At 40.2% G+C, this 288,358-nt stretch overlaps 7 protein-coding genes and 1 long non-coding RNA gene across 13 annotated transcripts in view; 4 read left to right on the forward strand and 4 right to left on the reverse strand.

Annotated features, from left to right (window-relative positions):
- WEE1 (WEE1 G2 checkpoint kinase) overlaps positions 1-9,018 on the reverse strand; it is a gene marked incomplete at its 5' end in the record, with an annotated part of 9,639 nt that extends 621 nt beyond the window's left edge. Inside the window, 10 exons of the mRNA XM_082485864.1 lie at positions 2,124-2,269; positions 2,364-2,534; positions 2,788-2,873; positions 2,964-3,059; positions 3,458-3,604; positions 4,120-4,241; positions 5,181-5,353; positions 5,437-5,503; positions 5,992-6,200; positions 8,455-9,018. Of these exons, the coding sequence (XP_082341990.1) occupies positions 2,124-2,269; positions 2,364-2,534; positions 2,788-2,873; positions 2,964-3,059; positions 3,458-3,604; positions 4,120-4,241; positions 5,181-5,353; positions 5,437-5,503; positions 5,992-6,200; positions 8,455-9,018 (1,781 nt within the window). The remainder of the gene's footprint in view (positions 1-2,123; positions 2,270-2,363; positions 2,535-2,787; positions 2,874-2,963; positions 3,060-3,457; positions 3,605-4,119; positions 4,242-5,180; positions 5,354-5,436; positions 5,504-5,991; positions 6,201-8,454) is intronic.
- A 7,671-nt stretch (positions 9,019-16,689) lies between these two features.
- On the reverse strand, positions 16,690-59,521 carry ZNF143 (zinc finger protein 143). 2 transcript variants are annotated; one of them, XM_082484820.1, is made up of 16 exons: positions 59,433-59,521; positions 46,148-46,266; positions 45,262-45,354; positions 44,671-44,754; positions 44,363-44,443; positions 43,154-43,350; positions 39,150-39,224; positions 33,937-34,056; positions 32,685-32,760; positions 30,735-30,860; positions 27,500-27,679; positions 26,136-26,363; positions 24,724-24,872; positions 22,847-23,008; positions 21,852-21,998; positions 16,690-18,683 (listed from the first exon to the last, which is right to left on the reverse strand). In XM_082484820.1, exons 2-16 carry the CDS (start codon positions 46,257-46,259, stop codon positions 18,600-18,602), a joined length of 1,914 nt encoding a protein of 637 aa, XP_082340946.1. In that variant the 5' UTR covers positions 46,260-46,266; positions 59,433-59,521; the 3' UTR covers positions 16,690-18,599. The 2 variants fall into 2 exon arrangements, with proteins under 2 accessions (XP_082340946.1, XP_082340945.1); XM_082484819.1 differs by having other exon boundaries at positions 46,136-46,266.
- A 2,756-nt stretch (positions 59,522-62,277) lies between these two features.
- IPO7 (importin 7) lies at positions 62,278-105,779 on the reverse strand. Of its 2 annotated transcripts, none has more exons than XM_082485460.1 (25): positions 105,606-105,779; positions 96,308-96,389; positions 93,596-93,749; positions 93,095-93,253; positions 90,342-90,498; positions 89,619-89,708; positions 89,096-89,190; positions 88,912-88,996; positions 80,312-80,446; positions 79,690-79,789; positions 78,518-78,594; positions 78,042-78,158; positions 77,160-77,249; positions 76,532-76,697; positions 75,698-75,858; positions 74,725-74,853; positions 73,045-73,111; positions 72,842-72,967; positions 72,432-72,529; positions 70,899-70,994; positions 69,696-69,916; positions 69,386-69,591; positions 67,987-68,193; positions 67,506-67,622; positions 62,278-65,250 (listed from the first exon to the last, which is right to left on the reverse strand). In XM_082485460.1, the coding sequence occupies exons 1-25, from the start codon at positions 105,687-105,689 to the stop codon at positions 65,153-65,155; spliced, it is 3,117 nt and encodes a 1,038-aa protein (XP_082341586.1). In that variant the 5' UTR covers positions 105,690-105,779; the 3' UTR covers positions 62,278-65,152. The 2 variants fall into 2 exon arrangements, with proteins under 2 accessions (XP_082341586.1, XP_082341587.1); XM_082485461.1 differs by having other exon boundaries at positions 96,312-96,389; positions 105,606-105,633.
- A 7,510-nt stretch (positions 105,780-113,289) lies between these two features.
- Positions 113,290-120,690, reverse strand: LOC309673225. The gene is made up of 3 exons (XR_014269299.1): positions 120,628-120,690; positions 119,517-119,588; positions 113,290-113,305 (listed from the first exon to the last, which is right to left on the reverse strand). It is a non-coding gene; the product is annotated as an uncharacterized lncRNA (long non-coding RNA).
- Positions 120,691-126,445: 5,755 nt separating this feature from the next.
- On the forward strand, positions 126,446-138,014 carry TMEM41B (transmembrane protein 41B; the record flags this gene model as incomplete). Its single annotated transcript, XM_082485547.1, has 7 exons — positions 126,446-126,527; positions 128,085-128,202; positions 129,327-129,455; positions 131,017-131,110; positions 131,969-132,073; positions 134,012-134,150; positions 135,013-138,014. 7 exons carry the CDS (start codon positions 126,446-126,448, stop codon positions 135,180-135,182), a joined length of 837 nt encoding a protein of 278 aa, XP_082341673.1. The 3' UTR covers positions 135,183-138,014.
- A 6,686-nt stretch (positions 138,015-144,700) lies between these two features.
- Positions 144,701-214,029, forward strand: DENND5A (DENN domain containing 5A; the record flags this gene model as incomplete). 4 transcript variants are annotated; one of them, XM_082485111.1, is made up of 25 exons in its annotated part: positions 144,701-144,809; positions 164,051-164,122; positions 164,718-164,827; positions 165,516-166,176; positions 173,750-173,937; positions 183,575-183,892; positions 185,994-186,209; positions 187,138-187,372; positions 187,835-187,985; positions 188,634-188,727; positions 190,758-190,865; positions 191,878-192,009; positions 193,624-193,776; positions 194,615-194,719; positions 196,991-197,075; positions 198,507-198,591; positions 199,592-199,720; positions 203,597-203,718; positions 205,653-205,798; positions 206,363-206,481; positions 207,679-207,860; positions 208,740-208,822; positions 210,135-210,258; positions 211,055-211,223; positions 211,982-214,029. In XM_082485111.1, 25 exons carry the CDS (start codon positions 144,701-144,703, stop codon positions 212,163-212,165), a joined length of 4,080 nt encoding a protein of 1,359 aa, XP_082341237.1. In that variant the 3' UTR covers positions 212,166-214,029. The 4 variants fall into 4 exon arrangements, with proteins under 4 accessions (XP_082341237.1, XP_082341238.1, XP_082341239.1 ...); XM_082485112.1 differs by lacking the exon at positions 190,758-190,865; XM_082485113.1 differs by lacking the exons at positions 190,758-190,865; positions 194,615-194,719.
- Positions 214,030-221,488: 7,459 nt separating this feature from the next.
- Positions 221,489-262,601, forward strand: SCUBE2 (signal peptide, CUB domain and EGF like domain containing 2; the record flags this gene model as incomplete). Its single annotated transcript, XM_082485625.1, has 22 exons — positions 221,489-221,594; positions 223,797-223,919; positions 224,362-224,487; positions 227,677-227,811; positions 233,582-233,707; positions 234,115-234,231; positions 235,164-235,253; positions 236,876-236,992; positions 238,015-238,137; positions 239,958-240,074; positions 242,519-242,641; positions 243,157-243,273; positions 243,886-243,972; positions 244,684-244,788; positions 246,048-246,203; positions 246,566-246,769; positions 255,330-255,497; positions 258,101-258,262; positions 259,456-259,653; positions 260,241-260,393; positions 261,488-261,567; positions 262,379-262,601. 22 exons carry the CDS (start codon positions 221,489-221,491, stop codon positions 262,529-262,531), a joined length of 2,886 nt encoding a protein of 961 aa, XP_082341751.1. The 3' UTR covers positions 262,532-262,601.
- An 18,591-nt stretch (positions 262,602-281,192) lies between these two features.
- The window catches only part of NRIP3 (nuclear receptor interacting protein 3), a gene marked incomplete at both ends in the record, with an annotated part of 11,857 nt that continues 4,691 nt past the window's right edge, over positions 281,193-288,358 (forward strand). The window contains 2 exons of the mRNA XM_082484961.1: positions 281,193-281,366; positions 288,129-288,308. Coding sequence (XP_082341087.1) covers positions 281,193-281,366; positions 288,129-288,308 — 354 coding nt within the window. The remainder of the gene's footprint in view (positions 281,367-288,128; positions 288,309-288,358) is intronic.

Here is a 288,358-nt window from a genome sequence, read left to right on the forward strand (position 1 = left end):
TGAAGAGATAATTACTGAGGTTTGCCCAAATGAAGCTTTCAGCCACAACCCAACTTCTGTGGAAGATTCAGACAGACACGCTTAGATGAACGGAGATGAATGTAAGTGGCAACAGACAACTCGGGAAGCATCCTTTTCCTTTTGCATACACACATCAAAAGCTTATCACCACCTAAATCCTTTTTACCCAACATAAAAATTTGAGCCCCAAACTGCAAGGCTGAGTCACTGAAGGCAGCACAGGCCACTGTCCCCATGCAACATTCTGTCAACTATTCTGTTTCAGAGAATTACCAATACTCAGTTTGAGGCCAAAGTTAAATAAAACTCAGGATAAAACTATGAAATGGTCTGACTAAAGAGCAAAGTTATCTTTGTCAAGGGTTTCCCCACACACACCTTTTCTCCCTTCCTTAAATGCTGACATATTGGCTAAGCGTAAGGATTCCCCCATATTCTTTTCCTTCTCCTATCCCAAACTATAACTCAAAGAATATTCTCGACCCTAAGAACTAGCATTTGTAATCTCGCTTCACATCTGGACTCCAAAGCAAGATCAAATTTTACAAGCTTGCTGCATATTGGTGTAGGTGTATTTAGTTTCAAGTTACATGTTTTAGTTTAATAAGATACTCCCATTCTTACTTGTAATCAAAAATATCACTCATTAACACCCGTGCTCCATCTAATCCTCCCCACATTATCACGGTGTCAGTTCACTGCAATAGATTGCAATCTATTTGTAGTCATCTTCCCTAAAGATTGAATATCAGTCACAAATTCACACAAATGTATACACACCCACCCACCACACCATTACCAGGAAATTAAGTTTTATGATATACTTCCATTTTTCCCTAGAAGTCTAATCTTGAATTCATTCTTCCTCTGAAGAAGATGACACAATAGAAAAGCTGAGTTTCTTTACAAGGATTCCTTTCACTGATGATAACTTACATACTTAAGTGGTATCTTAAATGGGTCAAATGCAGGAGTGTTAAAAAAACAAAATAAACCAAAAAAACCTACCTGAATTATTTTATGGAACGCTATCCCCCACAACGTTAAAAGTTACTGTGGATAAACATTCTTTTTCAATCATTCTTGGATTTACAGTTATTTTATAAGGATGTACCCTACTTATTGCCAGGCCAGAAGTAGTCTTCACAAAATATTAGCTTTGCCAACTTCCCCTTTCATGTGATACAAAACCATGTTGTCTTTACACAAGCAAGTTACCTCAGCAAGTCTGTCCTTGAATAACCTGCACAAACTGTCAAATTATTTCTGCAGCCAGTGTAATTCATAGGAAGATTATAAAGATAACCATCTAAAATGGCAAGTCTGGCTACATTCAGACTGTAGCAATGGCAAGGTAAGCAGATAGCAATGGAGAGAATCCAAACACAAAGTTAACATCTTAATTCAAAATAAGCAAGTCAGAAGGTAATTGGTGTTCTATATTCCTTATAAAAGCCTGCCTGTTATGCATTATATGTGCAAAGCTAACTGCAGTGAAAGATCCAGATGATTGCTTCTTAACTTACTAACTCTTTCTTTGAAATTTAAGCAGAAATCCTAAAGACTTTCCCAACAGGAATCTCTTCTTCAAAGCTTTAATTCAGAGTTGAGTGTTTGAGCAAGTGGCGATTCTCTGGTAACCTAATAACACTGCTGTGTACAAGTCAAATTAGTCCAAAACTATTCCTGATGTGACATTTAATTTAAGTTCAAACCAGCTCATTTAAGTCATGTTTTCCAACATGTTTCAATGTACCGACGACCTAGGAAAACACAGGCTCAAATAATATAGATGTAAGTTAGACTATACACGTCACAAAAGTATGTGTTATGCTTGAAACATTTTTTAAAAGCTAATATTTGTATGCCTTGAATACTAATAGTGTAGTTGAGATTCCCTTAGAGTGTTCAAGAAGTTCCTTCTATGGAGAAAGCTCCTTTTAAAGTTACATGACCCACTTATACTCTCAGGCCTGTATGTGCATACAGATTTGCAGACTTCATGCAGAAATAAGGACGGTCCTATTTTATCATTACTCTACCATCATACGAAAACCCATTAGAAATTAAATTATATTTAAGGACCCCAAGGAACTACTTACTTTTGCAAGAGCGAGTTTTTGAATTTTTCAGCATTCAGTTCTATGCGGAGCTGCTCTGCACTCTTTTTTGCAGCAGAAAGAAGCACTGAATGTTTGACTAGTGCCACAGCTGAAGGCCTTTTCTCTGGATCAGGATTAATCATAACCTTAGAAAAAAAAAAAATAGTAAGGCATTCTAGTTTAGGCCAGTAACACAGTAAATTACACTAATCAGTGAGCCACTGGTACAAGAGTTCTTACTTTCAGTAAGTCTAGTAATTCTTGAGAAAGCACTTGCGGTATTCTAGGTATTTTTCCTTGTCGAATTTCATGCCATTGGTCCCCATTACTTGGAAGTGGTTCAGCGCCAGCAGCACAGACAACAGTCAGAGCAAGAGCAAAAATATCTGCTTTTGGCAAATGAGTGTAGTTCTTGAAAAATAAAGAAAAATAAATTTACTACACATACCACCCAGTGTAAAAAGAAATCTAAAAGACAGCTAAACTATTCAGCACAGAAAACACCCACAATATTATATTCCCCTTTTAAGTACTACCAGTGTTCAAGGTGATACCATTCAAGAAGTTTCTCCTCCAGGAAGGAGGCAGTAGACAGCAACTCATTACTCTAAATAAAACAGCATACAGATCTAACATCACTGTTTTCCACAAACAGAACAGTTACCTCTTGTAGGACTTCATTTGCAAGAAAACGGCTATCACCTTCCTCCACTTGTGGACTAGATACTCGAGTTACATGACCAAGGTCACCTGCAAGATGAAAAGAAAGCGTTTTTTTGTCTTGTTCAGAAAACAAATAGACAATGCAATTCTTTTGAGGACAAGTGTGCTGCTTCTCACCAATTTTAAATATGACTCTATCAGACGACCAGTCATCATCATCACCTTCTTCTGAAGTTGTAGTCGGGACTGATGTCCTAGATATGAAAATATTACCTGAAAAAAGAGCAGAACTGTTAAAAAAAAATCCAGTATCCATCCAATTTCTACTTCATCTAGTTTCACTACAATTTTCTTTAGCCACACAGTAGTTTTCACTGTATACATACCCAGTTCCTAGATCGAAGAAACTATAACTTACTCACTCTGGCCCCTCTGCTGGGCTGGGAGCCAAGTGTTATGCAAGTAGACTCAATTACACAAAAAGGACCCAAGATAAACTCAACAGTTTAAGTTTGCCAGCCAATTTTATAACTGACATCTTTGTACTGCTATTTAGAACTTCAGTGAAGAATTTACAGTTAGTAAGGTGTGGCTAACTGCTCATTTTTCTACAGCAGATTAAATTAACCAAGGAAGTTGTCAATACAAAGTAAAGCAGTTTACAAACTTACTAGGTTTGATATCCATGTGTACCAGTGACATTGAATGAATGTACTTTAAGCCTCGAGCCACCTGAAGTAGCAGGTCCTTCAGTTCTGGTTCAGTAAAATAACGCATATTCCTGTAATTTTCACTTATGGCATCTGCTAAACTGCCACCTAAAACGTTAAAGAAAACAACTAGGTTTTTTTTTTTTTTTTTTTTACATCAAACAGTTGACAAAGTAATGACAACTGGCTTCCAGAATTCACAGTGAATATATCGCCAAGAACTTGCTGATGACACACAGGAATTATAAAATCTAATGCTGTATCCCCTCTTTATAGCCACGTAATATAATAAAAAAAGCTTCAGAAATCAGGTCCACCTCCCTTTTTAAAGGAAACTCCAGTAATTTTCTCTATTCCAGCTTGTACGATTGTACAAAAGAAAGAACAGCTTTGCTGCTCACAAACATCTCACTGTACTTCCAATATTCTTGAAGACTTAAGACTTTGTCTGCATTTCTGTATAGTTTTTGTTTCATGTATCTAATATGCCTTTTGCCACAGAAAGGAACATCAGACATTTGAGACAATGATGGTATGAGCTATGAGTAGGGCAATCAATTCCTAACTAGTCCTAGAGATTTGTAGAGAAAACAAGTTCAGAACAAGCGATAAACTTTACTTACCATTGCAATATTCATTCTGTATAAGCATATGATCATCTTCTGCCCATGCAGAGTAGTATCTTACTACGTGAGAATGCTGTCCCAGAACTGCATGTGCATAAACCTCTCTTAAAGCATTTTGCCTGTTACAGTCAGAAAAAAATAACAGCACGCAAGAATATTATGAGGTGAAATTAGTCCAATTTCAGCTTGATAGAAACACTTGTAATAGCATCATGCCCCTCTGCCAGCTCAGGTTTCTAATTAAAATCCGCGTATTCAGTTCTGTGGCACCTTAAGGTGGATTTGTAGTTATATCCAAACAGCTAAAATAATTTACTTTGTATTAAAAGACTAAGTTTATGGAACATCAAAAAACAGGATTTGTTGCAGGTAATTCTTGAAGGAGCTGTCACTTCCACTCCATACTTTCCAACCAGCAGCAAGCTTTGAGAAGGATCACTGAAGTTTTAGGAAAAAAATAAGCCAGGAGCATGACTGAACTCAACATTCCTAACTTCTCATGTTTAAGTCTGGTATGCAAATTTGAGCAACTCAAACATGTGGAGTTTTATATTATAACTATTAAAACGGTGGGGGGAAAAGTAACAAATTGCAGGCTTGTTCATAAATGCAAAAAAAAATACCACAAAACTGACTTAACTAATCTGCATGTCACTCAAGTTGACAAGGATGAGGACCCAGCTGGGAATACTGCTTTCCTTTCACATCTCAAAGGATGATTATTGCACAGTTTATTCATATAGTCCCTCCTGCCATAAATGCAAGTAAGCATTATTCTTACTTTCCAGATGAGAACAACCTGTTTCCATACAGAATATAGGGATCAACGTCTGCTAGGGGAAAGGCTAAGTAAGTAGCCTTTCCTCCCTAGTATTGCACAGTATTCATAAAAAAAATACATAAGTAAAGTGACTTCAAAATTGTATGTGTTTTACATTTAATTCACGTATATTTAGACTTTTCTCTTAAATGCCTTCTCTAGACACTGATACAAAGAAACATGGGAGGAAAAAGCACCAAGAGGTGACTTTTAACTTTCAATAGCAGTAAATACTCACTCATCCACTGAGCCAGCTAAAGGTTTCTTGGATCGTTTTATTGCATAAATACAGCCATCAAGCCTCTTCACACATTTAAACACAGAACCAAATTCACCAGATCCAATCTTCTCCAACTCATGAAATTCAGTTGCATACCGTGACTTCATATTACTTTCTGTTATTGTTATTCTCTACAAAGATTAGAAAGGAAACTTCTTAGATCTGCAGATACACAAACTGCCAAACTTACTATCAAGTTCTAAAGATTAATTACCTTTGCAGGTCTGATAGTTTCATCTTCAGCCTCTCCATCACTTGCTTCCATGTCCTCTCCGCAAGAGCTGAAATTCACACCAGTTATTTTTCAGAAGTAATATGGCTGAGGTAAACTTAAAGCTGAAGTCTAGCAGCTGTTGATTTTTCTGAGACCCAATCCTTCCATTCTACCTAAGTTTAGTTTAACTAATAGAACGCTACATTTCTAAGCACAAACTCATAAAATAAAGGCACCATGCTAATATCTTTGTCATTTCTTTCTTCATGTTTCATACTAGTATTTAATGTGTTTTTCCCTCCGCAAGAAAAGCCTGCACATAGCTCGTTCAGTCAGGTAGGACATAGCCTAGTCTATCCTCTCTGTATACTGATCAAAAGATCTAATACTAAATGGTTATTTCATAATAAAGCAGATTCTTTGAAAGTAATATTAAACATCACTAACAAATTTGCAAGAAAAAAATACTTTCAAAGAAGCAATTTGTAACAGAACTTTTGCAGCTAAAAGTAGTTCTAAAGATAAGCTTAACAAAGGAAGATACAAGTTACTCACTCATTCCAGTGCATTCTCTTCCTCCTACGACATCTTCCTTCAGAGTTGTGAAGGAACATGGAATCAGGAGTGAAGGGATTAATGTTCACATGAGGTGTTTGTCTAATATCTTCTTCTTGCTTCTCTGATCTCCCAACATTCATAAATAGAGAGCCCCCTCGAAGTTTGACTGAGCTGGAGCCTATTCCTTGTGCTTTAGAAAGCAAACTCTATATAAAAAACAAAACAAAACAAAACAAACCACATTTATAGCCTCAACATCGCTTTAGACACAGTCAGGTCATGCTTGAAAGCCATCGTTACATTATTGCCTAATCAAAGTTAGCAGGAATTGTTTAAGTACCCGTATTTCCACCCAAAAAGAATTCCAAAGAAACTGTTAGACTTTTAACACTCTTTGTGTGGAGTACAAGGAAACACTGATTGTTAAAATAATTTTTAGAAGACAGGAAAGATTATGAGACCAGTGTTTTTCTGTCTTTAATCATATCATCACCTAAACTTCTTGGACAATTCTTTGTCTGTGAAATAAACATGGATGAAACTCATGGACCATCCTGGGCTATATCATCATGATTTTCACATACAACATATGAAAGTTAAATCAGATATAAGAAATGATCTTTGATGACTGCAAATTTAGGTGGCAAGCTAAAAAAATAAGTAAATAAAAGATTTAGTACTGATGCACAGATGCCTCTTCATGAGCCTACAAAGAATTGCTCCAGACTTGACAGCACTGTTGCACTGTCAGTTCAATATCCAAACCAAATCTTTTGGATAGCCATTTGTCAGATCAAGCATTTTCCAGACACGCGAAGAAACCTCTCCCAGTTATGTAGGGAAGTTTGTATCTGTGTCTTCTACATCCTGGTGAGGATGACAACCCCTGTCTTACTGGATCACTAGCAGGAGCATTGCCTTTTCCTACCTTACAAAATAAAGAATTGACATACCTAAAGCCTAAACCACCATAGGGACAAAGGCCAATACATGGGAACCTCAACCACACCCCCCAAATCCAGACTAGATGAAGACCTTTAAGTTGCTGTGTGACTCAATACACATTTCAGTACTTCCACTGGATACCTTAACTAACTGATTCTTCCAAATTTCAAGGATAACCTCTCCAAGATAACCCATGTGGAATTTGGGCACCTAATTAAAGAATCTCACTGAGCCAGTGTTAAGACCTTGCTTTCAGTGTCACAGTCCACAAGACTCTTGCATTTCTGAAGCGTCTGCTTCTGACTTGGTACAAGATTGTCACCGATTTTACTATTTCCAAACACGTTCCATTGATTTCTACCAGCAAAACCTCACTTGAGATGGAAGCTGTAGAAAACCAATTAACAAGGTTGCCTTCCTCACACCTTAAGTCAGTTGTTTTCAATCTATAGTCTATAGACCCCAGGGAGATTATCCCCGGGGATTATCCCTGGATTACTTCTAAAGGGCTATATGAAAAGTAATGAAGAAAGCAAGCCTATTATCAATAGATTTACATTCACTATACGATGTTTTACATAAGCATCGAGTTCAAAAGTTGAAACGCTTTCCAAAAGTCTGTTATTGACTGACTTAAGAGCTACCTATCCCTCTAAGCTTTCAAATCCATCAGTTGAACAGCATCGGCTACTCCAACAGCCTTTTGCACTGAGTGCAGGAGGGCGCAGACCCCACGCTCGGGCAGGCGGAGGGTGCACCAGCAGCAGCGCGCAAACACGACACGCCGACTTACTGACAGACACGCAGGGGCCAACTCCAGTTCCAGCCTTAACCTTCTGGTTATAAAGGGACAAACGCTCACACGACACTAAAATATTTATTTTGATATTCTACTTTCATCTTTTTAAAAAATATTTTCCACAGAATATTGACAAAGCGGGATACTTATGTATTTATTTGTAGATATATTGTTCCACGCCCCCAGTCACGATTGGGGGTGTGGCGGGGGGGAGGGGGGGGAATCGGACGGTACTAGTGTCGCCTCCCCGTTCGCCGCGGCGTCCGGGGCCGCAGCGAGAGGCGCCCATCCCGGCCTGAGGGAGCCGCGTCGGGAGGCGCCGCCTCCTCCTCCCCGTCCTTTAACGCCGCGCCCGCCCCTTCCCCCCCCACCCCCCCACCCCCGCCCCGCCGGGCCCACCGGCGCGAGCGGCCGGCCGGGCAGCGGGTTACATAACTGTAACGGACGGCCTGTGGGCAGGTCCCGGGGCAGACGCCAACTTGCCGTTGCGGGCGGCGGCCCCGTCGCCCCTCTCACCATCCCCCCCACGTTTTAACCGCCGGGCGCGGCGCGGTGCCTCCCGCCGTCCCCCCCAGCCCGCCGGGGGCGGGCCGGCCGGCCGCCCTGACCAGCCCCAGCACCCCCACACCCCCCACACCCCGCCCTCACCCCGGGCAGGCCGGTCAGGGGACCCCGGGAAGCGGCGGAGCGCTCCGGCGCCGGGACGGGTGCCTCACCTTGGGGGTGTGCGGCGTGTCGAAGAGGCGCAGCTTGCGGAAGGTCTTGTGAGGCGGGGTGCCAGGGTAGTCGGGCAGCGGCGAGCTGGGCTCCTCGCTCCGCACCCGGTAACCGCTAGCTGCCGGGTGTGGCGGGGAGCTCCCGCAGTAGCGGCGGCCCTTGTGGGGGGGCGGCGGTGAGGGCGAGCCGGCCATGAAATAGGCTCCGGGCGACTTCACCGGAGAGGAGCCGAACCCCTCCTCCTCCCACGAGTCCCCTTCGTCCGGCAGCGGCGCCGCCGCTGGCTCCATCTCCTCCTCCTCCTCCTCCTCTAGCAGGGGCGGGTCGCCCCGCGCCGGGGTGCGAGCCGCCGAGAGCGGCGAGTCCGCCTCCTGGAAGGCCGAGTCCTCGCCGGTGCTGTTGCCGCTGCTGCCGCCTTCCTCCTCCTCGTCCTCCTCCTCCTCCTCGCAGTCGCTGTTGCCGCTCAGGAACAGCAGCTTCTGCCGGATCGGGGCGGCCGCCCGCCGGGCCGAGACCCGCCGCGGCGGCGCCGCCGCCGCCTGCTGCAAGCTCAGAAAGCTCATGACGGCTCGCTGTGAGCCCCGCTGACGGCCGAGCCCGGCCCCACCGCGCCCGCTGTGGCTGCGCTGCCCCGCTACGCCCCTGGGTGCGGCGGCGACGGATCCGCACGGCGCTGCCCGCAGGCACGGATCGCCTCGCGCTGTTCGGACTCCGCGGCTTTCCCGCGACCGTTAGTCACGTGGCGCGCACGCCAGCCAATCACGCCCGCCCACTCGGTTTGAAAACACGGAGGGCGGGGGCGGTGCTACACACGGCCGCGTCACGGGGCGCTTTGGCGCGAACGCCGCGGGCGGGGCGGGGGCGGGGTTGGCCACACGTTACGTGTCTCCCGGTGAGGAGGGGGCGAGGCGCCATCTTGGCCCGGGGGCCGGTGCGGTACCGCCCGGGGAGCGAACGTTGGGCGGGTGGGGAGCCCGAGCAGCTCAGCCCGGCGGAGGCGGGCCGCTCGCTCCCCGCTTCACGGCGCGGGTGCTTTGCTCCTGGTTGGTTGCTACAAGAGTGGAAAATAATAAAAAAAAAAGCCCTCCATTTCATGTGCCCGAAAACAATAACAGCTCCTTTTAGGCCAGTTAAAAACAACCTTTTTAGCGAAACCAAAAAAGTAATGCGTTCTGAATTACTCTATTCGTGTGATTTTAAATGCAGTCAGAAACCAAAGCCCCTAACAGCGCCCCGTGCTGTTAACGGTAACTCCCCTCACACTGCAACGCCATGTATCACATCGGCCATCTCCCCACAGATGCCACAATTTTGCCTCTGGGCTTCATTTTCCATCTCGTGACACCTTGATTGAATGTAACCCAACAAATAAACCTGCCAATCTCTCTCCTGTACCAAATCACTTTGAAATGAACCCCCTGGGTAACAAAGAAAAAAAAGCCAAACATTTTTTTCCAGCCACAGGTATCCCAAACAACCCGCAGTAAGCCAGGTGTGTTCCTCTCTGCTTCCCCAGGCTCTCTGGGCAGACACGCCATCCCCTGGACGTGGAGGTGGCACCAGGGTCCACGTCCCCAAGAGCCGAGGGCACCTGGGATGGTGGGACCCTGCGGCACAGCCCCTCTTCTGCCCGCCTGGTCACCTCCCAGAGCCCTCCTAGCCTGGAGGACAAAACCCTCATCTGCTGCAAACGGCTCACCTCTACAGAGAGGTCTGGCTGTCAGTCTGAAAGCTTCAAAGGCAACGAACCAAAGCACCAAAGGCCCAGTCAATAGAAGTTTGTACTTAACCATGTTTGCGCTGTTTGCCAATCTCCCATCGCTAGGCCCCCGATGTCCATGGGCAACTTTGGTTCCAGCATTTCCAACAGGTGATTATTTTCAGACATATTTTCTGTTGAGGCCAAAACCAAAAATAGCAGGATACTTTTTTTTTTTTTTTCCTCACACTTTCAATGGGCTGAAAGCTTAAGCAGCTAATGTTTTCAGGACAAGCAGTGATGAGCCACAGGTACACCATTTTTGAGATTATGGAAGCCTCCTGAAAACTTGTTTCAGAAAATTGAAAGTAGCCAACATAACCTATGAAAATGGGATTGGGCAGCGTTTACAGAGATATGGCTACATCAAACCAAGTGCTGTAAACACGTTTGTTGTGGAATAATTTAGAAACACAATAACATCTCATTAAAAATACTTACTTTTAAAACTGAAATGCACTGTATAGCAAATACTAACTGAAGCATTTGAATTTTAGAACAGATGATGTAAGCGAAGGCTATTAAAAAATACGACCTCCATCTCTTTCCCAATTAATAGCCCACAGAGGGAGATGCAAAGCAATTCCTAGTAAGTGACTCAAAACATCCCAGCTACTAGCTGTGATGAAACTTCACTCATATATGAAGTTTTCATTTCTTTAAAACTTTAAGAATTTAAGCTTTCAATAAATCCCTCCCCCTGAAATAACAAAGCTGCAGTTTCCTTCCCAAACTCAGCCTAAATATAACTGGTGCTGCGTTGCTTTCTGGAGTCTACAGACACAGGTATTTAGTGAGTGGAAGTGGGAAACTGAAATTCAGAAGTACTATTGGATAGACTATAACTAGTGAACTGCTAATCACTGGAGCAGTTTAAGTGGGACAAAATCAAATGGAACAATTTAGAATTTGTACAGAGAAGGAAGTCTTTCTGAAGAGAAGACAAAGATAGGAAAGGAAAGGAAAAAAGGAATAGAGAAAGAAATAAACAGCAGAACAAAATTGTTTTAAAAGAAAGTTTATTTCCAAACTGAGAGCAAATAAGAAAGGGAAGTACTGAATAAATATGTAACTATAACAAAATGCGTAGTTGCTACAAGGCCCGCATTCGTAGGCTCTACATATGTGCTACTCTGAATTTGCATCTGGTTGTTCTTTTGCTGTACTTTGACAGGACCATAAATGGTTGTGTTAAAGAGAAGATGATTTTGCCCCAGACTGCGTGGCAACTCTGCCATCCTGTCCACCATGACAACCACTATAGCTAGTATGAGGAGGCCTATAGACAGCCTAACTAAAGAGCACTGCAGAGCCAGTTCCCTTAGCCAGAGAGCACGTTAGCAATGGACATCATCACAGGAGGAAGAGAGGTGAGCGGGGAAGAGCTCTGCAGGCTTCCACTGTGCTATACTTTACGAGCCAAATTCATTCCAAGTTCTCTGAAGCTGATTACGTTGCATCTTTGAGCCTCTGTAGATCTTGCAAACTAAAGCCCTGATCCTCCAAATAGATGTAACAGCACATAACCTGATGTCCAGGCAGTGCCTAACTGATATTCCTCCAAATTTGAGTGGTTTAAGGGTTTTCAGGATATGTCTGCAAAATTGGCTTCTTTTTTTTTTTAAATACTTGCTTTTAAATTTAAAAGTGCACTGAAGATTTTGCTACCAGAAATACTTATCTGGGGCAGCACGCGCTGACAAACAGCTGCTTTTAACTAGGAATTTTCAAGCTCAAGGGAAACCATTGTTCCCTCTTTGGTGGGTAGCAGGGGAACCCAAATAATGATGAATGAGAAATAAATGGAACAATGGCCAATTTGTCTAGCTGTCACAGGAAACTGCCGCAGAAGTGGGTACACTGCCATCTTGCCGGGATTTCCTGCACTTACAAGTTCATCTGCAGCCCCCAAAAACCAAATTAAAAGTTCTGCCAAAACCTGGATGAAACCCATTCTACATCAGCCAGCATAGTCGTGAAACTGATGAGTTCATCTTATTATGAGAAGAGTAAATGGAGTGAAAAAGCAGAAGAGGAGGAAGGTCAAGTTGCTTATATGAAAACCAGAAACACTACAGCCACCTGCACCAAGGCAATTGCTGGAGAACCAAGAGCAGGGACAGATCTTGCTATTCCCAGCTTTTCTCTTGGGTTCAGGCAGGTACCTAGGGATCAGTGTGCTTGTCACCAATGCCAGTAATGGCATTCCAGTGTTCACACGCATCTGGGCATATACTGGGCTAACGGGTCTCAGTAGTAGTGTGCCAACTGGGAGATGTTGTCTCTGGGCCACTGATAGCTTAAAGGTGAACAGTTTAACAATTATTTTATCTGGGGTTGTGCTGCTAACAGCTGCTATTAGCTGGCAACCTCTTTCTCGTCATACCAAGGTCCAGAGTTGAATGGGTTTTCCATCAAAGGTGGACTTTGTGTCCAAAGACATGCCTGTAGTTGATGCTGCCAGACCTTATACTCTTTTAGCCTACAGTCTGCATGCAGACAGAGCATTTCTCAAGGATGTATTCACCCAGGAAGTATAAATAATAAGAGCAAGAGAACAAGATGGAGAATAGAATAGGGAATTTCACAGCACGAAGGATGCCTCCCAAAGTAAAGAGCAGCTTCTGGACCCAAAATCTGGGAATTTAGGGGAAGATCTGAAGATACTCAGAAAGAAATTATAATGTACAAGGTACATTAAAAAATCACAGGTTTTGCCAAGCAGTCACATACAATTAAATATTTTTCTGTGATGAGAGCACACTTAACAGTTTTCAGTGACTCCCTTTTTGCCTGTATGTCTGCTTACAAAGAAAATGGCAAAAGAATCCGTCCCCAAGAGTTGTATTGAGATGAGAAATTTCCTCCAAAACATCTGAAAAGTTGAAGAGACAGAATGGTTGCCACGACTGAAAACAGGTACAAGTAGAATGCCCCACTCCTGTGCTGAAGTGAAGTTAGAATGATCAGAATAGAACAGAAGTCAAGATTTTGTATCTGCAATTAAAAACCTCAAAATGTCTAATGCACAGAAACTGAGTAATCACTACTAATTTACCAGTTTCGCTAACTTTCTTCCTTTTTCTCCTTCCGGAACATGCAAAACCATAAAAGAGGTACTCGGCCTTTTTTCAAATTTACTACTATTCATTTAAGTAAGACATTTTGCAACCTTTTTTAAGAGATGCAGATCGAAAGATAAAAGCCTACAAAGAGTTTCAAGAAGCTCAGCCACCTTCTTCCCACTAACACCATCCTCAGGAACCTACATACATTCAAAAATCTGTCTCACTGTCTCGAATGTATCTGTTTAAAAACAAAAAGCAGCTAATCCTGTTTGTCCCACAAAGCATTCTTGTACTTTCTGATTTTTCAGTCATGACAACCTATATTCAAATCTGAATTAGCTCTACACCAAAGCAAAACACCCACTGGAGATGTAGCTTTCTCCAGGAGCTTTCTCCATCCATGTGGTAGTTTCTGTTATGCCAGCAGACCTGCCAGATGTTAGGAAGTCAGCCTCTTTACCTTGTCTTGCCTCACTAAGGTACCTGCTCAGAAGCTTCTCAGCCAAATACTACAGAATCAAGCAGTAACATGATGGAGTCTAAAACTTCCCAGAAAAATAAGAAAACTTCCCAGAAAAATAAGTAAAATGCAACAGCCAATCAACCTAAAGGCTGGTGAGAGATTTAAACAAAAGAGGGTAAAATGCTGGGGTTTTGACAGTAATGAGACACTTTTGTTACAGAAAAAATTCCGCACAATCACATATGCCTTGCAAGTGTAAATGTTTTGCCATTCTTTTGAGTAAAATGCTTCAAATAATCTAAACAGAACAAAAATCATCCAAGTAAAATCTCTCACTCCTTCAGAACCTGAGATGGACTGATTTAGGAGGGGGTCACATTTTCATTAGAGATAAATACACAGACTGTGTAGCACAAAATGCTTGTTTGTTGATATAATCTTATATGTTTACTGGAATAATTAAAGTCTGCTCCGAATATAACCCTCGGTTGAAAAAGTCTGGTATCACATTCCTGATAGGGTTAGGTGTCAACCACTTACTGCTAGTGGTGATTGTCTAATTAGACTGTTAGATTTTCCTTTGGCCAAGTGAACTTTGCTAGCAGAATGAAAAATAGCATCAAAGGAGTGTCAAACTTAGGCAACACCTATGCTACATTTTAAAATACACATAACACAACAAGAAAAAATGCTTGTTGCTATGCCTTATTTGGATTGTAGTTTATGACACAAGACCTGAGAGTGATTCTTGAGTTTTTCGGCTCTTGTCATAGGCGTCCAAGCTTTGGAAGGTTTTTATCAATGGAGGAAAAAAAAATACTTTTGGGGGATCTGGTGTTCAAATATATACTGCTTTGCAAAACAAAACCAAACAAACAAAAAAGGAGTACCTTACTATCAACAACCAGCTGGAGTTTGAATTTATGTATCTGTAAAGCCAAGGCATGTGTTAATTTATATTTTTTCAAAGACAAAAATAATACAAGCTGAATAAATATATTGCTAAAGTTTCAAACAACTGTAAAGTAATAGCTGACCAGGACACAAGTTACCCTTCATTTCCAGTCTCTTAATGCCTTATACTGCTTAAGAAAACGATCAGTTTGCTTCCCACCCCGCTATTAGTGACATTTGATCTGTGCTATATTTGAAAATTACACAGAAAATTTTACGGAACATTTAATTGTTTTCATTCATTGACAAAGTAAGAGTCACTGGAACAGGTTTGTTACAGGGCACTGCTGCATCTTGGTAAGTAGAAGCTACAGTCAACCTAAGGTGTGCAATCTGACTAACCTCAACAGCTGGACTGCTGAAGGTGCCAGATTCAGAAACACACTTGATCGCATCCGTGCTCCGTACCATCTTTTCCTGGTGGCTAAAGTCCCCAGGGAACGCTCCCTGGCTCTGCACTCTAAGAAGTACACAGCATGCAGAGTGATTTTTCTGTATTTTAGTACAGCGCGATCATCACAGAAACCCGAGCATCCAGTCAAACAAACTACTCTCGGCAGCATTTGAGGGGTTATGAGGGTTAGGAACTAGAGTAAAGTTTAGGAAGAACTGCCTTCCAAGCTCAGACATTTTGTTTATCTGGGCTATCAGCTCTGACCTTCTCTTGTGTGCTAAGCAGACACCACATGCCTTTTCTCCCACACTGTGCCTAAATATCTCTGGTATCGGTCAGCTGATCGGTTGCTGAGATTAATTATACCATCAGGGATTATGGCTGTTTACAACTTTGTTGTCAGGCTTCAGGATTTACTCTTATAAAAACACACTCTTCCAGCGTCAGCCTATTCATGTGTGCTTTGGCATTAGCTCTTTAAGGTCAAAACTGTCCTATTGTTATGCGTAGTGTGGCTGGCACGATAGGTCATCAGCCTGGAGCACCGAAAATAATTGCCTCTCTCTTTTTACTATCAGGAGAGGTACTGAACTACAGTAAAGCAAAGCAAAGCCTACAGTGGTGGAAAAACTCCAGAAACATTTAAAAGGGAAAAGTTGACTGCAAAGTCTAAAGAGGCTTTGTTTTATTCCTTTAAGGGAAGAGCTGGTGTAGGTCTGAAATTCAAATCTGAAAGAAAAATTGTGACTGGGAATGCTGGAAATGTGGGAGCCAATTTGTAAGAGGAAGTGATATACTGCGTTGCTTTACTTTATAGGATTCCTCTTTACAAATTATTTCCTTCTATTGTGCCAAAGCATTCCCTTTGAGACAAAACTTTCAAAAAGAGGAGTAAAACCTATGGGGAAAGGACAGAGATTTCTACTGCCAAACAGCCAATCCTTTTTGTCATATTCTTTGTTTCCTCCTTCTGAAATCCTTTTCACCAATATTCCTAACCTGATTTCATCCTGTCTAATCTCCACTACAAGTCCTTGCAACACCAACACACAGCATCAGCTTGTCAAAACAGCTCATTCCACTCCAGTCTGAATGGAAGCAGGGCAGAAAATCTCTCCACTCTGAAAACAAGTCCATTACGAATACAGGCCTCACAGCTAAGATGCATATAATCAGCTCAGCTTCTCTTTAAACACTAAGCAGTCTAAGTCAGTCTGGGTTATTTATTCAGTAAGTATGTTTCCCTTTACAAGGGTAGCTAGCACAACATGGAAGCACAACCTTTGACTTGGGAGTTTTGCAAGAATAACTGGTAAGATACCAGCAAGATAAATAATTTTAAGAATACGGCAGCTTTTCCTGACTGAACGAGTTCCGAATGCCTAGCAGCAAACCAACTAGTATGAAAGAGGAAAGAATACTCACATTTGTACAGTGGTCAGAAAACGTCCTGGGAAACAAGAAGCAGTAAGAACTGAAGTTATTTCTTTTCTAAGTCAAAGCCATCTTTCCAGCCACCATTTCCAGAAACTATTAGCAATGAAATTTAAGAAAAAAAACCTTGAACATTCATGTCAAATGATACATCTTTAATTTCTAAAAGGTGATAAGTACTAAGAAACTGATCTAGTTGACAGGCAATTAATCATCCTTGCATAGTACATTTATGTCCATGGGATATTAAGAATTACTTACAACACTTCAGGAAAACTGGCATCTAAGTGAGCAAGCAGCCTCAATCCTATACAAAAGTTACAGACAACCTCAATGTTTCCAAGTTTTACTTTGTAATGGATCCAGAGAATAGCCTTTGCTTTGTCCACATCTATCCCACAATGCTGTATTCTTTCAATGCGTTTTTCAGTTGGCCATCTGTATGAAAAACATAAAAGGCTGCAACCCACACTGATACAGTAACTCACAATAAATTAGCTTCGTTCTATTCAAACTTGGCCTTTTTGAGGTCAAATACCTCAAGTAACGTAGTTATGGACTTTATTTTTATGTAAAACGTGTACCTCACAATACTTATAAAATGATTACTTGATTAACACTTCATCCAGAAGACGTTTAATCCTTCCCTTGAGAAGCTAAAAGGTGAGGCTTCAGTTTCAGAAGTGCTCTTGACACTCATCTAAAATAAGCACTGAATCTTACATGAAGCCAAAAAAATGTAACTTGCTTAACAAGCTTACTAACAAGACAAGAGTAAAGACACTTTTTCATATAAAAAAAGTTTAGTTACGTTTTACTGTATGTGTTCTATCTACAATGAATTTTTTTGCTTTACAGGATGATAGGTGGAGACGAGCATTGTACTTACAACATCATTAATTAATCCCTTTTTTCTAGTAACTTGTGTTGTGATTTTCAAAAGCACTGATTATCAGCATATCCTAGGTACTGAATGGTAGCAGCAGGCACTCAGAACTGTTGAAAATAAGACTATTAGTACTTATGCTGCAAATGCACCATTTGAAAATATTCCTCTTGAAAACAGGTAGTTTACTTTTTAGTCAAAACAGGTCGACTAATTACTATTTTAATCATTCTTGTAGTGTTTTAGAATGTTTAAAATAACTATTAACACTAATTACTTAACACACTATAGTGGATTATGATCAAAATTAATATGTCAAAAATTAAGTTTATGATAAATAAACTTTGGAAAAATTTATACAAGGCCGTAAATAATAAATAATTTCAACTCCAGTCTCATTAAAATGTAAAATAGTACGTCACATGACAATGTCATCCTATCTAGACAATACAATCTTGCTATATTTTATTGCATAATAATATGAGTAACATCTTAAGTAAAATATGTAAAGAAACAAAATCATTAGATTTACTTCCTTTAATATTGAACAACCAAAGCTTCTCCTTTGTACATAATCCAATTTAAAGATAATATAATTAGCACTTCCAGCATTAACAGTCTGTATTTACAATGAATCAGCTGGGGTGGGTAATCTAAAGAGTATTCAAATCTGTATGAAACAAATCAAAATACGAAGATTTACAGTAGGCTCAAAATCCAAGACTTTTCCATTTACGGAATGCAATTTAAAAGGCTTTGCCATCTTTATTACTTGTAAGAGTTCCCAAAATGATGATTTTTAATAATATTTTAAACATTTGAAATCTTCAGTAATGTCTTCATTATTTGTACATGACATTAAAAATTAATTCCAATACTTGTATTCAATTTTTTCACTTGCTTGTAGACCAGTCTGAAATCTGATGAAAGGATAACAAGGAAATTTACTATATAATCCTAATTCCATATTCCTGAATATACAAGGGTTGGAAGTAGATGATGTCAGTCCATTCCAAGGGTTATGTACACAAAACTTACAAAGTGTTCTTCGCTCTTGCATAAAATGTGTACACAGTATCAATGAGCGGGGAACTTCAAAGTTTTTATGGGTTGCTGCTGGCACGGACCTTTGTTGATTGAAAAGAAAATACCTTACACTCTATTGTTCTGGTAGCAGTTTTAGAAGTTAATCATCAATCCCTGGTGTTTCACCCTGTTGTATTCTGGAGGCTATTCTAATGGCTTCTTCCAGAGACTGTTGCTCTCCAAGCTGAAACAAACGCATTTAAACATAAATAAATCCAAAGTGTTACATATGGATATGAATTTGTAAAAAAAAATAAATTAAAGATGAAACCAAAGATTTACATATGGATCAATACTTTAGCACAAATAAGTGGGATCAGTATTGTCACACCTCTTCTAGGTAATATATACTAGCAGCTATCTAAATCAACATGCCAATTAAGATAGTTTCTGATAGCAGACTAAACTGAGTTTCTATATATCTACCGAATAAATTTTCTTCAAAGAATTGCTGCATGGCAAACACGTTTCATGACATACAAAGTAGATATTACAACTTGGCATATATAACAAAGCTGAGTTAAGGCTTTCAAAAGTCATGGTGGCTGTTGAATTACATTTTAACACTGGTAAAGCAAACAAACATCATTTTTCTTAACTCTCTTGCTGAAAGTCAGTGCTTTGGAACACCACATAACACTAATACCTATAAAAAAATTTAACACTTATTGGAGAATCCAGACTATAAAAAAGCAGTCATGATGACACTGTTCAATTCTACAGTAGTTTAGAGAAGAAATTATTTTGTAGTTGCAACCACAAGGCCATCAACGTATCCAGCACTGTCAGAAGCAACATCAACAAACCCTGAATAAAGACACCTGGACACAATTTTGGGAAAGAATACATGAAGTTTTATAATATGTACACCATGCACATACACCCAGAGATAGGAACACTGAAGACAACCTCGACCCAACAAAAACATGAAGCTGGCCATTACCTATCAGCTCAGGAGAAAGATGTATGAGAGTGCAAAAAGTAAAACCAGATTATTTGACAGATGGACAGACCTAAAGGGATAGTTCTAAGTATTGTTTGTAACTTGTTTTTACAGTCATGGAATATCACATTCTGGAGCCACCCAAATTAAGAAGAGTTCTGTTACCACCGCCTTAGGACTTCAATCTAGCTATCAGGCTACTGGCTTTATCAGTATTTAGAAACAAAATGGATTCATTTATTGGTATGAAAGTACAAAAGAGAAACAATCAAGAGCTCAAGAATAATCAATAATATTTTAATTTTCAATTCCCTCTCTTCTATTCGTACTGTATATTTCAAGTTTAATTAATATAAAGATACTTCACTTACCAGCTTCACTGCTGGTAATGCTGGTGAGCATGTGCAGAGAGTGCCTGTGTTTTTCTTTCATTTAAAGGACACAATTCTGAGGGTGTAAGTTCTTTTTTTTTCTTCCTTCCCTTCCTCTCATGCAAACAATTGCCTCTTGTTATGCTTTCTCTTACAGGGAGTTTTGATTACTGCCAACTTAGCTCAAAAGACAGTTCACAATTAAGAGCTTCTTGACCTTCATTGCTTTTCAATCAGCATCTGACTTGCTATTTTCCATTTAACAAAGGGGAAAATAACAATCTCTCATTGCTGCTTGAAGATACGAACACAATTCCTTTCAATCTGAGCTCTTAAGAGAGTAGTGTGCATACACAGACTGCAGCGTTAATTCTGAGACTCAAATGCTCAAATGTTTTGATGTCATATTAGTTTCAGCAAATATGAACAGTTTGAAGGAACCAGACTTAAGTTGCTGTTACTTCCACATCAAAAATATATTTTACCCCCTGGAAACGAAATTTGTGAGTGCATTTTCTGCATTTCTTTTTCTATTTGAAGCTATTTCCAAGAACCTTCCAAGAACACATATTAACTTACACTACTTAATACCGATTTGTTTAGAAATTCTTTTGAGCATCTCCTCTCTGCATAGCCACACTGTTGTTCTTTTATATTAGTATTTGTCAGAGCTAAAGCCCAGTTGCATATATTCAACTCCCTTTGAAATGTATAGGGTGTATCATATCCATGAAAATTATCCTCCTCCTAACTGTGTACTGTTTCAGGATGTATGGTTCCTGGGATTTTCCATGTTCTCTAGAGTAAAACGTGTGTCTGTGGTGATACCCAGGCAAAAATAGGATCAAACCCACAAAGTGTTCAGTCCCAACTCCACAGGAAATTTGAATACAAAAGTAGCTTCATTACATTCCTGCTAGACTTCTTATTTGTGCACAGAGTTAAGCACAGAATCAAGAGGGCTACAAGGTGGATGAAAAGTATTAGGCACTTTGCAGGACAGATACTACCATGCAACCCAAAATTTAAATGAATTCAACCCCTTTTATTTTACTTTGAGTTTAAAATTGGCTTCTGTTATTGCAGTGGCAATTACCCTAAGCTTCTTCAGTCATTTATTTGACCCTTGACTGCAACGTCATCTAAACAGATAAATTTTTAGAATACTAAATCTTCCAGATTTAAAATTTACAAAAACTTCTATTAACCTACCATCATATGTAACAAAAATAACATACACATAGTTAAGTTAATGTTTGAGTAAGGTAGCATACTGGCCATTGTTTGCTTTAGAAGTCTCATTCAACCTTCTAGTTAAGCCAAGCTTCCCTCTAAATAAACTATTCTTGAAAATACTTGTCTAGATTTTGCTTTTGGTTACTTTTGAGACAAAAGCTTACTTTGTACTTTATTTCCACCTTCTTTTGAGTTAGTCCAATTTAAATTAAACTCTTTCATACCTAGAAATTACTCTTTTACCACGGTGTTTGGACAACGTGAGGACTATTTACAGAGACTGCTGCTTGTACTATGATGGTTTGACACATAAACAGAAGGTTATTATTTCTAGAGATTTCTGATTATTAATCTTTCTACATAACTGTTTATACTTTTTCACTATTAGCGTCTCAAAGTTCAAGTAACATATGTTCAGTAATTTTATCTGTATAAGTTCATAGCAATTTAACCTTGAGATTTTTGGCTTTATATGTATCAGCTTTATATGTAATGCTGAAGGACAAATGAAAGTGCTTTTCCACTGAAAACCTGTGACTTTGTAAACAATTCAGCTGACCTGAAGTTTGGCTTGCCCTCCTCTAACCTACCCCTTTTTTGGAAGTTTTACAAGTTGATTTGGAAAACTGGGTGCTTATTCTCCCTCTCCCTATCCCTATATATTATTTAAAATATGAGATCATATGGTTATGGATTATTTTTTCAGGGGAGCCAAGCTTATTCAAATCATTTTGATGCAACACTAGGAACTTCTAGCTCTAAAAGCAAGAAACACTCCAAAAAACATTTATCACCACCTTACCTGTACTGCAATTTGTGTTCCATTGGATGTAGCCAACAATGTAACCGGTCGAGTTTCTGTAGTCACTAAATGATGCCCGTGTTGCTGATGTCCCATTTCTGATGAGGCACTATGAAATGCTGCTAAGTCTTGAGCCACAATAGCAACCTTCAAGACCAAAGGAAGAGAATCAGCTGGGTGACAGATCTGTACCCGTTACTGACCTAATACAATGGTTACCTTCAACATTAAAGTTAAATTCAAAGCTGTGAGTATTCATAAGCATAATTTTATTGTGCAAAAGATATATTATTTTTTAAGAAAGGTTGCCATCACTGTGTTCTCAAAGTTATCTATTAGATCTCAAAATATAAATATCCTCAGAACTACAGAGAAGTTCAATAAATGTGCCTATAAGCCTGTGATTATTTATACATACAGAGCATGGTGATTAATAAGCATCTTCATTTTCATGTGGCACATTTTTAGAACAGTGGAATGCATTTTAACTTAAAGATTAAAAATTATCTCACTATATTTCTACTAACAAAGTTAGCTATTGTATTTGTATATTAAAAACAAAACTGCAAATATATACTTACACAAATGTTTCCTATCTGCCAAATAAATTACAGTCCCATAATACTAAGAGATAAAGTTACAGTTCATACTGAATTGTATTCTTAGCTCTGTGACTCATTTACTATGTGACTTTGGGGAAAGCACTTAGCATTTTTAGGTCTAATTTCACATACACCTAAATGAATAACTGGACTGGTACCTCAGAATTTTTTCTTGGTGCCCAACTGTTTTTTTTTTAAGTATTCTGCAATATGTTGGTGTATAGCACTGGAGTAGAACACATCATACTCTTATGAGGGGAATGCTATGGCCAGGTGTTGAAACCTGCTTTACTTAGGTAAATCTATGTGAATGAAAGAACTGTGATAGCTTAGGTGCCTATTTTATATCATATTAAAAAAGGGACATTACGCACGTACGCAAGAATATCTTACCTGCTGTCCTTCGGTGCCTTCTGCAGTAACCATCGCTACAGAATGTGTTCCTGCAGAAGAGATGACAGCGTCGTGGGCAGGGACTGTGATGGTGGTGCCATCTTGTGTTACCATAGTGATAGTATTGCCAATGGCCTGCATATCTGCCTGGGATATGTTGACCTGAAACACAAAATAATTCCCGAAGTAAAAAAAGAAAGTTTGATTGCTGCTCAAGTCATAGCTGAGTCTTACCTTCTGGCAACATATGTTTTTAAGCTACATTTGAAAAAAACGATTATATGCATTTGCAGTGTAACAGCATTTATCAAATTCCTGCTAGTTGGTTCAGCAGGAATACTCCTGCTAGTTCAATTTCTTCATTTGAAACAAAATGCGTAGTGACGCAGAACAAAAAGGCAACTTGCTCATCAATAGCAAAAAAATTAATATTTTAAGCCATGTTCACAAGTAACATACTGGCCAAAATATCTAGTAGCTATTATTCCACTTCCTGACTGGCATGCTCATGCATTCCTTGAGAATCACCGTCACTCTTTGTCCAAGTCCCTGTCTTGGACAAAGAGCCCTCATTGAATTCATTTTACTGACTGGGATGTAATATTCCATGACCTTTCAGACACACATACCTGCTTACAGAAATAAAATTATGGCCCTCAGTAATAAGAAAAAAGATGCATACTTGCCCTCAGAGTCTACAACTCCACAGAACTCCACATTAATCAGAACGTATCCCAAATAACTGCATGGTAGATTATCTATGCATGTGTCTTGCACAACGGACAATGTGATTCAAGGTAGTACCACCTGACATACTTTTATCTTAATGGAAATACTAAAGAGGCCTATGAGGGCTTAGAATTTAAACCACAAATAAACAATTAATAAAAAATTAATGATATAAATTATTAATGTCTCCAGTATAAACGCATTAGGGCACTGGATACATGATTTGATGTCTGATTTACAAGGTAATAAAACATCCCAGAAATAAAGTCAAGCTGAAGGATAATTTAAATAAATGCGAGAACTCCATGTCAAGGCTTCTGCAGGCCTTCATTTTAGAGGGTAAAAATGCCAGTTACTTAGCATTGCTGCAATGTTCAGGGCTGGCAATACAACAATCCCCTTTAATATTTCATTTCCAATTCAAATTTAGAAGGTATCTTTCATATGCTACTGGCATTTCAGCTACCTTCCCAGCTGAAATATAAACTTTTCCCCATATGCCTTTGATATATTGCCATAGCTAAACAAGAAAGTTGTGTTGAAACCCCCTCCCAATGAAATTTCATATGAAAAAAATATATCCATATGAATCCTTAAAAAAATATAACCATAGGAATTTTCAAGTGGAGGTACTATCAAAGCATTCCTTAGCCTCTTGTTTATGTTAGAAATGGTAAGAACTACACACTACCAAACAGCTTGTAAAGCAGGCACCTGGACTACAAAGATTTCCCACTCCCCCAAGAGTGTGTGCAGACAAGAAAACAGTGAAGATGACCATCAGATATTAATGGAATAATCGGGCAATTCTGAGAAACCTCAGAAACTAGGCTGTATATATAACAATTGTTAAAATTGCCCGTGCCTACTTTAAGAGTGACAAAGATAACAAGGATAGCCAAAAAATCTAGCTTTGTATTAATACAGCTTCACATGTCAGAGTATGTTAATTAATTTAGGTATTCCAGATGAGGCCCAACCCTAAACATATCCTGACCCAGCTCCAAAGAAGCTTCTTTCCTTAAGAAACCCACATACGTATTTATAAAGAATCCTAACTGATTTTAGAAAGCTCATGGAGTATCTGCAAACACCTGTCTCAATTCTCAACATATTTTTATCAGCTCTTTAACACTGTGGTGACTTACATGTTGGGTTCCGTCCTGGGATATTAGTGCTACTTGTTGACCTAATCCAGACTGAGTAACTGTAGCAACCTGTGCAGAAATTACATCTTCTCCCTCTACACCTGTCACATAGGTTATCTGGGAGCCTTTGAGAACATCTTCACCTTGACCTATTTGTTACAAAGAAGAGAGAGGGTAGTTTATATACTGCAAATGCTGCCAGAAAAGCAAGTGACAAGGATTAAGCGCCAGCCTGGTGTGAAGGTTTTAAACACTCAAATGAAAAAAAAAATAGTGGAAAGATGCAAAAAATAAAAGAAGGAAAGATACCAAAAGCAAGTCAGAAAGTCTGTTGTTTTGGGAACATAGGGCATAGTCTTTTAGCAATGAGGTTTAACACACATAAGTACTACACATAAAGAAAATATAGATTTAGTTTATAGGCAAATATTAAAATGGTGACAAACATTTCTAATTCATTCATTAAATGTTAACCTCTCCATACAAAAGGCTCCATACAAACACAACTGGCAGCTTTTTAAAAGAGTTATTAATTAACAAACATAGAGAAGAACACAGTGATGCCTTTGTGTGAAGATTTAAGTAAGTTCATTATCTTAATAAATGTTTAACCTCAGCAAATGAATCTTATCACTCCCTTAAAAGAAGGAATTAGACTAGAGCAAATAATCTTGAGGCATTCAGAGCAGTTTCCCACATACATGTAGTAAAACAACTTTTCTGACCTAAACACGTATTTCCTATCTTCAGTCACATCTAAAAATCATAATTTGACAAGTGATATTTGTCCTATCACAATAATTCCTTCAGTTTGATCTTTTGTAGTCATAGGATTCAATATTCATGATACCATGGGAAAACTTATTCTAAGGAGTACTGCAGCACATGAGCTTATTTTCATTTTTGCCTCTAGGACAGTTTACAGAAACTCCTATTAAACCACAGCAAAACCAGCATGGTATCAGGGTGCTGTGAAGACAGGTTTTCATTTTCTCAAGGCAGTCCCTTTATTCCTGCACAAAAGACTGTCACCAACCATGGTGTTATACATACTCTTACAAAAATCCCTAAGAAAAATCTAGTAGGTTGCAAACATAAACATTTTAAGCTCTCACAGGTCCCTTCCCACACTCATGTTTATAGCAGGTTTGCTGGGACTGCAACTCAAATTTGTCTCTTAGCCCCAGGACTGCTATAAATGAATTTATGATCTGGTCAATTACTCTCTCAGTTTCTGTTTACAAGTTGCCTACCACACTAAAAAGTCCTACAAAGAAGTTAAATAACTTTATTAAGTACTTCAGCTTTTTATCTGTGTTTTTATTTCCTTAGTCATAAAAAAACAGCAAAATATTATCCAGCCCATTTTTTTTTCTTTTTACAACAAAAGATTCAATGACTGAAACTCTAACCTGGAGGTGGCTCAAAAAAAGCCTCTTGTTCTTCTTCAATGGGCTCTGTGTCATTGTGTGCTGTCCGCTTGTGCATAGCAAGTGTAGAAATCTGCTTGTATGTTTTCCCACAGTGATTACAGTTATATGGTTTGGAATGAGTATGTACAACATGATGTTTATATAAACTGGAATACTCTGTAAAACGTTTATCACAACCAGGAACTGTACAGACATAGGGCTTCTCCCCTATATGGAAAAACAAAAGGGATTAAAGAGATCTTTATCCAGGATGCACAGAAAAAAAAATTGTCAGCAAATGATATTTAGTACCACACCTTCATTACCAACCATAATTCAATTTCAAAGGCAACAGTGACGCTCAAGCTCATAAAGTTTATCAATGCAGCCTCTCACTGTCTTTTTTTAAAAACTACTGCCAGTAAAAGTTGGGCCCTATTAATCCCCTATCAGTCTATCTAAAACATCCTTCTGATGAAGACAGAAGGATACAGGCTGAAAGCTGCAATGTCAGTTTGGCATTGTATTGAGAATTTTCTTTTATTACTGGAAGCCCCATAATTTTCCTCAATGATCAGGTATGTTGATACACCAGTACAATTTCACTTACTTTTGAGTCTTTAAGCTCTGAAGAAATCTATAGGAAGCGTACATTTAAACAATTATAGTTTCATATAAAAACACCTTTCAGTTAAAAATCAATGAAACAAATGTCCAAATTACTTTATAAACTAAAAAGATAACCTGAGATACAAAATGTACCTCTATGAAACTTGTCTGTGCTTCTATAAAATATGTAAGGCTACCAAGATGACATGGCTATCACTGGCTTTTACATTTTAGAACCTTAAAATTCGTGCTGATTATTTCTGCTGACTAACTGTGACAATCAAGTTGGCCTAAGTATTTTCACCTCCAGTCTATAAAAAGGAGGTTTTGACCACTGCTCCAGCAGCAAGGAAAATACAGCTGGGATGAAAGGGTGACTCACAACAATGAGCCAAAGGCAAGCTCAGACTTGTGCTTTATTGTTCTTTATTTAAGAAACAGCTCACAACAGAGGCACGCCCCAGAACCATATTAAGTATTTAGGCCAACGTCCACTGAAGACAAGGTTTTACATTCGTTTTAAAGAACTTTGTATCCAAACCAAACTTATTCTGCCTTGACAGCAGGGTGGGAAACCTAACTGCTTAGTTCCCCGCAGCTGAGGGGAGATGAGGCCCAAACAAAAGTACCAAGCCTGATCTTATAAACATGACTATACCCAATTACAATGTACCAAAACAGTGTTCACGAGGAGAATGACACAGCCTCTCCCAAGCAGATTCCACTTCAAAACACAAAACATCACTCATATATACCTGTGTGTATTCTCACATGATTCTTATAATTAGTTGCACTGGCAAAAGCTCTCCCACATCCTGGCTCTGTACAGTAATAAGGCCTTTCGCCAGTGTGTGTCCTGATGTGAACCTTTCTAATATTAGATGTTGTGAATGACCTGCCACATCCTTCAAATGGACACTTAAAGGGCCTTTCACCTGAAAAAGAAGAAAAGAAAAGGTACACATGCAAAAGTTATAAAAGAACAAAAATCCTAAGTTACGCTTAGACTGAATGTAGGAATCTAAAACCACCTAATTCTGTCTTTGAGACCCTCAGTCCGAAATACCATGAACATGCCACCGTGTTCTACTGTTTAGACAAAACTGGCAAAATTCAGGAAAATCGTACAACCTGTAAGCTAAATTACGAAGCATGTAGATTAGTACTTTATGATGTATAAAACAGACTCAGTTGTTTGGATTAGCTTCCACATTGTCCATATTCTAACATATATTTAACACCCTCCCAATTCATACAAACATTATCCAAAACAAGTGTATTGGCCCATTTATACATTTGTCAACTGTAATTTATAAAATGGAAAAAATACCTTCATGATTTAGTATACAACCAAGACAAAAAATGAATCAGTAAGGCTTATTATAGAAAGCACTTAACCTTACATGAGAAGAACCAACTTTTTAAAGAGACACAGCCCTGAAACTCAAGTTTCAACCCCCAAAACCAAAGCGATCACAATCATGTTGTTTTTTTTTTAAATAAATCTATTTGTGTAGTATAAATTTAAGCACAGTAACTTACATCATTGCACCAAAACATTTCACCATGAACAACAGATAAGACCAACCCCTGTCTAATACCCAACTATCCCCGCCCTTTCACATCTGTCAAAGCACACAGAGGGGGCGAGTGAAGGGGGTTAACTTTGGAGAAGTCCGAGCCACCGGTCACACTGTCCTGTTGTAATTTCACACTTCCTAGAGCTAAGTACATTCCACCCACTGTACCGCTTACCACAGAGAAGAATGTGAGAGCAAGAGAAGGCAGATTATCACTACAGATACAACATCAAGTACTTAGAGACAGAAATAAAAAACAAAGTCCTGATAGAGACATTAATACCATGAAACTCCAAAGTAGTTATCTCCTTGGCTGAGGAAACTATAATTCACTCCTTAGGGCAGCGGTTTCGGGAAGGTTTTTCAGCTTCCTGCCAAGGCAGTGTGTGTATATTAAGGTACATGCCTCAGTGTTGTGTTACCATGGCTGCCCTAATCCCTGCTTCAGCACAGGACCTGAAGCCATGCCTGAAAGGAGCAGGGTTGCAGAGTCAACCCCGCCCAACAACAGACCCTGCATTAGAAACCAAAACAGATTGCTCTTAAAGAATGCCCACAAGAATGTCATCCGACCAGTTGGGGAAGCCAACCTTTAAGTTTCTAATGTTTTTGTTAGAAAAGCACTTCGTCTAGGTGTCTGAGATTTCTAGCACTAGAAACTGCAAAGCAAGTCAGAAGACTTCAAGCTCTGCCCCACAGCAGCTATGAGGAACCATTCATGCCAGCTTTTCCTGATACCAGCATAGTATGTCTGAGGAAGTCATGGAGGAACCCAAGGCAAGCATTTGATGGCAATACAAAGACAGACTGGACTGCCACTGAAGAGTGAAAAATCACTTTTAGCTAAAGCAGGCAGAAAATGAAGAAAGCACTAACCCTGCTCTACATGATAAAGGAACGAAAAGGTTTCAGAGCCATTGGAGAGAGTGGGCAGAGCCCAGACTTGCCTCCATCAGGTGCACTGTTGCGGCTTGCATACGGTATGAGCATATACCAACTACTCCATCCATCTGCACAAAGGACTTGTTGCAATTTTCTTCTCATTCTTTGGCTTCCTGCAGCTACTCATAAATCTAAAAGATGACACCCCTGAACTCCAGTCCCTGGACTGCTGGGAGCCTATGATTGTATGATTAATATTGTTCAAATGGATAAATGGTTAGGGCTGGCTCAAGTCTTTTGTCTCAACTGCCAAATTAGATTAAAGCGATTAAATTACCACACAACTTCTATGGCCATAAAAAAGTAATGAAAACAGTCTACGGCTAATCAAGTTGTTGTCCATACTGCAGAAATCTTTCAGTTCATAACCTGATGTACTACATAAGAACGTCAAACGGTTCTCTTCTAAAACTGAAAACACATGACACTTTTATGTCTTCATCCTGATGCCAATTTAACATCAAGATAGCACTAATCCCAAAAGACTATCTTTGAATATGGAAGTCCAGGAAAGCACAATTATCTCAATGTAATATTGATTTTTTATAATTTTTATTGCCTGCTTTTATCTCCCCCCACGTTGTTCTTTTCAACCTGAAAGAAAACAATTTCTTTTTTTTTTTTTTTTTCTTTCTTTTTTTTTCCATATAAGATTCAGAAGGTTCAGTGAAAAAACTTGTTGGTGTTCTAGCAGGCACGTAAATACACTTAATGGAATAGTTTAGTAAGTGATTATTCTTCTTACATTTAAGGGGGTGTTTTTCCTTTTCTTTTTTTTTTTTTTTTTTTTTTTTGAGATCTCAGGACCAAAGAAGACATTGTGCAAACTTGTTTACATGTGTGTGCAGCCATAGATTTTTGCGGAGTGTAGTGTACGCTGTCTAGAATTCATTTGTGTTTTGGCTTTCAAAGTAATCTTTTTTTAGACAAAATGTAAGATTTTTTTTTATGAATCTGGAAGTTTTAATAACAGTTGGTTTTCTATGATATATTTGTTCATTTTTCTGCTGCAAGAAGAGAAGGGAAATCAGGATAACAACAAGCTCAGAACTATCAATCTCCGTGAAGCTGGCATGCGAGTTATCTTAAAGCAGCAAAACTTAAGAACACTGATGCCATTTCTAAAAGGCGAGCCATATTATTGAGGAAAAGTTCTTTGTTCTGTTACAGCTGCAGATGAAACTGTAAAGGCACCAAGTGACTCAGTGAAAACGTAAGTGATGCGCTGCAAAAGTTAGTACATTTGCAATAGCAGTGTGAATGCTTAAGCACTTTTTCCAAGCATGCTGGATTTGCAGTAAATGCTTACCATGCTGAAATGTTGTTGAGCTCACTGGGCTTCAGAAAGAGAATATACACAGGCTGATTTCATAAGTATAAAGTCACAGAATGATCAAACAGGAAAAAAAAAATCCACCTGAGTGAATTAACAAAACAAAAAAAAAAAGGGGGGGGTTGATAATAGTACCTGTGTGGGTTCGGATATGTTTCTGCAGGTCTCCTGAAGTCTTGAATGATTTGGTGCAATTTTCTTCTGTGCACCGATAAGGCTTTTCACCAGTGTGTGTTCGGACATGACTTTTTAACCCATAACCTGAAGATCAGAAAGGAGGTTATAACAGTATAAAACAGTAGAAACATAAAATTAGGATACTCATAAACCATCACCATCAAAAGCTATGCTTGCCATACAGAGCAGCAGAACCCTGCATACAGTTCATCCTTCATTTATGAAGAAAGTATACTTCCATAACGCTTCCCCTTCCCTTCAAAAGGATAAACAGTAATGATTATAATGTGGACAAATATTTATTCTGTCTTCTGAGGAAGCTGTATGCTCTGTATTCCATCTACTTTTTATCTCTCACCACTACTGTCATCAAAATTACATTTAATTACTAACTCATACAAAAATCAGTACCATTAATGAAGTCGGCAATAAAAGCTCTACTGCTATCCTGGCTCTAAGTTATTCTAATTATTTTAAACCATATTATTAACATCATCACATACATACGTGCCAACTGATAGCAGTCATGGACACTCATTCCCTTTAAGATTACTTTTAGGAACCCATCCTCATCAAAAAGTCTACCAGTCTAAAGTGAGCTTTAGATCAGGCCCTCTTGTAAATTATTTTGCAAAGAGTATTTTAGCAAGATTTCCTTTCTGCACTTCCCTGAAGAGACCATGACTAGAGAACCCTCAAACAGCCATTTTAGGAAATGAACTTGAATTTTACTTGTGTCCACAAGTGATATATATATTTCTACAAAATAAAGTAACAGTTTGTGAGAAGATGGGCACCTACTTTGGTTTCATGGTGCGTTCTCCCTAAAACAGCTGAAATGCCTATTTTTGATGTTTTTAAAAACACAAAGCATGTCTACTAAGCTCAGCATTAATTCATTCTTTACATCTAAAATAAACTCAATTTCATGATCGAACCCAGGAGAGTTCATAATATTTAAAGCATTCAGTACTTAACAAGAACCTTATCAAAGGCTAGAATTGCTGAACTACAGTGGTACAATTTCTCTGACCAAAAATATGGCATTAATAGACAAACAGCTGTTCATAGGCACACATCAGTGTGTTGCAACGGAAGAGAATATTTCATTATCTAGTTTTGAAATCCCTTTACAAACACTATGCAATGAAACTTAGGTGCAACCCTTCAAGTATGGTTGCTTCCCTTTGGAGCTTTCTCATCAGCATTTCTATTGCTTGCTTCTAGTCAAAGAAACAATATTAAATGTATTAGATCAGAAAAAGTTATTTTAAAAATAACACTTTTTTTTTTAAAAAAAGAGCCTAACTTTTCTAAGCTTCACACTAATTTACATTCAAAGCAAAAGAATAAATCTGAAAAAAGTTTTGCATAATTGCATTTTTCATGATCAAATTAAATCTCAGGGAAAGTATCGTTTATGAACAGGGTAGTCTGTACGAAATGTAGAGTTCCATTCATGACAAATGTCACTCTTTGATACAAATTCAATAAAGAACACTTAAAACAGCATCTTCCATCAAAGTTCTTTTCAAATTTGGAACAGAAGATTAGGTATTTACCTCTAGCCAAGAGGCTCAGCTTCTTATTACCATCTAATTTAACTTCTACTGTCAGTTTCATGTTAAGAAAGGCCTATTTTTTCCAACATAAAATCTGACTGTAGTGTTACAAGTGAAGAGTAAGGGAAAGTGACAAGTGTTTCACCTCATTCCTCCTTCAGTAACTAAGAGTTAAATCCTCTGCCCTTTCTATATGCTATGCTAGCTGAAATTATGACTTTTTTTTTTTTTGCAGTTCTCCCAACCAAGTTCTTTACTTAACAGTTTAAAAAAGGCAATATTAAAAACTTATTTTATACAGAGACAAACACTAACAAGCAGGAGGAGCTAGTCTACAAAAGATCACCTGTTGCAAAAGCTTTGCCACATCCAGGATGTTCACATTGATATGGTCTGTCTCCTGTGTGTGACCTTTCATGCACCTGTCAAGACATCCAATACACTGACTTAAAGAAATGTTGTATCTGATTACTTCAACACAGAAACACTTCTTTCTCAAAGACAATATATTTTATTTCTCTTCCCGGGATTCACATTCAATTGTCTTCTTTTTTAATCAGTGATAAAAATAAAAGAAACACGGTAACGATATTTTCCCTAAAACTAAAGATGTCTCTGTCAAAGGTCTAACCTGATCCTTTCAGTCAGGTTTGCAAAAAACATTTCTGTAAATACATGCAGAGTTGCCATCATGCCAACTACATTACAGTATGCAAACATGCCTCTCAGAGCCTACTTTCTATCTCATTTTTACTCCACTGAGCGCTTCTAATGATGCTCTTACATCGCATGAAACCCCTACAGCAAGGACACCATTTTAACACACGATCCATAAAGTCAATTACTCACTGACTCCAGAGTGTTTTGTCAGAGACAAGGCAGCACTGCAAGGAGTTTACCTCATTGGCAAGTGATTACCTCAGCCTAAGCTGGAATGTGAACAGCTCTACACCCTTACTGTTTCAGTAATTCTTTTACTTAAGGAGAGAGAGAATTAAGGAGTTGCCACCTGTAAAGAAAAGATGTTCCAGCTTTTCCCCTTGAATGTTGGATTGTTTTGAAGATTTAGACTTTGCATTATGATGGTAAAATCTTTCAAAAATGGGAATTTTTGCATGATCATGCATACGTGTAAATTAGATAAAGTGAACACTGGATTTCAGAATTTCTGTGACATTGCTAGTAGAAACTATCTCAACAAGAGACTTATTACATGCTGGCAATATAGGAGCCTAACATGATCCCACACCTACATCTATCCTGATCTGAAAGGCAAACAAGTAACGTTTAGAGTCACCATTTTTTATCATTCAAGTTACAGGGCACGTTTTATGTAACATTAACAAAGAATATATTTTGCTAGTCAGTGACTACAGTCTGCTAGATGTTCAGTTTTCAGAGAGCCTCATCTCAGAACAGCATGCAAAATCAGCTGAGCACCTGGGAAAACAAATTATTGTAAGATCAACCCAATAAACATTTGACAAACCAGCACCATTGTGATTGGCTCTCTGTTAATTTCTGTTACTTTTAACCACATAATCTGTCAAAAAAAGTCATGCCTGGAACACAACAATGATCATTTTACGTCTCATCACCTTAAGATGGTGAGCTGTTGTATACAGTTTTCCACAGCCATCGTAATCACACCGAAAAGCTTTCTCTCCACTCTGCTGAGATTTTGCAGTCACTCTTGTTCCATGTCCTTGCAAGACAATCTTAAGTTGAAAAAAAAAAAACAACCCACCGTTAAAAAAAAACCACAATGTATCAGAAAAGTTACACACTTTATTTTGCCATCAAGTCAGAGCTGATTCTGACAGGTTTCTCTTGTGTCTCTTTGCTATGCCATGTGCTTTTCAGTCCTCAATGAATAAACTAAAAAACTAAAAAGAGTAACTTCTGATAAAAGGAAAGAGAGAAACTGTAAAACATATTCACTTGTAGCTAGCAATTTTAAAAGCATGCATTAATTAGCCAAATAACAACAAAGACAAAAATAATTTGAAATACAAGTCCAGTGGTAAAATGACCAAATTAGTAGACAGAAGAGGCTTCTATTACATCTAAGGCACTGGATCCGTTCCTAAGGGAGATTACCCATAAATCAGACCACCTTCAAAGATAAGTTCATGCAAAGGCCAAACAATAATTAAATGCACTTATAATGAGCACTTTTTGAAAATGAAGCAAAACATTTTCTACTTTGTCAGTGATGCATGTGTTTTGATCAAACTAACTGAAGCAATTTGAGCTAGGTTCGACTCTCCTTTCTGACATGACACAACAGGAAAATATACAGAATAGCTTTGCGATGCAACCCCTTTTAAAGGCTTCTTCATACACTAAGATGCGAGAAACATTGATACAGACTGAAGAAACAGGCACAAGCCCAAATGTAAACGTTTTGATACAAATATATGCAAAGCAATTGAGACTACTTTAAAAGGTCTATCCTTCTTTTAAACCACCCCCCTTTTCTTATGGATCCAATTCCATTCTGAATTGCCAAAAGAACATTTCACGGAATGGATGAGGTGGGCAGGCACCTCTGGAGATCTTCTAGTCCAATATGCCCTGCTCTAAGCAGGGTCAGCTGCAGCAGGTTGCTCACAGCTGTATCCAGATGGGTCCTGAGTATCTCTAAGAATGGAGACTCCTGAAGGCTGCCTCCAGCCTTCACATTCCCAACTAATTCTTCTTTGTAAGTATGAGGTCCAGCAAAGTGTCTCACCTCACCAGCTGCTCAGTAACCTGCTTTAGATTGCCAGTGGCCATCCCTGAACTACAGAAACCTCCTGGATTTCATGTCCCTCTTGTGATGCTCTTCCAGCAGATATCGGGTGGTTAAAGTCCCCCTTGAGGACCTGGGCCTGCGAAGATGAGGCTTCTTCCAGTTGTCTGAAGAAGGCCTCATCTACTTCTTCCTGATCAGGCACTCTGTAGCAGACAACCACCACACCACCACCCACACTGGTCTGCCAGCTAATTCTGACACATAGGCTCCTGACTGGCTCCTCACCCGTCCCAAAGCAGAGTCCCCTGTGCAGTGCTGCTCTTCTCCCACATGAAGAGCAGCTCCCCCTCCTTGCCTTCCCCGCCCCACCTTATTAAAGAGCCTGTATCTGTCCATCGCAGCACTCCAGTCATCTGAGCCATGCCACCACATCATCCTCATCCCAGCAAGACTTTAGCCCTTCAACTGTGTGTAGACCTCTAATTCCTCATTCAGATAGATCAGATATTTCATTGAGAGCAACATTCCTATGGATTTTTCAGGGAGGATGCCCCCTGTTACCTTCAGGCTGTTCTTAAGACTAAAGATGCAGAGCTGAATATGAAATTTTTAATCAACTGAAATGTACAACTCCACCACTTCAGAAAAGCTTCTCTGGAACCATGGAGAAAAACATAACCTCATGAATCAAGAAACCTATTACTAATACTATTGTTTAACCTACAATATCATGAATCACAGAAGTCATTTTAACACATTAAGGATCATGAAGAAGATGTTTGGTTGAGCACCTGCCCTAAGCATTGATTTGTTTTTTCTATCAGTAAACCTGCTAACATTTCTTTGTTGTTTCAGCATATAAAAATATGTGTATAGTTACTGAGATCTGCTATAAAGCTGAACTATGCCAAAGTTTAAAAGAAAATTAAAGCAGTTCTATAATCAACATGCTATTATCTGTAAGGAAATAACCAGACATAAACAACATAACTTTACCAATATTAAGATTGATACCAAGGCGGGGGATGGGGGGCATAAAACAAACTGAACACTTGGGACAGTTAAACATCATGAACATTTGTTTGTTCAAACACTTGTTTTCAGAAATATGTGCTTCTTCACAATACATTAGTTGCTATGACTTGAGGATTATTAAGAATTCAGTTAGTAGTATCATTCAACATGGACAGATATAATATTAAAATTCCTGTTCTTAGAAGATCATAGAATCATTTAGGTTGGAAAAGACCCATAAGTGAGGGGCCCAAAACTGAATACAGTATTCGAGGTGCCACCTCACCAGTGCTGAGTACAAGGGGACGATCACTGCCCTAGTCCTGCTGGCCACGCAATTCCTGATACAGGCCAGGATGCCATTAGCCTTCTTGGCCACCTGGGCACACTGCTGGCTCATATTCAGTTAGCTGTTGACCAACACCCCCAGGTCCATTTCTGCCAGGCAGCTTTCCAGCAGCTCTTCCCCAAGCCTGTAGCGCTGCATGGGGTTGTTTTGACCCAAGTGCAGGACCCAGCACTTGCCCTTCTTGAACCTCATACCATTGGCCTCAGCTGATCGATCCAGCCTGTCCATATGCCTCTGTAGAGCCTTCCTACCCTCAAGCAGGTCAACACTCCTGCCCAACTTGTGTCATCTGCAAACTTACTGAGGGTGCACTCGATCCCCTCATCCAGATCACTGATAAAGATATTAAGCAGAACTGGCCCAAATACTGAGCCCCATTATGGGGGCTTCATTCTGCTCCCCAACCTGCCAGGGGCCTAGGAACCCGGAGAACGACTGTTCTTATTATTAAAGACTGAGGCAAAGAAGGCATTAAATACCTCAGCCTTTTCCTCATCCTCATAGATAATGCACTCTAAATAAACTAAAAAATTCAGATGTTAGGAGGCACAAAATCAGAAGAACATAGCAAATAAAGCACATTTTAATAATGTGGAACTTGTTGAGAGGAATTGTGTCCTTCAAAATATTTTTAAATAGACAAAATAAAAAAACCCAACTAATTTTAAAAGAAATCAGAAATGCATCCAGAGTTCAGATAGGTAACACAGGAGAACAAAGGTAACAAAGATTTCAGACAGGATTTTTATACTGTATACGTACAAACTTCAGTCGTATGATTCTGCTTTTATTGTGAACAGATGGGTATGACAAGGTTTGAAAGCAAATACTGTGTGATATCCATTTGGTCACAGCTAGTCTTTTGTTTTCACACATAGAAATCACAAAGAGGTTTTATGCTTTTTTCTTTGGTGAAAAACCTAACCACATGCAAGTCTGAATGACTATTTAGCAGCATGACATCTGTTATGTTCTTATGTTACCTGGGGACTTAAAAAGTTTATAAATATACACTTGTTTAATACTATATCTAAATATAAGACTATTTTACCCCAAGTAATAGATTATTTTAGAATGAGCTACAAGTAGGTATCTACTTACATCAAGATATAATCATGATTAAGATTTTCATAGATAATTGATAGCTTTGGGACCCTCCAGTTGGCCAACTGAAGTCACCTTACAGGGGTCAGGATTTGAGACTAAGTCTCAGTACCTTTTGAAATATCAGATCTTTTTTGTTTGGAACATATAATGTTCCATAAGATCGGCACATTTCCATACGGCATATATGTTGCCATACATGTGTAAGATAAAACAACCTCCAGATTCACTTTGTTTTGGGGTCAAGGCTGAAATCAACATGTAACTGGATACTGGTTACAGGTCATTTTGCTTAATAGGCTCTTACTTCCAGGTAGACCCAACCAAGATCTTATCTTACTCTTCCTTGAATTTTGCATTTTGTTGGAGTTGTATCTCTGTTCCAACCTACAAGTGTGCAAACCCTCTAAATTTCTTGATTTCTTTTTATGGAATATGTTCCAATACCATAAATAACGCATGTATTCGCTATTCTCTCCTTTCACACTCATGCCACACAGGCAGAAGTGGAGTGTCTGTGGTTTTAAATATTGTGGGATCTAGCTTTTAAAAAAAATAAGAATAGAGAATTCTGAGGTAGCTGTCTGAGGCGAGCCTATAATACTTCCTTTCACAGATACTGTATTTTACCTTGGAAGATATTTTTCCTCCTTGTCTAGTTCATTATCTCTTAAATTAAACAAAAAGGAAAAACAGGGCTTCTCTAACCAAACCCTTATCAATGCAATGACTTTTCCATTTTTGATTTTGTCATTTGAACATGTGAGAGTACTGGGGTTTTATTATTATTTTTGTTGTTGGTCATAATTCCTTGAAGCCCAGAATATGTTTTGCTGTCTTTGCCTTTAATGATATATGTTATGACGAAAAATACCACTCTCCTTACATAATTTTACAGATCCCAGGTAAAAAAAGCTTGAGACTTAGTAAATTGTGCCTGTATTTTCCATTGCCCTTTGAACTTTTAAGTTAATATTTTCACATTGAAAAGGTTTTTATATTTCTACATAGTAACAACATGAATACAGAAAAAGAAATGGAAGTATTTTTCTGCTTCTTTAAGCATTCACTAGGAACAACACTCTTATCTACTGATTACTTACAAACCCCACAGTAAAAGTCATGGACTCTAAGAGGGCAAGTGGAATCAAAATAAGTCACCACAGAGAGAACAGTTCCAGACATATGCCTGCAATTGTCTGTCTTGAGAAGAAAATAATTCATTAATAGAGTTAGCATTCCTTCTGCTCTAAGGACTATAAAGTCAGTTCATTCTCTGGAAAAGAACTTCTGAAATACTTATACCATTACTGATTAAATACTCAGGTCAGCTTGAAAAATCTTAGAAATTCAACATAATTTTAAATTACCTTTTAACAGAAAAACCCCAGAAAACAGTAAGTATTAGATCTTTTTAAAATCCTGTGAAAGGATCTTCTACAAAGTGATAAATCTGGCCTATCTATATAGGTTTGAGATCTAAAATTCCTGAAGGATAGCAGCAGAACTTAGTTCATGGCTACACAGGACTACCTATTGTGCACAGTGTTGGGCAGAGAAGACAGAAGAAATATATATATTTAATTATTTTGTATTAGGCTACATACCTGCATTTTTTTATCTTGTTCATTTTCACCTATCATTCCTGTGCCACTAACACTGTCATTTCCATCAATAGACACCTGAAAAATAAAGTTGAAATGGGAAAAACATTCACAGGTTATTTTTATTCATCTGAAAAAACAGAGGGTTACAGGCAGTTCCTGAGCTCTAGCTCCCCCTTGAAACATGGTTATTCTATAGTACATTAGCTTACATGAAAATCACCACTTGTAGCACCTGCATTATAGAATAGGTACAGTGGGCATCTGAAAGTTGTCTTAAAACAAGGTAGGAAAAACTGCAAGAACCAAGTATGTTACATTAATAGACTAACAAAAGTGTTAAAATAAATTAATAAATTTAACAATACTGAGTTCTAACAGAAAAAAAAGTTTACATATTTTATAATAGGGTATATCTCTCACTCCCTGTTAAGCAGAATTTACTCGTTTTGAACAGCACAACTCCTTTGGAATCAAAATACCTAAGACAATGTGTTACCTCTCAGTTCAAAATAGTCAAATTACAACAACTAATCAAAGACTTGTGTATTGTTCCACAGGTTTATTTTTAAAAACAGTCTACAGGAGGAAAAAGGTACTGCTGCTTTTCAAGGAGCTTATAAAAATATTTGAAAGAGTATTAGACATTAATTTGAAACTTTTATTTAAACAAAAATATAATTGCCCAGCCTAATAAAAACAACATCCAAACTCTCACAACATCAACTCAAAGAACAGTGTATTATTAGTCACTGTAGAAAAAACTACTTTAAAGTATACTTTACATTTTTTTCCTTTCCTTAATTACCTCTGAATTGAGCACAGGCATTCACAGTACCCTCTGCATCCATTACACTCAAGGCTGAGATTGATGCACCTAAATCTAGTCTAAAGTGATTTTATTCTTCTCTAAAACAGTTTGGCAGGAACCCTACCTCAGCTGGTATGCGTATGCCCTTTCACTAAGAAGGTCACAGCAGGCTCCCGAGAACGTTAATGGTTGTGTAAAGTATCTTGCTCAAAGCATCAGCTATCAACATTTTGCTTGGAGACTGAAGAAGAACTTGTCCCATAATTGGTTTTCAGACTGTACTATCTTTCTAAATTAGACACTTGTGAGCAACATACTTTTGGAAACTTTGAGCCAAAACAGTGAAGAGGGAAGTGCCCAAGCAGAGGCAAGTTTACATTACAAAGAGACTTCAAAGAGAGTCTGCAAGCAGGTAGTTCTCAGGTGGGTCTTTTTAAAGGAAACAATAGCCATTTTGGGATCTTCTCCAGAATTTTTGGAGGGAGGAGAGAGAACCTGCACAGAAAGGAGACTTTAATCACGTCATCCTGAACTTCCTGTTGTTGATTAAGAAGGGAAATGCTGACATGAAATTAGAAGTTCATCAACGCCACTGGAAACAAATGATCCAAACTGAATGTGCGTGGATGTGTGTAGATACCCACAAATCCCAGGACCTGTACTCTTCCAGCAGCTGGGATGTCACAAGAAAACAGCTTATGGAAGAAAAGTACATGTTGTAATCTCTTCACAATTCCATTACATATCTTCTGACTTTATGTTCACTGAGAGCAACAATCTCTTTTCTTCTTGGTTGCTTTGGGAGGAAGGTGGCATTGATTTAATTAAGAGAACTCTAGCTAAGTCTTTGCATGTGCTCTGCAAGATGTGAGAAAGTAGTACTATGTCTAAAGGAGAAGCAAGGCACAATGGAAAATATACACGTTCCACTACTTCCAGGGACCTTCTCTGCAGTCTTCTTGGATCTCTTTGTATGAACTCTCTTACAGAGTTTCTACACTGATCTTGAACAGCCTACTGATCTTTGCTATTTCTGCCTGTTATGTAGGACAGGGGAACACAGAAGAACCGCCATTCTCCAAATCCACCTTTAAATTTTTCTTCAACCTTTCAAGTTTTGAAGAGAAAACCTTCAAAGTTAACAAAAAAAGCAAGACACCCAATTTTAAACCTCTTTTTGCAGTATGGGGAGAATTCTGAAGGATTCCAAGGAAGATCTTTGAGTTCCCCCTAAAAGACTGTCTTAGATTCTAAAGAAAGATTTAGTATGCCTTCAACTAAGAACATAAGAACACCTATACAGAGTCAAACTAAAGGTCAATCTGGTGCACCATTTTGTTTCCAACAGCAGCAGATGCTAGAGAAGACTAAAGGCACATGCCAAGCATATAGTGATACATTCCCAGAAATATTCTCCCAACCTCCAAGTAATTTGTGGCATAGGAACTTCCTGGACTAAAAGTCACATGTTTCTACCTAATAGCCCTGGATACACTTTTCTTCTGTGAATTTATCTAATTACTCTTTGAATCCAGGGACATATTAGCATCCACAATATCCTACAAGCAGTGCCATGGCTTAACTTTGTGCTCTTTGAAAAAGTATTCTTCTCTTGTTTTTCTTGAAGCTGTAACCTGAGAGTTTAATCTGATGTTTCCCAGTTCTTACACTGGTAAAGACAAGTCACTATTCTTCTCTGTGCCAATTAAAATTTTATAAAATTCTATCATATACTTACCTCATGTATTTCATACGTTTGGTCATAATTGTTGCCCTTTCCTGTATCTTTTTCAATGTTCCTATACCCGCTGCTAGGAAAAGTCTACATTGCCTCACTATGAAGTGTACACAGACATGAAGTAGAATCACAAAACCACATTTCTCCTTTTAAGAGAAAGACGGGGTTGTGTGTACTGAGCTATTATTTGCTTTTGTATGTAAAACAGGTGCAATACTTGGAAACTCACTTCTACTGACTTTCCCTGCGAGGTTCTAGCAGCACCTTTCAGAATAAGGTTCTGAGATGAAAGCTTAAAGAAAATGAATAGCATTTTTCCTAGACATACACAAGTACATCACAGAAAACAAATTCATATTATGGAATTAAAACACACATGTTGAGCTAAATAGGACAAAAATGCAAATTTATTTGCATTTTTTCTGTTTCTTCTTCACCTTCTCAAAACAGAAACTTGTAACAAATTATGATTAATATATCTTCTTGTTAAGAAGGACAAAGTTATGATTGATTTAAACCTAAATTAAATAGTAGCTAGGGAATGTGTAAAAGCTTGTCACTACAGCTCAGCTAACCTTGAATTACCTTTTATTTTATTAAATGTTAAGGTATAGCCAAACACAATACAATCTGACTGGCTCTCTTAGGATCTCCTCAATTGTAACAGACAGAAGCATAATGGAAAGAACAGCGTATAAGCCATTTAATTATCCTACCTGGCCTTCTCCCAAAATTTGACAACTTCCAGTGACACTAGAGGACAGCTTTTAAAATTTATTCTACTCTTTTTCCAGAGCAATACAAGCACTGATGGTAATGATCCAGCAACTGGGACACTGCAAACCTATAAAGTCATGGAAGTTGCATCGCCCATTATTATACTTACATCATGCTTTACAGAAGTCCAGTAAAGTGGACAACATTAATTTTTTGCATCATACTACATTTTATTATTGAAAGTATGGATCAATGAAGTTTTTTCCAAACTCAGTAACTAATTGTCTGTTTTACACTTCATAACATGCATTGTCTTTGCCCAGTACACCCGGCCCCACTCTTCCCAATGCAAGAAAAAAATAAATAAATCCAGCAATAGTGCCTGAACAAGAATAATTTAAACTTCGTCCTTCTTTCCAAACAGTGTCCTCTCAAGAGGCTCCTTTCCAATGCTATATTTTAGAGAAAATTATTATTTAGTTGTCTAAATAATTTTCCAAATCAGTCTGACTCCACATCATTTCAGCATTCAATCTTTTGTTCTTTTTATGCAACACTACACACTGGAGCTCCTCATGGGAGTGAAGGACTGTCATGACAATTTGGTGTTCTCTCTTCTAAGAATCTGAAGACTCTCTTAATTATTATTTGAATTCTTTGATCACAATTGGCTTTTCCTGCCAAATATCTTGTGATGCTACATCAAAACCTTACAGATAGAGAAAATGTCTTTCCATATACCTTGGCTGCATATTGCTCCAAAGCGCTGATGGTATCTGGGTCAATGGCAGCATCTCCTGTATGAAGACCTGCCACTGTGCCATCAGCTTGAATGGCTAAAATGGTATCTGACTGTGGCATTTGCACGGTATGGTGAATGTAGGCAGTAGTTCCGTCCTCCAGCTGGACTGCTTGTAATGCACTCTGGTCGTAACTGTCTGAGAAATAATATTACAAAGTATTATGAAAGAAAAGGAATAGCAATGTCCCCACTACACAGGAAACTACTGCTGTTTAGGAAACGTCTCCTAAAGTCATATTTATGCATGAAATGTATGAGAAATATAACCAATAGTATATGAGAAATATAACCACTTAAAATATTAGGATGAATAGCACTGATTATTTTTTTTCAAGGCAACGCTTCCCATATCTTTATTTCTGCACACTTACAAAAGTGCAAAACCAATTTTATATTGGTCCAGTTTTATCTACAAAGGAAACTAGGAACTCAAATATGCTTTCCATTTTGTATCCACTCATAATAAAATGAAAATAATGTAACACATGTACTGATGACAGTACTTCGGATTCATAAATCTGATCATTTTAAGAACAGAATCATGTAAATATGCAAAAGACACATAAAATACAGGATAGCTACTTGTTCGCTTTTTGTAGAGAAGTAGTACTATTTCCAAGACTAGTGTAACCACTGTCTGCAGAAATCAAAGTTATCATTTAAAATAAATACATTTGCATTTTTGGCTGTCAACTGTCACATTTTCTGCCCCACTACCTAACTAATCATCAATAGCATGATCTTTTAATTTTAAGTCAATCTGTACATTCTTTAGGTCAAGAGGGAACAATTGATTGATTCTTATCTGCTTTCTCTTCTCATTTTCACGTGCAATTATTGCTGAAATCTGTATAAGGGCTTACACTCTCTACTAACATCACATATATTTACTTTAATGTGATCCTGGGCTAAAAAAAAGTTAAAAACATCAGTTTTGATTCTGTTTATAGCTGTTATATGAGGCCCAAATAAGGAACTGAATCAATCATATTTCAACAATTTCCAGATGTCACAGAATAAAAGCAACAATAATCTACATTGGGAATCACACTAAATGATGTCATAGTCTGAAAAGAATACCATATTGTATACTGCTGAAGTTCTTTTGAACTCTAATGTAATAAATCCCACTTCAAAAATAGAATTACCTTTCGAGGTGTGATGAATAAATGCCGTAGTTCCATCTTCCAGCTGAACTGCTTGTCCATCTTCCAGACGCAAGCTGTCCCCTGTTAGGAAGAAAGAATTACAATGCTTCAACAATAGTTTGAAAAATCCATTAGTTGGAAAGATTAAACTCTAAATACCTAGAATTACAAAATACCTAGGATCTCTTCATGACTGTTTCCCATTAAAATAAGAAATCAAGCTATTATAATAAGCTTTAATTACTTAGTATCAATATTTATCAGCAATACATTATTTTAGAATATATAGCTTGTATTATTACACTTACTGCTTTTAGGCATGGGTACATGTTGAACATAAGCAGCAGAACCATCTTCTAATTGAATCACTTGGCCATCCATTAATTTACCATCTGAAATACACAATTAGAATTCTTAAAAAACGTTCTGTATGACACATCACAGTTTAAACACACAGCTGATACTTTCTGGATTACAATATCTCTAAAACACCAAAGAGAAATAATGTTTGGTAAAGAGTAAGCACAGTATGACTATACAGATGTTTTAAAATTCTGGGATTAAAAAAAAAACACAACAAACTAATGGAAAAGGCTTGATGTTCTATCCAGTAGGCAGAATGTTGACATGTGGGTTTGAAGTGTAAAGATCATCTCACTTTTGTTTGACTTATGTTCTGCATTTGATACCTGTGTCTTATTAGTAGCAGACATAAATATTTATTTCATAGTGTTACTGTAATACATGTTATTTCCAGCTGGAATTGGAACTTCATAAACATTGTAAAGTCAGGCGAAATCTGTACAATGCAAAGGGATTTACAATCCAATCCAAAGACGGGGTTTAAAAGGGGAATACAATTTCAGCTTCAACCAATCCACTTCTAGTCATTTACCTACCTTTAGAATTGTGCTGTATGTAAGCTGTGGAGCCATCAGCAAGGGTAACTGCTTGCAAACTTACACCTTCCATGTTTTCTAAGTTGTCGCCATCTAGCAAGGAAAAAAGTTTGTATTCACTATTACCAGCCTCAAAGCCTAAAAATCACAACCACCTCCACAAATTATTATGTCCCCTTAAAGCATAATGATTTCAGAAATAATAATAGGAAATGGTTCTTACTTGCTTTCTGGTTTTTGAACTTTGAACATATACTAGGGTAATATGTTCAGGATTTTGCTCTGTAAACATAACAGCTAGGATGTTATTTTCCTTAACTAAAAAAGTTACAACGTCACTGAATAAATAACTACAAAGCTGAGGTTTTAGGAGAAATATTAATTAGGTCATGAGTGTCAACAGTGAAATAATGATATATATACTTGTATCAATAATCTTGTTTTGTACACTACTACCTCTCATTAATATACACAAATCTATTTAGAGTAAAACACAGATTTAGGAAGAAGTTTTTAATCATGTAAACTCATAACGAAGCTGTCAGAAAACATCGAATTTAAACCAATCCTAGACCACCAATCTATTTTAAAACTCAACTTGTTTAATACATAGATATAAAGTGAAGTCACAAAGTATAAAACAGTAGAACTATAGTGAGAATAAAGTCAGATTTTATATTTCCTTTTTGTCACATCTGCACTACTGTTATGTTAATTAAGAGATCATTTCCTTATAGAATTAGTGACCTTAACCAATGTCAGTTAACTAAGAATAATTTGGGTTAGATTTTTCATTTAGAATACACTATGAGAGTTTTAGAGTTTTATCTGAATTTCAAACAGAAAAGACACAATAATGTAGAGATATTTTAACCTGAAGGTTCACCTTGCACGGCTACAGCTTCTGTTAGACAAAGAGTCACGTGCTGGGCCTCCATTCCTCCTCCAGAAAATTCAGTCATTCCCTGAGAGTCTCGATTTATCTGAGCTAATAACATTGTCTACCTAGAAAGAAAGTATTCACAAAACACAGACAGAGAATTTAAATACAGAACCAGAACTAGTTAAAGACAATTCAAGCTTAATTAGATTTTTATACAGCTGCTACAACTATTGTATGTTACCTTCCACATAAAGATGATGCAATGAATGACTGACTGACCTAGAAAATACTTCAGAGGAAAAAAAGTTATTTGAAATAGGTAAGTTATTATTACCGCAATTAACCAAGCTATTAAGAACTTCAGTAGCAGTTACTCAACTGAAGTGCATCAACCACATTTAGATTTCAGTTAACTATGAATTATTCAAAAAAGGTAAAACGAATAATGGTGGTAATGATGGTATAAGTAATGATATCCTTTTGTCCCCAGAATTAAAATAAAGCTGACAATTCACCCATGGTCACCCATGACAACAGCAAGGCTTTAACTATGTAAATTAAACATCTCTCCAGTGCCAAGAAGAGGTTTAGAATCTGCCACACACTGGGAAATACACACTTCACTAGTGAGTATGACTGAATGATCCAACTATTTCCCGAAACTTTCCAGGAAGGTTTCTATTAAAAAAAAAAAAAAAAATCCCTCCCTGAAAATAATAAAGTATCTAATGATAAAATGCATTAATAAGACAACAGGACAATGATTGGCGAGTGACAATCAAAACTCTGCATGTATCTCGTAGAACTGGATATAGCCAGCCCTTTGGATACTGATTTTTTTTACCCAGGCACGTTTCAATATGGGAGATTAAGAAGTCTACTGAATCTGAAAGGCTATTAGTAATTTTCAGTATTACTAGATTAAGAAGCTATAAAGGAAATACATAACATTGCATTCTACTAACTCAGATGTTGGCCTTTACTACAGGCCAAACCCCCCCCCCACACACACACACATACCCCCCTCCCCCCCTCAAAGAAAAACCCAACAAAAATGTCACTGACTTCTGCAAGCCCTTTAGTTAATGTAATGCACACTTAGATGTGGATGAAGTGGGGGGGATCACATGGAACTGCAACCTAGGCCTTAAAGCAATTTTTCCCCAACCTCTTGATAGCCAAGAGTTTTTTCTTACAATAAGCAGCAGTTAGGTAATCTCACAAAAAGGTTACAGATAAACAATCAAAGCTTTTAATCTTAGTATTATCCTTTGACCTGCTGTTTTGTAATTCAAGGCTGAGAAGAATAATCTAGCTTTTTTCATTTATTTATGACTTCTAAATAACTAAACTATTCCTACCTCTACAATCCAGAAATCTGTCCTTGAACGAGCAACTCATCGATGGTCTCAAAGACCCCTGAGAAACTTGTACTTACATCAAAACTAAATAATGAAAGCAAAATTAGACCATTTAGGTACTCCAGCATGCCTGCAGTATTTTAAAGGCTTGGTACACTAATTTAGTAGTTGAAAATGATACACGAGTAATATTTTCCAAATACATCCAAGTGGCTTTGAGGCAGATTCTACTTCATCAAGAGGCAGACAGCTACCTAAGTTTCTTAGTCTCAGCAGAGAAAAAGCCGACCCATACCCAGCTGCTGCAGCTCTGCTGCTTTTGCCGTCTGAAGTGCTTTAACCCAAGTGCTGTGCACAAAGCAGATGTGCCTCTACAGTCCAAGGCCCACTAACTTGTAATGTGATGTTTACATTACACATTACCTCTTGAAATTGGACCTAGAGTCTAAATCACCTTGGCATGTATGAGAATGTTATGGACAGTTTGCTTAATTATTAAGAGCCCATCTGTATCTTTTAATAGATAATTTGAACCTTGAAGAACTCTGAGCATCAAAAAGAAGATAATAGTTATGATAGGAACAAAAATATAATTCAAAAGAGGTGTGATAGATTTTTTAACATCCAAGGGAAGATGGGAAATTCTTGTTCACAGCATCTTTTTCAAGAAAAGAAGCTTTTCTAGAAAATGAGGTCTCTGAAAGATAGGTAATACAACAGAAAGAGACAGTGCAGAGAAGCCATTCAGACTAAATCATATTTATACTAGATGTTTCTGAATAAAATGAAATAGCTAAGTTTTTGTTGAATACTGTAATCTAAGGGACAAGGAATTGTATGAGGACATAAGAGATCCTGAGTTCAACTCCCTCCTCTGCCATCTCCAAGTTAGTGATTTTGGACTAGCAACGTCTTTCCTTATTACTCATTTATCCCTCCTAGCTCAAAATAGGGACAAAACCCTTACTCAGAAAGCACTTTGCTCATAAACCAAAAATGGGACATAGCTACGGAATCAGCTTAAACAAGTGCTGAAGTGGCCTCAGTGTTCATGTACTGTGCAACAAATAAGATCAGAAAAATGATGCAGTCAAAAAAATAAACTAGCACCAAAAAAAAGTTTTATTCCAGACCAGTTTGCCAGGACTTCTTCTCTGGAGGTACTGCCAGCTTTTAGCAAGTTAAATTAAGTAATTATGGTATGAGATGCTAGTGGTGCACAGAGGTTGTCTGTCTTCTTAACTGCTAACGGTGTTCTGTTTATATTGTCAGTATTTTTCCATTCACTCAATTTTCCGGACACCTCATGGAAGTACGTTGCAAAGCAGCTACACCATTTCACACATTGGAGAAGAAAGGCTGCACAACCACCAGCTTTGACTAGAACTATATTCTGAAATTCTAGCAGGAACTGCATCTCAAAGGCCTTTAAGCTTGGGCCTGTCTTAGCCTTTTAAGAAGCCCCCAGTGTATTTACTATACTATCTGCCTTTAAAATAGAATAATGCCCTTCCTCCAGAGCTTATGCCTCTTCGCTCAACTTTGGGTAAGTAGAGAGGCAGCTAGTCAACGCAGACAACCGCAAAGTCCTGAAAGAGTCAGAGCAGAACCAATTGCTTAAAGGGTCAATGGCTGTTACTGGAAGAAAAAGAAATCTAATGCAAGACAAATTCAAGGGCCACAGGAGCAAAAGTATTTGCTTAAATTATTTTACAGTGTTTGAGTTTGTTACTTTAGTGTGGCTGATTAATAGTTATCATGCACTGGAAAAAATCAGTGAACTGCTGCACACAGCAGAAAAACATTCACTACCTTCCTCTATTCCAGATTATCTACATGATCACGTGCCATAATTTAACAGAGACCGTGTTGCTGTCTTCTCCCAATTCCGATTCCTTTAAAATGATTCCTTCCAATATATACCCTTCCCAATCTGTCCTTCTACTAGCTTCTTATCCCCAGTTCCATCCCCTCCCCTTGAAGTACCAGCTTTGTTCTTCAGCCAGTCCTATCATGGTACCAAATTTCCAGCACATCCCTCTTCCCAAGTATAACCACATCCTTCTTGTCAAAATAATCTAAAATACTCCCATGTCCACACCAACTCGTTCTGCAACTAGTCCCCAAGTCTTCGTCTTACTGCTGGTCTGCTCTACATGTCTGTCACACCATTGTCTATCACTTTCCTGCCTCTGTCTCAAGATGGTTCATGTTCAGACCCATCTTAGGAGCACATCCTGTGCAATGGAGGTTGTAGCACTGGGACCCTCCCAAACAGCAAAACCCCATCTTTCACACGCTCTCTCGTGATGCAGGAGTTTTGCTCCATTACTCTGCTGTGCAGGGAGGACTATGCTCAGCCAAAAGTGGGTATGTTGTTCACTTTCAGCTGCTCTTCTTCCTCCCCAGTGGAGGAGACAGGCTAACCAGAGAACGCTACGAGCTCTGAGGAAGAGGATGGGGAAAGAACTAAAGACGATGTAAAAAGTTGGCTTGTTTTGGAGAAATGGGTCAGGCTATCACAGAGATATTGCTGCCACAGTGTTACTTCCCCATCGCCCTCACCCTCCCACAATAATGGTCAAATACAGGAACAGATTGCCAAGAAGGGTTATGGACTCTCCATCCTTCTAGGCACCCAAGACTCAACTTGCCACAGCGCTGGGGAACCTGGTCTAATCAAACCTGCCTTGATCAGGGCTGGACTAACTAAGATCTGGAGGTCCCTTCCAACTTAAAATGATCAGCTATCATAGAACAGTTTGACATTGCATACGTTTATAACAGCATGCTGTTGGTATATCATCCACACTGTAAATCTAGTCTCCTACTGTATTTTTATTCATTTGCCTTGTTTTTTTGAAACCAGTCTTTTTTCACCAAACTCAAGTCTCTTCCCTTACCTCAGTTTTAGTCACTCTATTCCGCCCCCTTTTCTGCTAACTGGCTTATATGCTGCTTTCTCCTCAGCTTCCAGCAGATTTGTCTTCATCTTTCTTCCAATCCAAATCTCACCAGCTTCTTTTCCTAATCCACCTCATTGCTTTGATTTCTGTGCATTTGCATCACTAAACTTTTTCTTTAAACCTCCTGTCTGCCAGGAATTTTGTCAGCAAGAACCTGGGAGTGAAAGATTTCCTTTACCCATGTCAAATATTGCATGTCCTTAGTTAAAAAGCAGATAAAAACATCCATTTTTAGGAAAATACATGAACCCTGGGGTGGGGCCTGTATGGCTGCCCGAGAGGACTGACGCATGTGTATTCTGCTTAATCTCAAGAGCTGTCCTACTGAAAAGACACCAAGTACAGGCTGAGTCATGAGGTACTCACTGATGCAAAAACTTGAGACTTGACTTTGTGAACTCTTGCAAATCCTCACAGATCATATGCAAGTCGCAATTTTCAAAGGCATGTTAACGATGATGTTTGGGAAGACTTTCACAAGGACAGTAATGCATATTGCATTCCTGAAACGATTAGTCACCGAAATACTCTGATGGTATTCATGCAAAGAAAATCTTACCATTCTTTAAGATGATTAAAATACTTCCCACAAAAAAATTCAGCCCGGGACAGAAAATTATTAGACTGAACTGAAAACAGTGTCTAACAGAAGGAGGCAACAGCCAGTCGCAAGAAGTGATGCCGAAACAAGTCTTGCACTGTCAGTTACAAAGCAAAAGCAGTGAGTTAGTGATGCGCATTGCTGACTTTATTATGCTTTTTGACAAAAGCTGCACCAGCAATGTAAGCCCCCAGTATAACAGTGACAGATAAAATATGGCATCCAGCAGGGCATATAGGTGCGATTTTTTATTAACAACCCCCCAATTCTCTGGACAGAAAAAACTGTGAACTCAAGTATGCTTTAAATTCTCAACACTCAGAAAGCAGAGGGATGGTGGGGGGAGGGGGAGGGATTTGTTAAAAAGAAAGGATTTTTCATGAAGACGTCATCAAGTTGCCTATCTAGAGAACACATCTCCTATATTTTTCCTCTACTAATAAATAGAATCTTTGGGGTGTTGTCACTTGTTTTGGAGAAAAGATGCAATGTTAAAAGGTAAGTTTTTATGTAAACTCAATCTAGCAACTGGAAACAGGAGTCTCCACTGAAAACTAGGAATCAAACAAGAAAGAGCAGGTAGGATTTAGGCAGCTGAAAAGAAAAGCAAGAGCTGGTAAAGGGCATACTGCCATGGAGCAGAAAGTGGGTTTGGGGCACTTGGGAACCATGGCAGCTGAGAGGACAGCACAAGGAGACCCCATGTAGTAGAGAATGTGGCAAATAACAGCTGGAAAATAGCAGGAATTTGCCATTTAAAGAATGACTATACCACTGTATGGCTGGACAAAGGAAAAAACCTGCAGTGACATTAGCAGAAAGTCCACTCCTTAGAGAAAAAAAAAAGATGATGCTTAGAGGATGATTAACAGGAAATGGAATAAAGTTTGTAATAGCAGTCATGGAAGAAAACTTAGGGTTATAAAATGCAATCTAGAATGTTCAGGAAGACAGACAGACAGACAGGAAAAAAGCTACTCCAGACATTCAGTAAAATGGCAAATGACACATAACCCCACAATACTAAAACTTTCATTAAGGAATTTTAGGAAACTGCATTCCCATATTTGACTAAATGGTATCCCAAAATCAGTTCAAGAATGTCAGCACAGTAACAAAATTATGGTTTTTCTGAACTAAATACTGGCTGCATTAGGGTCCTTAACCACGGATATGATTGCAAATTATCAGCTATTTCCCAAAACTGGTCTGTTTAACAAATATTTGTGAAAAATAAAACTAGTCCCTACAACTAACATTCTGGTTCAATACACTTCAACTGATAATTGATATGCATCACAGCCTTCTGGGTCTCAGTGCAAAAAATGACTGACATAGACTGAAAAACTGACTAGTCCAGACCGAGTTTTTTTAGAGGACCCAAGTGTATAGCTTACTAATTACATTAAGTCATTTGACAGCTGTGAGCTCAGAAATAAACACACAGCTGAACTAAGGCTCTCTTAAAATCTTACTTCTGTTACCATATGTACCTGTATGATAATCTTTTCCAGTATGACACCAGAAATCTGTAGCAGGGTCAGAAACAAAATCTAGATCCCGTGGATGCTTTGATCAAATGCTTCAATAGATGAGACATGGACTTCCTTCTTCATCAACAGCCCTTACCTTTTTCAGTATTTCACCATTGCACTGAAACATTGATTTCATGCTATCATCTGTCAGATTGACTTTTAGTGAATAAACATGACAAACTACTTAATGTTAGGCATTTTTAAATTTCTACATGCTTTCTCCTGTAAACTTAATTTGCTTTATTTTTTTCCAGTCTCTGGTAAAGGCAAGCAGAACATAATTAAACAGCAATTTCCACCACATTAATCATCCACTGTATAAAATGGAAACAAGGATGAAATACAGACCAAAAACCTCTACTAAAGAATCTGGTAACAATAGTTGGATTCAGATAGAGGGGTAACATGCAATTTAATAGTAAATTACACAATTATTTTCTAGATAGCAAAGAAGTGTTGCAAATTATGAACCATGGGCTCTAACCCTGGCCCTGGAGAAGAATCTAATCAAGCCTGACAGCACTGCCAACTCCATAGGCATGATGTATACACTCTGAGTGGCAGCACAGCTAACTTGCAGAGACTTATGTTGCCCAAAGCAGAGGTTTGCAGTCAAACTCAAGGCTCCTTTTTATTCTTTTTGCAGTATTTCAACCTTTCTGTTCCACCACAGGTACATCCTGATTATAATGCACTTCAAGACTAATTCACTGCCACATGCTTAGATATCTCTTCAGAAATAATACCTAAATGCAAGACCAAATTTATCACTGCCATAACCAAGCACAACTCTTCTGACTTTAGTGTGAGCAGTGATAACCACGGTTAGCCTCATGTAATTACTTTATGTTCCAGCAGTCTTTTTCCCCCCAAAACTCATCACCATACATTCAGTTTACATTGTGAATCCCATCTACGGAATGTTAGCAGTATTGTTAGAGATCAGTGCTCACATTTTATACAAAAAAATAAAATTGGATTAACAAGTGCAAATAAAGAATGTTTGCAAATCCTTATTCTAACTAATTAATATTACAAGATTATGCATATGCGTGTAATTTCACACTATGGGAGTGCTGAGGATGGTATGATTTTCAAATTTTCACTTAAAAAAAAAAACAACGCAGGGAGATCAGAAAGCCACCCACCAAGAAGTCCTACACATGCGAAGACTCAGTTTGATCCCAAACATGACTGCTAACCTCATGTTTCTTGAATATATTAGAGGAGAAATTACTGGTTAATCAATGGGGGTTAGAGTAGTTCCATCAGTATATTAACCGTCAGCAGTGCTGACAGAAAGCTAATTAAACTCACATTGGAGCTCTGGGACAAGCACCTCACCAGCTAATTAATGCCTTGGGCAGCACGATTGTAACAGCACTGCTTCTAACTACCCACCCCAATGACCAGCACGGCTTCCTAAACCAGAGATTTGAAACAGATTTGGGAGTTTTCCAAGAGATCTGATTCCAAAGATCCTGCACGAAAGGTAACAAGCAATTGAGATCCATACAGTGCTCTTTGCAGAGGTACAGAGACTGGAATTCTGAAAGCTTTACTAAAATACAAAAAAGTATACTAAGGCACCTGGTCAATGATTAATGCACTGAGTCAGTTGTTCTTAATACACTGCCATCTAGATTTAGCATGAGAAAGGGCCATATAATCTGTACCAAAACATCAAATTCGAATATGACTGAAAACACCTATGCATCATTGGGAATACTTGTGAGTGTGCATGGAATGGCTTGCAGAAATACTGTGACAGGAACAATGTAAACTCACCTGCCAAAACAAGCCAGCAATTTTCTCTGAACTCAGATGGTCTTCCTTGCTCAAAGTTAAGGCACATTTCTTCTTTCCTGACTAACCTTGTATTATCAATGCTCATGCATACCTTATTTTCTAAAAAACCCACCCCATTGCAGACTGACTGGTAATAAATTATTTTAATAGTCAAAAAAGTGAGAATAATAACAACGTGCATGCTCAGAAACTGCATGCTGGGCCTGAGATGAGAAAAAAGCTGAACGTACGGTAGGTTGTCCAATTTTCTGTTTTAAACTTAGAATATGATTAACAAAGCTGAAAAAAACCCCAAACCCTTTCAATAATTTTTCAGCACACGTTAGTGAGAAAAAGCATGAGATTTCATTCCAAGCAGATTTTCCCCCTGGAAGTCACAAAGTGAGAAACAGACTCACTGGGGGTTGTTTTTTACCATCAACTATATACAAAATACTAGCTATATAAAGAAGGCATCTAGATGATGCATGTCAGAATTGTATTCAAATTACTCCTACAAATGAGCAGTAATGACTATGTGCATTAAAAAAACCCAAACCAAACCAAACCAAAGCAAACCAAAACCAGTTAACTTCTGAAGCACTTCAGGAGGCTACTTAATCCTTAAATCATAAAGCCTCCAGTTGTATCAGTGAGTGTTTTAAACAAAACAAGGAACATTTGGTGAATGGGTGAATACTTAAGGGCTAAAAATCTGAAAGAAATTGAGACCAACTATTTCTATCAATGCTTTACTTTTGTGTCAAACAGACTTTTGACTGTCTTGTCAAGAAATCACAAAAGTGTCTAATTTACATCATCAAAACAGTTAATCCTGGCTGTGCCCCTTCAAATCCTGCAAATCCACTGAGACTGCCAACAAAACAGGGAATTTTGAATGGGTTGTTTGTGTGGTTATGAGTTAATTAGTAATCTGATACGTACATTTCAGATGTATCAGTATTAGCCATAAGAGTTAACAACAGTGTTTTAGTTTATGTTTTTATTTCAGGAACTAAATGGACAGCCTACTGAATTGCCAATCTTTACCCAGAATTGAAAAAAAAAAAAAAAATTAAAAAAATTATGAATGTAAATGGAAAAACAGTACCTCTAAATATATTCCAAGAAACTCTGTGTAATACCATATTAGCTGAGTATGAATATACTTAAGAAATGGGCAACACCAACTAACTTGCAAATACAGACCCATCTTCCAATTCCAGAGAAGTCTGTCATCAGAAATGAAGTTGAAGAGCATTAAGCAGATAACACAATTTTCCCCTCAAGAAACATATAGAAGAAAACATTGAACATACAATAAGATACAGACTGAGGGAAGTACTAAGTAGTTGTAAGTGTAACTTTGATGTCAACTTTCAATATCACAGATCTTTCTGGAACTGTAAATTCCCTTTAAAACTGAGAATTTATTTAACAAGTGTTATCTCAGTGGAGCAAAATACAATCCCACTGTACAATCAAAAAAGCAGCGTAACCCAGGAAATTTTAGCAGATGAAGTCTCTGGAAGCATTCACTAATTTAGTCAGATTCCATTTTTGAGTAAGTGATCAACAATTCCTGGTGCACAGAGCAGAGTGAGAGGACCAAAACCATAGTCCCTCAAATAAACCCAACTACGAGCAGATCAAGTTATAGAATTAAGGTACAGGCAGAACCCCATAGTCTCCATTGTGCCACGATGGGTCAATAAGGCTTCCTTCCCCTCCCCCCCCGAAAAGTGGTGTCCATGGACAGGCCCCTCCCTCAGATTCCTCACCCCATCCTCAGAACAATACCTACGCACACCTCCGTTTACAGGAACTTGCATTTCAGAGCTGAATTCTCAGATTCCAGAAAAGGATCCATCTGTTAGGATCACAATCCTTCTTAAGGATCCATAAACTAAGCAGAAACCTTCCTTCAATCTTTTGGGATCTTTTGTGGCACAAGGCATAGGAATAGGCTACCCAATTCATGCCCTCTTTACCAGCTGCATTGATTTCCTTGCAGTGCAGAAGACATGAAAAAACAAACTGCCCACCTATTAATGCACAAAGGGCAGAAAGCATGCTGTTGAGCTGCAGAAATGTGCAAGAGATCTGAAAATACAGGAAAAAAGCCAGTGGCAAGGAAAGGCAAACAAAGGTTGGCCTGGGATGCTATGGTATGTACATACACGTCAGAAGCAGCAGGAGTTACAAAAGATGGTGTGGGAAGCAGGAATCGTGGGGATCAAAGATGAGGGTACAAGTGAAAATGCAGACAGGAAAAGAGCAATGAAGGAATCGGACTATCTTCCTCGTGAGTATCTGCATTCTGCCCATTATACTGCTGGAAACTGGAGGAATTGCCCTGATTATCAGGAATGTGCTGTTCACTTTGTGTGTGGAAACTCATCCAAATTCAGACAAGCCCTACGCTTTAGAAAACAAATAGTTTCACATGTGCCAACTAAAGACTCCTCAGAATTTAATAGCAGTGTTTCTCAAAGGCTCCACCTATGCTGAAGCATGTTTTAAACCAAAACTTTTTAAGGCCAAGGCTTACATGTAAAGAAAGATCAACATCCCGCACTCTAAATGGAGCCCAATTACACTGTAAGAGAAGCAACCCAGTTCAAAATAGTCATCTTTTTAGCTTTATTTTAAAACAAAACCCATACATCTCATTAAGGCCAATACATAATTCTGCAAGAATACACGCACATACACATGGTGTTTTAAGGCACAGAAGAAATGGTGTCCTGGGGGAGACCATTCCCACCACCAAACTGAAGCTGAGGAACCCTCAGCCTAACCCCTCTCCACAGCCAGTGGACCTGCAGGTGAGCAGGCAGCCAGCAGGCAGCAGCCCGCTGCTCACACCCTGTTCACCACTCAAACTCCTGCCAATTCCTTTCTCCTGGGTAGCACAGGCCAGCAGCAGTCTGCTGAGCTGAAGATATTCTAGATACCAAAAAAAAAAAAAATAAATTTACAGCCTAATTTTGGCACCCATTACTAGGGAGTATTAATCACTTTATTACCACTGAGAAAAGGGATTGCCAGCTCATGACAGAAGTATTTTGACGTTTAATCATCAAATGCTACACGGGCATGAAGACAGAGTGAACCCTGAATGACTTTCCAGCTAAAGAAACTTTTGTACTTGCTTAAGCATTTGCTTTATTTGAGCCTTTAATATAAGGCAAAATAACTCCTCCTCAGATAGGATACTAGAAATTAAATATTTCATTACAATAATGAGAATAGTTTACGTAAATTATACAACAAATTTGAAATACATTTCTCAAAACTGTTTAAAATGTTTATTTTTACATCTCGTTTAAGCTGCAATCTATTACCCAAACAATCATATATTATTTGACTACATATTGCTGAGTTTCATTTTCTGCAGTAATTCAGATGAATAGCTTCTGACATGTATACAGCTTGAAAGCTCAGGACTTTAATGCATGAAATACAAAGAAACAAGCCATGAAAACATGGTTATGTTGTACTCTGCCATTCTAAAGCTATACGGCAAATACACTTATACAAAGAAGCTAAAATATACTATGCACATACTACTTCTTTTAAAAAGCTACTAGTTAAGGACAAACAAATTTGATTTTTTTCAGGTATGATCACCTTGAAGCTACAGCAGAAATATCTGGTATACAGTCCACTAAGACATAACAGATTTACAACACCTGAAGCAGAATCTTTAGAAAACCATATGACAAGATAAAATGCTTTCTTTGAAAGGCCGTAAGGTTGAATTCTCTGTACCACTGGAAATGGGAATAACATTCCTTCAAAGTACCAGTATCATTCTGTGTATAATGTCAAATGTAATCCTTTGATAGTTCAAAACAAACCCTTAAGAGATTTTACACGTAATTGAAGCTGCTTAACCGTAGGCTTCTTTTAACAAAAAATTTAACTTGCACGAAAGTCACATCATTGTTTCTTGACGAACGAGCACTGCAAATAAGACCTTACCAGAAAATAAATAAAAAAAATAAAAATCTTTGCTTTCTTGCAGTTAATTTTCCTAGAGAAGTAGTTTCTCGTTATCGTGTTCTACTAGAAGTTCTAAACAAGAAAAGCTGAAGGCAACAAGAGAGAGCAGGCTGTAAAACGCTTAAAATAATTTTGCATGGTATTTTGGTGAGTTGAAAGAGATTAACTAAAATAGATGATTTCACAGGCTCCATGCAAGGACCTTCTCCTGTGTCAGCACGGCACCAGCCCAGCAGCCCTCACGGCACGACAGCACAGCAACGTTAAAATAAGCAACTTGGTGTAAAAATAGAGAATTATTCCTTCCCAAACACGCGTGTTACCAAGCCGCACGTTAGGCCGAGAGAGCTTTGAAGGCAACTGTTTTAATTCCGCTTTGCAAGTTTGCCTTCCGTCAACATAGGAACATCGCGTTAAAAAAAAAAAAAAAAAAAAAAGAAAAAAAAAGAAAAAGAAAAGGGGGGAATGTAAAAATAAACTAAACCCCATATTTATGCGCCGCGAGCGCCAGCAGCGAGCGCCGGGCGCCGCGGAGCGCTGAGCGGGCCGGGATCCCCCCCTCCGCCTTCCCGCCGCCCCCCCCCGCACCGAGAGCGCGCCTGCCGCCGGCAGCCCCCGCCCGTGACGCAGCGGCTAACGGGCGCCCCCGCGCCCGCGAGGAGGAGGCCGGCAGGAGGATGGGGGGGTGGGGGGTGCGCCCGGGCCCCCCCGAGGGCCGGCGCGCCGCCCGTGGCCGGGTGGGGGCGGCGGCCGGTGCGCCCCGCGGTGCGGGATGCCGGCGGGCAGGCGCGGGCAGGCCCGGCGGGAGGAGGAGGGGCCGAGCCGCGCGGAGCGGGCGGCGGAGCCGCGGCTTTATTCGTGTCGGTCGGTGCCGCCGCTGCCCCTGCTCGCTGCCCCCTCGCCGCCTCCCTGCGCTCAGCGCGGAGGGCAGGGCCCGGCCCGGCGGCCCAGCCCGGCGCGGCGGCCCCAGCCGTAGATGGCGGTGGTTAGAATAAGGCACACTGGGTAAAAACACATTTATATACTAACCTCGCCGAGAAATTTTCCAACAATTCCTCCGTCCGACCACCATGCACCAGGACAGGAAACGGCCGCCTCAGCGCCCGCCCGCCTCAGCACCGCCCCGAGCAGCGCGGGCGGGCCCCGCGCCCCACGCTACCGCCGCTCCCATTGGGCGCACCGCGAAGTGCGTCACCGCCTCCGCTCGCCATTGGCCGCCTCCAGGCCCCGCGCCAATGCCCATTGGCTAGACGCCCGAGGCCCCGCCCCGCGGCTTCATGGCGTCTCGGTTATGCTGGGTTCGGGGCCGCCGCTGCCGCCATTTTGTACCGCGGGGAGCGAGGCGCCTGTGCGTCAGCGGGGGAGCGAGGGAGCCAGGCGCCATTTCCTTCCCCGGGGAGGGAGCCTGGCGGCAGCGGCGCCCTGGATTCTTCGGCGGGGGCCGAGGGGATCGCGAGGGGCCAGGCGCGCCCTGAGGCGGCTGCCCCTGGCATTGCGGCCTTCCCCCCGCGGTGGGGACGGAGCGGCGCGGCCCGAGGAGGCGGGCGCCTGGAGCTGGGCCGCTGGGCGCCGGCGGGGAGGGACTCCTGGCTCGGCCGCGGGCTCCGTACCCGCGGTCGCGGCCCCCACAGGCGGCCCCGGCGCGGCCTGCTGGGCCCGGGACGCCACCATCCACGCGGAGGCGGGCGGGCCGCCCCGGCGGTGCGTGGGGCTCCGTCCCTTGTGGGGGTGCGGGAGCCGGAGGGAGGGAGGCCGCTGGAAGAGTGCCGGGGAGCGGTGCCCTTGCGGAGGGCCTGATGGGGGCAGCGAGCGCCCTGCCCTGCCCTTCCCCAGCCTCCAGGTGCATTATCTTAAGCGGCCATTTCAGTCCAGCTCTTGTGAATAAGGAGTTTGTTCTTAAAGCTACACTTGAGAATATTTATGCTTACGTGATTTTTAGGTATGGAAACGTGTAGTCCAGCAACAGCTCCACAGGCAATCAAAAGGTATTACACTTATTTCAGTAGATGATTTTTCAAGAAAACCCAACTGTGCAGTTAATGCGAGCTATCACCATTGGTAAGACAACATGCCTAGCTCTGTAGGACTTAAATTTGAGCTTTCTGAACATGACAGATATAAAAGCATGTAAGTTTTTGCCTGAAACTCCAGAATAATAATTCTAAATTCCTGCAGTCATGCAAACAGCCAAAAATAGCTTATTCCCAAAGAGGCCTGATGGAGAGCAATTTTCCTTTCTTAATTTCAAGTTTTCCTTCCTGTTTCTTAATTGGGAACTCACACAAGATACAAATTCCAGCCATCTAAGATAATATAAAGGAGTTGATAAACCCCAAATATAGTAAGAGGTTACTTGTTAACATCTGTCAGATCCTACAATGTGGTATTTTCCATTCTGAAGTGCTTTCTGTTTCTAGCACTAGCATCTGAGAATGTCTGGTTATAAAAAACAAATATGAAAACAAATGACATACCATTTAAGTTAAAAAAGCTATGTATTGATTCCAAAGTAACTGACAATTGGTGCCACACCACCAGCCAAATGGAGCTTTTCCACATTCCTGGTTCTGGGTATGTGGAAGGTCCCACATAGGACAGGGAAGAGAAGAACCCAGCTCATGGACCTCAACTCGCTTTTATAGTCCATAACAGTAGCATATAGAGAGCCTTGGGCCTGCCGAAATTTTCTCAAATTTTGATAAAACTTTTTTTTTTTTTTAACTACTGCATTCAGGTTAGAACTTGAACAGTGGATTGAGCAGAAATGCAGAACTGTAGTGCTCTTCCCAATTACATTTTTGAAAATAAACAGGATGCCCACTTCGGCATAGATTTTCAGAAGCATTGTTCATCCTCTGTTGAACACATACCAAAGATAAAAACTTAGTAGCCCAAGTCATTGTAGAGCCTTAACCAACAAACAAAGTTTGGGCCAGTGTTAGCTGAACTTGGCCATGTCTGTTAAATCAAAACGCATGGCTAGATAACACTGTCTTCCACCAATACTGACTTTGGAACCACGTCCTTCCCCTGGGAGCCTGCAGCACCCACTGAGGAGCTGTCCCCTCGGCTGCACAGCTCAGAGCCATCAGCAAGCATCAGTCCCATTGCTGAAACTCCAGAGAAGGATGCAGCTCTGTATCTTGGTGTCGAACACACAGAGAACATCACCAGGGGTATGACTGCCTACAGTATGAACTGCTCAAGTGCAAAGCGCTTGCAGTTCCTGAGCAACAGCATCAAGGAAGTTACAGGGGGACAAATTCAGGCCCAGGAAGTGAAAACGGTTAGCAAGAGAAAGTACATATAAGGAAGGACTGAAAGGGAACTTGACAGAAACATGCAAAGATAAAACGTGCTGAGAAACTTCATGTTTCTACTCTTACTTCAAGAACTGATAGTATAAGAGGAGGAAATTTTCATTAGAAAAAAAAAAATAATCTAACAACCCATAAAACTTATGGATGTTTGGTATGGATTACTAGGCACAATTAAAACCATCTGCATGTTTTTGTCAGGTATTCTATAACTAATCCACTCCAGACTTCTTGAATCTTGCATTAGTAATTCTAGGCTACAATAGATTTGAACAGAGCTTTGCTGTACTATGCTGACAGCTATTAATATTTTTTTTAAGATAATGATTTAGGAAAAAGGGGTATTAAATTTACCCAATGTCAACATTTTAATAAAGTGTATGACACAAGCCTTTTATATTTAACACAGTGAAGAAAACTGTGATTGTGCTTAATATTTGCTTGAAGAAATATTTTAGAGGAAAATACGAAGCTTAGAGCTGTGCAACTAGAACAGGACTCCAAAGTACTACAAGAATACAGCTACATTCAAAACACCACACTGAAATAAGTGAAGATAAGGGTTTGCTTTAGATGTTTATTAATCCAAGGAGATCTTCCATAATAGAAAAAAACAGAGGCTTTAAATTTCCCAGCTCTTCCTTTAGAGTTGCATTATCCTTGAAAATGGAATGGATAAGTGCAAGTTCTAGAAGGAAGATTAATTTTAATTTTGACATAAGTGTATCACTGAAATTGATATATTGCATCACAAAATGCACTATCACCACCAACAACAATGCAAAATTGTTTTGCAATTTATATAAATACATTTCTTGGAGCAAAGGAAAGCAAAGTTCTAGATCCACTCTTAAAAAAGATGCTCCTTGCTAACCAGCCTAGCGACACATAAAAGCACCCTTGAAGTAGGACTGTATTCCTCATACTGAGATAAAATTCTTCCCTTGACTCGTGACTTGAAAAATATAAACTGTTCCAGAAATGACAATGGCACTGAATCAGTGATTTTCCCCTCATTTTTTCATCTGCTTTGTATCTAGAGCCTTCTCACTGCTGCTCTGTTCTATCTTCTGCCATGAGGCAAAAGTGTCTCTCTCATCTATCCTAAAAGGTTCTCTTAGATTTTTTTGGGATGCATAACAAGATAAGCAGATACCCAACAAGCAGATATTCAGAAATTATTTATGTCAAACTGGGCATTTTTCAAAGTCAGGGAATGCACAGGAAAAGGCATGCTGTAATTATGTCTGTCACCTTTTTCTACAAAAATAAAACCTTGACTTGAGATTATCTTGAGGCCGGAGTACACCTGTACGTGCTCATGAGTTACACATTTACAAAAAACCAGTTCTGCTATGTGTACTTGGCCAGTCAGCTAAAGATTCAAAAGTTCTACTGTGGTTCTCATAGCACCGCTATAATGGATACTCTGATTTGAGGCTTAATCTTTTAAGCTTTTTCACATCAGGTGCAATATCCATCCTTTTAAGTCCACACTTTGCTTTTAAAGTTATCCCTTTGGTATTTGGCTAGGGCAACGTGGCATTATAGTTCTGGCTCAGTCTCTCACATTAGCACTCTCTCTTTGCCGAAGAAGGCAGACCAGAGAGGAGTGACTTGAAAAACCCATTATACCTGCCCAGAGAAGCGCTAGCGGTTGTGCAACAAATGGAAGGCAGAGCATGGTGCTGGTCAGCTTGTCAAAGAAACCCCAAACCACAAATTCCTGCTACTCTGCTGATGCAAAAAAACACACCACACAAACCAATTTTCTGAAGACTGCATTTTGAGTATCATAATATATATATGTGCATTTCATTTTTACAGATATAAACTCAGTTTATTTTTAACCTGTATTTAAATTTTGGAGGCTTACATTAAATTAAGGTAGCTTGTTTAATATCAATTGTAACAGCAGGTGACATTTTTATATAAAAACAGCCAAAAAAAAAAAAAAAACCAAACCCCAAACATTTGATTTAAAAGACCTGACACCATTGATCTCAAGGCAAGATCAAAAACCTATGGATTTTTGCTTTTAGAAAATAAAAAGGGGGCATTTAAGCCAACCCATTCACAGCATCTCCCTGCTGGCTTCTTCATACAGTGGTTTTGATAGTGGTCCCAGAGGGAACTGTATTTTGCCTCTCTAGCTAAAATACTAGTTACTATAGCAACTTCGAAGGAAGAAAATTGTGGCTTCAAAAATGAAAGATTGGCAAAACTTCAAATACACTGTCTGGATCAGGCAGACAACAGCATGCACTAATGCTGGGAGTGCAAAAAGAGGGGGAATGAAATGCAAGAGTAGTACACCTGCACTACCACATGCTGGAAAAAGAATATTTTGCAAGACTAGGGGAAACAATTGCATTCATAGATCATAGCCCAGATTAGCCAAATTAAATTGTTGTGTTTTTAATAGATTGCATATATAGATGTTTCATCCACACACTTCAAATCTACTTTTAAGAGCAGAACTTCACATCTTATTTACCTGCTTTAGCGAAGGTAACTTTTTCCTCAGTGCTTACAGTACACATTTGTATCCAAATTTCACCTTGTACAGTGAGATCTTTAAGAAAAACAAAGGACACGGAGGGTGTTGCTATTTTTTTTTTTTTTTTTTTAGCAGCAATGAAGTATCACTAACCCCTTTTTACATAACCGAATTCAAGTCACAACCAGAGGTGACTGCACCACAAAGTCACCAGGTACAAAACTGCTAGTTCATTTTAAATTAATAACTTGAAATTATTTTCCCCAATACATCCCTTATTTTTTATTTCAATTTTTTATAAACAGCAAACATTTTGCTATTTTTGTACATAGGCTAGCAGGCTTGTTTCAATATGAAAGTGCTAATTCATTTACAGATTTATCAGTTATGTAGTGCTACATTAAGTGTCCAATATTCTACATATGAACAATCTCGATAAATGGAAATGATGAAGATTAAGTAAGGCTATCTGATTACCTTATCTTATTTACATTAAAAGAATAGACACCCAATAGGAAGGGAGAAAAGGGAAATAAATTGGGCAAATACTTATACGGCCACAGGTGTAAAAATTAAGTCTGCCTTCTAGCTTGTACTGTAAATGAGACATTTTAAATAGTCCTGCAGCCCATGCTTATTTTTTTTCCTCAGAAAAAGAAAAGCTGCCTTCATGACATCCCCTCTTGATTTCCGATTTCCAAAGTGTGTCATTTGAAGCTTTAAATTCAGATTCTTCCTATCTTCAAAAAAATCTCTGGTTTGCTTTCCAGTATTAGGTTGCATGATCAGGTCCCACTTCTGGGGCTTTTGTCCAATCTATTTATCAATTAGTTTAGAGTGAGTTGTAGATAACATGAACCAGTTCTGGAACCACTATTGGGAGGAACACAAGCTCTTCACTACAATCACACAGTAGCAGGAAAAGTGGTAATTCAATTCATTCCTGGGGCAGGGCCTCCAAAATTAAATGAAGTTGGCACAACTGGAGCATTGAATTTGTATCCTCCATGCTTTTCAATCATTTTGGATTCTAAAATAAAAAAAAAAAAACAAACAGAAGGAAGATATTTTAGCGCATGCGTAGAGGGAAGACAGGGAAGATTTTGTGACTGACCATTTTGAATCTCTCAAAGATACAGGTTTAACCTGGGGTTACCCAAGAAAGTAATCAGCACCCACAAAGTGGAAATGTGACAGGCCCCAAACAACAGATGGACTGATTATTTATTATTTTCATTTTTCAATATTGTTATAGCTATGCTTAAATGAATTTATATTTTTAAAAGTCCACACTTCAGCTTTTGGATACAAGTATGTAATTTTCACATTTCAGAAACAGGAGCTGTGAACGCTGGACTTCTGAACTTGCTAACAGGCGCCCAGTTCTTTCTAATCAACATCAATAGACTTTTCAGTCAAATCAATAAGAGAACACCTGTACACAAAAGCATTACACAGGTATTAGCTACATTTTCAGCGTTCATATCTCAATTCAACAATATAAGCAGAAATAGCCACTGAAGCACCAGAAACAGCCTTTTTAGGATACACGCATTTCCCTCCAAATACCCAAGCAGGTAATTTAGAGTTTAGGTTACTAGACCATATAACATAATTTTGAAAGAAAACTACCCAGTTTATCACTTTTCATTTTCAACCAAACCTTAAGATCTTTAGGCATCTGAGGTCCGCGTATCCATCGCTGTAACTAACAATGATAGTTAAGCTGTCTAGTTTTCATAGCTGCATATTCCGTCCTCCAAAGATAACTATAAGACTGTTTTTTACAAGCTCTAATATATGCAGAACTGAAAATTAGGCTGGTAAAGAACAGATAGAAATGTGTATTTCTATCTACCTTTACTACAGTCTAGATAATGCAGGTTTATGTTATTCCCAGCTCAATATAACACTTAGGAATGTCTTATTTCCAGTCTAAGAGCTTTCTCCTACCTCAATAGTTGTAATTACTCTCTCTTTCTGGGAATCTGGAATTGTGTTATCTAGAGGATCTGCATTTTGCCTCTGTTTCTTTGGAAACAGGCCAGAAAAATGTTGCCATGGCTGATGAAGGACCGTGGGGCGAACGTGACCTGGGGAGCATCGCTTTGTTCCCTCCTGGCTCCACAGTGCACAGACAGCTCTTAGCTTATGGAAATTCTGCTTAGCTACATTAATGAGACAATTATATTCCAAATCCTTCTAACAGGATATCCCCATGTATGGTAGGTAGCCTAAATGGAGTGTCAGTATGTTCTGATAGTATGCAAGAATTTCCTGTAAGGATCTAGTTGCTTAAGTAAAACTTCACAACCTGAACCTAATTTGTTCTATGAATAAGCAGCTGAAAAAGAACAACCCCCAAAAACCAAACAACCCATTATTTTGCATAAAATGCACAAGTAGTATATAATCTCATCAGTATGATGTCTAGTGCTTGACAGGGGGTCATGGTGAAGCTGTATTTTATAACCATTAAAAGCAGATCATTCTGCACACTTACAAGCTTTGTGATGTAATTTAGGCTGTTTTCTGACAAAAACTACCTATAAAATATGCATTTTTGTTACCAATCTTTTTATTGAAAGATTTCTGAACTTCTATTTTGAAACATCTTGTATCAATTGCTCAGTAAGTTGCAGAATATAAGACTGGACTGATCATTCAAAATTCTGCCTTGACTTTAGAGAGTGATCTATACTGGCTTACTCTCAAACACCTGGGAAAACTTGCAAAAACCCCCAAACTGAAGACCTGCCTACTTCCTATATTTTAAAATCTGTATTATCTGTATTGAAGAATAACAATCTTAAGTATTTAATAGGCTTAATAATGTAGCTTTACAGATAGATACAACTTCCATAATTTGGTATTTTCCCACCCATAGAATCAGTCTATCCCAGCTGGACTAGGTCACATCAGGAAATAATTTATTAGCCACTTAAGGAGTTCATCCACCTTCAGATAATCAAATCAATTGTTTTCACATCCAAGCTATTATGACAAATATGCTTTTAACTACTTGGCCACTTCATTAAAATGTTTCTATCATTCCTTACACTTGTGGTATGCCATATAATTTGTACATCGAAGTTTTGTGACCTGAAAATCTTAAGAGATTTCAAACGTCTCTGGAGTGTAAACAACCCTGCTTTGATGAAGACATTATCAGGCTTGAATTACAGGCATTAGTTACAGACAATTTTCTGTATTATGCTTCTTGAGCACATAAACAGCATTCAAACAGCAGAAGAAGCAATTAATGGTATAAAGGGGGAAAAATACCATGTGCTGCCCGCCTCTGATCTGCCAGAGTTGCTATGTCCTGCAATTGTTTTCTTTGTTCTTCATTAAGACCCTGTGTCAAAGCTTGGTACCACACAGGGTTACGATTCTGAATTGCTGCAACAGAAAGAAAACGTAAGCAAAAGGAAAGTGTTCATTAAAATCTTCTGTAACTCAAAGCTTACTAACTCACTGCCATTTTAATCAGAATAATTTTCTGTTAGGGTTACATAATTCGAGATGTTTAAAAACCACTAACACAACCTGTGACCTCTTCCTTCTCACCATAAATTAATTCAAGCATCTCCCCCTGCTCTGAAAGTTTAATGATGCCTTCCTCTTTCCAAAGAAAGAATTTGTTCAGAGGACATATTGGAAAGCCTGTTTGGAAGCTTTTAACAGGTTCTAGTTTACAAATGGTATTTTAACTTAATTTCAAAGTATACAATTGTTGGCCAGGAAAGGAAATAAAGTTACTTACTCTGAAAAATTGTTTTAAATATCTGATATTCATCAATAGGGTTGTCTTCATCATCAATAATTGTGGAATAGCCTTCCAAAGCAGTCTCTTCAGCATCATCTTCTTCCCAGTCTTCATCATCTCCATCTTCACCTGCCTGTTTTGCTAGAATTTCTAGATATTCTTGACCATCTTCATCAATGTCATCTTCATCACTCCCCAATTCCTCTGAGTTAAATATCACACACAAAAAAAGTTTATTTCAAGAATAGCAAGAACAACTCTTTAGGAACATGGCTGATTGTGCAAAACAGGCAACGCAACTGGTAACAGTACAGCGCAGACTAGAAAGGGAGAAGCTCATTTAACTCCTCTCCTAGCGCCATGGTCTTCCTCCCCCACTCTTTCCTTACTTACAGCAAGTGTGTAAGTGGGAAATGAAAATTTTACTGTCACAAAAATGTATACAGAAAAAATGCATACACAGATGGTTTGGAGCAGCACTTGATAAAACTTTAAGCAAAGCAATATTTGTGCTCCAAACAAAGTTTGAAATCATTTGATGAAAACACTTTCAAAGGCACATTCTAAAGGGTTATTGAAAAGAATGCTCGAGAACTACGAAATATAATAGTATGAATGATGTACAACGACAATAGTCTGGAGAGTCCAGAATTCAACAGCAGAGATCAAAAAGAAACTGGGCTCTAAGTAGATAGATGAAAACCTACAGATATTCCTTTGAGTGTGGAAAACTGTTCCAAACAATCACTCAAAGACACCAGGCTGATGATGGAAAGAAAAACAGAGAAGAAAACTAAAAGCTTAAGCAGAGTATAGGGAAAGGTGGAATAAAGAAGTATGGGGAAGTTATAGGTAATGTTGAACTTCACATAAAGACGATGGCAAAAGATGTGAAAGTTTGTGAAATGACTGTATGAAGAAGAAAGTCTATAGAGTCCAGAAAAAAAAAAAAAAAAAACCCACACAAAAACCCACAAGAACTGTAATTTTCAATACACATCTAAAACACCAGCCGCTCATGGGACAGTTTATAATATATAGTCCAAACTGTACAATGGATTAGAAGGATTCCTGGAAATTGCTTTTACTGACTCTTACCTCTCACTCAAATGGGAAACATGCCCCAGTAATAATTCCTTTCAGTAATAATAGCATCCACACAGAAAAGCTAACCTGATGTGACTTAGAAGAGGCTCCGCGTAGGAAATTAGTTTTTAAGAGAGACAGGAAAGTAAGTCAGATGTACTTGAAAGTCATCAAAAGATGTCCAGTACTCTACCACAGCTTTTCATTTTTGGAACTACGGAACTCTGAAGAATCCCACAAAGGAACTAAGCATCTCCATCAGAAAAAAAAAGAAAAACACAAAGTGACAGTGATGTTTCAGTTTCCATACCTGTTTCCTCATCTTCTTCAGCTTCATCGTCATCATCACTGTCATTTTCATGCTCTGCATGACAGGCATATGCTCTTTTCAATCCATTAAATAAAAGGATAAAAGCTGGCAGGATCTGGCCCGCGACTTGATTTAAAACCTGTGGTATTTGCTCCAGATCAATAAGAGCACACAAACCAAGCACACACATCTTTCTATCGTGAAGTCTAGAAAACAAGAGTAAAGTAAGTTATAAATTTTGTTATGATTTATAAGCAGGTAACACAAAGGTGTGTCACAGAGAAAAATCTTCAAAGTTAGAAACACTTACCCCAAGAAACAGTCCACGTCATTAAGCCACTGTGTTATGAAGTGATTAGTGACAGGCTCCACATTATTGGGAAAACGAAGATTTTCCAATGTATTTAATAGTAAATGAGGATTGTAATACAAAGCAGCTATGGCAACCTGGAGGCACATTGTTCGCAGTTCACTTGTTTTCACTTCTCTGGTCAATCTCTCTAATGCAGCTTCCACAAATAAGGGTATGCACTGAAGAGTGAGAATCGTTACAAATTTAGTGATAAAAAATATTTTTTTTTTACTTTCGTTTCTCACAGTACAGTTGAGAAATGGCATAAAACCAGTCTGGCACATAAATACAGAGTAATTTTTAATTGCCAGCAGAAGTCATATATAAAGATGAAATGAAAAGGTGAAAAGATTTAATCTACTCTGAACACGTGGATTTTGTGACATCGTGCACAGTAGATGCAATTCCTGGTTCTATGATCTTGTGTTTTAAAAATGAAAAATAAAGGAAATGTGTACACTAGAAAGTACAAAAAAATCAACTTAGTCCTTATTTTAACACCCATAAAGTCAAGAGGTATTACTAACATTCCAAGAAAACAGCTATTCAACAGAGTAGTCTCTTCAGAGATGCCACACTAAAAATAAAAATCCTTATAGAAGATTCTGTCAAATAAATTAAAAATTTCCAGGGACCATATCCACAAGTATTAAAAAGCATGCAAAAAATGTTTAAACAGCTATTATACAGTGCTTGTTACGTACACTACGAAAGCACACAAGTTAATCTCTCAAATTCCACCTTACACGTGCATAATGAGGTCCTTGGTTCCTTTATGACATTAATTTCAATTCTAGGAACTTCATTTTCATTCTTACTTATTTCAAGGCTATTAACTTGACAGATTGAATAATGTTCATGAAATACTCACTAGAATTAACTTAGAATATAATTAATCGACTTTTAGAACCAAGATGCTCTTAAAACAGTGCTCTTCCAGATTCACGAAAATACTTTACATTGCATTTTGCAGTGTCCTAAATTCTGGAGACAAAGCATGCAATAACTCTCTCTGCTGTGCCACTGAAGTAGAAGACAGGATTATTAGTCACACTACATAAACTTCTCAGAACAGAGCTCATGTTAATAGATAACCAATTCATATTTGAGAATAAAAATATTTTTAAAATATTGGTTATAGCAACCAAAGTTGTTACCAACCTGATCAATGCCACGCCCTTTACACTGAAGAATAATTACTTCTAACAACTTTGCTGCGTGACATTCTGCATCTTCTCCAGCAACTCCTGTAAGGACCTGAAAAATAACAATTCCTGTTGATGCTATCCCTTCAAGAAGTATTTTCTACATACTGCTTTACTTTGAAAAGCTGATATAAATTTACCCACGCTATCATAATGCTAGTGTAAACATCCATCAGTGAAGCAGCCAAGTCTGCAGCAATGGCTCAGTATCACAACTACAGACTGAAACATTGCTGAAAGTGGGTAAAACTGACCTACATGTACAAATATTCAGTAACTCTATGGACACAGAGCTTACAACAGTAACTGTATAGGCATCAGCTGACATTTTGCAAAGGTTTATTTCCATACACAAACCAAAATTTTTTCTTATGCATTCACATACTGAATTTTGTAAATATTATATTTACAAATTTGAGATATCCAGTGGGACACCACACAATACCTAAAACTTCTGTGCTAAAGAGTCACTGTGCTCAGCTAATAAAACACTAATCACCAAGAGGTTATAACAGGCTTGTTTTCTTTATTACATATATCTATAAAATGTTCAAGTATTTACAATCAGCCTAATCAGCCTGGTTGAAACTTGTTTTCAAATAAAGGCTGGCAAGAGTTATTCGCTATCATATTTAAACATCTTCAAAAGAATTACTCAGGAAATACCACGGTCAGGGCAGCTGATGGTTCACCATAGTCCTTGTATAGACACAACACATGATATCCAGAAATGGAAAACTGCAATCTCCACAGATTACTATTACGGATTATGAAATATTAATACTTCTTTATAAAATGGTGTTAATTTCCTCACTTAGGGCTAACATTATGGAAAGCTTTGTATCCTACATATCGATTGGATAAAGACAGCCCAGTTGACAGCTACCTATAATACACAGGAGCCGAGAAGCTAAGTTAAATATAGAAACACTGCCCCAGAAGTGACTGGACTGAGTTAGAACAACTGCATTCTGCTCCCAGCTTTCGTCACTGACTTGGCATGAATTTGGGAAAATAACTTCCTATTCCTATCCCTCCATTTCCATCCCTACTCTACTTGTTTAAGATCTTTAGCAAACATATGGTATGTGGTACCCTAGCCACAGTGAGGCTACGAATCTCAGATAAAATAAACCATCTACCTTTTGCAATATGCATGTGTGTTTTGCATGCCTGTATCCACAAAGTGTATTACACAAAACATGCATGCACAAAACCCTGGCTTGTTTAATCTGCTTTTGTTGTGTACAATTTATTTTTCCCTTTTAGCAGCAATATATATCTGAAATTTGATGCAACCTCTTTAAATTTCTCTGCAATAACTTTTTAATTTGTGGAATCACAGAGGATGTTAAATAGCATAATGCTTTAAGAGCAGACATCAAAATTCTTCAGTTTTACAGTCTGCTGTTGTTGAAAAAGGTACCCAGTTTAACAGTGCAATACTTCAGAGACCACAGGTTTTGTTATCACAAAGGAATCTACTTACTTTCTTGCACATACTGTAGATCATTTCAAGATATTTTGTGTCTGACAGAAGTGTATCTGTATCAACAGTAACATAATTATGCAAGAGAGGCATCATGTCTGTATTAAAAGAAAAATGATCAGTTAGTGTTTGCATGTTTTATTAGACGAGCTGTTAAAATCAGGTTGAAATCTGTGTATTGATAAATTAATTGTAGTTCTTGCTTAATGTTTGTCAAGGTAAGCGTGCATCTAGTCATAGATGCCTTAGTAAAACAAGTCTGGTCACAGCAACATCAGAATAAAATACTTCAAGCATAACCTCACTTCAGTCAGTGTTCTCCTAACATTTCAATCAAATACAATTCACTGTATGGTTGAAATCACATGTATGAAACCACATGGGCTTTCTGATTTATTTGTATAACTTACCAGTAAAATAGTCAAAGCCATCCTGCTGAAAGACTTCAAAAACAAGAGGAAGAAGCTGCCACATTTGTGCAGAAACTTGTTGACAGGTCAGACTATGAGCCAAGGAAAAGATCTCCTCATAGAACTCTAAACCAAACAGAATCTAGGTAAATTTAATGCCAATCACATACACTTAAAAAATAAGCAAACAAGAGTACAGATACCTAATACATGCTGCTGCAAAACTGTTCCGATAACTTGTAAACAGATCCCTTCCAGCTGCTGGGTAATCTGAAAAAAGGAAATTTATGACTGTTTACAATACTTTGGAGTTGAAATTAAACACATTTTAAATAAAATTACTCAAAGCTGTTTCCATTTAGACAATACAGTCTTCTAAAAACAATTCAAAACTTCTCACATTTTAGAAGACTAAATGTCTAAGAGCAGCAGTCTTAGCTAAGGATTTGTAAGATAGCTTTTAACACAAGGTGGTTTTGGAATATTCGTTGAATATTGGGAGGATCTCATTATAGAGTATGCTTTAAAAAGAAAAGCCTGACAGTAACCCTATGCAACAGTTCAGTCCCATCAAAACACGGTAAGTATGTATATATCAAGGGGTAAGCAATGGAAGTTGCAGGAAGTATTTGCTGTTCTGGAAAAGTGAAATTTCAAAAAACAAAACCAAACAAATACTAAGCCACCTCCCAAACCTAGCTTAGGATGTTCATATGGTATGTGGACAATCAGTCTAAATGCTGCTCTACAGATTGAGACACTCCTCCCAATTAGTACTTAAGTAGTCCCTGGAACAGGTAAGAAAAGTCATTAACCTGTTTAGGGCACTTACCTTGCATAGGGACAAATAAAGGTTGAGTTTCTGGTCTTAGCTATGCAGAACAGGATTTGAAACTAACCAGCTAAATACCTTATCTCTTGGAACACTGGTCATCCGCTGTGAGATGTCTCTAAATATAAATGTTCACTGATCAACACTGTACAACTGAGGTCCTAAGGACTAGCATATTGTTACACAAACTTTCCATTTAGATACCAAGAATTTGCCGACAAAAACAAGTATATGAAAAGCTGGCTGAACAGCTTTACCAAAAAGTAAATGAGCCAAACTGGTCCTTGGTTTATTGCAAGGCAGCACTGGATTGTGACCTTGGGCATTCAGAATTTGTATTATGTTGCTGCCTTAGTAAAATCTTCAGAGCCCTGAGAGTACAATTTATTACTGAACTGTTTAGTCACTAAAAAACTATAATGTATTTATCAAAAAACAGTAGCTGACTTTGTCAAGAAGGATTTTAATCAGCAATAGCATCTTTTGAACAAGCTGTACTCTGGACAGAAGTTAGTCAATTCCGTACATCAGAGCTAAATAACACAAGTTTTCACCACACTGGAGAACTCTACAGTGCAGATTAGGCGAGTAAACAAAACTATCATTTAGCATAGCCACAACAGCTGTATTTACAGACATTGATTCTGTTGCAGAGAGCAAACTAAGTCAACACAGTCAATGTTCAAAGCTAACTGAAATTCCATCTGTTTTCTCTGAAGGGCAGAGCTCATCAAATCAGATGGGTTTCTCCAGCTGAGCTCAGAGAGTTCCACCAGTTAGAGACAAGTTGCTTCCACCTATATGAACAAGAACCTGGATTCTTACGGGAAATACTGTGGCAACACTTATGCTCTATTACTACACATATTGTGTCAGAAGTATGACCCACCATTACAGCTTTGTTGCATGGTAGGTACTTCACTGTTTTCTGTTTTAAGATACTTTTTCCTGAAAGGACAGTTTTTCAGGTAATGTCAGGAACACTGGAACTACAAAAGACTTTCAGTGTCTTAAGACAATACATATTAGCTTTAAAGGAATTTTTACTTACTTCCTTGTGATCTTCAACTACACTGAGAAGTGTATCAATAGTATTCAAGATTCCCATTGCTGTCACTGCTTTGTCATCACTGCCCTCTTCATCTGGTCCAGTCTGGATCACCTGGTTAAATGTCATTGCCTGCATGGAATAGCAAAACAACCCATAAATATGTCATTTGATGAGGGCATGCTTGCAGATGAAAAGCCATTGTGCAAGTTTGGTATTCTACATAATTTAAGGAGGACTTCTGCTAAGAAAACATGTGTGAATATTAGAAGGTGACTGCTCCATTCCAGAGTTTGTCTTCAAGGTTGATAAAATTTGAATGTTAAGCCATTTCAGCTGTCATCCTTTATCCATTCATGAATAAAAAGATATGAATTACATTACTCCCTTGCAATAGAACACATTTTCTATGAGTAAATTTTTCTGACGCAAGGTTTAATTGGTAGCTGAACTAGACTGGGCCACTTTGCAGGCATTCCCACAGAGGACGTGCAAACAATTTAGTTTTACCTCCAAGGCAAGAGCCTTTAATAGGGAAGCACTGAGCTGACCTCTGCTTTTGAAACCATTAGTACAACTTGCTAGATACAGCCATTCAAGCTCTGAATTTCTCCTGCAGATTCCATTTTATTTTCACATCCTACACAACATTATTTTCACACCAATTTTTTTATTAAAAATCTGCTCTTAAATTTCCCATTTTAAAACAGAAAATTCATTATTAACACTATCAGGAGAAAATAAGTATCAAGATTTTTCAAACATTTCTACAATCGTTCTTAGAAATTTCCATTTAGTTCGAGTTACGAAGCCACTTTAGAGAAAAAACAGTCTAAATGTAGAATAAAACTACCTGTATCAATGCACTTAAGCAGACTGGAGTAACAACAGCTACTGACTGACAGACAACTATCTTAATTTTAAATACCAATCTTTCACATATTAAACATCTTCCTAAGTCACCAGGAAGTCTTACCAAATGTTGTGTCATTTCTACTGCAATTGGGGTAACTTCTTCACTATATTCACAGATCATCTTCTGAATCACATTAGTAAGATCATCATTTTCAGTCTCTCTTATAATATGAAGTAAAGCTTGCATTACAGGTCTAATGAATGGAGTAATATATTCTTTAGCTGTAAAACAAGTGGAAATATTTGAATTTACGTTCTTACAGTATAAGAAATTCAATATATACCTTTAAAATACTTAGTGCTTTGGCATTAATAAGCCAAAAAAACATGGGAAGTATAAATCATTATAACAATACTAACATTCAGAACAATTTTTTTTTATAAAAAGGTATATCAAGAGGATCGCAACTGAAGCATGAAAAACAGTACTACAGTCTTTATGGAATGCAAGATTACTTATCAATGCAAATTTTAATTGAACAGGAATGGGTACATACACATTTTCATCAAATATTCGATATAGAATTTGCTTGCTTTGTGGCTTTTATATCAACTTCAGGAATACTAAGCAACGTAAAGCCTGCCAGGATAAAGACAACTTTTTTTTAAAAAATAAATTTGAACATGGAAGAATATATGCTGAGGCAAATATGCTTATACTGCCACCGTATTTCTGATTTGATGATGAGGTGCTGTAAAACTGGATTTATTGTACCATGAAATTGTGATGTTATTTATAAAAAATATAAAATTTTCCAGCTGGAAAATTACAGTAATTGATTACAAGTTACAAGAAGTAAACAAACATCAGAAAAGAGAACAAGTCTCCCTGAGCATCGCAATATTGATGCCTATTCCATTAAAGCTTGCTGTAGTTTTAAGAAAAGAAGGCTACCTTTCTCTTGATTACTGATCAGGACTTGAAGTGCTATTGCAGCTTCCACTTTTACAGGCATTTCCCTATCATCTATCAGACACCGTCTTGTGAGTTCTAAGGCTGTCTGGAGATTCTGGTCACTCTTAAATTTAACTTCACAAAAATAATGAAGAACCCAACAAGCCTGAAAAAAAGACATTGAACAAATTCAGAGTTACTGAAGTACAACTACTGTTCAATAAAGATACCGTAAAACTTTTTAACAGATGAAGATGTTTGAGAGTGTGGAGGCTGGCCAGTGGGAGACTTGTCTTTCAGACATCACTAGACCAGTACTATGATCTCAAGTTCATCTTTGGCCACAGGTTTTGTGTGAGCAGTACAGTCTAAATGCAAAACACAAAGAGACCATACCACCAGACACAGATGGAAAACTATGCACACAATTCTGCAGCCATTTTAAAACTACACAGTAGCTATCTACAGTCACACAAAGACTCATACTAATCTCTGAAATAAGCATACAATTTATTACAGAACAGGTGCAAAGAGGAGTGCATTTTTTAAAGGGAAAAACTACATAATATTTCTGAAGTCTTCAGTTGGAACACAGTGTATCTTAACAGTAAATCTTACAGGTTCTTACCCGTGCTCTCATGTAACCCAGCTCACTGCTGAAGAGAGGGAACACATGATTCTGTAACATATACTCCATCTGATCTTTATATATCTTCTTCTGTCAGAATAGAAGATGAACAGAAACACGCCAGTTTAAAACTTTATGTATTATTAATCCAGTAAAAAATGCAACATATAGAAGTGTGAACAGTATAACAAAACCCTCAGACTTTTAACTTCCCCCTTCATTAAAGTCTGTTAAGCAACAACGAAATCCCATATTTGTAATTAAACTTGGACCCTACATGGACTTTTATAACTTTCAGTTAAAGTAATGACAAGAAAAATGTGACATTTTTTGACTCCCAGAGACACCTTTTGCTTGGCCATACATTAGACTGGTGTCAAAAGTAAAAGTGGTCAGGGAAACTTCTCAGAGACGTGGTCCAAATACAAGTCCATGCCCTGCATCTTTTTTGCTACCATTCTAATTGAGCAAGATTGCTAATTTCACTTTATTTCCTCTCTTCTATACACAGAAAAAGACCTCATTAAATCAACAGCCTCTTACTGATTTTTTTTTTTTCCTTCCTTCCATGAAAAAAGGGAATGTAGTGAAGTGTAGCGCAGGAAATGGTGTAGCAGTTCTTACTAGAAGCAGAGAACTTAAAGGAACTTAAAACAATCATCTGAACTTGAACATGACCTATCAAAACTTGTGTAATTAAGTTGAAAAAAAAAACACCCCAAAACAATTAAGTTCAACAGCTTTAAAAAAAACCTAACAGTTATTCCAAAACTCAAACTCAAAGAGCTACTCTCATTTCTTCTAAGATGCTGTACGTGAAAGAAAGGAAAGTAGGAAAAAAAATAAAAGAACCAAAAGAACCACCAGATTTGTCATGCTTACTTTCAGGAGAATTTCAGCCAAAGAACCGATCATATGTAAAGCACCATCTTTCTTACGAGGGTCAGCATTTGGCTCCGTAAGGATCTGATAACAAAAGCCCATTGTCTTCTGCAAGACCTAGATCACATGTAAGGTTAGTCAAAAGTATTTCAATCAATTGTCTTAGGTACCATTCTCAGTGCTTTGAAATGCTTAAATCTCTAATAAACTGCTCTAAGTCTGGAATTTAGATAATGTTTTATGTCTGTTATGAACACGTAACATTTTTGATAGATAGGTCCTAAGGAAATTGGGAAATACAAAAATCACAAATAGACCAGTGCAAAATACATTTGAGAGGAATAATAAATTTTAGTGCACTATGATATGATATAGAGAACAGGAAAGTAAAACGTTTATTAGTAATTCTTTCAGCAGATGGGAACTATAAGCTAAATCTAACTAACATATTTAAGTAAAATCCTTGAATAGCTTACCTCTTTCCTTTTACTACATGATGTAAACAATAATGTCTGAGCAGCAGTTGTTGGAGAAATGAAATCTTCAAATACATCTATTAAGTAAACACAACAGCTATAAATTTTGTTCCTTTACTACATTCATGATCCTAATATAATCTAATTATTTAATACAAAATAAGAGAGCAACAATTTTCCTTTCTTTTCAGGTGGTTAATAATGCTTTCTTACTACAGATATTCTGAGACCAAACAACAGTAACAAATGGTTAAGAGATTCCTGATACATATGTTTCACCTTTTTCATGATCACCAGCTCCACATGTCTAATTTGAAATTGTAGGTCTTCCTTATTTAAGATTAATCTTTTGTAACAGTAGAAGCAGACACAGCAGCCAATTTTTGACATACACGTTATTTGCTGTACAGACAGGCACACACGATTGAGTTAAAAATGCTTAATTTCTTATGTCTCTGCATAAGATTATCAGAGCCTTGTACAATACTTGTACTGTTTACAGATCTGCTTCTGGCCTGAGGGATAAGAAATTCCCTAACTCATCCAGACTCCTTGTTCTAGCCACATAGAGTTCTAGTGGAAGGAAGAATTTGTTCAGGAAGTCTGAAGTATCTTCTTTCTTCCCCAGCCTGAAAGGACGGCACAGACTGATAGTAAACCCCAACAACAAAGCAGCAAGCCATAGGAGGTGCAACTAGACAAGTCTGGAATGCCATGCTTACTTCATAATGTTTCATTTACTATTACAGTAAATCTGTTCTGAACTACGCCATGTGTGAAATTCCTTAATATCGTACAAAGTCCAGGGCCTGAAATACTAGCTGTTGTAAAGCATAAACTTTTAATGACACTAAATGTATGTAATTATTGCTAGGAAGACTTGGATTGTTTGATATATCAAACAAAACACTTTGTAACTGTCAAAATTCGCTGCTTTTTCAAGTGCAGAAACACCTGTGTCATTGTTGACTGTCATACATTATCTATCATTTTCACCAGTATATCCAACAGTTAACTGTATTAACTTGTATTATTTGGATAATACAAACTGGTTTTATCTTTTTTTCCCTTTAAAGATTAAAGCCATCTCTAAAAAAAAAAAAACACCCACCATAAAAATCTCATCTTTGTGTGAACTGATATTTTAACATGAGTAGATTTCAAATTCTCACCAAATTTCATGCGAATATATTCATATGGATCTTCTTGCCAAAGCTCTTCATCAGCATCTGTATAGCACATCAATGGAAAAATAACATCTTGGATAATCCCCTGCAATAAAAAAAAAGTTGAAAACAGGCTAGCACTAGTAAATCAATCTCTATATTCTGTTCTGTATTTCACAGATTTTGCCCAACCTGTCACTTATTATACAAAATGATAACATTGTAAAACTACTTGGACATGGTGGATTTTATGTGCTACCTTACAAAAAAGCGATCTTTTAACTTAAAGTAGAGCTACAGTACAGTACAAGCTATTTGCTTTGGATAATGGTATGTGGAGATGATTCAATGCCATAAATTCAGTAGTTAACACCATCTCAAAATTTGTTGTGTTGCTCTATTACACTGTCATCTTTAACACACTAAAGCATGACGGACTGACAGCAAAGCAATTAGCTAGCTTTGCTCACATATCAAAGTAACCTTCACCAAACAGGCTTAAACTCTTTCCACCAGCAATTTATAACAGAGGTCCCTAAAACCTGAATTCTAGCAAGGCTAGAAACACTGTGCAACAGACTAATGTACTACTGAGTCATCTACATATTAAACCCTGAAAATAGTTTACTTGAATATGAGGTTTCAGATTCTTCCAGGTGACTGCATGTGACACTCCTTGATTGATGTAATTCAGTGTTTGCTGCAGAACTCTAGGAGCCATGTACTGCTTTTCCTTGTATTGATATAACACCTTCAGCAACACCTAGAAAAAAAAAAACAGATCTCATCAATAGCTTATACTGAGCACAGACCATTTTAACCTGAAGAATTCTACCCTCTCTCACAATCCTACAGGAGAACCCCTCTAAATCCGACAACAACAAAAAATGTTTACTCAGATTAAAATGGGTAGTGACTAATCCTTCTACTAAATGTCCTTGGTAATTTTATAAGGCAATTTGCAGTTTGTATCAGATGCTGCACATCTTTTAAAAATACAATCCTTTAATAAGGCAAAAGATACATGCTAATTCATCACCTGCATAGCCCACGGTACCTTTCCCTCTGAGGTTTATTATTCCATCTTGCCACTCTTTGGGGGTGGAAATTCAAGCCTAATCACCAGATTGGTAAAATACTCTACACTCAGGCAGTCTACTGATTCTTGCTGATACGCAGCCCTACAGCAATGGTGCTGTGTGAAGAATGTATGTGTATGAAGAATGGTGAACTAGCCTCTCCCCCCTTTACTTTCTGGCCTCAATTCTTCTCTTGAGATGGCATTCAGAACAATTTACAGGGATTTACATTTGTTAAAGTCCATGGCTCTCCACAAATAAGGACCTAAAATGGACACAGGACTGCTATTAGTACTTAAATTTCAGCTCACTGGAAAGTTTGGCACTGGTAATGCAAGGGGGTTTCCTTGTAGCCTAATTCAGGTCAGTGGCAACACTGCACCTTGAAGGGCAGCAGCACAAAACGGAGAGAAATTACAAACCCCATTTCCAGGGTTTCATTTAATTCTTCACATAAACAATGTTTAAAAAAATCCAAACCTGAAGGAACTGAGAAGATATCTATCAATCTGTTTTACCAACAAAACATTTTTGGAAAATGAGATTCATTTTGAAAAATAATTACATCGATAACATTTATTACACAAGCATTGAAGCATTCCTCCCAAAGGAGATGCCTCACACTCGAATTTAAAAGGGATGCATTCATTCACCATGAAATTCATAGCTTTACAAATGGTTTTATGCTCTAGTTGCATTATCAGTCCTCAAAGTTCAGCTTTGGTGGCATTAGGTGGCATAAGAAAGGAGAAGAGAGCAAATGTTCAGACTTGCAGCTGTTTCGAGGATTAGCAAAGAATACATATGTCAACATTCCTTCTTAGTCTCTTGTGAACTAACTAAAAGAGAAAATGATTCTCTGCAAAGACAATCTTAAGTGATGCACGCTTGTAACTTCCAAAATAAGTAAAACATGAGTCCATGGTAAGACTAACATGCTTCTTGAAGTTAGAACAATTAAGAACATTAATCGTAAAAAGAGTCTAACAAACTGGTAACAAGATTGATTAAACACTTAAAACTCTACAACATACTTTACTTCCTTAAAGGTATACCTTAAATACAGTCTTTCCAGCAGTATTTGGGAAACTAATGAAGATTGGGATTTCTTGTGGTTTTACAGAGTACAAGATTGTCTTCCTTTATCAATTTCAACACAAGCAACAAAGAAATCACCATCACTGTATTAACATCATACACTGAACTTTTGTTAACGCATGGATCGGAGACAGGCTCCGTGGCCTGAGTCTCACCATGATGGCAGCTCAGGAAAGATTTAAAAAAAAAAAAAAAAAATTAGGGGTTCTTTGTTCTAGGCAAAAGCAGTAATCCCAGTTCTCCAGCAAACTAGAACTTTATATATAGTAACATAAACTTCTCTGTCAAAAAGCTTATACAAGAAGGTCCAGTTTGCTTAAATATTTGAATTTTACAAGGATCTGAAGTGGGTTTGGGTTTTTTTTTTTGGTTGTTTTTTGTTTGTTTGTTTTTGTTTTTTTTTAATAGATTCTTCAATGTAGCAGGACAGCACACAGAAAAGCCTAAATTCATCAATAGTCAGTGAAAGGATGGAGAATAGTCTTTGGAAATGAGGACAAAGCTGAGGTCTAACAAACGGTCTGTGCAGCCACACTACTTAGGACAAGTGGTTTAAGCAGTTACCTCCTATGATTCAGATGCAATAAGGAAAGACATTAAAAAGACTAAGAAAAGCTTTAAGAACTGCAGTGAGGAAAAGCAGGATATTGGATGGAGGCTCCAGGACAAAAAATTCTGCAACTGTGCCAAGGAACAACCAGACAGTAGTGTTTGACCAGGGCTTAGTTCTGGCTCATCAGGTCTTTCAAAATGAGAAATGTCTTAAGCGAAACAGCAGCTAACACAAGGGATAAGAATCAAGGTGTTCCAGCTAGACAGCTCAGACTGTTTTAGCCAAGCTTAAGAAAGTTTTTTAGCTAAAACTAATGCTGAATGTGCTGGATTTTTTTCTTTTTGGTTGGTGACATGCACATAAGAAGATACAGACTGCGTAAAAAGGATAATCAATGAGAAATAACTATCAGAAAACTATTAGCAGTATGTTTCGAGTTTATACTTGAACAACCTGTAATCCCATACCATATATTTATCTATTACTCCTTTAGTAAAAGGACACATATACTTGGGAGAGTCAAGAGAACTCAGTCAAGCATATTATCAGAATTTGTATTCTTTGGTTCAGATTTCCAACTTTTGTGAAGAAATACATCCCATTTAAAAATCTTCCATAACATTTATCTGAAGAATTCAATTTCTTGAGCATACATTCAAGATTTATCTTCTGCACAGAAATAGAGGGCAGCACCTTAAAAATAATCTGTATTTCTATACAAGTTACATTATTAGATAGGAAGAAACTGTAAGCATTTTAAAGTCCTGCTTTTGAGCAATTTTCTTTAAAGACTTGAATTCTTGGTGTTTCTTAGATGCAATAATAGTAAGGAACAAATCTGATTCAAAGAAAATGTAAAAAAAAAAAAAAAACACACAAAGTATTTTGTTGAACTGTTTAAATTTATCTTTTTGAAGACTTCTTTTACCCATACAGTCTTTTGTCAGAACTTCATTTTATCTTTGAAGTGCAAAGCAACCAATAAGGTCTTAAAGAACATGTAATAGTAGATTACCATCTTACAGGTAAAAGCACCTCAGAAGGTGATGCTGACTCCACTTGTCTGAGTAGAATATGATGGGATGTACTTCCTAACACTGTGACAAATGTTCTCTTTCCTGTCAATACTTTGGATGACCTTCAAAAAACCATGTATTTAGGAGATGCTTTCCCTACTTGTCCTCTTTTAAAGGCCTGTAATTCATTACAATTTCATTAGGAATAAAAACTAAGAAAACAGCTAAGAACTGCTTCTCCTGATTCATAGAATCATAGAATAATTTGGGTTGGAAGGGACCTTTAAAGGTCAGCTAGTTCAACCCCACTGCAATGAGCAGGGACATCTTTAACTAGAGCAGATTACTCAGAGCCCCATCCAACCTGAACTTGAATGTTTCCAAGAATGGGGCATCTACCACCTCTCTGGGCAGCCTGTTCCAACGTTTCACCACCCTCATTGTAAAAAATTTCTTCTTTGTATCTAGTCTAAACCTACCTTCTTTTAGTTTAAAACCATTACCCATTGTCCTATTCACAGCATGCCCTGCTAAAAAATTTGTCCCCATCTTTCTCATAAGCCCCCTTTAAGTACTGAAAAGGTGGCAATAAGGTCTCCCTGGAGCCTTCTCTTCTCCAGGCTGAACAACCCCCAACTCTCTTAGCCTGTCTTCATAGGAGAGGTGCTCCAGCCCTGTGATCATCTTCGTGGCCCTCCTCTGGACCCTCTCCAACAGGTCCATGTCTCTCCTGCACTGAGGATTCCAAAGCTGGACATAGCACTCCAGGTGGGGTCTCACAGGAATGGAGTAGAAGGGGACAATCACGCCCCTTGACCTGCTGGCAATGCTTCTTTTGATACAGCCCAGGATGCAGTTGGCCTTCCGGGCTGCAAGCGCACATTGCCAGCTCACATTGAAGTTCCCATCAATCAACACCCCCAAGTCCTTCTCAGCAGGTCTGCTCTCAATCCCTTCATCCTCCAGCCTGTATTGATACCAGGGGTTGCCCTGACCCAGGTGCAGGACCTTGCTCTTGGCCTTGTTGAACCTCATGAGGTTCACATAGGACCACTTCTCAAGCTTGTCAAGGTCCCTATGGATGGCACCCTGTCCATCAGGCGTGTCAACCACACCACTCAGATTGGTGTCATCTGCAAATTTGCAGAGGGTACACTTGATCCCAACTGTCTATTTCACCGATGAAGATATTGAACAGTACTGGTCCCAGTACAGATCCCTGAAGGACACCACTTATCACTGATCTCCACCTGGACACTGAACCATTGACAACTACCTTCTGGATGCAACCATTCAACCAATTCCTCATCTACCAAACCACCCACCCATCAAACCCACATCTCTCCAATTTAGAGAGAAGGATGTTGTGAGGGACCATGTGAAAAGCCTTAGAGAAGTCCAGATAGATTACATCCGTAGCTCTTCCCTTGTCCACTGATGTAGTCACTCCATCATATAAGGCCACTAGGTTGTTCAGGCAGGACTTGCCCTTGGTGAAGCCATGCTGGCTGTCTCAAATCGCCTCCCTGTCCTCCATGTGCCTTAGCATAGCTTCCAGGAGGATCTGTTCCATGATCTTCCCAGGCACAGAGGTGAGACTGACAGGTCAGTAGCTCCCAGGGTCCTCTTTTTTACAGTTTTTAAAAATGGGTCCAGTCACCAGGGTCTTCACCTGACTGCCATGACTTTTCTAATATCATGGAGAATGGCTTGGCAACTACATCAGCTCATTCCCTCAGGACTCTGGGATGCATCTTCTCAGGTCCCATAAACTTATGTACGTTCAGGTTCCTCAGGTGGTCATGAACCGGATTTTCTCTTACAGTGGGAGGGACTTTGCTCCACCAGTCCCTGCCTTGTGGTCCATCCACTCAAGAGGTGTGGGAAGAAAGATTGCCAGTGAAGACTGAGGCAAAAAAAGTTGTAGAGTACCTCAGCCTTCTCCTCACCCATTGTTACCAGTTTGCCAGTCTTGCTTATCGGAGGGGGCAGGGAGGGGGAAGCATGCTTTCTTTGACCCTCCTTTTCTGGCTGACATACCTGTAGAAGTGCTTCTTATTATTCTTTGCATTCCTTGCCAAGTTCAGCTCCAGCTGCACCTTGGTCTTCCTGACTCCATCCCTACAGGACCAGACAGTGTCCTTATACTCTTGCCTGGATATCTGTCCCTGCTTCCACTGCTTATGTGTCATGGTTTAGGCCAAATCCACCACTGAGGACCCGAGGGACCCCAGATGGGACCAACAGATGTTCCCCTCTACCCCTCTTCAAAGAGAGAGGCAGAGGAGGAAAAAAAGACTTGAGTTTAGAAGGAACTAAACTACTTTAATGAAATATTAATAATAAAATAAAAAGAAATAATGAAATATATACAAAACCGTATCAAGCTCCCGAGATGACAATCATGTCACCGGCTGGCACTGGGGCAGTCCCAGACTGGACTCAGTGACAGACGGGAACTGGATTTCGGATCTGGATCACAGGCAGACAAGAGACCTCCTCAGACGTCAGCCATTGAAGGAAGAGAGAGTGACCCTTTGATCCCTCAGTTTTTATACTGAGCATGAGGCAGATGGGATGGAATACCCTGTTGGTCAGTTTTGGGTCACCTGTCCTGTCCGCTCCTCCCTGCAGGTGGGACCCCACTATGCTTTTCCGCTTCCGACCCTCCAATGTGGCAAATAACAAAGTTGGTTGGGCTTGCGTGTTATAGCAATAAGTATAAGCAAGAGCCTCTCTGCATACCGTGCCTGGGCATCAGCTATAAACAATTGGTCTTATCACTCAGAGTGAACACTGTCTGCACAATATGCAGTTAATTTCAGTAGTTAGAAGAGGCCCAGCTAAGAAGCAAAGTTCCTGAACAAAATTGGTTCTGTTTTACCTCAAACCAGGACACTATGCATTTCCCTCTTGCCCAATAGTTTGACCAGCAGGTCTCGAATCAGCCATGCCCACCTCTTGCCTTCCTTTCCTGACTTCTTACACCTGGGGATCAAGGGCTCTTGCACTGTATGGAAAGCATCCTTAAGGATGTCAGCTCTGTTCTGCTCCCTTGTCCCTAAGGGCAGTTTGCCAGGGAGTCCTATTGACTAACTCCTTGAAGAGCTGGAAGTTTGCTTTCCTAAAGTTCAAGGTCCTGACTTGACTTTTTGCCTGACCCATACCCCTCAGGACTGCAAACTCCACCAGTGCTTGATCACTGAAGCCCAGGCTGTCTCCAATTTTGATGTTACAGATTAGCTCACTTGTGTTGGTGACCATCAGGTCCAGTATCTCATCCCCTCTGGTAGGGCTGTCTGTTACCTGGCTTAAGAAGTTATTTATCCCCAATGCATTCCAGGAGTCTCCTGGATTGCCTACAGCTTGCCACGCTACTTTTCCAGCAGATGTCAGGGTGGTTGAAGTCCCCCAGCAGGACAACAGCCTGCACAAGCAATGCCTCCTGTGGCTGGAGTAAGAAGGCTTCGTCAATAGGCTCCCCTTGATCAGGCAGCCTGTAGTAGACACCAACCACAAGTTCCCTTTGTTGCCTTGGTCCCCAATTCTTACCCATAAGCTTTCAACCTGCTTGTGGCTTTTCTTCAGAGACAGCTCTTCACACTCTACCCATTTCTTGATGTAGAGGGCAATATCTCCGGCCCCTCCTTCCTCCCATCCTTTCTGAACAGCTTGTAACAATTGATAACTGCACTCCAGTCATGGGATTCGCTGCACCAAGTTTCAGTAATGGCAACTAGGTCGTAGCTTTCTAGCAGCACAGTGGCTTTCAACTCCGCCCATGTTGCGTGCATTGGTGTAGAGGCTCAACAGCTGGGCTGTTTGCCATATCAGCCTCTCTAGAGGAACACCCCTTCATTCCTTCACAGTATTTCACTGGTATTTCCCTGTTGGCTCCTATTACCTCAGCAGCCCCTGGCTCATCTCTAAGACTTCCAGTGTGCTGCAGTGTATCCAGCATGTCTCAAAGCAACAGGCTGAGGGCCCTCTCTAGCACCCTATCCATCTAATTTTGGCATGTTATCCCATAGCTTGTCACAGACAAGACGGATATTATCCCCCTCCCCCTTCAAGCCTCGTTTAAAGCTCTGTCAATGAAGTCTACTAACTTGTGAGCAAAGATCCTCTTCCCCCTTTGAGAAAGGTTAATCCCATCTGATACAGGTAAGCCTGATGCTGTATAGGCCATCCCATTATCAATCATTTTGGTTTTTACCCAAAATTGTGATGACACCAGCCACAGAGCCATGTATTAATAGACTGGACTCATCTATTTCTTCCAGTGTTGCCCTCCGCAACTGGAAGGATAAAGGACAAGATAACCTGTCTTCCCGATTCCCTTACTAACTGTCCCAAGGCCCTGAAAATCTTTTTGTCCCTGGACTATGTTGTTGCAGCTTCATGGCCACTTACACAGACCAGCAGTAATGGGTAATAGTCCGAACCTGACTAAAATAAAGGCTTTAAAGAAAACAGTCTGGTGCCCGAGACTTTCATAAATAGTCTGTTGACAACCTAATCACCTTAACATAAACAGATTTATGAGCCAATACAAGGAAGTTTTACAAAAACTACTTGAAGTTTTTTTATGAACAAACTTGTTTCAAAAAAAACAGAAGTCAGCAGTACAGCCAGGAGCTGAGAGTCAGAACCAAAAAAATTTCCCAATATTCATGAGAATTTTCTTGCTAGTTCAAAAAGCTCAAATTACTGACTTTAAACACATGTTCTATAAGAGAGGCAGATAACAATTCCGGCCCCCTGATGGCCCCTGATGGTCCATTCTGACCCTTCAGGAAAACCTGTAGGTTGCTGCCATGTGGTAAGACTATCTGAATCATGAAGTTACTCCAATAAAGGTAAATCAAGGCTAGTTTGGCATAACATTGATACATCAGGTTAGAAATTGCTATAGTCCAGAAGATGCTTTGTGTATAAAAACCCTGTAAAAGTGGCAACCATTAGACAGGGAGATGAGTAGAAAGTGACCATCAGACTTACCTGTCTGTAAGCTAGCCTCTTCTTGATCAGGCTTTTGTAGAAGTTTAGGAAGCTTAGTATTTACTGAGTTTGAGTTAAAAAAGAACCCTATGATCACAGTTAAAAGGGTAGGTAAAAAGGTCAACTACATCACATTAACATTATACCTATCTATTCCAGAAGGAGAAAAACTGATAGCATTTATCTGAAGCTCATTGGAGGGCCTATTTCATGAGAGCTTTTACTCCATTTACAGATTTATCAGTGCTGCATAGACTATTTTCAGCAGATTATCCTATGTGGCAAATACATAATTTTTTTAACCATTCTTTTCTTTTAATCCACAGATGTCAGTGCTTTCCACACCAACGTGTTTAAAAAAAACAACAATTGGAAAGAAGAGCAAGAAGCTTTTTTTTTTTTCCCCTCTCTCAGAAAATAGTAAGAAATGACTACTAACTCTAAACTCATCCTAATATCCCTCACATTCAGTTTTTCTTACTTGCTGAACACCAACAGCGAAAGCCTTCAGGAACACTTCAGCAAACTCATTGTACTCCTTGGAAACGTTGCCAGGGCTTCCATACCTAGAATTAGAAGCAAGTAGGCAAATTCAAGAGTGCAGCAATATTATTGACTTTAATATTTGTTTGGGTTTTTAAAAATAATAATGGAAGAGAAAATACCTCTCAAAAAGCCTAGCTAATATATGCAAAGCCCACTTCTTGCATTTCCACCAAGGCAACTCAGGTCTATCATCTTCATCAACTTGAAGAGTTTCCTTTAGGGGAAAAAAAGGCAATAAAAGGATTATTTACAACCTATTCAGAAAGATATGCATTTTGAACAACTATATAGCATATTTCGCTTTTAACCTGCACTTTGCACTTCTAGCTTAATAGAAGTCTAAAGTAAAGCATATCTAAAAATAAATCCCATGATATATGCTGCAAAAATCGTCAACAAATTCTTGAAACAAGAGGCCAAAATAAGTTGTGCTATAATTTGAAAACAACAGAACGCTCATACAAGCTACGCATTTTTAAAATTTGTCTAGTCTGTTTAAAACACCCTATTTAGTTTAAATTTTTTTTTTCTGGCATCTATTGAGATAAAAAAATGCAGAAAGAAAAAAAGGTAAACTTTTTAACATTCTAATGAATGAAAAATATTTAAGCTTAAAGACATAAATAGCTAAAAGCCACTTACAGCTGGTACATCCCTATCGACAACAGTCTTCAGGATTTCTATCCATTCGGTCAAGTTTTGCTGATTTATCAACTCCAAAGGTAACGTGTACTTATTTAAAAAAAAAGGCAAAATAAATTCATCGTAAAGCAATCTGAAAATAGCGTAACTTTCACAGTTTGAATTTTAGCTCTTTCAAACCATTGTCTAAACTTTGCTAGATTAGCAAACGACTCTGAAAACCCAGGTAAAGAACTTAAGACAACCTAGTCTATATCCTCAAAGGTGCTAGAGGTCTTTACTCCAATTCATTCTGCTTATGCAATGCTAAGACACTACTTAAATGGATGTTACACTAATTTCTGAAGCAATTAACAGCATATTAACAGTCTCATTCGAAACTGCTGCATTTATACTGGTAATTTGATGTAGGCTGGCCTCTACAACATGTCATTTGAAAACTGATTTTCAAATCAGCTTTCTAGCAAACACTCTACACCTTAGAGGATGGCATGCATAAGTTCTATCTAATGCCAACCAGGAATAGCACTGTACAAAAGTAAAAGTACAGGACAATCAAGCACACCAAAACCCTGTGATTTGTACCACAGTTGAGTAGTAGGGTAAATGATTCAGATGTAATCTAATATTGTTAATATTTCTGTCATTTACTATTTTAAAGAAAAGTATAGTGATTTAAACTAAATTACTGTTTACGTATATACAAAGTTTGTTTTTTTTTACCTGGACAAGGGCATAAAATATTTTGAAGATCTGTTTCTGGATGAGGACAGACTGATCAGATGGATCACTCAAGAGCTGAATGAAACTATCCTTCAGAACTGGTAGAAAATGTTGCATTGCAGCTATCAAAGGACTACGCTCCTCTGGTTTCTTGTACCTTTAGATAAGAAAAAAAAAATAGTTTTGTAGAGAGCTTTCAGGTAGCTTTTGAATTTTAGAAGTCCACCTTTCCACGGTGCGAACACAAGTAGGTTATATTACAGTTTGTAACAACATATGATTTAAAAAAAAAAAAAAAAAAAACCAACAACAACAACAAAAAAAACCCACAACAAACCACCTAGCCATTTCTTGTTACAGAATTTGAAATAAAGCTATAGCCAGACAATGTTAGACTTAAAAGGCAAGTCAGAAGACTGCTGAGTGTCCATTACTCCACTACATATCCACATTAGTTTTCTGCTGGTAATGCACTCCTGCCAACTTACTCACTTCGAATACTACATCATGTTCAGCCACACCATTACAAAAGCAATCAGAGCATTACAAAAACTGCAAGCAAAAGGTACACATTTATTGTCAAGAATGGCAGATGCTGGGCTAGTCAGTAATACTACAGAAAGACATTTATCAAAGTTCACAATTTATCAAAATATTTCCAGAAGCTAGATTACTTCACGCACACTGAAGAAAATAAACTGTGAGGTCTCTCACAGTTTACCATTGATATCTCTCATCTCACCATTTAATTTGCCCAAATCTAACCATTTAACAGAAAAGGCAGGCTCCAAGGCTATGTTGAAGTCTTGTCTATGTTTGAAGTCTTCCCCCCACCTTTTAACTTCTGAAGAAGAAAGTCCTTATTGACTCAAGAGTTATTACAGCAGAATAGGATCTTGTCCATACTGGTGATGACATTAAGAACAACGTAAAATATAATTTTAAGACTGTAGAGCTTTATCTTCTGATTAACCTATACTATAATACTCTTGGACTCTTGTGGAAGATTTTTAGTTTGGGGGATTGGGTTTTGTTTTTAAATACATTTTGGCAGACTTTTCACTAATATTAAATATCAACGCTCAGCCTCTTAAACAGTGTGAATTTGCAAAAATATAAGATAAAGTCTACTCAAACTGCTGCCAGATGGCATGTTCTGTAAAAACTACCACAGAACACTGAGCTCCAAAAACCTGTTCAATATAGTTTCCATATATTTAGGTTACTGTTTCAGAAAATACAAGAACTAAATGTTGCTCAGGAAAATTCAGTTTCTCATTTCCACAAAAGACACAATTGAAAAAAAAAACCAGAAAAAATTACTATGCAAAGAGCAGCCATTTGGTCTTGCTGGCTGGATTTGGAGAAAAAGAAATAATGTTGAAAAGCCCCATTAAGGAAAAAAAAAAAATCCCAATAAACCTTACACAAGTAATTCAACAAATTTTAGACAGACCTGCTTGCATCCATATTGTTATGCAATGAAATATGCATATTCCTACACGATTTGTGAAACCGACCCTTGTTGACTTCACCCAGAAAGCTAAACAAGTATGAGCAGTTACTGGCCTCAGCTAGAGATTATGAACACACCTGTTACCTTAGCTAATCACACAATGACTGTGCTCATATCAAAATTCTTCCCTAAACAAGGATTGCTGTAATCAGAATACACCACCAGTAAATACCTCATGTTTTGTATCTCACAGATCTCTTGCTATGTATTTGGTTAAAGATGCTTAATTTGAAAATCAAGCGAGAAATGAGTTTATTTTCCTTTCCTAGCAGGACTTGCGATATTCAGCCATAGAAAAAAACTCCAACACAGGATTACAAAGGTCTTTATGGTATTTCTGTAAAAAAGTGTTTTTGAGAAATGACATTCACCTGTTTTACACTACTTTATGTAAAATTAATGGAATTAGACAGTGAAATTTTCAACGCAACATTTTAAATCGAGTACCTGCAACAAAAAAGTTATGCATGACAGTGCTTTGAAAGAGTAAGTTGTGTATTCCATCAGTTCCACTACTACAATTCCCCGATTCCAGGATTGCACTTTTCCGTGACCCAGCTGAAATGAGTTTCCTACATGCCAGTAGCAGCAGCTAAGCTCCACAATAACTTCTCAAAGTGCAACCTCAACTTTAAAGCACTGAGCATAATACCAGATACAGAGCAAAGAACATTCACCTGTATCCTAGCCCAATGCCTTGCACATAGGGAAATGGTGGGCTTTGATAAAGACTTCCTATGATGGGTTGGATGAAGCTATCAAAATTTTCAAAAGGATCATACCAAAGTCAGTCAACTATTTCTGAACCTTCTAACATTCAAGATTTTACACTTTGAAACCTTTGTGTTTACTGTCACTGATAACTCAAATACAAATTCTTTAAGAGTCTAAACCTGATTTAAATAAATAATCCTTTTCTACAAAAGTCATGATTTTGAGCAGACTTTCTTACTGCTATCAGTCCATAAAAAACCCTACCGAATTAAGGCTTTAAAACACTCTTTTCTCTGATCTCAAACCTTTAATGAAGGCAGTTTTTCTGTAATTTCTTAGTGGAGAAGATATATGAGCCAACATCTGCATAGCAAGTATTCAAGAATATTTTCTAAAATTAGATTTGTCACCTTTGTATAATCCCATGCACAATTCTACATGGTTAAAATATATATACAGAATACAAAAAACAAACACAAATAAATTAATTCTGCTGTTTTATATGGTAGAAAAAAAAACTTACTCATAGTTTTTCACAAGTTGATAAAGACAAAGAAGAATTCCAAGCCAACAAGCACTGTTGTCAGACTGAAGATAAAATCCAATTTTCTCCACAACTGCAGTCCAGCGACTAGGATAATCATGCTTGATAATATGGTGAATGCAAGTAGTAAGCTGTACTCTAGAAATCAAATAATCAATGATTAAATACATTACTACTATTATTTTAATAGTATTCTTGTGGTCTTGAAACTTGCCCAAACTTAGACTTTTTTCAAGTTTTGTTTAGAAGGTTTGGTTTCTACACTTTCTGCTTAATAGTCTCCATTCGAGGAACTTCAAATTTCTACATGCTGCACAAGCTGAAAACTGTTTTGTCATCTACATTAATTCTATGCTTAGGATACACAGTGTATGACAATGATGCTCAGCACACAGGTCATCTTAGTTGGGCAAAAAACCCCCAAACCACCCCAACAGTCAGAAACCACAGCCAATCAATTAACAGATTAAAACTGCATACCTAATCAGCTCAGGAGAGTGAATAATGGCTTCTACAATGTTTTCACGAATACAGTGTCTATCTTCTTCTGGGATAGAGTATGGTGGAATCTCTCCTGGCGCAGCTTCACGATCTGGCCAATACTGGGTTATCATATTTTTCAAGTAGATAACCCCTGTAAGACAAAAGTGGCAAATCAGCTGATAGCCATTCAAAGCACAAAACAAACATGCATTTGGCAAAGAAATCTGTTTTAGAACAAAACAGATTGAAATGACTAATTTATTGACCATTTCTGAGTAGGAGAATCAAAATACATAAATGATACAAATTATTAACCGAAACACTTTTACCCATTTATTGTGATGTCTGTATTTTTAGTTCTGTAAATAATGTGTTTTCATATAAAAATACTAAATGTATTGCTTTTATCTGTGCTATAGAAATAGCTGTGGAATATTTTAGCAACTCACTTCTGAAAAATAGTCCATAATTATCTTCTCAGTATTTTCATAAAAAAAAAATATCTAACCAATACTAATGATGATCTAAAACACCTTGTAAGTGGAAAAAAAACGGATTAAATTTCCAATACAGGAGCGAATGCTAAAGAGAAAGAGAGCTCCTTTATAACAAGGTTATGGACCCCAGCACTTTGTAGCAATCAGGCTGCTGGCACAAATGACTGCATTTACCATTTGACAACCAAATCCAAACTGCTTATGTGGCATAATATAGATTAGAGCACTTGGAAAGAAAAGGACTTACAAAATGCAACAGGAAATCTCAAATTACAAACAAATAACAAAGTTACTATTAATCTAATTCTGTGTACAAATCCATAAAGCAACTTCTCTTCCCAAATTTCATATGCACCTTCTGAAGATGCTGAAACCAAAGGATTTCTGAAAGGGTCTGCAAAGGTAAGTAACACTCGGTAGATATGAACTATTACAAGACTGAAGTGATGCAGACTTCTGTCTGTCCTCAGTGGGATTTAACATGCCATTAATTGGTTTGCAAAACATGCACTGTTTGTAAGCTATGTGTTTACGAGTTGTCTCCACTCTCTACAGACTGCTTTGGTTTTTAATTGGCTTACACTGAGGGTGAATATTCAGAGGTTGTTTTTAAACCTCCCCTTTTTTTTGCCTGGTATACATGTGAAGTAGTAACTTTTTTGAGTCAACATCTGAATGGTACCCCCATGCAATAATATAAAAATGCAACTTAGGCTTGTGCTACAACTGAGAATAGTCTACTATGTGGAAGATCCACATAAGTGATGAAGATCATGCTTCCTGAATTGTCAGAAAAACCACTAAAGTATCATACTGGAAACCTCTATTGCAGCTTTAAGGTGATGTTTGGAGTTGCTAATATTCAATACCCAATTTTACTTACAGCTTATGCACAGATCAACAGGGTTCCAAAACACATAATTTGTGCTCTTCCACTTAAAATGTTTAGAAACATCAGCATTACTAGGACAAGGTTAAATTACCTCCTTAGCTCAAGCACTGGCATCACAGAATGGCTTAGGTTGGAAGGGGCCTTGAAGATCATCGAGTTCCAAACCCCCTGCCATAGACAGGGACACCTCCCACTAGACTAGGTTGCCCAAGGCCACATCCAGCCCAGCCTGGCCTTAAACACCTCCAGGGATGAGGCCTCAACAACCTCTCTGGGCAACCTGTTCTAGTGCCTTACCACCCTCAAAGTGAAAAACTTCTTCCTAATGTTTAATCTAAACCTGCCCTCTTCCAGTTTAAAGCCATTCCCCCTTGTCCTATCACTATGTGCCCTAGTAAAAAGTCCTTCCCCAGCTCTCCTGTAGGCCCCCTTTAGGTACTGGAAGGCTGCAATAAGATCTCCCTGGAGACTTCTCTTCTCCAAGCTGAACAGCCCCAACTCTCTCAGCCTCTCCTCATAGGAGAGGTGCTCCAGCCCTCGGATCATCCTCGTGGCTCTCCTCTGGACACGCTCCAACCGGTCCATGTCCTTCTTATGTTGGGGACTCCAGAGCTGGATGCAGTACTCCAGGTGGGGTTTCACAAGAGTGGAGTAGAGGGGCAGAAACACCTCCTTTGACCTGCTGGCCACGCTTCTGATGTAGCCAAGGATATGGTTGGCCTTCTGGGCTGTGATCACACATTGCTGGTTCATGTTGAGCTTCTCATCAATCAGAACCCCCAGGTCCTTCTCCTCAGGGCTGCTCTCCAGCCATTCCCCACTGAGCCTGTATTTGTGCTTGGGATTGCCCCGACCCAGATGTAGGACCTTGCACTCGGCCTTGTTGAACTGCATGAGGCTGGCTTGGGCCTACCTCTCCAGCCCATCCAGGTCCCTCTGGATGGCATCCCTCCCCTCCAGCGTGTCTGCCTCGCCAAACAGCTTGGAATCGTCGGCAAACTTGCTGAGGGTGCACTCAACCCCACTGTCCATGTCACCGACAAAGATGTTGAACAGTACAGGTCCCATTCTGTTTCCCCAAAGACTGTTATTCACAAGAGATAAAGGTGAGCAAGCACTGAAGAGCCAGCCACCTTTTCTTTGTTTTCCCTAGTCAGTGTACTGTGCCAGATATAGTTCATGATGACTGTAATTCAAGCGACTCTCACCATTTCAGTATTTGAGATTAAAATCATTATAATTCTTTAACAGCATCTGCATATGTACTTGTGTGTATGCACCATTAAAGTAGGTACAATGAAAAAAGATTGGAAAACTTGCCTGCCTGTCTCACTGGTAAATCCAGCTGCTCAGACATAGTGATCTGAAGCAGAGTTGAAACAAAGTTCACAGACTTATGAGCCTGTAGAGGAAAAAAAAAGAATATTATTTAGTCATAGTTTGTTAAGTTTTAGAATACTCCCATTATGTTTTACAATATCGTTATAATAATGATGTAATACAATCAATAGAATACCAGCAATTCAGATAGTTCACAGTAGTCAGCTAATCAACCAAAGCATTCCAAAGCATTATGCTCGCTGTATTCTGAAGACAGTAGTGGGGGGTGAAAAACCCTACTGTTTAAGGTAATAGAGTTGAAATCATGAAACAGGCTTCAGGAATCAGCATTTTAGAGTCACCTAACACGTTCTTAATTCAGAACAAATGCTTACTTGAAAGAAGAATATCTAAATACCCAGAAAAACCTAAGCGCAGCAAGTTTACAGTGACCTTTTAACAAGGTACGAATTCATTATGTAATAATCTACGAAACAGATGGCAACTATGTCTTAAAACTAAGCCCGGCCTTAAGCAAGCCTGCCCAACTCATAGTTCATCTTTCCACAAAACCAGCTTCAGGTGACCATTTAAGCATTACACTGCAGCAACTGTCAGCATACCTATACAACAGCAAACCAGCAGCAGGGACACCTAAATAGAGTGACATCCGCAGAGTAACAACTTTGCAAGAGTTCACTTACAAAGAAAACAAAACATGTTTTTTCTTACAATAATGAAAAATGTCAACAATACACTAAATGCTTACACTAAATGACACACTACATACTTTAAAACTATTACAGCACCCTTTACCCACCTTTCCTAAGCATCAAAAACTTGAGACATTAAATTCATTTTGCTGGGAAAAGTGAACTGTAATCCTCAAAAGCTAACTCTACTTTTTATAACTGGAAAACAACATAACTTTCCTCAAGGTCAAGAATCAATGGACATGAGCTGCAGTGAGGGAAGTTCCTATTTTACAAAAGGAAAAAAAAAATTGACAAGGGTAGCCAAGGTCTGGAACTGTATGTCCACAGAGGCTGTGGGACCTCATCCTTTGAGATACTCAGAACTCAGTTGGACAAGTCCCAGTCTACCTCATCTTACTTTGAAACAACTTTGCTTCAGGGGGCTGGAGCAGATGATTCGTAGGGGTCCCTTCTAACCTAATTACTCCATGATCCAAAATTGCCAATATATATTGCTACTTTATCTTCACTTACATGTCAATATTGTTTCATATGTTCTTTGCAGCACTACTATCAAAAGAAAACTGCATAACTACATAACTTAACCTGTTAAACTCAGCAAAACAACTCTTGCGTACTTACTCAGTTTATTACTCCCTACGTAAAGCAAATAAATACTTTGAAAACCACTGAAATTACACTATCCATTTATAAAAAAATAAATGATTGTCTCAGTTACTGCAGCAAATTAACACCGTAAAGAGAAACAATCAGAAATTATCTTTCTACTGTTTTAGTAGGACCAAGAGCTTTTTTGACAGTATGAAATTTCAACATTCCTTCAAAGAGTGTGACACTGCCCAGCTCAGTCCTACAGCACCAGGTTCTCTCCAACCTTAACTTTCCCTAACATATATATCCTACATGTTCTAGTACAAACAAAAGGGACAGCCTAGGAGATGACACTTGTTCATGCATTTGTACTAAGATTTGATTACTGTAGCTTGTTTTCTATCTCCTGTCATATAAAATTAATGTTAAATGAAAAATGAATTTGACTTAAGAATCTCCCCAAAATGTTAAACCATTTTTGTACATATTCATTCTGTGCACTACAAATCTACAGGCCACAGAAAACCCACAGAAACACACTCACATCTGGTTCAACTGTAAAAGTTTATTTGTAGAGTGCATTTTGGTGAATTGGGATTAACTGACAGTACAGTATGTGCACCCATCTTTCGGACCCACATCCCTCTCATACCCCTGAAGTCCAGAAGAAGCAAATATACTTTCAAATGAAAAAAAACCAAACATATTTGTTTTCAACTGTCAGGTAATGGTTGAATAAATAGATTTAAAATAGAAATTACTTGTTGGTATTAATTTCTATTACAGCTCCAGGTTCATTAAGTTCCTTCTTTTCTTAATATCAATAGACACACTTTTCCTCCAACCAACACATACCAAATTACATTAGACCCTAATTCAGCACAGTACTCAATTACATGCCTAACAATAATGTCAGCAGAAGCATTCCTATACTTAAATGCGTTATGAATTTACTGAAGAAAGCTTTCAGTTTCAATAACCTTTAACTCACCTACAAATAAAGTGATATTACAGTCCGCATAAAATGGACTTAAAAGTGCAAACTGATGTCTTTTCACAATGACTATGATAAACTTAACAGTTAGCTTTTCAATAGTGAAAATTTGCAATGCATTTCATGTTTGGAAATTGAAAAACATTTAATCCTAGATTTTTAAAAATGAAGGATTACTTTCCCTTTTTTATGACAAATTACTACCTTTTCAAGCAAAGCAGCTGTAACAGGGACATTTCAATAAAAAATACAGAAATTGCTTCAGAAATATCAAGGAACTAATTGAAAAAGAAATTGAATACAAAAATTATGTGTCTTAAAAGCAAAAAGCAACAAAGAAATGACAGCAGTGTACAAAACTACCACACACTGAAATTTAATGAAATACCAAAGAATAATCTTTTCTTCATTAAAAAAATCAGGACTGAGCCTATGACTGTAGCAAGCTCCAGAAGCTCCCTAGAAATATCAATTATATTAGTATGTGGAATTAATATATTTTCACTGGATTCTTTGAACTATAACAAAATTTGAAGGATAGGACCAAACATCTACACCATCATCTTGTTTCTTTAAAATCTTACAAGTATCATCCTCATTAACATCTCAAGCATCAGACACCTACCAACCATGAGGATGAGCTACTTTATCACCTTTAGTGGTTCAAAGGCAGAGATTCAGACTAGAAATAATTTGTGCTTTTAATATAAAGTAGCAGAAGTAAAATACCTTGTACTTTCCAAACAAAGCCTCCTCTCGATCCTTTCAGTTCATAACAAAATTCAGAGCTACATTAACGGTTCTATGCATTCTATATGGAATACAAAGTACTTCTAAACTCTTTACAACGATCCCCTTCCATGCCACTGAAGGGAAGGTGATTCCAGAGAAACTGAAATGTGGGGAGGAGTAAGGACAGCTACATGAAGGCATGCGTGTACTGAACAGCCAAATAAAACCCCAGGTACTACAATAACCTGTCACTTGTTCCCTTGTTTTGCTTTACTATTAAAAAGAACACCCAATGTTTTATTGGCGCCTGGAAAAAACAACTGAACTTAAAATAAGACACCACATAAGTGCCGATTTTGTATCTACGGCATTAAAAAATAACAAACATCCATTTCAGCTATTTTAATCTTTAGTATTTATACTCTCCAAAGATGGCTACCTCTGAGAACATCATGTTCCTCTTTACCAACAGCGCTGCTAAAAAAAACCCCAACCAAACAAAAAAACCTACACCTATTTCAGGTACATATTCTATACAAATACCGGCTTTTGGTTTTAGTGCATGCACTTAGCCAGAATACTTTGCTGAACAAAAGATGAGCTGCAAATGAAGATTCATTGAAGGTCTACCAGGGAACTAACTGAATGTAGTGGATTCCGCTGGCCCACATGTGCCCCAGTCTCCAGAAGAATCGGGTGCACTGATGCCACTTCAGTGAAAGCCACTGGCAAGTAATATCATTCTACACAAGTCCCACAGCTCCAGCATTCAAGAATTAAAATCAGGATTTCACAATAGTGGTTATCACATACTCTAAACTGTATGGAGAATAGAAACAATTTCTATGACTTTAAAGTTTTGACATTGATAAAACTTTGTCTTTTATTCTCTTGCTCCTTGTTTACAAATACCCTTTTAAAAAGCATATTAAATTTAGACAACTACAATGATAACTTGAAAAAAAAAAAAAAGGTTCCGTCACTGTCAAAGTCTGTTTTCCAACACGTAACTCAGTATTTTAAAAAAACAAAACCAAAACTCATCTCAAGTCCTTCCCCCTTAGAAATCCTCCAACATGCCATGTCACTGGTATGACTTTGTTGTCTAAGAGCCAAAGAATTTAGGGACTTTTCCCAAGAGCAGTCTTTGCTACGCAGCCGTGCTAGCTGAGGAATGTATTCTATCAGACCACAAACGTTGCACCACTGTCTGTTAATATCAATCACTGTTTCAGAACATACAATCTTTTTTGCATATTTCATTGTAGTTTTTCCTAGCAGAGTTGGCTTGTTAACCATGTGCTAAAATACACTTTTAAGAAAAGTGTCATGCCAGCTACATAACCTGAAATATAAATGAAGTTTGAAGTTAACATTAAAAGAGACCAGTTCATCGCATACCAACAGTTAATCATGATGTGGAAAAGCTCTTTTCCCGCAGTAATGATAGCCTCTGAAGTCAGTTAGATTTGTCTTTAATACTAGAATTATTCACATCTTACACAAAACCTGCATGCCACTAAATCATAAAAAAAAAAAAAAAAGAAGCTTCATCTCAGGTAAAAAGAGCTCCATGCATTCTTCTTAAACATTGAGAATTTAACATACCATAACAGACACTACTATAGTTAACTCCTTTACTGTTACCAAAAAAGTAAATCAAAAGGGTAATATTTACTGTATGTTGCTAAACTAGAACCCTAGGTTATTTATATAGTTATTCAAAGTAGCACACATTTAAATAAAGGCTACAATTTATTTTTAAAGGAGCTGAAAAAAATACAAATTCAATGCAACTCTGCTGTCACAATTTTGACAAAACGTACATGCGATTTTTGATCTAGACTGTTAACAGGACTAGGTGAAGACAACTATTACACTGAGATGAAACAGTTTGAGTTTTTTTTATAGCAAGGTAAGGTCAGAAACTGTAAGGCCATGCTGAATCAGCAAACTTCCCTGTAGCACTCTTTCAATTCTTTTTTAAGAACTCAGCAGGTGCGGAAGTCATTCTGACCTCAGGTTTTTGCAAGCTAGTTCTGCCACCTCTTATGCAGCTACAATGTACATGTAAATCCCGTTTAAGGTCCCCAAAAAAAATATACATGCTTATCAGATCTTGCAAACATCCTTGATGCTCATTTCATTACAATACTGCCTGCAAGTTCTGAGGCCTATTTGCTCTTCTGTTTGCAGATGGAAAAGGAATGTGCTCTTAGCAAAGGCTAGCTAAGCACACACAGTAACTATTTGCTAAGTCATGAGAAAGTGGCAAGTCGCCCTGTCTGCTAGGATTTTACCTCGTACCAGTTAACATGCATGAAGAATGTAACTTCTTCCTAAGGAAGACAAAGCTCCCTTGGTTCCTTGCTGCCCCCAAGGGGATTTCTGGTGGTGGACCAGCCTTGATATACACAGTTTAAAATCATCCTTACCCAGAGTATCTCTCATCTAGGACACCCCAAAATATATAGACAGAAGATAAGGGAAGTGAAAATAATCAAGTACTTTCGGTAAAATGTCATACTAATAACTTTAAAAGAGAACCCATGATCTGATAATCAGAGCCAGGAAACTCATGCTCTGTTTCTGTTCTTCCTCGCATTACAATATATAGCCGTAGGTGTTATACATGAAGCCCATGTTAGAAAAGGTTAAAAAATTTTAAAGATTGAGGTAACGCTATAAATACCTACCTCAAAGTATCCAAAACATAGCATTTCAGCATTTGGAAATTCCCGTGTGAAAGGCACCATGTAACAAGCAGCTTGTTTCTTGCCCTTTGACAATCTTTCACTCCAAAGCTGCCAGTAGTTAAGAGTCCAATCATTTAATTTAATCATTCAATCGTTCTGACATTTGCATCTATTAAACAGGCAATGAAAGACACTGAACTAGGCCCTACTGTATTCTGTTAAACCAACAGCGTTCTACAGCAACTAGTCAACAAGCCAAAGCATTTTTTCTTCCCCTATTGCTTATATTAGAACATGAAAAAGTTTAAACGTAACTTCTGAAAGGCACTTTTTCAGTAGGGCAACAGGATAACATTTTCCTCAAAAAAAAAAAAAAGCCTCAAAACAAAACCAAAATTGTTAAGCTTTGACTTAAAAAAAATTTATGAGTTACTGGGGATTGCTCTCTTTACAAAAAAAAAATAAATTCTCAGACACAAAAATTGGGTTGTTAGTCTAAAAAGATGTCTTAACAGCTCATATGTACTGGGACTAATCTCAGATATTTACAAGACATACATAACAGTTAAGTTATAAATTCCTTGGAATTACAAAGAACCACCCTGCAAGGAAAAGTATTATCTAGCAACTGTGCCTTTATAAATATGTTGATATTAAAAGATGAAACACTGTGTATTATTTTCAGAGTGTCATTCCATAGCTGCATAGTTAAAAATATCTATTTTCATCACCATTTCTGGGAAACACTTCATACACACAGTATAAAGACTGTTTCAAAAGGCAAGAACGTCTTCTTGCTGCTTTCCAGTAGCTTACTTGAAGAGTCTGGTTCTAAGTCCTTGTAAAACACGGCCTTCCCCTGTAAGACAGGGCCAGAGCAGGCAAACACTTCAGGCTACATCATCAGCTGGAAATTACATGAGAAGTCGGACACAAGAGCAAGTGGTATTATTCCCTATAACTTGTTTTGACAGCAAGGAAAGTAAAGCCAAAGAGACTGAGATAACCCCCCTCCCCCCCAAAAAAAGCAGGTATCTCAACTCTTAAAGTTCTCACAGCATTTTACTTGCAGGCAATATAACCTGATAAGACTTAGTGAAAGATGAAATAAAGCATAGAACAATTTGTGACTTAGCCAAGGTCAAAGGAAAAATAACAAAGCCTGGACAAACCAAGAATCTTACACCCATCCCGGTTCCCTTCTCCAGTCAGTGGAAACTTTGTTGATTATGATGAAGACAGATCTAGATACTTAACTCTTCCATTATTTAGGAATATCAATTCCTGACTGAAGCATGTTCTTTTCTGATAAGGTAAAATGCCCATTCTACTGAAAACCACCCTCATGAACTCAACAGAGGCACTTCAGAAAAATTAAAGGTAAACTAAAAGGTCAACCAAGGACAACTATTAAACTTAAATTATAAACACACTTGTGTGTGCCTGGCCACATGCAAGAATAGTGTTTCCTGCTGTACGATTTCATCTTTACAGAGAAAGAGACCCCATAAAACAATTGCCCTAACAGTTAACAAATTTAGACCAGTATCCTGCAAGCAAATGTGTAACTGACTTCAATAAACCTTTGCAACACCAAGACCATGCATATGACTAAAACTAAATACATGTATGAGTGCCTGCAGATTTAGGGTTTAACAAATATTTTTATCACAAAAGGTCTGTGAAAGATCAGTAAGGCTACATTTTCAATAATAAAGAAATTTGACACATCTGGTGTTTTTAAAGGGGCACAGATATTTTTTTATACCAGTTTAATACTTGTGTAGTACACGATAGACCATCATGTTTTGATTCAAAAGTGTGGAAAAAAAAAAAAAAAAGGCAGTTGCCGGTGAGCATGATCCTTCATGCAACAGAGTTAGCCATTTGCTGAAGACCCCGACTGGCAGAGAACATAATTTCCTGCACGTTCAGCAACTCAACACCTGCAGAAAATAGCTAAAATAGATTTTAAGCAAATTACTATACATAGATATTGACATGCATAGAACACACACAAAAAAAGCATTTTGGAGCCAGCTTAATTACACTATTTTCATTTTTGGTTTAAATAAGAAACACTAAAATACTTTTTACTGAAGTATACAGAAAAGATAGCCAACTACTTTATACAAACCTCAATTAAACATTAGTAGTTTTACATCTATCTATTTCAAAGGTACCTAATATTTATTTGTCATTCATTTATTAAATATAATGCAGGAATTCAGCCTAATTACACTTTTTTTATAATATAAGCAGCTATACCTTTAGTTTTTGAAAGTTTCTCTACTGCCAGCAGAGCATTTGGCCCACCTTTATCTAAACTCTGCTGAACATCTGTTGCATTAAATGCATTTTCTCAGGCCTAAAGTCTGCTTATGAGCAACAAAGAAAAACATTTGTGGAAAAGGCCAACTAAAGGCACCACGAGAGCTGCCACACAAGCTTATTCTTCACCTCCTCCATCAAGCTATCACCTTTTCTCTCAGTCAAACACTAGAACACCTTTTTTTCAAGATGTCTGAGTCCTGTGGCTGTGTCCCATCAATAACGAAAAGTTTTCACCTACTGGCCGGAGTTAAGTGCCACAAAAATAGCACCTTCTTCCAAAATTGAAACCTGTGGAACTAGGACCTGCTGGTTTTGCTATATCCCAATATGACACACGAATGCAGTCTAAGCAGATGACATATCTGAGTTGGGAATCCTGTCTTCCCCCTTCTCTTGGGCACGTGTCGATACTACACCCAGAAAGCACACCTACCTCGACAGTGATGCCGAACACAGAGTCCAAAGGATTTGTACAATCACTAAATATCACCATGCTATCAGATTTATTTCTGAACTGAGCCCAGGCCACTCTTACACTAACAGGGTGCACTACTTATAAAGTGATGGGGGTCTTCCTACCCCTTTTCCCGTTGACAAATTACTACCTTCCACACCCCAAGACTGCCCTTAGATAGCCCTAGGCAAGGCTGGGTCCAGCCTCTGAGCCACCGGGGGCCTGCGCCACCGACGATTTTAAACACCCCTCTAAAAATCATCCTTTCCCCGCTTGAGCAGGAAGACAATGGAGGTGATTTGCTACCGGCAGGAAAGGCAACGGGGGCCTCCTCCCCAACGCCGACCGCTTTCTCCCGCTAAACCTCCCCCCCCACCCCCCCCCTCCCCTTGAGCAGCCCCGCCCGGTACGGCATGGCCTGGCCCGGCCCCGGCCGGAGGCCCCGCTGCCATGTGCCGGGGACAATGCGAGCGGGGCGGCCGGGCCCGGCCCGCAGCCGCTGTGACACCAGGCGGGGCCCGGCAGCGGGAATGGGCCGAGGGCGCGAGCAGACGGGGCTGAGGGAGCGGGGGAAGGGTGGAACCCCCCCCCCCCCCCCCCCCGCTCCCTCAGCCCCGTCTGCCCGCGCCCTCGGCCCTTTCCCGCCGCCCCTGCCCTGCTTTCCCCCCTCACACAGGCCTGCCCCGACCCCGCCGCCCGCGCCGCCGTCCCCCCCACCCCCCTCCGCCTTCCAGTATCGCGGCGGCCGCGGCCCCGGCCCAGGCCCCGCCGGCTCCCTCACCTCGTTAAGCTGCCTCTCGGCGGCTTCCCGCAAGGCCGGATCCATGGTACCCCGCAGGGCCTCGATGATGGTGTTGGGGTCCATGGCGGCGGCGGCGGGGGGAAGAGGAGAAGGCGGAGGGCAGGGGCCGGGGCCGCACCGCGCCGTACGCACATGGACCCGCCGCCTCGCAGCGGCCGCCGGCGCGAAAGGAAGGGAGAGCGCCAAAGGCCCGGATAGAGCTGCCCCCCGCCGCCGCCAGGGAGCGGCGCCCCTTCCGCCGCCCGCGTCCCGCCTCCGCGCCGCGGGGCGCCACGGGACCTGTAGTCTAACGGCCGCCCCAACAGCCGCCGCGCGCCTACCGCCGCCTGCCCCGCCAAACTGAAGCGGCGGGCGGCGGGGGCACTTGTAGGGAGGCCGCGCCGCCGCCCCCGCACGCTGAGGGGAGGGGAGGGACGGAGAGGGGCTCGCTGCCCGCTTCCCCTTTCCCCCTCCGTGTGAGGGCTCGCTGCCCGCCCCGCCGCTTCGGCGGGGAGTGTTGTGTTCGGGGTAGCCCGGGGAGCGGCGGTGGAGAGGGCCTGAAAGCGACCTCGGCCTTGCGGTAGGCGGTGGGGGTGGGGGGGTGGCTGTGGCGGGCTGCCCGCCTCTGCGGGCCGGGAAGGGCGGCACGCGCTCTGCCCCGAACTCATCGGCCGCCTGAAGATTTAAGTGGAATCCGTTGTTTTATCGAAAGTCCCTCCGTTTCCCACGTTCGCTTCCCGTTTTCGGAGCGGCTTGGATGGCTGGTGGGGAAGGAGGGATGCGTGGAGGCATGGGTTTCTTTGAAGGCACTCACTTTATAAGGGGCACAGGGTGCAAACAGTGCTTAAGCATTTGGGAAAGGACAGCGTTTTGTTCTGATAATTTTAGCCAAAAAAAAGGTCCCGAAGGTGTGTCAGAAATTTGTCAGAAAATCAATATAAGCGGGGCTGTCTCAGTTCTGGAGGGCTTGACTCAGCCACAAAATCAGAATAGGACTGTGTGAGTTGGTCCTCTCTCAGTCACTTCTGCAGGGTTTATCCTACGCATTTAGGCACTGAAGTAATTTCACTTACATGAGTAGTCACAACAAAATAAGCAACGCTATTTATAAGTTAGGTGCATAGTGATTTGTAAAATTTAGTTGGTAGTATACAGAGTCATTCACAGTCATGTCTTCGTTTGGGGGATGACACGCAGGGATATACTTGAAATTTTGAGTTATTTTTGTGAGAGGAGTTTATTGAGCAGTCAGATAATACAATCAAAACCAGCCCATCCTGGAACAACTCTGAAATGAAGGCATATTAACCAAGAAACTGCGTGTCAAATAGAAAAGTACAAATGCAAATGCGTGTAGGAAATAATATAAATTAAAAGTAATACAATTTAGAAAATTGATAAAGGACATTATTTCTTTACTTGCTTAATCAGTTTCAGGAAATGCCACATTAAAACTTGATTCCTTTTACCACCCTACTGTGCTCATGGTCTTGCACACATTTCCCTTACATTACCGTGGGCCACAGGCTATTCCCATCACATAGCCTGGATGGAGCCAGCTTGGTTTTGAAGGCCATCCTGTCTCAGTTGGCCACCATTCCAGAGAATGGCCTAAGGCTAGCTAACCACTACCGTCTCAGCTGGCAAAATCTGCACTAGTCAGGTTTATCCAGAGTCTTTTCATATATGAAACAGCATAACAGGCTTGCTTTTGTATATAAATTTTCCAAATGAGTAACTTTTCCATGATTGTTGCTGGACTAAAAACCAGATTTCTCAGTTTCTCTTGCTACTGTTTTGTTGGTGTTTTGTTTTTTTTACATAATGCTAAGAACTGTGATTTACACTACATAGGTGTTGGGTTTTTTTTTATTGAAAGTATGAAAATGAGTGCCTCATTTATAATACTAAACAAAGAAGCAGCAATGAGTGTCTGGCTTTCTAAATAAGCCCAGGAGACATACGGACCCAGAAGACCCAAGTGGTAGTGCAGCATAATTTCAGTACATGATGTCATAGGATGTTCTTCTGTAAGTTGCCCAGATCTGCAGTCACACTTCTAGATTTTGCCCAAAATGTAAAGAAAGATGAAATATTGTAGATGCAATATCATTTAAAAATGCTACAGCAAAGCTTTTTCCATGCTTTTGTGTCACAGCACAGATAAGAAGATTGAATCTCAATGCTCTTTGTAGCAAAGGAGCAAAGCAATAATGCCTCTAACCAGAGAGAACATAGATGCTAAGCTGATCAACAACTTATGAAATAGAATATGTCTTCTCTAAAAAGAAAAATAAGTACTTCAAAGGACAAAGGGCTCATGATGTGCTGGTTATACCTAATACTCTTTGTCACATACAGATGCAAAATGCTGCAAAGAACATAACAGGGTGTGAACCGTTGTCAGCAGAGGTGCTGTGGCTGAAGCACCTTATCGCCAGAGCTGTTACCATTTGTATACAAAAGTAAGGAAAACAAAAAAGAAATATGCAAAAGAAGGTGTAAGCAATTGACCAGAGTCTGAGTACTCTGAAACAGAAAACATTGTTTGTCAAGGAATGTTTGCATTCACAAGGATGTTTGTATTTGCATCTTTGCTTGGCCAGAAGTAATAACAATTAACCTCACAGCAGTATTAATTGCATAAATGATTCACAGAAATTAATAAATGCAAGATTCGGTCAAGATGGACATTTCATGTAGACTGGACACCGGCTTTGAGAGGAAACACCCATAAGGTTAAAAATGAATTTATCACAAATCCAAACAATTTATTGATGGATTCCATTTGCCACAGGTAGTTCAGTGTTGAAGGGGGAGATGAAATAGCAAAGATCAAAGAAAGCAGACATACTAGCAGTACATCACAGTACAAGGGCCTGGTAAGATGTGGCATTTTGAACACTGGAATTTGGTCAGGATTAAATAAATATACCTACTTCTGTGAGATACTTTCTTTGAACAGTATTAGCAGGACAAAAGAGACTTTAAGCCTAACCATCACAGCACAGCAATTGGCAAGGACTTTGCCAAAACTATTTAGCTAACAAAGGGGGGGAAAAATATCCTACCAAAGCATAAATAAATATCTTGCAAGATGCAAGAGATGAGTTCATCTAAGAACTTAATTTTTAAGTCACATTTCAAATCACAAGAGTTAATGTTGGAGAGAAATGCATCCCTTAGCCAGACAAGCCTCATCAAATTCTTGGTCTCAGAAAAGAAAAAAATGTATACGTGCTGCAGAGATTAGCTGCCCGATAATGTTCTTTGTTGTGTATGAACACTTGTAGACAACCTCGGGCCCCTGTGGGAGAACTGAGCTTCTCAAATTATCTCATAAAAGGCAGATGTGGTATTGTGCAGGCCTCAAACATTGGATACAAATCAGTCGCAATTACTCCCGAAGATAAAAACATACTCTCATAAACTGTCTGGGGTTTAGCAGTCATGTATATTTTCCCTGGAAAGTTGGAACAATAACAAAGACAATATTTGTCAGCTTTAATAAAGTAGTATACTCCCTTGTAGATGATTGCAGAGCACTGCTTAGCATGTATGCCTTTCTGAGGTGCTGTTCTCTTTAGAGTTGATGAAAAGCTAGGAGCCAAAAATTGCGTATAAAGGGAGCACAGCTATCAAAGATCTTTCTTGAGCCTCGTCAAGTTTGGGTGCTTTCACCAGATCTCTCTAAAAAAAATTGCAGAAATTTTTATGCTGTCTACATATTCCAAAAAAGGTAGTAGCTGATAAATGCTGCTATCAGCTGTTCCATGCCGGAACAGATTTGACAGCAGCCAAATTGACTCCAGCTATGTGAAGGCAGTGTATTCCTGCATCAACAGCATTTGAAATATCAACCAGGATTTAGAAAAAAAAACTTGCATGTGAAGGTACCTGCCATTCCTACAAATCCAAAAGGGGTTTGGACATGGAGTGAGTGGATGAATCACCAGCACCCAAAGCTATCCTGGGCTCCTTCTGCTAAATCAGAGATGGCAGTAGGAAGGAAAAAGTATGCACAGGAATATTGTGCCAATATGCAAAGTTTGCAAATAACTATATTAGTTTTAAAAGAAAAAGCTCAAATGGGATTCAGATATGAAGCTATAAAATGAAACTGATGATAGTCAACATCATATGGTGCAAAATCATCAAAGGTGATTGTTTGAGGAGTTCTCTAGTTTGACTGGGAAAATGGTGCAGAATAAATAGACTTCTTTCCTTTAAAATATCATAGTAGGCTATAAACCTGATTACACATGGAAGGGACTGAGAACTGGCTAAATTACAGTTCTTGATAAAAAGGTGATAAGAGCAGTTATTTAAGGGACCTGTTTCTATTGGATTTTTACTGATACCACTGGCTGACTGTTTGCTATTTGATACTTTAAACAGTTTTGAAATAAATATAAAAATCACTGCAGATCATTGTCAGGATGACATAACATTTGCAAAACAATCCTATATGGATGGGACAAGCTGGTAACCTGAACAACAACCAGAAATGCACTTCAGTGCATCCAAATGTAAAGTTATGTATTTAAGAACAGAAAATGCAGGCAGGTTTCTGTAGACTGCAAGGATTGACAGGGACACCGTGGGCATACAGGTTGACATGAGTTCCCAGCAGGACATTGTGGCAATAGACTTAGTACAATCTTCAAGTTGAAAACAGGGGTCTGAAAAGGGGTTGTGGGGAAGTGATTTATCTCTTCCTCTGGTGCTGGAGAGACATATGCTACATTGCCAGAGAATAGCTTTAGCATTTATGGTTTTTAAGTATTTACAAACTGGACTGTATAAAATTGCCACAAAAATTATTTGAGATTAAGAATTTATTCTCGTAATCTTTGTGAGACCTATTTGAAATGTCCAAGTTGGGTTTAAGACAAAAGTTGTGAGGAGTCTTGATTAGTGTATGTCACTATGATGACATAAAGCAGAAATTTAGTGGGCAGTGTAAGGGAGGTTCCTTACAGAGTCCCTGCTCTGAGGTTGCCTCTAGCTGGGAGAGCAGGATGCCACAGCGTGCCCATCCCATGGTTGCACAGCTCCCTTTAGTCCCCCCTAGTCAGCTGGGAGTTGGCTTCACCCCTCCGGTAAACTTTGCTGAAGTTTTGTTCAGGATGGATGTAAAGAAGCCACTAAGCTCCTTTAGGTAGCCATGAGCTCAATAGTTGCTCCACCCCACCAAAAAAAACCCCACAAGTCACCCCCACCCCCTCCAGCCAGATGGCAAGGCTTGAGCAGATGCTAAACCCAATATTCAACCAGGTTTCCCAGGGGACAGAGGCTGAAAACAAGATTTGGTCATTAGCTGGTGGAAGTGTATGCAAGTGGAATAGCAGAAGTAGAAATGCTGAGATGAAGCAGCAAATAAGCAGTCACTGTAATACAGCCAGTGGTATTAAGGTCCTGAGTAAATGCCAAGGAGATAGAGCTTTTATAGAGCTTTTAGCCCATTGGCTTATTTAAAAAAAAAAAAAAAAAAGCTTAAGCAGTGTGAAAAAAAAAAGTTCTGATGCATGGTAATTCTGAGTTCAGAAAAACTTCTTTTTTTAAATAAACATCTCTTCAAAGGTATAGGACTCCCTCATCAATTCTTACTTTTAGCAGTTAACTGGGCAGCAAGCTGGGAAAAAAGAGTGACAGAATCTCCTCAAGAAGAAAATACTGGGTACTGAACAGCTCTTCAGTGAAAAAAGATGTGACAGAATCAAATATCTAACAGATGAAACTAGAGAATCACTGAAACAAATTCCCAGTGGCTGTAATCAGTACTCTATTTCTCAATGTCTTCTGACGGAGACCGGATGACGTTCTGGAAGATATGTTTCAATAAAAACACAAGCTGTGCTTCAGTGAAACTGACAAGATTAGGGCTTTAATAAAAAATACGTGCATAAAACTTGAATTGCTGGCACTATACAGGATGTTGGAGTAGAGGATGTGATCACAAACTGCACAATGGTTTGGGTTTTGCTGTTCACTTTCAAGTTAGATGTATCTGCTCCTGAAGGTTGTTTCCACAATGTGGAAGTCCAGCTAACCCAGCCCAGAACCTGCTTTAGGCTCTGTGCGATACAGTGGCAAGACTGTTTGTAGCTACAGCAGTTTTGTCTCCTCCTACCTCATACACTGTTTTTCCAGCCTGTATATTTATATTTGCATATCCATCTATGCTTTTAGCTTTCCATTACCACAATATGGAGTCCTCTCCTGCTCTGAAATTTTACCCCCCACCAAAGTGTGCAAAAAAGGTACTTCACTTCGTGCAGGGAAAATGAAAAAGAAAGAGGCAGTTTCAAATAAGCCTCAGTGGCACATACAGACAATGAATATTGGACACCAGAAAATGGTGAATTCTGTGTGCAAAAACATTGAATTGATGGCCCTTGGGGAAAATGCCGAACTCACGAAGTTGCAGAACGGTGGGTCTGTTGGATCCTGGAGAGATAAGCAGGAGATAGTAACTGGTACTTGTGGCACTAAGCTGGCACTAACAGTTTATGCTCTTTTCATGTTTTTAATTCAGTTGCACAACCACAGAAGTTAACAAATGCATTGTTTAGAATGTGTTGTATTGTGCAATGAAAACTCATGCTGAAGATCACAGAATTGCTGCAAGTGAATACAGCATGTCCTCAGAATAATGACTGTTACCTCTGTGTTCTCCAAGAATGTTTTCTCTTTATGTGCATTATGGGCATGGTTTTATTTTATTTTTGCAAGAAAACAAGTATGTCTTTTCCTTACCGTTCCTTAAGTAGGACCCCAAGCACACCTTATTTTTTATGATTGTTCCAAAAATGAACACCTGTGGATCAAATGGAATGCAGACTTTAAATTTTGAGGAAGCAAATTTATAGAAAATATAAGGGATGTGCATCCATGATTTGTTAGTGTTAAGCAGATGCATATTTTTAAAATACAAGCTTTCAATGCAGTTTTTACAGCCAAGACAGCAATAAACTGAAATTGTTCAGAAATAGCTGTGAAAATGTTAAAGCCGTGGAACAGGCAAAAATTTACGAAACTTCCTTGAAGTAAAAAAGTACATTTAAGCTATAGCTTTAGTCGTATCATTAAAGATGTGTTCCAGTGAGGCTTGTGCAAGCTACATGTACATTTATCAAAGTATATTTCTTTCTATTTAATAAGAGAGTTTAAGTTATTCGTGTTTAGAATAATTTTAGTCTTTATAATCATATCCCAATTCCATTTTAATTGATTAAATAACAATGAGTACAGTAGAACAGGACTAGGATTTTATTATATTAAAAATTCACTCAGAATAAATTTTCAGCACTTAGGAAAAGCTTTTCATTTGCAAGGAACTGCATGCATGTATTAAGAATTTTAGTAATCTAGTAACATATGATTCAGTTTATTAACTTCTCCAGTCTGTACAATTCTAGGCAGTTCCCCCTGTAACACATCTATGTTTACAAAGCGGCCAGCGTGGCTCCTCGGCAGCAGACGTAACTGCCTATGAAGCATTTCTAGAGTCCTGGCAGCCAGGGAGGCTGAGGCAGCCAAAGGTGGACAGGGCCATGGTGAGGAGCCTCTGGTGTGCTCAGGGCTGCCCACATGCTTGGCCATCAGTTCCTGATGCTACTGTGAGGTGACACCGCAAGCCAGGACGTTGGGAATCTTGGTTTCCTTCAAGCACCTGAAATTGCCAGTAGGTATTTAGACTATGCAGTTTTCCACAGATGGCGAGCAGCATGGATGTCATCAGTAGCAGTGAGGATGTATATGAGAGAGGAAAGAAGAATAATATGGAGGCAGCAAAAAGAGAAAAGAGGGAAAGAATATCAGAGGTGGAAAAGAAGTAAGTGATATAGGAAAAGAAGGTATAAGAAAATAGGTAGAGGTAAAAGGGATTCAGTTGATCAAGAAGTCTATTATGCAATATGAATGACATCAAATGATTGTGGTAACATTCATCCAAGGATGAGAAATCAGTAAATATGATTGATCTCTAGTGATGACCACAGTCTTAATTGCACACTTTGGATTTATCATATTTATTTATTATAAGAAAGAAAATGTATTTTGTTTTTGCTGGCATGGTACAATATTCTTTGTTCTTACTTTTCCAGCTTTTCAGATCTACCTTTCCCTCTGTCCTTTCTAAACTTGAGGAGACAGTCAATATAATGAATAGTAGTTTATCTTTAAATAAAAGACTAATAAATAAAAGACTTTTAAAACTTTCCTGTTTCACTTTCATAAATCAAGTTCAAGATGTCAGTTGTCCAATGCCAAACAGATGCCCTTAAAATTCATTCTATGCCAAAATTTTAAGATTAAACTTTAGGCTAGGCAATTAGATATATTCTCTTTACTCCCTTCCCCATTTGATAGGTAAACATTTTTTTCTTTGAGAAAAGTATAGTGAATGGAGAGTAGAGTTACCAGATTTCTGCATAACACAGGGGAAGCAGGTAGATAGAAAAGAAGCTTTTTATGCAGGAAAAATGTAAAACCTGTTCTGTTTGTTTATGGAATATGGAATATATAGCTGAAATGATCAGAACTGTGTAAAAAGCAGAGGTCCCATGCAGGACAGGTGACGAATCACAGCTACATGGCCAGGTGTGTTTCTTTGGATCTGATTGCAAATAAAGGAGACTGAGCGTGGCTTGGTGAATTCTCTGTCTGTCTAACAGGAAGCATAATAAAGGCATCAAAGAAATACCCAGAGGCAGGCAGGGAAGTGCTTACAGCTGACTGCGAGAAACACTAAGATTAGATACAGAGTTTGTGACCAGAAAACAAGCTGAAAAGTTTACTTACTAGTTCTAAAAGAAATATATTACCCCTTTCTGTTAGATTCCTGCTACACTAATTGAGGCACAACTTTTGATACATTTTTTCTAAATAAATAGGAATTCATAAAAGTACCTTACTCCTTCATCAAATTACTTTTCTGTTAGAAATAGCTCTATAGATCATAAGCCTTAGTTAGCTGCTTATGTGAGGAGTCAAAAATAAAAAAATTAGGGTTGAAAAGTGTGATGTGTATTTCCTAGATAGAGCAAAGATAAATATCAGAATTTGAGTGTATCAAAACCAGATTTTTTTGTTATAAGACCAAGTTCTTTTAATTTCCTTCTTTTACTTGCATTTTAGATGTTGATTACCACTTTTATTAGGTATCTCATAGTGTTTATTCTTTGTAAGTCTTTATAACTCAGTATTGCTGTCCAAATGGGACGAATATGTTTTCTATTGAGTTATAATGCTTTAAATACCAGTATATTCTTATTTAACAAAAGGGGTTATAATGCTGAGGAAGGGTAAACATAGGACCCTTTCTGACATGTATGTAAACTGCTAAAGAAATATAGGTATTAAAAGAAGCAATGAAATTGTTATTGATCAACATTATACTCTACTTGTGAGCACATGCATGTGTTTTGTGATGACTGTTGGTGCACCACTAAATGTTTATGTGGAATAATAGGTGGGTGAGCTGGGGTGTTGTCCTGGTTTGAGTGACACAGCACTAATTTCTCTTCTGATAAGAAAGGTCTTCTCTTCTCTTGGGAAGACTGCACTTTCAGAAGACACTAGTGTCTGAATTTGTGAAAATATTTACTTTGTAGCCAGCTATGGTATGTGGGTTTCAAGGTCTCAGTGTTCTCCAGCTTGCCAGGTGCAGGGATGAGGAGAAGTGAGACCTGAGCACTTGACCCAAGCTGGCCAACAGGATTATATCATACATGTAATGTTGAATGGCACATTCAATATAAATTAGAAAGTTTGCTGAGAAGTTCTGTTTCTCTCCCTCGATGGCTGTCATCCTGAGAACTTCTTGCTCTGGTGCCGGACCCCTGAGGCCTTCCCTTCCTCCAGAAACTGTAGAGCTCACAGTGTCCAACATTTGCTGTCTACTGCTGGGAGTGCACAGCTTCCTACTGATAGAATTGGTTGAGAATAATCTTTGCATATTCTGTATTGGTATTTGGATCAATATTGTTTTTTAGTGCTATTAATGTTAATTATTTAATCTTATTCTATTAAATCTGTTTATATTTCAACCCCTGTGTTTCCTTGTTTTTTCCTGATTCCCCTTCCTGGGTGGGAAGGGGTCATCGTGTGATGGAATGATTGTCTAAACGACAATAAATTGTTACGGGTTTCTCAAACCATAGCAGGTGTGTATGTGCTACAGCTGGGTATCTGCCTGGGACATAAAAACACATAGCACACATAGCTTTATCTTAGTTAGCTTCTGCATGAGCAGCAGCCCAGAGCCATTAGCATCTTTGACTAAGGCTTCTTGAGTTAGTACAGAGCTGGCCCAGAAATTCATGCTTCTGTGGCTTGCAGGCTCTTGGTAGCCAACAGCTAGATTAAAATTAGCTCAGTTAGTCTGGCCTGTGGGGCAAACACACCTCATGACTGCTGCATGCTAATTCCAGTAGCTGCAACAGCAAGGCAGGGAATGTGTGTGGAAACATGAGAACCGTATTGCCAATGCCCATGTCTTTGGCTGAACAAGACTCTGTGACTTTTCCATGTGTTTTGTGAAGTAACAAAGTGGAAAACACTTGACCCTCATTTCACCTTTTGAAGACACATCAATGATGCATGCAGGGCAACATCGTGTTCTCAGGATAACAAAAAGCTTTGTCAGCTTCCTCCCTATGCGCTCCTCAAACACCTTGGTTCCTGCTTGCCAGCGTTTTGCTGTTTGACTCCTGGCCTTTCCTGAGCAGAATTCCTTGCTTCAGAATTTAAAATGAATTTCCATTCATGTTTCTGCTGGGTTGGCAAGATAAAAAAATGAATTGCTACAGCTAAATCAAGCTGAAAGTTTATTGAAGTATTTGCATGAAATTGTATCACCAGTACAGCAAGTAATTCCGCATAAGAAAGCAAACATGCTGGTTCAGTTACCATAAGGATTTCTACAGAATAATGGAATACCAGCTTTTTTTAGCTCTTATAAAACCATTTCTTAGTCTTGCTGTGGATTCCTTTTATTTTCTCTGTATTAGCCTTGCTTATTCAGAAATTATTGCATCATATCAATTAATAATGTTTTATACAACTGTCTGACATTTCCTTTCTGCACTCATTGGCTTTAGCCTATTTTGTTGCAGGAAGCAGGCCAGAAAGCTGATCCTGTAGTCTGTCCACAGGCAAAAAGGAACTAGTATACTGTGCAGTAGAAAAAGTGTGTGAATTTCCTTATCATAGATATTTGTAGATCTGAATTTCTGCATTCAGCCAAGCTATTCCACAGGAAACTTGACTAGGACTAGGTGCATGATGTTCAAGATTGAAATGAAGAGTTTTCCTTCACAGAACTGCCTTATGTGAAAACAGTCTATACTTATCAGACCATCCCCACTTAGTCTCTAATCCTGACTAACTAACTCTGTGATGCTCATTTATTATGATAGTAAGTGCTATCAGTCATATTATAGCTTTTTCAATTAATTTAATAATTTCCCATAGGAATACATGTACAGCAATTCATTTCTCAGAACGTTGCCAATTTTTCTAAAATGTTTCAATTAAACACATTCTGACCCCTTTGATGTTGCTCTGAATTTTAATTATTTTCCATTGCCGAGTACTGGTTTAATGATGACCTGAATATATTTCTTAAAAACTAACTACGCGTTTGGTTGCATATAGCAAGGGTGAAAGGTTTATTCCTTGTGTATTGATTATTGGCCACTCATAATGAATGGTTCATTTCTGGAAGAACTTAGACCTTAGAGGCCAGATCAGGAGAAATACCGGGCACTCTCACTGCAGGCATTTTTTATCTCATACCAAAAGCAAAACAGAAGAAAATTTGACATGACATTTGCACATATTCAGATTGGACCATGCATTCTTAAATTGTGAATTGTGAAACACATCGTAAGAGGAAAAAAACCATCCTATTAACTTTTCCCCTCCTAATCTCAAATGAAATTTATGCAATTTATCTGAATGTTGGAGGGACTCCTTACAATATGGGAAATATTTAGAAGTTCTAAACTTCTTCACCAGAAGTTTTGCTTTTTTTGGAAAAAGTAACACCATGTTTTCCTACTTTTCCTTTTTTCTTATCCTTCTTTCTTGTACAATCTGTTTTACACTCCCATATTACTTGAACACACTTTCCCCATCAGAATTTTTCCACATTTTCTTCCTGAATCATGTGTCTAACCACTGTCATTTTTTTTCCAAATCTTTGTCTGTCTGGTCTCCACTTCCAAAGATCCCCAAATTTTCCTCTTTTCCTCCTCTAAGATAGAAGAATCAAAGCAGAAACTCTGACCTCTCTCTTCAGATCTTCTGAGACCCTTCAGCAACACCAGGAAATAAAGCAAAGAATAAACCAACCTGCAGTCTTCTGCCTGCCGCTCACCAGCCAATGGTTCATTGATGACTGTAAATAACTGCTGGTCAGGTTATTTAACTCTGAAAATTACTAATTCTGAAAAGTAAGTTGCATTTAATTTTGAAAATCTTCATTCAGGTTTCCAGTGCAAATTGGGAAAAACTGCAGAAATGAACCTTCAGCTACCTGACCATGCTGTTCTCCTGCGGTATTTCCGTACAGGCTCTGAGATCACCAGCTTTCTCTCCTGAGCAGGGGCACTGCCTCTGGTTTCAGCCATTTTTTATGACTCTGTATGTTGTGTGCATCAATGCTGTGAGAGGAGAAAGAGCCTCTGCATTTGTATGACTGTGCGATGAACTACATATTCTTCCCTTCTCATCCCACCCATGTACACACTTACTTTCCAGGTTAATGTCTCTGCAATGATCCTCTTCAGCAATGAAAACAACTCTCTCAGAGCGTGAGCAGCGAGTGGTTTGATCATCCAACCTGCTACGATTTGCAGGTACATTGGTGATGAGAATAGATTCAAAAGAATATTAAAAGCAGCAGAACTTCAAGCTGATGGCTTCTAGTGCCCCTGTCACTCACAGCGCTACTCAGTATGGTGTGTAAGGCCTTGTGTCACACAGAACAGGCTGCTGCTGCCATCAGGCCAGAACCTTGTTACCTCCTGTGTGACATAACATTGTTTACCAAGTTATGTAGGCAAGAGAGAAATGTATTCCCCAAACCTAAAACCCTAGGAACACAGTGTCATATGACACAGTGCTACATAGAGAAATTCTGAGAAGCTGAGGTCAGAAGCCAGATACTCAGCATTTCTTAAAAGCTCCGTCTTTATAATTTCTCCTTTGCTAGGCACGCTTACCATAATCTGGGTCACATTGCTTAAGGTCATTCTCTTATTTAGGTAATTAATGAGAAGACATGCAAATCCTTCCTAACACTGAAGCAAGAAGCAAGTGTTAATTTTATGCTTTATTGGGTTATTTTTCAAAAATACGTGCCTGTACTGCTGATTTGCTCCTCCTTTTCCAAGCCAACTGCATTTACTGCTCAACACCAAGGGATAATTAAAACTGCACTCAGAGCACGATGTGGAAGATTATTGCTGATAATTTAACCATTTGACTCTGCAATACCATTAGGCAATTGGCTGTTGACATACCCTTTCTGCTGGTAACCCAGTTCAGGTAACCAAGTGGCATGTTGTGTAAAGACCACATTCCAAAAGAGCTGTAGAATCAATGAGGAAGCTGAACTGGTTTCTCTTCAGATTTCAACAAGTTCTCATTTTTCATGTTTCATAGTGTTTACTCTCTGCTTTGTATCTTATTATTTTCGATTATTTTTTAGAAACACATTTTCTCCTCTATCTTCTTTCTTAGCATTAGGGGACAGAGCTAGGACCTCAGTTCAGGGCAAATTAGAATAAAAGGAAGCTTTCTTTATGATAGTGTAACCTGCTTAGCCTACTTACAGTGAGAATGCAAAATGCAGAAAGGAGATGTCAATAGACAGTTACAACGATCTGACCCTTTGTCTACCTTTTAAGAACCTGGCAGCAAAAGGAGATCACTCAGGTCTTCATGAGTTCCAGCGGGTGGTTCCACTTGGGCCTTTGTGAAGATAGTGGAAAAAGCAGCTTAAAAACACCTGATTGCACTCTGCAGCATTAATTTCTGTCATTACTCCAGCAGTTTAGACACTGTGAAAGCTACCCGCACCCGTGTGTGCTCAGTACTGAGAGGTGGCCTGAAGCTGGCTGTCCAGACCAATGATCTTTGTGTGTTACCTTCACCTGAAGCACAGGGTGTCCAGATAAGGCATGTTACAGGCCTATATGGCGGGACAGTGCAATGTGGTTACATCAGGAACAGTGACCTGGCCCACAAAAAAGTGACAATAAATGATGGGGTTGAAACTGGATAGAACAAGCCTCAGACCCAGGCACTTTAAATGGGCACTGGAAATCTCCACTTCTGTTTTTTTTTCTGCCAGTATACCATTCCCAGTGTTGCTTTTGAACAACTCTGTGGCCATACAGTGAGGCAGTTCAGGAACTAGTCCAACAAAGAATAAACCAGCAAAAAGAAACAGACTATTATTCAGTGAGATCAAAGGTCCCTGTGCAGGTTCACTATTCACCCTCTCCCCATTGAATTTGTGTGCCCAAGAACCAGAAGATGAGAACTTCTGCCAACATGCCAGTATATATATCCTAAGTCTCAGTTTAACTGAGCTGAAACTGCAATTCCACATTTGTAGAAGCAGAATCTGTAGACAGTCTGAAAAGTATGTAATGCCATCTAAAGAGAAATTAAAATGGGTATTTGATCAGATTAAATATAGTGTTTTTACCAGCATGGAATAACTTAGATTTGGGAACTTTTGCCCTGCAGACAGCTATGTCCAGCTATCTTATTGTTATAAATTAAAAGAATCCTTGAAGGAACATATTCCTCCTTAGAAGGAATATTGCAATTTTCAGCTAAGTTAGTATACACTCAGCTGCAGACAGGATATAAATTTGATCATTACATTTAATCCTAACCTAGTATTAAATACGAATCACGACCAATGGGTGTATCCCAGAATAAGGGCATATACATTCTCTAGTTATCACCAGTAATAAACGCCAGATTATAAATACCTCACCCGCAGACAAGTGCTGCATGGCTGAAGTCTTGCACAGCTGTTTTTGAGTCAAGCAAGGACTCTTCTTGCAGCTCCACATACTCAGCCTCCTCTTGCGCTGCTTCCCTTTTATCTGTCTGCGATTTGGACTGCTGCTTGCGCTGGCCTCCCCCTACAGTGCTGTGTTCCATTAAGCGTGGGTTGTGCCGTGCTTCACAGGTGTCTGCAGAGAGGTTTGAAGAAGGAGACACTGAGCAAGAATAAGGTGCCAGGAAGATTTCCTTGCTTTGGAAATATTTGTATTTCCCTTGCTATCTGTCTTAAAGAGCTGACATTGGCTGAACTCTTTAACATATTTTCCGCCTGAGCCCATTGCCAGAACTCAGATGCGGTAGGCTAGACTAAGAATTGGGATGAGGTAATTGACAGAGAGAGGTGGAGTTGTTCAGCCCTCTACCCGTTACAAGCAGCAGCTTATTTATTTCTAGCAGGAGGACGCTTGAGATTCCCTGCACTGTGATGAGAACTCCCTCTCTTCCTGGTATTTTTAATAACAGCTTTGACTTGTTAGAGAAAGTTCTTTCCGAGTCTGGGGAAAAAAAAAAATAATCAGAAGCAAGGCCTCTGAAGGTTGATACTACATTTAAGGAACCTGACAGAGCTTTCACGACCCTTAGTTGAGATGGCGTAAGCTTATTACAGGGTATGTTTCACTCTTAATTGGCAGCAAGACAAACTAAACTTTAATTCCTGTCTTCTTGCATTCATATATACGATATGAGCAGACTAACCAGAAAAGTTTCTTTCCCCATTTCATGCACACCATTGGCACATGCAAAAGAAAAAAAAATGTTGCTGGCTACTTAAGGTGATCTATGAACTATTGATTAGGAACAAGAGCTACATCAGAACTGAGAATCTGGCTTTTATTTTTACCTTTTGTGATAGAAACATCATAACTATATATTTTACTGTGTTTCTAATTAATTAAGCAGTAATGCAAACAGGTGCACAGTATTAAAAATGTGCATTTTGTACACTTGTACATAAATCTGTGGATGCTGTGTTGTATGTATATATGTATAGTATGTACATACAGTATGTACATATGTACAGTGTGTACATAAAATGTACAATTGTATACAAAATGGACAATAGGAGTTAAAAAACATACCTTATATAAAAAAAATACAAGGAGAGAAACTAATCTGAACATTTATGATTCTGGAGTTCAGATTCAACTCATTTTAATCCATACAAGTTTTGCTCTCACTTGCTGTTTAATTTTTCAGCTTCTGTGCTTGAGCACTGACTTTTATAAACAAAAGCTCTCATTACCTCTCCTTCTGGCTCCAAGATATTTCTAATCCTTCATTCACACAGAGTTATCCAGCTACAAATATGTGCTTATTTCTATTTATCTCACTTCTTGATGACATTTTTGTATTCATTGTAATCAGTGCATTCCATCCTAACTTACCTTCTGTGCAGATGTTTATTCAGTTACATCCTCAAACTCTTTATCATAACATAATGAAAGTATGAAGTGTGAGCTCATCAAAACACACAAGGGGGCGGGGGCAATAGCAGGCACTCTGAACCTGGTAGGTTGTCTAGCTAAATGTTACAACTGGGCTCTCCATCACTTTCCTGGTAATGGTGTCAGGCAGGGAGGTCAGCTCTGGTGCCATCTGCCTTTCAGGTTGTTACAACTTCTTTTTGCAAGCTACTGCCTCTCTTGAGATGCCAGCAAATTAGCTCCCTGTTGTGTGTAAAGCAAAATCAGCTCCTTTACCCTAAAGTTTAAACTGTTAGTTGGAACAGTGTAATTTCTTGCTATATTTATACATAATAAAAATGTTAAAACCATGCAGTTTTCTTTGTGGTGGTTAGAAAGAAGAGAGTAATAGGGGAAAGCAGGAGACAAGGGTTCTAAATCTACTCTTCTCCCTCTTCAAGAAATTATACCTACGATTTACTTATTGATTAATGCTCCTGTTATTGATAATTTTCAGCTAGAAGCTCTCAGGAGTAGGATCACTCTCAGCCTCTCTTCCTCCTTCCTTTTGCTGACAATTAGCATGACTCAGTCTACAAAGCATCTGCAGTGTCAATGACTCAGCCATGTGGCACGTGCCCCATCAGTCCATCTAGGCGTGATTTAAAAAAGAAGCAAATACAAGTTTTTTTGTGCTGTGGGAAGACAGCTCTTTCAATTTTATAAAAATAAAACGTTCCATCCAACCACCCACAGGAGGAAGTGACTTCATACAGCTGACCACTTAGCTGCCGCCCTAGTAATTGTCAATATATTTTATGTCTTTCCAGCAGGTCAAAAAAGCATTTTTCCTTTTGGTTCACATATAACTTGAAAGAACTCATATTCTGAGTTTAAGGAATATTTTCCAAAAATTAATTCATATAAAGCTTGTAGGTACTTGCCACATGCAGCCTACAGCCTCTAAGTACAAGGAGCGCTGTTGCTACTGGCAAAGCCACTGAGCAAATTCCAACTAGAGACCAGAGCACTTCTGTCATTCTTTCTCTCATGAACAAAATATTGTGCTGCATGTGTTACGTATCAGAAGGCACTTAGAAAGACGCTCCAAAGACAGAGGAAATTTTATATTGTTTATGAAGATATACATTATGTATAGGGGATACTTTATACATGAAGAGAGTAAATCTATTTTCAGTCCACAGCTATCATTCTCAGTACACTGCGGAGTGAAGCTGTTTCTGGCTGTGCTGATCTCAACCATGTGTCAAAAGTTTCCTTGATCACTCACTGAGTTCCAGTTCCCAAAACTCTTTCTCCTCTGAACACATAAGGGACATGCTTTATGGCAATATTTTCCATTCATTGCTTTCTTTCCAGTAAATGAATCTAATTTAATGTTTGAAATAGAGGTTCTGAGTAATTTTATTTACAGAGTGAGTCCTAAGGAACATTCCCCAGACACGTCCCTTTTTTTTGCCCTGAGTGAATGCAGAGGTTCTGCTGATATTTGTTAGGTGTGGACATCTTTGGAGGTTGACTATTTAAATTGTCAGCAGATACTAAATACCACTACCAGTTTCAAAGTTTAGTCAAACAGCCAATACATTCACAACAGCAGTATCCCCCCCGAGGGGAACCAAGGACAGCATAAAACAGACAGTCTACAAGTCTTCTGATAGTCTAGTCTAACAAATATCACTTATGCAGTATATTTCAACTTCAAAGGGTCTAGTTAATGAATCCTTAAATTTCATTCTGGCAGCAATTCAGAAAGCTGGAGCTCCATTACACTGAGTTGATTAGAGTTATCTTTTCTATTTTTAATGAGAGATATACTAACTCAGGGAGCTTACTGCAGAATCAGTGTCCTGGGAACAATCTGCAGGCCGTGCGCTTTTACTACACAGAAGGGGAAACATGGAGCAAGTTTGTATTGTTGTAAATGTTTGTTGCACGTCTTACAGTGGTGTCTTGGACAGTGGGAGGAGTCAGATGTTAGCCTGACCTGTGTTTCAGGTTACCTGCATTTGGGTAACACAGAGGGGCTACACTATACAAAGCAGGTTAATTAGAAGTCAGACATTCACTGAAGCAGGCTCCGTCTGACTCCTTGGCTCTGAGTGATTACTGAACAACAAACATGCCAAACTGCAATGCATGCCTCACCATACAAACCACTACACCAAAATAAGAGATAGCACTTGCAGCATTTAGAATCTGCTCTACACCTTTTGAAGTGGGGTACATATTTTATTTACATCTTTCAGTATGTGCTTTTTGTCCTCTGCTTCAGGATTAGTTGGTAAACATTTTTCTGTATAATAAGCTGATGTATAACTTTACTTCCAACATTCTTCAGTTTGGTATCTATTTGATGTCATAAATTATCCAGACAAGAAAGAAGTCCCAGTGTTTGAATCATTTCACCTGGAGTACCAGGAGCAATGGAATAATCAAAGAGAGATGACAAACATGATGTGCATTTACAATAGGGGAAAAAATGCTATCTGCTACGGTGTCAGCAATTCCCATCTTGCTAGTATGTACAATTTTCTACTGAAAGGGTTTCAAAAAACAAAGGATTCTGTCATCTGGCACCAATGCCCACAGCAACAAGTTCATAGACCTGACTGGCTCGTCAGGGCACTAGCATTTCTGAAATACAATTAAAAACATTATAATAGTGAATTACATGAATTAATGAAATAATTTGAAATAAGCTGATTCTAAATGAGTGAGTAAATGAAAGCTTCATGTAGAATCCACTTCTCAGTTGAAGCTCTTTGGAATTTGATCACAATTTATAGTTTGGATTATTTCCTCACACTGGATTTGGCAGGGGCTGTACTTGTCTAATAGCATACTAGACTATTTAGATCTTAAACGAATCATCAACCACCTGTAAACACACTGTAACACAAGTGGGTTTTGTAGAGCGTAGCAACAAAGCAAAGGCTCTTAAGAAGTCTGCTGTGTGCTGAACTGTGTCTTCCTCACTGCCTGATAAAGACCTATGACATCAGGAAATAAAATCTATACACTGCTATAAAATCACTTATCTGTTGTATCTTGTACAAGCAATTTTAAAATACGTGTTTAGTCGCGGTATAAAGTTAGTTGCAGCCAGAGTATTCAGATAAATGAAGATGAAATTAAATCTTAGCTGTCCAGCTCTCTTGTGAGACCTTCCTTTCTAGGAAAAAGACCCTGAAGAAGGGCTAAAGATTTATGAGAAGACACAGCTGGAAAAGGGGAGAGAGGCTGACACACGATCTCCCTCAGCCAAGAAGCCTGCCCAAAAGTTTATGCAATGTGTGTTTTCTGCACAGTTTCAGAATGTTCCCTCTGGAGAACACTTAACTGTAATACTTCTCGCTGGAGGGAAGAGTTGAAAGGTTAAGAGGTGTCTTATTGCCAAAAGATTGCATGAGGAAATAGGTGCTTCGAGGTCAGATTCGGCTTGAATGCCAAGGAATCTGTGAACATTGGGACATGACGCTCTGGCTTTTCTGAGGGACGGACTTCAAACCTTCTCACTGACAGGAAGAGACGTGAAAAAAATCTTGTGACAGACAGAAGAGTTTTCTTTCTTCCCGGGAAAGAGCAATCCGGCTCATTAGAAACAGCGTACCGAAGCTTTCTTCTCGAAAGAGAAGAACAAACCGGCTCGAAAAACCTAATAAACCTAACTGTAAAAATCAAGTAAGGCTTCCCCTTCTCCTCAAAGCCCACTACTCTTCCAGCGCCCCGTGACCGCCGCCCGACCCCGCAGCCCCCGAGCGAGGCCCAACCGTCCCACCCGCCCGCCGAGGGGCTCCCACCCCTCTCCACAAACGTAAAGCCGCGCCTCACGCCGTTACCGAGATAAAACGGGACCGCGGACCGGTTTTATCCCGCCTCCCACAGGCACCATCGGCCTTTGTTCCCAGCCGGGTCCGAGGAGGCCGCCACCCATCGTGCTGAGGGGGTACCCTCACACCATATTTACCCCTGTTGAGCGCAAGGACCCGTTACCGTATATACCCACATGGCGGACAGCACGGGAACGACGTTCCCAGAAAAGAGGCGTTACCGTATTTACCGCCAGTGACGGACCGCCACATTTCGAGACGTCAAGCCCAACACGTGCTCCCGTATATGACGGCGCAGAAGCGCAAGACCGTAATGTCCCTCATACAAGCGGCACGCCGGGGCAGCGCATGCGCTGTAAGGCGGCGGGGGCGGGAGCGCGACCCGGTGGGGTGAGGAGGAGCGGTCCGGTTCCGCCTCCTTCCCGCGGCTTTCGGTGCCGGCGAGGCCTGCCCTGGGCCTTGATTCGCCGGCCGGCAGCGCGGAGCCATGGCGCAGCGGAGGGCGGCGGAGCGCGGGCCTTGCCAAGGGGCGGCGGAGAGCGCCAGGCACCAGCGGCAGCTTCTAGAAGGTGCTGGGGCTTGGGGCGGCGGGGGGCGCGCGACCTCGTCCTGCTAGCGGTCAACCGCCAACGGTCAACCGCCCACCAAACCGCCCGCGGGGGGCCAGGGAGGCGCAGCGGGATGCCAGTGGCTGGCCGGGAGGCGCAGCGGGCAACGTCCCCTGGCCCCCCGCGGGCGGTTTGGCGGGAGAGCGGCAGCACGGCCGCCTGAGGGGGGGCCGGTGTGTGTGGTGTGTGAGGGGGTGAGGCGGGCTCCCCGCGCGGGGCCTGTTAGCCGCTACCCGCGGCGGGGTCGGGGGCCGAAATGGGGCAGCAACCCGCCCCACGTACGCGCTAATAAGGAAACAGGCGTGAGTTCGTGTGGTGCCAAAGGTGGCAGTGGCAGAAAGTGCAGTTCGCTGTTTTGTCCTTATTCGTCCTCTAAGTTTTGGTTTTTTTCTTTTAAAGCATTTATATTTTTTTTCCTCTCTGGAGAAGATGTCATTAAAATAAACCACTTATGGGGTATTCATGCTTGTCACTGCTACATGGATGCTGCCTTATATGCCCTTTCGGCCTTAACACAGCCAATGCACACCTGTGGGATCACGCTGACCTTAAAGCGAGTAAAATTGGCAGCTCGACCAGCCGGCTCTGTTTGGTCCGTGGGTTTCATCATCGTTTCGCCGTGTTTCACAACACTTTGGTGGCAGGGCAACTCTCTTGGATGTTGCGTGTTGGCATTGTAATCGTGCCACTGGCATCTACGAATAAAAAATACAGCTTTGGCGTTTTTGTGTTCTTCAGGTGACCAAAGCTGACGCTCCCTGCAAAGTTGTGCTAGCCTAGCAACGTCTGAGAGAGTTTCAATACATGCACACATTCACACCCTGGTGTGGATGCAGAAAGTTCTCATTGTTTATTTCTCTGTTTAAAATTCTTTGTGCTAATTAGCTGCATTTGTGTTAATCAGTGTGTTGCATGTATACGGTCATATTGATAAGAAGAGGAAAGATACAGAAGAAGCCTAAAATGTAATTGTATCACTTATTGTACTCCCATTACTTCCTTTACACAAGAACTTGAAGGCGAATAAAAGCTTATATAGACACATCCAAGAGAAGTCTTTTTATGGGTGTAAAATCTATGTAATTCCCAAGTCTGAGAACTGTAATCTTTATATCCCAGGCTGGTGCGTGTGTCTGTTTACATGTGTTTTCTCCTGGTGCGTCTGTCTCATGTAACTGGCTAGTGGTTGTGCTTGGTGTTCTTTCTTAGGAGAGGAGAAAAAACCCCCAAACCAATGGTTAATGAGCCTGTCTCAAAGTTGCATTGTACATACCGAAGATTTAACTTCAAGTTAAATCTCTAGTTAACTAGACTGGCAGAAGATTTCTGGCAAAAAGGAGAAAAAAAGTATGGCTTACTTTGTTTTGCTTTATTTTTCTTTACAAATTTATTTATAAATTGAGGCTTAAATTATTATGGATCACAGAAACTTACTTCTGTGGGGTGTTTGCCAGTGTAAGAACTTCAAATTTGTTTGAAAACTGTTTTTTTTTAAACTTTGTTTTTGTTTAATTTCAGGGAAAGCTCAGGCAGAAGGTGGATCAGCACGGACATCACTTCTTATTTTAGTGTCCATCTTCTTATCAGCTGCTTTCCTTATGTTCCTGGTATATAAAAATTTCCCACAACTTAGTGAGTAAGTATGTCAGGAAAGATTAATTTATTTGCTTTTCGTTCAGTATCAAATTGTAGAGGAGCCCACATGGGGTTAAGTGATTTTTAAACTGACAAGAGTTAATTATAGACATAACCTAATATTTTTAAAAGGGAATTTGAGTTTGTAACCTAGAATGTGAGGATACAGAGCTTAATATTTAAATTCTAACCCATAGGATCTGTATAAACAGAGTTGTACTTGACCTAGGGTTTCTGTTGCACAGTTGAGATACCGTGTTTTGAAAAGTTACCCCCTGTCGCACTAGCAATGGTAACGCACTATGTTCTTAACTGTCCTCAGTTGAGAGCCAAGACATACTTGTTTAGGGCTCGGTTTACTTTAAAATTCTTTGTGGACTGGTATAACTGGAGGCTGTCATCGGAAGGGGGCATCCTTCTTCCTTAGCATCTAAGCTTCACATTCTCTTTTTCTCCTTTCTGTTGTACCTAGTACCCCATGTTGGGAAGGTAGATAGTTTGACAAGATGGAAGCCTACTTGTCTGACAACTTTCTTTTTTTCTTTTAGTAGTTAATTTTCTGTCTGATTAACTTGCTCAACAAGTTGAGTTTGCAACAGTCCAATCACTAAGTCTGGTACAGAGGAGGAGAGGACACTCAACTGTGCTGCCCAGGGTTGCACCAGATTAAGGTGTGACACGAGATTTTGCTCTTAAAGCTTTGTTTGTTTGTGAGGTAAAGGTCTGCCGCTCTTGCTGCACTTCAAATGTTACGACCCTAGTGTTGAGGCAGTTACAGTTGGTTTTGGCTAAAACGTTGACCACTGTTCAGTTGCCAAGGTTTGGTTTGAGTAATTTTTTTTTTTTTGATCAGTACTTGATAGGAAAAAAACCCAACAACCTAGAACTGAAGCAGATTATTGTAATGAATTAAAAAAAAAAAGTTTGAAAACATCTAAAAAGGAGAATTTTCTAACACAAAAAACCAGTGTAAATATCACGTGTTAGTCTGAGAACATCATCACAACAATAATCGTGGTTTATTTGCTGAGGATGTAGTTTAGTTATCTATATACTCAGAAAGTAATTTTACTGTACTGTTTGATTATATTTACTACCATTCCTGCTTTTTTTTTTTTTTTCCAGAGAAGAAAGAGAATGTATAAAGGTTCCTAGAGATATGGATGATGCAAAGGCGTTGGGAAAAGTCTTGTCCAAATATAAGGACACATTTTATGTTCAAGTGTTAGTGGCTTATTTTGCCACATATGTTTTGTATCCTTTTTCTGATACAAAGGGCAGTTTTTATGTAGTCCTATTTCTCTAAAAAAGAAATGGCAAGTACAAACTTAAAAATTCTTGATCATGGGTGGGGAAGGCTAACATACCTAGGTTTGTTTATAAGTAGACACAAATATTCCAAAATCTTTGAACTTAAAAACATTTCTTATGTGTTTCAGTATGCTTTTTGGACTGTAAGAAAGGATTGAGTAGAAGGAAATTGATGCATGCATGTATAGTAGTAAATGTTGTTGGAGGTTTGCGTGCAGCTTCACCTTGACTGTATCTGTTATGGACAATATTTTTAGCTTTGGTATTAGATTTGGTCTCATGCTATCTTTTTTTTTTTTTTATTGCAAACTGAATTGCCAGTTAGAAATTACTGTTGATTCTGAAGGAAAACTGACACTACTGCACTGTTCTTCATTCAAAAGTGCCATATAAGGGTAATTTACAGAATATTTTACAGCATTTCTGAAGGAAAGTGTTTTGAGCCTTCTTTCATTTCTGCAGTGTCCACATTCAAAAACCAAACCTCTATTTCCTTTTAGAGAGGGAAAAATTTCTGAAGTACTTTCTGCCTAGGGAGGCACAAAGGCTACCTGTGTTCTGTGTTAACTTCTTTTTCCTGAGTGCTGAATATATTAATTAATCATTAAACACACTCTTAACTGGAACACTTAACTAAAGGTTAATAACTTTTAAAAACTGTATAAGAAGTCTGTTTCATAGTTTAATGCAGGAGGCTTTTGTAACTGAGAAAAATCAGCCCTGAATGTGTCATTAGTAATTATCCTCTAGCTCATTCTTTTTAAGGGTAGTTCACAAATAATAGATTTATGAAGAAAATTAAAATATTAGTTTACATATTAACACGAAGTAGAATGGAATTGGCTGTTATTTGAACTACTGTAGCAGCTGATGTGACGACATTTACTGTCTCAGCAATAGACTGTGATCAGTTGACAAGCATGTTACAGTTATCTCAGAACCTTGACACTTGCTTAGGAAAAGCTGTACTGGTTGTAATGGACTTTAATATCAAGGAAGATGATTTGGCTTTTTGATATTTCAGTCAATTCAACTCAGATAAAATAGTGTGCAAAAAATATTTGATTTATAAGATTTCTATTCAAAGTGGGCAATATATCAGTCTCAAGAATGCCTAGAAAGCCTTAAGCTCAACAGCCTGTTCACTTATGCTGCAGAAACTTAATTTTTGTGGTTTTAAAAAATTCTGACTGAAATTAGTGATTGTGTATCCTAGTTAACTAGTGATTGCACCACGCCTATTTGTAAGGAAGTAGTAGTTGCTTTTATATATGCCAGTCTTTATGAAACTCCTAGTAGTTATGGGCTTGGGCAGGAGTTCTGTGAACTTCTCAGAGAGAATCTCTGAAATGTGCATACCTCTAGTCAACAACGTAAAATCAGAAATATGTTTTTTTCCTGTAATGTTACAATAAATCCTTATAAAATTAAAATTTGCGTATAAAATTAAGAATTTTAAATTTAAAGAAAGTTAAATTTTTTTTCTTGACTAAGATGCATCCAGCTTGCAAACATTTGCTATCCCTGGGTCTATATTTCTCAGTATCCTGTCAGGGTTTCTTTATCCCTTTCCGCTGGCCTTATTTCTTGTTTGTCTGGTAAGTATGGAAAATAGTTTGCAAGGGCATATATTGGTATCTATTTGGAATACAACCAAGCATCTAAACAGCTTCCTGTTTGAAATTATCACAGTCTGAGTGAAATAGGGGTATGAATGACTTCTCATTCATCTCTGTTGTGAAAACAGCGTTACCCACAAAATTCACTGGAGCATTGGGAGATGATCCAAAAAACTAAGCTGTTTCTCCAAGTTTTCTTGATAATGGAGGCACCTGGGTGTGAATCAGCCAGAGTTTCCTTTAATTTAATGTTGTCTACCATCCATCAGAACCTGATTCTAATTTCAGAACATGGTTACTGCATTTTTGTTTCCCCCCTGCAAAACAGATCTGTTTTTAAATGGCCTAAATACCCAAGAAACTTAATTTAAGATATGAAATGTTTTGTTACTGACAAGCCTCAAAAAATGTCATGTGAAAAAGATGCAGTCATAAGGAGCCTTACTACTTAAGAATGAGGTAATTGAGTAGGCATGGAGGACCAAGTTGATGAATTTTCAAGTGTGAATCTTTTTAATGCCATTGTGTTCCTTACTTGCGAAGCTTTTACTGTTCAAAATCTTAAAACTGCAGAAGCACTCAATAGTAACCAATAAGTAATCAACATTGTCTACTTTGAATGTTAAGATTGCTCTAAATGCCTTGGGAATAAAGGGACTGTCTTGGGTCAACAACATTCTTGGGGAGCGTGTATATACTGCCAAAGGAGAGCCCTCCAGCCTCGATGGAGGGCCGCAGAGAAGCAGGCTCTATCCAGCCAGTGTAGTTAATAGGGATGTAAAGATAAGATTAATTGGAGTTTCTGCTCATTTGTTCTTTTTTTTTTTTTTTTTCTAGTGCTCAGGACTTGGAGCTTCATTCTGCTATATGCTTTCATACCTAGTGGGACGTCCTGTTGTATACAGATATTTAACAGAAAAAGCAGTAAAATGGTCAGAACAGGTAAATTTTCTAAAGATGCTGAAATGTATGATAAAAAATGTACGTTGGAATAGCATGGAAAACTAGGGGGTCTTGTGCTTGTGTATCTAGTTATAAAGACAGCATTCTGACTCCTTTCTGGCACTGTGTAGTTACTTTACCTGAGTGTTTTTAAACAGTGGGGAGTATTCCTGGGTTTATGGTATTTCCTGTAAGGAAGCTGTTTTTACCTAGGAAGTGTTTGCAACTGATAACCCCCTTATTTTAGCTAATGTCAATTGGATACCTCTCCAGTTTCAATTTAAAGTAATGACTCTCTAAGAATTGAAACTAATGAAAGCTGTGTTTGTGTTTTTATAGTGAAAGAAAACCCATAGCTGTATGTCTGATTATAACACCTTAATTTGAAGATGTTATTGTGGTTGGAGCATTTAGAAACTTTCTCTTACAGTATCTGATAGCATTAGTTACAGCAAGTGTTAATTGTCAGATGAAGTTAAAGATTTTTCCAATACAAAATCATAGTGTGATTAGTATTTGGCGTCATGTCTCTTGCTTTGATACTCTGAAACACAAACAGATTTTTTTTTTTTGCAAGTATGAAGCATAACTTACTACTGTACTCTATTCAAGATTTTTCAATTGCTTGAAAATATTTTAAGCTTATTCTTCATTAGGCGAGATGTCGAGTTGTGTCCTGCACAATTGATCTTACTAAATAATGTAGTATTTTGACTCTAGACCCAAGTAAATCTTGGTATCACAGTATAATCTTGAGGCTATTCTCTGAGTGGCAGTGGTTACTATTTCCGTTAGTAGAACTGGATGTGTGATTTAAAATCAGGTAGCTACATGTGCAGCTCATATCTCACTGCTTCCAGGTTAATTGGACTATGCCATGCTTGCATTTTGAGGGCTAAAGATATTTTATGTGCAGGATTAATCAATGTTTAAATATTTGTCCTTTGCGAAGATTAAAAAAAACCCACAGTGGTATTACTAAACAATAGCAGGGTACTGACTTTAGTGTTGCAGTTAAAGCTAAAGTTGGGGGGGGAAAACAGGGTTGTGACTGGTGTGAGTTGCTATGTGAAATTTCAGATGGAACTGTGATCAGACCAGGTTTGGTTTCAACTGTGTGGGGCCAGATGACCATGTTTAGTCTTAGGCTTAGCGAAGGTTTGCCAGGATAGGTCAGAAGTGATGGATGCTTTGCTATCCTTACAACTTGGTTTGAGGTTACAGTTCGTGTTTGAAAGGGCTGAGGTGCAAAAGCCAGGCTGGAAGGAGAAGAGGGTTTGATGTAGTACTAATGTAAGGAGCTGGGCTAGACTTGAAAATATAACGAAGGCTGTAAATAAAGTTGGGGCTATTGTGGTTGTTCCTGCGTAAATGTTCGTGCTAGATAGGTTTTGCACTGTGTTGGCAGCATCCATCTGATGAACTTCAGAGCCATGACCTGGGTACGTTTCCAAGTGAGGAATACAGCTGTGTTTCAGGTTTGGTCATGAGTTAGGGTAGAATGCATTGAGGAACAAATTTCATTGCTAGTTCCTGCAAAAGCTTTAGGAATAGGTTGATAAACTGGCCATGTTGATTGGGCTGTAGTTAGACAGGCAGAGGTTGCTGTGCTAAAGTTAGGGTTAGGCCTGCTGCTGCACCGAATTACTTATTTGCTGTTTTGATTGGCTAATTCAGACACATCATCACCATGCTCTACCACAGACTGGTATTTCCAGACTAACTTCAGTACTATTTAACAGGTGATTCACTGATGACTCTTCCTGGAGTCACTCATTGTTTAACTGATTTTTATGTTTCCAACTTGTAAATTTCTACAAAAGATACACAAAAAAACCCCAAACCCTAACAAACATCTAGTAGTAAAATCATTGTGTATTTTCAAGGCACTGAAATTTACTGATTTGTTTTGTTTTGTTTTGTTTTTTGTTTTGGCAGGTTGAAAGACACAGAGAACACCTCATTAACTACATAATATTTTTGAGAATAACACCTTTTCTTCCCAATTGGTTTATCAATATAACATCTCCTGTAATTAATGTGCCATTGAAAGTATTTTTCATTGGCACTTTTCTAGGTAAGAATTCTGGCTAGTGAACTGCAGTTTGGGGGTAGCCAGAAGAAGGGATATTACTTGCTTCTTTCTGTATGCATTGTTCAGCAGAGATCACCACCTACTGGACAGCTGAAAAACTGCACAAGGATGTTGGTTTTGTACTTTTCGATGTGTGGAGCTTGTAGCATCAAAAGTGTTTAGTACTCAGGACTATTCTGATATACTGTATCAGAGGTAATGAGCCCAGGCTAATTACTTGCTTAAGGAAACATACATAATATGAACACTTTATTAGTAACTTTTTTATTCCGCTCCACGACTATAATACTTTTGTGAACTTCTATAAGCTCCTGTTTTGAGCTCAGCATAATTGTGGGGGGATGGATGTGGCTTTGATCTGAAGGACTGTTTCTCCCCTTCCCAATCCATTTTGTTCATTGTAGTATATTTTCCCAGGAGTGAATTCATAGTTTAACTAAGGTAGTGCTAAACACTTCAATTTTGTAATTGGCGTATTTTTGCAAATACTTTTTAATCTGGTTAGGAACAATCCATATTTTTCCTGTGTGAACCTAAATAAAACCCATTAGTAGAGACACAACTTGAAATCTGCAGAGTCTGGGAAAATAATCTCTGCTCTTTAATCTTCTGTGTTTGAGTTGGTGTTAAAAATATTAAAAATTGCATAAAACCAGTTCTTTTGATAAGTTTTTTTTCTTTGAATTTTGTATTTACACCCTTCAAGTACAAGGCAACAAAGTCTGAAATTTTTGGTGTTAAAAGCTGGATGACTAATTTATGATTTTTGTTTTCCCCATTTTTTCACCCTAACAAGCTGTTTCTTCTTCTTTTGCCCTTCTACCCTTCTGATTCCCTGCTCCAGGTGTGGCACCACCATCTTTTGTAGCCATTAAGGCAGGAACAACGCTGTACCAACTTACAACAGCAGGGGAAGCTGTTTCCTGGAACTCTGTTTTTGTTCTCATGATTCTAGCCATCCTCTCCATCCTACCAGCTGTCTTCCAGAAGAAACTGAAACAGAAGTTTGAATAAGGATCAAACTGGACCAGAATTTCCCATAATTCATCTCAGGATCAGCACTTCTGATATTTGTATATTTGCTTTTTTATTGGATCTTAAGCAATTAAAGGGGAGGCTTGTAATTGGTAAGAATGTCTTTAAAAGAACACGTGGCCTAAAATTGAAGGAACTGTGTTCAGAAATGTACTGCATATGGTTTTGTAACCAAACTATCAGTGTTTTACTTTGGGAAGGGGTGTGTGGCCCTCAGGATGAGGAAAGTGAAAACACAGGTGTAGGACTGCTCTGATTACATGCAGAGCAAAAATTGTAATGTAGACATAAAGTGCAGATAATGCTTTCGAAAACTTGTGAGGAAAAAAACCCTTAATTATTCAGTCCAATTTTGTAACAATTGTCTGTAGGCTTGCATGTGATCTGGTCTGAGTACATTTCTCATCAACAATATTTCTCTTCTTTTTTTGCCTTTGCGAGTTCCGAAATAATAGCATAATATAATAACGGTGCTCACTCAGAAACAAAGGTTTTTTTGCAGTACTTTACAATGATATTCTCATCCTGATTGTTTACTTCTATTTATTAGTACTGTGCGCATTTAAATACTTGAACTTACATCTGCTTTACTAACTGGATTAACAAAGGCAAGTGTCACATCATTCCCTCTTGTCGTCTGTAAATTTTTATTCTGGAAGAGTATATAGGAAGGGAGGGAGTGGATTAGAATTTTTATCATGGGTGGCTGATGATTTTGAAGTTCTAATTCTAATTTTTTTACTAATGATTATTTTGCCAATATCTCACTTGCATAGATTTATCCTGCCAATTTAAGAAAATGATCATATGATTATATAAAACTCTCAGTTCTCAAGTGATTTAAAAATGTTTAACTTGAAGCAGTGTAATCTTACCATTTCTCAAGCAATATGTAAAGAACATAAAATTTTCCATTGCAGCTCGATTCGCTAGAAATGTCAGGTACACAAAGTGGTGCAGTTCTTATTAAAGAGCTGATTCCAAATAACGTTCAAAGCATCATGTAACAGAAGTCTCTTATGTCAGTGTATGTACAATTGAACGGATGATTCCATTGTCTGGTAAGTCAGTAACTGGCAATGGGCAACCAGCTATGGTTCACCTTTAAGTAGAAATGTTCACTCATAAGGTATATGATACCTCTCCTCATATGGTTAAAACTGTTGTAGTTTGTTGTATTGTCAGTGGAATCCCATAAAATGAGGCCCTGATCAGCAAGGAACTGGGGTGTGCATTTGAGTTTTATCCTACTGAAACCATTGCTGCTTATATGCTGTAGGTTGGTGCCCCTGGAGTATCTTGCTGAAATGGGTGTTGACACATTAGCATATGCTCCAATTCAAGGGTTGATTTGTCTGTGTCCTCATGTTAACTCGTCATGCAACAGATCATTGGGATGTAAGAAAACAGTTCCATGAATGTGATAATGTGAAAGGTACCGGTACCTTTAAAGAGTTTTGTTCTTTTTGTGACATAATGTTAATTGACTCCTTCATTTCATCACAGTATTACATGTAAATATATAGTAAATATTATTGATACACTATTTGTCTTTTATTTAAATCCAGGCTGCACAGTAAATGGTATTTTTTACATAGGTAGATAAAGGAATTCATATAACTTCTGTTTGCAAGCTTATTGAAAGATCACTTAGCTTCTGTAATTGTTTTGTTATTTAGAATTTACTCTAAAAGTGTCCTTTATTGGCATTGAAAACTGAACAGTGATTATTTTTATTGCTGCAGTTCTAATCTTGGAGGTCATCTACCCAGGGGATTTATTCCATAGTAAACTTGAGTGTGAATTTAGCAGTTGTGAGCAAGTGTCCCCTGGACTATTGAGTGTGAAGTTGCTGTAGATTTACAGCCTACTTTTCTGCATAGTTATTTTTTCCTGCAGATGAACTCTCAGAATAAATTACCTACTATTTATTGTCTAGTGGCTTTTCTCAAAATTTGGCTCAATTTCTGGTTAATAACAGATGCTGTTGTAAAATTCCTTCTATATAAAATCCCTGTATAAAGCAAATATTTTTGTGGAACCTTGACACTAAAGAAGGAATTGAGCTATGTTTCAATTTAACATGAATCATGCTATCACTTGACGTTTTCAAAGAGTTATATTTCACTGTGTAGATGGGATCAGGCTATGTTACTGAAAAACCTGTTGTGTTTCAGCCATAGACTGGGTTCCCATCACAGTGGCTAAAAGCCTTAAGACCTTAAAAAGGTTGAAAATAAGGTTCTTTCCTTTTGCGAAACCTTAAGGGGTTTTTAACTTGTCCCTTCTGTGTTTATCTTCAGCTGCCAGTGGCCTCGGGCAGTTTCCTACCCCATGAGGACTACTTCTGAGGGTTGTGACGAGTAAGGAAGGCCTTGTGAAAAAGGCAAAAAAGCACTGTGCTGTGGAATACTGTACTAGCCTGCTCTTCCCTTTAGGGAATCCAGCATGTGATCCAAGAGATAGCCATAACATTTTGACAGGAAAACAGTAGCTACTGTGAAACAAATAGGGAAACTGGGAAGATGTAGCTTTGTTTTTTAATTGCAAGGAATTTTGAGCTGTTAGGCTACCTGTTTATCTTTTGGAATTTTTTGTGATACCTGCATGACATCATTACTAAATGTCTTTTGCCATTTGATAATAAAGCTATTATATAAAACATGAAACATTGCATTTTTGAGTGCAACTAAGCGTGCTGAACTTCCCACTAAGCTTAATTTTTTATTAACCTGTTTAAAAGGGATGAGTTCCTCTAAAATGGTATTTTTAATGACTGATTAAAAATTAAACTGAGCTGATCACATCTGTAGATAAGATTCATTCTGTTTCTTCCTTTATTTCCTATTTACATGTAGGTAAACTTGACTTCCTTTTCTATCTGAACTTCATTTATCACAAATAGTAATTTTGCCAAGCTTTTATATTTTGCACTGGAAGGCAGTTTGGTCTAGCTCATTTCATCTCTTCAAATAGAACCATTTGTGTAATTTGCCTTTTTTTTTTTTTTTTTTTTTGCTTGAATTCCTAATGGAAGGCTAATGTGCCAAAGTTATTACAGCTTCATTCACCTTCCCTTAATATTCTGTTATGTCCAGTTTATGGAATTCTTTTTTTGCCTTGTGTAGAAAACTGATGCTGAAAGCTTGCTGAAGGGTTGAGACAAACAAAGTAGAAGTTAAAAAATGAGAAGTCTTTCTTCAAAATGTTAGTGAACTATGCTATTATGCAAAGTCAAAACATGGTTTTGTCAAGCAACTTTGAAGATTTTTGTGTGTTGCTCCTGAGAATATTCACCATGTATAGTTTCTGTGATAACCTAGTTTTACGATAATAACTAAAATGCAGTATGGATTGCTCTGCTTTGCAGTAGAGCTGAAGTATGCTGCCTGCCTCACGCCATGCAGTTTACTCTGGATTAAGCTGAACAACCAGCAGAATCGTCTGAACCAGGTAGCTGACCGAGGACTGAAACACCCAGCAGCTACTGCAGGTACACCTTTACAAATGTAAGGATTAGCTGAAATAGATGCCTTTGTGAGAGCTCTCGCTACAGGAATGAAATTCATACCTCCAGTGTTTTGCACTAGAAATATATTAAAAAGGAACAAAACAGGAAATGCATTTTCTTAGTCTCATATTTTTTCTTTGTTTCATTCTTGTAAGTATTAATAGTAGAATAATAACTCTAGGAATTGTGGGAACTAAAGCACTAAGAATCATACCTTCTAGTCAAATTCCTCCGTTCAAAATTAAGTTCAGCACAGTGAACAAATCCTGTCCCAGGAGTGCCACGAGAGTGCTCGTCCATTCCTTGGCACATGCTACATTGCCAGGAAGGGGAAGACTAACTATCCCTCAAATATTTAATTAACTGTTTTTCACAATGTGGGATGATCTCTTTTGCAAGATCACAAAACGGGGATTTTTTTTTTTTTTCCCCAGAAGGCTGAAAAGAGTACAGGTCAAATTACAGAAAACTTTCTTTCTGTCATAACTAGTATGAGGTTTGTGAACCATATATTTTAGTATGACAGTGTTAAGAGGGACATAAAAGTTTTAACAGGAGAGCAGGATCCAGAGCAAGCTTTTCAAATTTCCCTTAAAGAGAAGTCCGTTATTCTGATTATTTTTATAACCAATTGATGTCTTGCTATGACACACATTACTATCTTACTCTCAAAAGCTGATGACTTTATAGCTCTAGGTCACCCAAACTGAAAGAAGTTACAGCCTTTTAATAATGGCAATGAATATGAATAAGAGCATAATATATTTACTAACATACTGTAACTCCCCTTCCTGTTCTTAAAAATATTCCACATAGTGTAATAATTCACGTTTCCTTGTTTTATAGTACACAAGGAAGAATGTAGGTCTGGATTATGAGAGATAAGATCAATGGTGTACAACTTTGCGAGAGGCCTCATAAAAACTCCTTTCTATAGATAATTGTCCAAACAGAGAATTCTGCTTCTGCACATCTCTAGGACTTCAGTGATATCTTCATAGCCTTAAAGGCATAGTAGACAGAAGGTTAGTAGGCTCTGGAGAGGAGTAGGAGTGCCACAGTAGGAAATAGCTTTTAAAATTCTGCATCGGAATTAAGATCTAATGTTATGGTCATAACTCCTGATTTTTCTTTCACAACTTAGCCCTTGAGCACTTGTATCCAATAATCCGGAATTTACAATGTTTACTGTACTTGGAAGAAGTCTATGCCATGGAATAGTGTTTTGAGCCGATGACTAAATCATTCTTAGATTTGACTGTTTGTTCTGTGTGAAAATGATTTCTCACAGGGAATATCCCCAGGGCGGGGGTTGGAAGGGCAGAGCCCAGCTGGCCTGTCCACTGGGAGTAGGGCAGGCCGGGGGCAGCCTCAACCAAGAGTCTTGGTCATCACACAACTCTGTAGTGATGAGGCAGGTCTGAGGTGAAGCCAGAAATGCAAATCAGCAAGGCAAGGTCAGCGTTGGGCCCAATAAGGGTAACTGGTATCTGACCCAGCTCAGCAGCCCAGCTTAAATGGGCCCATTGTTGGTGGGGTTGAGACCCAAGCCGAGGCTGGTCAGGGCCACTAAGGCCTATTGGTACCTTCAGGACCCTTTTATAGTCAGTTTCTATCTTGATATGATGACTTTGATGGGACTTATCCTGAATTATATCCTCTGATTCTCCTCCAGTGTTAAGGGAGATCCTAAAAGCTCAGTCTGAATACTAAAAAATTTGTTAAGAAGATGCAGTAAATCAGACATTTGGATACCCAGGCCCCCTGTGTGGATCTAGCTCAGCATCTCAACTGGAACACTAGGCCAGACAGCCACAAGTCTTCAAACCAGACTTCAGACTTAACCAATGTGTGACCTTGACTGTGTCAGTATTGTGTGGTTTTCTGAAAGCCTCTTGATCTTATGTTTGCCTTGGTCTTGACATCAGTGATGAAAATCAGGGTATTATCTTCTTTCTTTTTCATCATTGATTCTGCAGTCAAAAGGAACCTCTTAATGTTATAAAATTCAACCTTATTCTGGTGTGGGGTGCTCTTGCAGGGGTTCCTGGGCTGTCTTTGCAGCCACTGGGTTGTCTCAGGCCTCCTGCAAGTGGAAAATGTATAGACCTTCTTGAAACTGTGGATGTTTTCAAGAGCCTTCTTGTCTGTCACTGCCTTGGACTTTCCTTCCACCTTGGAGGACTTGGCCTCCTTAGGCTGGGGCACCATCCTTAAGGTGAAGCAAAAGGAGTGGAGTGGAAACCAATTAAACCAGACTCTTGCATACTTACCCTCGGCCCTCATCTCGGCTATTGGCAAACCCTTGGATCTCGCTAACAAGTGGCCTGGTCGCACTGCCCATCTGAGGGTCTGGGAGCCCTTGTGGGTAGATACACCTGCACAATGCATCTATGACCTGCTCACAAGCTGCACCACCAGGTGTGGCCTCCTGGAGCTGGGGAGAAGAGGGACAACACTGCATGGCAGTTTAAGAAACGTTCAGCACCTTGATACGGCAGTTCTCTCATCTGTGCCCTGGTGTGGGAGGATGAGAGTTAGGTGATCTGGCATGCAGGCTGTATTCCAGAAGTCTGTTGTGTGGGTATCACACCAAACTCATTGTCGTTAAGTAATCACAGCCAGTTTCAAGTGTCTGATTTTGCAGACTGGAGAGGATTCCTTTAATGTTAAGTGTCACTGATTTTTTTTTTTTTTTTTTTTTTTTTTTTTTAAAGAATCCAGGGTAAACATCTTAATCGAAGTCGTTAGAAGACACCATATCAAATCAGCACCCTGACAATTGTAGTGATCTGTTTATGCTTTGTGTTCTGTTACCTTTCTGAGTTTACCTCATCTTGGGAACCAGCTGCACAGAAAAAGGGCAAATACCCTATTTCAGACTTCTTCAGTTCTCTGAGCATTGTTGAATGAAACTGTAATTTGCTGTTTAGGTTTCTTACTGCTTATTAAATAAACTCTTCCAATAATTGTGACTCTGTTGGCAAAATAAGCCTGAATTATCTTGATTATTCCTCATACTAGTTATGTTCACATTAAGTTCTGTCTTCATTATTTTTCAAATACTTTATTCTCTTTGATTTAAGGCTTAAGCTTGAAAATCCTGGTCTTTGCCATTGAAAACCGCAGCTGAATCAACAGTGATAGTCTTGCCAAAGATAATGAATCTTTTAAATCACTTCCCATTTACTAATATAGCTTACTGATTCTCTGGCTAAACAGTTATAGTTTCCACAGATTTCACAATTCCACATATTTTCTCAGCATCATAAAGAATACTTTCAAGAATTCATAATGTAGTTTAGAGTGTCGTTGCCTTACTCAAGAATGTCTAAACAATTTGCAAAGTTTACTGATAAAATTGCCATATTTTGAGTGTTTCCTGTGATGGGAACATTGTTCAAGAAGACTGGCAGATGAAAGCTCCTGGCCTTTGAATTGGGTGTCACAGATGTTGCTTGTGGTCACTAGGCAAGAGTATTTCAGAAATGAAATAAGGGGGAGAGGAAGAGGTGTGATGGAAAAGAGACAGTTATTGACGAGGTGGGAGGAGAAAGCTGTATCTGTTTGGGTACATGTACTGGATGCCTAGATTGAAGAGAGACCAGGCTGTAAACTGGCTGGAAAAGCAGAGAATTTATCTGACAAAGCATAAATGAGCTTTTCACAGTAAAAATTGTGGTAACTCTTATCTTTCTTGATTAATTAATCTTTTGTTGATTCTGGTCCATGCAGTTCTTCCTTCCTTGTTCCTTTCTTGTAGCAATTCAAAGCAAATCTGAATTTCTTAGGCTGAGACTCTCCTATTAAAAATATTTCTCAACCCTTACCCTGTTGCATAGCGAGGTGCTGTGCATTTAAATATTGCTGCTCAACAGTAATTCTGGTAATCTTATGCTTGCTTACTGGCCTATCTAACATCATTTGCTAAATATTCTAAATACATGGTTATTGCTGAAACGCTTAAAATGCAAGTAAGAACAATTTTTATTTCCCCATTTTGCTCTTTATTTGACAAAAAAACCCCAACCCAAACCCCAACCCTGCCAATAGCTGTGCTGTTTCCCTAGATTTTCTTGCAAGTCCTCCTGAGACCTTCAGGCTATGACTTTTGTGTATAAGGGTTAAACTACAGTCCAGGCTTACTCAAAAGAAGTTTACCATGTGATGAATACATTGTCTTTTGCCACATCGAAAGCAGACTGAGAAGCAAATTGTGCAAAAAAATGGCTAGAGAATGTAGCAGAATAGGAACAACCAGATTTAGTTAGTGCTGTTCTCTGTTGCTGTCTTCTGCAAACCACCAGGCGGACTCAACATAAGCTAAATGTATGTGCTTACTGTAGAGTTAACTTGAGAATTTCACTCTAATATTGCTCCTAGTTATCCTGCTAGCTTTATTGAAATCTCTCCCTCCAGTTCACTAGTGGTTTAAAATTGAACTGTCAGAACTGTCAATCAAACCTAAGCAATACTTTTATTCATTGATAAGCCATCCTGTGGCCCATACAGTCTTAATCAAGTGAATACTAATAGCGCTAGTGCTTTTTCCTATTTCTCACAAGGATGGAAAAGCTTTTCACAATTTACTGGGTGAAATGGCATGAGAGCTTACTTATTGTACTGCAAAAGGCTGTAGACCATTGGCAGTGAAGTCTTACACGTGCTGCTGTCTCTAGTGCCTGCAAAGAACTCGATGTCTTGGCAATGTAAACTCACATAGTTTCACATGCTTGATAGTGTGTTCAATTAGATTGGGGTCTGGTTAATTCAGCATTATGGATGCAACCTTAACTACTTGGGCAGACCTAGATAATAATCCTGAAAGACTGAAAAGTTTTAATTTCTCCTCTTACAAGCCCTACCAAATAGGGATTCTGATGTGAAAGCCACAAATAGAGAACTGAGTGAGGAGAGGAAGAATTACCAACAGATGTAATTTTAAGCTAGTGACGCTATCCCAGGTCCCTCTATGGTCAGTGGAAAGAAGCGCTCTCAAGGCAGAGCATGGGTGCGTGTTACTTGTCCCTTAGTAACTTGGTTTGTGTCATTCTTGTTGTTCTTCCACTTTTTCCCAGGGGAAATTTTCCTTTCCATGCTGGGCCAGAGGAGGGGTGGATTTCACTCAGCTGTGCAAGCACAACTATTGACGGAGTGCCTGTGATGTTAATTCAAATAGAAAAAAAACCAAAAAACTAAACCCAAACAATCCCAAAAGCACTTCCCTTGCACCCGCCGTCTCTCCCCCATCACCCGGGCCAGATATAGGGTACGGCTGCTCCACAAAGCTGTGGAGTCACAGCCACCATTGGAGCAGCAGCCTTCAGGCAGTGGGGATGAGAAGCCGCAGGTGACAAGGCAAGACTTAAGTCCAGATGTGCTTTCAAAGCATCACCCACACTAAACCATGCTTTGAGCGAGTAGCCCCTTGCAGAGCCTCCTTGTCCCCTACGGGGGGAGCAGAGCCTCTCTCTGGCTGAGGAGAGCCCCTCAGCCACCGACCTCCCGAAGCTTAAGCCGGTGCTGCGACCGCGGGTCCCTCGCCCAGAGGCACAGAGCTGAGCCGCTGTCCTGCGCTGCTCTGATCGCATTCCCCCGATAGCTGCGCGCCCGCGTCAGCCTCCGCTCAGACAGTGGGCAGCCACCCCCCTTTATCAACGGCCTCTGCGCGCGAGACCGCCCCCCTCACCACCGGTCTCTGCGCGCGCACCAATGTCTTCCCCCCCCCCTCGGCTGGACCAGCAGCATCACGTCATCCCCCGGGCTCAGAGCGCAGGCGCAGCATTGCGGTTCCCCGGCCCGGGCCGCCCCCCCCCCGCCCCCCCGCGGGAACAGCTGGGGGCTGTACCCACAATGCCGTGCGGCGCTGCCCGCTCCGCTCCATCATGGAGGCGGCCGCCGCAGCTGGCGCAGCTGGCGCAGCCCTGCTGCCCGCCGCCGCCCGGCCCCTCACCCCCTGAGCCCCGCGCACCTCTCGGGCTCCAGCATGAGCGGCGGCAGCGGGGGCGGCTCCTCGGCACCCGGCCGCTTCGCCGACTACTTCGTGATCTGCGGGCTGGACACCGAGACCGGGCTGGAGCCGGACGAGCTCTCCGGTGAGTGCCGGCGGGGTCGAGGGGAGGGGGCGGCGGCTCTTAACGGTCGCCTCTGTGGTGGCGGCGGCGGCGGGACGGCGGCCCTGGAGGCGGGGTTCGGCCTCGCCGGCTCCGCGAACCTCGGGCGGCCCCGGGGCGCTGCGGAGGGGGGGACAGAGGCAACCGTCAGCGGCTCCCACCGTCCCCCGACCCGGGCAGCGGCGCTTGTGCCCCACTCCGCCGGCGGGTCGGGGTCCGCCTGGCTGCCCTGAGCGCTTGACGTGCAGAAATGCCCGGCTGTGCACAAACGTGCGTTCGTAGAAGTGCACTTAACTTCTTAACATCTCCCCCCCCCCCAGCAAAGTACCTCTTTTTTATACGGCATTTTTAAAGCGAAGGTTGTGTGGTGGTGGCGGTGGTAGGTGGTATTATTTTAGATCATCTCTGATCTACTGCGCTCTTTTTGGAGCTTGGTTACATTTATCAACTTTTAGTCAGGCTCCTGGACATTTGAAACACACAGGTAATCTTAATGAATCAGATTTTGGAGAGAAAGCGAAGACTTTTTGCTTGTTCTGTATTAAGTTTTTTTGTAACATAGGATAAGAATTCTCTTCCAGCAGTATCTGAAAAAAAAAAATCAGATCAGGAAGTAATTACTCTATTACATGAGAATGTTCACACTAAATACACAGCTAAGCCATATCAATCTATCCCACAACACTGTGTCAAACCTGTGTTTTTGAGGTTACAAATCTGTTCTTTGTTTTAGCAGCACCTTGTTTCAGCTTTAGTTTCACCATACTGGCTTTGGTTAAATTAGATTGCTGCTTAGCATCTTTAACTGTTCAGAAGGATGTAGGAATGTGGTAGTGAAAACCTGACATAACATCAGTACTTATTTTGTGTATTTGAGCCCAGAACTTGACCAATGTTGTATATATTTATTTTTTTTTAATTAGCTGGCTTTTTTAAGATGTCATGAATGGTTTTCTACATCATTGTATTTAAACCCCCCGCCCCCCCCCCCCCAAATAAACACTTGTTTCTTGTAGGGTGAAATTTGTGCTATTAGAACTGGCATCTTACATTGAACTCTCCTAAACTTTGGCTATGACGTAAGCTTTCTTTTTATGACTTCAAGCAAAATTTCTTATCTATCCGTCATGCTGAGCAGTACCTTACTCTAAAAGAATTTATGTTTGTATAATGTTAAAATAACTGTAGACTACAATTTGAGACTTGAAGAGTGAATACAGCGTAACGGTCTGCTGCATAATGGCACTTTAAATTACAGCTTCAATTTAATTTAAGAGATCTAAGAGAACAAAATGCAATACAATTTAATTGAAGGATATGTGAGGTTCCACAGATTTTTTGTGATTAAATCACCAGGGAACAAAGTTTCTAGATTGAAAACAGTTTCTGATGTTAATTTTGTTATTCATTTACTATGTGTCTATTTGTGGAACATAATACAAGGCACACTCAGTAATTCTCCCTGATCTTGATAGGAACATGAATAACTGTCCTCGCATAACTAAATTTAAACACAGCAGTGTATTACTTTAAGCTAGCCATCTAATAGTAAACTGGAACACCTAAGTGCCTTTTTTAAAAATATTCTGTCTGAGTGCGCAGATCTGAAAGCTGTAGCATGGTGTTCTTTCTGTATTTGCTTTCCCTGTCAAGGACTACATCTACAGTATATAAAACTGTAGTGTGCAATATATCTTGGACTCTGCTATTCCACTATAATACTGTAATGGTGTTGCTTGTGACAAGATGTGGATTTGGGGTGGGTGGAAATAGGTTTTAATGCTTATGGGAGAGACTGATTTTTGCATGATTTGAGGAAAGGGTTTAAAAAAAGAGGGGAGGAAACAAGGAGGAGGAGGATAAATTTATGATAACGTCACAGCATATGAGCTAGCTGGAATTCCGGTGCATGTTCTTGAGTTTGTTGTGTTATTACTAATGCATGACAGTGTGACTGATAATGCTTTCAGATTGTGTCTTAGGTTATAGCCTCCTCCGGTGTCCACTGGTATAAACGGAAAGGGTCTCTGTTGATTCCAGTGGGTTTTGGATAAAGCTTTGAAACACTTTGTACTTCCTGGAAGGCTTTCTTGTTTGAATGAAAGGGTTATTGTACACTGTTCTTCCCCCCCCCCCCCCCCCCCCCCCCCCCTTCTTATTTCTGTGCTGAAAAATAGATTCTGAATCCTTGTACTGTTGAAACAATTTGCTTCATAAGTGTCCATTGTTGGAAGAGAGGCGTTGGCACTTCAGCTGGTGGGTGCTGGGCTGGGGAGCAGGATGGTTCCCCAGCACGGTGAAGGCGGGCACAGCGGGTCTCTCCAGGGCTTTCCTGCGTCAGGGCTGCCGGAGCTCAGCCTGGCATGATGTCATCGCTGCCCCACCGCTGCAGGGAACCGGCGGTTGCTGCCAGGGCCCCCAGGGATGCTGCAGGCAGACTTTGTTCTCACCAAGCTAATGAAATTGTGTGTTTCAGGTATTCAACCTTAGTATTGATGATATAGCATTTTCTGCAGACTTATAAATGAAGCATAAGATCGTGAATTGATGCTCAGTCTAGTTACTTTGCTGGAAGAGAAACCTCTTATAGCACTTTTCCTTTGTATGCTGGAAGCTTACTAAATAGCACAGCTGTAACACTTTTTCCTGAAAAAGTTGGCTGACTGATGGAAAATGCACACTGTGTATATATATGTTTGTTTTCTTTTAATATAGTGAGAAATTCTGTATTTAGGGCTTTGTAGTTAGCATGGGTTAAAAATAGCATGTCCTCTATTGCTAGGTTTTTTTTTTATCCCCAAATTCAGGTGATCTGGTTGTCTGGGCATCCTTTCTTATTTTGATAATTGTGTTCCCACTAGGTGACATGTTAAAGCAGATAGAAAAAAAATACTAGGTGGTAGTAAAAACAAACAACAAAAACCACTGACATTTTGATCTTATTTAAGCTCCATCCAGTGGCAGTTGCTGAGCTGGAAAAGAGAGGAGCTGAGGCTCATTTCCACATTTCTGGGTGGCGTTGATGTGCTGGCAGGGATGACAGAAATCTCTTAAGTACGCTGCAGGGGTCTGTTACAGATAAATTTCCTTCATAGAGGAAATCACAGAATAGTTGAGGTTGGAAGGGACCTCTGGAGGGTGTTGAGTCTGACCTTCCTGTTGAAGCAGGGCCACCTAGAACCAGTTGCCCAGGATTGTGTCCAGATGGTTTTTGAATATCTCCAAGGATGGAGATTCCACAACCTCCCTGGGTGACCCATGCCAGTGCTTGGTCACCTTCACAGCAAGAAGTGTCTCCTGATGTTCAGGTGGAACCTCCTGCATTTCAGTTTGTGCCCACTGCCTCTGGTCCTGCCACTGAGCACCACTGAAAAGAGCCTGACTGTTCTCTTTGCACCCTCTCTTCAGGTATTTACATACATCGATAAAATTCCTCCCTGAGCCTTCTCTTCTCCAGGCTGAACAGTCCCAGCTCTCTCAACCTTTCCTCCCATGAGAGATGCTCCAGTGACTTCATCATCTTTGTGGCTGGACTTTCTCTGCTATGTCCATGTCTGTCTTGTACAAAGACTGCAGAACTGGGCACAGCACTCCAGGTGTGACCTCACCAGTGCTGAGTAGAGGGGAAGGATCACCTCCCTCAACCTGTTGGCAATGCTTTGACTAATGCAGCCCAGGATGCCATTTTGCCTCCTTTGCAGCACGGACTCATTGCTGGCTCATGGTCACCTTGGTGTCCACCAGGAAATAATGGAATACATCAGCTACCAAAAATCTTCTGTGTGTAATATAACTTGTCATAATGCTGCAACATAGGGTTTCTTAATTTAGGTTGTATGGCTGTGCCCTGGAAAGGTAATGAGAATGGTGCCTCATCTCATCTTTCAACTGATAGCATCTTTCCATTATCTGTTGAGTTAGTTAGATGTGATCTGAATGATGGTGGAAATACTTGCACTCTATGGAACTGTTGGAGTTTTTGTTCTACGTTCTTTTTCACTAAAGATTTTGTTTTCTTTTTCTCTCTGAGATGTGTTCATTTTTAACAGTCACTTGCCAATAGAATTTGTTTATTATGGAGTGGCAAAACAAAGGATCAACTTGACATTGCATTATGCTTATGTGTAATTGTAGTCTGGGAGTTGCTGTTACAAAATATGGAACTCGGACCCAAATATCTGGACGACATATTTTAATCTAAGATTTTCTATTGCATGTGCCTTAGTAGTCTTGAATGTCATATCATGAAGATGGTAATAGTTATTTCAGAAATACCAGTATTACAAAGGAGAAATAATGTTAAAAAGAAAATGCTTGTAATCTGTGAAGAAAAGACTGGTGATTTAATAATAGGATTGTTTTTTTAAAAAAATCATATTATGGAAGACTAAGGCCAGTGACTAGTCTGTCACCCTTATTTCTTTCTGCTTTTTTTTCCTAGTCTGAGCTGGTCTTTTAAGGTATGGTCCAAAAATTAAGTTATTCAGTAGATAGACTTGTGTTCCTTTTGCCAAGGTCCTTACCATACTGCTATGAGTTGTCCATCTGATCATGAACTTCATCCTAAAGGAGGATGAAAATGAGTGTTAGGTGAAGCCCATGTGTCCAGGAAATATCCTTCCTGTAGACACCCCTCATGGGCCTGTTCAGAATCCATATTAGATCTCCTTTCACTCTAGTGTATGATGATGTGATACCATTTTAGTTATTCTTAGTCTCTCGTATGGGTTTTGTGGTTTTTTTTTTTTTTTTGTATTTTGCTTTTAATAATGTTGAGGCAAGATCTGTGTGTGTGTTGATTATGTAGCATAACAGGACTGATGATGAGTAAGGCATCTATATGCTGGCACAGTAGCCACTTTATTAGTGCTGGTGTGTGAAATTCTAAGGAAAGATGGTACATGGTGTATAGTATTTGCCTAGCTCCACTCAAAATTAATCTGACAAACTGGTATTAGAGCAAGTGTTTCTCCTCGCCAGTAAAATGGAAATGTTGTCTCACCTCATCCCTCTGTAACTGAACTGTCACTAGTTTTCTATTTTATTGGCTTCAGATTTAAAGTGACAGCTTATTTTCATACGTTTCCTGTTGGTAGGGTTTATTTTAACAGCATTCTTTATCAATGTAAACTTTAAAAAAAATATGGGTGTGATGAAATGAGTGAAGGCTTTTGTCACATATATAAACCAATAAATTGTTTAGTATTTCAGAATTGGGGTAGTAGTTTCCTTTGTGGTAGCCCGTGTAGTAACGCTGTTACCAGCACCCGTGCTAGTTTCCAAATTCAACAGACTTAAATAGTTACAGGCTTTTATTTCGCCTCAAAGGTATTTGTAAGGGATAGCTAAAGGGAAAGAGGAGGTAGAAGAGCCAGCTTAATTTAAATTAGCAGATAGCCTTTTCTGACTGACACTTGACCTGTTTTGTATTTTCCTCTTTTGGGCATTTTTATCTTGGAATTAAGACATGGCATTTGAGGTTGGAGCCAGCTGTGATTCTTGCGGTGAAGCTCTTCTGCAATACTGTTTATTCCTTGGGTAAATAGTGTGTAAGTGAATTTCTCTCTCTTTGCTATGGTAGTAGTACCAACACTTGCTGCAGAAGTAATGTGTGTTGGTGGCAGCCATTGCTTGATTTTTCCAAAGGCTGAAGTGTTCTGTGGATTTGGGGTTTTGGTTTTGCTGTTTTTTTTTCCCGTTTCTCTCTTTGTCCTTGATACGGATGGTATTGGTGCAGCTACTCACAGTTCCCTAATGGTCCACCTCTTCCCTTGGGGATTCATTCTGAGACTGAAAGGGAGGTTTTTCAGTTTCTTCGCTTCTCTGAGATTGCTAACCAAGGTATTGGCTCCGTGGGGGGCATCTCCAGTAGCACCAAGGCTGAGACCACACACTGTTTTCACATAGGTCACTGTGGACGAGCAGTAGATAGCAACAACTTTTGGCCGGACTTACACTGGCACATGTGAAACATTTTAATCCGGATAATAGTTTATTCCACTCTTCCCTACCCCCTCTATCTTTTCCCAAGAAGCTGGAGCTGTTTGCTGTGTTTGAGTGCCAAAAAGACCTTTTGTCTCTTTGGGAACTGAGGCAGACGTGCTAGGGTAGCTGATATGTAGAATAAAGAATGGGAGAGCTGATGTAAGGGGGAAGCAGCTGTACTTTGCTGAACTACATTTGAAGCCACAGTTTATTAGGTGATGTTTCTATAATGCCAATCTTGTGATTATTTGTATTTTAGGTGAAACTGAGCTGTGTGCTTTACATAATCATCCCTTCAAGCCCCCCCAAACTCTTTGTTCTTACACCTTTCAGTATTCATTTACAAATTCAGCTTACTTGGAAGGCTCTTAGTTAAGAAGTGGGGGAGGAGAAAGGAGAAAGGTTACAGGTTCTTGATTTGAGAATAGGCTAAAGGTGTTGAAACAGTGTCTAACGAATTAAAGTTTACAAGTCTAACTTTTGAAGCCTTTAAAAAAAGCCATAGGAATTTCACCTTATTAAAGCAAGGCATACAAAGATGGGTTGATTTAACTTTTTGTTCCTTTAGGTTTTTTTTTGTTTTGTTTTCTTTGCAATTTATTTTGCAAGAGTAACTACACAAAGAGAACATCTTAAATGCATTGTATGGGAAATACTGCCATTTGCAAATAATAAAACACTTCCCCCCCAAATCTTCAAATTATTGACCCTGTAGTTACAAAATACTACACCTGTTATCTGCCTTTTGACTTAGTGATGTCCTACTTGAGTGTTCTCGGTAATGACTTCTCATACTTATCTTTTGAATTTCCTCTAACCTGCGGGGCTCATGTAGCAGAAATAATGCACATGAAGTGACAATGTCAGAAGCAATTACTTACTGATGTATGTTGTGCAGTAATTATTCTCTCTGAATTTCTTGACAACCCTTTCAGATTTGTGGTTTATAGTCAAGTTTGCAGCGAACTGGAATGTTAAACCTGGGATGCCTAAAATATTATTACACAGAGGAATTATCAAGCATTCTAGCACAAACTGATGAATGATGAAGAATTTACTTGGAAGTGCTTCTGCTCAAAGCTTGTTTCTTAGTCTTTCCGAGGAAATGCTACTTTGCTTATGGTTTGATGGGCAAGGGACCTTTAGTTTCAAACTTCCTTGTAGGAGTGTAGAGTATTGCATTTTCTATTTAGATTTTTTGTTTCTTACTGGTTGTGTGATCAGCCACAGTCAAGTACAATGTGTACCTCTGTATTGAGTAATTCATGTATTGATACTGAAGCAACTTGAGAAAGAAACTTTATTGCATTTCATGAGTAGGTGATCAGCAGACAGATAACATGGCGGTCATAAGCAATGTTTTTCAGATATAGCAACATTTCAGTGGTTGAGTGAGGAAAAAAGGTTGGTTTTACAGAAACAGATATTCTTTCAGCATGACTTCAGGTGAGTTTTGAAATTTTTTTTTGCAATTGTAGTTGCTGTTGCTTGTGTCTACCATTGCAGTCTGTGTTGCAGAAATACGTGGTCAGAGTTCTCGAGGATGCTGCAATGTACTGATCTGTGCATTGCTTCCGTCCTCTACAAGCATAGATTTTAATGAGCATATAAATTTTATATACTATTATTGGTACATATTACTTATTCCTCCTGAACTTGCTACTTTCAGCAAGCTTCCTTACCAACAGTTGTTTCCTATTTTTACTCCCCAAGCCCAGCGCTGTCCTACTGAGCTGTCATCAGAATTACATTGGGGGAAAGTCCCTTAAGTTAACAAGGTCAGTGCCAGCTCTAACCAGCATAAGACTGTTGTCTCCTTCTCTAGCTCTTTTATGTGTGTGGTCTGGAATCTTGAATTGTGAAGTAACTCATTTAAAAGTTTTGCTGAAGGCTGGTAAAATTTCTGTCTTGACCGGCATCTTGGTCATTTCTGAGAATGAATCTGGCAGAGACTTTATGGCAGCCCAGGCCAACCTAACTGTAGGTTGCTGTCGTCTCCCTTTCCCTGTCGTTACTGCAGTCATGTGTCCCTGCCTTGTTCCCTTGCATGAGGACTAGCAAGTCCTATTGGATGTGGTTCAGTGCAGCACGTTCCAGGGAGCACCAGGCCTTGGTGTGAGGAAAGAGGTTGGTAATGCGCAGCCATGATTAAATTGGCATAGGTGCCCTGAAGCACAGCTTCTTTGGGGGCCATGTTCAAAAAGTTCTTTAGGCTGAAATCCATGTGAATGATTTGCAGAACACTGACCAGACCTCTAAGGGGTTTGTGATCCAGAGGGCACAAGTTACTTATGCTCTGCGAGGTTGCTTTAGTGCTGCAAGGTCATTGCAGGCAGTGAGCATTGGATAGATGTCTGAGTGATCATGTCTCCCCTGGAAGCATGCTCAGGATCCATGAAGTAACCTTCCCCATACCGAGGTCTGCCCTTGCATGTGTTAGTAGCCTTAAGAATGGCTGCTGTTTCACAGGTGAGGCCTAATCTTGGCTTGGAAAATGAAGGAATCTGGATGTATCCACTGAATGAGGTGAATTGATGGTTCTTTTGACAATTCATTCCATGAATAGTCCTGAGCGTCTTATGTGTGGGTGACAAAGTGTGCTCTGGGAAGTACTTGTGTGCTGTGTATGTGTGTGTGGTATTTGTTTTTTTTTATTTATTTGTGTGACTTTTCTTCCTTTTCTTTCATATAAAGTCTCCAACAGTTAAAAACTATGTATAACATAATGTTTTGTTTTCATCAGGCTTGATCAGGGAAGGCATTTAGCTCATAATTTTGGTTCTGTGGAACCACAAGCCATCACCTTGGTTTATGACTTTGAACAAAGGGATGATACACAGTTATAAGCAGTTAACTTGGACCTGTGACTTATGTTTTCAGGACTGAATAAAAGTAAGCTTGAGAGAAGTGGTTGGTGAGATGATAAGGAAGGATATAATTGGAGCTAAGATAAACTTCAGAGTTTGTCATGCCTCTTGACCAAACTGTCAGCACATTAGCTTAATTTTCTGGTATTAGAAATAATTTCTATTTTAAAAACAGGGAAAAAAAAAACATCAAGCAACTCTAACTTTCTTACAGAGCATTTTTTGGGGGCGGGGGGGGAAGAGGGGGAGAGTCCTTATTAAGGCAGGTTACTGCAAAACACTATTTTCAAAGGTTAGGTAACAAAATGAAACATACTGGATTGGACTCATATACTGAGATGGCTGTATAGCTGAACTTTTTGTATTTTGCTGACCTCTTGCTTGAAAGGCTTCATGTGCATTTTAAAATATAGCTTTCCTCTTCAATGCAAAACCTCAGTGGTATCCCAGAAGAATAGAAATACTTGGTTAACGGACTGTACAGATGCTTCAGTAACATTTGGTACTTGTGCTTTTACACAGACATGTTTCCATTAGTCCTCAGAGCTGGAGTTGGAGGGCAGTGGGTGCGCAAAAAGTAGGAACATTTAACTGGATGGGACATGTCACTGTAAAAGGAGATCCACAGTGGTTCAGGAGGGTTGCCTGGGATGGTCTGTGCTTGTGTTTGCTCAGGCTCGCTGTGTCTGCCAGTCTTAGACGGGCATGAGGAGAACAGCTGATTTCTATATTAAATATACTTAAAATATGCTTGTCTCCACTTCTGTTTTATATTTATAGTACACATAAAAGAATTGTGTTCTATTGTGAAGATAAGCCACGCTTTTTCTTTCTTAGCGTCTTCTGTTGCGTGTATTTCAGATCTATTGTGTAATGGAAATGGTGCAACCCCCCTTCCCAACCCCCGTGGCTAAGAACACGCCTGTCATTGTAATTTTGAGTGCTGCTTCTGTTGTTTAGTTGAAAACAGACCTAAATATCTTTTTGTAAGTCTTTTTGCTGTGGCTAAAGCAGAAAGGTAGTTTAGTAAAACAATTCTGTTTTGAAGAACATTTCCTTGAAAATTTCTGCCAGGCAGTCTTGATTAAAATACATTGTGCCCATCTGCCTTCCGGTGTTACATGCGAAGTAGTGAAAAGAAAAAAAAGATTTAGGATGCTTTTAAAGATGCAAGCTGAGGACTTTTGGGGGAGTTTTTCATGTTTGTTTTTTAAAAAGCTGCCTTAGATTCTTGATGGTTTCTTCTGCCTCTTCCCTGTCCCGCCTCTTCCCGGCTTCCTTGAAACGGTACCAGAAAAATAAAAACAAAAGCTTTTGGTTTCCTGACCTTGCAATCACAGAATGCAGATGTCCTCAGTTGTTTTTCTGTCGTGCATAAAATTCATTGTTGTAGCATTTGGAACTATTCCAGAGTGTGTGTGGCAATATGTTTTGTTATCAACTGGATGAATGCTGAAACTTAAATGATGAATGGATATCTATTAATTCCTAAATTTTCATTTGCTGTAGAGGGCTTGGAAGAATTTATACTGTCAAAGCAATGGATGATCAAGAGATTATTTGTATCCAGTGGAGTTTATGCTAAATATCCACTTAGTGAAATGAACTAATCTTTTTTTTTTTTTTTTTTAATTTCAGTTCATAGTGAGGTTCTTCGTGTTACAATTCTTGAAACATCACAGTTCTGAAATTCTGGAACGAAAAAGAAAACAGGATCTTTTAGAGTTGACAGATTAGGGTTAACTTGTCTTTGTCCTTCTCAGCTTTTTAGTGACTGCAGTAGGAAGAATTGTATTGTCTGTTGAAATGTATGTTGTATGCTGAAAGGAATGTGTTCTTATAGGATTGGGATAAGGGGCTGTTACAAGCAAGTTTGTTTTCCCTAGATGACAGGCCAAAAAAAAAAAAACCAACCAACAACAACTAACCGCCACTTCAGCTTGCACTACGCCAGGTGGTGATGCCAACAGGGGGAAGGGGGCATAGAAGTGCAGGACAGAGTGTTTATGTATTTCAGGATAAAAGGGAAGGATTCTTTTTTGTATATATCTGAGGAAGAGGCTTGCTGGGGAAGGGAGTCCTCTCTAATGAAAAATACGTGCAGATCTGCTTAAGGAGGAGGAACTGAAAGGAAGGAAACAAGTCATAATCTGAAGGCATTTGTCCATTGATGGAGTGGCTGTTTGCTTACAGATTTGGCAGCTGCAGCTTTTCTTGAATCGAGGTTTTTATTCCAAGAATTCTGGTTTAGTGAATTTCTTACCTTAGCCTGCCAAACTGTCAATGTTTATTTCCTACGTTGTAGAGGTGTTTTTTTTTTTTTTTCAGTTATATATGTTTTGATGTTTATTAAATATTAATAAATATTTAATTTATTAAATTTAAAAGAATCAGAGAAACTTACTGTTTTGTTTTTAAAATAAACTTTGGCTTATTATTAGTGTATTAATAGCTCTCTAGGTATGTATTGAAAGGACTTTTCTTCAATATTAGAATATGGGGTTCTGAGAAACCAGAATGGTATTGGTCTCCAGAAGGCGAAGGCTGGGGGATTTGTCTTTTTTTTTTTTTTTTTTTTCTTGTCTGTTTTTTAAGGGCTAGAATGAATCAACAGGTTGCCATCTCATTTCATATCTAGTATGGTACAGGCCATATAATTTAATTACTTGTTTGCTTATCCCAGTTTTGCTCTTAAGACTTGGAAATAGAATATTTGACTGTTTCCACTGGCAAGTGGAAATATGGCAAATTTTCTTTTTAACAGAATTCTTTTGCCTTTGATTTGAAGATATTGATTCTTGGCTTGACTGTCTTTCCGTGCCTACGTGCATCTTAAGGACCTGTATTTGTTTTTAGAATGTAACCGGATCAATTATTGCTAATCTGTCACTTTGACTAATCAAGAAGTCCTCAAAACTCTCAGTGTACATATCTCCTCTTCCCCCCAGTGCTTCCTCCCCCCAGATGGCTCTCATTTGCTCCATACTTTCATCCTTTCTACAGTGTGGATTCCGAAGTATGCACACTCTCTGTTCTGCCAGCCAACTGTTTTTATTTAAACTTGGACCATGAATTTTAGAGCGGGACTCATTTTATGTTCAGTAGGCATAATTATTTACCTTAATATCTATAGCCTTATTGTGTGTACTGGGAAAGATTGCGGGCTGAACTGGGAACCCTACTGCTGTTTATGACATTAGCTGCTGGTTTTAGATTAGCTTAATTCTAAAAGTGTTGTGGACTGCTGCCATTCTTGTATCTTTGGAAACAATTCAGACTTTTTTTCCCATGTGTTAGGCCCTTTGACAGGCTTGTTATAACAGTTACTCTGTTTTCACCCAAAACCAAAGGATAAGAAAGATTGTTTTCAAAATGTCCTATGATGTCCCTTTTCACCTAAGTATGGCTTAGTGCTTTATTATTTTTTTTTTTTTTAATTGAAAGCAGGATAGAATTAGGCTGTTCTTTGGATAGTGTTTATAATTTATGCACTGTTCAAGTCTGCTTGTTGACTGACTCTGACTTGCAGCCCACACTTTGGGAAAACCTCCACTCTGTGGCTGTCATGGTCAGCTCAGTCTCAAGTTGGAATGACTCCCACCATTGCAAGATTCTTTGAATTGTGGTGTAGAAAGTGTGGAGGTAAAGGGTATGGTTATAGGGTCTTCTAAATCCTAAGTTCAGTTTCTCCAGCATGCTGGAAAGCTACCCTAAGTGTATGGCTCATAGTTTCTGTTGCTGGTACAGTCTCTCATTGTTCTTGGTCGTTTGTTTAATTATAGCAATATGACTGTTTCATGTTGAAGCTGTTTTATATTTACTTCATTAAGACATTCATTTCAGTGTCAGTAGGAATTACATATACAGCCTTTGTATGCTGAAAGATTCCTGTAAGAGTATCGTTATGTGGAAAATATAATGTTTTGACTGTGTGCTATCTAATAATTTTTATTTGAAGATGTCATGTATAGAATAAATGTACACCGAGACTGACTGAATTGAATTAATAACAGACTGTATCCCAAGAATTTAAAGAAAGAAGCTGCTTGGCAGGGTGAAAGCAACAAATCACTTAATCAGAATCAGTAGAGCTTTCTGGATGTCTTTGTTTTGCAATTATTTTGAGCAGATCAGCAGACTCGATGAACAAAAGAAAGTGGCAGTATTAAGGATTCTTTAAAATCAGTGTTGCGTGACCATTTAGTTGTTCTGTCCAGCACTTTTTCTAGTAACTAGGATAGATCCTTATGACATGCTTTTTTTTTTTTTTTTTTTTTTTTTGTAGTAGAGGGAACATTGAGCTAGACTCTATCTCTGAAATAGCTGCTCAAAGACTTTTTTCTAGCTAATATGCAGGGATCAGTTCCTGTACAGTTCTTAGTCTTGCATAATTCTTAAAGTTAGAGCACTGCAGCCACTTTATAAAAACTAAAAACAAATAGTGAATTGACAGCATATACAAAAGGCTATGATTCAGTTTTAAAAAGTTTTGTTTGCAATGTATCCCTGGCATTTTTTTGATCGAGTTTGCCCTTTCTGATTAAGGACAAACTTAAGCTACACAATATTGTTCCATACCAGGTAGAACTTTACTACATGAATGGAAACTTCTCATGGCAGGGTGTGGGTTACAAAGAAGAATGATTGATGTATTGAAGAGAAAAAAAAAAACTAGGGTTAGAAGCATACTTACAGAAACCCAAACTACTCAGCAGGGAAAATTGAATTATTACAATCATGTAAAAGTTTTATTGGAAGTTCACATTAGAAATTTGCAAGCAATCCATCTGGATACGTGTTGCTTCTGTTGGTATGAGCTACCTGAGAGGATGTATATGATTGGCAGGCATAGCTTGAATTTACAGTGTATGTGTTAAGAGGTTTCAGTACAGGTCTAGCTTATTTCATAAGTACACATAAAGGTCTGACAGGAAATATGTAACTACTTATCATGGTTACATGCAGCTAATAATAGTGATAGCAGCCATAAATTGCACTCCCCCATGGTTCAGGTTGTAAACAGAACTTTGCAAATGGTGTAGTCAAAAAAGAGAAGGGAAGGGAGCGAGAGGTGTGTGTCTGTGGTGGTAGGGTTTTAAGTCTGAATTTCCAACCCTTTAAAAAGATCTTGTCTTTCTCTTGTTTTGTTAAGAATTCAAAATTTCATCTTTTTCACTTACAGTAAATCCACTTTTCAGTTGAAACTTGTAATTGTTTATATACTTGGGGGGAGGTCATAAGTAATTGAAACTGCAAGTTGTACAACCTAACTATTGTTCTTATTCCTGTGTTGGGAAGACTTTTTTTTTCCTTTTTCTTTTCCTGAAGACAAATACAGAAGGCAATGAATCAGATTTTTCTCTGGGTAAATCAGGAAAGAGCTAAAATTAGACCTTCAGAATTCACACTTTTTATTCCTCCTCAAGGCTGAGGAAAGCTTGGTAGATAGCATTTTGCAGGTTACTGAATTGAAAAATGCTTTAGTTTATACAGAGAAAAAAGTTACAGAAACAAGAATGATCTTGTAGAAAAGTGGTATCCTTTGATGTGGATAGTTTCATGCAGATATTTCCAAAGCAATGCTGTCCTGCACAGGTTGGAAGCTTCATGTAGCATCTCTGCATTTGTAAGTCCTAGTTCTCATCAGACCAAGACACAGACACAGCTGTCTTCTGTTCACAGGTTGAGCAGCAAGAAAAGTAATACAGGTAAGAGCAGGGAGGAGCATAAAAATGAGAGCCAGAGAGGTTGCCAGCATACACTACAAATCTGCATTGTCATAGGGCTTACGTTCAGTGTTAGGTGACTCAGTAAGATATTGCTCAATAAAATTGAGGTGTAGTTGTTAGTTCAAACATAGGATACTTGGAGTGTATGCATTAGCTGTTCTAATGTGCTTGTAATTAGGAAGTCTGAATTACAGATATGTAGGCCAGCATCATTTAAGGTGGTATAAATAATGTTAGAACTGGAAGTCTGTCAGGCCTTATGCTTCCATACATTGCAAATTGTGTTAGATGGCTGTTAGTAGGAGTGGTGTGAGCTTCGGCACAGCTGTGAGAAGGAGCTGGTTTTAACTACACGGTCCAACTAAATGTAATGTGTTTCAGCTCTTTGGTCACCTTGAGCAGGTTTGTAGTTTCCATTATGTATGCAACACAGTCCATCAAGTTCAGGTTACTGAAGAGACATGAGGGGAGGAGTTGGAGAATCACCTGTCTCTTATGTGAGATTTAATCTGGTCAGTAGCGAGTGTCCCTTGCTGCAGTGAGACTACTACGAGCTGAGCTCGGCCTGCTGCAGGAGCAGCTGGGCCAAGCCGGCAGCCTTAGTAGCCACAGCAGTCATCCCTCAGCATCCCTCACCATGCCTAGCTGGTGACTTCTCTTTCGATAAGCATCCTTACTCAAGAACTCAGTCTCTTATGCAGATCTTTTAAATTACATGGTAACAAATAAGGAGAGAGCAATATAGGACTGTAATGAGGCTGACTGCCTACGTAGTGTAACGGTGGGAATAGCTTGGTTTTGCCACAGTTCAGATAGATAAAATATTTTCAAGTCACTGATTGCTGTAGCATCTTTTCCACCCTGTGGTGGAGTTTTAGAGGGTTGATGAAATGTGAAAGAAGGGAGGGGAAGGAAAGGGCATTACCAAAGCCAGATGGTGGCTGCTGGTGTTGAAAAATCTATTACCCAGGGTGGCAGGAGACAGCAGGTGGGCAAGCTGGGCCTCAGGAGGAGGGGCGGCTTTAGGTATTATTCAGTTACCCGTGTTTGTAGCTTATTAAAACTCTACTATAGTCCTGTGTTTTCTTCAGTGCACCAGTTTAAGAGCTTCTGTGTCTGTGGTTTACTCTTTGCTTCCCTCCTGTTTTGGGAGATCACTATTAAGCTGTGGACATGGGCTAAACTAGATTAGTGAAACATTAATCTTTGTCAACACCTTCTTCATTTTCTATTTATTTATTTTCAATGCAAATCATTTCACTGATCCTATTTTGAGGGGGATGCCACAGATAGCATTTTTTCCCATGAGAAAGAAATTCTGAGATTCTCTGATTCACTTGTTCCTCTGCTGGGTGCAACACCAAGTCTCATTCTAAACTGGTGTCTGTGGATTTGTACAGTGCCTAGTGAAATGGTATTTCTCTATGCTTTTATGGTACTGTTTAGATTACAAATACAATGGGATTCTTATTGTTTTGAAGGACATGGAACTTGCACAAAAGAAAGAAATTATTTACAGAGAAATCATGTTTGAAGACCTCTTTTATTGTAACTCGGATCAATAAGGAAAATGCTTTCTAGACATCACTCCTGCTAGAGTAGAGGAACCTTATGAAAAGCATGATTTGATGATAGCAGTCCTTTGATAATCGTTAAGTGTGGGAACTTGTACTTATTTTGAAACTTGGGGGATACATCATATTTTTTATCAGTTTATCTTCTTTTACATCTGCATTTTCTTAGTTCTAGAATAAAACTTTGTCCGTTTTTGCTGATGCATTTGTCTCCATTTGTTAAACCTGCTGTCACCTTCAGTGTTTTTATTAAAACCATTTCAATTAGTACTGAATTAATCAGATGTCTAATTCACGCAGAGGCAGATCTTGAAACTATGAGTTATTTTTGGCTGCTGGAGATGTGCTTCAGTTGGTATTTTGCTGGAGCAGGGTGTTTGTGTTTGAGGCTTCTAACTGCTCATAAATTTAGAAATTTAGGGTTAATTGCTTTTTGACTCTGGATATAGGCAAATATTGTTTGTGGATCCCCTCTCCCCCCCTGTCTGATGGCTATCTAGTGACAATGACTAGCTGCTTAGTGAGAGAAGTGCAGGGGGAGCCTAGGCGATGGACTTGCTGGTGCTCAGGTTCTCATTGGTTGTACTGGCAAGAGAATAAGGTGGCCAATGTTCTGGAGTTGCACAGATCACCTTTCTGCTCCTGGGTTGAACTTTCCAGGTGGTGTTAGTGATCTGTCACTTGAGATTCCCTGCCCTGTCATTATCTTTGGAAGTCAGTGTTGCTCAATCTGAAGGTCCAGTGGTTTGCTGTATAAGAAGCATGAAGGTTCTTACAAGAAGAGATAACTAAAGATGGAAGACCGTGCTGCTGTGAAAGAGAAAATGTGCATCACACTCACATGGAAGTCAACACAACAAATATGATATCAGAGCAGCATGGGTGTAAGAAAGAAGTGCAATATGGAGGCACTCTGGGAAGAGCAGTGTCTGTGCAACAGCTGAATTGTTTGATGGAATTACAGGAAGGCGTATAAGTGTTGCCTTATTTTTCTGTCTGGATCAGGACTTAGTGGGTTTCCAGAAATCAATTTCAATACTTTCATTAAATTATAGACAGACTTTAGGTCTAAAAAATTTTAAGTGTTCATTGGAGAGAATGTCTCGGGAGGGTATGGGGCAAGGCTTCTTAAAATATATAAGCATCCATTTGTGTTTGGTTTTTTTTTTGTTTTGTTTTTTAATAAGAAAGGAAGAGCAGCAATATTAATCATCTTAATGAAAAGGTCTTAAAGTCACAGATTTTCTTTTATTTCCAAAATATGCATGACCTTGCACATGGGTGAACCCAGTGATTGTGGTGTGTGGTTTCCAACTTCATGAGAAAATTTGGCCTTCAGATATTGTCTCCCTTTTATGTATGTGGAAGAAGAAAAGCCAGGAACAAGACAGCTTAGTAAATGTCTGAGGTTTTTCCTCAATTATCTAAAAGTTGACATTACATCATCTGCAGAGACGTAAATATAGAAAATAGTAGGTGTGTTATATCTCCTGACTTATTTTTAAAACCTCTTTTACAGAGGACTCTCTTTACTTGAGTGTATGTTTGTGTCAGTAAATAGCCATGTGGCATTATGTCAATTTTTTTTTCTGGGAGATTGGAAGTTTCTTTAAATGCTTGTTTTCATCTTTTAAGATTGCTTTTAGCCTTTGTGGAAGTGTTATGTCTTCTGTCATTGACTCTGCTCTTCCCCAAGATGCTTATATTTCAGTGAAGTTGTGTTCTGTTTTTACCTAACTATCCCTCTCTTTAGGCATGTTTCAGATTCTCCAAAATACGTGTTTTTTTTCTCTCTGAACAATGATATTATTGAACAAAGTAATAAATAATGTAGCTGAGTGGTTTTGTATGAAAGTCAGCTGAGCTGTTGATTTTTCAGATAAACAGGAAAAACAATCCCTCCTTTAATTTCAGTGCTAAAAACCAGAGGAATAGCAAAATAGATGTGAATATTTTTGGTATTGAGACCTGTCCCAGGTCCTGATTTGGGGTAAGTTCCCTGTTTGGGATAATATTTTAAGATTTAGTTTAAACAAAATCCAGAGTTACGTGACTTCTCAACTATCAAAGGCCTTCTTAAGGATTCCATGGAAACAAAGTTTTGTTTGGTGTAATGTATTTGTTAGGTTCTTTATTGTCTATAGGCAGTGTTCTAACTATCTCTGTGTATGGCTACTTGTGGAAGTAAACATTTTACAAAATAAAGATTTTAAGTTGCCTTGAAATGGAACTTCAAATATTACTGTAAAAGTACAGAACAAACCCAACCAATTCTGAAATAAATTCTTATTGCTGTGTAATTGCTGCATGTAAGAAAACAAGCGAGGAGTTGAAGTGTTTGCTCTTTTGCAGGTGTTGCTGAAATAGTTTGATTTATTTAAAGCATATGATTTCATGCAATTGTGCCTGATTGTTAGTGCAGCTGTCAACAGCTGCATGCTCATTTAGCTAATTGCATTCTAGTAAGATAGCTAAGCTTATTTTAAGATATGCAGTTATGTGCTGCTTTTTTTTTTAACAAGCAACTATACACAATCAGAAGATTTACTGCAGAAAGTTCTGTGCTATCACAATGAACAATCATTGCTCTAGAGGAAATTGGAGAGCTTATACACTAGACTGGCTGATACCGTCTTGTTTATGGATAGCATCTGTGAAAGACTGGACCATACCACTTTAATTCATATAGTTATAAAGGCCTTGAGATGGTCTTCTCCTTGGGGTTAGTTTCATCAGCTGCTCTTTGTGAGTATTTTATAGTTTGACACGTAAAACTGTCATTTAACAAGAAACTAATTCCTATTGCTGCATCAGTATGCTGGTTGTGTATACAGGAGCTATGAGCTTCTGTTACATACTGATACAATCTCCTTCAAGAAATATATAACTGAAATGAGAATTATATAAAGTTGTATATGTATAAAAAGCATATTAGGAGAGTAGACTATCTATTATGCATGCTAATTCTGTATAGAATACTTGTATGTTTTTTACTGGTATGTGTTAGCTATGTTGCTAGTCGACAGTATGAAATTGATAATGCAGTGTTGTTTTTATTTGTTATATAGCTTTATGCCAGTATATACAGGCCTCTAAAACCCGAGATGGTGCCAGCCGTTTCATTTCAAGTGCAACAGAAGGTAAAGGAAAAAGCGTGGGGGAAAAAAAAGCACCATTTTTTGTTCATCTGATACCTTGTCTTCCTGGGCGTTTGTGTGGTTCTTGACCTTTTAACGTTCTAGGCTCTCTCCTCACAGCTAACTTCTTGTAATAGATGGTGTATACACTTTTTTCCTAAATCTTGAAGAAGAAATTAAGTGGTGCCACTTGTATGTCTATCTTAAACTTGCATCATCTTTGCATCTTGTCTATTTGTGCTTTTCTTCAGTAACAAAATTCCACCGAAACTGAAGCTTTAGCTATGCCTTAACAAGAATCTGAAGTATCCGAAGAGAAGCTTAGAGAATTGCTGTCATAACCACAGTCTCTATACAGTAGCACTTAAGGAAAAGCACAGATACTTAACAACATAGAAATGTTACAATGCTAATCCTTGCTAATATCTGCAGTCTGATTTTATGCTAACTAACTGTCTTGCATTTTCTGTTTCTCTTAAAAGGAGTATGTGCTTAATTCACTTATACTCACATCTTCCTGCTGATGTTCTGCTTTTTCGCCTTGTTTGAGAATGGAGAGAATGAAATACTTACTTGTCTGTTTTTCTTTCACCTGCAGGGGAAAACTTTGAACAGACTCCATTAAGACGCACATTTAAATCCAAAGTTCTTGCTCGCTATCCTGAGAATGTCGAATGGAACCCTTTTGACCAGGATGCAGTGGGAATGGTCAGTATCACTTCATGGCTTTAGGTTTTTGTCTTAAAAACAACCTTAACAATTGAAGGCATTCATCTATGTTTTCTTTGACAAAAAGTGTGAAGTCTATTATAGATTGGAAATAATCATTAATTTCTCTATATTGTGCAGACTCAAAAGGCCTTTTCATTTAATTGGGATATTTTTTAAAGGAAATTAAGTTAAAACTTATAAGTGGTAAATCCCTAGGAGAGGTTTTGTTCTTTTACAACTTTTTTGTTGCATTCTAGAGAATTGGTAGAGAAATAAATTAGTCTGCAATTAATGAATCTTCTTTGAGCATGATTTTTCTTTTCTATGGAAAGTGGTGTGGCTTCTTAATTTAGATAAAACAACGTACTTTTCTCTGTCAGGTTTCTGGTCTTAGTGACCAAAATACTTTTCTTTATCTGAGTTTGAATTTTGTTATTTTATTCCTGTTGAACCTGGTAACAAAATGGTTATGTGTTTCAATAGAAACTGCATGCAGCCTTTTTAACCTGTTCCTTTAGATGCATATTACTGTATTGTACAGAGATGTAACACTTAACAGAATTTAAAGTGAAATGCAATAGCAGTCTGTGGATTCTAAATCCTATATTCACCAATGCTTCTGGAGGCAGAGGGAGAGAAAAGTGTGTTTTAATTGATACTATCTCTCCTCCCCCCTCTTTTATAGCTGTGTATGCCTAAAGGGCTTGCTTTCAAGACACAAGCAGATTTCAGAGAACCTCAGTTCCACTCTTTTATTATTACTCGTGAAGATGGCTCACGGACATTTGGATTTTCTCTCACCTTTTTTGAGGAAGTTACTAGCAAACAGATCTGCAGTGCAATGCAGACATTGTATCATATGCACAATGCTGAATATGACATTCTTCATACTCCACCCACAAATGACAAAGATAGCTGCAGCAGCACTGGAGACTGCAATGGCACTTCTGTTTCAAAGCTACAGCGTTTTAACTCCTATGACATCAGCAGAGACACACTCTATGTCTCAAAGTGTATTTGTCTGATTACTCCGATGTCTTTCATGAAAGCTTGTAAGAAAGTACTAGAACAACTTCACCAAGCAGTGACTTCACCTCAGCCGCCACCTCTACCTTTAGAAAGCTACATCTACAATATTCTCTATGAGGTTCCTCTTCCTCCAGCAGGAAGGTCGTTAAAATTTTCAGGTGTTTATGGACCAATTATCTGCCAGAGGCCAAGCACCAGTGAACTACCGTTATTTGATTTTCCGGTTAAAGAAGTTTTTGAACTGCTTGGAGTAGAAAATGTGGTTCAACTCTTTACCTGTGCCCTCTTGGAATTTCAGATACTGCTTTATTCACAGCGTGAGTATTTGGTTTTTGTTTTCTTATCTTGTAGTTGTACTGGCACAAGGTTTTTTCATTTCTTGAATGTTAAAAAACACACAACAGAATAGCTGCAGTAAAGTGGCGTTAGCGTGTTAATGCAGTCAGGCTGATCTATGTGCAGGTTTTAATGTAAAGAAAAGAACTGGAGTTACAGAGAGTGTTGCATTGGCTCCAGTTTTAGACACATAAAAAAACTTTGGACTTTCACATAATCTCCTGTATTCATGGACTGACTGTCCCCTTCATTGTTGTCTCTGGAAATGTTGTGCTGTTGGATAGAGTAGTATGCTTATCTCCTATGTACCTCTCTAGCTGTTTAGCTGAATTCCCTTCTCTGCCAAACTATCCATGCATTTTGAGAAGCTTCATAATTAATTATATATGGTTCTGAAGAATTAATGGTGCAAATATAATTTTTTCTTTGAGTATCCAAAGTCACATTTCGGTTGTTACCTTGAAATAAAATTACTTGCAAAAAGTTTTATTTGACTGAATTTAAATCCTGAACCTCTGTCAAGGACTTGAAACAGTTATTGCTGAAGTCACCTAGATAAAGCTTACTTTGAAAAGGATAGGCAGCAACTAAGCTGAAATAGCATCTGTTTATTAATTAGTAAGTAATCTGGTAGTGGTATCCATTTTCTGTGTTAAAATTTGTGGATACGGGGCTTCTTACTCTGCATCCTGTTACTCTAACACAGAGTATGTGGAGTTATGCCAAAAGATAATTTTTCTACTTTTTGTTGTCCTAGGCTGGCTAACATTAGTCCAGACCCACCCATCCATAATGCTGTAGTTTAAAGTAGACAGACTGCATTTTGAACAATGTTTTGTAGTAATGATAAAGAAGACTGGAAGACCCCTAGACAAATCCAGGGATAGTCCAGGGTATTTCTGAAATCTGTTTTAGATATTTTCTTCCATTGAGCTGTCACTGAAATATGTAGAATACAAGTGGTAACTATTTATAAAATGTATCCTGCAGTTATTAGCCACATTCTCTAAACATGAAATACAGATGCTTGCGTGTTGAGATGTGTGAGTAAGCTAAAGCCAAAGATGGATTTTGTGTGTACAGTCAAGGTGGTTAAAAGTGTTGCACTGTATAAACACTGTTACCTTGTAGAGAAAAACTATACAGTAATTCAAATGCAGTCAAAAAAACTTGCTGCATTATCTTGTAGCGGTTACTCTCTTGGATTTAAAAAGCAAATTGCTTTGCTTATTATTCATAGAAAACCTAGAAAAAAACTAGAAATACTTGCCCAGCAGACAAACAACTTCTGTGTTTTTTTCAGAAATGGATTGGCATTTATATGTTTGGGATGTAGCAAGAGTTTGTTTATGTGGATATCTGTTCCACCAGTGGAAGACTCAAACATCAGCTCTTCCATCTGAAGAAGAATGCAGTCCAGTTGGCCTGTAGTTGTGCTTGAGACCTCCTGTGGCAGAATTACGAGTGCCTTGCCAGTTTGGAAGCACCTCAAGAAAAACAATGCATGCATTGCCATATTGGAACAGTGTTCCCTGATCTCTTTTCAGGCCATCGCATTATAAGTACTCTTTTCTCCTGGGCTGGAACTCAGCTCGCTTCTGGACTAGTCTTCTGTATTCTGGGTTCTCTTTCCAAGTCATATTAAGAAGTTCAACTTTTTTTCTTGGGTACTTTCCAAATGTCTCATCAGTGGTTAATTGAAGAAGCTTAAAATAGCTCTTGAACAGTTGAGTTTCTTGTTTGCACGCACAGACATATGGAATTCAAAGGACCCATGCAGCTGAAGGCCTGTCGGCCTGGATCTTCGTGACTGTTTCTGTCTGCTGTTCCTCTGCCTTATCTCAAGCTTTGGCCGAGTTGAGCTGTGTTGCACCTTATCAAAGTGTCTGGTCTGTCTCTATCAAGTTCTCATCTACAGTTTCTGGCTGAAAAGTCTTTCAGTAGAAAAAGGATTTTAGTTATTTGTTTACCGACTTTTGGCCCTCAGTTCTGATGAACTGTGACAGTGCCTTCTCAGTAATAGTAAAGGCTCGCTCACGTTCTTGCATGTGCAGTAATGTGAGGTCTAGGTTGTCCTTCAGAGTATAGATCTTAAAATTTTTTTATGTTCTTTAGATTTGTTAAATCTCTTGGTGCTCAAACCTGTGACAGTTGAGGTGGTTGGGGTCGTTTCTTGTTCTTCTAGGTCAGATGAGATTGTGATACTGGTTGGGTGAATTTAGATTTAGAACAGTACATGTCAGGATTAGAGGGTTTGCTTGTAAGATTTACTTTTAAAAAAAAAAAAAAAACACAAAACCAAACCAAACCCAAAGCTCTTGGAGGACTTTGCTGCCAGATGCACTCCTTTTTGAAACAAATTATTTAGTATCATAAGTTGCAGTCAGTCCTTGGAATTGGAGTAACTTCATTTGGCAGTGATTTAAGATTCCTTTGACATGTTTCTGAATTTATGCTTCTGGAAATTCTTTTGTCCCACTATATTGGCACAGCCTGTGTGTTTTGGATCAGTGTAATCCAAATGTAGGGAATGAATTCCTTGATTTGATTTTCCTCTTGAGAGAACTGTCTCCCATTTGGGAAAGGGTTAGAAGAATGCAGGTGCCTATAAGACAGTGAAGAATCCGAAGCTGCTCCTAGTGCTGAGCCAGTGCTGAGTAACCCTGGCAAAGAGACAATGGTGCTGAAGGAGGCCTTCAGTAGTGCCCTCACCAGATTAATCTGGGAACTGGTTTGAATTCCTACAATTTATGTTGCTCTTGTATCTGTGAAATAGGCTTACTCCTTATCTCTGTAGAGCACTTAGAGCTCTTCTGAAAAGTGTGCACTGAGTTAAGACAGCTATGAAATCTGCTTGGAGATTTTCTAAACAGTTAAAAACAATAAAAGGAAAATATAATGTGGCACTGCTACAGTCTGTGTTCTTGAACAGTTTTTTATTTTCTAGGTATTTGCTGTCTGCTGCCATTTTTAAGTACAAATAAAGGTGTGGGTTTTTTCTGTTTTGCTTTGCTTTGGAGTCACTTCTCCCCATCTTTCTTTTACTTGCTTAAAAATATGTTCACTCTGGAGAGTTATAGTATTATTTTTATTTCTTTGTAGTATTTGTCCTGTGTTGCCCAACTGTAATCTCTTACATAGGACACTTCTTTTCTTTTTATGTCTCCGGTGATTTAGCAAAATTGCTGCTTGATGCAGGCATCTTTAATCAGTCTGTTGGACACAGAAGTGAACATGAATAGGAAGTACTTTGACCCACTGCTTCTACTAACCACGGTTCTCTCTTACTGTAGTTACAGGTTTTTTGAAGTAGAAGGCCCAATTAAAGAAATGTATGTTTTCTCCAAGGAGTCTGACATGCTGAATACCTGTGCTCAGAAAAACTTGTTGAAAAATGTTTCTTTTACACCATACCTTGTGCTGTGAACAGACATGCCTAAAGGGAACCCTCCAGGCAATGCTTTATTCCGGTAGCTCAACTGCATTGCATGGTATCTGTCCATAGGGACTGTGTATGTAATTCTTTCCCCTTCTGTTCCCCTTTGGGTTAAAGAGAAGCTTAATCCTGGCAAGTAGCACATCTTTTTGGTTTATCCATATATGTTCTGAAGATCTCCAAACTTGTCTGTCCTCCACTGTATGGGCAACTCTCTGCCTTAAAGCAGCAATATGGGAGTTGCATGTGGAATGGAAATTACTTAACAAATACAACAGTATTTAATTGGGATCCTTGAAGTAGAAAGATCAGAAGGAAAAAATATTCCAGAGTGTGATCATGAAATGGTTTTAAATTTGGCCAAGTCAGAGAATTTCTGTGGACACTTGATAAACTTCTCTCTGGTAGAATGTGAGAATGGAGAGGTGGAACAATGGTTCTTACAGTTACCACCTTCTTCCCATCCTGCTCCTCTCTTTCCAGACCCAAGACCCCTCAATTTTTCTTTTTCCTGGATTTACTTGCTTTTTACAGATCAACAAGAAAATATCTAGATATAAATACAAGTGTAAATAGCTTCTTATACATGCTTTTAAGGGATAATGTATTTAACTTACAGTAATTGGTTAGAAGAACAAATCTTCCTTTTTCTGTGTTATTAAGTGGCTGTGTTAAAGTAGTGGATTTTCTTTTCCTTGCACAGTGATCAGTTAAATACTTTCCAAAATAATAGCACACTAGTGGTATGTCATTTTTTTTTCCGTACCAGTGCTCTTGAACAATACAAAGCCAAAAGACCCTGTATCATTTGCACCAGAATAAGCATATTCTGCTTTCAAAAACAACAGCAAGACCACCACTGAAGTGCTTCTTCCCTCTTTTACATTTTTTATTACTGTTATTTTTAAATCTTATGTAATGCTTTGGTACAAGAAGTGTGCTGCTTCCTTCTTTTTTTAAAACCAAAAAAACTCCATACCCTCTCAGGATAGATATAACTTAAGAAAATATTTATGTTATTTTGGTTTATGTTTGCAGGCTTCTTCCCTTTGTCCTTGCCTTTTGCCAACAGCTCCTCATCATAGAATCATGGAGCAGTTTAGGTTGGAAGGGATCTTAAAGATTGTCTAGTTCCAACCCCCCTGCCATGGACAGGGACACCTCCCATTAGACCAGGTTGCTCAATGCCCCATCCAACCTGGCCTTGAACACTTCCAGGGCTGAGGCATCCGCAACCTCCCTGGGCAACCTGTTCCAGTGTCTCACAACCCTCATAGTGAAAATTTTCTTCCTGGTGTCTAATTTAAATCTCCCCTCTTCCAGTTTGAAACAATTACCCCTCGTCCTATCACTACATGCCCTTGTAAAAAGTCCCTCCCCAGCTTTCCTGTAGGCCCCCTTCAGATACTGGAAGGCTGCTATAAGGTCTCTCCAGCGCCTTCTATTCTCCAGGCTGAACAACCCCAACTCTCTCAGCCTCTCTTCACAGGAGAGGTGCTCCAGCCCTCTGATCGTTTTTGTGGCCCTCCTCTGGACCCTCTCCACTAGGTCCACATCCTTCTTGTGTTGAGGGCTCCAGAGCTGGACGCAATATTCCAGGTGGGGTCTCATGAGAGTGGAATAGAGGGGCAGAAACACTTCCCTTGACTCATGTCATCGAGTACCTCGGCCTTTTCCATATCCCAGGTGACCAGGTCTCCTGTTTCCTTCCGGAGAGGGCCCACATCTTCCCTAGTGTTTTTATCACTGACATACAGAAGTCTTTCTTGTTGCCCTTGATGTCCCTGGCCAGATTTAAGCCTCCCAGGCTACCTGTCCTTGCTTCCACCCTCTGTAGGCCTCATTTTTGCTTTTGAGCATGTCCAGGAGCTCCTCGTTCATCCATGCAGGCCTCCTGGCTTTTTTGCCTGAGTTATTCTTTATTGGGATGCAATGACGTGCATGAAGTCTGCAGAATGTCGTCATTGTTGCTTGCAAGCTGCGACTGTGCAGGCCAAATAGTTGGGAATGGCTTAAGCCATGTAGATATCTGTGATCGGAGAGCTGCGAATGCAGATAACTTGGTTGCAGGAGATAGCTGCTGAGCGGATAGAAGTTCTGAATTATTGATGTTCCTTTGTAATTAATTTGAAAGGCTAATCCTAAAGTTAGCTTAATGACAGAGGGAGGGAAGTTGTGTTTAAATTAGCCAGCAGGATTAGACAGGGGGCTGTTATGTAGTAGGAAAACACTGTTTCTATTCTGAGACTTGTTCTTTCAAATAAACAAGCTGAATAGGAACCAGCTGGAATGTTTGTATATCTGTGGCTACATTTAAAGTTCCTTTTAAAGCTGAAGGAAATAGGGTATGGAATGGATTCTTCTTCTCAAGGCTTATCAATAATTCATCACTTCTTTGCAGTCAGGCTGTGATTAAAGCTGCAAACCAATAAGTAATTGCATAGGCAGAGACTGGTGTCCAGGCAGACTAGGGGAATGCTGCTGGTGATGTTCATTGATTGTTCCCTAATTGTCGAAGTAAGCTTTTGGCAAAAGCTTTAAACTGTTTAATCTATTCTCACTTGTTTTGATTGAAGGCTCCTTCAGTCACAGCAGATCTACTTGTGAAGCAGTGACAAATAGCTGTTTGCAGTAACCTTTTCCACCAGCAGAGCTTGATCTGAAAAGGAAAAGCAAAAGCTTAGATTGCAGAATTATGACTGATGTTAGCAAAACTTTTGCTGAGTTCCTTTTTGGTTTCGGGACTCTTTGCAGACCCCATGCAGGCACCAAACTCTGCAACTTTGAGTTCAAACAAAATTAATCATGAATGCCAGGAACTGAATTTCTTGGCCCTCTGTCTTCTGCTATCTGAAGTCTGAGCAGAGGATGGCTAAAGGATAGAATTGAAGCCATAATCTTAGAAAGTGCACAGTTAAGCTTAATTTTTCTCCAGAGGGTTTGTTTAGAACAAATGTTATTTTTGCAGTTTTCATCTGCACTCTGTGTGTGCCACAGCTTCACAAACCTCAACACCCGGACCTGTGCGTTCAAGTGTCTCTTTCATTTTCACAGTGTCTGTAGTTTTATGAACATGTTGGGAGAAGACACGCATACCCCACACATTAACACATATATGAAGGATACTAATTTTTTTCCCTTCCCTCTATTTCCCTGTCCCCCCCACCCCCTTTCCCTGGCTGGAATTGCATATTGTTGCAGTATCATTATAGCTTGACTGAAGGTAAGTATTATCTTAGTCTTGTGAGCTTCTTTTATACTCTTTCCAGCCTGGCAGCTCAAAAGCATTCTGAATGTTTCAGCAGTTGTATTAAACCACACGCTCTGAGTTCATCTGGTGTTGCCTCCTCCTTTATGGTGCATAGATATCAAAAACCATTAAAGATGATTCTGTAGTATAAAAGAGGAGGGCAAGGTTTTGGCCCAGCATACTGCAATGTTAACTGCTCTAGCCACCAGCTGCGGAATAAAAAGATTTTTTGGTATACATGTTGCACAGGTGCAATTAGCACTGCTGTTAAAATCTAGGAGGAGATGAGATGTTTTTACATTGAACTGAGACTTCAGTCATACATTGCAAAGGATAAACGAAGCTGATCCTTTTTATTTTCTACACAGTTATTTCTGTCACACTGTTGGGTTGGCTAGTATACAGCGTGCTTTATAGACATTTAAACACTCTTTTAAAATATGCTTATCTGAGAGATACCAGATGCCTTGGGTTTCATCCAAGGCTTCCATAGAAAGCCATAAGCACAGAGAAAAGAAATTATTTCCAATGTGTTTCTTAGCCAATTACAATACTGCTCCCATACTCAAACTGGTGTTCCTGGTAACCCTGTATAGGTAGCAGAGGGTGACTTAATGGATGCTAAGCCTCAATTTGCTCATTTCCATATGACTCGTAGCATGACCTACTTTGCGTTGAGCTCTCTTTGTTGTTTCAGCAAAATGTGCTTGGATGTACAAGTCTGGGCTTTCATTAAGATGCTGCTCAGCTAGTACTTGGTTTTGTGGTTTCTGTTTTAAAGCAAGCTCTCATTTCTTTACCTTAGGTATGTTTACTTAAAAATGTTTGTGAAAGAAATCTGTATTTTTTTTTTCTTGGTCTTTTTCAGATTATCAGAGACTGATGACTGTGGCAGAGACCATCACAGCACTAATGTTTCCATTTCAGTGGCAGCATGTGTATGTTCCTATCCTTCCAGCATCCCTCCTTCATTTTCTAGATGCTCCTGTCCCTTACCTTATGGGCTTGCACTCTAATGGGCTGGATGACAGGTCTAAGCTGGAACTTCCTCAAGAGGTGAGAGGAGCTCATCTTGATGGATTCAATGTACATGACTATGTGGGAAGTGGGAAATGAGCCAAAACACTAGTGCTAACTGTAACAGCCATTGTGAAGTACTTGCTTGCTATGGTTTGGGAGAGCTCTTACTTTTTTATGTGGAGATGCTGGAGAGAATCTGGTGAAATAGATAAATAAACCCCTGTTTTGGATACTTTATGCTCTGATAAAATTAAACTGTGATTTAATTAAACTGTGATTTTACAGGTATTGATGCAGTGGGGTTACAGAAAGAACACCTGTGCTGCAAAACTTAGCCCTCTAGTGCTAGGAAATGCAAAAAAATGCAATGTGAATTCACCAACTGTGGCCAAAAGGCCATACAGCTGCTTCTGCGTGATGCCAGGCGAGCAAAGCTTGACTGGCTTCAGCACTCTGCTGTGCTTGGGCCAGTTCCTGGGTGCGCAGGATTAGGCTGGGTTTCCCCACACTGCATTTCTGAGTTAGTGTTGGCTTACATGGTCCCAGCCTGCCAGGTGTCTGCACCAAAACTCTGTCAAATTTTCTTCTAGAATGCATACTTTAGTCGGCAGCAAAGTGTCAGTATCTACTTGAGTAAACTGGTGCTAATTGGGATAATGCTCAGGAAGTCCTCCCTTTGTAGTGAGTCTCTGTTAACACCAGCCACTGTATAAAGGAGAAGCAAATGGTCTGTAAAGGTACTGCAACTCTTACATGGGGTGGGGACTACGTTCACACTGCTTAGACATTGTTTTTATTTACTTTATCCCACTGCTGTCTTTACAAGTATTCTTTTTAAGGACATACCAAGAGAGAGTTTAAGAGCTAGTTGTGAGGATCAGGGGACCAAGAGTGGTTGAGTGCTACCTGAGGTAGCAACGGAAACGTCTGCAGGAGCCAGTAACCACCTATGGGAAGTATGTCAGGCAGCTGGCGCGTGGTTGGCTCGTGAGGCAGTTCCATCGGTCATCTGAATGACCTCTCTCATTGAGCACTGAGTGGTTTATTTGCTCTTGTATATAGAAAATGCTGCATGTTACAGTATGGTCTGGCTGGCTGTTGTCAAAAAGCTGGACACCTCTATCAGGTAGCCCTGTGAGAAGCGAGTGCTTGCAGAGTTGTTAGCTGTGGAACAACACAGCTCTGGTCCCTGCTAGAGTCTGCTTACTTGTAGGTGTAACTTTGCAGGGGAGGGACTGGGTAAACCATGGGAAACACCTTACTTAGAGGCACTCGTAGGGTTTTCTAATTTCTGCTGTTTTCTCTGCCTGTTTTCTTCTGTTATCGTTTACATTACCAGGAAAGCATAAGTGTGGCAGGCAGAGGGCTTTGTGCTGGTGTTTTTTGTTTTCGTTATCAGGCAGTGCTGCAACATAGCTTGACACACACACACACACAATTCTGAAAAAAGCTGCGTGAAATTAAAGACAAGATATTTCTGTGAACCTCCAGTCTGGTCACCATGCCAACATTGCTCTTTTTCTCAAATCCATATGCTGATAGTTTTCATTTGTTTTTCCTGGCAAGTTCAAAGGAAAATTTCTCTTCAAACTGTGTTATTTTTTCTATGAAAACTAAAGTATTTAATCTCTTAATTTCTGTCTTTTCTCCCTCTCTTTTTTTACACTGGCATAATTAATAACAGAGTAATGTATGTTCTTCCCATGGAAACAGTCTATTGCTTTGGTTTACTATGTTTATACAGAATTTTGAATGTACTGACAGGCCTTATTAATAAGGTTAGTATACTTGTTAGAGAGGATAGCTGGTGAAGTAAAATGGACATGTGGATATGCATGTTAATCTGCACCGTGAATATTTTCACTATTATAACAAGCTTCTAAAGGACTGTCTTCCTTTCGTAAAGAACTTCCTCATTTTAAAATTGCTGTAATACTTCCAACTAAACAAACAATTTCAAATAGATATTTTAATTATTTAAAAGGTAAATGGTTTTGAAGAGCTTTATCAGCTTACTTTTGGAGTTTTAAAATAACGTAGTTGATCTATTTTTAGATGTTAAAAAAAATAATCTGACACCTCAATTTACATTTTGTTTTACAGATAGCCCTTTGTGAATGTGGAGGAGTAGATAGCATCTTACAGAGATCAGAATTGTCTGGGAGGGCAAGGGGGGAGGATGCACAGGACTGAGACAGCAGCAGCAATGTGCCCATGTGATGGAACTTAAACTTGTCCTTCCAAAGCTTCAGCTTTTCTCTCTTATTCAGCGAGTGAGCTCTTAAATGTTTGTACGCGATGAGTATGACTTAGTCTGAGAAATCCCCTTGGTGGTCACTCCTGAGTAAGGTTTCTTGTGAACTCTTGGAGTCCTTAGTACTGCAGGCTGGGAATGTAGTTATAGCATAGAAATGGACTTGAACTGGAGGCTTCAAAGATGACTAAGAAGTTATCCTATACCAATAGATTTGCTTATCTGAGGCAAAACAGACTGGGAAGAACAGGAGCTCACTATTGTTAAGATTTTCATTGTAGAGGGTTTACTTTCAAAAAAAACCCAACAACCCTCAAACCAAAACCCCCTGAAAACCTGGTGTTGCAGCAAGAAGTAAACGTAGCCTTTTTAAATATAAAGTGGAATTCAAAGTGCATGCCGGTCTCACTAATGCCGGTCATTATTGCTATTTCTGATATTAGTAATTTAATCAGTCAGCTCTAATATATTTAGAACTGCAGATTACAGGTTCATCCCAAAACTACTTTGCTTTATGATTAGGCTTTCAGATACCCTTCAATTAAGGAGCCAAAGAAGCTTTACACTTAATTCCTAACATAGAAACTGACAAGGAACGTGCATAAAATGTGTTGTAGAACAGTAGAAGAGGGCGTATGGATTCTGTTATTTGTTCTTCAATAAAGACAAATTTATCATCAGCAACAAAAGGGATATTAATATTTAACATTGCTTATCTCAAGTTTGGAATGTATATGATCCTTTATGAAATCATCAGGGTTATATGAGGAACTTAATTTCCACGTCCTGCCCCTAGGCTCCTGATTCATAGATATACTAAGTATCAGAATTTTCCTCACTTATTGCAAAGGGTATATAAAGGAGCTGTTCTATGTTCTAATTTATTCTGAGTTCTGCAAAAAAACCCATTTTTTTTTCCTTTGTCTTGAAATTGCATAAACTGCATCCCTGTTGCTAGTCTGTTTACATGGATGCATGGGACAGCTGCTATTAAAGAAAGCAATGTCTACTTTAGACAAGGGCCAGAAAAGTGACCTTTGACAGAAAATCTAGTTAGTGCTTCTCAGTTGAAGGGCATTGTGGAAGAATATAATATGGCTATCCAGCCATAGAATGGATGCCTCTGTGTCGCTGTAGACTTGTTTGTGGTTTTATAATGAAGTTTTAAAAAGACTAGTTTGTCTTGCTCAAAGTGTTTTAGGCTAATATATGTGAAAACACTATCTGTCCTGACTCAGTCTGGTTTGGTTTAAGTCCTGCACACATATGCCAGAAGGCTTGTATTGGTTTGCTTGTGGTAGCAGTCTCCCATATTTTGGTCACGTCTTTAGTGCTTTAAGGGAATGCTTTACCATGGGAGCATGGAAACCCAGCTGTATCCTAGAAGTTGATGGTTTGTCAGATGATGATTAAAACCTTCAGCAAAATCACAGAATCATAGAATGGTTTGGTTTGGAAGGGATCTTAAAGATTGTCTAGTTCCAACCCCCCTGCCATGGACAAGGACACCTCCCATTAGACCAGGTTGCTCAATGCCCCATCCAACCTGGCCTTGAACACTTCCAGGGATGGGGCCTCCACAACTTCCCTGGGCAACCTGTTCCAGTGTCTCACAACCCTAATAGCAAAAAATTTGTTCCTGATATCTAATCTAAATCTCCCCTCTTCCAGTTTGAAATCATTACCCCTCGTCCTATCACTACATGCCCTTGTAAAAAGTCCCTCCCCAGCTTTCCTGTAGGCCCCCTTCAGATACTGGAAGGCTGCTATAAGGTCTCTCCAGAGCCCTCTATTCTCCAGACTGAACAACCCCGACTCTCTCAGACTGAACAACCCCGACTCTCTCAGACTGAACAACCCCGACTCTCTCAGACTGTCCTCATAGGAGAGGTGCTCCAGCCCTCTGGTCATCTTCGTGGCCCTCCTGCATTATTGCAAAATTCAAGTTTAGATTATCCCTTGGGTACATCAGAAAACAGTGCATGATGGAGAATTCATTGAAGTTCACCAATGACTTGAAGACCTGACTCTCCGTGGCCCAGTAAAATTGTAAAAAAGACTCGAGGTTTGCTGTAGGGTTGAGTTTCTTGTACATGTCAGTGATACAGTGCACTTAAAGTTAAGTTTGTTCTTATACGTATTGCTGCTTTGCTGAGGGCTCTTTCTGTATGCATGAGCGTGCTTGTGGTTTCACTGGTAGCTGCTGCATCAGAGGCTTGTAAGGAACCCAGAAGGGAAAGAGTGGGGGTCATGGGAGAAGCAGTGCTAGATAAAGGTGCTGCAAAAACCAAAGGGGAAGGGAAGAACATGTAGCTGTTTCAGATGTTGCTGGCAAACGTGTGGTTTGTTTATCAGTTAAATTGATCAAAAAAGTGGTTAAACTAGCTCTCTTGCAGATCATAAACCCAGCAAGTACTAAAGTAAGATTGTTTTTTTGATGTGTATTTGAATTTCCTTTTAAAGAAATGTTTGCAGTGCTACAGCAATATATTTTTAACAAGCAAGTTAATCTGGGCCATTTCATGCTACTGGATTTGCATGTGCATCTCGCCACTCTGTAATGCAGGAGAATGGTGGAAATTTAAATTATTTTGAGTGAAAATAAGCAGCACTGAGTCTTCCAGCACTGGTTAAATCAAACAGAATTAGTATCTCATTAAAGAAGCTTGTTTTTAATGGAGTGATCCCAAGGGTCTTGGGCAATAGCTTTTTCTTTTAGAAAAGTTTAAAGATTTTAAAAGCTAAGATCCAGTTCTCTGGTAATACAAGACAGATATATATTTTCAGTATTTTTATTTCAACCATTAAAAAGATGTTATTTAATACTAAATCTTAACAAATTCTGTGGGTTTTTAATTTTGTGTGATGATTTAGAAGATAAGATCTCTTGAAAAGGCTTTTTTCATCTTGATGCCAACATCTTTAGACCAGACTGGCCAAGATAACTATTTTTCAAAGATAATCACTGCTTTGTATGCATTCTCAGGCCTTCTGCTGGTGTGATGGATCCTTGATTGTACTGCAAATTTACTGACAAACTTCAGTTTTATGTTTTCCTGTATTTCAGTGTTAAATAGCCACTTAAAGAGTTCAATTCATGTTTCTGAAAGCTGCAGCTGTAAGTTGTTCTCAGTCATAAATTCTGGGTTGACATGAAGAACAGTAGTGCTGAGCATAAATTCACCGTTTGCTTACAGGAATGGCATAGGAGCATCCTTCAGACTTTAGGACCACTGTAAACACATGTTCCACAAGCCAGCCGTGTGTGTGTAAATTTGCATGTCCATATTTTCTGTGTGTTAAGTGAAGGGGGTGGTTATTCGCAAGATTGAGACCTAATACACAAAGGTGATACGTGCTGCAGAAATGCTGTAGATGAATGGTTTTTAGCTTTTCAATGCTGTATTCAAGCAGAAGTCTTAACTCAGAACCATGTTCCAATCTGACTGGCTAGGAGGGGATGTGAAAACCTGTATGTAACCTACGGTTTGAGCACCTGTGCTGCACAGAGAATTCAAGTAGTGGTGATTGTGCTGTCAGAACTAACTGTTCTATATTGTTGTAGGCAACTAGTTGCATACCATGTAATTACATATTAATGTTTCAAATAAAGCATATCTTCTCTTTAGGATGTCAGGAGGGTGGGGAGCTTATTCATTATTAGTGAATATTAGTTCCTCCTTAGACGTCCTTTTGGCAGAACCTAGATCATTTCCTTCTGTATTTTTGAACAGAGCTGAAAGGAAGGATATGAGCTCGATGCAGGCATTGCTAGATATGTGTGGGGGTTTGGCCCTTATTGTACTTGAGGTCAAACTAAAGAATTGCAATTGTCCTCTGGGTTTGGAATTGGTCGGTGTAGTCCAGACCCCACTGAACCAATAGAAAGTTGTGCTTTTGACCTCAGGGGACCAGGCTTTGGCATCAGATACGTGAATATTGACTTACTTGCATCCACATTTCTAAGGTTTGTAAGACTTTCACCTGGACATCCCATTATTTGTGATGATAAAAATTTATGGGAATTACAAGTTTTTAAATTAGGATGTGACACCCTTGTTCCTTAGTGTAGTGTCTCAGGAGAATCATTTTAATGTGTGATGAAGTTATGTGTCCTGTCTTGTAACAATCTGATTAAAGTGGTGTGTAACTATTTGAGGTTTTCTTTTGGCCAGAAAACTGATACCTCAGCAACAAGTGAAAGAATATTTGACTGTTCTAGAGACCTGAAATACCAAGCGACTGACTGAAGGATGCTCTTTCAGTTGTATCTCTGCTTACATGTGTTGCTAAGGATCTTGTCTTTATATCATTTTAATTTATATGTGTAAAATGATGATCAGTGCATCCGTTGAGGCTTACATGCAGAGCTGTCAGCTATTCACAGCTCACTCAACTCTGCTGCCTCCAGAAACAAAGTAACTAAAACTTTGTGATCAAAGAATTCCTTTATTTTTCTACTTAGTGTACTTGCCCAGTTCCTAGCATGCAAAATGCTTTGGATGGCTATGATTTCTTAAAAAATAACTGCCATTTAGTTTCTTTTGCTTTTTAAAATAAATTGAAGGTGGGGACCCCCTCTATCCTTGCTGGTACTCCTTTCTGTTGAATCTGTAGTGTAGCAGCATTGTGAGACTTGGTGTTCTGGTGTCTGTTACTGGCAGTTTATTTATCTGGGATTTAATTTTTGCAGAACATGGCCTTTTCAGAAGTGCAGTTCTTGAGGATGACCTCAGTCTCTGAAAGTTTTGTCTACTGAATCTCCTTTGCTTATGTTGCTCTAGGTAGTCCTCTAATTTATGGGTTATTAACCAGGCACTGAATTAAGTGTAGAGTGTCCCCAGAAATACTTTTTACGCTCTTTACAGTATCGCTGCACACTAACATAGTTCTTTTTTTTTTTTTTTTTTTTTTTTAATGCTTCTATACAGGGCAAATTCTGAGAAATGTAATAGTAAGCTGCATGATAAGCAATCATCATTAGTGGCTTAGAGTATTTAAAGTATGTGTATTGCTCTTAAAGAGAAACACTCCAGAAAGGATATTTAACTGTTGGAAGAATTAGCCAGATGAGCCTAGATACTTACAAGCAATTTTAGTAAGCATTACATTTGGCTTTTTCTTCATTGGCAAGGAGTTTATTTTCAGTGTGAAGACTAGAATCTCTACATTGGTAAGGCTAACGTTTGGTTATTTTTTGGCCACGCACTTAGATACAGCCAGGCTTAACCAGGAGTGATGTTTTCTGCAGAATCTGTGCTAAGGTAGTCTTTAAGGAGGAGAGTTTAATGGCATCAATTAAAGAGAGTTTAAAAGGAATAAATGCGATTAAACTGCTTGAAGAGTTTCTTAATGAGTCTGTCTTGACATTTTTCCGCCAGCTTGTGACGAAGTAAATGTTTTTTGTTCTTCCCTCAGCACCAATTGGCACGCATTATGCCTAGTTTCAAGGCATTATTTCTCTCATGTCTTGAAGTGCTTATGGTGTTACTGATAAATATTAGTTGACTTATAATTGTCATAGAACCATGTGTAGAGTGGGGGTCTTGAAGTTCCTAAATTCAGGTGCTTACTTGAAACATGAGAATTCTTGTGTACACACTCTGCCTTTGTCCTGAATGTTTCTTTGAATGAGCAGCAGATGCACTCTGCGTGCATCCCTAGCCTGCCGCTGGAGCTGCCTTGCTAGGTAGGCGCACACAATACCTGCTGTGTTTGAGCAATGTTCGTATTGGGGAAATCTAAATGCTGACACCTGCCTTATTTAAAAAATAAAAACTTTTTCTAGGGTGCACCAGAAGCTGTTTCAGAATCAAGGTCTTAGTTCTATTTATTGACCTTGGATTCTTTTGCAACACCTAATTCAATTTGTGGTTTAATTTACAGTAAAGGATCTATACAAGGGCTACTAAGCTGTTTTATATGCATTCATTTGAGCATAAGAAATAAATACCATAAATAAATTAAAATACTAAAACATCAGGAAATGGAGAACTGGAATTCTTCTGTTTTCCTTTGTAACTGTGGGTAACATTGTAGCAGAGCATAACTGGACTTTTTCATGCAAAGTTCTCCGCAAATGTAGCGTAATATGTCCAGTGGAGTTCTGCTTTAAGACTTACAATGTTCTTTTAATTTTAATGTTGAAGTTCAAGAAATCAAACACAACAGTTATTTGTGCTTTAAGAAGAATTGATATCCTAACTCTGTTCTGCAGAAATGCCAAGAGAGCTAAATCTGTCGTAAGTATTAAATGTATGTTTTCACAGTAGTTTGCTTAAGTGAAGGGGTCTTGTCAGGCACAGCTTATCCTAGTCTACCCATGATCAGTCCCACAGTAAAATCCCACCAGAACTACTTTTTCCTTACTGATGCTTCACTGCTTGTGTACCTTGCTCTGATTTTTGGGATCATCTGTCATTAGTTCAGTGTGAGGTTAATCTCTTCCAATTCTTTCTTTCCTATTGAATTGTGAGAGTGCTTCTATCATTCTGCACTTATCGAATCATAAGAAATAACTGGAGATCTATTAGCTCTCATGACTTGGTATGTATTTTTGCTGCAAAGCTGTAGTGAAACCTGAGTTCAGGTGTGCCTCTTGGAATAATGTGATGAAGCTTGGTTGAAAGTACCCCATAATCTGTGTGAAGGGTTTTTTTTTTTTTTTTTTATAGGGAAGGCTAAGTGACAGTCCACATGAATTCTGCAGTGAAGAAAAACTGAAATGCTTCTACAGAAAAGCAACATTTCTTCTCTATACTTAACTTTCCAAGCAGATTTCACACATGAATGGGGTTCTTGCTGTGAAGTATGTAGTTATGTAACATTAGGAAACCATTTGTTACAGATTTTGCAATGCAGAAGCCAAAAGGGGAAACCCCCCCTCACCAAATATAGGGTGAGGTAAATTCTTGAAAGATGCATAGCTTCTTTTGATGTTGCTATGGAAGCCACATAGGTGGTTTTTCTTTCTTTTCTCTTTTTTTTTTTTTTTTCCTTCTTAGTCTTTTTTGATCGTAAATGAAGTAGAGATTGGAACAGGAAAGCAGAACAGAAACTAGTTCGATTAATTTTTCCCCTTGGGTACAAACTTCTAAACTCCTTCAAGGAACTGCCTTAGTGCTCAAAATGCCTACAAAAAAGAGAAGATAACTTCATTGCGGCTTCTGCTATATCAGTAGACCTTTTAGAATGGAATTTGCCAAATGTCTTAGAGGAGTGGACTGATAATCTGAGCAGCAAGCAGTCACCTGCTTAGGAACGCACATGTACAAAACAGTGTTACAAATATCCTGTAGTTAAAATCTAGCGGTTTGTGTATGAAAAAGTTCATACATCTGTACATAATGTATGCTACAATCTCTTTTGTACCTAGAAAACAAATTTTGTAATGGTATCATTTTCTAAATTAAATCCCAGGCTAATTTGTGCTTTGTGGATGTAGACAACCATTTCATCGAGCTGCCAGAAGACCTACCCCAGTTCCCAAATAAACTTGAGTTCATTCAGGAAATTTCAGAGATACTAATGGCTTTTGGAATTCCACCTGAGGGAAACCTTCACTGCAGTGAAAGTGCCTCCAAGATGAAGAGCCTCAGAGCATGTGACCTGGTTTCTGATAAAAGAAATGGGAACATAGCAGGATCACCTTTGAATTCCTATGAGCTGCTAAAGGAAAACGAGACTATTGCAAGACTCCAAGCGCTTGTTAAAAGAACGGGCGTTAGTCTAGAAAAGGTAAGCTATGAAGTTATCTGCATTCTCTCTACCTGCAGTAGCAGGTGGTCTGAAGTCATGGTCCAAAGATTCTGTTTGTCTGTCTTCACTGGAAAGAACTTCATGGATAATATGTTCACAAACTTTGTGAACTTCAGTAGAGACAAGGGCAAGCTTGGGGGAAAGGGAGAGTGGGATTTAACCCCACAACATCTAGGGAAACCTTTGGCTACCCCCAAGTGTTTCTTTGCCAAGATAGTGTGTTTAAAAATACACCTTGTCTTGTTTATTCTTGGTTTTAAGATTTATTCTAAATTTATAGCACTTTCTTGAGATTTACATGGCTAAAACTGGCATCCAGATAATTCTGAAGCTGGAATCCAATCTTGGTTTCTATAGGTAACTTTCTCGTTGTGTGTAGAATACATATAATTTTGCTTGTATATAATATGCTTGCCATAGAGATACTGTGATTCTTTTTCCTGGTTGATGTTGTAAAGTGCGTTAGTGTCTGATTCCCAGAAAGTGAATGTGCACAGCTTGTGGTGACCCTGGTTGGATTTTTTTGGGTGACCAGAATTGGGGGAAAAATGTTGCTGGTGTTTTTGCAGAAACGGTATTACCTGAAAGGCCACTGTGGGTTTTTTGAGCCTTTGTGGAGTAGAATGAAGATTTTCTCAGAAAATCTTTTATTTCTTGCATGTTTGAATTATCTTGATGAGTTTTTCATTGCTAAGTCTGATTCCTACCCATGTCACTGTAACTTGGGCTTCAGGTGGGGCCAAACAGATGAAATTGTGTGACCTACACTAGGATGGGGAGGAGAGCCACTTTGTGGGGAGGGAGCTGCAGGGGGGTTACAAGAAGCGTTTGGTTACTAGACAGGATCAGATGCTGAAATGAGCTGTTCTTCTCTGTTTTTTCTTGTGCATTGTTTTCTTGTTTAGCAGAAAATTGGTAATAAGTTTTTGTTCTTTTGCTGAATGGATTGGGAAGCGATGGGAGAAGTACAGGTCTTAATTTCTTGTAAGTTTTTGCACATTTAGGCATTATCTACTCTGTGCTCTCTCATAGTAGTTCCATTTTACTAGCTTTTTTTTGTGATGATAGGAGTGTATGGGTTATAACTGTCAAAATTTTCTCCAATACTTAAATAATTTAAAAAACCTGCTTATTACCAAATACCCAATCAATGGAGAATGTATAGGGGTCAAGAGCTACTTATTGGATGCGGTTAGAACAAATGGCTGAATAGCAGAGCTCTCTCCAGCACAGAGCATGGCTGTAGGATGCTGTTTATAGCCAGCCTTGGACTGCTATAACCAAGGTGCTTTAAGAAGCGTGGGACAGCTGCAGCAACTGCATCATTGTGCAGATGTTGTAAACTCTAGATATTATGTCTAACTTTGTGTGGTGGTGTCTCATAGTAATTAGCAAAGCAGGGGTAGCAAATGTGTATTCAAACTAGTGCATGAATGCTTGTGGCTTTGATTTCTTTTTTTTCTAGATACTCAATTCCTATCAAAACTAATATCTGAATCTCATATTGCTGTTTTCATAAATACGTGTTAACTGATAATGTGTTTTATTTCATTAAATATTACTCTGGGCTGTGTAGTGATGAATTGTACATTACACTGCTAAGGACTTAGGTTAAAGGAAATTGGCTACTAGATGTGCACAGCTTCTTTTTACTGTGCATCTCCGTCTTCATTTGAAAGCTGGTACATATTGAACTGTAACAGTACTAAACCTGCACTTGTATTACACCAGACAGAAATAGGTGATTGAAGGGTAAAAGAAAGTAAATTAAGTATATGGCATGTGGACATGTATATGGTTGTTATCTATCCTTTTTTAATCTAATGCATATCCAGTGCAACCAGTACTAAAGTAGGTTATGATTTATTATTGAAATTAGAACTTGTATAGATAAAGGTTTCTTTCTAGATTTTTTTGATGTTGCTGTTTTATTACAGTGCTTGAAACTGTAAGTATTTTTTTTTTTATTGAAATGTTACCTTGAGCAGTAGCAGCTGAATGGCAGATTAAGGTCTTGTATACCTAGAATACCTGACAAAGCAACAGTGCAATTTTTTTTGGTGTTCCCTTACTTTCTCAGTTGGAGGTGCGAGAGGAGACCAGTAGCAAAAAGGATCTTAAAATACAGTGTGATGAAGAAGAATTCAAGATTTACCAGCTGAACATTCAAATCCGTGAAGTTTTTGCCAACCGCTTTACACAAATGTTTGCAGATTATGAAGTATTTGTCATTCAACCCAGTCAGGACAAGGAATCTTGGTTTACAAACAGGGAACAGATGCAAAACTTTGATAAAGTAAGTTGTAATAAGAAGATATGTCAATGTGAAAAGTAAACAAAATCTTAGGTTTGAATACTGTTTTACTGGGCCATAAAACGGAAAACAGTACTGTCAAAATTGTAATTTCTGCCTTAAATTTCAGTGTTCCCCCAAGAAGTCACATCTTGTATATCATGTGGAAAAACATATACATACAGTTAGAGAGATAAAGATAGTCTTTTAAGGATACTGTAGAAAAATACAACTTGCTGTAGTAAATAACTTGGAAAGCCTCACTTTACGGCTAACCTCTACATTAAGGTTTAATATTACTAGTGAAAGGGATTTATTTATTTATTTATTTATTTTTAACCAGAGGAATTGCTGAATATGTTAGTGGATAAAGCCGTGACCCCACACGACATTTACATACATGTGTACAAAATGTATCCCTAGCTCTTTTCTACGGAAACGCAAGACCCAGTTCTTCAGATCTTACTATTGTCTTCTTTACTGGAGATCAGATATTTGTCAGCAGGGTAGTTCATGTGGGTGAAGATTATGTTGCAGCACTGCCTGCTAAAACACTAATCTGATTCCCATCAAATCGTATGAAAAGATTCTCATCAACTTCAAAAGCTTTGAGCCCAGCCAGAAGTACGTAATATCCCCACCTGCAGTACTGTTGTTGTGGTTTGCTGCGATTCTGATGAAATTTTTAGAAAATTAAAGAAATGCTGAAATCGCAGTTTAACAATTATTGTGCTATACAGTAGCTGATTGTCATGAAATTGAAGATTTCATATAGACTGCTTGTTTCAGAGATAGAATTCATGAGTGTAATAAAACTAGGATTTAAGTGCCACCAAAGCACTCTAATATATCCTTGATAACAAAAATTGGTGCTTTTGGTGGATGTATCTCTGCAAAGTCCCAAACACTCTTATCTCTTCTTGTTTGTTAGGCATCTTTCTTGTCGGACCAGCCTGAACCTTATTTGCCTTTCCTCTCAAGATTCCTGGAGACCCAAATGTTTGCATCTTTTATTGACAATAAGATTATGTGCCATGATGAAGATGATAAAGACCCTATTTTGAGAGTATTTGATTCTAGAGTGGATAAAATTAGGCTGCTAAATGTTAGGACACCAACTCTGCGCACATCTATGTATCAAAAGTGCACAACCATTGATGAGGCTGGTAAGAGTAATAAGCCACATTTTGACACTTAAGCAAATACAACTAGTCAGTGCTGTTTGTTGTGGACAATAGGTTAAAGTTAAGTAACGATTCATGCTTTGAAACCTAAAAAAAAAAAAAAAAGGCCAAAAAAGATGAGGTGTAAAGCGTAATTGGGGAACTAAATGTTACATAGGAAGCTGAGATGTGAGATGAAGCTCATGTAAAGTTTAATTAAACTCAACTGTTTTCCTGCATGGTTTGTGTGAAAAATGTTTGAGCTTAAGAAGATAGATTTTTCTCCTTTTGGTGTCAGTTCTTTGATGTTTAATAAACTCCTGTGCTAGTGTACCTGTTGGTGTCAGTAAGAAACTTCCACCTCCTATTTTAAATTTGAGATCGCTTTTAGTGGAGGATGTGTGATTATAGATGCATGTCTGATGAAGACAGCTTTAAAAAGAATTAACTTTCTTACTATTTCAGAGAAATCTATTGAATTAAGGCTAGCAAAAATAGATCATACTGCAGTCCACCCACACCTGCTGGACATGAAAATTGGACAAGGGAAATACGAGCTTGGATTTTTTCCCAAGCTTCAGTCTGATGTTTTATCCACTGGACCAGCAAGCAACAAGTGAGTAAGCTAGGACAAACAGGTGTTGGATCTTGGCAAGAACTATAGAATGGTACTAAAGCAGAGGTACTAGAAAGCAAATTCGGTATCTTTTTTTATTTTTTTAAAGTGAGAACAAGTCAGATGATGTGGGTGGGTTGTGTGTGGTGGGTTTTTTATGTCTCTTGTTTTTTTCTTTTTTCCTTTTTTTCTTTTTTAAATCTGAACTTCCAGAATCCAATTGATTTAAGAAAACCCTATTATGTTTGAGGTTATAGTTGATGTATTTTGAGTTACTCATATTTACTGTCGGTATAAAAGCAGATCTCCTTACTGGATCTCAATTAAGAGCTAGCAAATATTTTACGATATCTTCTTATAAAAACTTTGAAGGAAGAGGAAAAAGGTGTAAATTGTAACTGAATATCATAAAAGAATGGAAAAATACAAAATAAGAGTATGTAATCTAATTTTCTGAAGTCATTTGGTTGCCCAATGTTGGATTCTTCTACAGAGATTCTTTGTGTGTATTTGCAGCTGCACTTTATCTGATATAATTGATGTTGACATGTTCAATATACAATAAGACAGAAACTTCTTATTTCCCCCATTGCTGCTCCCCTTCACCTAACTCTTGACATTTGCTTAATAATATTCCTCTGTCTGTAGGTGGACAAAGAGAAATGCTCCTGCACAGTGGAGGCGGAAGGACAGACAGAAGCAACACACAGAGCACTTGCGTCTTGACAATGATCAGAGAGAGGTGAAAACTGTTCAACTATAGAGATCTGATTATTTTTTTTTCTTGGTGGCCTGAATAATGCTCTGTAACCTTTATAAAATGTCCAGACAGTTACTTGCAGTCCATTTCTACTCTCCCTTATTTGTATTTAATACAAAGGAAGTTCCTGGTCCTTAGCAGACCAAAAATACTTAGTTTGCTTATTCTAAAAATTATGCCATTTTTACCCCCTCTCAGGACAAAATTATTTCATCCTATGTATAGGATGTATGTTCCCTGAAATTGTCATCACAAGCTTTAAAGTTTGTTTGTTTGTTTTTTTTAAAAAAAAAAGGGGGGGGGCACGACAGGGAGGGGGAAGGGAGGAGTTAATCTTAACAGTTTTTAGCCATGTATTTCCAGTCTCGAATTAACTTCGACACCCTATGCTTCTTTTGTATATATGATGAAGGAAAGTTAACCACTTCCAGAGAGTGATTAATTTAATCTTAAAAGCAGAAGCATTGCTTTTTGGTGTTGCTTGTTTTCCTTCTGTAGACCATAAAAGAAGTCTTATGGTGGGAAATTGACACACAACCTCATGCTAAGGTGGGAATGTGAATCCCACCCATGCTCTTGGGTTTGTGTCTGCCTATTTTTACACAGCACAGTGTGATGCTTATTTACCCACCTTCTGAACTGATAACTTCTCTCACCAGTGCTTCTATAGCTGACACAGTTCTGTGGTGAAGGGATTTTGAAAGTTCTGGGTGTTATGACCTAATTACAGTGCAGTTTCTGATTCGTATGATAGAGACTGCAAACTGTTACACTGGATGTTGATTTATGGGTGATTCCAAGAATAATCTGGTTTAAAATATCAGAATTCATTTTTTTGTTCAGTAACCTCAGAGCTTTTCTTTTGTTTAATTATGTGTTGTTCATTGAAGACAATATTCTCTTGCCTTCTTAAAAATATTCAGAAAAGCTTCCATTGGAATTTCAAAGTAGTCTTGTGTCTGTAAGGATAATGTTGTCAAAATCAAATATCTTTGTCCAGTTCATTATTTTATGGTAGTGATGAGTTTAATTGCCTTTCCAGTGTACTCATTTCCAGAATTTTCTCATTGTTTTGTTAAAATTTTGTTGAAGTATAGTGTCATCTGTCATCCATAACCATGTAATAGAAGAATGTCTACATAATAAAAAAAAAAAAAGCTACTAGTAATTTCTGGCTTTGACGTGTTCCATATGCTCAGATAACTCTAAAGTACTTTTTACTTAGAAGTAACAGAAGTGAAGAAGAGTTGATTTGTAACCTCATGATTGCTTTTAACAGTTATGATGTTTAGCACGTGTAAACTTCTGAGATTTCAGTTGGGTAAAAGGCAAATATCTACCTCTAGTCTCTGGGGGTTTTTGTTTGTTTTGTTTTTTAACTGACTTCACATGTTGATTATCCTGTAGGAGTTACTCTGTCACATGAGGCAATAATTTCTGAGGAATGAAAATCACAAATACATGCTCCGGTGAGGGTACCAACTGCCAGGATAATTTGTGCTGGTCTTTTAGGGGTTTATGCTGTACCTTGTCAATTACATAATACTGGTTGGACATTGACCCCCTTTCCTGGGTGAACCAGAGACTTTCCTGTTAAGTCTGAAGGAACGGGCAGGGAGCCCTTCTGAGATGAACACTGGGGATCAGGCTGAGCAGGAGGCAGTGGTTTCAAAGTGCAGTGCTGAGAGTTTTAGACAAATTGAAACTTTGGGGCAGCCAACAAAAATCTGTGGAATTGAGACTTAGTGGCTTTTAACTTGCAAATATTTGTGCCCAGCGAAAGGCAGAGTTTACACCAATCCAAGGACTGAACACCATCTTTTCTTTTTTCCTTTCAGATTCATTACTTACGAATTTATTTTTATGTTGAATGCTTGGTAGTTCTGCATTGTATTATGTCTTCACCCTTTTCCTTTTCTGTTTTGCATGCTTGCTTTTATTAATTCATATGTGCTTACCACTTTCGCTTTACATGGTCTGCTTGGCTTTTTGCTACCAACTTGTCCTGCCAGCACCTGGACTTTTCCATGTCAGAGCTTCAGTTGCAGTTATGTTTAGACTGGGACCAGCATGATTGGCCCTTCATGCCTTCTATAAAATCTGTGTCAGAGCGTTATCTGGTATGTCCAATGCACAATATGACTGTAATCATAGTTCTGGATAAAGATGCATAATTAAATGTATGTATCATAGCTCTTAATTGCAAGGCTGGTGGAGAAGGTGTAGTTTTCCCTCTTTTCAAAGATCATACTGTGTTTGACAAGTCTGTCTATTCACTGACCTTTCAGTTGGTCATTATTTTAGTGTAAGATAGAGGAGTTACCTACTAATCTGAAATGTTTACTAATCCTGAGTATTCTGTCAGTGTGTGTAGAGGATTTTCTCTTTATCACTTATTCACAGTTAGCCATGCCCCAACCAATCTGTGATCACCTGTCTTTCAAAACATTTGTCATATTATTCTTGTCTCTGAGGTGAAAACAATGACAACTCCTTGATGGCAGTAAGAGGAGTGGAAAAGCTCTTTCAAGTATAGCGAGTTCAGGAAATTATTTTGTTCACAAATGCAGATGGTTTACAGCTGAGAGCTGTTAGTAGTGTTTTGCAGCTGCTTCCTGAAAGACTGGGAGGGTGGGTAAGAAATGGGAGATCTGCAGGAATGCAGGGCATAGCACAGACTTCAGATGATGTCAAACTCCAGGCAAACTTTTCTTGCAGTTTCCATGTAGACCAGTCTGCCATTTGAATAGCCTTGGTCTGGGTAATTACAAGAAACTTTCATTTTTATGAAAAAATAACAAGGCAGTTCTCAGTGGTGGAGAGAGGAATTGAATCTCTATGCATCTAAATATCCTTGACAGTTTGTATTGTATTTTAGTTATTTAGCAATGTGTGTTCTAATACTAGATAGACAACGTGAACGGGGATTTGACCTCCAGTGAAATAGTACTTTAAGTGTCTCAGCCCAATATAATGCTGGATATAAAAAGGGGCCTTTACTGAAAGAGGGTGTGATCCTTGTCCCCTCATTGCACCGGGGTGGGTTATAAAGATAAGTTTACCCTTTTCTCTTGGCAAAGTAGTCTCACTTGCACTTTTATGTGTATTTGTCAATTTTCTACCCCAATACAGAAGTATATACAAGAAGCCAGGAATCTGGGCAGCACTATTCGGCAGCCCAAACTGTCTAACCTCTCTCCATCGGTAATTGCACAAACAAACTGGAAGTTTGTAGAAGGCTTGTTGAAGGAATGCCGAAATAAGGTAATATAGAGGATAATTCTGTTCTCTTGCACCTTGTATCCATCCTTTATGAACCATTTCATGGCCAATATGTTTGAACCACCCTCTTCCGCCATCTGTTGCTGTTTTTATCCCTGTGAAGATTTTTGCATGGTAAAGAGAAATTCATGAAGAGATAACTTAGAAATTCTGCAAAGACTGGAAACTTTATTAAGCTGATGTATGATGGAGAATGTAAAATAACAGAAAGAGATTGAATATTCTGATGGGTCTTTATCATCCCGCTGCCCATGTCTATTATAGCATATTTCAGTTATCGCTAATGAGATTATACTGTTTATACAAGAGTGAATATTCCAAAAGAGGAGGTTGTGTTGAAAATGCCTTCTCATAACTAAAGGAAGTGGGTCGACAAATTTCTGAAACGTAAGTTTTCAAGCACTTAACAAAGAAATTTGGCATTAGTTTGTAGACATGCTTCACCAATATATATTTGACAATATATTTATCTGAATTAAATGTTAATGTTTATACTAACACAGTAAAGAGAATCATTATCAAATTGACACATTCTTGCCTGAAGTCAGTGGAGGTAATATAGCAATTGTATACAACTTTTCATAAAATTGTGTTCAATACGTTCATCTACTTCTGCTTTCACTTTTGTCTTCTGCATGTATGAAACTGTTCAAATAATCCCCTTCACTTAATAGAGACATATGATGGCGAGAATCCTTGAAGATAGACTTGGCTCTTTCACTGTGGGAATGCAACTCTAGTGGATGTAGTGAGCCTGCTGTTAGCAGAGAGAAAGTACCAGGGGAGGTGAGGAGGAGAAGAAGCTAGACACTAACTTGGAGTTCTTCATCTCAACTAAGACTGTGCATAGGTGCCTGAGGGAGTATTACTCATTTGAGAGCTACTCTAGAATAGCAACAAAGATGAAAAAACGTGTGAGAGAGAAGCAGAAGTGACTCCCTAGTCATTTTTCCCTCCAGGTAGCTATATGATGAATATATTGTGACTGGGAGACTGTACTTTAGGGGTTGGTGAGAGCTTTGTTGACCAGTATGAAATCGTGCACGATTTAGGAGAATGTGGCTTATCAGGAGACTCAGGAGATGCACTCTGGAATGGGTTTGGTTTAAACGCAAATACCCTTCTGACAGAACAGGGTCTCACAGGAAGGATGTATCCCCCTGCTACTTGGAAGCGCTTGTGCATGTTCATCTCCCGCTGGAGGAGGTAGACATAGCGTACTGCTCCCAGTCCAGCACTCACCAGGCTTAAGAAACACCTGAGCCTGCCTGGCAGGGCCTTGCTGCTTGTCAGTGTGTGGCCTGCTGTCCACTTTGTTGGGGTTACTCTGTGGAGGCTTGTGTGCTCATTTGCTAGCCATTTGTGAGAAAGATGGAAGTGATCAACATGGGTGCTGCTATGGCTTGAAAAACAGGGATAAAAGAAACGCAGTCCTGCACTAGCTTCAGAAATACTGCATACACCCAGTTATTCTGCCAAATCTTTGATATCATGTGCTTCCTTGCTGGTTATCTAAAAGTGTTATCTAAAAGCGTTAAGTGATCTTGGAAGTTCCTGTGGAAAGAATTAACTCTCTTTTGCTTTGTCCTTTTTGAGACCAAGAGGATGTTGGTTGAAAAAATGGGTCGAGAAGCTGTGGAGCTAGGTCATGGTGAAGTGAATATCACAGGCGTAGAAGAGAATACCCTGATAGCCAGTCTGTGTGACCTCTTGGAAAGGATATGGAGCCACGGTCTGCAAGTCAAACAGGTGAGGAACAAATATTCCTGTGTGCTGTGGAGTGCACTTTCCTAAAGTTATGTTACACTCTTCCTCTCTCTGCTGATACCTGTTGTGTGTATATAGATGCGTTAAATACTTGCGCGTCCTGGCCTTTTTTCTGTCAGTTACTGCCCCCTTGTTTGTCTCCACTTTTTGCTCTGGGATCTGTGCAAATGCACATGTAGATGTGTTCCACAGATGACTCCTTGGAAGACTTTCTTTCCATTTAACCTTTTGTTGTTGTTGTTTTGGTTTGTGGTTTTTGGTGTTTTTTTTAATAGTATGGTAAATAAAACTGTTTCTGTGTCCTTAACACTTTTGTTATTGAAGTAGCATAGGCTATAAGGCAATGTATGCTAAAGGTGCTGTCAATGGAATATGGTGTGGGGAATTGTTTTTGTGAAGGATAATTTAGTTTTTAAGAGTAAAACCGTTGCTATTTTGGTTCTTCCTGAAAGGTGTAGAGGTAGTTAAGTGATGTTTGCAAGCTCACTAGTTAAAAGTGTTGCTGTTTGTGTAAAATGAATAATTGTTTGTTGTGCTCTTCTGTTTGGAGTTGCTTGTGGGTATAGATGGAGTTTGGAAGGCCTTTATACCTACCTTCTCCTTTGTACAAAGGAACAGCAAGGACAGTGAGGATTATAATTTCTTTTAAAAAAGAATGTGCAGAATAAATATATGTGATCCAGACAACTGTAATTCATTATCTCTGTTCCCAGCACCCGAGCGCCAGTGTTTAAATCTGCTCTCCTTCAAACTATATAGCAGTTCTCTATGTGAAGATTTATCATGTGATTCTCTCCCTTCCCTCTTGTATATCACTTAGGATAGAAGCTGTACTGCTTTCGTCTTAGAAGACAGAGCATCAGTATACTCTGCTACAACTCAGATTTGGGCCTTTCAGACCACCAGACGGCCAACCCTACATAAGGTTAATGCTTTGGATTGATTGCAGATGTTGGCAAACAGTGCTGAACGGTGGAATAAACAGAGTGGTAGAATATAATAGAGGCCTGATGGAGGAAGTGCAGTGCATTTTATATTATGATCCACAAGTTAAAAAAAAAACAAAACCAACAAAGGACTGCTGATTCTCTGTGTGATCTGGCCTTTATTAAATAGGCAAAAGCGTGCTGTTTTGTACAAAAAAATTGTTTTATTTTTCAATAATGAGCCAAGGAAGACTCTTCTTTCTCAATTGACCATAGTAATGAGGATGGCTTTCCTTCCAGCAATCCCTGCTTTTACCTCTTCCCTGCTGATGAGCCCTGATAGTCCTATCTTAGCTACCTAGTGATTCTTCCACGTGCAAAGTGAATCCACACCTTCCTCTGCCCAGAGCAATGCAGGAGAGTTGTCGGATGTAGGGTCTAATGACTGAAGTAGTCCGAACTTTCAGAAGGCCTTGGTTATTCCCTTGCCTGTTCTCTGTCCCATTGCTTTCCTTAGGCTGTCTTTCTTTCCCTTATAGATACAGCTTGCATCATCATTGCTATTTGGTGAAGTTAAAGGAGAGTAACATGATGGTAAAAGAAGTGGGCAGATAAATACTGCACAAATTCTTACATTCACCATGATTGTTGACCTCTATTTGCTGCAGATTCCTTTGTTTGCTGCTTTATGTGATCTGTTGCATTTCTTGCCATGGCAGTTAGTTGCTGAACACTAGACTCTGTGTGCATGTGTGTGTTTATTGAGAGAAATGCCATTTTGGATGTAACTGTTCCCTGGTTGATATTTTTCATGCTTTATTTTTATGTTTTTATAAGACTTGCAGTTTTGGCTTTCCGTGTTGGATCTGTCAGGTACACACACGAGGCATTGAGCTTCTCTGCATTTTTTTATATTTTTGCCACTAAATGCATATTTTTAATAGATTTCTCTCAACACAGATGTTGCAGACACTCTAGACTTTATCTTGTGGAAGCGTGCCACTTCTGGAATAATCACTCATGGTTATTAGCTCTTTACGTCAACTGTAGTGAGCTATAGGATTGAAGTGTTTAAAGATTTTTAAAGACAGTTTTTTTTAAAAAAAAAAAACACCACCACCTGTTTCAGTGTGGAACCATAATGACTGCACCTCCAGTAAGGCACTTATATGATTTTAGATGACATCGGTAGTGCTGAATTGACAACTGTTGCTTTACAGTCATGGTTTCTTTCCACACAAAGTTGTAAATAAAAATATGGCTTTATAATATAACTACTTTTCTGAAATGCAGAATTGATAAATCTTTACTTGGATTTCAAGTTAATATAATAATTTAGGAAGATAACAAGTAATGCTAATTAATTTCTTCTGTAAGTACTTCCAATTAATGTGCTGGAGAGCCCCTGTTCAATTACCGCTGTCTTTCTGTGTCTTTGCAAGCTTTTGATTTATCATGCAGAGTATTTTAGGATGAATCCAAGAATCTTTTTAGTTTGCCAGCAAAAGATTTCCTCACACTCTGCTTTAAGCCACCAGAGGTTTAAGAAAGCAACATAATGAGCAAGGTGCACTTTTTAACATTATTTGACGGATTTATCTTGGCCTAAATACTACATCTCTATTTTTAACTTTAAAGTTGATTTCATAATATGTAGAGCTGGGGTATTCTTGCTGATAAGCTTTCATTGTCCTGCTTGCCTTATGGGTTGTCTTTTCTTAGTGTGTTTGTGATTATCCAAGTCCTTTGCTTGATGAAATTGAGGGGAAACTTTTGTGGTTCTGAAAATTGACAGCATGCACCTATACCCCTGAAATACCCTGAAGGGAACAAGACTTGGTCTAATTATAAAATGGTTTACTCAGGCTCGCTCTGTATCGCTTGTCATTTCACTGCTGGAGAGGCAGGGAGGGAGAGACACGTAGTACAAGTTACAGCCTCAGACTTGCACATAATGTTTTACAAGTCTTTAAATGTCGTCTTGTCGTGTTAATGAACTATGAGAAATGAAGTTCAATTGATGTTTTCCTTTTACCAGAATCATTAGATCTCAGTAGTTTGCCTCTTGCTTTTCTTACTCTTCACAGCTCCCAAGCACCTCCAACTTGTATCTCATTTTTGGTTTTTACCAATGACTTTATAGGGAGAAACATATTTAAAGCAAATTTTTGCTATGGCTGATACTTTCAATGATGATTTCAACTTTTTTTTTTTATTTACTTTATTCAACTGATAGTGATTTCTTTAACTAATACTGTTTTTAATTTTAGGGAAAATCTGCTTTGTGGTCTCATCTGTTACACTACCTAGAAAATAGACAGAGAAAAACTACGTCAGGCAGCTTCAGTACCTCAGGTAAGATTGGGTTCTGCTGGAAGATGATGGTAAAAAACTATGAGTAAGAGCTGCCTGCAGATTTGCACCATGCAAAGATTTTTTCCTTGGAAATATCCTTCACTCCATATGACTGAATCAAATACTCTATCCACTACAGAATGAATATGGACCTGGTGTATTATCTGAATATATTTTGTGAAAAATAAACTTGGTTGGATTGGGCCCACTTATTTGGGTTTGGTGTCTGACTACTGCAGTAGTCAGATACCAGAAATATCAGATATTTCAAAGACAGATTTTAAAATGGATTGCTCTGATAGAACATCCTCCATGTGACACGTAGTCACTACATGACTGGCAAAGCATATTATGTTATGGATGGGGGTGGAAGACAAGTATAAGTATATAAAATTGTGCTGTACATCCTGAAGTTTTACATTCTCTATTGAAAACCAACTGAACAGTAGGCTTATTGTTTAAAAGAGACGTTTAAAAAAATAAAAAAACCCTGTAGAAACATATTTTAATTTTTGTTATATCAAGTGTTGCAGTAAAAGTAGTATTGCACATAAGATCTATTGATAATCTGTTTCTAAGATTAATAACGTAATTTTTACACACTACTTGTGTCAGATGGCAGGATAAACTTTGGAGAGAGCAATAGTTTTAGGGGAGGTGGTGGGTGCCTGTTTTGGGTTTTGTTTTTTTTTTTTTAAAGTTGCTGTAGGCAAATTGCTCAGCATTACTAACATGCACAAGCTCCTGTAAGCAATGAAAAACAAAGATTTGGAAAGTATTATGGTCTCCTAAATGTCATTTGGTCTGTAGTGCTTTTACATATTAGACAAGTCATAATCGGTTTTATACTTTCTAACTTGGGATTGAGGGCAGGGACTATATTTAATATACAGTCTGAATCTAGAGTGGAATTGGAGAGATAGGATATTGCTTAACACACATCCCCCCCCCCCCCCCCCCCCCCAAATGTGCTATTTTAAGAAGTAGCAGTGTTAAGGGAGTCTGCAAAGTGATAGATTAGTTAAGCATGCGATGTGTGGTGTACTGAGTAAAACATGTTGAACGCTATTTTCTGGTGTCAACAGTGCCGGTCAGTTTTACTACGTAGAAAGAAAATAGGGTAGTCTTTAGAAAATAATACTTGATTAGTATATGTCTTAAGCCATTTGATGTCATACCAATTTCAGCTGAATCTAAGCTCATTAATGTTTTAATGCTCAGTGTGTGCTGATCTGCATAACCATCTGTGTAGCATATTAGATTTTCATGTCACATGAAGTGGAAACATGCCACAATATCTTCACAAAGCAGCGAGTCACCAATAACGCAAGAGTGCAAGTCAGTGTTAATTCACCTTCTTTTTTATATTGATTTTTTTTAAACCTTTAGATGGAGTTCTACTAACAAAAAATTCTGTTCTTCTGAATCTAGGAATACTTCTTGATTCAGAAAGGAGAAAGTCTGATACTAGTCCAGCCATGTCACCTCTTAGAATCTCTCTCATCCAGGATATGAGGTGAGTTTAAACTACTAAAACCAACACAGAAAACTCATGAAATTTGCATACTTGTTTGTGCGTATAATGTGTACCATTACAGAAAAATCTGTGTTTTGTACATCAGGAGGAGGATGTAGGGAAGGAACCTGCTGAACTGTTTTATAGTGCAACCTTTTCATTGACCTTTACAAAAACATTTCTTACTGAGCAGGTTTTATGTTATCTCATCTACTAGCTTATAGAAACAACCTGACACAGTTTTCTTCTTTTTGTAAGTATTCTGTATTGGTTTATTTCCACAGAGATATGGTGTAGCATATGTATTTTCCCAGTAATTTCCAAGTTGGTTGTGTAGCTCTGAGCTCATTCTTGCTTCTCAGTGAAGAAAGCAGTTTAAAGAACTTCTCTGATCTAAAGAATGGGTTTATCTAATGTCGAGTACTGTAGTGTGAATAAAACTAACTTCTGCTCAATGCCTTCTTTTCAGTACATCAAAAAATAATATGCAGAACTTCTAAATTAATTTGGAAAATATTTCTTCTTTCCTCCTTTTACCTTACCAACTTCTAATTTTTTTCAGTGAGGAGGAGTGAATTGAGGATTTTCAAGGGACACGCTTGTGCTTTCAAAATATATCATCTGTGTCTTGTATGCAAGAAAAGCTACTACTAAGCATGCAAAGACAGTATTTAATTTTCCAAAGCACTCAGCCATAAATATTGCAGTGATAAGGTCCAGAATGATTCTTAAATTATGTGAGGCAATGGGCCTGGTTTAGAATTTTGTAAATAGGGCACTGCATTGCAGATATTTCCTTTTCAGGCTCTTATTCTTTTTCAGCTAGATATGCAAGAAATTTAGATATTAAGGTGGTTGTGCCTCTTTTTCCAGGAGTTTTCCTGATATTTTGCATTATTAGCAAAATTCCTTCTTCAGCCTAGCTTGGTTCAAAAGAGCTGTCACATTTTGAAAATACTGGGCAGTGTCTTTTTTTTTTTTTTTTTTCTTTCCTTTTCAGGCATATCCAGAACATCAGTGAGATCAAAACAGATGTTGGCAAGGCCAGAGCCTGGGTTCGTCTGTCTATGGAAAAGAAGTTGCTCTCTAGGCATCTAAAACAGCTGCTTTCAGATCATGAACTCACAAAGTAAGATGGTTTATCTTGGGCAAAGCTTTTAAAAATTAAGCCTGTTTAGTTGTTTGACTTCAAAAACCCAGAAGTGCCTATTTTTCCATCTGCTTAGCAGTGTGCAAAAGTAATAGGATAAACTATCCTTCCAAGTGTCTCTCTGTACCTGTGTATGAGGTGTTTGGGAATTATGATTTAATGCTGGGGTTCTTCAGATACAGAATCAGTTCTGTCAGCATAGACTGTCTGTGACTTTGAAGTGAAATTGAAATCTTCAAAAATTACTAGGGACTAAATGAAACAGGGCATAAGTCCAAACACCACTACTTTGCTGAGTCAAGGTTTTTATCTTGGCCCCCTTATTTGGGTTATTTGGTTTTCCTTGGATTGTTTGTGTGTCTTCACAATGCATGACAAATTGCAGCTTAGGTCCTTTTACACAGTTCTGTCATGATATGAGGAGTGCAAAGGCACATCCAGATATGCTTCTGTGATTCATGTTAGTGTGACTCAAAGTGACTGTTCCTTAGCTTCTCACTTCTGTCTCCAAATCTGAGATGTTCTCCTAACTCCTTTCAGTGTCATGTAAACTAATGTAGATAAAATCAACTTCTAGTGTAGTTTAAGAGAGCAGATGAATGGTGTACATGCAGTACCTTGAAGGTGACTAGGAAGGCTGTGAGGATCAGTTCTTGCATCTCATTTTGGGGCAATAAGCTGAAGATGAGATGTGGTAATCTTTTTAAATCTTCTATTTAAATCTTTCGAAGCATGATTGTTCACATCTGTAAATCAAACTGACAGTGTCTCAGCTTTATTTGTCCTCTCCTACACAGTAAAGGTTTTATAGCCTGCTTAAGAAAATAAGGTGAATTGCTTTCATAATAGTGAACTATCTGCTATTATGATACATTTTGTTTTTATTACTTCTAAACATTTCAAAATATGTGACTTTCAATTCAATGTGTATGAAGTCATAAAAAAAGTTATGAAAAGAGCCATCCATTGAGACCCAAAACACTCTTTAAAGAGTAATTGTACTACAGGAAGAAAATGGGAGAAGTATATGAAGTATAGGGGGAGGGGAATATGGGTGAAAACTGAACACTTGAACCTGGAGAGAGTTATAAATACTGCTGGCTTAAACTCTATCAAATAAAGTATTCTGTGGTAGTGCTTCTTAAAAGTACACAGCTTGAAGGGCAAAAGGAGAAATGCTCAGCACAAGGATCTATTTCCTTGGTGATGTCCAGAGCACATGAACATTATATTATCTTTCTAAACGTAAATAATTCTTGTGTAAATAGTTGTACAAATCAGAGTACAGTCCATAGTTTAATACTAATTTTTTTAGAAGTTACAATTTGAGGTTTATTTAGTGTAACCTGTGCAGAAAATAAATGTATTGCTGATAAGGTTGAATATACTGTTTATTCTCTGGAAATTAAAGGTTCTCTTGTATGGGCCCTAGTAATTGTCATTCATTTTAATTGAAGACTTCTTTCTGGAGGCAGCTTAACCTATTCTGTCTACTCTTCCTTTCCTCTCCTTCCACTCACACCATCCTGCAAGAAATGTCTTCCCTCCCCCATTCCCTCTGAACCCCAACTGCTAGTTATTTGAGATTTGCCTTATATTGAATTATATTAGATTTTCTGATGAAGCTGCAGCCTTCCAGCTGCGAGCAATGAAAAGCTGAAGGACAGAGTGAGAACAGCTAATAAATCTACCTGTATCTCAAATTAAGGTTATGCCTCTCCAGTGAAGTCAACAGTCCAGATCAGGTTAAATTTAGCAGTGCTTGTCCCTTGCAGAACAAGTGCTGTGAGAGGATTTTCCCACGTACTACCACACTCCACTCCCCCCTACCCCCCCCCCCCCCCCCCCCCAACAAAAAAAAAAAGAAGCCCACCCCAACTGTCTTAACACTGGCCAATGCACTGTTCATCTATCAGACAGATTCTGATTCTCTAGGACAGATTGAGACAGCAGCAAAAATATGTTTAAAATGAAAGTGACGAGCGAAGGAGCAACTTGCATAGAATGACATCAAGTCTTTGTAATCTTGTGTGCTTTGTGTTGCATATTTAGATATCCTACTTAAAGGAACATGTTCTAGGCAGCATGGATTTAAAAAGTGCTCCGTTTCGTTTTTCTAGTGGAAGCAGTGCCAAGTTCAGTGAGGTACTAAAAGTAATTGTGCACCTACTGCAATTTTACACTTAACATGGTTGTGTCTTCTTTTTTGAAGCAACTGTTAGATATTTTAATTAACCCATTCTCTCCACTTTGCATTTGCTAAAAAATATAAGAAAACTGAAACATATTTCTTTCTAGTCTGCAAAAGCACTAGAATTAGGGAACAGAAGAAAATCTCAAAGCTTCAGTCCCCTGAGACCTTTATGTGCACAAATAAACTGAGAAATTTTACAATTTGAAATGGCAGGACAGCACATACCCTTATGGACAGGCTGTCTAAACATGTGGTTCAGGTTGTTCAAATGAAAGATGGACACAGTCACCCATGAGACCTTTGTGGGTTTGCTACTCTTGTGGCTACAGGCAGGTTACGTTCATTTAAGGCTCAGTATCTTTTTTCCGTTGAACATATCCTGCCAAGCTCTAGTGTTATGTTTGTTATGTGAGAATGTGTGTGTGCGCTAATTATCATTGATTTATTTTGCAAAGTTCTGGCTTGTGAGTCACTTGCTGACTTTTTTTGTAATTGATATCTGAAACTGAGGGGAATTGTCAGGATGCCCTCCTGGCAGGAACAACCTATCCATGGCTGTGTCAGCATTTCTAACACCCAATTCATGTATTCATGATGATGTGAATATTCCCCTATCTTCAGTTGGATTTTGATGCGTCTTGGCATGCTCTTCCTTTATGTTTACTGGAATCACCAACACTGGGATTATTTACTGGATGCATAATTAACAAAAATTGTGGTGATTGCTATATACAAGTTAGTAACTTTAAGAGTATTTTCCTGTCAAAATTTGCATTTGAAAAGGTTGGGGTTATAAATTCTTTTCAAGGTTTCCCAGTTGCGGGTCTTGCAGCATTAAATTCTCTAATGTGTTTTTAGTAGTTTCAATAAGTATATAAGATTGTTTCCGTTTACAATGTGTTCTTCTGCATAGGCGTTAGTGGCTCCACTAGTGAGAGAAGGCTACTGAGCTACATCTTTCAATATTTCCACTTAAAAGCAGTTGGAGTTCTGTATGGTGTTGCAGTCCTAGCAAAGAGTTTGCAACCCAGTAAAAGGGAACAGTAGGACTTCAGGCCACCTTTGCATACTTATGATTTTGGTTATTTCAGGAGCTGTGTACTGTCAACACTGAAGCTATTCCCTAGCTTAACGTGCAGCTTGTTGTAGGCCCTGGGTTATCACCTATAACATAATACAAGCAGATACCAGTGTTTGCCCTAGTGTCCTTGGAAAAAAGTCTTCTAGCTGTCTTATGTGCTGGAGGACTTTCCCATGGCACCATCTGCTCGGAAGTAACTTATGAGGACTCTCTTTACTTCAGTTCTGTCATTTTACGTGGCCAAAAGAAGTCAGAGAAATTCTTGCAATAAAGTACAAAAGTCTTTTTTCCATCTCTTGGGGTGTTTTTGGGTGGGAGAAGACCCTTAGACCACCCCAAACCTTGCTTTCAAGGGGTGGAAAACAGTGTGAAGTATTGGACTGATGCACTTGGGGAACTTCAGACTTGCAGAGTGTCGACATATCTTGGCACATTAAATACTGTTGGTTGTACAAGTATTACTTGTCATTTGTAATCGCTTGCACATTCTTCATAGTTTACCTAATAAATATGCATACTGGAAAACATTTCACTGAAAGCATCTTGTTACTATGACAGATTATTTGTTTTGCTTTGTCAGAAAACTCTACAAGCGTTATGCATTCCTCCGCTGTGATGATGAGAAAGAACAATTCTTGTATCATCTCCTGTCATTCAATGCTGTTGATTACTTTTGCTTTACCAATGTTTTCACAACAATCTGTAAGTATTTGCTTTCCCTGGAACTCGGATTTCCAAAATTGGTTGAGTCCTTATCCAAAATTCTAAATGTCTCTAAGCAACGTGCCTTAATGTAATTGTTCTGCTTTCTTCCTGGTATCCATCTGTGTATGCTGTATCACTATTTCCATGATCTTCTCTGGTGGGCAGTAGTGTCTCTCTCTTGTGTCAGTAAAGGCTTTTGTTTCTAACTTGGTAAAACACAGGCAGCTGTAATCCTTTTAGTTGGGGCATAGATCTCAACAGAAAATTTTGCAGTGGACACGTTTGCATCATACTAAACAAGAACAGTACGGGTTGTTCATTATCAAGGTGAGAATATTAACACATGCTAGGAATCAAAAAGAAAGCAAAAAAAACTTTTCAGCTAAGCCTACTTTGCTGCATGCCTGTTTCTGACTTTGAGATAACAATGAAATGCGCATTGAAGGCTGCATCCAAATTCTGCAACGCATTGAAGTACTTTTTTTTTCTTTTTTTTAAAGATGCCCTAGAGAAACTTTAAACCTGTTGTTGCTGATGCTGAAATGTGTTACCGAGTTCTCGTGCATTTGTGGGCCTGCTGAAACAGGACCTCACTAGTAAGGCAGATTAAGGAAAGACTTTAGCAAGGCTTATAAAATTGGGGGTGGGTGTGTGTGAAAGGACCCCTCTGGCTCCATGGTAAGAGCTACCCTTGGTGGTATGTTATGATCCATATTTGCGTGTATGAAAGACAAAGCAAGCAGGTGTCTAAGCAAAATAGGTTTTGGTCCTGTTGGGGGCAAGTTCTGGACAATGCTAAAATCTGGTCTGCTGGATGCAGTTAAATTGTCGCTTACTTTAAGGTTATCAGCACAGAAAATAAAAAGGGAGACATTTTAATTCATTCTTAAATGCTACAAGCATCAAGCTTTTAAGAAAATCCAACCACCAAATGCTTTCTTGAGGGCACTGACAGCTGAGGAGATGCTGAGGGAGAAATGTATTAACCGCCTCAGCTGAAAAACCCTAACTCTAATCCATTTATGCACTATAAAAGAAGGGCACTTTGCCAAGAAACACAATGACCATTCAGATAATTGGATTTTGTTATAAAAGTTTGGTTAATAGGGAGTTGTGCATGAGATGCTAGGCGACTGAAAAGCGCATGCGTTTCCTCAGGAGCACATGCCTCCTGAGTCAGGGAAGGGGCTGTAACTCAGGTGATACTATGTTGAATTAGCCACTGGTAAACCGGGGGACCAGAAAGCATTTTAGCATGTGTGTGGTGCCAGTTAGAGGGGAAAAAAGTTGTTTTTTCTATTTAAAATCAAGTCTTACAGTTAGCATAACTGAAGCAACATGGTACAGAGAAAATTGCAGCATATATATATTTTTTCACTGAATTTGTTCAGCCACTGTAGTGAATGCTGCTGCAAACAAGCCCTGCAAAGAAAGGCTTTGGTTAGTAATTGAATGGGAATTGGTGTTAGTTGTGTAGTGTGCTTACTCGCACGCTCAAAAGCAGGGAGATAGGGGTTGAGCATTGAGTTGCATGCTGAGCTACAGCTAGTCCTGGATACATGAATATTCTGTCTCTACTTCCTTGTGTCTAAGCTGGGGACAAGTAATCAGCTTCATGACATATTTTGAGGCTGGTGAATGAAAAATTATTGTACCTATATGAAGGCATTATTCCATCCGTATTCTTTTTTCATTTGTCAGTGTTTTGCTGTCAGCTCTGTTTCTTAATGTTGGCTATGTGTACAGTTCCTGATTTGTCGATCAGTGCTTAGTGTGCAAGTGTTAGCATGATTAAATAGCAGTTCTGATGCTATTTTAACATTTCATGGTACTGCAGTATTATTATGACTTATCTTTTCCCCCTTTCTTCATTAAATAGGTCACATAATTCGTCTTCATTTTTGAAGTGTTATTTCTTCTTGTGTTTGCAGTGATACCATACCATATATTGATTGTTCCTAGCAAGAAACTTGGTGGCTCGATGTTTACAGCCAATCCTTGGATATGTATCTCGGGAGAGCTGGGTGAAACAGCAGTCCTGCAGATTCCCAGGAATATATTAGAAATGACTTTTGAGGTTTGTATTGCTTGATGCAAAAAATGCTTTGGATGTTCTGTTCAGTTTTAAATTCTCCCCGTGCTATACCATATTGCCATACACTTCATATCTTTAGTCTATGTGGTCAGTTGCAAATACTTCCTTGTGCTTGTACATAGCAAATTTAATCTATATTTAATGACATGCAGAGCAAAATGACTGATAAATCCTTAGTGCAAGGATGGACAAGACTGTCTTTATATTACAGCTTTGTGCTGTAATGGTGGGAGGTGTCATATCCTCTTCATTGAAAACAAATAAGTGATTCTGCTCTGATTAGTGTGTGTGTGTGCATTGGGTAAAATTTAATTGAAAATTCTAGTTCACCTGATGTTCTCTCTGATGATCAAAATAGTATTTAACAAAACAAACAAACAAACAAATAAAGTAACCTACCCCTTAAAAGCACAGAATCAATCCTGCAGTCAGAAAAGGAGAACTGCATTTCTGATTCCCGGTCTGAGCATGTGCTGTAGTAGATTACATCTCTGACATGCTGCTCTCTTTCAGTTTACTCTAACAAACCCTTTGTTTTATTTGCAGTGCCAGAACCTGGGAAAACTGACCACAGTGCAAATAGGACATGATAATTCAGGGCTGTATGCCAAGTGGCTAGTGGAATATGTTATGGTCAGAAATGAAATAACAGGGCATACTTACAAGTAAGTATCATCCTGACATTTCATGTTGGGTAAGTAGAATTTCTGAAGGGAGCTGGCACAGTAGGGCTTGTTTGATTAGAAAGTTCTTATCTCCTGGGTCTCTGTCTACAGTTGCCACTACCTGAAGGCGTAGAAAGGTCATTTGGCTTCTGGCATTAAACAAGTCATGATTCTTACAAAATTAAACAGAGTTTTCAGTTTGCAGATGCTCATGTCCAGCCTCAAAACATTGATGGAGAAGATGAGTTGATTGTTGTGCATCATAAAAATAATCTTCTTTGAGCCCAAAGATGAAATAGCAAGTTAGAACTTGCTGCTTACCAAATATGGCTGGTATTTTATATGAAGGCTGAGTGCTCTAAGTATTATAGAGACACCTTTGGACACAAGCTGGAACACAAGGGCTTATGAGTGTTAGAAACCTGTGTTTACACAGTGAATGTAAAGGAATGAGATTTACAGTAAGAATTAAATTTATTTGTGTTAGGTACAGCATAGTTTGCCCTGTCCTTTGTTTAGAGAAACTACCAGGCTCATTTTGATGACAGATTGGTGGGTAAGTCCACTCAGTTCTCCATGCCAGTTTGTTTGTAATTAAGTGAAGAGGTAAGATTCTATTTTTGGATGCTGTTCAGTTTTCTGATTAAGCTGATTAAACTGACATCAACATTGGTTCATAGAAAGTGATAATGAGCAAGTAAGCATGTGTGCTTTCTAGTGTGTGATTTAATATCCCAATTTCAATAGATGTATGGTGTTTTGGCATTTCAGTATATGTTTAGTGTGTTTATTTTGTGGCTGGCCCGCTATGTAATGTATCCAATGAAAGCATAAGTATATTTTACCACCCATCTATAGTGTGTAGTGGGTCTCCCCCTTCTACCTCTTTTCCCTCAGCAGCCCTTAAATCATCTACTACATATAGGACACAAGGCAAAATCTGCCACTGTTTACTTGGCGGATCATCTATTGTGACATTTAGCACAAACCTGGAACTGAGAAGCTGTTTTACTTTTGCTCCCTCTGCTGGCAGAAGTCTAAACCAAGACTTGGTTTATTAATTGTTAGACAAGCGAAGTATTTCTAATAACTATACTAGCAGAATTTGGGGTTTATGTAACTGCAGTTGAAAGTCTCTGGCGTGGAATTGAATCTGGGTTGAAGCACTTGATCCAAATGCCTCCTTTATGTTCTTAGGTTTCCCTGTGGAAGGTGGCTTGGAAAGGGAATGGATGATGGCAGCTTAGAGAGGATCCTGGTGGGAGAGTTGCTGACTTCCCACACTGAGGTTGATGAGCGGCAGTGCCGAACCCCTCCTTTGCAGCAGTCACCAAGCATGATCAGAAGATTTGTCACTATATCACCAAACAATAAGCCAAGTGAGTGGTGGGGGATGTCTTGTCTTGTACTGTCCTGCATCATCACCTGAGGAGAGCTGCTTGCAAACAGAACTGTAGGTTTTCTTGTATTTTAGAACTGTAGCTTGGAAAGGACCTGTGAAACTCACTTAGCCCAACCTCCTGCTCAAAGTCCAGCTAACTTCCGAGTTACAATCCTGAGCAACCTGTTCTGTCTACTTAGGTTTTGAAAGTCTTCAAGGATGGAAGGAAGATGTCTCTGGACTCCTGGTCCAGTGCTTAGCTGTCCTAGTGGTGTTTTCTGTATTCTTGTCCTTCATCTGTGGAATGAATTCTATGGAGGAAGGTAGAAATTTGCTGCCCTGTCTCTGTCTTCATGGATGAAAAAGCTTGCTAGTGGTTTCTTTTCATGGACTTTAGTTTTCTATTGATATCACTGTTTTGGGGTTGTCTTATTAGTGATAAATCAGGTGGTTACTTTGCTCCCAAGCATGCTTGGATATACAATGAAACTATCACAAGAAGTATTTCCAGGATGCCCAGATTTGGTGGTCCTAATCAAAGCACATGTCCTTTTCTTAGCTTTGGGCCCTAGTCTTAAAATGCACGTAATATGTAAAAACCCTTTCCACCTGTTGTTGTGTTGAAAAACCAGTGTTAACTTTGACATAAAAATATCTCTATCTCCAGTTCTACCTCCTCCACAGTAAATAAAAGTAGAGTAGGATTTTGATTACCCACAGTCCAGCACCCCTTTTCACCAATAGCATATGTTATACTGGCTCATGCTCCTTTTTTTTTTTTTTTTTTTTTTTTTTGGTGGTATGCCTTATCCATCATGCACAGGTACAATTTCTAAAGCTGTTACAAAGTGGCTGGATATATTCTTGTATTTTGCAGAGTTAAATACTGGTCAAATCCAAGAAGCTATTGGTGAAGCTGTCAATGGTATCGTCAAGCATTTCCACAAGCCAGAGAAGGAGGTGAGGAGTTGTTGTCTGTGTAGTGGCACTTCTGTCCTAAAACTGTTAGTGACCATTGGAGAATATGTGACAGAAATAACCAAGCTGAATGAACAGCCATGTGTTTGAAGATTCCTTAAGTGGAGCAAAAAATGAGATACAGAGACTACACTGTTGGAATAGTAGATCCTCAAGTACCTCAGTTTTGCTGCTAACTGGAGCATTCTGTTAATTTAAATGTTAACATTCTGGTATTGGAAATTGTGTTATCAGTCAAATTCTGCCAAGGATTCTACCCGTACCACTGTCAAGAGTGTTGCCTCCTGTTTAGTTTGTTCTGGATTAACTGATACTTTACATCTACATCGAGTACTGAGTAGGTTTTTTTTAATCCCTTTTTGTATTATCTTTACTACTTAAACCATGAAAACCCATGGGCCACTTAAAAAAAAAAAAAAAAAACAAAAAAACCAACAACAACAAAAAACCAAAAGAAACAAAAAAGACCCACATCCACACTCTCCACTGCAAGTGAAGCAGAAGTGCTCTCAAAGACTCTGCACGCTTCTACGTTATACATGTAATCACCTTAACTGACACAGCAGTTCTTTCCTAAACAAACTTAAGAAGCATGCCTCCGTCAAAGCATCACAGTCCAGCCCTTGTGAGCAGGAGTGCTGCAGAGCAGTGCTGGCTCTTGTATGGATGTCTCTTGAAAGTAATTAATTTTCCATTCCTTCTGCACCTATCTTTTCTAAGTTCAGTATAACATGGCAAATTCATATACAGTGTGATTCTGGTTGATGATTGCATTTACACAATAATATCAAGTGATCACGCACTGGTTTTGCAAAATAGAATTTACTGTCATGTTCTAAAGAAGAATTTGGTTTTTTCCTGGTCTTTAAAAATTGCATTAAATATTGTTTTTGTTGATAAGCAGACAGTCTGAGGCACCAGCTACAATGGACCTGTGATCTTTATTACTTAGTAAAAGAGGAAAATATTTTCTTAATTTTCTGTACAGTTGTCATTACAGGTAAAACCTGCTCATGATCTTTATCTTGGCCTTTTTGTGGCTTCATTTGATGACAGTGAGACCCTGAGACTGGTTTATTCAGCCTCGTTCTTTGAGAAGTCAACAGATTTTTGAATGCTCAGGACTTGTGAGAACTGGGCCATCTTGTCAGGGGCCACTGTTTGACAGTAGACTGTAACTTGGAGAATCTATTTATTGAAAAACTGGTTTCAGTAATAGATGCATGAGGCACTTCTGTCCCAGACTTCCTAACTGAGAAAATAAGTGTGTTTGCTTTCTGTCTGTGCTTGGCAGAGAGGCAGTCTGACGCTGTTGCTGTGTGGAGAAAGTGGACTTGTTTCAGCTCTTGAGCAAGTGTTTCAGCATGGATTTAAATCGCCAAGGCTCTTCAAAAATGTCTTTATTTGGGACTTTTTAGGTAAGTGGGAGGGAGGCATACCAGAGCCTGTTTGTGTCTTCGAAATATATCCATCTGTGTTCTTTGTCATTGCCACTGTGTCTCGGCTGGCATGAACAGCATACTTCTTGGAGGCATCTTGGCAGCATCTCCTTATATCATCATTTTACTGTAGCATCTCAAAATTCAGTAGTTACTAGAACATATTTAGCACTGTTCAGAGGGAAGTGTAATCCCAGTTTTACACATGGAATCAAACAGAAAAAAACAATGCCTAGACATAATAATTCAGGAAATTCATGGATGCGCTTTGAATCTAGGCCTTTCAACTTTAACTGTCCCCTCCATGACGTAGACACTCATGCTGATTTGCCAATGGTCTGATCTGGAGATCAGATAGCCTTATGAATTTCACAGAATAGTCAGGGTTGGAAGGGACCTCTGGAGATCATCTAGTCCAACCCCCCTGCCAGAGCAGGGTCACCTACAACAGGTTGCACAGGACAGCGTCCAGGCAGGTTTTGAATGTCTCCAGAGTGGGAGACTCCACAACCTCTCTGGGCAGCCTGTTCCAGTGCTCCACTACCCTCAAAGTGAAGAAGTTCCTCCTCATGTTAAGATGGAACTTCCTATGTTCATTTGTAAGCATGCTTATGGGGAAAGCATTATACTGAGGTGGTATCAAATTTAATAACCTATATTTGAAGGTTGTAGTGCCTAATTATTTTATTCCAAGCACAGAAGAATGATATTTCAGATATTTTAGGATTGCTATATGGACTGATGAAACTTCATTATCTCCCACCATTCTTTTAAGAAAAAGCACAAACATACTATGAGACCCTTGAGCAGAATGAAATGGTCCCAGAAGAGAACTGGCAGACAAGGGCCAGGAATTTCTGTCGCTTTATTACTGCTATCAACAACACCCCTAGAAACATTGGGAAGGATGGCAAATTTCAGATGCTGGTGTGTCTTGGAGCCAGGTATAAAGAAAACTCTGTGTTGTTGTTATTGTTGTTATTGCTATTTTAATACAATGTAAAAGATATTGCATATTAGTAAGATAAAGCCACACAACTGCTGGGTTGTGCAGTTTGACTGTAACTTATACAGTTCTTTGATGTAACTGAAGAAGGATCGAGTGAAGCATGGCCTGACTGAGTTCTTAGGCATGTGAAGCATAGAAAATACAAAACTAAACTGTAAAACTGTAACTGAGATACAAAACTAAATATCCCAAAAAGCTGAGCAGCTGAATCAAGAGAAAGGTAGTAGGCTGGTGTGAATAGCCTCCCTCACATGTACAGCTAGCAAGGTCAGAAGATAGAAACAGAAAACCATCCATCAGTGAGGCCTGTCCAGTTAATGGCTGGGTGAATTCCCCACCTTCCACGTACTCGTTGTAGGAGATGGGCAGAAGGGAAGCTGGGACCGTCTAGAAGCCTCTTGACACAAAGGCAATGGAGCAGGCTAGTGACTTTGGGCCTGCTTGGAACTTCCAGGCCTCCTGGGAACTGTGTCTTTTGATGTGAGGGGTGAAAGCCTAGAAATGCATCTTTCACAGGTGTTCCGTGCTTAAACAAGTTTCACAGAGTTACTCCCCTTCCCCCACCTTATAAATAGTATGTGGAGAAGATAAGAGGCCTGTTCAGAAGGCAAAGAATAAAAATCATGTCAGTGAAAATGAGAAATTAACTTGGCTTTATTTTTATTTCCAAATTGCAAATTACCACTTTGTCAGAGACCACCTTTTGCATCACTGGATCGCCCTGCTCGCAGACTGCCCGATCACAGCACAGATGTATGAAGACATAGCACTGATTAAGGATCATACTCTTGTGAACTCTTTGATTCGAGTGCTGCAGACCTTGCAGGAGTTCAACATTACGCTGGAGGCATCTCTTGTCAAAGGAATTGATATTTGACCTCTTGTTCCACAGGAAAAACTATCTTAAAAAAAAAAAAAAAAAAAAAGAAAAGCAACAAGGAGTGAATCTTGTTAGTATGCAAAAGTTCTGTCTGCCAGTACGTTGTATCGTGAACTTGTTCAAGGCCCTAAAATGCAACTTTGACTTTTCTTGAAGGAAACTCCAAAAATAGTACAGACAAATGGATAGAAGCTGTAAACTCAATGTAAAAAAGAGGATTTTGGTATAAATCTATTTTAGAGTTTATTTGCTGATTTGCTTTTTACACACTTTCATGTGAAAGAGATAGAGATGAGTATTGTGCAGCTTATTTTAAAGCTGCAGTATTTCCTTGCCATAGAAAATGTGCAGTGAGCCTTTCAGCATTCTGTGAACTTGCCTTCAGATATGCTGTATGTCATAGACCCCAATGTATACACTCCATTTCTGCTGAGAAGGTCATTCTATAGTTTTTAAACTAATATTTTATATATTAACATTATTACCAATGTTTGATTTTTAACGTATCGGGTCATGTTCTGCTGCAAGGGAACTACAAATCTGATGTGTGCTTTTTTTAATAGCTCCAAAGCACTGATTTGTCAACAAATCATTTTTTTCTTTTATTTTTTGTTGTCAGTATTATTTTTAGTGAAATCCAGGAGACTGAACCATGAAATGTGCAGAGATCAAAGTAATATTTTTCATATTGGTACGTAATTGCACAGAAGAAATTAAGCGTGTTTTTTAACTGATGTTTTTTATTTATTTAACCTATCGTTGTGTTTTGTAAGTGTCTTAAAAAATCTTCTATGATACAACTGGCTATATGACGTTGCAATTCAGAATTTACAGTGCAGCCCACTTAAATGAAAAAACCTGGAATAATTCTTCATAACACAAAAATGCTTCCACTTTAACCAGCCTTTTGAAGTTTGGTGCATGGTTGCTGCTGGTAAATCTCTTAACTGCTAATAAAACGAGGGACATGAGTTCCCCAAATGCCAGATGACTAAACAAAGATGCATATGCCCTCATGAAATAATAATGCTATACCTACTACTAACAAATACAAGGATTTCTTAAAATTTCTGAAAAGACAGTGAGTAGTGAGGTTTTTTCTTTTGCTTTTGAATGAATATGTCTTCGATCCTGTTGTCACAGTTTGCTTCATTTGGGATGCTTTTGTTTTTAGCGGAGAAATCTTTAGTCCACTTCTACAATAAAACACATACATTTTGAAAGCGTAATTTATTGGAGATCTGGAACTTGGCAAATGGCTAAAGGCGTCTCTGTTCATTTGAATCCTCTGATAAAAATCTCTTTGAAATTAATATGTGACTTAATAACAGGCTGATTTATCAGCATCACAAATTACTGTACAGAAATTCAGGGCTATGTATTTAAGAGGTCTCCACTGTATAAACTTGTCTCAGTATTGCCTCTCTTTTGAAAAGCCAAGTCCAAGTTTTTTGGTTCATACAATGTTGTAGCACCTTTTCTTTACCTACAGCTTAGTCACATCTTGTGATAGTTTTATTTCCATAATTTATAAGTATAGCACATGTATTAAATTTTTGACTATTTTTACTTTTGTCCTATTTATTTCATTATTAAACTGAGAAGTTCCTTTGTCACTACTTATCAGAGCAAGATTCTTTTTTGATTTCACAGAAGCATTAGGAAGACACAAGGGCAATGTCCAAGCCACTCCTCACACTGAGTGGGTGTGAATTCTTTCACAGTCTGGAGCTTGCAGGAGCATTTCACGGAAATATTTTGTGTATGCAGGTTTTGTTTTGTTTTGTTTTGTTTTCTGCTTTGGAAGGGCAAAAATAAAACATGTACTTTATTCTGAGAATTTCATGTATTCAACTTAATATGTTGGGATAATCTTTATATGCTTACCCCATATTGCTTACTCATGTATTAATAATAGCAAAAAAAAATAATCAGTACTTTCAGCTGTATTTAAGGTGGTTTTGCTAGGCCTGTGTATTTCACAGGGAATAAGTCTATGTAAGAAAGGAGGTTTGGATTAATTATTTTTACCTGAACAGATTAGTTGATCCTGTGAAAACCATCTCTTATAATATTAAGTATGGATTAATTTTATCTTGCATGAGGTCACTAACCCTGAATTAAGGTTCTTTTTTTTTTTTTTTTCTTTTTTTTAACTTTACACAAGTTCATCTAGTGTGGCATGATACCATTGTTTTAATGGCTTGCTTTGGTGTGGATCTTTATGGCCACATTACAACAGTTAGCGATACCTGGGATGGACACAGGCTGGGGTTTGCTGGTTCCCAAGGGGTGGGTTCTTTGGCTAGCACGGGAGGATGAAGCTGTCCATCAGTAACTGCACCCCGTGTGCTAGCTGTCCAGATGCAAAAGGAGGATGTAGAGATCATCTTCCCAGCTCCTCAGTTACTTTATTTTCACAGGAAAGACCACTTGTGATAGACCCATCCTGCTTGTCTCACAAGGGGTCTGTTAATCCCATCTAGGATTCAAAGCACTTTTTGCTATGGACTTCCAAGTCTGGAAGGATTTGCTCCACTGAACAACCAGTAGAAGGTTCTGAAATGCAGCTGAAAAATTGTTGGTTTTGTTGGATCCAGAGGCCACCAAGGAAGACTGAGATACTAAATATAGCTCTGTGGTAGCCTGTGCTGGGGTTTTGGGAAGAGATTTGGCTGGCATATCTAAGAACAGTTCAGTCTGTAGTAGCAACCATAATCCCTACCACTCTTCAGTGTTTACCACAAATCAGCCTACTTCTTTCATTGATGTAGCTAGCATTGTCCCACAGAATAACATTAGGATCCAGCATTTGCTCCTTCCATGCCACTCTGCTGAATTGGATGACTATAAGAACAAATGGTGTAGTCAGCATCTTTTCCTCTTTAACTAGAGCTTTGAAATCCATCTCCCTTTTTAAAACTTGCATTGCAATTTTTGTTCAGAAATGAGCTATGGAATAATGCAGTTGTAACCTATACATTTTTTTTTTCCTGTTACTTTTCTAAAATATGGGAGCAGGTTTGGTAGGTGCAGGTTAATGTGACCATGGTGTTTTGCTGTTTGGGTTTTTTTTGTAACAGCTAATGGGAAAAGAGAATTATTTTTTTTTTTTAACAGCACACATACATTCTGTAGACAGAAAGGTAATGATAAAAAAATAAGTAGTTCATAATGCAGTAAGTATATAGTGCTAAATTGGCTAAACATGTTTACAGGCTGATATCTGATTTGAGGGGGGAAAAAAACAGGCTATCACCTATCAATTATTTGTGCTTGTTTGATTAATGCTGTCAGAGTTGACACAATGATACTTCATACAAAAAGAAAATGCAAATTAATAAAGACTTGGTTTAAATGTAATGAAATACTATGATGATAAGTTTATACAAAAAAAAAAAAAAAAAGCCTTTACCTGCCATTAACTTAACCATCTGGCATTCTGTAGCTGAAAACATATTAATGAACTGAAGACTATTCCACAACTTTTTTCCATTATGAAGAGTATTTTTCAAATTGTTCAAATGAGACCTACTAGCTGGATGATCCATATTTTTTATGTGTTTTGAATTCATGAATATGTTAAGATTTCTGCAGTGAAACTATTCACAGTTACCTTTTTCTGTATATTGTCAAATGATTTTTGTCCATAGTGCAAGATACTATAGGATACTTCAAAATACTTGAAGATATTGTACACGTACTTCACATCTTTGTAGTTCTTTATTTTATACCTAGAGATTGGCTGTTAAACTAAGATAAACCATCAATACCTTATAAACTATATATTTTACTACATGGGGAAATCACTGGTTTGTTTTTTTAAGGGTGGGCATTGAAGTTTACATTATAATGATAAAACCAGGTACTGTTTTCTTTTATTTTTTCTGTGATGTTTCAATCCATTGGACATTAAATGTGAATTGGATATACAAAACAGTTTTACAGGTGTAGCTCATTTGCTGAATTGCAATAAAATTTGTCTTCTTACATGAAAAATAGCATTAATGTGCTATTTGCAAAAGCCTCTTATAATTTGGCTAATAATCTTTTCTTCTTTCCCTGACTTGCCAGGTAGGTATGACATTTTAGTGTCTGATTTCGGGAGACATTTTTTTGTACAGTTTTGTATCTGATCTGTTCAACTAAATGCCTGCCTCCCTGCCAGCACCAATGTAGCCCTCACACAAGCAGTTGTTGTCGGTCAGACTGCCATCAGTGGAAGAGATGCCTACTCAGTAATCAGGGAATGGGGAGAACAGGAAGGCAAAGGGAATAATGCAGATCTCGGAAAGTGCCTGTGAGTACATGCACACATATGTGCTGCCATTTGTATTTTCCTACCTTAGAACACCTTTTGATCCTCATAACCAAATTCGGTGGAGGTCTCCAAATTTTATGTTCTGAAATATACAATTAGTCACCCCTACGTACGATGTACTTGACCATTCTCTTTATGTGGGAGGATCCATACAGAGAAGCAGGAATTGTTGGAAATGTACCTATCTGATGCTTCAGATAGAAGGTTAAGTGAGAAAATAGCACCGTCCTCCACCTCTGAAATTCTGACATCTGTGGCACACATGTGTGCCCAAGCATTATTGCCAAATTGTCTGTTTCTTATTTTTTTTTTTACCCCATCTTTGCCCAGGGTAAGATCTAACTTGACAGAAAGTCCCAGAGGAGCAATTACTGGGTGGAGGGATTCTACTGGCACAGAGGCAAAAGCATGGTTCCCTCCTTTTCCATTCATTCACTTTTCGAATGATTTGAAGTACATACCGAAGTAGTGGAGCCCTGTATAATCTTGGTTCATTAGATACTGCTCTGCTTATCTCTCCTTGAAACTGGTTATGCCTGCCTTACTGTATATTAAATTTAGTTTCTAGATTTGAGTGGAGTAGTAAACAAACGTGAGAGCAACTTTCATTTGTGGTTATGCTTTTGTACTTTTCTGCTGCCTATGTCCTGAAAATTTTATACATTGATTATGTGAGAAGCAGGGAGACTTGGGTCAGTTTTACCCACTTAACATCTCTTGCTTCATCTGAAATGCACTCTCCAGGTCATCCCTGCTTGAGCAGGGGGGTTGGACAAGATGACCTCCAAAGGTCCCTTCCAACCTCTGTCACTGATTCTGCAGTTCCTCCCCATGTACAATGACAGAAACAGGTAAGAAGGCTGACTGCCACTTCCCCCATGTTGTACGGTTTCTGCCGTTCATTACTAGCCCAGTGTCTGCAAAAAAGAGCTCGTCCTTCAGGTGCGCTTTTTTTCCTCTGTTTTAGGGAGCTGCCCTCCCTTTTGTCAGCTGTAGGTGGAGAGACTTGCTTATTCTTCTGACCTGCATGTTAGCAATGGCTAACCTTTGCTTTGACAAATTTCTGCTTTGAAGTTGACAAGTACAGAAGGTAATTTTCTCAGTCTGGGAGCAGTGGTTCAAGTTAGGGCTGTTCTGAAGTTGGTGGGGTTCACTTTGTGTATGAGATCATCATTGGATGTTTTACACCATCAGGGAAAACGGCAGAAGGAAGGAGTTTGATTATTATTTGGAGGTACCTCTGCTTCACCTCTTTTTGTTTCTACCCCCCTACACACCCTGGTCTGTGGTGGAGGCTTTTTTTAAGCAAAGCAAAATAAAACGTGTTAAGATATCTCTTGGGGGAACCATGTCAGTCTTCCTGAGCTGGTGGTGATTTTGCGCTACTAGAACTGATGGTGTCATCCTGTGGGCTCACTGGGGAAGATGCTGACAGGTGAACCCAGCCTGCCCCATGCTCTGATGAAGTGGTGCTAGTGGCCTGAGCCTTGGACAGGTTTGGGGGGGTGCAGTTGTGAACTCGGTGCCTGCTACCAGGCACGCTGCGCTTGTTTGAGATGCCAGACCTGCCTCTCTCGGAAATTGAGACCATCTCAATTCCCTAGGCTTATTAGACCTACTGCTTCTAATTCCTCTGCAGGGCACTACGGGGATGGATGTGGGCAAGCCTGGATGGAGCTGTGAGGTAAGCGCAGCTTCAGAGACACAGCATCACGGGTGGTCTTGAATCTTTCAGACTTCTGCAAGAACAAAAGGAACAAAAAGAACAGGAGCCTTGGTGAGCAAAGCGTGTTGTGCAACTGCTGGGTTCACAGCACTTTTGCAAATGTCAGGTCTGAGGTGGTTTTATAGAAAGTGATGCTTATCAACATCTGTTGGAGAGGAGAGTTTGAGTGCTAGGCAGTGATGGTCTAACTGGTCCAAACACATGGGTCTAGAAATGTGCTTATGTTATGATTTGTTGTAGTGATGACTTGGAAAGTTCTCACAAAGAAATACAAATGTCCAAAGAGGTGCACCACGCAAGTCTTTGTCTAAAAGTTATTTCACATAGCAAGAAGTCTCCTTTTTTCCCTATTAACTCAAAGATGTATACTCATTAGTAGAACATACTGTATTCAGTCCTGCAATAAACAGGAAGCATTTTTCTTCATTTCAGTGACAGTGGCATTTTAAGATGCAGATCCTACAACATTTACAATATCACTGGTGGATCTGATGTTTGTTTCAGGGAAGTTTTTCTACCAGTGGCTTAAAAAGACTTAGATGAAGAGTATAAATGAATGTGAGAAGGGCTTTTAGACTCCTCGTGACCAGAGGAACCCCAGATTTCCTCTTCGATTGAGATAAGCCAGGTGCAAGTCCTCCTACTCAGGAGATCAGGTGCAGAATTTATGGAGCAGTTTTTACGTCTGACTGCTCTGTGGCAGCTTAGTCTCCATCTCTCAGTGTGAGGCAACTTCGACTGATACTTAAAAGTGGAGGGCAGAGGGGAATTGGGAATCTTGTCTGTATGGAAGAGTTCCTTTGGAGCAGCAGTGTTCGTAGCAGTGTTGTGCTCCTGGTGGTCCAAAGAGATCCGACAGTGTTAGTGGGAAGAAGTTCCAGGTTTTGCAAGATTATAAGGTAGCACACACGTTGGTACAATTAGACAACACAGACAAGTTTTCTGATGTACAGCCTTTCTCCAAACATAAACCAGCCAAACCTCTCCCTCACCAAAGCATCTGTGAAACGTACCTGAATGGGACTCTGGTCCACACAACACTGAGAAAATTTAGTTCAAGACTAAAATGTTGTTTAGTATCTAGATGAGCAAAAACTGTGCTGTTGGTTTTAGGGTCAGTATGCATAATGTATGAAAATATCCTGTTTGCATACACTTCTTGAAGATGTTTACAGTAGCTATTTGCCTACCTAAAACTCTGTGATTTTATTTTATTTTTAATTGCTGAAAAAAATCCCAGACAGTGCTATTTGGGGTCTCTTCCTGCTGAACTGCCCCTGGTATGTTTATTTTTCTTTCATCATACTTAACTTCTTGCTGAAGTTGAGCCTTAAGAATTTTTCTAGCGTCTTTCTCCCAGTAAAGATCATAGTACCCAGTGCGGTCATCTGCCATCGTGACTCTGTAGCTGAACAGAAATAGTTAAGAAGGCTACAGAAAGACGTCTGAGTTGAGTCCTGAGCTTCTGTCTGTTTTGTGTCTTTAAAGAGATATTTTAATGGCAGTTCTTAATCATAAACAAATGAGATATGTGAAATAATAGCTAGAATCCTTCACAAAGTGCTTTGAGATTTGTGTATAAGAAATGGTTTCATTAACTAAGATAAATTTAATATTGTTCCTGTTTGTTTTCCAAGCTGTTGAGATCTTTTGATCCAACTCAGGCATTCACAAATACTTATGTGTCACTTTATATTTTAGTTTACAGAAGTAAATAAGATGCTTTGCTTTTACTGTGTCTCAGAAAGCTTTGGTTGTTTGTGTATACAGCTCTTCTCTTCAGTGTCTCATACTTTTTTTTTCTGCTGCACTCTTGACATGTAGATTTTATATCTCTTGCCAAATCTTGTGATGAATTTTAAATTAATATTGGTCAAGTTCATTGAGGAGCCTTGATTGGAAAGTGCCTGAAATATGTAACAGTTTTTCTGTAGGTAGCTTGTAGTCACGTACATTTGGGAGAATTGTTTTAGAGACACCTTAACTGATATCCAGATAAGAGGTGTGTGAATGTGCGAATTCCCATTGTAAGTATGATTATTTACTTGTGAGATCATGGAAACTGTTGAGAAAGTCTTCATTCATTTATTAGTTTCTGTTGGTAAGGGGAGGCTTGAGTATGGTACGGGGCTGGAGAATCCTTGGAGTGTTTAATGAGCGGCTTTTATGCATTTATAGATGAGTTTGACTAAGACTGAAACTGTCCAGGAGATACAATAGGTTGTTTCTCACTGGATTTTAAAAGAGAATAACTTTGATCGTTTCAAAAGCAATGAAGCCTGATGCTCCAGTGGGGCAGGAAAGTGCTAATTTATAGCTACCATTAAGGAAACAAAGACAAAGACTGCGGGAAAGCTTCACTCTGAAGATTTACTAATGTGTATAAACCACCCTTACAACTAGAAATAGCTTGGTATTTCTCACAGAACAAAACAAAAGAGAAAAGACAGCGAAATGGCGATGGGAGGGAGGGGTGGAAAAGAATACTGCCCGCTTTCCCTTGCACGGTGAAAGGTCAAACAGCATTTAGGAAATTATAACTTCAGTGAAAAATGGATAGGCTGCTTTTACCTGCCAAAGGAAGGACAGCTGTGAGGAACCCCTGGCTGGGAGAGGAGGTGGGATGGGGCCAGGGGTGGTGGTGTGATGTTGTGGGTTATGGTACCGCCTTCAGAGGGGGACTTCATGTGCTGTGGTGGGGTGTAATGACTTAGTAAAAATTGTAATACTGTATTTTTGAAGAAACGCAAGCAAGGCTGGAGTGAGTTGTGCATGTATGGGTTGTGACAGGGCACAGGCATACTGGATCTTTGCATGGGCTTGTCTCTACCGGAAAGAGACCGCTGTACGGGCCGCTGCAGAGAGGGGAGCACGGCTTCCAGTACTCTTGCCGCTGGCACCCCCGGTCTGCGTGTGAGGTATTTTAGGTACCTTGAGGAAGCACCGGCTCCCCGGGACATCTGTGTTTAGGGTGTCGTGCAGGTGTTTAACGCGGGTGCCGTGGGTGGGTGCGCCGGTGCTGTTGACGGAGGGTTTTAATGTGGGATGGCGCACGGGGGGTGCACTCATGGCCTCTGGGTGCCGCCGCGGGGCGGGCAGGGGAGGCCCGGGCAGGGGAGCGGGGGAGGCCCGCCCAGCCCTCGCCGCCCCGCGCCCGCTGTCAGTGCGAGGCGGGCCGGCCGCCCGCAGACGCCTCCCTCCGCCGCCGCCGCCTCCCTCCCGCCCGGCGGCGGCAGCAGCAGCAGCAGCAGCGCAGCCGCCGCAGCGCCATTGATGGGGTCCGGCGGCGGCCGCCGCGGCGCGGCGGGGGCGAGGGCGCTGCCGCTGCTGCTGCTGCTGCTGCCCGCGCCGGCCGCCCCCGCCGCGCTGCCCCCGCCCGGTGAGTGCCGCGCCGCCGCCGCGCCTCCAGCCCCGGACAGCGGCTCCCCCCGCGGGGCACCTGGGCTCGCTGCCGGGGCCAGCTCCCGGGGGGGGGTGGGGGGGGGGGAGGCCGATGGCGAGGGGAAGGGGAGCCGTGGGCGAGCGGCGCCGTCGGCGGGGCGCTGCGGGCGGGGGAGGTCGGTCGGTCCCCGCGGGGCGCTGCGGGCACCGCCGGTGACTGTCCCGGCGTCGGGCACCGCCGGTGACTGTCCCGGCGTCGGGCACCTGGTTAAGGTCTCACCTTTGCCGAAGGAGCGGGGAAGTTAAACCCCGCGTCTGTCACGGCTTCGTCTGCCTCTGGTCGCCGAGGAATAAACCCAGTAATTCTGCCTGCAGCCTCCTCCGCGGCCGCCTCGCTGCCAAGTTTAAGGCGGTGATGTTTGCTCACAGTCTCCCTCCTCTAGGGTCTCTCTTCGGCTCAGGCTACTGTCACTGCGTGAGGAAACCGCGCTCCCTCTGCCTACTGACTTTTTTCTTAGCCCTCTTCTCCACGCGCCTGTATGCATTAGTGCCGGGGGGGTGTTTGCTGTTCTTCCCTGCGCGCTGCGGACCACAAAGGATTAGGGTAAAAATAAAAGAGCAGAACGACCGTTTTGCCGCTGGCAGGAGATCTAGTTGACATCTCTGTGCCATGGCTTTGAAAAAAGCCTCCTCCCTGGTGTGTGCTTTCTGGGATCCCCCCGCCTCCCTGGCCGGGGCTGGGGAGAGGAGAGCTCACCGTGCAGGGGGTACGCGCTGCCTGTGGCTAATGCTTCTTTCTGTCCACTGTTGTTCCTTCCTTACCCGTCCTTTCCGCCTGCCCTATCTGCCTGAATCCCACTCGCGGGAGGCACCTCAGCAATTCCCTGCACCCCTCCTTGCACGACTTGTTCCCTCAAATCACTGCCTGCTCTATTTTTTAATGGCTCGAGTTCTCCGAGAGGAAGCAGATTCTGCTGCTCTCTGCCTGTTTTCTACCTTCCCCTTGTTTTCTGGAGGTGGTATCAGAGGACCCCATCGCTGTTATCGGCTCAGTGTGCACCTGAGGGCCGGGAGAGCACTGCTGCTTTCGCACTGGGGCTTTGACTTGTTTCCTGCTGCCAAACGCCATTAGGAGTTAAACCTACATGAATACTTTCTGAAGTTGGCAACTCCTGCAGTACCTACAGGCGTATTTGGTGATGGGGGGGTGGGGGAAAGAAGAGATGAATGCTATAATTGTAAATGGGAGAGGTGCTGGTTGAAATTCCCTGTTAGAAAGTGATCCCCACTATAAAAAGTGGCTGACTATTTGTCACCTTCTGGTGATACTCCTGCAATTCATCCTCTTGTTTTAGGAATCACTTTTTGTACCTATGTAGGGTGCTGCTTCTGCAATTCTTCTTTTTAACCAGTTGCTGGAAATCTTCCTGTTTCTGTGTTTGAATTCTCCTCTGCTGATGTCTGCTGCTGCCTGTAACTTTTCTTCCTCTTCTTCTGTCTACATTTCTTCATCTCTAGGACTTCCTCCTGTTGGTGTTTCCCTTTCTCCTCATTTTTTCTGCTCTGAAGTTTCCACCTGGATATTTTGCTTCAGTGTGCTGTGCTTTGTGATGGCTGGCCAGGTGATTTGGCAGTGCTGGTCAACAGATGCTATTCTTGCATTTAAAAAAAATGGCATTATTTATAAATTATACATCTGTTTAATGGTAAGTCCATCTTTTAATGTGTTGGTGGTGATTTTGAAAGTACATTTCTGTAAACTCCCCTTGTTAGTTTAAAAATCACTGGACTTCCTGAGAGTGATGTCACGGATATGATCAAGAACTCTTTCAATTACTGTGTTTTGTTAACCAGAAAGATGAACAGTCTCTAATGAATCTCTTTAAAACTGTCAGCTAAATCTCATGGAGGATCTAACCTATTATAGATTGTTGTTGATGTATTTATAAGTGGGTACAGAAGCTTAACACAAACTTAGCTGAATTGCATACAAATACATCTGTGTGCAGGTAGAGCGTTATACAAGTTAAGTTCTGATACAGTCTCTGCATGTTTCTGTCCTGTCTCACAATACATATAATGCACATGTAGGTGCTATAAACAGGTGCTCATCCTTATGTCATCTGGTCAGTGATGTGTGCAGGAGACGTGCCCTCTTCTCCAGCTTCTGACATCCCTTCTGAATCCTGTCTTTTCACAGATGTGGATGAGTGTGCCCTGGGGCTTGATGACTGCCACCCAGATGCTATTTGTCAAAACACCCCGAAGCTGTACAAGTGCATGTGCAAAGTGGGTTACACTGGTGAAGGGAAGAAATGTGAAGGTAAAATGACTGAAGCACTATGCTCTGCCTGTGTCAGCATGAAGTATTTCTAAGAAGATGCAGAAATTAAAAATAATGGCTTAGAGCATGGAGGATGAATTTTAAATCAAAATAGTCATTGTTTCTTAACCTGATTTTTCTTCTTGTTTACAAAATCAGAGGCAAACAGATTGCATGGCTTTTCACCTAGTAATGTCACTTGGTCTAATAATTAGTTTGTTGTTTAACCAGCAGCCTTAAAAACTATAAGGTAAAGCTATGCAGGAATCTCAGGGCATTTTGTGACTCTTTAGAAACATTCAGCAAGCAATGCATTAAGTATAGTCTATTTGCAAGACAATGATTATTTTGGACAGCAGTTGCTGCTCACATCTACGCAGTTGCATCTCTGTCTATAACACAGGCAAGCATCAATCATATTGACTTTTGCTTTATTCCTTAGACATTGACGAATGCGATAATGACTTCAATGGAGGCTGCGTCCACGAGTGTTTCAACATTCCAGGAAATTACCGCTGTACTTGTTACGATGGATTTATGTTGGCTCATGATGGCCACAACTGCCTGGGTAAGAAATGTGTTCATGGACATTGTGAGTGATGATGCTGACGTAACCTTTTAACTGCATCCATGGGAAGTGCATGGCGATCTGTTGGGCTGAATCAACTCAGCTAGAGAAGACTGTTACATAGGGGAGTAAGGAAATCCAGGTACCGATGCACCTTCCCAGTGTGGCTTTTCTGCCATCTGTAAAGGAGGAGGAGAAATGCACTACATTTCTCTTAAGCCCTTTGGGTTAAACTGTGTGAAGTGCCATCTATTATTGTGTTAAATGAGTTTATGTAAAATAACATGTGCTGTCATTGTCTTTTTGGTTCTGAATTTAGTTTAGGATCAGTTCTCAGGTGTGTTTCTGGGCTTAGAAATCTCTTCTCTCATACATCTGTAAGGTGTGGGCTTGTCTTGTTACTGTGTTTGACACGCGAGCTGTCAGGAAAGGACAATTAGGAGTGTGCGGTAGCTGTGTACGATAGAGGCCATTGAAGTACAGAGGGACTAAGCCAAATGCTTGGAATTTCCCTGGGTGGTTAGTGTGAAGCAAAACAGGGAACTCTGGTAATGCATTCAGTCCTGGCAACACTCCCTTGACCCTGCATACGCACACACGCTCTGTCTCACCCTCTTTTTCTTTCCTTTATTTAAGGCCTTGATAGATTTCTTCTTTTTGTGTGCCAGCAGGTGAAAATCTTTAAAAACGGGTAACAAGACCTTGTGGTTTTACTGTGATAGTATTCTCCAGCACCCAGTGCAGCCGTGTACAGAAGTGCGTGAATTGCCAGCCTGTTGGCAGCGTGGTGTGCTGCTGGCGTGATTTCCCTGGGACAGAGCCTCATGTTGATGAAACTGTCCTGCTTCCAGCACCCACGCTGCGTACCCCGTGTGACTCTGCCCTGTGCTGTGGTACCTTTTTCAGAGATGGCTCGTTTTTTCCTCTTCTGCCACACTGAGTGTGGATTTGCCTGGGCAGGCTTCCCTGTCCGTCTGAGGGAAACTTGCTCTCACAGCGTAATTTTAAGACTGTAGTTAGCTTGGCTGGGGTATTTCCTGGTAGTGTATGACATATCAGGTGAGGGATCAGACCATCTCTGGGCTGTATCGTCTGCTGGGACAAATCAGAAAAGCTCTGGAGTCTTCAGTGGGATTGTGTTGGGTTTCCCCTGCTGGAAACCTCATGCGTGCCCACATATTAACTTCGTTACAGTGTAAGTGGAGAGGATGGAGTCACTAATTTTGAAGTATTTCACTAAAGAAAGTATAGAGGAAAGCAAAGTGTCTGCCGATACTTTAAAATAATAAGAAGGCCATCTTATTTTTTTTTCTAGTGCGTTTGTGTAAACACACAGTGGAGTTCAGTTGAGGTTACCATGAAGGGCTGAATGTGAAGGAACACAATGCCACCAAAGGGTATATTCTCTTTGTGTCCAGTAGCCCCTCTAGAGCGTACTTCAGCTGACTTGTTTGTGATCAGTAAGACCCAGACATAACTTAGATCAAAATGTACCACCTGCTATGGTACTGGGAAGCTGGTCAGTATTGTATGGCAGACTTTTAAAAATAAAATAAACTGTCATTGATATACAATGAAGTTTTTACCACTGACCTGCCAATTTTGAGATGTGATGTAAATGTTAAATAAATATTTTGGCATGCAGCAAATTGGATCACATCTTCTCTTAATCTGTTTATTTACTTTGTTCACGCCAGGGTTGCCCTCCTCTCACCCTTATTTTTGAAGATCTCGGCTGTGTGCCTGGGTTTAAGCCAAATAGACAATTACTTGTTGGAAAGAGATGATTTTTTTGAAAGCTTTCCAAGGTCTCTGAGACAGAAACATCTGCTGGAGTTCAAATCTGTAGTGCTAAAGACTCATGGTGGCTGTTTATTCATGATTGTTTGCACATTCACATCACTGTAGAACTCTCAAATACTCAGCCTCTCTGTGATGGAGATATGTCAGCCGCTCTCTTTGCTACGGCAGGTCACATTCTTTTGCATTCAATTGGCTTATTCATTGCCTTCAGTAGAAATTAAATCTGTTGTAATACTATGTTATGCCTCTTACTAAAAGCTTTTTTCTTTCTTCTTTTTCAGAAGACAGATGTTTTATGCCAGAAATGCTACAATGTTAAATTAAAAACATTGTACTATTAGCACAGGAACAATGAACAGAACAGGGAGCAAACATGATGTTCCGTATGAATTTGCAAATGCGACCAATGCTTTGCCTCAGCAACATTTTGTCCTATTTTTTAAGGACAGAGTATTTTTTCTTCCTGTTCAAATTGGCATTTCTGAAAATTAGGGTAGGAAAATTCTTTGCTGGTAGTGGTTACAAAGACCTGCACTTAATAAGGGGTAAAACTCCAAAGAATTGGAGGTTGGGATGAGCATCATGTTGTTCAGAGGCTTAGCTGAAGTTTTTCTGCTCTTTGTTTCTCTTGGTTATCTTGGAAGCAGAGCCTTTCTATATTGTCTGGTATTGTTGAAGCTCTGAATATTGCAAAATCAGCATTAAAAATATTTCCGTAACTTCTGCTGCTGTCCTTGACTGCAGTCAGGCAATACAGCAGCAGCCTTGATGGTAAGTGGTGGTGACCTAGGTTTGATGGAGGAGGACAATAAATCAAACTGAGCATCAGAACAGATGTGATGTATGAATTCTCACTAGACTGAAAGTAAGGAGCAAGGGATAGGTTTTAAGCTAAATTTATTTCGAGGTTTGTATTTTTCTTGTTCCACCTTTGCTTCAGAATGGGACGCTTTCTGGAAAAACACCTTGTATAGCTTGTGTGGATTTGGAGCCAAAGTTATGTCCCACTGAGCAAGATAGAACCATGTATGGATGCTCAGCCTAAGATGCAAGCGTGCCAGGCTGCTGAGTGGCAGTACGGTCCAGCTGCACTGTACGTTCGCATAGGTGAGCGTAGAGCCCCACTTCTGGCTCCAGCGAGGCTACTCTGCCTTAGTTGTAACCAGTAATTCTGATTAGTTGGCCAGCGTTTCTTGGGGGCCCTGTGACTGATTGGTCAAACTACAAAAAGGGCAAGAGCAGCAGCAAAAATATACTTTCCCAAGGGTGACAGCACAACAACAACAACAGGCTGTCCTGGGGTGTCTAAGTTGCCTGGGTGGTGAGATGCCAAGTAGATGTGTATTGAGTATCTCCTCTTTCTCTCTCTCTCTCTCTCTCTTTCAGATACAGATGAATGCATGTTAAACAACGGCGGTTGCCAGCATGTTTGTGTCAACACTGTGGGGAGCTATGAATGTCGCTGTAAGGAAGGGTTCTTTCTGAGTGATAACCAGCATACCTGCATCCACCGCTCAGAAGGTACCGTCTGCTTCCCTCCAGGCACCACGCAGGAGTTTTTGACAGAAGCTAACTGCAAAATCTGTAAAGCAGCTTCCAAAGTATTTTTAGGTTGAGTTTTTCAAAGTTGTGAAGGGTCTTAAGTCCTCACTCCTTTTAAAAGGAAGACGGTGTCAGAATCTTCTAAGTGACTTTGAAGACTCTTTATATCCCTTCTGCCCCTTTGATCCCACCTGTATGTCTGCAGTGTTGTGCTTGTTAAAGGCTGCACTGCTGTACTCCCAGTGTACTTTATGCTCTGTTGTGCAGCTGAACTGTGTCCGCATCCAGGGAGTGGCAACAAATTGGAGGACAGTGAGTTCTGACCATTTCCATTGGCTTTAGTTACAGGGCAATACCTGTGTTACCTTCAGGTGCCTTTTAGATTCCCTGTACAGTGTTTAGGTTTCAGCTTAAGAGATTTATTGTTTGTCAGCCCCAAAGGCATTTAAATCCCGTTCTGTGTTTTGAGTGAAACCTTTATGAAGCGATCTTGGAGAGATCAGAGTCTTGGATATCTAATTAGACATCATATTGAACAAAATTATTTTGGATGCCCTTAGGGAATACTTTAAAGTGGTTGCTCAGATCAGGGAGTTGTCCATTGAACTGTACAGTGAATATCTTGCTAAGAAGTATTTAAAACTGCAAAGTTTTCTTTAATCTAAGGTTTATCGTTGGCACGACTATAAGAGGAATCTGAGCATGAATAAACAAATATCACTTTAAAAATCCCCATAGTGAAGAGATCAACATTTATAGACATATATGGCCATCCACAGATGAGTGTGCCGAGGTGGCTGTCATCTGACGTAGCTGAATTGATCTTTTGTTTTAATTAAGAATTTGTATTCTCAGCTTCTCTGGTACTGGGCTTGGTCTCACGGGGTTCTGCTGATGCATTGTGATTTCTCAGGCCCTTGCTCAGCTCAGCACTCCTTGCCACTGCAGGAGCTGAGCCAGGAGTGGGGACAAGCAGGAAGGTGGCAGTGGTGGGGGAGGGCACTTTCCTTCATGTTGCCTTGCTAGCAGTGATGTGTGTTTGTGTGTGTGCATGGATGATGAATGTAAGGATGAAAACAGTTGCGTGAACTCCTTGTCTTGTCCAATGCCAAGGGAGGAAAACCTTCCAACTCTCTTTATTCTTATTTGCTGCTACTTGAGTACGTTGTACTGTCCTAAACTAACAGCAGCAGTGTTTCCCGTCATTAATATTTGCTCCCTAAATTATACCTTTGGAATTCTACCTCTGTTCTGTTATTTTTAAAGATGCAGGTATTTTCTTTTAACATTTTTCAAAATACCAAGTTTCCACTTAATTTAGTCTTTTTTTTTTTTCTTTGAAAAGGAAAAGCAAGAGGAAAAAAGGTGCATTTTCTCTTAAAAACTACTAAATTAATATATTTTTATGGATACCAGTCATAAGAAAAAAGCCTTTACTGGTTTTGGCTTAAATGCTTTTTTTCTTCATACCAAAATACAGAATTGTTTGTTTTGATTTTTTGAAAGACCATTTTTTCAGGTTATCATGCTGTGACTGTTTCCCTTCCGCCTCCCTCCTCATTACTGAGAAGTGCTACATGGGATTCCCCACTTTTTTTTTTTTTCCTTGGGTGGGCAGATGTGTTGTAAGCCAAATCTCATTGCTTTATCTTTCCCCTCACTTTGTTCTCTGCTTTTCTGCTCATCGTTAGGTCTTCTGTTATCTGCCTTGTGTATGCATCTCTCAGTGTATATACTTTATTAGTTCTCTTTTGAGACCTCACAGCACTGATCTAAACAGCTTTTGGTACCTACAGCCTAGACCATCTATTCAGTTTTGCTTCTTATCTGTAATACAAGGGAGTATTTCCTTCCTTGTCTCCCAGCCCAGTTAAGAGAGTGCAGACATTAATGCTTGAGAGACCTTCCTAGTGGTCTGCAGTTCTGGCCTTTACATACACAGAAAAAGAGTGAACTTGAGTTGAGACAGAGTAGAGAGGCTTGGGGCCATCGCAGACCTCCTGATGACCAGTCTAACAGGGGAGCCTAAGTCATCTGCCCTTCCAAGTCTATCTGCAATTATCCTCTGGGTTCCCTGTTACCTTCTGCAACACGGGACTCAAGGTCTGGTACTTATTAGAGGAGAGTTTGACAATTAAAGTTTTTGTTTGTTTGTTTGTTTGTTTGTTTGTTTTTTGTCTGATATGATTGTGTTGGTCTGAAGCACAGGGGTGCTCTGAGGGGCTTGATAGTTCTGCCTAGCCCCTGCTTAAACCACAAAACCTCAGGGTGTCTTGGATGTTGTGCGCAGTCCTATTTTTTTTCTTAGCTGTCTGCTCTGAATGAGCTCTTCTTCATCTGTATGTGGGAGAATGGAATTTACTTTGAGAGGCTGTTGCAGTGGCTGGCAGAACAGCCGTGCACATATAGCTTTTTTCTGTGTTTAACTTGCTCCATATTAGAGAATACAAACATTTGAAGGAAAACAGTGTTTTTCACGTGCAGATATGTAGTACATCTTGTGGTTGCTATTGCTATGGATGACAAATCGTGCTGCTCTCCCTTGTGGTATTTCATGGTCATAGCTATCTACTTATTGGGCTGAATCAATGGGAGTGAATTGGCCCTGCAAGATGAAAGCCACATTTGAAATCACTGTGTGGGCTGAAAGCTTGTACGTAGGGCACCGTCTCAGCTGTTGCTATTAAAGTCCTTCTGACTGTGGAGAAGAGCGATAACCAGAAAGCTTTTTGGAAAAAGTTGCCTTAACACAAGGATGTAAGAAGCATGAAAAAAGACTAACTTGTTCTGCTGGCTGTCCTGATGCTTCTCGCCATTTGGCTATTAGAGAGTGCCTCTGAGAATCTCTGGTACTTCTTTGTAGAATTGCATCCTCTCCTTTTGTCCCATTGTGTGCCTGTTTGAATGTCCCCTAAATGGAGCCTTAGTGTTCTTGGCAGATTGGTGGTGATGTCCCTACATCTTCTGTGTAAAAAAGACAAAGATTTTAATGCAGATCATATATGTAAGAGATTAATTTGACGTGACCTGATAGGGAAATACCGTGCTGGCTCTTTGCCTGTGTCTTGCCAGTGACAGGAGTGCTCAGATCTCACTGAGGTTTGCTGGGTGACTTCGTGAAGGTCCAGTCATCAGAAAGGACTGATGTGGCATGGGGTGCGCTAGGCCAGGCAGGCGCTGGATTCGGCTCTCTTGGCTGTGGCGATCAAGAGACTGATTCCATCCCAAGACACTTGTGGGTCGGTAGGGCAGAGTCTCCTGCAAGACATGTTGTGTGTCTGGGACGCATGTGGTGGGATTTGACCAAAATTTGTTTGGCGTTTTGGTTCTGGGCCACAATCTACCATTGCAACAGCTCTAGAATAATGTAACCAGGAGACTCTGTGTCCATGAAGGAGTTTGCAGTCACACAGGATTTTTGGTTTTACAGACATTTGTTTAATGCAACGTTATAAAATGGAGCTAAGTAGGAACCTTCTACCACCTTTGGAAACAAGCAGCAGCTTCATAGTAATTGCTAGAATGTGTGGATGCATCTGTCTTCTATGAAACACTGTCTTTTGGGTCAGCGAGATTTTGGTGGGTTTGGTCATGTACCTTGTTACACAATGGGTACTTTGTTATTAAAATGTGCCTTCGTTATGGAAGTGCAGTTTTAGCTTTCTGTGGAGACCTAATTGAATTCCGCTCACTTGGAATGGAGTGATCCCCAATTGAGATTTAAACCATTTGTCTGATGTCAGTGAACTTTACCAAAGTACCTACTTGAACAGTTTCCCCTTTGGTAGCTCAATAGCAATGGAAAAATAACTTTGTTAACAGAAACTAAGCTGCTAATTCTCTTAATGCTTTCTAACGCCTCTGAGCTAACAGCCCAAAGCATATTGCATGCTTAAGACCAGAAATGTCACAAAAACACAAGAGTTAATGAGGCTAATTTGTGGCCTCATAGGTTGTCCTGTTCCTTGACTGACAGCACAATAATGGATCACAGCTTTCATGTGGGCTCCTTAGGCTGCGTCTGTGTGCTGCAGGATTGGAAGTGTCATTGTCTTGTTAGTCTTCTACAGAGTTCTCACTGTGGGAAAGGAATCAAAAAGCCAGCAGAGCAGAATAATCTAGGCTCTGCAATATCCATTCTTTTGTTGCTTAAAGCTGTCTTAATAGAGAAAGGGTACTGTAGCTTGTGCTTCAGACGGGGAGAATAGTTGTGTGCAGAGCAGGGACCTAATTGAAGTGTAGTGGAATAACGGTGACGAGCTGACCTCTGCTTGCCAATACGGTGGTTTTGTTTCATTTAGTAATAAGGCTGCAAAAAGGGCTGTGTGAGTTTAAAAAAAATATAGGGTATGGAATTGTTCACGAAATCCCTTTTGGGCGTGGTCACCCTTTTGATTCCCTCTCTGATTGTGCATCTGCTTAATTCAGAAGTCCACTGGGGTAATGTGGGGTAAGCCCTTGCAGCCAAAGTGCGTTACACTTAATCTTCTCAAATGAAGGGTTCTCACCAAGAAGAAAGAACATTCTGGTGTAACATGTCTTTTAAAAGCCAAATGCGTGAAGGCAGAGAATTTGATGGCAAAGGTGTGGTCTCAGTGTACCGGAGGAGAGCATTCGGTTGCCTTCTCTTCCGATTTTGTAGCACAATAGAAGACCAGCAAAAATCTGTGGTGTACTGCTAGAAGAAAAATTATTGTTTTAATTTGCTTTAATGATCCCATTTGATAACTCAGCCAGCTGCTGTGTAGTTTTTAATTGTGTGTGTACAGATTGTGTCACCGTCTTGCCAGTGGCAAAGGCGTTGATGTAGCTGAACCATGGGACAAGGTGAAAGAAGTTTTTACAATAATTCTAGGAGTTAATAATTCCTCCCTGTTTAACTTTTTGCAAAGGCCAGCCAAGACACTCTGGCAGTGATTGAGTGCTGGTGCATGAACAGCTTGTAACTGCCAGAGGCAAAAATGACAGGATGTTTTTAGGGGGTGCACCAAAAAGAAGAGAATCGCTAGTGTCACCTTGCTTTTTTACTTGGTTAAAGAAGGCACTGGCACTAAATTCTGGAACACAGCTGGAAAGGTGTGTAGAAATACAGAACCCAATGGGGTTATTTCGGGAGGTATTTATTGAAATCAGGAGAAGAAAAAAAAAAAACAAAACCAAAATCGTTAACAAAAAAGAGAATTGACATACAGCATATGTACAATCTACATGTCTGCGTGGTCACTACTTGGTCACTGCTGAGGTAGGTTATGACTTTGGGAATCTGCTTTGTGGGCAAGTAATTGAAACAGGGTTGACTTTTGTGACTGTCAGCCTGGGCATTCCTGTGTCTGGTGGCTGCTCTTTTAGGCAGACAAATAAGAACTTCACTTTAGGCTTTGATCTTGCTAGGTATCAGCCACCTTGCAGTTTTTATAAAAGAAATGAGGAGGTTTTATAAACACTGGTATGAAGTGAGAGCATTGTGTGAGAATGCAACTGCTGTACAAATCTAGGGATGTTGCTTTTTGACCTTGCAGTCAAAGAACATGGGCACAGAAAAGATCACGGATGGAGAAACCTTGGGGTCATTGACTTTGCTGGATTGCACTTTCTGCCTTTCCTGTCTGTAAGCTTATGCTTCTTGTCCTAACATTATAGAGTCTTCCCAGAAATAGCAAGCTGCTGTCTGTGTGTATTAAACTGGCTTTATCTGACTGTTGCTTGCACGCAGAGATGCTGATGCTCTTGCACTTGTCCTGTTTTGCAGAAGGCATGAGCTGCATGAATAAAGATCATGGCTGTGCCCACATCTGCAGAGAAACACCCAAAGGAGGAGTTGCCTGTGAATGCCGACCGGGATTCGAACTGTCCAAGAACCAGAGGAGCTGCATTTGTATGCAACATTCTGCATATGCTTATGGTTTCCCAAAGTGAACAAATAGTGTTCTGTTTGCAGTGATATGGGATTTGGTATGTTATAGCTAAATTGGGATGACATGACTAAATTGTGTGCATTTGAATTAAACTAGAATTCAACTAGAATCAGTGGCTTTGCTGGACATTGTCATACCAGTCTATTGGTTGCTAGTTGCTATCTGTAGTTTGGGAGTCGCACCATCATTCATAATGACTGGAAGTTCAGCTCCACAAGAGAGCTCTGCAGTGTTTCACTCTCACACAGTTCTTCAGGAAAGGGACAGGTTACGAAGGTGTTTTGGATGGTCAAATAGAGATGAAATTGCACGCTGTCTCAAAGATGCTGGAAGTACTTGTGAGATGTAACATATATTTTCTTCCTAGTAACATGTAATCATGGCAATGGTGGCTGTCAACACACATGTGATGATGCTGATAATGGGCCTATTTGTGGATGTCACCCCAAGTACATCATGCACGTGGATGGGAAAACCTGCCTGGGTCAGTATACAGTGGAGGGAAGTAGTTTTCTGTTGATGACTAACTGAAGAGTGGTGTGGTGTTGCTGTATGTGCTGTATGGGGGTTGGACTAGATGATCTCCAGAGGTCCCTTCCAACCCTGACCATTCTGTGATTCTGTGATTAATGCTCCTCGTAATAGCATGGCTAGAAAATGTCAAGGAATCCAAAACTAAAAAACCTGTTACTGCATGATTGCTTATGGTTGTGTTATGCTTCCCTATATAAGTAGCTACCTAATACTACTGCAGCCTGTGATTATCACTGGTCCCTCTGAGGCACAAGGCCTGTCACTAACCAAAGATTCCCTTCCCTATAGGGTATTTTAAGTTCAGTTTCTTGTATAGCATGAGCCAGAGAGTGTAACCAAGCAGTATATCTCTTTAAACCAGAACTCTGAATTCAGTTAAAGTACATTTTTTGCAAGGCAGTTATCCAGTAAAGAAAGCACTTAAGATTTATAAACTCTTCCAGTCTCTGGAAGAGTTTGTTGTCTGTTGATTGAAATCAAATGCTCAGACGTAACTGGCTGGTCCTTGTATTAGTTCATGATAGATGACGATAGTGTGCTCTTAACAGAGCAGTTCATGACAGTTCAATTTGTTCTTTCATCTTGTTGCTGTTCACTGCATCTGTAGCACACTTCCTGTTTTGTTAAGAATACTGAAGCAGACTTGAGTTGTAAGGAAGCAAGAAAAGCAAAGTATTCTCATGGTTTTGACTGAAGTGACTTTGTGGGTTTTTTTTTTATTACTTTCTTTTTAAAAAAAAAATATTACTGCCTAGTCAGTTCTGACTGCCTCTGATAATTCAGCTCATGATGCAGCTGTTTGCATGTGTGTACGTATTGGATTCAGATGAGGCTTCTGATCAGGGCACCTTTACTCATTGGCTTTTTCCACATTCCTTACAGAGAGGGAAGAGACTGCTGTTGAAGTTTCTGAGGGAAACACTACAGCAGGAGCTGACGTGGACAAGAGGGTGAAGCGACGGTTGCTCATGGGTAAAAGTGCTTATCCAAAATAATTTTGCTGTTTGTTTGAACCTTTTAGATTGAAGGATTGTTTTTTAATGTAACCATCATAGCTCTGGGCTGAATTCTGCCTGAGATGCTCCACTCCCTTTTATGGAAATAATATTATTCCATAATGTATAAGAAACTATGTAGATTGTTTGTGATGGTCAGTAGGAGGTGTCAGGAACTTGCCCTTGAAGTATTTCTATTTCATCATGGGAATGCACTACAATCCCTCCTGTGCTACAGCTTTAGCCAAGTGATTGTGGAGGAAGCAGTGTTTTACCTGCTTCTCTTCAACTCAAAGTATACTTCTGCGTAGAAGAGAATTGGGCCCAGTGGTGGATTGCATCTAGAAGGGCATGTTAGGATACAAGGCCATCTTATTCTTCCTAGAGGTATTTGCATCTGGCCCAGAATGCCAGCATCTGAGGGTCTGTCATTACTGGGAAGGCACTGGCATGAGAAACAATCACTGTGGTCTCAGGGCAACTGGGTCTGTGGATGTCCACCTCTCAAAAGTCCTTACTCCTGGCAGTCGGGGTGACTAACCGTGCTTAAAATGGCATTTGCCACAGAAGTGGCGTGGATGCTGAGGAAGGAGCTACCAAAAATACAGGGCTAGCTCTGAGCTCCTGAATCCACATTTAGACTAAAATGTGTAGCCTCATTTTCAAAAAAACTACATTTCTGTGGAAAGAGGAAGAAAGAAGCAGCACTCTGTCTTCACATGGAAGTTGAGCACAGCCTCCCAATACTGAATGTGTGATGAGAGACTGGGAGGGAATATACCAGTAAAGGTCTCAAAACTTGAGAATAAATAGCGTTATGCTTGATGCTGCAGAAAACTAAGAGACAGCTAGAAAGAGAGGAGTTCAAAAAGCAGATGTAGAAAATGATCTTTGCAGCTCTCTGAATCAATATGCCGGATGAAATTGTGTTTTTTCAGCCTGAGAAAGGGTTGTGAGACTGAGTGAGGTGGTTAGACTGACTACAGGAGGATGGTTGCCAAAGAATGAGTTATTTCGGTTTAGCTGGATGTGAAGAACTGTATTTTAGGGGTGTTCACTAGAAAGGTTTGGTGAGATCTAGACATAGTTTTCATCAGGGGAAGTTAAAGGAACATTAGGTTGAGATGACACCTGGGTCACAAGGCCGAGGGAATGCTCAGTGTGGGTGTAATCCACCATGACTGGGAGCACAGGTAGCATGTGAAGGTGTGTTGGAAGGGATTTAAGAAAAGTGGTTTAGTAGTGTTGAGTGCAACCAGATGTCTGAGCATTGGTGGGAAGTGTCAGAGGATCAGCCAGGACTGAGTGTGGGCATGAGGAGACAGACTGACAGGAACAGATTCATCATCAAAGAGTGGGGATTTGTGTTTAAGGACGAGAATATTCAGAGACAATATCTCAGTTTGTAGAGTCTCTGCAGATATATGGACATAGCTGAGACAGGGATTTTGCCAACACATGTATTAGTAGTTGCTCATGTATGCTACACTGAATGTGGTTGAATAGCAGTGTGCTTGGAACCGTGCCTTGTATCACGTGATGTTTTTTCTTACCATTATAATATCCCTGAGCAAACTTCTGCTTTATCTTGCTGGCTAGAAACATGTGCAGTAAATAACGGCGGCTGTGATCGTACATGTAAAGACACATCGACCGGCGTTCACTGCAGCTGCCCTGTTGGATTCACACTCCAGTTTGATGGGAAGACATGTAAAGGTGACTTATTTATTTATTTATTTATTTAAACTTGTGGACAAATGTGTACCAACATCTTGCTGTAAGGTATTCGCCTCCAAATGAAGGTAATCCGGTGTCCAGAGGAAAGCCCGTATGTGTAATCTGACCTAAGAAAGGACAGCAGCCAGGGATAGATGCGAGGTTTCCATCACATCAGGTGCATCCTGTGCAGAGAATCTCTGCTGCTCTGCCCTCACCCGCACCACTTCCACCCCTCCTGCCAAGGTGGCCTCATTTTTCACAGATGAGAGTTGGTAGGAGGTAATACAGGTCTGCGGTAAGGTAGAGGTCAGTATTGGGAGAGGGGAGGTGTGTAGGTTCTTACAGGCGTACAGTCCAGTAGTCTGCTATTTTGCCCAGTCAGCTGAGTATTCGAGCAGTTTGTAAGTAAATATCACTGTGTAAACAGGGATGCGTGACTAGAATTACTTATACTGGTCCAAGCAGCTCTAATGAGAGTACTGGAAAGGAGCAAAGGGACATTTAGGTTGTGTATTAGAATACCTTTTCCAGTAATTAGATGTTAAGACTGTACAGCTAGGCAAAAATGATGGAATCCTCATGCCTGAGTCAATTAGTATTAGATAAAGAACTTATTCTAATATTAGCATGAAAAGGACAGGGTAGCTTGGGAAGTCTCCTCTGTCTTAGATTTCTGCAGGGCTTAGGAAGAGGAAATAGAATGTTTAAAAAAGCTAAAGCCTGTTAGAGCAGATTTAAGTCAAAGTGTTTCCAAACAAAACTGGTCTTTCGTGAATACATGTACTCAAAAGTAACTGACGGCAATATGTTAAATGAAAACAAATCACACTGTCATGGGGCTGAATGGGCCAGATCATTCTTAAGAGCTGGATCTGATCATCCTCAAAATTTGTAGTAGTCTCGCTAGATTTTGTTTCTGGGCTTCTCTAACCAATTGGACGTGACTGTTTTCTGGATATGGCAGTGGAATTATGTTGAGTGTACTGTGTTTATTTGCTCAAGCACTTTTTTTGTTACAGATATCGATGAGTGCCAGTCCAATAATGGAGGCTGTGATCATTTCTGTAAAAACACTGTTGGCAGTTTTGATTGCAGCTGCAGAAAAGGATTTAAATTATTAACAGATGAGAAGTCTTGTCAAGGTATGTGCACTGGAGAGGCCATAGAAGTAGAACAAATCAGCGTGGCTTGGACATAGACTACAATGATGAAGTGATAATGGACTCCAGAATAATTTCTGGGCCTCAGTTTTTGTTTTATTTTTTTCTTTCTGAAACAGCTGTTGAGTTAATACAGTTGGCTTGATACTATTCTAGGAGGTACGTATAACGGCACAGTGAACTATTATCTGGAAGCAACAGAGACAGCATCATACTAAAAAGCGCTTTATGAGGATAATGCTTCCCCCTGTGTTAATGGTCTAATTTACAGGGAAAAATAAACAATATCTCTCTGTCTGTCTTACTGACTACTTCAGCATTGTAGTGCAATTATTTTTTCTTAATGAGGCATTTAGATGCCACAAGTTCATTATTTAAGTTAAAAAAAAGATGTAATGTGATCTGTGAAATTATAGGCCTGTAGACAGACATTCCCTAAAACATAGCATTGGATTTTTAGGATGACAGGGATTTCTCCTGTGAGACTTACAAAGCATATTTGCTTTTCTGTATAATAGCTTGTACATATCGTTAGCAATCTTGTTTAAGCTGCTTAAATACAGTAAAACGTAAGGATCAAAATGGTCTGTGGTTTTGGAAAAGCTACAGTATGAAACAACGTAAAGTCAATCAACCAACTGGGGAGGTGAATAATTCAATTTCCTAGACAACCAGCTGACATTAATGATGAATTTCAGAAAGCTGAACTGACCAACAGAAAATAATTTTCACCTGGGTTTTCGGTACATTCTTATCCTTTTCAAATCAGACAAAGAAAGACACCTATTTATGTGGAACAAAGTTACTATAAAAACATAAGATTTTCAAGATGGTTTGTGTTTGTTTGTTTTTTTTTTTTTTTTTTTTATGGAATCTCTTTATGAAGGTATTTTAAAGTTTTGAATCTCCCTTTTGTCCCTGTCACTTCTGTTACTTGCCCTAGATTCTGTCAAAAGTGGTATCTTGAAGCATGCCAAAGCCCAATAAAAAAGTATGATGTAATATGTTAGTGATGTTGACGTGAACTTTTTTGTATCTTGCAGCATTCTTATATGGCATGCATAATATACTAGCACAGAAGTTTTAGGTGCTTTTGATGGTATGATAAACATTCAGGGTCTCAGAAATTGATGGGAACTTTACCATTTTACCATTCAATTCACTGAGATCATGATTAGGCTATTATACTAACTATGCTTTAAAAAGAAAATGTGTGCAAAGTGATTGTAATGCCAAGGAAAACTTTTGCTGGAGAAAACATATCTTGGCAGCTTTTAGAGACAGACGTTGAAGTCTAAATCTACAGTACAATGGATCTGTGGGAAAATTCACCAAATTATTCTAGTCATCTGTCTTTCAGGTATACCTCAGAGAACATGGTGGTTTTTCAGCAGATTTAAATCATATAGAGTTAAAAATATGGCCTTTGCTTTCATTTATGGGGCGAAACCAAATACAGTACTTTCTTCTGTAAATATTCCTGCAGACCTTAAGTAGACTTTTTTTAACGAAATAAAGAGTTTTGTTGGCATTTTTTGGTTCTCCCATAGAAAAGATATAATTTATTTTAAACATAATTGTTAAAAAAATGTAGCAGCAGTTTTTGTGTTTGCCAAGAAAAAGCTTGTTTGGCAAACTAATTGTTTTTTTAAAAGTTGTCATTTCATTATGTTACATTATTTGCTTTGAAAGAATTTGCTTAGCTTACATAAAGCTGCGCACCTTTGCATGCAACTTTGTTAGCTCATCGGTGCTCCCATGTCAGGCTGAAAGATACTGATGTATCCCTTTAAAACCTGCAGACATTGATGAATGCTCTTTTGAACGGACGTGTGACCACAAGTGCATCAATCATCCAGGCACCTTTGAGTGTACTTGTAACAAAGGATACGCTCTCTACGGCTTCACACATTGTGGAGGTGAGTTATAAAAAGACACTACAGGCCATGGTGATAGAGTGCTGTTGCCACAGGTCTACTTAGAGTCTGTGCAAGACATGAGCCTGTGTATATGCAGTAGGTGTATAGAGTAAATTTTACTCTTTGCCATGATAAGGAGACACAGCAAAAGTAGAGACAAATCCTGCTCATTTCTGTCTTTGCTCAGGTGATTTTTCCCTTCCCACCCTGCATCCAGAAAGCACCTGTGACTTTTAGAACAGACTGATGCATTTTGCACCTGGATATGAAAGCCATACTTGGATAGATTTTTCACATGCAGAAGTCTTATTGACTTCAATGAAAAGTCAGTGGAATAGGCCTTAAAGAACAAGAAGCTCTGGATGACTTAGAAACTTGCAGTTTTGCAGGTTGCCCTTGTGCATATGTCAGATTCTTATGTGATGTAGATTGGATTTTAGCTGATGTAGTACCACTGATTTACCTTGGTCAAGATTAATACTCATAAACCTTCTACATCTTTCCTACAAGAAAAGCTCAGGGAAAGAGAGGAAGATGTTCACAGGACCTCAAGGTGTGTCAAGTGTGAATATTTCTGCGATAAATTCTCAGAATTAACATGAGGAAACATGAATAACTAGACACTAAATGGAATTAAACCTGTTTTATATAAGCTCTAGGCAAGACCTTACTGTCTCCATGTGCTTCCTTAATTCTGAGTAAGAACTATTTATTTCTGAGGCAGAATGAGGACGCTTGAACTTAGAGATAACAATTCAGAGATCTCTGTGTGCCTGATCTGTTCTAACCTCTGCCTCTACAAAGTCTGCAAAGAAGATTACAGGGCTATAACATGACCGTGTTTTATCCTGATGAACAGGGAAACCTGTTTGGATGGGGAGTAATGCTGTTCGTGTGTTCTACTTGCTAAAAAAAGTCTGTTCTTATGAATTCCTCTGCTTTTATTCCATTTCTTTTGGCCACCAATGGGGGAAAAGAAGCTGTAATTTTGCTGTTGGCTGCTAATTTTCCTCTTCATATCATACTCCTGTGCAGAAGATGCTTATCCTTATACCATAGTAAGTCCTTAATTTACTGGCAATTACAGGCTGTGTCAAAGCTGGTAGGATACTGAGCATACACCTTCTGACCTATATGGTCAGTAAGTGCTGGAGGTAATAGGTTGCCATTGCATGCAGCATCCTAGCAAAGGGACAGTGAAAACCAAAGATTTGGGACAATTTTGTGGTATCTTAGGCAGCAGTACTGATTTAAGGTGTTCCCTTCTTTCTCCATTATTCCTCTGCTGCTCATTCCTACCCCTGCTGTCTCAGTTCTGTTAGTAGCATGTTTTTCCCCTGAAATCAGCTCAGTTTTGTAATCTCTTTCACAGTGTTTTCTACCAAATTGTTACCTATCTAGAGGGGGGAACCAATGGTTGGAGAGAGTAGTGACAAGAACTTGTTACCATTGAGAAAAGTATGTGTAGAACCCTTAGTTGTACAAACTCTCTGGGACTCGCAAGAGATTTCTTGATGGCAGCTTTCTAGGTTTATGTATAATTGCCATGAAGCTACTTGGAGATGAGTGAAGCAGCCATCAGGGTGGATTTAAGAAGCAGGATGCAGAACTTTGCATTTCCCTTTGTTGAAATTCATGAGATTCCTGTCGGCCCATTTCTCCAGCCTCTCAAGGTCCCTCTGAATAGTGACACAACCATCTGGTGTATCAGCCACTCCTCCCAGTTTTCTATCATCTGCGAACTTGCTGAGGGTGAACTCTTGTCCCATCATCCAGGTTTAATGAAGAGGATAAATAGTATTGGCCCCAGTAGTGACCCCTGGGACACACCACTGGTGAATGGTGTATTCTGCATCAACAAGCAAGTTTGCGCCAGAGGCAGTATGTTATGTTGTCAGTAGTTTCTCCTCCTATTGGCATTTATTGGGCGGGGCGAGGCTCCAAAACTGGATAATTGGCCAAAAGGAACAATGGTGATACAATGGGGCGATTTGCCCACAGGGAATCAAATAGTGTTCCACAGTCGTCGTATCTATCTGACCACTTTGGAGGATTGGTCAGTATGAATCCTGCCCATGTCATCTGCCTTTGTTCCAAATTAGAAATATTAATTAAACCAGACACAGTGCAATGCAGACTTGATTTGATCTCCTTTTCTTCAAGTTAATTTGTTATCATATTGCTGATGCTGGATATGTGTTTAATTATGTGGTTTAAGGACATACCTAACATCTCCCCTCCATCAACGTTTGATCTATTTTGACATTTATCAAAGGATTTCCATGAAAACAAAACTGTTTCAAGGTGGGTGTCCAGATAACATTCCTAAAGTGTTTTCTAAACCCTACTAAGCATTATTGGTGTACATGTTTACCTGGTGGAGTTACAGTACACAACTTTGGCAAGAGTAACTTTTTTTAAGTATTTTTACCTTTCCTCTGCAGATATTAATGAATGTAGCGTCAACAATGGTGGTTGCCAACAGCTGTGTGTGAACACACCGGGAGACTATGAATGCCTGTGTCACTCTAACTACAAATTACACTGGAATAAAAAGGATTGTGTTGGTAAGGTGCCCAGTAAATACATTTCTACTCCTGATGTGTCTGATGGCCATGTGGTTATAGTCAAATCTGAAAATCTTGATCTGTCCAGTTAAGTGGTATGAGTCATCGTTCCCAGTAATCCTCTTTACTTTTTAGTCATCCATGATGGGACTGTGATGTTGAAACTGGTAAAAACAAGCAAAAAAAAAAAAAAAACCAACCCCAAAAACAGGAGATACTTTGAGGGATTTTGATGCTTTCTTTCCTGTGCTTTTTTCTAGCGCGTTCTTCTGTTGCCTTTTGTTTCCCTGCATGAGAAGGTTGGCTGATGATAGCTTTACCTAAAAGGAAATTTCTTGGGTTGTGTGATCCTCCAGTGATTTTATTTTGCATTCATTTTCTGCCTAAACAGTATATTAATTGCATGGGTGCTTTCAGGTACCAGCTACAAAAGCAGCTGCATGCCAATTTATTATTTGTAAGGGTGTATGTAGATGTTTTACTTCTCCTGTGAGTATTTGTTTTATCCTATTTAGAGATAAAGGGTCCCTTGCCTGATAATATGTCACCCAAGGTATTGCTGCACTGCCTTAAGAGTGGTGGGAGCGATAGATGCTTCTTAAGCTGCTCTTCGGATGTCCAGGTATTTTCTGGTAAGTCAAAAACAACAAAACCAAGTATGTGATTCTGTAGACAGTGTAAGAGTAGCAAACCACCTAATCCTCATGGAAGCTCCAAGCATTAAGCAATCAACAGGGACCTTTCCTCTTTCACTGTAGATAAAGGGCTCTATCCCTGCCGGTGTCCCAAGAAAGCCCCCCTTTCCTTGTCTTTTATAACCACTCTAACCTCAGATTCCCTTCTCCTGACAACTGGCTTTTTGAAGCTGGGGAGGACAGGCCAGAATTCTCCGTGCTCCCTGGGCCGTTCCTTAATTGGCCCTGAGAGCCACTGCTGAATGGGGCGAAGGCATTCCGGCCCTGCGTGGGGTCTGAGATTTTGCTCGCACAGCCCCTCCACCCCACAGGACACAACACGCAGACTCAGCCACTGCTTATGGGACAGATGCTGCTTTTCCTCCGGAAACCTTTAAATTGCTTAGTAAGAGACAAGCTCTAGTGTGGAATATTTTATGAACATTGTTGAAAAAGGTGAAGATGGTGATGCCAATCAACAAATTAAAAATGTCTTTTATACTACAGGAGTCTTTAGTCTGTGCGCAGTGCCTCTGTCTTTACTATCTGTCTGTATGGTCTGTCTGTTAGGAACACAAGATGCCTACACCCTCACCTGTGGCAGGTCATCTCAGCTTAAGAAAAAGCAGCAAAATACAAATGCATCCAGCTTTCTGGGTAACCGCTAGATTTACTGTTGCATGATTTGACTGATTTCTTTTAATAGATAACTGTGAAATAAGGGTTTTTTTCTATTGTCTGTTTTTCTATTTTCCCTCTCTGTTATAGTCCCTCTGGTTTTTCTTCTTCCTTGTGATTGCAGTTCATGATTACAGCAAGAAATTTCCCTTGTGCTGCTTCATCAGCATCACTCAAACTAAGATTTAAAAATAAGGAAAGAGAAGAAGACCAGTAGTGAAATAAACAGCTGGGCCAGGAGTGACATGCCTCTTTTTAGACATCCAAACTGGACAGTGTTAGCAACATACAATATGTTTAGGTTGAGTTGTTGGACAGTAAAGTTTAGAAAACATTTAAAGCTAAAGAGATAAGAGGTGCTATTTTATATAGACACAAACTGCTCTCTGAACTGGTTTGGACTATCTCCTTTGATTTCAGCTGATCTTTATTTGATTTACCCAATAGCAGGTCTGGATTTGATCTCCTTCTTTTTATTTTTTTTAAAATAAAATCTATCACACTTTGTTCTAATTCTAGTTGTGAACCAGCTTCACAGCAGGAGGAAGCTGGCATCTCTTTAAGTTATCTGTGATGACCTCTTTTTCACTTTATATTAGCATATTTTTGATGTCATTATGATGTGACATTAGGGTTATCTAATTTTTCTATTCCTTTTTTAAAATAACATGTCATTGTTTCTTTCTGAAGATACTTCAGCCATCAAGATAAGCATAACCTTTAAATTAAATGAAGGAAAATGTAGTTTGAAAAAGACTGAGATGTTTCAAGAAGGTCTGGAACAGATGATACCAGGTATGAATATAAAAATGCAGGTAAGCAGGTTAGAGCCGTAGCTCAGGGGTTATTAAATGCTTTCCAGATATGAAGTGCACCGTAAGCAAAGCATAAAGGACTGCAGGCTTTCCGCTCTTCACTGACCTTGTGAATCATACTCCTCGCCAGCCATGATTCTTGCAATAGTTACTTCAGATCAGATGACTTCCCTGTCCCTTACAGTCTTGCTAGGAAAGCCCTTCTCCTTTTTTGTTTGTACCACTGCCAGTAAGTTCTCAATAAAGTCAACCATACCTTTCATTCTTTTGATTTCTTTCCTTTCTCTCTCTATCCCTTCTTTCTGTTCTTTCCTTTCTCACCTGCTCCTTACTGTCTGATGCCTCAGTGAAGAATCTCCTGGCCTTTTATGCTGACTCTATTGCCAAAGGGTTATTCCTCTTTTCTCTTGTCTTCCTTTTATACTTCAGCAGCCCCAGATGGACACACTGAGGTCAGCTCTTCAATCTGTTCCAAGGCAGAAAGCATAGCCCTGCAGTTTACAAAGTCAGCAGAAAATAAGAAGTAAATTTCAAAAAAAAAAAAAAAAGAGGAAAAAAAAAAAAAAGAGAGAGCTTGGGGAAGAAGTCACAAAACAATATGGTGAATCAGCATGTCAGTTTGTTTGTCCTTAGAAGAGTAACAGTGAGCAACTACACTAGATGCTCAGTGAAGAGTTATATACTCCAGAACCAAAGTTTATTCTGTGTGTTTTCTTTAACTAAATTTTATTTCCCCATTGAAACCTTGAAAATGGTCTCCAAATGTCCTGTGTACATAGCCGCTACTTAATTTAAACACCATTATAAGGTAACACGTTTTTCACATGCTTCATGTGAGTGCAAAATTTTTCCCTCGAGTAGCCTGCCTGGTGCAGGCAGCGTCATGGTTCTAAGGTGCTTTGCATAGCGCAAAGGCAATTCATTAGAACCTGCTAGCAAAACCCAGGGGGAGCGGGCTCACTCAGCACTGCAGCCAAGCTCACATCCTAGCAGTGAATCACACCTCGGACCCACTGCAGTGCCAGAGCCTCTGCCCGACAGCCCAGCTGTAGGTGCACTGGGGTCAGGATTCTACGCGAGGGTGTACCAGTTGAGAAAGTGGCCAAACTGTTTAGTGGCATGTGGAGTTGATCGTTTGCTCCCCTTTAACTCTTCATGACAACATATGCACTGAGCACCAGTGAATGTTGAATAACGTAGCTGGCCAAGCTTTTGCTTCCTTTAATTTTGTTCATACAGAGAGACATAATTCAGTAATGGAGAGCTTCCACTATGTAAACCTAACATGCAGCTCTGGCAAGAACGTTCATGGAGCCCTCAGTAGATTGACAGCGACTAGAGAAATTTTTATCACTGCGGACTTTGAGCTTGAAACAAGCCGAAAGGAGGTGACAGGTTGGTTGGAAAATAATCCAAGGTGCGGTTTGAAGCTTCTTGCTGTTTGCTCCTTAATTTCTGTATTTTTCACTTCTATCTGTATGCAAAATGATAATAAAAAGTATCTCCTGTTTTGAAAATGAATTTTACTGCTTCAAAAAGAGTGAGGGATGGGAATAGTTTCAAAGATCAAAGAGCTGCCTGTAGATTAAAGTCTTTTGGTCTGATTAATTTTCTTCTAGCCTGGTGGTGTTCTCAAGGATTTCAGACTTGTTCACAAAAGTTGCTTTCTCGGTGATTTGCATTGGTTGATCTTTTGAATTGGGTGGATTTTTATACATGGTCACTTATAGCAGCTTTCACCCTTGATAACTTTTCAGACACTTGTGATGTGCGCTGCGCTCGGAAAAAGACTGAAAAGAGGTTCCGTAAAACCATTCGAACCTTACGGAAGACAGTCAGCAGGGACCAGTTCCGTGTTCGCGTCTCTGGCATGGACCACGAAGTGGCCAGAAAGTCTCTCAAGCTATCAGAGGCGCAGCAGTCTTGTAGTGTAGGACAGATGCATGTTGGTAGCAGATGTGGTAAGTAAATGTAGATTAGGAACAAACCATCACGTGTGTTTTGCTGTTTTGCTCAGGGCTGGTGAGCTTGGGGGGGGATCGTGGGATGCTTGTCCAGGAGAGAGGAGGGCTGTGTGTGAAGAAGTAGGGGTTACTGTTTGTGCTACTGAGATGCGCCCCTCTGTGTATTTATTGTTGGCAATTGCTGTGTTATTGAGTAGAATAAGGGCTCAGTGCATTGCACTTTGTTAATAGTTGATGGCCTTGACATCACCAGTGTTATTTTTAAGACTACTTTTAATATTCGGTGCAACGCTCTGTTTCTGAACTTGTGCCCATTTCATCTCTCCCTTGTTCCAAAGAAAAGCCTGAGCAGAATTTGATACAGTCACATTTTCTTTCCCGATTAATCTCTGAGTCCCAGAGAATCTTCACGACAGTTATAAATTCATGGAGAAGTAGGGGTTTTATAGGCCAGTACTGAGAAAAATCTTAATTATCATGGCACCGGAGGGCACCACCATAGTGCAGCCTATAATAAATGCTTCCAAAGCACAAAAGTTAAGGAGAGGGGTCAGATGTTATCTTAACAGGGGCCTAACAACCATGACGGCTAATTCAGGCTGGCTAGGGTAGGCAGCATGTAGGTGGTTTTGTGAATCAGCAAGCCTTTAAAATGCTTGTCAAATTGAATTAGTACATATTCCAGCAGCAACCCATTCGGCCTCAGAATAGATTTTCCGATCGAGTTTTGCTTACTCTGGAAACACTTGAATTCACAGAATAGAAAAATGAATTGGTGTTAAAACATCTGTGCAAGCAAACAGACTAGCGAATTGCTCAGGAATTCTGTTGGAAAAATGTGTAAGTTTTCAGGGTGGGGTTTTTTTGGTAACATTGTAATAAGTCTGAAAAACTGGAAAGTACACCGAGATGAGTTTACATGGATGTCTTCAAGCTGTTGTGTTGGATGCTGGAGAAAGGCTTTGAAAAACCTCTGTCTCAGCCCATTGTACAAAGCACAGTATGGCTTTCGAGCCATTTGTGATTTCATCTGGAAAAAATAGCAAAAATCCTACAGGTAGAGAAGGCAATGTGAGTTACAATTAGGAATTGGAACAACAAAGAAAGAAAATTTTTTTTTTTTTAGGTAGCGGCGGAACCAGTTTAATTTCTCATTACAAATGAGAAGCTTACATGGCATTTCTGTGCCGGTTCAGAGAGAAGGGGGGCTTTTGGAGAATGCCTGGAAAACTCTTTGGTATGGTGAGCACAAATAGCCTGTCTGTGGTTAAAACAGGGAAACTGAGCATATGAAGACAGATGTTCTGAAGAACAACTTAGAAAAGTCAAGCCTCTTCTGTTGCTGAATTGGTGCCGTGGTTTGCTCTGGACACCTTAACAGGGTCTGCTGTGAGCAGTCGAAGTTAGTAACATTTGATTCCCTGTGGGTCTCGTGCCTTGTGGTTAGATTTGCTCATGCCTAAAAAGGTGGAATCACCAAATGAATCTTTCAGCTGAAGCATTCAGACTGTATCCTGGTGTAGATTTGCTGTAATCCAACAGGAGATGGAACTTGCACCACAGCCATTTACTTGTGTGGACGCTAAGACGGTCTCTCCTCCACTTTCATGTTCCCGACATATTTACATTAAACATATGGAAACTTAATATCTTTGAACCCTCTCTGCATCCTTTGTGAAATTGCTGGAAGTTGGACAGAAAGTTTGCTAGTTGCTGAGGGGACATAAAAGTGCACACAGCGGCAATGTTGTTACACACGCCTCATTTCCTTAGAAAAAGCTAATTGTCCCAGGGTGCATGGTAAAGGCAGCGCTGGGCGGCTGCTGTCACTGCCAGTCAGAAGGAGCTAGGAAATAGACTGGGGAGAAGAGAATGGAGTGGGAAAAGTGTGGAAGAAGAGGAAGCAGCTCAGGGATGTGCGTGGGAGAGTCAGGGGTTTTTGTTCTGTTTTGATCTGATTGTTTTGCAGAGCTGCTGAGAACTTTGGGACAGGATCGGGGCCCTGCTTATCTAGACACGCTAATGATGCTGGGGAGAACGTGACTCCCTAGCAAGAGATACCAGGTCAGCAGGTGGTGGATGTGGTCTCTGGACGAGCAGAATTGGCAAAGGGATTTTGCTCACTCCGACCAAAGGATCAGGTAGTAGTGAGGGAACAAAGTCAGTCTAGGGACTTACAAGTCTTCTGTGATGCAGATATTGAGTGAAGTGTAGGTGTCAGTTCATTGTTTTCAAATGCATTTTTAAAAACAAAATACTTGGGAGTGTGGATGGGTTAGGTAGTGTTTTATTGACCCAGACAGTCTTATACTCATCCTCTCCCTGTGGTAGACTTCCGCTGGCACAGCACTGTCTGAAATGTTCGTTGTATCTGAGCAGTGTCAGAAAGAAAGTCCAGCTCCTGCTCTTCCAGATTTTGTCTTTGGTAACTGGCCCGCAGTTGCAGCAGTAAGCTAAATTTCATCTGGTTTCACACTTTTGGTGAGGTAGTACTTTTCCTGATTTTCTTGTATTAACTCTCTACTGTCTGCAGTGGGGCACAGCACAGGATAAAAGCTCCAGAAAGGCACCAGGAGCAGATTAGATGTGATTTCCAAGGTATTTCATCCTTCTTACTATGCAGAATGGTTGCATGTGCATGCCTGCTGTTCTTAAAACAGCTGTTGAGGGTAAAAGGGAATTCACTGCTGATTCCGATGGGTAGTGTATTTTATTTCAAGTTTGCTGTTTAACATACAGTTCTGTTTGGGATTTTCTGATGCTTTACAGGTTCAAGTGTTGCATTTGTCTACCTTGTTACGCGCAAGCTCTGTATCAATAAGTAAGCATAGTTAGCATTGGCTCACATTGATTAATTCCATGAAGTCCTGTGCACGGCTTCCAAGGAACAACCAGTGGTAGGTCTCTACTAATGGGTATCACAGGAAATGCATATAAGAAAATGGAACCTTCATCAGCCTTCCCAGAGAACTGGATTCTCATAGCAGGAGAGTGATCTTTCCCCACAGAAGTAAATCTTAGGGGGGAAAAAGCATATTTGAATGATAGTGTTTCAAGACTGGGTAAGTCATCTGAGGATGCTGGAAGCGCTGCATGCTTCTTCGAGAGGAGAAGATTTGTCTTGGGGAGAATGCAATTTTATTCGCTAACCTGGCTACGAATATGTATTCTCCAGTATGAGCTAAGTGTTAGACAGAGTTACCAGCCAAAGACCAACTGTTTAAATACTAGCAATTCCTTATCAGAAACTGATTTGCTAGAAACCTTCATCTTGAAAGAGATGTAGGTGGTAACTATTGGGACCCTTTTGCCCTCAGACACTTACCACTGAGGGAGTGAGCAAACAATTTAGCTGCTTTTTCCATTGCTTAAAATTCTGTCATACCTCGATCACATCCCATGGAGTTGGAACAAGCAAGGTGTGCTTTCATTTGGTGATTATTTTTTTTTTTGTGTTGGATACACAAACACTTCAAGAGATGGAAGGAGGTGATGAAAAGTATCGTTCTCTGAAATTGCTGCGTAAAAGGATGTGAGCATGCCCTTGCTGCATGGTAGTTGCAAGTGGATTCATCCAAAGAGCTGTCACTTCAGAGGACAGCAAGCATGAGAAACACTGGTATAGGCACTGCTCAGATGTAAATTCTGAGCAGCTTTATCTTACGTGGGAGGTGTTGATACATCTCATTGCTCAGCATTCAGCAGTTTTGTCCCCTTAGTTTAGAGGATACAAATAAAATATTAACATTTCATACAAAATGATGAACCATATCTCAAAGTTTAGACGGGGTATGATACTGGTGCTCTACTGTACTATAAAAGTATGAGAGCTATTTAAAGAGAAAAACAAAGTGCTGCCTGCCTCTGCAGTTGTTAAAATTGATAGTCGTGTTACGCATCAGGGAACTATATGTTGCTTTTTTTGTTGTTTTTTTTTTGTTTGTTTGTTTACAATTTTATAAAAGTCTGACAAGAAGAAATGAATTATCAAATGGGAGAAAGGGTACTATTTTTCTGCTAACCTGCTTGCTCCGACAATCATAGATTTAAGACAGAAATCCTTAGGATGCGTAACCACTCATGTGACCTGAATGTGTGAACTGCTAAAACACAATAACTTAAAGGATGACGCTTCAGAATGAATTTGCATCAGTTGTTGGTGATTTTCCTTATAAAAATCAAGGCATCATTGTTAAGAAAATGGTGAATTGGTGGATCATGACCTCCTTTATGAGGTTCACCTTCTCAGCCACTGAGATACTACAGCATTTGTCTATAGGAGCAAATGCTCAAAGGCCAACATCTTGAAAAGAGGGGAAGAGCCTTTAAATGTCTTTGTAACTGTTAATCCTGGTTCCCTATGGGCCCCTCTCTCCCCCCTGGCTGCCTTCTTGGTTTTGCATCAGAAAAGCTTTCACATATTTTTTTTTTTTCTTTAAAACAGCTGCATGAGATTCAAGACTGTGTTCTTAATGGGTATTGAAGACAAAGACAGTGGCTGCAGAAATGAAGTCTAGTAGAGGCAATGGGTTCTTTTGTTCATCTGGAGAAAAACAATCAGGTTTTGGGGGGGGGGGGCGGGGGGAAGCAAAGCCAGCCAGTGGAATTCTGATTTAATGTCATTATTTGCAAATCTTCACATCTTGTTTTGACCGGGTATTTCCCATGCAGGTGGGACCATGCAGTCTTTATTTTTGTGAAATGAAGCTCATAAACTTTTTTGGCTTCATTTAAACAAATGACAGGGAAAGTTTGAACTCTTAGAGGTGTTTCTTGAGTTTGTTTTGGTGGTGTTTTGTTTTTTGGGTTTTTTTTTGAGAGAGGGTTCACTTGTGTCATCCTAATTTGATGCACAGTCCTATGTCTTTCCGTGGAATGATTTCTGTGTTGACATAGTGTCCCTATAATTAATGAATAATTGAACCTAACACCAAGTCTGTTTGTTATGCTAAATTTGGCCCTGGTGAGTCCTGTGAGCTTTTAAACAGACTTTCCTCGTTACCCCTGCTCTGTGCTCCAATGGGCTTAGATGAGTGGCCTGTGTTTGAAACATTTCTAGGTGGAGGATGGGGAGGAACTGGGAGCAGTTTACAGGAAATGTGTTTGTGGATCAAATTGGCTGGACACTTGTACCACTTTCAAAAGCTTGGTTTGTTGTTGTCATGTGAAGAAACTGATATATTTAAGACCTTGAGGCATTAAAGCTTGGGCATCACTCGAAGTAATTTTAGTATTTGCATTGAATAACGAGTATTCGTTAGACCGTAGCTAAATCTGTATCTGGATATATTAGCCTCTTTTCTCATACACATATAGGCTTGAAGTATTTGACGTGTCTCAGAAGTCATAGTGGGGGAAAGACAGGGTTACGCATTTTTGTAGGCAATGCAATATTTAAAACTTAATTTTTCCAGTCTCTGTATTTTACATACTTTATAAATTTAATCTAGAGGTGCCTGCTTTTTTCAAGTCTCACTGATTTCAAATTGAGCATGGGTGCTAAACAGCCTTGAGAATAAGGCTCATTATTGCATGTAGTAATGTCAGGTACGGATATGTGTGGAGTACCCTCAGACCTATCTGTCTAGGCCTGGTCTCTCCAGTTCCAGGAGGCAACGCCACATATGCTACTTCATAAACCAGTGACCTCCATTGTAAAAACAATTGGTGTTCCCCTCACCCGCGGCGTCTTGGAAGGCCACTCCACGTGCCGGGGCTGTGATAATGATGTGATTTCTGAGCAGAGGGTGGCCCACCCCTTCTTACAACGGTGGTGGTGGTGTCCTGTGAACCCAAACCCTGTGGACACACAGAACAAGCCCCAGGGTGATTTTATGCAGTTCCTGCCTTTCACTGTCTCAGCCCTGTGTTTCTTCTGTGGGCACTGTCACAGGCATAGCCTACCGTCCTGCTGACCTGCCACAGTCCATCCCTGGGGCAGTCAGAGCAAGTGGAAAATGAGAGGGAAATGGGGCCTGAAGCAGTTAGGTGTAGCTCTAGTGCAGCTGAACGCTGAGCAAAGTTCGGAAAAAAAAAAAATAAATAAAAATCAGCCTTCTTTCAATACACACAAACTGACAAGTTGCAAAAGCCCTGACAGTTGATCAGCTCTAATACTTGTGTAAATGTAGTCTGTGTATCGCCTTGCACTTTATCCAGTAGTCTAGCTGCTGGCAACTTAATTTGGCTTTGAAGCCACAGACACAAAATGTTAGTGACCTGGTATTTTTTTTCTTGCTGCTAGCTAGCTGAAGTGTGGGAACATACTATGGTGGGGAATGAGAAAGTTGTGTTTTATGCCCTAATGAAACTTAACAGGATGAGGAAGAACAAATAACTTGTGACTCTTGCCCCAGTCCTCAGAATCCTGAAAAACAAAAATTAGCTAGAGCTCACAGTGTGTCTCAATACAGAGGGAAGGCACAGAAACAGACCATCTGATGCTTCTAGCCCATCTTTCTCTTGCTGTCGGAATTCAGTTGTCTAATGCATTTAAGAATGCCCCGTGTTGAGGACCTCAGTGTTGTCTGAGGAGATCTTTTTAAGTTTACTTCCTCAATGCAAATTTTCAAAAATTAGGTGCTTTGCTAAATAATCCTGAAAGTTTTAGATTACCTCAGTTTATTCCATAGGGAGTTCTACAATTTTACAACATGCGATTTCAAGGCAAGTAAGGTGCAGATGATAAAGCTGTCAGGAGATACCTGATGGGTAAGTTCTCAAATGTGACATTTCCACATAAGTAGTGGGTTTGGTTCCTGCCTGGGAGAGGTTTCCTTTGAGCGCTGTTAGCCAACCTACTGTTACGCTGGACTCTGAGCAAGTTCAGGAAACCTGAAGTACAGTTTTAAGGTTGAATTTGTATGGTTTTACATGTGTCAATGTAAAGTAGCACTCTGTTCAAAACAAAACAAAGACACACACCCCCCCAATGCAAAAAACCCAAGCCACCCCAAACTTGACGTGTGATCAAAATGAAGGGAAAAAGACATGTTAAGGGGAGATAATAGAGGGCAGATAGCCTCTAATGAGGCTACTCAGAGCATCGATTTCTCATAGAACCATAGAAATTTTTGAGGGAAGATGATTTGCACTGGTCTTTCTATTGCTTCTGGGTTTCTGAAGTCAGTAGTCATTTCTCAAAATCACCTTTACGAACCTTGATTGTCTTTCCTTGTCACGGAATTGTAAATAGTGCTCTTTCCTTACCTTGTTAGGAGTGCTGCAATGAAAGCCTTAATTCATTCATGTTTGTTGAGTTGCACAAAGAGTAGAGAGACGAGTGTTCTGTAGGAATGTTTATAAAAATGAAGAAAGGCTTGAAAAAGTGTGGAAGCAAATGAATGTGTGTCCTTATGAGAGCAGAAGTGATGTGTGGTGGAAAAAGTTATAACCAAGAGCGAGGACTTCCTCACTAGCTTTCATTGATAAGCGACAGAGCATTGCTTAACCTGCTGTATTTTATTTTTAAGCTAAGGAGGAGCACTTACTATTCCACTCGGTGTATCAGCCATAAACAAAATTCTTCATCATTGATCATGACCGGTAATTAATGCCCTGCTTGTTGTTAGTCATATATCCTGAAATGAAGCCAAGGCCAATTTAGCTTCCTAACAAAATGGCTATTCACTGAGTGATTTATTGCAGCTATAAACTAAAACTAACAGTTTATTATCGTAACAGGTCTTTAAAAGGACAGAATTTTTCAGCACAGCTGAACAACTACAACAGTATTTTGTGCCTTTCCAGGGCAGGGTAATTATTAAATACTGGCACCGAAGCCAGTTTTTTTGTGAAAAGTTTGAAAACAAGAATTTTTCAAAGATATCCATAAATATTGCTGGGCTTGTTAGATAATATTGAAATGTGTAAAATCACTCTCATAGTGTTAGTGCTATCTGTGTGCCATACAGAACACAGTATTCCAGTGCACAGATAATTGTTATCCAAGAGCAAGTATCAGAGGAATGGCAAGAATATTTCTGCTTTAAAAGTCTTTGAGGCTTGTATAAAGTGTAGTTTAGTGAATTTGCACAATTACTGGTTGTGCTTGGTGTTACTGAATTCTGTGAAAACCTCCATGGTTATGAAGTATGAACATTCAATAATTATTAAGATTAAAATACTTATAGAAATCTGGAGGTACATTTTTGGCATCTTAGGTTCAGTGCTAAATTATTTCATTTGGGAAGGGTCCGAGAGTTCTGTAGCTAGCAAGAGTTGATAATCACTATGTAATGGCACTGTACAGATTAACGGGTGGTACTGTACAAGCCTAGTGTCCAGAGCAGCCTTGCAACAAAGCATGAAATCCATTCCAGCTCTCAGAAGAACTCACCAGCACCAGAGTTAATCTGTGTTTCTTTCAGTTTTACAGGGTATATTGCGTGTATTAAGTTCTATCTGTCGCTAGCATCCAGTTCTGAAACCCTGGCTCCCAATTCCCAACTAAAGAGGAGAGCAGTTTCACTGGGGGGTTTCAGGTCCTGTGCAAGCTCACTTACATACCTTCACCTATAACGTGCAGGTTGAAGCATGTGTGTTCTACCTCTTCTAGATCAGTGCTCACCAGGTGAATATTCTCCTGACGGCTTCAAACCCTGTCTGCCGTGTCCCCTTGGAACATACCAGCCTGAAGCTGGGAGAGTATCCTGCTTTCCCTGCGGAGGAGGTCTAACAACAAGACACAGCAGTGCATCCTTGTTTCAGGACTGTGAGACCAAAGGTAAGGTCAAGATGCATTTGATGAACTGCATTGCTCTGAGGCAAAAGTAACTGCTGCTGCTACAAGTGGGGCATTCAAAGGAGGGCCGTTCTCTTTTCAAGGTTCTCTCCTTCCAAGGGTCTCATAGTTGGCTGGCCTGGCCTGGCTGCAAGTAAACTCAATAAAGCCTCAATTCTTTTTGTAACTGATTTTTATACAAGGCCTGAGAAGGGGTTGGGAGATACATGGAAGTTGGTCAGTGAAGTTGTTGATCTGTGAAGAGTCGTATAAAGGAACAGCAGGGAGAAAACAAGTCTCAAGAAAAAAAAAAATCAAGACCAATATGCCTTGTTGAGCACAGCAGCAACGTGAAAATGTGAAGGAGAAAAGCGCAGTCCCGGAGGATAAGTAAGAAAGAAAATAGTTTCTTCATGTTTGTAATGAGAATGGATGCCTTGGGATATACCTAAAAAGCTAGCATTCAGCTTAACCCTGCAGTGCCTCAGGCAGCCCTCTCAACTTGATCACAGTGGAGCTGACATACAATCAGCTCCCAAGTTTTCCCTCACAGGAGCGAAAATCAGGTGGGGATCATATATTTAAAAATGAAGGAATTTCATTAGCATCTTAGCTAAAATGTAAAAAGCTGAAAGACAAAGGTGTCTTGGAAAATGCTGATAAAAATATGTGTCTATGGAGAGTGATGAATTGTTAATCAGTATAATGGTTTGTTCAATGTCTTACAGCACGGGTAAAAGAACATAACTTGTATTAAAATCACACGAAGAAAAAGTGTTAATAGAAAAGCTACTGCTGTAGAGTAGAAGTAAGGGATAGAAATAAGGTCCTGATGCAAACATTTGGTAGTGGTTTGGATTCAGAGATCTCTCTAGTGTCAGTTAAGATATGTTTACTATTGAGAATTGCAGCATAACAGAAGTATTTTGCAGTATGGTTGAAAAATTAATATTGCTGGTAATAATATGATAGCTAGTAGATTTCTTCAGTGAAGAATCACTGAATCCACAAATGCTGTTGTTTTGTACTTAATTTTGCGAAGTTAAAACACTAAAAACCATGTTAAAAGCCTTGGATCAAGATAAGAGGAACTGATTTCAGTTTTATTTAACATAAACAAAACTGGGTCTATAAATGAGGTTAAGTTTTCAAATTAGAGTGGAGATTAAAGGAATTTTTTTATATTAACTGGAATGAAGAGCTCAGGGATTTGCATGTGGAAGAGGCCACATGAGACATAAAATCACAGATGCAAGAGCTATTTGGAACTTGTATCTGAAGCATTTGGATTGGGGGTGGAGTACGTAGGGAAGGACTCCAGGCTGAGCTGTCTGAATACAAAGCTCAACAAGACTAGAGTTATTTGGGAGTAAGCAGAGCCTAAAATGAATAGAAAAAAGGGGACTGTGCAGCACAGGAAACTACATTTGGAAGGCAAGGTCGTAAATGATTTTGATGTTAAGCTGAGAGAGGTAAACTTGCCAATGAGGTAAAAGGAATAGAAAAAGATTTTGGTTTAATCTTTTTTTTTGTCCCACAAAGAAAAAGGGCAAGGAAAAAGAAGCAAGGTGGTGATGGAGTTAAAAGCAAAGATAATATATAGCCGATGCTCTTGACTGCTTTCTGTGAGGTTTCAGTACGGATGATGATGGGCATAGATGCAGAATAGCTAAGCAAAATCAAATAAAAAGAAGCATATTAGGAATGTAGCAAAGGTGTTTGGGGTCCTGTATTCTCAGATTGCAATAAGAGAAGAAAATCTTCCTGTTTGCATACAGGGAACTAGAAAAAAAGTTGCAGATCTGCTAGGAAGGATTTTTCCCTTCTGTCTGTCTATCTCATGTCTAAAACTTGCATTAAATCTGTTATGTTTATGAAAGGGTTTGTGTGTCAGAATGGGGCCTTGCTTTGGCGATGCAGGAGGTACACTCAGCAAGCCCTGTGAGCACTATAGCTTCTGTGTTGAGCTAATGTGATGGTTTGCGTGACGTGATGAAATAAAGTAGCAGCAGATCTGGTGGAAGTGGCTGTACCCTGAGTCATGGCCTATTGTGGTAAGATGGCATGTGATCATGAGAGAAGGTGGCAATATACCTGTTTAGTCACTAATATTGATGCAGTGTGCCACTTGTAGAGGGCTAAAGTCTTTCAGCTCTGCTTGTGGTGGGCTGGTCACAGGGGTATACTAGGGTGCAGCAGCAGTGCACGCACTGCTTGACATAAGCTGGCAAGAAAGGAAGGTTTAGTTAGTATTTCCACATATAGTTCATCTTCCATGTTGAAAGTCAGTGGGTAGACCATTTGGTAACAGGCTGTTCTACTTGGTGTCCTGCTTACAAAATCATGGTGGTTATACTCACTCCCCCGTATCTTTTATTACTGCTTCCACACAAAACTCCTCTATAGTGTTGCATTTGGGATCTTTGAACTTGCACATAGTGACCTGATAAACCAAAATCTGTTCAATTAGCTCTGCTTTATTACCCTCGTAGTTTATGAATGTGGCATTTCAGTTACTGAAGTTATAATAAGTCCTATAAAAATGCATAAAGTTACACTCTGTGCTACTGCTGCTTTTTTAACCATGCTGCATATTTCTTCTCCAGTTCAGTGTTCTCCTGGCCATTTTTATAATACCACGACCCATCGGTGTATTCGCTGCACAGTTGGGACATATCAGCCTGAGTTTGGACAAAATTACTGCATTTCATGCCCTGGAAACACCACTACTGATTTTGATGGGTCAACAAATATCACACAGTGCAAAAGTAAGTACAGCAAGATGGTTTTGCTGATCTGTTACAAATGAAAAGACTGGGCCATTAATATTCAGACTGGCCCTGAGGGCAAAATTTAGATTTGATCCAGGGAACTTGAAGAGAAGGCAGTGGTGTTGCTCCTCTCTTGCTGCCTGCCTGCATCTTATCCCAGATGGCTTACTGAGGTCCATGAGAGACCATTTCTGCAGACTAGTTCCATCATTCTTGTTAAGGTAAGTGGTGATTGTGTCTTGCCAGTTGGTGCTGGGTCGTTCTGGGTCTTGCAATTAAATCTTTTCTCCCGTGATATAGCAGACAGAGTTTGTGTTCTCGGCACCCTGATTTCTTTCCCTTCTATTAAAAGGAATGGAAGTTCACTCACAAAACTTAAGAAGAAATGGTTACTAGAGCTATTAATAACAACCTTTGCAAGAGGGAATTACAAAGAGAGCCACTGTTCTAGATTATGGTAGCTGTAGTGTGGGAAGATGAGGGTAAATTAAAGATGGGAAAACAGCAGGCAGAGAGGTGACTCCTCAGAAGAACCTCTGGACACACTTATATACACACAGACGTATATACCCATACATACACAGAAATTTATTTCTGGGAACTGCATATCTCTCACTTAAAGAATCCATTCCCTGGGCATGCCACACCTGCACATCAGTGTTACGGTGCTGTAGTGCCCAGACCCTTGAGGCCACACAGAGCTGGGGAGCCACAGGCTCCTGCATGGGGGTTCACTCTCTCTTACTGCTGGCAATGCTGATTGTGCAGAGAAAGGGCTGCTATACTCCCTATTTGTGCTGGCGCAGACACGGTGCCTGAGCAGAGCACCTCAGACTCCAGTGAGACTTCAGCTGATAAAACATTCTGTCTGGTGTAAGCAAGTGCAGCATCCTTGCGTGACCATTTTTTATGTCCTCTTACAACTGCCTTGCCACTTGGCTGTGGCGTGGTCAATAGCACCCGCTGTGTTAACGGGGACTAGTCTGTGTTTTTATGTCTCAACATTAAAACACCAAGGCAGAAGCAGGCAGCGGTGTGAAGTGAAGCTGGCAGAGAACTGTACCCGCATCAGGTGCAAACAGAAAAGTTTGTGTGTCTATCACCCATGTAATGCTTCTGACAGTGATTGCAGGGGGAGCTATAGGATGACCTCCCTTTGCCTGGCCCTGCATACTGTATTGCTTTTTCAGATAGGCAGTGTGGAGGTGAACTGGGAGATTACACTGGATATATTGAATCACCAAACTATCCTGGGGACTATCCTGCAAACACTGAGTGCACTTGGAATATTAACCCACCGCCAAAGCGCCGTATTCTGATTGTGGTTCCAGAAATATTCCTACCAATAGAAGATGAGTGTGGAGACTACCTGGTGATGCGAAAAAGCTGTAAGTCTGAAATATCTACTGCGGCATATGGTATCTACTTCAGTGTGCAACACAGGTTTCTCGCATGTGTTGCTGTTTACATAAACTAAGTGTAGCCTGGCTGGCCTCTACTTATGAGTAGAAATGTCTTTAAATGACAAATTGAGAAATCCTATTTGGTAATGCTGCTCCATAGGTTTGGGTGAAACAAGGGTGCAAGGCTATAATGTGTCAGTGAACCCTGAGAGAAATATTGTTAAGAAGGGGTAAGTTGTTCAAGCTAACTAGTCATGAATTATGCTAAGCAATTCCAGCCTGGGTTAGGAAAGAGGAGATACTTGCTAGTCCCCACAGGTGCCTGATACATGAATAAACAGCTTCAGTTTCTAGTTTAGGCACATCCTTCAAACAGTAGGCTGTTTTTTAGGAAAAGGGAAAATATTCCTTGACCAAGTCGTCACTCATTGATGGCCTACCATCCACTGATGGCCGGCCACATTTTGAGGAATTTTCTTAACATCAGCAAGCATTTCTTGTCATGGTAGTTTAATTGTTCATTAGTATAAAGCATTGTCAGATAACTGCCTATTATGTGTTTTCTTTGAAAGCTTCTTCCAACTCAGTGACCACATATGAAACCTGTCAAACCTACGAACGCCCTATAGCTTTCACTTCCAGGTCTAAGAAATTGTGGATCCAGTTCAAGTCAAATGAAGGGAACAGTGCCAAAGGATTCCAAGTCCCTTATGTAACGTACGATGGTAAGCGGGTGTGAGCAGCTGAGCCTGCGTGGACTAGTGCAGCTGCAGCAGTGCAGAACTCCTCATGGGCTCCTTGACCCTGCTAAGCAGCAGGGTAACCCCGCACTCTTAGCAGCGTCACTGTGAGATGACTACCGATAGCTGTTTCCATCTAAAGCTAGTTTAAGGAATTCTGCATTGCACTACAGTCTTAAGCGTCACCATATTTCCAGTCTTCTACAGACCTAAACAAAGAGCTGGGTTTATGGGCCCTGACCTGCAAAACGCAGAGCTCAAAGTAGAATATGACTTTTATGCATTTTTGTGACTTCCCAGTTCTGGGTTGCTTCAGGTGGCAGCAGAATACCCCCAGTTAGGAACTGGGCAGAGCCCAAATGCCTTTGCTTTATCGTGTTGCTGCTACTATCTGCAGTCTAGTACCAGATAGTAAAATATCTATACTGAAAAGAAGCTTGAGGGGCAAGAGTTTCACCCTGTCCTTGTCAGAATCACCAGGAGTGAAACTGGAGCTGAGGCTTTGCACTTCAGCATAAAGGATATGAAAGTGATATGGCATGTTTCTGTTCACACTGGGTTAATTGTGAAGGAGGCGTCTTCACTGTGGTCTACAGAGTTTCATCAACAGCAGATACTTAATTTTTCAGGGGACACCTCTTCTTTTGAAGCATTTCAAGTTTTGATTGACCAGGGGGTTTGCCTTTTAAGAAAGCATTCTCTTACCTCCTTTTTTTCCCCCTTCTTGCTGTAGAAAGAAGTCAATAACAGGTTTGGTATTTACAGATAAGTTTCTCCAGTGCAGTTGGCTTGAAGTAGGCTACTTGGTTACAGTATACACTACAATCCTAGGTACATTATGATTTCTTCTGCTTTTGACAGATTGATGCTGAGCAGCTCAGCAGAGTACACTGTTTTCATAGAACACAGTATTTGTAGTTTCTTTAGAGAGGAGCATTTGGAATATTTTCTGATTACTAGTATGAGGGCCAAGTACCACTGGTTCTTTTGGGGGTAGGGCTTACATGTGTAACCAAGGGAGGTATTGAGTATGTAAGCAAAGCGAACCTGCAAATGACTCTCTTGTGCGTTCCCTGTAGAGGATTACCAAGAACTAATAGAAGACATTGTTCGGGATGGTAGACTTTATGCATCTGAAAATCATCAAGAAATACTTAAGGTATATTTCTTCCACTAAACATGTTTGGTTTGATTGAAAATGACACTCTTTTTTGCCAGTGAGGTTGCCTCCTGCTCTGCATCAGATCTGCTTCTTGGTGCACTTGACACATGCTACTTCAGGGGAGTGGGGACAATCAGCACATCCTGATTGTGTAGAGCAATAGATATGAGAGCCCTTGACTGGGAGTGTTAAAGATGGATCAGACCTATGAGGGGGGAAATCTGTGGTGAATATAGCCCCTTGAGCCTCACGTAGGCTGTGCTGGAAGGAATCAGTGGAGCAAACTGAGGGACATGGGATTTCATCTCTTGGGGAAGCACTTGGTGCTGCTGCTTGTAGCCTGTAGATTATCAAGGGCTTTTTCCTCCTTGGGCGAAACAAATCTCTTTGTGGATTTCACTTCTCTGACCTTGGTTAGGGGACAGTTGCATGGGCAAGTGGAGGGGATGTCATACGAACTAAACCTTTATTTTGCTGGATTTCAAAGCCAGTGTTTGTTTTGTGGTTTTGGTGTGTGGGGGGTTTTGTTTGGTTGTTTTTTTCTTTTTTTTCTTTTTGTTTGCTGTTCTTGGAAGTATATGAGGAGAGGAGAAACCCTGGTGCCACTAATGATAAATGTGAAACTCCAGTGACTTCCCTGGGGCCTGAATGTCAGCCTTGCTCCACTAGTTTCTGAGCACCTGAAACATTAGTACTTGAAAAGTAAAATGCCCATAATATTTTATGAATTAATCAGTCATTAAGCTTTGGTGATACTGACCCTAACTCCTCTGTGGAATTACTATAAAATCTGCTTTCCTTTTTCTAGGACAAGAAACTGATAAAAGCATTGTTTGACGTGTTGGCGCATCCACAGAACTACTTCAAGTACACAGCCCAAGAGTCAAGAGAGATGTTCCCAAGATCCTTCATACGGCTGCTGCGCTCTAAAGTTTCCAGATTTTTGAGGCCTTACAAATAGTTGGCACTGTACTTAAAAAACTAACCAGCCCTGGGCATGCACAGAAGGGTTGTGGTAGGTGGGGCCGCTGTTTGTATTGTACACAGTGGCAGAGAAACTCCAGGGAAGTTTGCCAGCTTCGTTCTTGGCAGAGTTTGGCTTTCTCGGCTAATATAAATGTTTTGGTGAACAGAATTTTGATTCCTTTCCAGATAATACCTTTTGGGTACCACGATACTTCATGGGTCTCTGAATTGCCCGCAATTTCTGTAACTGAATGGTGCCAAGCAGAAGTTTGTAGAGCTCTGCCCTGTTGCTTCATCAGTAACTCTAAAAGCTAATGAGGACAGACAGGCTAAGTAGTGTGGTTTGGGATGAACTCTGGGCTGCCATTAATGCATGTTACCTCAACAAAGCTGGGTTCTTGTTTGGTCTCGCTGAAAGTGAGAACTAGATTGATGTCTCTTTTTACTTTTGCTACGCAGTAAATTCAGAGCTAAGATTCAAATAGTTTTAGTCCAAACCAGTAAGTCCAAGAATTGCACAAGGTGTAATTTTTCTCTGAACTATATGTTGTGTGAGGCGTTTGGAGGAACAAGCAAAGGGTTGAATATTATCTTGAATGCTCTGGGTCTGGATCACACTGTGTTCATGCTAATGACCTCTTGGTTTAAATGGAGTGATACTAGAGTAAAACCAGTACACCACAGTAATGGAAAACAGACCCTGATCTGCCGGACACTTCCATTTTGGGCTGGTTGCAAATATTATAACAGAACAGGTTCTTTGCTAAACCCCAGTGCACTGTCCCTGTGCACAGGCCCGGGACAGCGTGAGGCATTGACTCTTCCAAGTAGTACAAAATTCTGTCCTCTGAGCACCTGCAGTTGAACACGCGAGCTCCATTTTAAATGCAGGCTTTGCATAGATTATGATTTTGTACATCACTGTTTAAACCTGTATAAGGTTCTTATATGAACGTCAATCCTTATATTCCTTATCTTGTCTGAGCACCTTGCAGTGACCTTGTTGAGCAGAGAAGGGCTGCTTTCCCTGTCTTGCTGGGGAGAAGTAGATGTACAAAGATATTCCTCAATCAGATTGTGGCTGCAAAAGTAATCTATGGCAAAATGCTGTTCAAGATTCCCAAACTGTTTCCTTTTCCTCAGGTTGTGTTTCTTGTGTGAGAGAAGGCTATTCTGAAAGGGCCTGTAGGGAGAACTATGTGGATCAAAATGTTTTTGTGGTCTCGGTGCTTTTCTGTCCACACTTGCATCACATCACTGTCCTCTGGCCATGCAAACTGTTCCCTCACTGTGATGTACCTTCTGGGCCTTCTGTCTTGAAGGGAGTTGGCCGTAGTCCCATTCATTTGGAGATGGACTTATGACCTCTATCTTTTGGTCACCAGCAGTGCCAAGTGGTGCAGTGGGTACCAAACTTCCTCTATGTGCCCCCTTAGGAAAGATACAGACGTTTTGCAGCATAGCCAGGACGAGTGCTCCCTTTCCTAGGGTGTGGAGTCAGATCTCCCTGGGTTTCATTGCATTGGTATGTGGTATTTAACTGTTGTACGCGAATAGTACCACGTCCACAGTGTGACAGATGAAACCCTCATCGAGATCCAGTCTGAATCTCTTCCCTACACTGTTAGGAGTGAATGAATACTACCAAATGCAGCCTCGCTGAACTGTCGTGCCATGGCAGCCCTGTTCTGAGGCATGTGAGGCAGTGCAGCCTGTCTTGTTGTAAGGACACGTCTTGGTCACAGTGTGATGGGAAGGGGCAGTGGCCTTGGGCCACAGCTGGGGACCAGAGCCTCTCAGGATGGGGTGATGTGATGCTATGTTCCTCTTGCTGCTGCCCAGAAAGAATTGCCATGGTCTGGGCAGAGGAGGGAAATGGCTTGTGTTGCGGTTGTCCCCTAGCTGGATGCACTGGGGCTCCTGCTCCAGCTCAAGACCTGCTTGTGGGTTTCTGTGGCAGGGTGGTGAGCGTCCATTCCAGGAACGGGGCTGCCGGGGCTGCAGCAAAAGGGAGCAAACAGGCTTGGGGGGAGGAGGAAGGCGGGGCGTGAATTAGCAGACCAGAGGGGAAGGAACCCAGGACCTTGTGCATTCCTGACTGGTGTGCTTCAGCCTGAACAGGGTCCCTGCTGCCTTGGTGGGGAGGGAGGACAGGGCTTATCTGGAAGAGGTGTGAGGCAGTGTGATTGGTGAGAGGAATGGTGAAGAGATGCCAAAACAAGAGGGAGGGTGGTGAGAAAAGCTTGCTACGTCTGTGGGTAAAGTGTACTGCTGTGGTGAGACCTCAGGAAGGTATTTCAAGATAGCTTCTCTCTGGCTGCACAGCCCCTCCTCTGTACTGTTCGTGGCTTCCATGCCAGATGCAGCGTGTCAGTGAGTAGCAGGGACCCACCAACCGCCTCTGTGTGGCAATGGAGCACTTTGGAATGGCTGAGATGCTGCAGTTCTGCTCCGAGTGCATGAATTAGAGGCCTGCTGGTGGGGCACTGGGAGGAGAGGACCGTGGTGTGCCAGCTTCTGGGCCAAGCCCAGCAGAGTGGCTTTGCAGTGGTCTGTGTGCTCTCTGCCAAGGGAAGCAAGCCTGTTCTTGCTGTATTCCCTCCAAAGAAGACTACAGATCTGAACAGTTCTGTTTCACGTTGCTGAGTGACACACAAATCAGAGTGATTGGTTTCAACAAGGATTCAAGAAAACAAAAGTTGTGAAACATCCAAATATTTTTAATTGGTGAAATTGGGCTATCCTGCTCTGTGCATGAGTTACTGACTTGAGCTTGGGTTTGTTGCACTGCACCTCGTCTTGTAGGTACATCGTTCAAGCTCTGCACGGCCCCTCTGGGACCAGCGTCTCGCCTTCAGTCTGTACAGTGGATCTCAGCTTCGCTTCTCTGCCCTCGTGTGCGCTGGCCATTCTCATTGTTGTCTGTGGAAGGAGGGGAGCGTGTCTGTGTGGTGTACAGTCCGAGCCTGAGAAGAAAAAAATGCCCCTTTCTTCAAGAAGAATCCACAGCCCTGTTCACTTTCTACATAAGAAGTAAATAACTCAAAAGCACTTCTGTTACCCTTGATCTAGCATTATGAATTAAAATTTCCCCTTTTACTGTAGATCTTGTGTGTTCAGTAAAAAGCGAAGAGGGAATTTTTGCCGTCTTAAATATTGGGAGAAGTGATAACTGTTGCAGAATGTTGTAACACTTGGCATTGTATCTTCATAGCGATGGTAGTGGCTCTGTAGAAATTTTAATTTCTACTTTCTGTGTGGTTGTAGACTGATGTTGGTTTTTTGGCAAGAAATGATTCAAAAAATGTGTAACCTTACAAAACAGGATTTAACTTTGGAAATAATAATTAGTGTTAACTGGATGACTTAATGTCACCTACATGAGATAAGCATAAGGATCTTTTTCATGATTGTAAATTAATGTAAAATGTTTCAAACTGTTACTCTTAATAAGAGAAATAAACCAGCGAACTTCTAGTTGCATGAAAACCTTGGGTAGTATTTTTAGTTGTCTTTGCTGTGTTAAATAATAGTTTTGTGACAAAATTAACGGTTGTGTAGCAAGTTATTGCACTTCAGATTGACTTTATCCTGGAAACACCTGCTTACCTTAGCATTCTGTTTCATGTAATATATTGTTAGCCTGCATCTATACCCATAAAGATACAATTCTTCATATATTTAGTAGTGCACGTATTTCTGGCTAGTATAATATTAGATTTATCCTGGGTTTAAGTCTAATAATTAGGCTAAATATGTCTCCTGTATGATGGGCTGGAGTCAATTGGCCTGTTGTAACCAGCTGTATGAAGACAGAATAAACTACTTAAAGTAACTGCAAAGTATTTTATTACTTTGTAGATTAATCTGATTTCTTTTCTAAAAAAATAAACACCCCCCCCAAACCTCCTTGTTTAAACTTAAAAATAATTAAAAACAAACAAACAAACAAACCCGCCCAAACCAAAACAAAGTGAAAACCATTGTTAAGATACAAGTTCCCAGAATATTTTTAAGATTACATCACAGTTTCATCAGAGCTTTTCATTAAATCTACTGACTTCATTTCTTAGAATTAAAAAAATACAATTAGGTCATAGGAAATTATAAATGTGTTGATCTATAATAATTTTTAATACTGTTTTTCTGCATTTGTTTCTGTGATATGTTGTGATTATTAGTTGTAGTCAATCTATCAAACTTTTATAAAGATAATCCCTATATCTTCTCCTTAATTTATTCAATTGTTTGTTTGACCCTTAGCTTCCTTTGATCACAGTGACAAGGACTGATTTGTATGAAACAGTGTAGCCATCCAGGTTCATTTGGTGCAGTTTTGGAATATAAAACTGTATAATTTATCTGTTAGCTGTAGAAATCTGACATTGGTTTATATGGAAAAGACAGCAAAGTAAATGACATAGAGGAATACAGAAGTCATGGAAAAATATGGTGACTACAGGCTAATCATAGCATAAAACTGTGTTATTCAAATATTCTTCCTGATATTGTGAATGCTACCCCCTGCTAGATTGCAGTGATGGACTCGTGAGCACTCAGATACCCTCCAGGACAGGGAATATCAACGTGAACTCCCAGAATGGTGGGAGCTGAAATTCTGACTGGGAACCTTTGGGTGTCTACATAACAGAAATAAGTAATAGCGGAATATAGAGAGCAAGAGTTGAAGCTTATTTAAATCCAAGGAATCGGAAGAAGCCTGATGCGGGTAAGAAGGAAGGAATAGTATTACGGTAATCCTTGGAAACAGAATGCAAGCATAGTGGTCTGCAAATATTTCTGAAATAAATAAATGCAAACATTTTCTGTCATGCATATAGATGACATCCTGTAAATGCAATAGATGCTGAATGTAAAACCTATGACAACTAAAATGTACGTATACTTCCTATCATCTTTTTAATGCCATTCCATTCAAACATTGCATGTGCAAGGCTGCTGCTAGAGGAGACAGACAAGAACTGCTTGAAGAACTTGAGCCAAATTCAGGGAGGGTATAAGTAGGTTTGTTTCTAGGCATCCCTGGAACCAACCTGTCCTACAACATGTCGTGCTACTGCCCATTTAGTTGGAACAATTCTTTTGCTCATGGGCAGATTTTCATGCTCTGATGTGGAGGTCTGCTTTCCACAACATGTATTCCGCTGTCACTGTAGAACGCCCATGAGCAATGGTGCAAATACAGCACCTGTGGGGAAAACAAGAGGAGTTAAGAGTATTCAAGGGACAGATTCCACTCTCAGAAGTCAAGTTCATGTAGATTTTCTTCAAGTCAGTGCAAATTATGTATGACTTTTGGCACGATGCTTTTTTAAACTACCTTATAAAACCACTTTCAAGTGTTGGAAAAAGAAAAAAATCTTTCTCTGTTTAAATATAGACATTTGTGCAGCTGTTGTTCTGATTAAACAAATTTTAAATAGTAGTAAAGTTTTTTGAAGTCCGTGTAGCCTGCGTAGTACACAATGAAAAAATAGGTCAGAAAAGATGACCTTGAAATCTTTTTCCTTATTGAACGTGTCTATAAATACAGAGTTCACTAAGGAAACTGTCACACTGGCTAGCTGCTAGACTTGATCTATTGCAACCAAAGCCTGTTTTGTTTTGGTTTGGTTTTGGTGTGTTTTTTTTTTTTGTTTGTTTGTTTGTTTGTTTGTTTGGTTTTTTTTACTGGGAATTTTATTCAATAGGCAATTTAGACTTACAAACCTGGGTATTAATCATGTGCCATGAAATTTCCCATTTGTGATGATTCTGGGGATCAGGAAATAAGGGGTTCATAGTTTTAAGGAGGGAAATAGTTGCATTGGAAGCTGAAATATTCTGAAGTGGTCACTTAAGATGCAATTTGTTGTTTAGTAGTTCTTGGTTCAAGTGTTTCATGTTATACCAACACTTAAAACATCCATGGAACGCTTATGTACAGAGCAAGTTTATGCTTAACTGGATTTAGAGAAAGCTTCATCTTCTGTGCCCGAATCTAATATAGCAGTGGTAGCCTGAATGTGGGTTTTGTGCATTCCTTCCTGCTTGCTGTGCTAGAAGAAATGGAACAAAATACTGCCAACGGACAAGAGCCTTGATGTGAGCTGGATGGAGAATCTCTATCTGGAATTAAGTTCCAAAGATGAGAAGTGTAGAGGTATGTTAAATGCACACATGCATGTGTGTGTGTGTCTCTACATATTACTTATGTATGTATGTATTTGACAAGAAGATAGCCTTGTGTGCAATGGCTGTCATGAAAGGAAAATGCAGAAAACTGCTGGCTCCACGTTGATGTGCCGTAGGACCTGCAAGGCTGGGCGTGTGTTATTTGCAATTTTCTGTGTTTGTCTACATGCCCCCCAAAACAGCAGGAAAGAGCTGGGGTTAAGCAAAAGAGCAAATGAGGCTTCAAACACACCTCACGTTTGCATTTGGGGATACCAAAAGTCCTTTAGTTCTGCGCTATTTGCTGTTGGTGTGGTGCAGCAGGGAGCCACGGTTTGCTTCGATTTTAGAGGCAGAGGTTAGGAGCTGCTTGTCGCTGTGTTGGCACCAGCAAGTGCCTCACACCCTCTGTGTGACCAGCCTCTAGCTACACGTGTGCCATCACCAGTTGGAAGACCTGTTGTGAAATGCCAACTCAGCTGGCTCCTGGGGGTGCTGCCTGGAGTAAAACCCATGGACGGCAGCTTAGAGTAAGAGAGGGGATCGTGAGTTTTCTGGGGTTTAATGTGGACATTAAGAAAGCAGTCCAGAAAACTTGGGAATTCAGCATCTGTGTGTCCAGCAGACAAGCCTGTCTGTGACACAACCCTGCTCGTGAATTTGGGTGGCCCCCGGTTTGCTGTTACTGGTGTAGTGCTGGTGTGAGGGGTTGTGTGGAAAAGCTGAGAGGTACCAGTTATTAAAAACAGCACTGGCAGAAAAGTGCTCAGGGGGCCTGTCTGGCTTACATAGCATAACTGCTGCGCCCCGGCTCCCGTAGGTGCTAATTCTCTCAGCAAACTTACAAAAATAAAACCCTGAAAAGGCTCATCCATGCTGAGAACAGCACCTTCATTCAGGGGAAGGAGGAGGCCTAGCTCTAGCAACTGAGCGCTCAACACTGCAGGCATTGCTGTCTTCCTCGGCTCGTCCAGAAAGCCTCTCAGCCAGTGCCTGTGGCATGAGGTGGATGCAGTGGTGCCGAAATAAGCACATTGCAAATACCTGTCCCAGCTCTGTGCAGGACACATGTCCGACTTGACCATTTGCTCTTGGAGTGGATAACAAAGGCCCATAGCACTCTGTCCCAGCAGGACGTGTTTCCACGTTGCAGTAATGGGGAGGGAAAATCTGATTTGGAAGGTGGCCTGGCTGAGGGGTGCTGTGGGCACATGCTCTGGTGCACCTTCATGACAGAGGCTACAGCCTTGTCACCCCCTCAGACACCTCTCAGGGTCCATTCTTGCCTGGCACATTGGGGAGGGGCTCAAATAAGGAGGGATTTTTTGAGGATTTGGGGAGCTTTGATAATGAGGTGTAGGTTGTGATGGCCTACATGAAGCTGCTGTTCCTGGGGGTGTTGGCAGACCACCGCTCCCCCTATTTGTGCTGTCTGCTCCCCATGGCTGAGGGCTGTGCCAAGGCTGTGGGGTACCATCCACAGGGCTCCCCACGAGAGGGCAGCATGTGGCCCTAAGAAAGGAAAAAAAAAAGCTGTCAAACCCCATGCAGACAGGACAGGTTTTAAGTTAGGTCTTCCTGTGGCAGGAGGCCTAAAACAAAGGGTCTGCTGAACCTTGGGGGCTCCATTAACACAGCAGCTCATGGTGCGCTCCTGCCTTCCTGCACAGATGTGTGAATGGGCTGAGGAAAAGCATCTTGCTGTCTTGGGCTGGCCCAGCAGCTTTGGTGGAATCTAAAGCAGTATTTTGTGGTCCACTGGCAACTCTCTGTAGGACACGTGCTCCAAGGGATGAAATGTTCTTCTGGGTAGCTGTAACAGGAGCTCCAGGCAGCTTTCTGAGGGGGCATTGGCACCGTTAGCCAAAATACACAATTCAGATTTTCCTGGATTAGCAGCTTCTGGTCCCAACCACTGCTACTCATCAATCTTTTTGAAGAAGAGGGAGTGATTTTGTAAATGACCTTATGTTTTGCATTATTTTATTTTTGCAAAATGCAAACACGGGGCCTGGAAAGACCCATGCTGCTGGGCCAAGTACTGCTACCTCTTCAGATCGCAGTGGGAGGAGACCCTCTTCTGAACTGAATCCCAACCATCAGTCAGGGCTATTCTCCCTTCTTTTCCAAATTACTAGTGAGGAAATGTGCAGGTTGCAAGTTGTTGATTTCCAGACAGAATAAACCTCAAAGGAAGCCGGAGGAAATGGGCTGTGAATGCGTAAATTCAGTTGGTGTTATTTACTTCTGAGAACAGCGAGTGATTCTGGCACTCTGCCTGACCCCATCCCTCTCGTGACTCAGTTCTTATAGATGCCAATAATGGACTCTGAACATTTGTCTTTGGAAATAATATTGCGTGTATAATCAGCTACTGATTTCCTCCATCATTTCGGGGGTGGTTGCTCAGCTCAATCACAGCTTGACTCATATCAGTGGTTGGACAGATATCTTGCACTAAATTATACCCAAGGTAGGGCAGAAACACCTCAAAGCAGAGGTAATCAATAGCATCGTGTGTCTCATCGTTCATACCCGCAGTGCACATGCTCCCGCTCTCCTGGGGCGGCTGGCTTCCTTTTCAGCCATCGTGCGAGCTAAAGTATCTTTCAGTTGACTAGACTTGAAGGTGGAGATATTTAACCAAACCACAACACGGTAAACACAACGTCTGTGTTAGGAGAGTTACATTGAAGTACTGTTGACGATTTTGTGCGTTAGCAAATATTAGCACTGAGTATCCAGTAACATGTCTCACTAAATCTTACCCGTTATGAGTTGCTGCAGTTTTGCGTGTGCCATGTGGAGGGGGATACAATGGTGGCTCACTTATGCTTGCAGCACTTGAGAGTGTTGGAGTCTTGGCTTCATAAAATAAACATAAGAGCACCACTGAGGTGAGAGATCCTGTGTTTGACTAACACTGTGGTGACCTCCTCTCTAATGTGGATATAAATCATATTTTTATCTTAAATGGATACTGTAAAATATCTTAGGCTTAAATTCTGATTTATTGTAAAGTTCCAAAATAAAGATATTTAGATACATTCAATGAATTCAGTATTTGAATGCTTTAAGTTCCAAAATCTTTTTTTTTTTTTTTTCTTTTTTAACCTAAGGCAGTCAAATCCTGAGTTCATTGAATATTGGTCTGTTGGGAAACCAGAGCAATTCCAGACTTGATAAAGAACCTATACAAAACAATCTATGCCCCCTTCCTCTCCTCTGAAAAAGGGGTGCAAAGCTGTCTCAGAGCTATCTTCCACCGTAAGAAGGTAGGAATATGTCAAATGAAATCCCTCTATGAATACTCCTTTAACTGGTAGAGGCAGAAGAAGTTCACAGTCAGTCTTTTAAAAGCATAATACGAATGTTGTTCCTTGGTGAATCCCACATTGGCACGAATTGAAGTAAGCACCTGTTCTCAGGGCTTTTGCAGAAAAGCTGGGAAATTCCAATTCTGTTCAAATCACTTGCTTACTGAATCACTGGAGATGCTCTGTCATTTTTGTCACCATCACCTGGTAAACTGGGTATGCCATACAGGAACCTTTCAAAAAGCAATACTGTTCAGAGCTGACCTGTACTAGTCTTCTTCCAGAAACAAAGTGTTGGTTTTTTTTTTTTTTTTTTTTTTTTTTTGCTTAGTTTTAAATTATGTTCTGAGATTTGTGTTCTCCAGGAGGTAAATTGCACATAGCTTGCCTGAGGAGTTCCCCCTCCCACTCCCCAAGTACTGCTATTTGGGAATCACACCACTCCAAAGCATCTGGAATGAGAAATGCCTTTGTGGTAGTTTTATACTTGGGCAGAGGAAAGTTCTCTGGTTAGAAAGTGAGAAAAAGCAGAGACCTTGAAAAGGTTTGCATTTCTGCTTTCAGGACTAAGAGTTCCCCCCTGTGGCAGGGAGCTTTCAAATAGGTACCTCTGCTTCACCATGCCTGGATGCTTCCGCGCCAGCCCTAAACTTGTCACCCAAAGACAAAAGAGATTTAAAAAAGTTTCAGCAATGGCTTCACTCCTGTTGTTACCTGTAAGAGAGGTCTAAGTCCTGATTCTCCCAAAACACAGAGGCTATGTTTGGAGAGGAGGCATTGCTTTATTCTGGCCAGGGTGCAAGGTGGAATATTTCCACAAATCATGCACACTGAACAGGACTCTCCGCATGGTTTAGATACACATTTTACAATATCGCTATCGTATTAGTACCGCCCATCTCCATTTGATTGGTTAGTAATTTACATATGATCACACAATCAAGTTGTAGCTACTACGCATGCTCATGGGAAGGGTCTTCACCTGGGCTAGGGACTTTCTGACCTATGGGCATGATTTTGGGTATTACAATGAAGGTAGTTCAGCTTAGTACACTCAGAATTCTCACTTTTCTGCCAAGTTGGCTAAACTTTTGCTTTCCTTGATTAGGAGTTCTTTCTCATATGGCTCAAAGATAGAATCCTCATTATCCATGAGAATGTCTCAAAAAGTTCTACTAATTGTCCCTAATTGTCGGCCTAAACCATGACACTGATACTTGTGAAGAAACATCCCTGAGGCCGACCATCTGGGCAAGTACACAACAACATGGTCGCATGCAAGACCCTGTATTGAAAGTTCAGCTAATGCCAATAGTTAACAGGCCTAACTAATGCTAACAAAACTGGCTAAGATTCTAACTATAAGACAACATTGTCATTGTGTGGTGAGGGCAGAGTGCTGAGTCTGTGGCCTCACACACTTCCATAGCACAACATCTTTTATCCTGGAGCCAGCATGCATTTTGCACTGATGAAGACATGAGGCTATGGGGAAGATAACCCTGGACATAACCACCTTGGCTAAGAGGAAGCAAGGCCCTTTTTGGATCCCAATGGAAAATGAATGTGATGTGGTCTTCTCCTGGCCATTGTGCTCACGGTGCCACTTGTTTTTGAGAATAATTTATTAGTTTGAAAAGAAAGTACGAGGGAGAAAATGGCAACTTATTTTTGCTCCATGTTTGCAGCAATCGATGGGTAAATATTTAAAACTTCTTGCAGCCAAGTTAGGATCAGGTTAGTAAACTACTTCCATGACTGTAGCTAGGCATGGATGTCATTCTGGGCGTCGTGTATCCCCACTGCATCTCCACTAATGTTCAGGGTGTTGACTCAAGGAAAAATTTGGCCAGCTGCCTTGTGATTAATTAGCCACACTGATCTAAAAGCAAACACGGATCTCCTAAGTTTCCCGGTGTAATGTATACATTAAGCACTGAAAAGGCTTCGCTTTGGTACCATTGCTCTAACAAATATCCCACGTGATTTTGTGTGCATACTGATATTTTGGGTACTAAGGAGCAACTTTTCACCGTGCTGGGGAGGAGGGGGTTTGCCCACAGAGCCCTCTGCTTGTAACCCCTGTTCAGCAAAGCATTTAAGCAGGTACTTAAGTGCATTAGTGGATAGAAACGGATTGTTGTGTTGGAGTATTTAAACCAAGAATGGACTCCTTTGTGGCCACGAAACACTGAAAGATTGCTGGCTGCTAGCATAAGTGGGGCTTTGTAATGGGTGCTGTGCAGAGCCTTTGTCCCTTAGGCTGAAGAAAGTGAGAAAATTGCTTATGGGGCAAGGAGGGGTGAAAACAATGGCCTGTCTCTGTTTGAGCAAATGTGGTGCTGTTCTTGCTCTTTTAGTGGCTGTTAATCGGTGTCTTAGATGCTCTGCTTTTTAGGCGTCATTAGTCCAATGGCTGATGACTTTGAAAACCTCTCTCAGCTCCTTCAATGTGGTGAGTCTCTAACCCCTTTGTTAGGGATGGCTGTGAACTACTTCAAGAAGTCAACAGAAATAGACTCAGCAAAATTACGCAGCAGACTTGGGGAGGGAGGGGGGTTGCTGGTCAGCCCAGCATGCCCCTGAAGTACCATGTGAAGCTCTGTTTTTCACACTTCGTTGTCAAGCTCTACTTTGTCCAGGTGCTCTGAGCTGGGTCTGTGACTCTGAACCTAGCTATTGCACAATGTCTTTTGTTGGCTGTGGGATGAGCATCCCAACCACTTTGTTTGGTTGTAAATGCGATCTTTTTCCTTGCGGAACCCAGCTGTGAGCCTTTGTCTCCTGGGTCTCCCTGCCCTCTCCTACCCCTCAGAGCCAGCATGTCAGAATCATAGAATGGTTTAGGTTGGAAGGGACCTTAAAGATCATCTTGTTCTAACCCCCCTGCCATAGGCAGGGACACCTCCCACTAGACCAGGTTACTCAAAGCCCCATCCAGCCTGGCCTTGAACATGTCCAGGGATGGAGCTTCCTCAACTTCTCTGGGCAACCTGTTCCAGTGGCTTACCACCCTTAGAGTGAAAAATTTTTTCCTGATATCTAATCTAAATCTCCCCTCTTCCAGTTTGAAACCATTACCCCTTGTCCTATCATTACATACCCTTGTAAAAAGTCCCTCCCCAGCTTTCCTGTAGGCCCCCTTTAGGGACTGGAAGGCCGCAAGAAGATGTCCCCGGAGCCTTCTCTTCTCCAGGCTGAACAACCCCAACTCTCTCAGCCTCTCTTCATAGAAGAGGTGCTCCAGCCCTCTGATCGATCATCTTTTGGCCCTCATCCCACCACCCCCTCCACCATCCCTTGTTCCCCTCCTTTTGGGGAGCAACAACTGGTTCCCTGTTATTTCTTAGCAGCTCCTGCTGGACTGACGTGGGACCCGATGCAAAGAAGAGCAGCGCCCTCTTCCTCCTGCCTTTCAGAGCTGAGAAATCTTGAGCCGCAGCGGCATTCCTGCGTGCCCGGCTCTGCTGCTCCTTGGTTTCTGGGTGTCAGGCGCCTGGAAAGTTAGAAATGGAGCAAGAAAATCGTGTTTGTGTAGTGTGAAATGACTCGCGCTGTTTTAGCCTTAACAAGATCCCTCCTATATCTTTAATGACCTGAATGTAAAATTTACGGCGTGGAATGCCCCAGCAGCAGAGGAAGCCTTCGGCACACAAGCTGCCTTTTGCAGGACAGGAGGGGAAGTGAACTCCCCCGAGGTTTGGGAAGTCTGAATGATGTAGTTATGGTTGGCACTTTGAATATATGTGTAGCTTACTTCAAAATAAATATTTGCAGCTCAACTCTAGCATACATGTGGGAGGGTGAGAACTAGCATGTATTAATGTTTCTTAAAATTAATCATTTTGGAAATTTTATACTGGAATAATCTTATTATTGCACAAGATAAACAGAGCTTGGGGGACACACCGGGGAGAAACGTCACCTGCCCTCTGTGTACACCGTTTCCTGCCTACCTGCCCAGGTGGAGTTCCTGAAGAAAGCCGCGCAAGGGGCATTTGGGGAGAGAGAAAAACATGAATTTGTCTTTTTGCTTGAGAAGAAGGTTCCCTGCTGTCTTCAGCTCCATGGAAAGCTCTGAAAGACCCAGTGGCCATGTCTGTGCTTGTGTGCGCGGCCGATTGCGTAGCAGCAACACCCTCTGAGCTGCACTCGGATCTCCTCTGGGAGGAAACCAGCCAGTGAGCGATGCTGGGGGCACCATCAGCCCTGTTTTGCCCCAGCCGTGAGCGGGAGCGTTGCAGTTCAATGCACAGCAGCCGCTGTTACCTCCGTTAAGGGCTGTGGTTGTTCCTGCCAGGTCTGTGATGTGCAGGTCAGGGGAGGCCAAGCTTTCTGTCCCCCGTACCAGCCCCCATGCATGCTGTCCTCTTATCGCTTCCCCGCGCTTAGCGAGTCACCTGCCAGCTTCTCCTGTTCCCCTTGGTACTCTGTCCCAAATCCTCCACCTGCCCTTTTTTGTTGGCGCATGGAACCCACAGCTTCTTCCCTGGCTCACGTGGGACCTGGAAGGGGCTCAGCCCATTTTCCCAGTACAGCACAGTTACCAGCGGGGCTTTGCAAGCTCCAGAGGTGGGACCTGTTCTTATGCTCCATCAGCCACAAATAGCTCCTAGCCAGGAGTTGGCTGCCACTGAGGTACATGGTAGAAGATGCTAGGAAGTGTACCATTTGTTTCCCTGATCAACTCATCCTGTGCTTTTATTTTTTTAGAAGTGTTTCAGCCCCTTTAAAACAGGAAAAACTAAAGGTAAGGGAGTTCTTGCAAGACTTACATTTTAACACGTTTGTTTTTAACACTTTTTTGTTTTTAACGTTTTAACATGTTTGACACATGCAGTTTTTATGTTCCTGAAACTATCATCCACTTGTCTCTGTCTATGAAGTGAACTAGACAGACAAATTCAGTTCAGTCTCCTCTGAGAAGCTGCACAATGTCTGATTCCTCTCTTAGCGCCACCAGTGTCCCTACTCCGTGCCTGCTGCCACCGGCTCACGCACCGCACAGGGGTAGAGGTTGGAGCTGTACCTAGGGGAAATGGGGAGAGCTGCCCCAGGAATAGTCTCCGTGAAGTCCTCGTGGTTGTGATGGGGCCCATATCCCAGCCCAGGAGGTCCTTTCTCTTGGTCGGCACTGGAAACATAGACAGTGGTGTGGAGTTACTGTACAAAATGGGCCACATCTCTCGAGAATCTCAACCTGATTCTACCTTTGTATGATATAGGATTTCTCCAGCTCTATCCGTACTCTTTGTCTTGCTATGGATGATGATTAAGCAGCTCACTAAATCCTTCTGGATTTTTGTATCCAACCTTTTTAGAAGAAGACTGTTTTCTGTTCTCCAAATTATTCCAGTTATTTGCCTGAGTATGCTAGAGCTGACCCTTACATATCCTGCACTGAGGGACAGGTTAACTTGTTTTTCTACATCAATTATTGTGCTTTTGTTTTCTTGAGCTCTTCACAGTCTTCCCTCTGGAAACTGAATCTTTCTCTAAAGTTTTCTCTTTGTGCTGGCGTAAATTATTCTTTCTGGGACTCTTGCCTGCTGCTGCTTCTGTTTCTGTTAAATTATACCACTCTGTCCTTTCTTCTGAGTTTTCTGGGGCATCTCTGCATCTCCTCAGGATATGGCAAACACTAACAAATCACTTCTTTTTAAGGGAAGATGAGAAATGAAAGAAAAGAAAAAAATAAAAAGGACCGACCCACTTCCTGCTTTGCCTGCTGCTTCTTTCCTTTTCATCCAGAGAAGAGATGAAATGGGGGTGTGAACGAAACTCCGCAGCTTTTCTTTCCTTACGCTGATTAAGCTGCAAGCGTGACTGGGTACTAAGCCAGTATAAATCGGCTGTAAATGGGGGTATAAAATCGCTGCGGTTTAGCTCAGTCAGTTTACATCACGTGTAAAGCCAATTGTGTTTGCAGGCAGGACCTGTGTCGCTTCGTCTTCCAAGTAGGGTGGCTAATAAGCTCCTGAGCATCGTGTGTCCTCTCCCTTTCCTCCAAGAGAGTGGATCCTGAGTAATCTGAGCAGATGATCTACTGCTCCTCCCACAACTCTCTTTCCCAGGATTAAAAATCAAGAGCAGAATTAGGGCCCTTATTTCATTTATTACTCTTGAGCACTGGGCAGATTTTCTTCTGATCTGTTGGCGTGAGGCGCGTTTATATCATACAGCAGAAATGCAGTTGTAGGGCTCAGACAAAATGCTCGTTTGCTGAATTAAAACACAGCCTGCAGTCTCAGAGCTGTAGTGTGAGGGGGCTTTTCATGCTCCACCTGCTCTTGCAGCTTTACTCTTCTTGCGGTAAGCCAGAGCTGACTTGGCATTTTGCTAGTACGCCAGGCAGAGTGCCGCTCCTCCACAGAGTTTTTATATTAAAAATTGTCTCCTGGTTTCAGTGGCAGTCCTTCTGCTTTCTTCTGCGCCTCCTTGCCTTTGGGAGAGTGCAGATGTAGTTGTATGTCTTTATTTAATCAGCTGGATAAGTGCCAAATAGCTCCCAAGGTGGAAAATAAGGTGCTTTTATTGTCATGGACATGTTTGCCTGAAGTGGAGTGATGGTCCTGTCATGTAATGAGCCAAGTCAGCGTAGGGAGAAAAAAAATTATTTCCCCCTTCAGACTGTCAGCCCTGTTATCCTTCTGCGCACTGACACGTTCACTGAGCTCGGGCTGGCTCGGGCGTAATGGCCTTTATGCGAAGCTCTGATAGAATGGGTTTGCGTTTATTGTATTCCGTGCTCTCATCTAACTTTTTTTTTCCCTCCCCCTCTCTCCCAGGTCGTATGAGGAGGGGCTGAAGGTATACAGCCTGGCTGTGGCTGCAGAGCTCAGATGTACCCACAGAGCGTTGCTGCTTTGGCATCGCCGCAGCAGCCGGCACCGGCCCTGCTCAGTGTCAGCATCACCGCCCGTGCGAGGACCCCCGGGGCTGCGGGGTGCCAGTGGTGCGGGCACCGCTGGCAGTGACCCTCCAGCAAAGGGGCTGCTGTCAGCCTTCGGCGCCCTCACGGCAACTAAGCTTTACCTTTAAAACGTGCCGGGATCAAGAAAGAGGCAGTTGGTTCTGCGGCGTTGGGGCTGTCCCCGTGTTGTGGGTCCAGGGGAGAGGGCAGGGTGGCTGCAGCCCACAGCTGCAGGGGGACGGATCCTGCCTGGCCCCTTCCCCGCTCAGGGCTTCGCCGCAGCCCGCAGGGGAGGGGGATGCTGTTCAGGAGGAAAGAGAAGCGTGGTTTAACACAGCTCTGCCTGCTTGGCATTTTCATTACTTTCATTTGGTGGCTTTTTCTCAATCAGTCTCAGTGGCTGCAAGGGGAATGTCTTTCCCTGGCTGCTTTCGGGGGAAGTCTTCTTTTTCCTCTCTCCCCCACATTACTTCAGGTCTCTTTCCAAAGTGTTTTTCCCTGGGCTCCCCCTGTCCCTTTCCCATCAGAGACAGGAGTGTTTCCTTGAAGCTGGCCAAAGGCTGATGGCATCTTGGTGAGCAGAAAGTGAGTCTGGGCTGCGTTGGTGGGGGAGAACAAAGTGGGATCAGCACCCCGGCTCTTCCCAAAGGTTGGGAGTGCCCTGGAAGTCAGGCTTGGCATAAACCCTGGGCTGAGCTCTGCTTTTCTTGTGCTTTATCTAGTGCCTCAGAGATGTCTGTTAGTTTAACAAGAACCAAACCCACGTGGGGTGTTGCCGGATCTGTACCGTCTCTCCTGAGGCGGAGCTGCATTTTCTCCTCACCTGTTCCTTGCAGCAAATTACTTGGAAAGTGGAAGGTTCGGGTGAGTGCCTGCTGCCCGAGCCGCGCTGCTGAAAGTGTGGGGGTCCTTTTTGAAGCTATGTGTGTGTCTTTCTGGTAAGAGATGATGTATTACTTAAAACCCCTCTGTTGTAGTGAAAGAAACCCATATGTGCTGTGAGTCCTGTTAGGAAAATCCCCTTCTCTAACTATTATATCAGCCAGTCTTTGTAGTACAAAAGTGTATTAACTTTGTTAATGTGTATTAGCTTATGTTAAACACTGTAGTGTAATGAGGTAGTAGAATTTTACTGGAGACTTTGGTATTGTTCATACTTAAGTAAAACAAAATAAAGGACAGCCTGGTCCCAGAAATGAGGACTTTGCTTCTTGGATGCCTAGGGCTGCCCATGAAGGATAAAGGATACCCCTGGACAACCAAGGTAATGCCAGCATCCCAGCCCCTCCAACATGTCTTTGAAACCCTCCCAGCATCATCTGGTGTCAGGGATGAGTAACTATAGCAAGACTGACTCCAGCAATGTCTGGATCAATAGACAAGCAGGAGGAATGCTGCAAAAATATAGTTGCTTTGCAAAGTTTTACTCTGATTGGTAATGAGTAGTGTGGCCGCTAGTGATTAGTCAAATTGTGCTGTACCTGAATGTTTGACGGGTATAGGAACCCTGTGTGAAATCACATTTGGGGTTTGGCTGGGACAATTTTTGTGACAGTCCTTACCTTTCCTGGGGACTTGAGTAGACAGTGACGATGCAGACCGGTGCCTGTAATGCTTCGGTGAGGCTGGTGGCATCCAGAGCCTGCCTTAACCCTGCCGGCCCCAGGCATAAGGTGGCAAACCTCAACGTGGCCAGTTACTCACTCCGTGCGGGGATGCATCACCCCAGCCCGGCAGCGGCATCCAGGACCGCGTGGGGGCCGGGCAGCCATCACCCACCGTGACACTTCAGACTCCTTATCCAGGCCAAAAAAAAGCTGTGCCTGCAAAGGTCAGCTGGGAGGTGTGCTGGCTCCCGGGGTAGTTCGCAGCTCTCAAAGCCTCACGGGCTGAAAAGAGAGCGACGGAGCACCGTGACGGTGCTCCGTCGCTCTCTTTTCAGCCCGTGAGGCTGCTGGGGGGCTTTGAGAGCCATCGGATGCCTGAGGCTAATCTGGCTTTCAGGAGAGGCAGCGAGGAGGAAAGGCGCCAGTTTATTCCCTTAGACCGAGCCTGAGCTCACCCGCTGTTGTTTGTGCAACGTATTGCGACGTGCCCAACCCCTCCTTTACTCGGCGACGCCGGCTGGAGTACCTGCCGGTCTCCAAACGTCACCAGGCTCCGGTTATAAAGCGCAGGCGATAGAGCATCCCCCCGGCTCCATCTCTCCAAGAGGCGCATCTTCGAGAAGCGAGCTGTACACGGGCAGAAAGATGTTTTATTCGGGTATCCTGACAGAGCCGAGTAGAAAAGAAGTGGAGATAAGGGAAGCGGCATCTCTCCGCCAGCAGAGGAGGATGAAGCAGGCGGTTCAGTTTATTCACAAGGATTCCGCAGATCTCCTCCCTCTGGATGGGCTGAAGAAGCTGGGGACTTCAAAAGATACTGTAAGGCTTTGTTGTGTTTATTGGAAGGAAACTTAAGAAGCTGGTAGTGTTTTGGTTTTGTTTTTTTTTTTTCTTCCTGCCATTTTTCTGTTAGGAGGAGAAGTTGGTTGTTTGTAGAAATTAGTATAAAAATGAGGCTTTTGTATGTAAAAGGAAGGGAGTGGAAATATGATGCTAGTTATCACCAGGGTTGCTTTTTGCTTGTAGGTGCTTTCAGATGTCTGGCACTCAGATCTAAATGCTTTTTTTTTTTTTTTTTGCATTTGCATGAATGTCAGAAAAAAAGGATACTGTTTTCAGTATAAAAATCCTCTCTGAATCAATCAAAATGGCTTCATATAATACATACATATATACACATTTGCCTCTGATGCACGTATACGCACAGCATATAATCATAAAACATATGGTAAAGTGCAGTCACTAGTACTTGAAAATATTAAACTGCCAATATTACACTTTGATAAAGGCTTATGCATATATGTTGGGTTTTTTTAAATGAAGATACGTAATTCCAGGTTTGAAATATTTACATATGCAACGATCCATGTGATTATGTAGCTGACATACAATATTCTTCATCATGTCCGGGGGCTGGAGAGCATTTCTAAACACTAATTTGCACAATTATTTGAGCTTCCTCTAATGGGAAGTGATACTTAAATGTAATATCAAAAGTTGTGATGTAAGGAGCAAAATCTAAAAAACAAATCCTACCGAGGAAAGCTCCTTTACTTTTTTTTGCCCAATTGTTGCAAAATTCTTCCACCTTGTAACACACAATGTTTGCTTTTATCAGTGCTTGATACAGGTTCACTGAAAAAAGTGAATCTTTTTATTTTTAGTGGAGTAGTTTTACTCTGTCACGGCGTTCCTGCTCAGCTGGGTTAGGCTTGGCTCTGCCTGGCTGAGATAAGTGGAATGAGTTGTCTGTTCTCTGCAGTGCGCATGGAGGTGGGTTTTTTGATATCCTGAATCTTTTGCAGTTGTAGGGAGTGAAGCTCCTGCCCAAGGAAAGGCTCAGAAGGAGCTTTCCTGGTCACCATTGAATGGGAGCTACAAAGTGCCTTTCAGAGCATGATGGTGGTGTTATTACTATTATCTGCAGAGTCTCAATAACTCATGGCTCAGCGACCCACAGCGTGCGGGGCTGAGACCCCGGTGACAGGGCTTTCTGCTCTGCCCAGACAAGAGAGGTAACAGGTAGCAGGAGCCAGGGCCACTGAGCACTGAAGTCCTTGTCCCCGCAGCAGCGAGGACCAGGTTTGGCCCTGGTGCCAGGGGCAGAACGTGGGTCTCCTCGCCATGTCCCTGGTCACAGAAATGTCACTCGAGGTTTCCTCCCTCCTCCTGTGCCCACGCCGGCTGAGCAGCGGCTGCAGCATCGCCCGTGCTGCGCCCACAGCCCCTGCGAGGAGGGGCTGCATGGAGGGGGCTTTCTCCAGGAGTGTGCCAGAGCTGGTATGGGCCACCACACTGTAAAACCACCTTGTCCCCATGCTATAGTGACGCGTGAAGGGACAGTGGGCACATGTGGCCAGGGCTCGCCTTGGCTGCAGCCTCCTGCCCCATGGGGTGTATGGGGAGTCCCCAAAACGACAGCACTGTCAGGTGCTCAGGCCTGTTCCCACAGTCCCAAAGAAGATGCCGTGAATTTCAGAGCTGTTGCGGTGGGTTGCGTTGCAGCGAAGTGACGCTGCCGGCACTGCCACGCTCACCCTGCACACGACCAGGACGGCAGTGAGCATCGCTTCAAGAGGAGCCACCGTGTCACCCTGGTGCTGTGGCTGCCTGGATGTCACAAGAGTTGTCCCCAGGAGGAGCAGGAGATTGTGCATCTCTGAGACTGGAGAAGCACTGAGAGCCTCCGAAATATGGGATCCCACCTTGGCAGGGCCCCAAACTGAGAGGTCTGGGTCCAGAGGTGCTGAGCTGCGTGGTCAGGAGGCCCAGGGCATGAGGGGTCTTTGCCCAGGGCATTTGCACGCCTTCCTTGTGAATAACTGCACACCTCCTAACAAAGCAGCACATTTTCGTGTCTAAAGCTGCGCAACAGCTGTGGTGATGTGGGTGGAAGGGCTTTTGACGTGACTGGCATTATTAATGCAGGCTTTCCCGTGGGGGTTTTCCAGCAGCCTGGGCAGGAGAAGAGAGGAGATAACGGCTCCCCAGAGACGGGGACAGGTGGTGAGGACCGACCCTGCCTGTCAGGGTGACAGCTGGCTGCGACCACTCTGATTTTGGGGAGAAATCCCCTTCATTTTGGCCGCAGAGCAGGGGGTGCTGCACAGAGCAAGGTGGCAGCAGGTCACCGGGGCGGGTGTGCTGGCGTCCCCCAGCTTGTGTGCCGCTACTCGGCTCCTGAAGCATCTCTCCTGGGGATGCCCCGTACAGGCAGGTTTGATAAATACTTGTTGCAATTATCTATGTTAAACCTCCAATATTTTTCAGTGTGTTATTTTGGGTTGGACCAAACTCTTTGAGCTCCATGCTCCTTTTATGTATTCCAGTTTGTTTGCCTAGCACAAGACCAAACTATAGCATAGCATACATTAGATTTGGCAAACGTAGGGCCGGATATACAAAGCTGAAATGGTTTTGTTCGGATGCCTCACTCTCAGCCTTCTCCCCGAAACCCAGAGAATTGGCATGAGAAGCTTGTTAGCTGGGATTTGGGCTTTCTGGCACCGTAACTGTGACCCCCTGACTGACTTGGGCAGGACATACTGCCCATCGGCAGCTCCTCCTCGTGCTCTGACACTTCAGTCTTGCACCGAGAGCCGCCGGATTCATCTGGAGGGGCTTTGCCTGAAACAGTCCCACATCACTTTAAAAGCTAGAAAACAAAGTTGTAAATAGTAACAAACAACAGAAAAAAAATAAAATTCCTCCTCCCCAAAAAACCTCAGAGCCTCCCTTGGGCGCCCGGGTCCTCAGCCCAGCTCTGAGTGCCCCAGTGGCCCCATCCCCTGCTCCTGTGGCTGGTGCAACTTTGCAGCTAACTGCAGTGTGCACTCCCCAGAGTTTGCTGTGTCTTGGTTAAAATGCAAAAGACTTCGATGTTATGTGCACTGTCTTGGTCAGAGACCTCAGAGACCTGGCCACTGCCTGGGCACCCCGGGGGCGCAGGAGAGCGGGGGGCACCTCTTCTCCCACCTCATCCCCCTGCGAGAGGGGCAGGCGAGCACAGGCAGCTGGTAGAAGAGGTGAATTTGTATAAAGGATGGGAAGAAGAGAGAGAATTTGGTTATTTCCTGGGAAAAGCTCCACTGGTGTGTTAAAACTTTTTTTTTTTTCCTTTTTTTTTTTTTTTTTTTGTTCTCTAGGTACAGAGGAGAGGGCAAACCTCCTGAGGTGGGTTTGGAGAGGGAAGAAACTAGCATCTTCCCCGACTTTCATCTCCACCAGAGCGAAACTGTTGTTGACGGGTCTTGTTATCCACAGATCTAGAAGCCAAAATAGTGGGACACCTGCCAGAGAGATGCATACTGCAAGCTGCAGTGACGTGCTGATTTATAAATTAAGAGAGGAGCAAACCTGGATGGAGTTATTTATGGTTTTGGCAGACAGTGGTAAATAGGTTCAGCAATAGCTGGTGCTTCCACTCAGTTCTTTTAGGTTTCTACTGTGGCATTTTTAAGGGATTGTAGGTTTTTGCAAGGTCTCAGGTGTGGAAAGGGAGATATCTTATAAATCTTATGATATCTTTTGTATTTATATTGTGCTGAATGATACTAGGAAATAACAGTTTTTGCACTTACACAGTGGTACGTAACATTTTATGCTTTTATAAAACTTTCAACAGTTTTGTGTGACGCAGAGAAAGACAGCACCAGGTAACCTGGGTTACTTCAAACACTGGTCCTGGCTGTGCTGCTGACTCGTGCTGGAGGGAGAACACGGCTGCCTTCCCCACTGCTGTCATGGGGAGGTTTTCCTCCTCTTCCTCTCTCCAAGACATGGTCTGCTTGCAGTTTTCCAGAAAAATGTGCATTTGCAAATGTCCCCTGGCACTTTATCTGTTTACCAAGTACGTATCCATCACTTGAGTCATCTCCGTGACTAACAGCCCTCACTCTGTTGCACAGGAGAATCAAGGGAAACTCAAGTTAAAGCAAATTAATTAATAGCCTGAGACAGGATGGTGCTGCAGGGAACCTTTTCAGCCCCCTCTTGCTAGATTATTTCTGTACTGGAGCACAACGTAAGCAACATTTGTCCCCCCGAAGGCAGGATTTGCTGTAGCTTTCAGAAGAGCAAGTGTCAACAAAAGACAGTCCCGTTTGTGGTGGTACTCGTGTTTGCTGAGCGATGGATTTTTTTCCTTTTGGTGAGGGATCTCCTATAGGATTGATAAAACCGGGGCCTGAGAAAACCTACATATGTTACTGGTTAACGAACCATAGGAGAACTTTTACTAAAAATATATTAGGTTTAAATCAAGGGTAGATGACAGTTAAAACAGCAATGATGAGTGTGCTGGTGAGTCGTTCGTCTCCAGCCTGTTCTTTCAGAGGTATTTAGCAACGTGATTGAGTCCAGGCAGATCAGAAGAGCGCCTAGACTGTCCCAGATGATGCTGTTCAGAAATTTCTCTCGGTTGTAGCTGAGCGAGGCTGGGCATGAGGAAGTGACCACTGTGTAACAGGCTGTCTTCTGGCCAACTGGAAACTTCACCCAGCTACTTCTCCAGTCCCTCGTCCCCTCATCTGGGTTTTTTTGATGAAGAATTAGGCCTCCGGTGTGCATAGAGGGTAAGAAGGACGTGCCATCAACTGTCAGCAAACCCTGGCTTGCTTTTTTGCTCAGCTGAGGAGCCTTGCAGGCGATCACAGCACTGGCTGCGCACCTACAGCTTCTGCCTTACGTAAGGGAGCCCTCGCTTCCAAACTGATTTGCTCATTCTTCAGCACAGGGTCCACTGCTAATGGAGCCGTTCTGCCTGCCTTTAATCTAGTTAAGTAATACTGGTTTCTGCTGTTCAGACTCACTGGGAAGGCGGTGGTCACCACAGCAGTGCTGGAGCTTCGTTACTTTTTGTGCATGAAGGAGATAGCCCAATGTCAGATCTGATTTCTCCCCGTCGCTGGGAGCACGGCTACGTTATCACCCTTCCACAGGACATGGCCTCTAACATGCTGGTCAGATATAGCGCCTGCAACCGAAAATGGTTATGAAATTTTATTTCCTTTCAAGTCGCAGGTTGTATGCAGAAATAAGAACAGTGAAAAGTGGGGGGAAAAAGGAGATTATGTGTCCCGGTGACCACTGGTGTTGGCTGCATCTACCTGATCTCATCAGTCAGGTCATGTTTAACCACCCGTGTTAAGCAGGATCTGAAGCAATAACGTGGCTGCAGTTATTTTAGGATGATGCCAAGTTGCATTAGCCTTTTTTAAGTGCGGTTATTTAACATGCCGCACAGATTATTTTAAAGACAAGGCACTGCGCATGAGGGTGCACGCTGGCCAACTCGGGGGAACCACGGCCCGAGGTTTTCAAACTTATCCTGATCCCATGAAATTCTCTTGGGATGAGGAGGTTTGCTGGCTTAGATGTCTCTGCAGGCACACAGCCATATTTAATATGAATGTAAAAATTAAGGAATAAGCCAGTAAGAAGGTTTCGCTGTGGACAAATTAAAATCAGAAGGAAAGGGCAGTAATGGGGGGGGAGATTAGCTGGGCAGAGAAATGAGCAGATAATCAAGCAGAGTCATTTCACCTCCAGCAGAGTATGTGCATCCATCCGTGACGAACATTAAACATAAAAAGGCTTTTGGGAAAGCAGTTGGAGGAGATTTTGAGAGGCAACATGCTCCTCGCAGAGCAAATGGCAACGACAGAGAAAAAGAGAAGCCTCTGTACAAAGCGCTGGGGGTTCCCGGGAGAATACCTACCGACCTCAGACGATCTTACCTCTTCCCCTCTTCTCCTTTCCCTCCCGCAGCATGGCACCCAGCATTGGTTCCACTTACTCATCCTTAGCAGCTAAATACAAATGCAGAAGGAAGAGAGATGCAGGGCAATTTTAGACCAAGTTCTGATCTAAAGGCCAGACCAGGTCTGACAATAGACACCATCCATAGCGCTCTTCTTGCAGTTGTGCCTTGTTCTCTCGCACTTATAAGAGCCAATGCACAGATAAACAAATCAGCTTCTTAAATTCTGGGTGGATTCACACAAAGAGCACTGCCATAGGTAGAGGCTGGGCACAGGTGTCTCCTATGCCAGCAATGCCAGTGCTCAGTGAAAACGTCTGAGTAACTCCATACACTTTTTTCATATTTAGGTGGTGCGTGTAGTTGGAAATGTAATATGTTAACTCTTAACTTTTCACATTGCTGCAGAATTTCCGATATCCTTAGCAACAGATGAAGGCAATTATGGCTGAAACACCAGCTTGGAAAAGCCTCACTTGTTTTGATCCCCATATGTAATCAAATCTTGAACTTCAGTTTGGAAAAAAAAAGGCATCCCTCCAAATTCTGCTTAATATTTTGAAAGGATTATTCCCTTTCCAATACAAAGTAGTTCTCTTCAGTCAAAGCCAGGTAAGCCAGAGCTGGCTGGATATAGGTGTAGGCTAGGATGAGTACATGTAGTCTGGGAATAGGAGAGTGAGACTTTAGGACATCCCTCCTGCCAGAGCAGCGCTGGCCTGCAGGTGCCACAAGCAGGCTGGCCATGCAGGTCACTTCCTGGCTTTCCTCTGACTTCACCCTGCTCTTCTTTCTGTGTTTTTTTTTTTTTTTTCTTAAAGCAACCACATAATATCCTGCAGAAGCGCTTGATGGAGACAAATTTATCAAAGTTACGAAGCGGCCGAGGCAGCTGGACTCTGAAGAGTGATATCTCAGCACAGACCAACAAGCTGAATCAAACCAAACTGGGCAGCTCAGGGAAAACAGAGGACGAGGACCTCATAGTGGTGAGCTGCCAGGTAATAGTCCTTCCCCATCCTGCTGCATTTTTTTCCCCCCAAATTTTATT

This window comes from Vanellus vanellus (genome assembly GCF_965231255.1).
Source record: "Vanellus vanellus genome assembly, chromosome: 6".
NCBI lineage: Eukaryota > Metazoa > Chordata > Aves > Charadriiformes > Charadriidae > Vanellus > Vanellus vanellus.

Excerpts from the sequence above, each read along its gene's own strand:
- ZNF143 (XM_082484819.1), bottom strand. The coding sequence starts at position 46,259 with ATGTTATTAGCTCAGATAAATCGAGACTCTCAGGGAATGACTGAATTT. Across the intron at positions 39,225-43,153 it reads TGGAGCAATATGCAGCCAAG|GTGTCTATTGATGGAAATGA; the intron begins GTATATGGAAAG and ends TTTATTTTTCAG. Across the intron at positions 27,680-30,734 it reads ACATATCCGAACCCACACAG|GTGAAAGGCCCTTTAAGTGT; the intron begins GTACTATTATCA and ends CTTCTTTTTCAG.
- IPO7 (XM_082485460.1), bottom strand. The coding sequence starts at position 105,689 with ATGGACCCCAACACCATCATCGAGGCCCTGCGGGGTACCATGGATCCG. Across the intron at positions 79,790-80,311 it reads ATCTGAAACCTCATATTCAA|GGGATTATCCAAGATGTTAT; the intron begins GTAAACTATTTT and ends TTTTTATTGCAG. Across the intron at positions 74,854-75,697 it reads TAGAAATGACACAACATTTG|GCAATGACATTTAACCAGGT; the intron begins GTAAGACTTCCT and ends TATTCCATGCAG.